Source organism: Dermochelys coriacea, chromosome 5 (genome assembly GCF_009764565.3).
Source record: "Dermochelys coriacea isolate rDerCor1 chromosome 5, rDerCor1.pri.v4, whole genome shotgun sequence".
Lineage (NCBI taxonomy): Eukaryota > Metazoa > Chordata > Testudines > Dermochelyidae > Dermochelys > Dermochelys coriacea.
Genome location: NC_050072.1, coordinates 81,950,960 through 82,210,411, shown reverse-complemented (window position 1 = coordinate 82,210,411; position 259,452 = coordinate 81,950,960). Strand labels below are relative to the sequence as shown.

Here is a 259,452-nt window from a genome sequence, read left to right as displayed (position 1 = left end):
GGGGAAAATTCCATCTCAACTAAATATGGTGATCAGTTAGACCCTAAGCATGTGAGCAAGACTCACCAGCCAAGCATCTGAGAAAGAGAATTCTCACTACCACCTGGGGTGACCAGACAGCAAATGTGAAAAATCAGGACAGGGGGAGCCTATATAAGAAAAAGACCCACAAATCGGGACTGTCCCTATAAAATCGGGACATCTAGTCATCCTACTACCACCTCAGAGCACTACCCCACCCTGTCCAGTGTCCAACCATAAGCATCACTGATACTTTAGAGGCAGGAGACAAAAAAACCTCCAGAAGACACAATTCCCTTCCCAACGCCTACAGGAGACCAACTGAAGCCCTAAAATATGAGATTTTAGGAACACAAGCCATGAATCAGAAGGTTGTGTCTTTTGCTTTTTACCCAACAACAAGAACATGAAGAAACCATACAGGCACAGCTGGGTTCCAAATTCCAAATACCAATATTTACTAACTATACACAAACATGCAAGCCCTACTTATTTACATAGTGCTGCTCTGACTAGTCTCTGCACTCTTCTAAAATACACAGTGCCTTGAGCACCACTCATAAAATAGGACTCACAAACTATTTAAAGGTAAATAACTCTATTCCTATAGACTACAATGTATATCTCAGTCAGTTGGAAGCTCACCCACAGTTTGGCAATTTTAAAAAGTATGGAGTTCTCCAAAGTTGAAACACCTATTCACACTTTTGGGTGTGTAAATAAAGAAAAAATAATCTGGACTATGCTTGCAAAAAGCCACAGTTATATATTTATAATCACAATAGATATATTTGCATGCTCATAATGGATATTTGCATAAAGAAATAGGTAAGTGCATACTCAAGTAGCTATTTTTTCTCTCTGAGCAGGCATAACTTAAGTGCCTATTGTTTTAAAACATTGGGCTTTCTGTAATCTAACAGAAGTCTGGGTTAAGGTTGTTAGGAATTCAATCTACAGAACAATTCTCTCAACTGTTCTTGGGCTTGAAGGGATTTTTCTATGCTACTAGAGATTGACCAAGACCAAGATCAAGCCTCCTGTATATCATGAGTACCACTGCAGCTTTTCAGGAACCAAAAATGTAGATTATTTTTGGTATCCACACCAATATATTCACATCAAATTGAGGGGGTCGGTGGGGGTGTGGAGGTGTCAGCCTATGTGGCTAAAATCAAGTGAGTGCCAGGAGCTGGGAGTACTCGTGCCACGCATAAAGACCTCAGACTACTACTGTGACGGGTTGGATCACAGAAAACCCCTTGGGAACTGCTAACTGATATGCTGGGATTACCTCTAAGCTGTTTTCCGTGCCAACTTGGGACTCCAGAACCTTGCCTGCTTGAGCCAGACACGCTAGCCTGCTACAAACCCAGACCCAGGTCTGAACAACGTCCCCCAAAAGCTGCAGACTTAACTGAAAACAGCTTAAGAAGTGTTCTGAGTCTCCAACACTCAGATGCCCAGCTCCCAATGGGGTCCAAACCCCAAATAAATCCGTTTTACCCTGTATAAAGCTTATAAAGGGTAAACTCATAAATTGTTTGCCCTCTATAACACTGATAGAGAGATATGCACAGCTGTTTGTCCCCCCGGTATTAATACATACACTGGGTTAATTAATAAGTAAAGAGTGATTTTATTAACTACAAAAAGTAGGATTTAAGTGGTTCAAAGTAATAACAGACAGAACAAAGTAAATTTCCAAACAAAATAAAATAAAACATGCAAGTCTAAACCTAATACAGTAAGAAAGTGATTACAGAAGAAATCTCACTCTCAAAGATGTTCCAGTAAGATTCTTTTACAGATTAGCCTCCTTCTAGTCTGGGTCCAGCAATCACTCACACCCCTGGGGTTACTGACCTTTGTTCCAGTTTCTTTCAGGTATCCTTTGGGGGTGGAGAGGCTATCTCTTGAGCCAGCTGAAGACAAAATGGAGGGGTCTCCCAGGGGCTTAAATAGACTTTCTCTTGTGGGTGGAGACCCATTCCTCTCTCCTATCCAGAATTCAGCTCCAAGATGGAGTTTTGGAGTCACATGGACAAGTCACATGTCTATGCATGACTGAGTTCCTTACCAGCCAGGCCACATTTCTGGGAAAGCTCAGATGTGGATTGGTGTCTCCAAGTTCATTGTTAGCTTAAGTGTTTCTTGACTGGGCACTTACTGAGAATAGTCTTTTCTCAGAAAGCTGACCAACTGCTTCACTGAGGCTACTTAAAATTAAACAGGTACATAGCCAATATTCATAACTTCAAATACAAAAATGATACATGCATACAAATAGGATGAATATATCCAGTAGATCATAACCTTTGCAGAGATATGTTACGTGGCATATCTACCATAAAACATATTCCAGTTATGTCATATTTACTTTCATAAGCACATTTCCATAAAGCATTATGGGGTGCAACATCACAACTTCATCATCACCCTGACTGCCAGAATGATGCTGGAAAGGACCCTGAAAGATGCCATCCACTGCCACTACGCCAAGAATGTAAAACAGCAGCTGGACCAGGGCAAGGTGTTCGAGGTGACCAGCAAGTGGGACGCCAGCAACCACTTCTTCCCTGGGGACAGCTTCACCAGGTTCACCAACTGGTGGTTTGTCCACCAGGCCCGGCTCAAATGTGTTCCCCTCAACGGAGCCATCCTCCATGGAAACCAGGACAAGCGCTGCAGGAAGTATGGCTACCCCAACGAGATCCTGCCCCATGTCCTGTGTGGTTGTCAGTACCACTCCAGAGCTTGGTGGCATAGCCACAATGCCATCCTGAACCGGCTGGTGAAAGCCATCCCACGGTCACTGGGGAAGAGCACAGTCAACTCCGCCATCCCTGGAAGAGACAGTCAACTGCGATCGGACATTGTTGTGACCAATGCAGAAAAGAAGAAGGTCCTCATGGTGGATGTCACAGCACCATTCAAAAACAGGTCCCTAGCCTTCCATGAGGCCTAAGATCGGAAGGTGTTGAAATATACCTTGCTGGCCGACACCCTGAGAGCCTAGGGCTATGAGGTCCAGATCCACGTGCTGGTCATGGGAGCCCTGGGGGCATGGGACCCCCCACAACGAGCCGGAGCTGAGAGAGTGTGGAGTCAGTTGGCGCTACGCCCGGCTCATGAGACAGCTCATGGTGTCTGACACCATCAGGTGGTCCAGAGACATCTACATGGAGAACATCACAGGACACCGTCAGTACTAGGATGAGAAAACAAGACCGCTGGTCAGGGAAATAACCCACTTCCTTCCCTGACAAACCAAGGGATGCACCCCACCTATTCATTACGCTAGTACTGACTTGGACTCTAAATACATTCTATGGGTGGTATAACTGAGATCACTTATTCACTGATGCTTTAAAAACTCCCGCACCCCAATCTGGGTTTATGCTGCTTATGTACTATGTATGTATTTTGTGAACCTTGTAACCGATACTTGTAATCTCTCATAACTCAAGCCTGACCCCAGATGTACAGTACCTTCCTTCTTAACTTGTGCAAATTTGATTTTAAACATGATGAGATGTGGCCAGGATCGACTCTTCCCTACTAGCACCGGGGCAGAAGATCAATGTCTTGAACACCTACCTGATCCCCCGTAACTCATTCATCCTGAGGGGAACTGCCATGGTGAAGGTACCCCTGAACAAGGCAGACAACACCATCTGGCATCTGGTGAAGAAGTGGATGTTTCTCCCACAGATGGTCAGCAATGACCTGGTGTACATGTCGCACAGGCAGAGCGGCACCAATGTTCCTCAAATGGGTGATCTGTGCGAAGTTGCTGTGATCACTCATGCCTTCCTCCTTCTGATGTGCCCTGATGCCACAGTGAGGAACATCGCGGAGAGCACTTTGCAGGATGCCATCAAGAAGCGAATCGCCAGGACCCCCTCCAACCAAGATGTCGCCACCTACCTGAGCGGCTCGCTGGCAGGTGAATTTGGAAGAGACAGGGGAGACTTTGCTTCGCTCTGGACTTGTGCCCGCAATGCTAAGTGACAACTGGAGAAGCATATTGGCTGCCACTAGACATGGTGTGAGGAACGCCAGGAGCTGGGAGTTCTGGTGCCACAGGTGAAGAATAGAGATCACAGTATCATCACTCTGAGAGCTAGAACCATGCTGGAGAGGACCCTGAAGGATGACATCCGCTGCCAATAAGTGGAAAACCTGAAATGGAAGCTGGACCAGGGCAAGGCATTCGAAGTGATGTGCAAGTGGGACGCCAGCAACCATTTCTTCCCGGGGACAGTTTCACCCGATTTGCTGACTGGAGGTTCATCCACAGGGCCCGGTTCAACTGCATCTCACTGAACAGAGCTGTCCACCATGGGAATCGGGACAAGCGATGCAGGAAGTGCAGCTATGCCAATGAAACGCTACCCCACGTCCTGTGTAGCTGCAAGCCCCATTCGAGAGCTTGGCAGCTGCGACACAATGCCATCCAAGATTGCCTAGCCAGAGCCATCCAGCCATCCATGGGGAAGGTTGCCGTAAACGCTGTCATCCCCGGAACCAACAGCCAACTGCAACTGGACATCATCATCACAAACGAGGACCAGCAGAAGATCATCCTGGTGGATGTAACACTGCTGTTCAAGGACAGGACCCTGGCCTTCCATGATGCCCAAATCGAAAGGTAGAGATATATGCTCCTCTGGCTGAAAGCTAAGGATTACCAGGTCCAGACACACAAACTGACTGTTGGAACCTTAGGTGCATGGGACCCCCAGTAACGAGCAAGTGCTGAGAGAATGCAGAATCGGTCAATGCTACACTCGGCTGATGCGGCAACTCATGGTGTCAGACGGACATTTACACAGAACACATCACTGGACATTGGCAATACCAGGAGGGATGAGCTGGAGTGCCGATGAGAAGTGCAGTGAAGAAAGTAACTCAAATACTTTCCTCACGGATTGTAACTTTCCTCACGGATTGTATTTTCTAAATGGACAACCAACCTAATTCTCAATTACTGAGGAACAATCTCCACTCATTGATATATTTTGCTTTCCACAACCAAATCTCCATACAACGTTTCATGAGTGATATACCTGAGTATTTGGATACTAATATCTAAACACTATTGTTAAATCTATTCACCTAAATGTAGGTTATTGCTGATTATGTACTCTATGTATCATATGAATTTTAAAAACAAACTTTGTATTTGTGGATAATCTAAGCATTATACCCAGATGTACAGACACTCTTTTCTCAACCTAAGTATTATATAATTTTTTTAACGTTAGCTTTAATAAAAATTTTAAATCTGTTCTTATCAGTTTAATTACTGAGGCAGAAACTGCACCTTCTAGAAGACTCAACTTGCTATTCTGAGGAAGACTACAGCTTTGAAGATGGATTCTACTGCCCCTGCTTTGGAGACTCCAGGACAGACTGAGAAGATGATCGCTCCCTTGACAATTCCAAAGAAACATTCAACAGCTGCTCGGACCGCTGCTGCTCCATGGAGTGCCCATCTGGGAACATCCTCAGAAGAACACCCTCTAAGAAGACCCTCAGCACTTCCAGGACATTGCAGATGAGCAGCATCAATGGGAAAAGCCGCACCTCCTTGAAAAAAACTTGTGGAGACACTACTGCAGGGAGATCTTGCACCTCAAGGATGGCCTTCCAGAACATCACAGCCAGGAGAAACATCATCATTTCATCTGCTTCTCAGGAGAAGGATGCTAGAAGGAGAACTTCTCCCACCTCCTCCACCGCCCAGGATCCTGATGTTGGTCATTGTTCCGCTGTGCTGAAAGGTACCCCAACTGGTGAGACCAGCCTCTCCTCAGAGACCAGCCTCTCCTCAGAAACCACCCAGTGGGACCTCAACACCTAACTAGATATCTGCCCAGCTGAACCTTTCCATACTACTCTCCCAGATCAAGAAGAACCATCTAGCGAGTCCACTGATACAAGTGAAGCCCATCCAACAGAGGGAGAAGAAAGGGAGAAAAATTGCATCTATCTCCAGTATTCCATCCCTACGCACACACTCCTCTGCCCCTTCTGCTATCTGATCCAAGGATACATTGGCGGTCTCAAGAAAATCCATAGCAAGCAAATTGCCTTCCAGTGTGCCCTCTGCGACCTGCCTTTTGAGACGCAAAAGAAATGTAAGTCACATCAAGTCATCTGCAAAGGACATCTCACATCGGAAGAGTGAAACTCGACCAGTCTATGTTGCCGACATCCCATCTCTGCTCTGAATGCAGAAACACACCATATGCTCCAGCTCCGGCTTCCGACTGCCCACATACTCCGGCTACTGCATCCCAGCCAACTCCCCCCAGAGCCACAGCACGAAAAGGTGGTCCAACTATCTCCTGAGGGAAGGACAACCCCTGCCCTGGGGAGCACCAAGCAAGATACTACCATTGAAAGAGTAAGTGCTGCCTCAAAAATCCCTAAACTGGACCCCACAAGAGTAGGATTGGCGCTCCCTTGCAGCTTATGCAAGGCAATGCCATCTCCAAATGGCTTAGTGCTTTTTTACAGAATGTCCAGCACAACGCTGTTATCAGAAGAGTCAGGGCTCCCCCACATGTAACTTCACGGGACCCTGTCCTCAGGAGAGCTAGCGTCACCGCACAGGCTACCCAGCGAGACCCAGCCAATGGAGGAGCTATCTCCACTGCTAGGACCACGCAAGGGGACCTCACCCCTAGGTGGACACTGCATCAAAGACCCCCCTAGAGAGAACTCACCCACAGAAGGATCAGCATCACTCCAGAAACTCCAAAGCAAGATTGCATCCCTAAAAGGGTCAGTACAGCTGCTTCCAAAACTGTCCTTCCTAAAAGGACAAGTGCTGACCTAAAATCTGTAAGGGAAGACACTGCCCTCATTCCAGAGATCACTCCTCAAGATCCGGCCAAATGGAGTACTCAACACAGGGAGGAAAACAGGCTAATCCCACAGCAATTTTCCAGCCTGAGTCCAGGGCCATCCTTAGGCATACATGGCTGCGTAGGGCACCCAAAAATTTGAGGCACCACTGGGACAGCAGGTAAGAGCGAGTCAGCTCCCGCACACCCAGCATGCGCTGCAGTCTCCTTAGGCAGAGGTCATATTCACAGAGCCGAATGCACCAGTGCCATGCATTCTGTGTGAGGGAAAGGATATGGGGGTCTCTGCAGGGAACTGTGACTCTCTGCTGCCATGAGCTTGGCCAGGTGATTCAGTATCGTTTGATGCCTCGTCCCTCCCTACCTGCCCCGGGCTGTGATCCTGGGCTGCCGCAGTGTCGGCTGCATACAAAGCCCAGTGTATGCCAGCAATGGGAGGGAGGAATGTTCTTCTGGGGGGTCTGTGGGTGGGGGTGATGGTTGTGCCCCAAGTCAGGCATAGGGGCACCAGTTTAATAATACTGCGTAGAGCCCCATAAATCCTAAGGACGGCCCTGCCTGAGCCTGTGGAGATTGAGCAGCCAGAGGAGCATCAGCCATTGGCAAGAGCTGCCACAACATGGCAAGCCGTTTGGACAGAGAAGTTGGCAAGGACAGTCTCCTTTGATGACTTTGACCTCCTTGTAGACAGACTCACTAAAGACCTGTCTGCAGAAATCATATCTGGGAGGAAGGGAACTCAGAAGAACACACCAACTGCTCACAGAACTCCTGCATGGAGACATAACACTGATCACCACAGGAGAGAGGCCAGGAGAAGGAACATGAGTTGCCACTATGACCCAGCAGCAGCATCCAGGATCCAGAAGCTCTACCGGTCAAACTGCCCTAAGGCTATGAGAGATCTTCAATGGGCCCTCATCTTACTTCGCAATCCCCTCAGAGATACTATTCTCATACTTCAAGGGTGTGTTTGTCCCATGTAGCTCAAAACGACGTGCAGCGTCCAGAGTGCCTTCATCCTTTACCCAGGGTTGACTGTGCAGGGGACCTGGAACAAGACTTTACACTGTTATACCAATAAAATAAAAACCGCAGGATCTTATTAAAGGGAAAAAGGCAAAATGCCACATTTATTGTGAATACAGAAAGAATCATAGTAAGCAGTTAGTTATAGCTATAACATTCCATTCAATTTCATATTTATTCACACATTCATTCACACACACACACACACACACACACACACACAGGTTCTGCAAGGTTGTTATCATAGTTACCAGCCTTAGAGTTGCTCATGCCAAGCCACTGCCCAGGTACCTGGACATGAGGAGGGAGCAGGGTCTTGTCAGATGCTCATCTGATGTTCCTGGAAGTTGGTTTGCAGAATCAGACCCTAAAGTTCTCACTTTCTAGAGTCCATTTTTATAGGAATTTCTTCCTATGCCAGTGTATGGGAATTACTTCATCATGCTGTTGCTGAATCAATCAGCAGACAGCACATTCCTGACAGCTCCGTGCTGCCAGATGTTATCTTGTTCTTTGGTTCTCCCATCCTTGAGGCTGTTGGGTTGATTCCAGTCTGCTCTCCGGGGGTCCTCTGGTTATTTCCACTTGACGCCTTCTTCAGCCGCTGGACACTGGATTCTTAGGCTGGCACCTCCCTGATCATTCAGTTATTATCCACACAAAGCATCCATCCACATACATCCTCTATCTCTATTTTAATCACAATTGTTAACAAAGCGAGATGAATACAATAAAAGGGCGGTGAGTCTCTGGGTGCTGTTTCTGTTGTTACAGAGTATTGCTTTGAGTCTCTCTCTGCATGAGTAGTTGTTGTTACAAAGAATTGCTTTGAGAACAGACTCTGTCTTAGAATGTACTAACACAATTAGCAGCTCGCAAGTTTCACACATAGAGGGAGAGAAACAGTACCAAAAACCAAGAGACCTCTTAATTAGTAATACCCTGGAATTTAAACTATGGGGAATCAAACTCATTTGTGATTTTAATACAGAACTTCTTTAATATGATCCAACAACATTACGGGAAGTAGAGACCAGACTTACAAAGACCAAAACCACAGCCCCAGGAAAAGATGGCATTTAGTATAACGTCCTGAAAAAACAGCTGCCTGGTATTAACTGCACTTTTCAACAAATGCAAACAGTTCCGCTGTACTTCCAGCTCCTGGACGAAGTCTATGATGGTGCTCGTCTACAAGAAGGGCCAGCAAGACGACCCCTGCAACTGGAGATCCATCTCTCTCTGCTCCATCATGTACAAACTGTATGCCAGCTGCCTCGTGGCTAGGATCACAGACTGGTTGGTGAATGGAGGAGCCATCAGCTCCACCCAGAAAGGCTTCATGTCATGAGAAGGCTGATCTGAACACAACTTTGTCCTTCAGACTGACATCCACATGGCCATGAGGACACGGAGGCAATGTGCCAAAGCATGGGTTGACCTGGCTAATGCTTTTGGATAGATGCCCCACCAGCACATTTTTGCCATGCTATGGGAGTTTGGGATGTCTGAAAACTTTCTCCAACTGATCCAGGAACTTTATGAAGGCTGCACCACCACCACCTGCTCCATGGAAGGAGAGACACCTGAAATTCCTATCCATAGCGGCGTGAAGCAAGGTTGTCCCCTCAGCCCCATCATTTTCAACTTAGCCATGGAGCCACTCATTTGAGCAATCTCCAGCAGTCTAGGCATTTTTGACCTGTATGGCAACAGCGTGAATATCCTGGCCTACGCAGATGATCTGGTCCTAATCGCAGCCACCCCGAGTGTCCCCAACAAATGCTCGACATCACCAGCCAGGCTGCCAACTGGATGGGACTCCGCTTCAAAGCTAGGAAGTTTGCATCCCTGCATATCAATGGCAGTAGAAGGGACTCAGTCCAGGTGATGTCTTTTCAGATCCAGAGTGAACCTATGATCTTCCTCGAAGACAGGCAAGCATATCAACATCTCGGCATGCCCCCAGGTTTCTGCATCCAGCAGACACCTGAGGATACCATCACAGAGATCCTACGAGATGTGGCCAGGATCGACTCCTCTCTACTGGCACCGTGGCAGAAGATCAACGCCTTGAACACCTTCCTGATCTCCCATATCTCATTTGTCCTGAGGGGATCTGCCATGGTGAAGGTTCCTCTGAACAAGGCAGGCAACACCATCCGGCAGCTGGTGAAGAAGTGGTTGTTTCTTCCCAGAGGGCCAGCAATGAACTGGTGTACATCTTGCACAGGCAGGGCAGCAGAAGAGAAGCGATGAGAAGCACAGTAAGGAAAGTAAATTAAATACTTCCTTGATAGATTGTATTTTCTAAATGGACAACCTACCCTAATTCTCAATTATTGAGGGACAATGTCCACTCATTGATATATTTTGCTTTCCACAGCCAAATCTCTGTACAATTTCTGATGAGTGATATACCTGAATACTTGGATGTTAATATCTAAACTATTCTTAAATGTATTCACCTAAATTTGGTTATTGCTGATTATGTACTCTATGTATCATATGATTTTTTAAAAAAAACTCTGTATTTGTGGATGATCTAAGCACTATATCCGGATGTACAGACACTCTTTTCTCAACCTATGTATTATATAATTTTTTTTAACATTAGCTTTAATAAATTTTTTAACTTTTAGAAAGATTCCTGATCTATGCCTCCATCTAGGAAAAGGAAGGCCCTTTTCAAGTGAGTGTGAGGCCAGGGTGATAAATTTCATTTAAGTTATTATTGAAGATAATATGAAATGATGCACTCCAGAACAGGAAAACAATAGTAGGCTTCAGTGGGGGTATAGGAAAATCAGCATCACCTAAAAATAGCACTACCAAATTAAAGCAATGGCTCTATCAAAGATTTTCTGAGAATACTCCAGAGGACTGGAGGGCAATTAAATCTGAGAAATTGTTTTCTCTGCTCGACTGCTGGCCCACATTTGCTGACTGGCAGCAAAGTGTTGGACAGAACCATGATTCAACACCCTCTTTCCTCTTTGCCCTATCTGTGTTTGCTAGACGACAGTTTGTTATGAGATTTTTAGTATATTTGCTCACGGTTTGACTTTTACACATTTTTTCGCATTCTTGGCTACCATTTTTAAGCAGGTCATATGGCATAGTTCACTCAGCTGCTCTGAACAGCTTGCTATGAACTTCTGTCTTGCTTGGAACAATGGTCCACACAGCCTATCATGGAAGGACAGTGCCGGAAGAGGGGTGCAGAGAAGACTGACAAACTTTGCAGTGTCCAGAGGGACCAAAGAGGGGTTGGGAAGCAGCCACTTGTGCTGTGGTGATGTGATGAGTCATCTCTTCATTTCACAACCAAAATGGTAGTGTTCATAAACATTCAGAAAGCTTTTTCCTCTGCTTCTGCCTCTGTTCCTCAGCTACCATTGGCTGGTAAAGGTAACAAAAAGCAATATGCATTGGGAAGAATTCTTCTTTTCTCCCCCCTTCTGCATCTTCTCAGTTGCAAATTCTAGAGTCAGAGACTTGTTGCAGAGGTTTTGGGATCCTGACAAAGCCTCCAGGTCCTCCAGTTCCTGGTCCCAATCTCTGGCTTGCACAAGTCCACTGAGGTAGTATTCTTCTCCCTTCCTGCTAGTTCTTCAGCAACCTGGTGCCAGGTACCTTGGTGCTGTCCAAAAGTATCTTGGTTCTGTCCAAAAGAATCCACCTACCTGTGCTGGAGCAGATATTGGCCCCGTGGATCTTTTTATGGGCATCTACAACCCATTCATTTTCTCCCAGCACTGATTTTCCAAATGCATGATAGCCTGTTCAGAAAAACATTTGGACACCGCATTTAAAAGTACAGAGTTCAGCTGGGACTGCATCACCTCTTTGCTTCAGATATTCACAGCTGATGTCACAAGATGCAGCTGGCAGCATGCTCATACAACAGCTTCATCTGAGACATGCAGCAAAACCATGCTGACATGGTTTTGCTAACGATCACAAAGAAATGGATACCAGTGAGAAATAGCACATTATGAGATCTCTGCTACTTGTACAAGTAAAGAGCTTAAGAAAAGTGTGAACTTCTTGGGCCAGAAGAGTATAAAACTGTCCTCTAAGCAGTGTGTATTTGTGCTCTGGTATGAAGTGCACTGTGGGGACAGGACTAATTGCACTACCTGCACTATTATGCAAGCACTTGTTGTCTACACTGGTGCTGTCATGCTGGAGGTAAATGATGTGGTGGTTAACCTAGGTTGGTGTAAGTGCAGTCCAAATGGTGGAGTGAACACCTGTGCACTACTGGGACCCATATTTTCTATAACACTTGGTGTATTTCAGACTAGAGCTGTTTGCGAATTTTTTGACAATTTTTTTTAAATCAGAAAGATTTCTCAGGTCCAGGATGGAATTTTGTGAAAGACACCCTGGAATAGCCAATAACCCATTGTTATGGCACTCACCTGGGAGGTGGGAGATCCAGGTTAAGTCTCTATTCCAATTCAGGCAGAGTAAGGACATGACCCTGGGCCTCACACATTTCAAAGGAGTGCCTTAACCACTGGAGTGGATCCAGCTCTGTTTTTTCATCCATTTCAAAAGGTCTAGTTTTTGTTTGCATAAAACAAATGTTGAAACTTCTACATTTTTCAACTTGTTTTCTGGCCAGATTTATTTAGACATACTGGGTGTCCAAACAGTAGTTAGCATCTAGTAGTCTTTTGTATATGCAAAATTCCTAGTGAGCATGTCTCTGTTACCATTCTTTGCCCTGATAGTTCACAGTTGCTTATTAATTTTCTTTGTTTAATGATTTGTTAGGTATGGATGCTTATCTGCCTAACACATCCAGTAAACAAAAAGAAAACTCATTTTATAAATAGATGCTAAGCTGCAGTTTGGAATCAATATATTTAATACACTCCAAAATTCAGGACTGCATACATTTATAGTTATACCCTGACATTCAGATTCACAGTCTTACCTAATAGAATATGCAAGTAACTTTGTTAGCAATGCAACAGATTACATTGTAAGGTATTTCCAGGTTTTAAATAACAATAAAACTAATTTTGCCTCTTTTAAAAACATGATATTTTTAAAATGCAAAAACAAGGCCTCACACCTAGATTAACAACTGATCTCAATATAAGAAAGAAACGTTTAGTAGACTTTGAGCTAAGTGAGTTTCTGCACTCACTGTACTACTAAACTGCACAGCTAGAAGACAGGTTTCAGAGTAGCAGCCGTGTTAGTCTGTATTCGCAAAAAGAAAAGGAGTACTTGTGGCACCTTAGAGACTAACAAATTTATTAGAGCATAAGTTTTCGTGAGCTACAGCTCACTTCATCGGATGCATCTGTAGCTCACGAAAACTTATGCTCTAATAAATTTGTTAGTCTCTAAGGTGCCACAAGTACTCCTTTTCTTCTTACAGCTAGAAGAGTGAGTCTGAGGAGCATTCAACCCAGAATTTTCCCAGAGTGTCACAATTACAGCAACACCCACAGTGCATTAAATAACTTTGTGTTTGAACTGCTATAAAATGACAGTATTCAGTAGACTGCAACATGTCTTTTCTTAAGCGTCATGGGTTAATCTAGTCATTATGCATTGTGCTGCATTATAAAACAGGCAGGAAAAATTAACCCATTTTAGTGATGAGGATTCCAAGCCATGATTGTATCAATGATGAGAGAACCACAGAAAGTTTATATGATCATTTCAGATAATCACCTAAATGTTTAGATATTTATATATTTTCAATCTGCAATGTTAGGTTAAAATCTAATTCTGAGCATCTTTAAATCATGGTTATTGTAAGACCTCAGTACTTAAAGCCAGAAGCAACTTTCATTTCTAGTCTCTCTCCTTATCAGCATCTCTTTGCAGATGACATAAGTATAAAGAAGAGAATAGCTGTATTTTTAAGAGAGCGGAAAGATGGTTTTGTGGCTAAACTACAGAAAGTTAGGAGATATAGGTTTGACTCCATCATGTACTTCTTATTTTACCTTTGACAAGTCACTCAGCATGTCTCTGCCTTATCTGTAAAATGGGGATAATAATATTTTTCTTGGGAGGTTTAATTAATACATATTTTGAAAATACGTGGAAATTCTTGGATGGAAAATATTACAGAAGTGTCAAGTGTTATATTACAAAGCAGTTTTTCAACTAACTAATGTAATTTACTGATCATAGCTGAGTTTTAAGCTCTTTCCTTCCTCCCTCAACTTCAATTCTTAGCCTTCAAAATCTGTTCTGCTTTGACTTGAGATTATGCATGCAGAGGAGCACACTAATGCCATTATTACATAATACTTCAGATATGCTTATATCTCTCAACAAAGATACATCTCATTCACACACCTTATGCAAACAATTGCTACACAGGTGAGGACATGTACTGCTATGTTTGAAAAGGCTGTTTGGATGAAGTCGTCATGGCCCTTCCCTAGGCCAATACAATCAAACCCTCCCTCCCATAAACTGTTTTCCTCTGTTCCTCGGGTTGGCAAGATGCTGCTACTTCACTGCTTGTGGGAAATATCTGTACAATGAAAAACAATACCTTGTTCATGTTCAAGGTTGTGTTGACCCCTGTTGCATACACTAGTTGCAGCAGATATTATGACTGATTAATAGTTTCTAAATAGCTAATCCAAATGATGTAGATTATGAGAATCTGGATTTGAATTAATTTGTAATCTTGTAAATCTTTGCACACCCTACCATCTTCATCACAATCTGGTTGTAAGAAAAATATCCCAGAGGTCTTTCTTTTTGGATTACCACCCATGCAAAGAGAACAAACAAATTTGTTTTCACAAACCTTCACACATGGAAAGATTTAATTTTTATATTTAATTACAGCCTGACAAGCACTATTCTGCAGGAAAGAGCAAAGGTGACCAAAACTGTTTATCAGTGGCAGGGCAACAACAAAGATGGCACTTATGAAAATGAGCTCGGATCTGGATTCCTTGTGCTTCATACACACTAAAGAAACAGAAAATGTCTTTATCGGAATGTTGCCAAATTCATAATTACATGGAAGGATTCTACCTGCAGCACAAGAGACTGGACCTCATAATAATTTAAAATTAAGACAATTTCTTTAGATGTCTATATTGTAAAACAGAAGAGATATTCCAATGACAGAGTGCGAAACAAATATAATAGGTGAAATACTGGAAGCATTTCTCTATTCCTCTACTGTTCTCTGCTCCTTCTCCATTTCCAGCACCGGTACTTTTCCTGTAATGCCGCTCATTGGCAGGACAGCTTTGGAGTGTTTTGGCATGGAGTAGTCTGTTTATTCTCCCTGGAGACTGCACATAGATCATAAGTCCTTGCTAGCATTCTTAACCCTTAAATGTAACTCACAGTGTTCACTTTCTGAGTTACTATGCCACAGCAGCTGCAGTGCTGGAACATGGGGAGAAGGAGTACGTTTTCAAGTTGTCATGTGGGGAGTCATACACTTTTCTAATCCCCATAATTCTTTTATGGGATTTGCACACACAGCTCTAAATCATCCCCAGTACTTTAAAAATGTTCAGTTTAGTGGACATCAATGTCATCATCACTATTTACAAAAGAAGCAGGCCATTGCCCTCACTTTTAATAAGGAATGCCTTGTTCAACTCAGATTAGTGACAGCTGCCACTAGTTTCCTTAAATCCTGATTTCTATTGTTTCTCTGTGTTTGCTTCTTGGAAAAGTTGGTGTCTTCTTCATATTTTATTCTGCTACAGTATGCAGTGAACTGGCTCACCCCCTCAATATTACAGCATGATGCAATCTAAATGCTGATGATTTTATGGTAAGTGCTAGATTATAGATTTTTTGGCAGTGGTTGAACTATACTAACTACTGAACTAATGATGTTTGTCACTTTTACAACACTTTCCTTGTCTAGATGTCAAAGCACTTTTTAAAGATCAGTAAGCATTATTATTCCTATTTTACAGGAGAGACTTGCCCAAAATAACACATCATTCATAACTCATATGGGAAGAAAACTCATGTGTCATGTTTCCTTGTTACACACTCAGTCCACTAGATCAAGATACCCCTTTATGCAGGAACCATTCATGGATGATACAGTAATGCTGAAATGTTACTTGGGGTTTATCTGCAATTTTAGAATGCCTGGCATTTATTTTTGACTGAGTTTATTTTTCTTGTATAAAATAGGACATTGACTTTTTTTGCTTACAATTCCTCTTTTTGTCTCCTTTTCTTTTACACAAATACTGCTTTTACACTACTGATGGCTTAAGGCAGGTGCTTAAAATATGAAACAAAGAGTAGGAATAAATGGTCAGTTTTCACAACTCAGAGAGGTAAATAGCGGGGTCCCCAGTACTAGGACCAGTGCTGTTCAACATATCATAAATTATCTTGAAAAAGGGGTACACAGTGAGGCGGCAAAGTTTTCAGAAAATAAAAAATTATTCAAGATAGTTAAGACCAAAATAGACCATGAAGAGTTACAAAAGTTTAAAAAAGACTGACTTTTCAGTTTGGAAAAGAGATGACTAGGAGGGGATATGATAGAGGTCTATAATATCATGAATGGTGTGGAGAAAGTGAATAAGGAAGTGTTATTTACTCCTTTGCATAACGCAAGAACCAGGGTCACCCAACGAAATTAATAGGCACCAGGCTTAAATAAACAAAAGGAAGTACTTCTTCACACAATGTGGAACTTGTGCCAGGAGATGTTTTGAAGGCCAAAACTATTACTGTGTTCAGAAAAGAATTAGATAAGTACATGGAGGATAGGTCGAGCCAAGATGGTCAGGGATGCAATCTCATGCTCTGGATGTCCTTAAGCCTCTGGCTGCCAGAAGCTGGGACTGTTCTTTTCATTCTGCATCCGGCATTGGCCACTGTTCGAAGACAGGATACTAGATTAGAAGGACCACTGATCTGAACCAGTATGGCCGTTCTTATGTTCTCTGGAGATGTGTTTGATTGTACTCAGTTTATTAGAGACATGTTTTGCAATTCTGTGTGAAAATCCAATAAATATACAGTAATTAAAAAAGAGATTATGAGATTCTAGAAACCCATTTGCCAGCCTGTTAATGAAAGGACACTTTACAGACTCAAATATTTGCCAATATAATTTCTAAAAGGATGTGGCAGTTCATAAGCTCATCTACTGCGATGCTCCATTGTCAGTTAGATCCAGTGTCACCCCACTTATTCAGAACCTGAAATACAGAACTTGGAACTTGGTACATAGTGCTGACAATAAAGAAACAGCTTTTGTTACTAATCTGACAAACATTTTACCAAGCCCTGGATACGAGGCTTAAACACATTATTTCCGCAAGTTACCAGTGAAACCACTTTTAAACTCCGATAATTTTGATGATAAACTGCATTGTATAATTGACAGCAGTTGGAAATCCTTCAAGTTTTCTTCAATGAGAGATTACTATTTAGTGCTTATATAGAAGTTTTACATTTTAAAACACTGTTCAAGCTAATTATCCCTGAAAACACCACTTCTGAGGATATTTTTCACATTTTGCACAGGAGGACACTGAGCTACAGATAGTTTAATCACCTTTCTCTGGTCCCACTGAAGTCAACAGAGGACTGAGTTTTAAACTACTTGCCCAGAGTCATACAGCAAATATGTGGCAGAGCCACACGAGTGCTTGGCTGTCTCCTATGCTCAGTCAGCTAGGCCATCTTCCCTCTCTCACTTATATTGCAGTATGTGATTCAACTATATATTTATTTTGCCTTCTACTTTTAAATTGAATGAATGTAACATTCATGAAAGCAAGTCAGGCACTGCATAGGGTCAGTTACACTAGTGCATCCAGGCTCAGGAATTACATACAGTTTTGGGAAATCACTGACAGGAAGCTGTCAAGCATCCCCAATGTATCTGAGCAGTGGATCTGTGATGTACATAGCTAGCGACTAATATGAGATCATTAAACTCTTGTTCACAGCAGATTACAATTATAGTTTGAACTCAAGTCTACCGAAATATGATGTTCATGTATTAGGTAACAAACTCTGGGCTTTCTATAAATTTCTTGATGTCTACATCAATACCAGGCCATTTTATAAAACCGCTTCTATTGTGGCTGTGCAAACATTAATTTAACACTAAAATAGGCAAAATTACAGGGATTAGTTTATAAGAATGTTATATGAAGTTTAACCTAATTTGGCAATCCAGCAGTTTTCTCTATATCTTGAGTATATTGAGCCACTTACATACTGTAAATTATGTGACTATTACATATTTTAGGGTTTGTATGCTAATAGTGTTGCAAGGCTGATACGAGAAAACCTGGACGTTATATATTATTTACCTTGCATAATTAGGCTCTTGCGGCATGAAGCATCTGGACATCAAAGAATACCTTTTAGGTAAATGAATAAAAGGTGGAGGTTATAATACATGTATATTCCATAAGAGATGATCTTTTTTAGGTTGTGTGTGGGAGATTCTGTCTATTATCCAGGTTGACTCAGCTGTTGTATGGCTTTTGTGAGTCAGTGACGTAAATATAAATTACAATCATAACAGCAAATACTTCTCTTGAGACTTCTACTGTTCCTTGTAACCCTTGCTGTTACTTTGCCCTAAATTATACAAATGTTCTGAAGACAATACCTTTTATTCTATTGTTGTTTAAGTAACTTACATTAGGACTCTCTTTCGGGTAGTGTGTCTTATGTATTGATGCAGCAACAATGATTTAACTGATCAGCTGCTTCCCTTTTCACATCGTTTTGCCAAAAAAATGTTTCCAGATTAACAATACCCATACTAAAGATTTGAATATATCTCATCACCCTAATCACTATGAGCCCAATTTTCAGCCATCAGTACCTACAATATAAATGAGGTTCCTTGAATTAAAATTTAGAAGTGGGATTTTTAAAAAGCTGCTAACAGTTAGATGCCCAACTCCCACTTCAAAGCCGTAAATGTTTTTGAAAATCCTATCCCAGGTACCTAAGACTGAAAATTGGGCCCCTTAATGATAATAAACTCCAACGGTTAAATTGGACTGTTTAAATAGTCCATCAAAGGTCCTGTCTATACTATCAACACTACCTTTTATAACCCAGTACTCCCCAGCTGATAAGAAAATAGTTTGATCTTCTTTGAGTAGATGGTAAAACCTCTGTTAAAACCCATACCATGCTGCAGAAGCATATTGCACCTCTGATTTATAACAAACAGCTGGAATTAAGATACATTTTAAAGCACAAAAATCAACCTCACCCTTCCTCCCTCTGTTATCAAGGATGGACCCTTTGTTTCAAAGTGGGACTTTTTCTGGAATACTCTGTAAGCTGGAAGGAAACAGTAGGTTGTACATGTAATTTATGCCTTGGAATTTTCCCGTTTCTTTTCCAGTTTCTCCTCCTTTGGATTTATAAGAACAAAAAGCAAACTAATATTTTGCAGTAAGCACAGTAGTTAAGTTAATGGCCTGATACTTTGTTTTCAGTTCTGATAACTTCACAGGCAGTGGCATATGCATGGTAATGTAGCTTGTCCTTTGACAGACTGCTGAGGGTGGTATGTCAACACGCAGGTGTATGTGATATGCCTTTCACTTCAATGATATTGCTGCGACAGAAATTTTGCAACCTTCTTCATATTTTAGATAAATAATTTCCAGGCTGATCCTCTCAACAATGACTTTAAAAAGAACTAAAAGAAATCTATATCCATTTTTTTTCATTCCAGGATCTGAAGTAAAATAAAATAAAATAAATAAAATGGATTTTTCAGTAAGTTCATGGAGGATATACATGGTGCGAAGTGCTCTTATCTTTTGAAACCTCAGTTTACTTATCTGAACAACAGGCCAACTGTTTCCTTTTAAGTAGCATGAGCTATATGGAAACAAGATTCTATTGATCTGAAGCCACCGAACAATTTCAAGGGGAACTAAAATCCTCTAGGTTTTCCTTAAGAAAAGCTCTGTGGAATGCAATAGAAAATGAGAAGGAATTTTACCCATCCTATGAATGCAGAGAATCATTCCTGTCTCTGAAGGCCCAAATAATTCTCTTAGCACATAGTCCACTAAATCTGCTGTGCGCTTAGGATTTTCACGGGGACTGTGACGAGGATACTTGCCCCTACTGGCTACAGCTTCTCCTGAACCTGCTGTGCCCTGTCCACTGGGAACAGGGATAAATAGCTGATGAAACTAGGTTATTTCAGAGTCAGAGGCCCCTTCCGAATCCCCTCTGTGTGCTAGGACATACTGAAACCCTGCAAAGCACACTTCACCAGAATGCACCCCTTGCATCCTGGTCCCTTGTAAAGACGGACTATTGCCATTCTGATGCAGTCAGGGTTTTCTGAGTACAGCACAGGGTGGGGAGGCCAGGAGTTGCCCCATGTGTATTCCATGTGTAGTCATTCTGGTACTTTTCAGTCCATTGGGAGCAAATTGCCAGCGCTTCCTTTACATTAGAAAAATATTATTAGTCTCACAAAACAAAAAGTAAGAAAAAGCATGGAAAGGCTAGACGCGATAAATTGATCCCCACTGGATGATTGCTGCCCGCTGATCCGGTAGGTAGTGAAGACATACCCTTACTTTTGAGAACAGCTCTTATCTGTTTCTCCCTACAATCTATATTTAAAAAACTAAAAACAAAACAGCCTGTCATACTGCAGTCTCAGTTTTGCACCCCAATTAAGTACAGCTTCAATGTCCAAGGTCAGACTTAGACTCAGTTAAGAATCAGGGCCGATGAGTGTGCCCTTCTTGCCTTTTCTGTAGTCAACCTCACTAAAAGGCCAGCTTCTCCTTGAAGGATTATATATTATTCTAAGTGGAATAGCTTCCTGGGCATATTTTGCTCTGCCATATGCACTCCTGTTGTGTTCCCTGTAATAAAGTCATAGTGCTGATATTTAGAAAGTTGATATGGTAGAATAGCGAAGCTATTGATTCTCATCCAAGAAGTTTCTCAACAAGACACATTCTCTTCAGATGTGACGTGTTCATGAATTAATTAATGCATTTCAAGACTCTTCTGTGTTAGAAATATGCCTTGTTCTTTACACCCTGTGACCAAACACTTTCAACCTGACCAGATGATTTGCTCTATTGACCTAGGGCAGGTTTAACTCAGTGCACAAGCACTGAAAATAAATGTTCTTTTAATAACTTCCTTTGCAGGGGGTCAGAAGGAATCTAACATTTTCTCTTTTAAGTCAAGAACATCTTAATTTCAAAAGGACAATGTCATTCTCTGTGTGGACTCTATGCTCCTGGAAGGTGAAAAAGTCACAATAAAGCATGAAGCAGCAGACTTTGGTAAAGCATGTAGTGTATTTATTTTGGTGCCCTCATTTTGCGGGAAATTCATGTAATCAGGTTTATTTTTTCCTGAAATGGACTCCAAGCCAGAGAGAGACCGGGGGAGCTGCAGACAGTTTCTATATCTTTATAATTTTATAAGTGTGCACAGATTTTTCTGGACCGGTTGGAATGAGGAAAATAGCTGCCATCTTGAGGCTGAGCTGCTGTAGTTATGTGGAACTAACTATTGAAGTATTGGTTTATTCATGGAAATTGTTGATCCACTTTAGGGAAGATGTTAACACAGGTGATGTATCACTAGTTCATACCTTGATGTGTGTGAGATGAACTGGCCTGAAAGTACATGCATCTCTACTATAAGACTATATTGACATCATAAGTTATAACAGCCCTTAATATGACCATGTTAGATATCTGCAGAGAAATTGTGTCTGTTACTTTAGAGAAATATCTTAAAATGTTCCTTTTTAATTCAACACTGATGTACAGCTCTAGTAGATCCCCAAGCAGGTGCAACATACAGCAGCACAAAAGGAGCAGATGTGGAGTAGAATGGCAGGGTAAATTTAAAGTTTTTAGGCAGCAATATTGAATGTTTGGAGTGAAATCAGTTGTTGATTTCCCCATGACTGCTCCCTGTGAATGGCCATTGGTCATTTGGAAGGACCAGCATTGTTCTCACCTCACACTTGTTAGCCCTGGGGTCGTCTAGCTGCATAAGTCTTCTTCCTTCAGGCAAGTACTGTCTCCCTCACAACTTCCATAGCAATGCTCCTTACAGGAAACAGCAAGATGTTTCTCTGTGACAGCAGCAGCAGAGAGGAAGATGTTTTTGAAACCAGTCAGAAAAGGAGTAGAGGTCCCACAATAAAAGTAAAATAAAATATCCTTTAAAAATAAATCAATGAGCTCTCTCTCCCTTGCTCTCTTTCTCTCTCTCTCTCTCATTGTGACTCTCAATTACGAAAAATTAGTACAGTCACTTTCTAAAAATTAGAGAAAGAGGCAGTCTAAGTATAACCAGAGTACCTTCTTAATCATTATAATTATTATTAAATAGATGTATCACAAAAGCACCTAGAGGCACTAATCAAGATCTGGGCTTCATTGTACACCCATATAGTAAAAGACAGCCCTTGCTTACAAGAGCTTACAATCTAAATAGACAAAACAGATGAAAGGTAGGAGAAAGGAATTATAATTTCCATTTTAGAGACGGGGAACAGGAGGCACAGAAAGATTAAGTGACTTGGGTCTGGGTCGCACAGGAAATCTATGGCAAAGCTAGGAACTGAATGCAGATCTTATGAGTCTTGGTTCAGTTCCTTAGCAAGGCTATTTTTCTTTTTGATTATTATTTATAACAGGTAAGAGATCATCTTTCTTTTCTGTTTGTACAATGCCTAGCACAATGGGACCTTAGTCCATGACGGGAGTTCTTAGCTCATCTTAATTAATTAGCCTCTTAGAATTGGTATGGCAACTTCCACCTTTTCATGTTCTCTGTATGTATATATATCTTCTTACTATATGTTCCATTCTATGCATCTGATGAAATGGGCTGTAGCCCACAAAAGTTTATGCTCATATAAATTTGTTAGTCTCCAAGGTGCCACAAGTACTCCAGTTCTTTTTATGGATACAGACTAACACGGCTGCTACTCTGAAATCTGTACAAATAATGATAATGATGACATAATAGACTCAGTCCTGGACAACTTTCTTTACATGAGTAGTCCTTACTCACATGCAGAAGTCAAGGGCACTGTTTGCATGCATAAGCACAGCTCACAAGGAAATAAGTATTTCAGGACTGGCCCCTATATCAGTCACAACAATATAACAAGAGATAACAAATCAAGGGAGAACAGAAGTGTCCAAGATAAGGGAAGTATGAGGATTATAAAAGTAAGATTGAGATAAGATTGCAAGTGTAAAATCTCAGGGTTTAAAAGAACTTTAAGGTAGAAGAGTAGAAAAAAGTAACTAGTGAACTCCATCTCTTCATTCTAGAATTAAAAATGATGTAGAAGGAAGATAGATACGCACTGGATTAACAACCTGACTGCCAAGTTTCAGACAGATGTGAATTCAGACTGCAAAATAACCTCTGAGGAATAAGAGTTATAATAACAACTGACCCTTAAAATGAAAGCTGTACCCATAATGCTCAGCCTAGTAGTCTGAAAGTTCTAGCGATAAGCACTGCTTTTTGTGATTAAACTCTGAAATATATCTGTAAATAAAGTGACTTCCTTTTTTTTGTTTTGATTTTAAAATTAAAGCTAACTTTGCTGGGCCTACTGCTGCAGTGGCCACCTTGCTGAAGACAATAATGTTGTGTAATACACAACATTACACAAATACTAGTGCTCTGGTTCAATTCAAAGACACATGAGCCTTTTGATATTCATGAATTCACATATCTTAGAAATAGGTCTGCATGATGTGGTTGAATATGGGCATTCTAGTTCAAATATCCTATATCAACATCACTTGCCAATCCATAGGTAGTCATTTATTTGCTTGTTATAATCCAGTAATGAAAAAGTTAACAAATAATGAGACTGGTTTGTGAATGTTGCCCAAAGCCTAAAGATGCCAAAATGTACATTCATCAAATATTACTTTTAATACTTGCTAATACATATATTACATACTATGTTTTACCACAGGAGCTTTGCCTCATTCTATGAACTGGGAATGAATCAAGGATATGTAGTCACTGAAACTACTGTCATGCAGAAGTTCGAAGGTGTGTAATGAATGAAGCAGAGAAAAAATCATGAAGAAAAATGATGGTCTCAGGGTTAAGGCTGTTGAAAGCCACCCTGCCTCATTGGATCTTATCTCTGCCTCGGCTACAGAGTTCCTATGTGATGCTGGGCAATCACTGTAAACAAACTGTTTACAGGTGGCCGCTATATGTTCCTCATTTTCTGGATGCCCAACTTGAGTCTGATTTGATTAAGGTCTGAACACTCAGATCTGCAAGTGAGGGCACTGGAAGCTGTGCTTTGAATGTATAATGTGCTATAAAATGCAAAATACTTTGAAAAATCAAGTCCTAGGCTTCTCAAATTAGGCACCCAAAATGCTTTAACCTCTGCCTCAGTTCCCAATGTGTAAAATGGGGATAATAATAGCACCTCACCTCATGGGGTGTTGTGAAGATAAATTCATTAATGCTTGTAAAAAACTAAAGGCCAAACTTTTAAAAGTATTTAGGCATGTAAAGATGTAGATAGGTGCCCAGTGGGATTTTCAAAATCAGTGTGAAATCAAAGTTAGGCAGCTAGGAGCTTTTGAAAATCCCACTGGGCACCTATCTGCAACTTTACGTGCCTAAATAACTTTAAAACTCTGTTCCCAGGGCACTACAATGACAGTGCCACAGAAAAAGCCCATGGAGAAATGAGTAATTCTGTATTCAGTGCACGGTTTGGATGGTGCGCAGTAAATAATGCACAGGCCACACATTAAATGATAAGGATAAAAATATTGAATAGCAACCCATTGAATGAATACCTTTCATCCTGTGCACTGAATGAGGCAAGGGTCCGGGGGGCGGTGCAGGGAAGAAGAGCATGTGATCAGATAATTAGAGACTATATCGTAATGCACAAGCACTAAGGGGTTGAATTAGAATTGCACAGGCTATATTCATTCTGGCGTTTCTTAACTTTTGAGTGGTTGACTCTGAAACTGAAACATTCATGAATGTACTTTTTAAGCATGCGTGTGTATGCTTTAAAATATGCTTCAAAATTGTTACATGTTACATGTATATATATATATTATTTTAGTTTTTGAAAAAAGATCAGTAAAATATGAATAGAAAATAGAACACAGAATATTTATCATGAAGTTAATTTTTTGTTTGCTAATTTGCCTATCCTCTGAAATCATCTCATGCAAGAAGTGTGGAATTTTAAGCATACAATCATCCTGATTTAGTTTAAGAGAGGAACTGTTACTTATATATGTGTGTTTCAGAGTAGCAGCCATGTTAGTTTGTATTTGCAAAAAGAAAAGGAGTACTTGTGGCACCTTAGCGACTAACAAATTTATTTGAGCATAAGCTTTCGTGAGCTACTGCTCACTTCATCGGATGCATTCAGTGTGTGATCCAGTTATTAACTTTGGTTTTAGGGATAGCATCATAAAAAATCTTAAACAAAAGATTAAAGTACAGTGTTGACCTATATCACAAAAAGCCTTATTTAGGCATGATCATGTTTGTGTTTTTTGGTATAAAGGCATGCATTGTTCTTTAGAGTGGCCTTTAGAAAGGCCTTTGTGCTGACTGCTTTTACTGCTGATGTTTGCACACCCAGGCTACAATAAAAATGAGTTATTGGTGCACAAGGGAAGGAGGCCTTCTGCAAATACAAAACCTTAGGATTAATGTGCTCTACCCTTTCAGAGCATCCATCAAACTACTCATAAATACTCAGACTAAACTAACTTCTGGGTCAACCAGGTTCTTCCCCTCTTCTCCCTCCCACCCCCAAGAATATTATATGCAAGAAAACAATTCATTTTTCAAACAGCTTGCTGTGTTAAATGTAGGGTTTTAGGATTGTGAGTGTGGGTGCATCCTCTGGGCCTGATGGGCCTTATCTAGACTAGGAAAAAAAGTCTTTTTCCATTGAGCTTTGGTTTAACTTGAGTGAAACCCCTCTTAACATCAGTATAGACTGGCTGTAATTTGAGCTGCTAAAATTGAGCTAAAGGTATTATAAACGGTGTCTACATAGCTGTTAAGTGGGGTTTGCAAGAGAGTTAAGCTAGCTCAAGTGAGGTAACTCAACTGAACTCTCCGACACACCTTTTTTCCTAATGAAGACAAGGCCTTAAAACTGCTCTCTGCTTCTTAGGGTTTGTCTACATGGGGAAATTGATCGGCATTATAGTGGAACAATTATTCTGCTGTAGTTGTATTGGCATAACTCTCCTTTGTGGATACTCTATTCAAGAATGAAGTGGAACAATTGCTCTGCTTTTGAAGCTAGACAAGCTCTTAACCTACAATATCCCTGCTGCCCACACACAAAGAAATGCAAACCTACCTTCCCTCCCAAAAAATCAAACACAACAATTTTCTTGTTCACTTTGTTCATTTCTTGGTAAGTAGTAAATCACATTTACAAAGATATCTTCAGATTTCATCTTCCCCCATAGGATGTTCCTGACCAGGAACCAGAGTGTTGCCTTCTTGACCTTATTACTATCATAGTGCCCAGAAGCCCTTTGTGTTAGGAGCTGTACAAACAACAAAAAGACAGTCCCTCCCCCCAAAGTGTTTATAATCTAAGTAGAAACAGCATGAGAGTTCATTAGAGGTAAAACTCAGACACTAATGAGATGGCAGCAAACAAGAACCTAGATGGACATCAGTCTCAATACCAGCACATGAGACTGTTAAGTCATGCCAAGAGAAAATAGAGACTGAAGATATTGGGACCCTATATTTTTCAGAACTGTGAAAATAGTTTCTTTAAAATATCTATATCCAAACAATGTCTCCACTATCAGTATTTTTGTCCCTCCAAGGCCATCCTAGCTGAGTGAATGGGAGAAATAAGAGGTAAGTAATTACAAGTTTTGCTGGTTCTTAAGCTTGCTTATGCTTTACTTGGGCTTGGTCTATACAAGCAACTTATGTCAGTGTAACTGTGTTGTTCAGGGGTGCAGATTTTCCATATCCCTGAGTGATGCAGTTATACTGACCGAACTCCCGGTGTAGACAGTACTATGTCAACGAGAGGGCTTTTCCCATCAACATAGCTACAACCTCTTGGGGAGGTTTAATACCTGTAATAATGAGAGAATCCCTCCCATCAGTGTAGGTAGCATCTTCAGTGAAGTACTACAGCTTGGTGCAGTTGTGCCACTGCAGCATTTCAAGTGTAGACAAGCCCTTAGCGTCTGACTTGTTGTTTTCCGCCCCGCCCCCCCCCCCGCCTTTTTCTGCATTTTATTTAATGAGGCTAACTGCAGAAACAAGTAATTGTTATCATGGACCTTTCTGGTTCTTTCCTTGCTAGTAAAAATACAGTCGCTGTATGTACCTGTATATGAAAAGCTGCTGTGGCTGCACTCAGCGTTCCTACTGGTGCAGAATCCAGTGCTATTGATGTTTTCACACCAGAGACAGAGCAAATTGTTTATTCAAGTTCCATTAAGTGTCTGGTCCTCCAGGAATCTTTACTCCATTTAGGAAAGCTAACCAGACCTCTGTGGCCCCTGCCTTTCCCTTCAGTGCTGAGTATAAGAAAGGATGGCTTGCTACACAAGCAAGAGGGACGTAAAGAATTTGTATTACTTGTCCCTCCCATTGACAAATTACCTGTTTCTTTGTCTGTCCGAAATTGGAAAAACTGGGACAACAGTTAAGATGCCTGGAAGATGACTGTTTTTTTCTGAGATTTTTTGAGTCATTTTCCATCTTTCTGTGAGCAATTTTTTCAAAGAATTTGAAGTATTCATTCCACTAACTGACTGATATTGTTGAAGGGAAATCATGGAGTGCAATGGCGCCGGAGCCAAAATTGATTCATACCCAGAAAACCATTTGGAATTACAAGTATTCTACTCCACTCATTTCCAAAACCAACATGATAATATGGTCCTGGAAAAATGATATGCTAAATAAACCTTTCAACTTTATATCAAGATAGGTATTCTCCCACTGCTTGTTTGGCTCACTGTCAATGCAAATTACAGAGAATAAAAGAAGTGTCTGATTTCTAAGGTTTAAGTAAGGTCATGGGAGCATTTAAGAACATCTATGAAGTGATTCTCCGTATGACACAGTGGATACATATATTTTTACTGATCTGTGCCTAATTGTTTTTACAAGGAGAGGTTTAGAACTTAATGATATAAAATACATGCTGAAGCTTAATATGACTGTAAATTGCAAAGGTAAAAACAGTTTTCAAAATCTCTGAAGGGCATAATGCAGGAGTATTATTGAAACCTCTCTGCAGCAGATTGCACATGTGCTGGCAATATTTCTTATTTACAGGAACTCCTGATCATTCTGGCAGAGGTATGCGATTATAATGGATTTCAGGAGGCTAAATCTGACAAGCAGCTTCCGAAAATAGATAGTAAATAAAATATATAATAATTAAGACTTTGCAGTTACATAGAACTTTTTTATGCATGTAGCTCAAACTTGAAAGAAAAGTGGGTAAATGTTATTAGCTCCATATCACAGATGGAGAAAGAGGTGATGTGAGGATGGGGATGGGGGCTTTGTGCTTCTGCGATCCTAAGCTAGTAGAAATGCCTCTAGGGGGCTTTTGCAGTTGCTATATATTAGAAGCTGAGGCTGCTTTAACTTATATTGTGAGCTTCGTTGGCCCCGGGATGCCCCAGGATGGGCATGGAATGCAGAAAAATAGCATAGATCCACCTGTGCCACCCTTTTGGGTAGTGTGCTAAAGCTCAGCCATAGCTAAGGATCTGGGCTTTGGTTTTGAAGCTACATTTAAAATACACAAGAAATACTTTCTAGTAATCCAGAAACACAAATATCTTTGGGAGCATCTTTCTGTTCTTATTAGGAAATTTCAACAGAAATGACACACAAAATTCACATACAAAATTAGCCAAGTAAATTCTATAATCAAGGTGACAAGGGTAATTATATATGGCATATACTTCCTGCTGATGTTACACTAGAAACTGTATGCTGATGTCTGGCACCCGTGCAATCCAGAATGAGTCTAATAAATTCAGAGACTGACATTATTTAGATAAATCACAAGCACAGATTGCCTGCAATAATGTCATTAGTTTTAGAAAATATATCTCTACAACAAGGCAAAAAATTAGCAATTGCACACACTTAAATTATTCCCACAGCCACCAGTTCATTCCAAATTATTAATATCCCGTTAAATTGACATGAAAGAATTAAAGGAATTACTATGAATTTATATCAGTGTAATAATGGAGATCAGTGATTGGTCCATAGACAAGACTGAAGTATCTCTGTACCAGGCTGAGATACCACTTTTTGGCATGATGCACCTGAATTAATATAAACCTATACTTTGTCTGCCACAAACATAATTTAGTTTCACTGATATGCAGCAGCTGTCAGTTTCAAAAAACAGGCTTAGTACAGTCACAATCATAACAAAACATGACCTTGGCTTACATATAGTAACCATGGTAGCAACAAAAAGGACACTTCCCACAATGAGTTAGGGGGAGGGCTTTCTCTCAGTTTCCCATGATTAGGTGACTCAGTTATACAGCAAGTCTGAGAGAAAGCGTCCTGCAATCAAATAAGGTTACTCTGAGACAAGCAGTTTTGTGATGGGACCAGAGGAACTTTGTTTGTCTCATATCTCTAGGGAAGGTCCTTAGCTTAGAAGTTACGATTAAAGCCACTTTTAGCATCAGGAAATTGCATCACTTCATTTATTTACCAAAACAGCAGGGTAGTCTGATTATCTGAAATTTTTTCTATATTTCCTGTTGGTCAGAGCAGGGGATTGGGAGTCCGGTCTCCTGGGTTTTGTTCTCAGTTCTGCCACTGACTTGCTGTGCGGTCTTGGGAAAGTCTTTCTGTCCCTTTATACTTTTCTCATGTGTAAAACGGGGATAATGCTACTTACCTGCTTTCCACAGATGTTGTGAGGCTTAATTAATTTTCCTTGTAAAATGTTTAGAGATGCCTTTCTAGGGTTGCCTCTAGAGGGTGCAATAAATGGCTCCCTTTTCCAGTTTAAACTACTTGGCTCTTTTGTGTACTGTTGGGAGATCCAGAAAGCATGCGGCAATGAGAAACAAAACCAGGATGTGATCAAACAATTTGACTGCCCTCTCACTGGGTGAGAAGGGATATACATGAAGAAAATAAATTATGACCTCTGAGGCAGTGTACATACAGTGGCACACACTACTTCACAGCAGTCCCTTAAAGCCCAAGTAGGTGAAGAAACATGGGCTGAATTCCACCCTCTCCCCCAAACCTATAGTCAGGCCACAGTACAGCAGTCTTCACAGGCTGAGAATAACAGTCACTGCTCGTCCACACAAGGTGTTTGGGTCACTGGATCTGTGTAGTTATGAAGCTCCTGGTGCCACTTCCAAATCGGCACAGAGCTTCATTTAGCAGCACACTGTGCAGAAATCCCCCAGCCTACCTATTTTCATGCGATTCAGGCTTATCTTTAGGCTCAGGTTGGCAGTCAGCTTGAAGCAGCTCCAACAACGGGCCACATATTCTGCTTACAGTTTGGCCCGAAAGAGTCACAACCCTATCCTTGTGGCACCTTAGAGACTAACAAATTTATTAGAGCATAAGCTTTTGTGAGCTACAGCTCACTTCATCGGATGCATGAAGTGAGCTGTAGCTCACGAAAGCTTATGCTCTAATAAATTTGTTAGTCTCTAAGGTGCCACAAGTACTCCTTTTCTTTTTGCGAATACAGACTAACACGGCTGCTACTCTGAACCCTATCCTTGCAACTAGAGCTGGATGAATAATGGGTTTTTTGATTCATTGGCAATTCCAAAACAATGGGAAAAAATTGTGTTGGGTTGAACTGAAAATGAAAGAATTTGTAAGTGAAATCAAAAAGGCAGAAACAATATTATTTAGGAACCAGTAAAGTATTGTTTGATTTTGACCATTTTGAAATTGTTTTTGATTTTTAAAAAATAAAATTAAAGGAAATTTTGAATGAAAAGTCATTATAACCCAGAAGTGAAATGTTTCCTTTTTTAAAAATATCAAAATGAAACTTTTCTTTTTTTTACCAAAACATTTTGGCAAAATCAACATGAATTTGCAAAACTTTCTGGTGTCATTGAGTATACATTGCTGAAAAAAAGTTTAAGTCAAAAATTTCACCCAGTGTTACTTAGAGCCCACTTAAAAGTCTATTCAGTTACAGAACTAATCATCAGGGCCATAGCTAATGAAGAATTTCAAGATCAACTGGTCTGAGTTCCTTCATTGCGTCTTTTTTTGGAGCGATGATCCTGGTAGCAATTCCCCCTCTCACTGGAGGAGCAAGGGAGTTGCTAGCTGGAAGTGAGGAGATGAACTTTTGGCTGTTTTCTGTCTACCGAGGCTGTTACAGTCTCCGTACGTAATCTGAGTCCAAGGACGTCAGAAGTCACTGACTTGGGACCCTTTAAACATCCCTTAGATATTAAGTATCAGAGGGGTAGCTGTGTTAGTCTGGATCTGTAAAAGGAGGTGCTGTTGTTATTTTATATTTTTTTCTCGTCTGTTAGGTGCCACAGGACTCTTAGATATTAAGTGTCCAGTTAAGAGCCGCCCCTTTTAGCTCTGACCTAGTTGCTATGTAAACAAGCACCTTCCAGTAATTCATTCTAACACTGCAAGCAACCAGGGACATTGTGTGACAGTGTGGAGGAGGCCCTCTGTTATGATAATTTCTGTCTGTGAGACATTCTCCAAAGGGTGACTTGGTGGTACCAGGTCACTGTGGTGATTTGTGCAAATATTTTCAGGTACATCTACTATCAGGGCTTATAGACTCTTTCAGGCAATATGCTTTTCATTCACTGGCAGTTCTGCAGAATCAAAGCAAACAGCACATTCATCAGCTAAAGGTCAAAGCATTTGGCCCCATTCCTTATAGGAAAATGCACAATGGTTATGTATTGTCATCACTTGCGGGTGGGAGGTTTCCTGAGAATGGAAGCTACGTGGAATTTCCCATATTTTGGTAACTGCAGGAAAAAAGCTCAAAAACATGAATCCTGAAGGCCAAAAACCAGAAGGCAAATAAAAAGAACATTTTGTATATATATAGATATAGATATAGATATAGATATATTTAAATAGCATCATTTCAAAACCAATTGCCTGACTTTTTAGATTCTGACTCATGATTTTTGAATGCTTGGAGCTGGCAATAGTGGGTACTGCAAAGCAAGAGGAACTGATAGTAATACATGGGGACTTTTTGGTCTCAGCCCTAGCTTGAAATCCAACCTAGATTGGTAGTGGCCAAAAGTTAATACTACCAGTTATCCAGATCATACCTGCATTTATTGGCTCCTTTGTCCGCAGTCGTTGAAGACAGGACATAGGCCATATATGTATGCAGAATGAACTACCTGACCTCAAGGAATTAAAAAATAAATAGACACACTCTTCTTATGCCATAGTCACTAGAACTCCTCTTCTGGCCCTTTCCCTTGGCGGCTGTAGAGGACCATGCTCTTCTGCACTGTGAATCCAGTGACTGTCATAAGTAATTACATTAACTTGAAAAAAATTAATGTCGTTCTCTCCCCTAGTACTAGTAAGTGTTAACATGTCCTATTGCATTCTGACATAAACAAATGAGATCACTGTTTCATCTTGTTACAACAAAAATGTTGTATTTTCTCTATCTGTTTAATGAGAGAAAAATAAAAGCAAAGTGATTTAATTGTGAACAAGCATGCAGCATTCTAATTTGTTTGACTTGGAGTGCATTAGGCTTCATGGTGGCCATGCTCAGATGGAGCAAGAAGAAGTTCAGACTCTGCTTAACTTGCTTGTTATTTCAGGAGTATATACAAATTTCAATTTCCAGCTAAAAGAAAAGAAGTACTTGTGGCACCTTAGAGACTAACAAATTTATTTGAGCATAAGCTTTCGGGAGCTACAGCTCACTTCATCGGATGCATCATGAAAGCTTATGCTCAAATAAATTTGTTAGTCTCTAAGGTGCCACAAGTACTCCTTTTCTTTTTGCGAATACAGACTAACATGGCTGCTACTCTGAAATTTCCAGCTAAGTCACATATCTGTGCTAGCTTGCTATTTGACTGTAAAGTTAAATTCACGTACAATCATCAGGTGAAAGCACAAGGCCCAAGACCTAAACCCTTGATAGGTCACCTACAGAAAGAAATTTTGCTCTCATTTAACACATATTAATGAGTCAACCACTGATCTTCACTTGGAGGAAAATATTGTGACAATATCAAGTGTGACTAAATGTTTTCTCTTATGGGTTCTTTAGCTTTGTTTGCCAGGTGTCACTTTCAAAACAGGGACCTTGCCAATAAAGTATGTAGGCTGAAGGGATTATTTTAATCTACGCTTTTCTTTCATAGGAAGTAGCCTTTGTTTGCCATAGGTTATAAAGGGTATCATGAGTTTACCATTACTAGCTCTTATATCCTCTATGAGCTGGATCCCACATCCACTGAAGTAAAAGGAAAGAGCCTGTAAATTGACTTCAGTGGTCAGGGCCGGAATAACTCCTCTGTGGGCCCAGAGCTATTAGATTTTGTGGGGCCCCTGTATACAAGTCTTTTCTCTGGGAGGGAGTTTGGTGCAGGAGGGGCTGGGGCAGGGGATTGGGGTGGAGGAGAGGGTGTGAGGTGCAGGGTCCGGCCAGGAGGCGCTTACAACAGGTGGCTCCCAGCCAGTGGCGCAGTAGGGCTCAGGCTGGCTGGCTGCCTGCCTGCCATAGCCCCACGCTGCTGCCAGAAGCAGCTGGCTGCTAGCACATCTCTGCAGCCCTGCGGGGAGGGGGACAGCGTGTTTCTGTGCGCTGCCTGCGCCCACAAGTGCTGCCCCCATAGCTCCCATTGGCAGGGAACTAGCCAATGGGAGCTGTGGAGATGGTGCTGGGGGCGAGGGCAATGCGCATAGCCGCCTCTCCCCTCTCCCTCCCCCCCACTAGGGGCCACAGAGACGTGCTAGCAGCCGGCTGGTTCCGGGAGCAGAGTGGGGCCATGGCATGCAGGCAGCCTGCCTGAGCACCCCGCTGCACCGCAGGACTTTTAGAGACCCAGAGTTGGATATCGCTGCCTGTGATTTATTTCTGCGGGGCCCCCCTTAATTTGAGGCCCTGGGCTGCAGCCTCTAAAGTCCCTGCCTTAATCTGGCCCTGTCAGTGGGCATTGCATCAAGCCTCAGTTCCTTTAATAAAAATAAGCAATTCAGTTTAAAATAATAATACCCAGCTCTTAGTGCTTTTCACCAGTATCTCTCAAAGCACTTTACAAAGTCAGCATCGTTCTCCTCATTTTTCAAATGGGAAAAATGAGGCACAGAAAGGGGAGGTAACTTGCCCAAAGTCACCCAGCACGCTACCAAAACTGGGCTGATTATAGCTGAGTACTTTCACACTTAGTGCATGTAATACACACCTAGAAGCCTAGCTGACCTGACTGCCTATCTTTTGCACAAGGCTAAGCCAACCCTAAGCAATAGCCAAATGTCCTGTCCGAAAAGAGTCACTGAAGAGATAAGGCCTTCCAGGGACTACACCAACCCAGGGAACAAGGGGGTGGAGGTGGGAGGAAGTTCTTAGCCTCTCTTTCAAATGGACCTACCATCCTCAGTAAAAATGAGGCCATGCTATTGCTGTATATTCCTAAGGAAATGGATTTCAGGGCATTGAAGCACTACAGGGAGGGGTGTCAATGTAAAGCCCTGGGGCAGACAGAAGGAAGGTGTTTTTAAGGGAGCATTCTGTCAGGTTGTCCTTTTCTGTATAAAGAACATGAGATCTGACCTAGGTCAATCCTGCCCAACAGCCTGATCCCAGCAGTAGCCAGCACCAGCTGCTTCAAAAGGAAGGTGCAGGCAGCTCTGAACTAAGCTCCAGTCAGGGAAAATCTTTAGCTCAGTCTCAGCAGTCAGAGGCTGGTTCATCCCCTGAGGCAGGACAGGTTAAGAGCCCTTCAAACACCACAGGAGCTTTTAAAATATTAAGTTTAATTGGACAGCCTTGTTATCCATCTCAATGTGTAATCCCTCTTAACTCCTGTAAAGTATTTGTCCTCAGTGATATCTTATAGCAGCAAGTTCCACAGGTCACTTGTGAATTGTGTGAAAAAGCATTTCCTCTGCACAGTTTTAAATATGCTGCCTGTCTTGCTTGTGTCTCATGAGACAGGGTGAATAGCAGCCCCAGCCCACCACTGCATACTTTTTCTTGGGCCCTCTCCTCACTAAGGGAATCTTCACAGAAATGTGGCAGTGCCTAACTAGGCAGAAGAGCTGTTCCTCTGAGGAATGTAGTGCCATCTGGCATGCTCCAAGAGGCAGCATGCACTGACCTGTGATGAAGTGTAATGTACTAGCTCAGAGGCAGAAGTGATGTGTAGAGTGAACACCTTGGTGGGTGGGTCTCTGCCTGCAGCCTCACTGGATAGTAAGAGCTTTAATTTGTGCAGGAAACCTCAGCTGAGGTAGAGAGTTTATTTGTAGTATTGGAAGTAAACAGGCAATATTTGAGACAGCACTCCTTGGAGCATTCTTCCTGGGGGCTGTGTATGGGAGGGACAACCTGACTGAGAGTTAAAGATGATCTGCAAAAGGGAAAGAAATACTGGGCTTCTGCCCCTTTTTACTTCTTTCCAACAGAGACAGACTGGAAGGGGATAAAAATAAAGATTTATTGCTCATTTCTTACATTAGAAATTCAGGTCGTCTCCCCTGAAGGACTATGGTAACTGGAGAACTAGTGACGTGACAAGAGATTGAAAGCCAAGCCATTGTTATGATACAATAGTCCAGCCCAACATGACAGTTTGTGGTACTGCCAAGAATATAATAAATTCTCCTGGGTTCCAGTCCAGTGCCCCAGCCCCAAGAGAACTCCTTGTTCCTCTTACAACTCCCTACTCCTCTCACTATCCATCTGGTGACTGAGTGAAGCAAGGGGCCTAGAGAAAAAGCAGTATGTGCTCATGTAATTTAAAGACTACCATCGTGTATGCATACAAGGGAACAGAGTTAAGATTGTAGAGGCACCCTTAATACAGGCATTTCCTAACTTATGACTGCTTGACTCTGCAACCTGAACAGTTAAACCATTACACTCAATAAACAGTGTTACCCATAAATCCCACTAATCTGAATTTCGTATTTTACACAGGTCAGAGAGGAGAACTGGGAAATTATTCACTTTGTTTTTCTTTGTGTGTGTTGTTTCTTACAATTGACCTATGGTCATGATGTTTATTTCTTTAAAAGGAACCAAAATATAGCAAAGTTAGTTCAAGGTCATCAGCACCCCAATATAAACATCTCCTTCTGACGACATAATCTTCACAAAAGAGAAATTTATTTATTCACTGTATAGTAAAAGCTTAATCATTTACTTTCGCTACAGTCTTTCCATATATCTGCCATGCTTTAATATTTGATAATTCCTTCTAATACTCTCATTTTTCAATTCTGATAACAGCTTAAGTTTCTGGGAGTTGTAATTTTAATTTCATGCTCCCTTGCTTGTGTGTTTTAGCTGTTTTTCCCACTACAACCCGAAGTGTATTGTTTACCGACCTGCCTCTTTGAGAAATGAAGCTTATTATTTTTAATGCACCTGAAACATTCATCCATGCAACTCTAATTTATTTCCTGGTTCACTGTTCATTCTCATCCACTTGTATCCAAAGTGGAATAATACTGAAGTGAGGAAACATCCTGGTAATAAGCCAAGTGCTGCAGGAAAGCAAGGTACCCCTTACCCCCACAGAATCTATTCCTAGTTATATTGCTCTAATTAAAGACCAAATGCAAAAACTCCTTTGTGTTTGTGCAGTGTTTTCACCTCTGATTTGCTTTCCTCCAATGCTGAAACTAGTTATTTTCAAGTCTGCACATACTGGGTGACCTCATCTCACAATGTAAGTTTCTGAAGCAACAACATATAAAAATGGAACTAAGTGATAAAGGCTGGTGTTAAATCAGCAGAATTATTTGTCCTAAATATATAGAGAGAGGCACCGAGAGCACATATCAACTGTTAATGTAAATGAAGTAAAGAGTGGTTCCAGTACTTTTATATCTGTTCAGCATTATATGTGTTTTTTAAATAGTGTACTGTGACAGGGTCAGGCCAGATGGCTATAGGAGAGTAATAGAAGGCAGATATATTAGCCCCAGGCTAAGTAGGTCCCTTTTCCCTGGGTAAGGTAACAGGGAAAGTTCCAGAACAATCAGGAACCTTCTGGAGATAATTAAGACAGGCTGATTAGAACACCTGCAGCCAATCAAGAAGCTGCTAGAATCAATTAAGGCAGGCTAATCAGGGCACCTGGGTTTTAAAAAGGAGCTCACTTCAGTTTGTGTTGTGCGTGTGTGAGGAGCTGGGAGCAAGAGGCACTAGGAGCTGAGAGTGAGAACGCATACTGTTGGAGGACTGAGGAGTACAAGCATCATCAGACACCAGGAGGAAGGTCCTATGGTGAGGATAAAGAAGGTGTTGGGAGGAGGCCATGGGGAAGTAGGCCAGGGAGTTGTAGCTGTTGCACAGCTGTTCCAGGAGGCACTCTAAACAGCTGCATACCACAGGGCCCTGGGCTGGAACCCGGAATAGAGGGTGGGCCTGAGTTCCCCCCCAAACCTCCCAACTCCTGGTCAGACACAGTAGGAGTTGTCCTGGACTGTGGGTTCATGAAAATGGCCAAACTGAGGGCTGCTGTGAAGCTCCAAGGCGAGCAAATCCGCCAATAAGCACAAGACTCACCAAGGTAGAGGAGGAACTTTGTCACCACTGGTGTCAGGAGTGGGATCTGGTGTCCACAGTGCGGTGGAAGAAGGAGGCTGTTTGGAAGGAAAAAGGAAAAAAAAAAAAGAAAAAAGGGAAGAGGGTCTATTTTTATTTTTTTCACCACAATGGAGGAGGTAGTGTGGGCACTATACAAGCCATGGCTGCCCAGCAGGAGGCTACTTGTGTCCAGGCAGCCACCCAACAGGAGGCAGTGCGGCTGCAGCAAGAGACTAATCGCCTGCTGATGGACCGGCTGCTCAAGACCGGGCTCTTTTGTGGAAACTGGTAAACCAGGTAAAGACCCTTACAGAGCTGAACTGCGGCCATGATGGGACGCAGATCATGCGGGCCAGCAATTGGCTGCAGAAAATGATGCGGGAGGATGATGTAGAGGCATACCTCCTGGCCTTTGAGAGGACAGCCCTGCAGGAGGCTTGGCCCCGAGAACAGTGGTCTGGCATCCTCGCTCCATTCCTGTGTGGGGAGGCCAGAAGGCCTACTATGATTTGCCTGAAGAGGCTGCGGCAGATTACCCCCAGCTGAAAGCAGAGATCCTGGCCAGATCTGGGGTAATGACCGCAGTGTGGGCCCAGCGATATCATGAGTGGAGGTACCAGGAAAACAAAACCTCGTGGTCCCAATTATATGACCTCATCCATCTCACACAAAAGTGGTTACGAACTGAGTCCCGGAGTCCGGAGGAGATATTAGAGGTTCTGGACATTGACCGGTACATGAGAGGACTACCGCCAGACCTTCACGCCTGGGTAAGCCAGAACGAACCCTCCACCTACGACGAGGTTGTTGTGCTGGTAGAAAGGTGAGGGACGGCGAGAGAGTTGACGCGACCAGTTAAGGAAGAAGCACCCCGGGTTAAACTAGCAGCACCAAGCCCTAGACCTCGGGTGACTGGGCCACCAGGAGAACCCAGGTGGAAAAAGAGAGGGGCTGAAGGCCTACCAGAAGCCACAAAGAGTTGGAGCACTGAGGGGGAAGAGGATCATGATGTTAGACTACCCAAACCAAGAGACTGGGGAACGCCTAGGGCTCCATACAGATGTTACGCCTGCGGGGAGTGGGGACACATAGCTGCACAGTGTCCCAATGCTGAGGAGCCTATGCAGTGTAACCTAGGGAACTAGGCAGACCCATGCTCCCTAATCCACCTTGTGGGGGTCTCACTAACCCCGCATACGTACACTAGACCAGTGAAGCTAAATGGGGTAGAGACCACAGCACTGGTTGATTCGGGGAGTGCTATCACGCTTGTCTCGGGGAAGCTTGTTAAACGTAGTCAGCTGCTGTGGGCTAAGTGTATGGGGATAACATACATCCATGGGACAGTTAGTTATTACCCCACCATCCCAGTAAAAATCGAGATTCAGGGGAACACTACGGAGGAAGCAGCAGGTGTAGTCCCTAAACTCCCATACCCAGTGCTCATAGGGAGAGACTTCCCAGGGTTTGGAGACTTACTCCCGGTAGGGGAATTGGAGAAAGGGGGAAACCCTGAAAGTAGTGAGGCATCCACATAGACTGTCAACCCCCAACCTTCTCTGAAATATCCCCAGATTTGTTCTCCACTCCCAGACAGCATAGAAAGATGAAAAGGGAAAGAAGGGCCGCTAAGGCCTTGGGAACCCAAATACTGGCCCAAAGCCAGAGACTCAGTCTCATAGGTAGGCGGACCCGAGCAGCTGAAAAGGAGGCCACCCAGGAGGGAGAAGCACCCAAGTCTGACCCGCACCCTAACGCCTCTGAAACAGTACAGGCAACAGAGACTGGCCCCCTAGATCTCAGGCAGATTAGCCCTGGGAGAGGAAATTTTGGACAGAACCAGGCTGAAGACCCAAGGTACAACATTTGGAAGGAGGTGACCGAAATAGATGGAGTCCCCATGGAAGGGAAAACACAGGGACCAGGACCCTACTTTATAATGAAGAAGAATCTCTTATACCGGATTGCACCAGTACAGGGGCAGAAGGTACAGCAGATCCTAGTACCTCAAAAACACCAGAATGCTATATTAGTCTGGCCCATAGTCATCTTTTTGGGGGGCATTTGGGGATAGAGAAGACCCTGGCACAGGTTCTGCGACGATTCTTCTGGCCCGGAGTACATGAAAAAGTGCAGAGGTACTGTGCGTCCTGCCCGGAGTGTCAGCTGCACAGTCCCCATCCTCACTTGAGGACACCTTTAGTACTGCTTCCCATCATAGAGGTCCCCTTCGAGTGAATAGCCATGGATCTTGTGGGACCCCTGGAGAAGACAGCCCGGGGCCACCAGATATACTTGTCATTCTGGATCATGCTACTCGCTACCCAGAATCCGTCCCCCTGCGGAACATGGCCTCTAAAACAATAGCTAAAGAGTTGGGTGGGGATCTTTGCCCGAGTGGGCTACCAAGGAGATATTAACAGACCAAGGTACCCCATTTATGTCGAAAGCTAATGAAAGACCTCTGTACACTACTCCATATACATACCCTGAGAACTTCAGTCTATCATCTACAGACCGATGGACTGGTAGAAAGGTTTAACTGAACCCTCAGGCCAATGATAAGGAAAGATGTGTAAGTCAAGACGGGAAGGATTGGGACATCCTACTTCCCTACCTTAATGTTTGCAATCCGGGAGGTACCTGCAGGCCTTAACTGGGTTTCCCCTTGAATTATTATACGGATGCCACCCCCGTGACATACTAGATATTTCAAAAGAAATCTGGGAAGAGGAACCCAATGAGGGGAGAAATATAATTGACCATGTGTTGCAGATGCGAGAACGGATAGCCCGGGTCACCCCTATTGTACGGGCACATTTGGAAAAGGTGCACAAGGCCCAGTGAACCCATTACAATCGCCAGACAAAAGTCCAACATTTCCAACCAGGGGATCGGGTGATGGTGTTGGTACCCACAGCAGAAAGCAAGCTTTTGGTCCAATGGCAGGGGCCCTATGAGGTGGTTGAATCCGTGGGGGAAGTAACCTACAAGGTGCGGCAGCCAGGATGCCAGAAACAAGAACAAATTGATCACATTAACCTCTTAAAGCCTTGGCCCCAATGAGAGGCGTGTGTAGTGGCCCAAGAGACCCCGATCCAGGGAAATAATATGCAGGAGCAGATCAGGATATCCACTGATCTGACACCAAACCAGAAGAAGGAGGTAACTGAGATGATCAACCGATACCAGGACGTGTTTTCAACCAAACCAGGCCAGACCACCCTGGAGCAAAGGTAACTTTAAGGCCCTATTGGGTCCCAGCAGCAAAAAGGGAGGAGATCAAGGCAGACGTAAAAAGGATGTTGGAGATGGGAGTCATCGAAGAGTCCCACAGTCAGTGGTCAAGCCTGATTGTGTTGGTGCCCAAACCCGATGGCACCACTAGGTTTTGTAATGACTTTTGCCGGCTGAATGAGATATCCAAATTTGATGCATACCCCATACCCCGTATCAATGAGTTAGTTGACTGTCTGGGCAATGCCTGATTTTTGACTACCCTTGATTTAACAAAGGGATACTGGCAGATTCCCCTTGCCAAAGATGCGAAAGAAAAGATGGCAATCTCTACCCCAGAGGGTCTGTTTCAATACACTGTTCTTCCTTTTGGACTGCATGGAGCACCTGCCACCTTCCAGTGTCTTATGGACAAGCTCCTATGGCCCCATACCGGATATGCAGTGGCATACCTGGATGATGTGATTATTCACACTCCCGACTGGGAAACCCACTTAGGAAAGGTGGAAGCGGTTCTGGACACGCTAAGACAGGCTGGCCTCACAGTCAACTCAGCCACTGTGTAACGATAGGGTTAGCCGAGGCGAAATGGGCTACTATTGTAGGAGGGCATGGTCAATACCCCAGCTAAACAAACTAGAGCTATCCAAAATTGGCCCTTGGCCGAATCAGAAAAAGCAGGTCCGGGCAGTCCTGGGGGTGGTGGGGTACTACCCGATATTTATTCCCCATTTTGCTACCAGAGCGAGTCTGTCCCCGACAGACCTGATAAAGCCCGGAGTCCAGGACAGGTTGAAGTGGACAGATGCCGGCAGAGAAGCATTCATGGATCTACAGACAGCCCTCTGCAGTTAACCCCATCTTATAGCCCCACAATTCAACAAAGAATTCATTTTAACAAACAGATGCATCTGAAGTAGATTGGAGCTGTCCTGATCACAGATAGTGGGAGATGAAGAACACCCAATCCTCTGCCTCAGCAGGAAACTCCTTCTGAGAGAGCAGAAGTATGCATGGTTGAAGAAAGTGCCTAGCTGTAAAATGGGCCATGAAACACTATGTTATTACCTTCTGGGATGACGTGTTACCCTTGTGATGAACCATGCACCCTTCCAGTGGATGCAGCGAATAAAGAGAAGACACGCAAGGGTGACCAGATGGTCCTGTCCCTACAACCTTTCCAATTCACCATAAAACCCTAGGCTGGAAGCCACCATGGCAATGCAGATGGCTTGTCACGAGTACACTGCCTGATGTCCCAAGTTGCCCTACCCCGTAATGTTGAGCAGAGGGGGGGATATATGACAGGGTCAGGCCAGATGGCTATAGGAGAGTAATAGAAGGCAGATATATTAGCCCCAGACTCAGTAGGTCCCTTTTCCGTGGGTAAGGTAACAGGGAAGGTTCCAGAACAATCAGGAACCTTCTGGAGACAATTAAGACAGGCTGATTAGAACACCTGCAGCCAATCAAGAAGCTGCTAGAATCATTAAGGCAGGCTAATCAGGGCACCTGGGTTTTAAAAAGGAGCTCACTTCAGTTTGTGGTGTGTGTGTGTGTGAGGAGGTGGGAGCAAGAGGCACTAGGAGCTGAAAGTGAGAACGCAGACAGTTGGAGGACTGAGGTGTACAAGCATTATCAGACACCAGGAGGAAGTCCTATGGTGAGGATAAAGAAGGTGTTGGAAGGAGCCCATGGGGAAGTAGCCCAGGGAATTGTAGCTGTCGCACAGCTGTTCCAGGAGGCACTCTAGACAGCTACATTCCACATGGTCCTGGGCTGGAACCCAGAGTAGAGGGCAGCCCGGGTTCCCCCCAACCTCCCAATTCCTGGTCAGACACAGGAGGAGTTGTTCCTGGACTGTGGGTTCATGAAAATGGCCAAACTGAGGGGCTGCTGTGAAGCTCCAAGGCGAGCAAAACTGCCAATAAGCACAAGACCCACCAAGGTAGAGGAGGAACTTTGTCAGAGTACGTTTGATTAAACATTTAGCTTATCCTGTTAAACTTTTCTCAGACTTTACAAAATGACACTAGTTTCCATCTCAAGAGCAATAAGTTTCCTCTTCTTACACAGAATCTTGTAACCTGATTTTATAATACTGTGAGAAATTTCATAGTAAAGTACAAGATTTAAATTTTTTAAAAGCGAGGTGTTTCTACCACGTCTTATCCTTTAAGGTGCTAAGCATCTGAGAAGATTTCATGTCCTTTAGCTCCAAATGAAGAATGATATTTCAGGGTACTTCGTCCCTTGCAGGACAAAACCATGAACTGTATTGCACCATTTTACATTGAATACTGATTGATGAATACTGCAGTATGAGTACAGCTTTAGATCAGTATTATGAACTCTTTGAATAAACATGTGCTTCTCTGTGTTATTGGCTAACTCTATACTCAGGGCTGGCTCTTTTTTAGGTTTTTACACGTTTGCACTTTGCAATGTTTTTGTTTTGTTTTGTTTTGTTTTTTGACTGTTTAAAATAAAAAAAATGAAAACAGAGAATTTGTAGTTAGTGAAATAAAACAATTTCGTACTAGTGTGCTCATTTACTCACCAGGCCAGCCATGGAGTGAGCTGGGCTGTGTCTGCCTGGACAGAGCTAGGGCTGCCCCTATGCCAGAGGCCTTGGCATAGGCAGGATGTCAGTGCTGACCCCAGGGCTCACATGGGCCGCGCGGGTCAGACCAAGTCATGCTGCTGGCGGGGTGCCCAGCCTGGCTGTTGCTGCCGAGTAATCAAAAGGGCCTGGAGCTGCATGCAAGGCACCGAACAGCTCTGCCTCCGGTCTCTCCTTCACTGCGAGCACGCCTGGGGGCTTGGGGCTGCCCTCTGGAGCTGGGTGTCGCAGCCCCATGCTGGCAGGAGCAAGCAGCGGGCATGGGGGGGCTGCCTGGTCCCTCCAGCCAGGGCACAATCACCTCCGCTCCCTCGGCGCCAATCCCAGTCTTGCTATGACGTGGGACCATGGGCAAGGCTGCTACAGCCATTTCAGACTGGGATTGGCGCCGGGGGAGCGGCAGTGATTGTGCCCTGGCTGGAGGGACTGGGCAGCCCCACCCCCCAACACCTTCTGCTTGCTCCTGCTAGCATGCAGGCAGGCTCGCGGAAGGAGACAGGACTGGCTCTAGGCACCAGCAAAGCAAGCATGTGCTTGGGATGGCCAGAATGCCACCCCTGGAAATGTCTATACTTATAGAAACCTTTCTGTTATGCACTATTGGAGTGTTTAGTATGTGGGTAGATGATCTAACCAGCCTTTATCCTGTTTCCTATCCAGAAACCCATTTAAAGAAAAGGGTAGGAGAAAGGAATACACATACGAGAAAAGCTTCTGATTCAAAGCCTGTTTAAGTGCTTTGCTTGACCAAGGTGTAGGTGATGACTGGCCATCTCTTGATAATTCAGTATATTTTTATAGTCTGAGATAACAGACTTAGGTTTTGTATAAATGTACACAAACAGCGTCTATCCCCGATGACTGCTCAAACTTGTCATTATTAGTCAGCTGATTTCTTGGAGTTGTTGTGGCAGAAGTGGGTTTTCAGGAGAGATTTGAGTGCATGTTAGGAGACCTGGGGGCTGTGACTGACTTGCTGTGCAACCTTGGGCAAGTCATGGAACCCCTATGAACCACATCTGCAAAATGGGAATATGACTACTGCACTATCTTTGTAAAGCACTTAGAGTTCCTGGGATGAACAATATTATTTGCAGGATATGAGAACCAGATTTGATGTGGAGTATCCTACTAGACCATATGCTCATTTGGGAGGACAAACATTTACATGTCCCAAGAAAATCAACAAATGTTTCTTTTATTTAAAAAAAAACAGGACTGAAGTTGAGAATTTAGATGCTTCATATATGTATATATATATAAATAGATAGATAGATAGATAGATAGATAGATTGTAAGAAAGAAAGACTTTATACCTAACAGGAAGGCTGCAGAGATTATTTAGTTAAAGGACCTGATCCTACACCAACTGAAGTCCACTGGAGTAGGACTGGGGCCCCACTGTCTGCAATGCTTTGAAAAGGTATGTAAAGCAGGGATAGGTGAAGCATGGGCCAAATCCTGACTGCCAGACACTTTTGAACGGACCATGAAATCTTTTTACTTATCATTATTTTTGAATTATTTTCTCTATAGTCTGGACCTTGACTATACTTAACCAAGAAATTTGGACCTTGACAAAAAATAATTGATTGCCCCGATGTAAAGTGTTACTGCTACTTAGTTGTATTGAAATTTTCCTTTTCTGGAGCACTCTTTTGCAGAGTATTAACTCTGACTGTTTATTTTTCTGCTGGTGTGTTTTTAGACCAGTTAAGATTGATTTGCTCAAAGGCTTTTTGTTCACAATGGGCCCAATCCTGGTTCCTTCCTATGTCAGAACTTCAGAGAAATTGATGGAAGTTCTGACTGAATAAGGCAGGCAGAATTCAGTTGTTTGTTAGTAAGAGCATGTGCATGTAACTTCGCATATAAGCTATGGTATTCTAATTAAAACTTTGACAGGGGCTTTGAAGATGCTCCAACTGTACCCTGCTTGAGGGGGGTGGGCAGGAAAGGGAAAAGCGTTAACTTTCTGGCTCTGCCCTTGCTTTTGGTTTATGGTAATTACTTTATTATATTCTGGCACGAATATCTGACATATCATCTGTGAGTCACAAAATACAGTAACTTGCTGTTTTACAAGACTTTAAAAGTCATTCGAATGGTCAGCCAGAGATTCCAGATTGCACCCAATGGCAGTGACACTGCAAGGTAGTGAGCAGCCTCAACTCCCCAAGAAGACAGTGGGAGTTGTGGACGCTCAGTACCTCACTGGAGTGTTCAGCATCTTACAGGATTGAGCCCCATGTGAATGGCACCCCGTTAATAGTCTGATTCCCTCAGTGATGTAGCCTTGTACATGCACAATAATATAGGGGCCTTGGCAAATACTCACTGTGCTGACATAACTCTTCATGTTGCTGTAGTCAATCAGGGAATATGTTACAGCTCACCAACTAGTGGCTGGAGGTGAATTCATGTATTATTATGAACGGCAGCTGATACAGATTCTTCTATGGTTCAAATGGTGGACCTGATGTCCTTGTAAGCAAGGGGCCTCGTTTCAAGTCTTAGGAAGAATGGATTTGTCCCCTGTGCAGAAAAGAATTACCTTCATGGACTACATTATATGAGTGTGGCCTGTATCTTAATATGTTCTAGGTTGTGCTATTAAGGCACAAGCCCGTGCTAATGGCATTGTACCATATTAGAGGATCAACTCCTCCCAGAGCTCCTCAGCATGTAGGGAAAGTGCTCCTTTAGCGAGGTTTGGCATACATTCTTCTCTGTGGCTGGCCAGCTCTGTGGGTTGATGGGAATGGTATTATGGCCACTGCTGTGCTCTTTTTGGCATGGCTTACTTCCCCAGGGAACAGTGCTTGTGCTCCAGGAAAGTGCTTGGACTAAAACTGTGACTACACCACATACAGCTTTCCACACTCTGTCAGCATTCTCACGATCCTCTTATGAATTTGAGCGAAGGGCAACCACAATATGGACCTAAATTTGTAACCATTTCTCTTTGTACAATTCCTTTTCCTCATCCAATTATTTTCATCATCTTGTCTGTCCAAGGTGGAGCATTAATGGATCTTTCCATTTCCTTTTTGACTCAGCCCCAGCTGTGAAAGAGTAAGGACCTTGCTTTTTCCCATGGATTGCTGTCTTAACGTCCATGGGGAATTTTTCTTGTTTAACTGTGACTATCCCACAGTGGCTTGTCTAGATTGTTTGCCTTTTTTTATTGCTGTAAACTTTACTAAACATTCATAAAATTTATGCCAGAAAGAAACTTGAGAGGACATAAAAAGAAAGGGCCCACGCTTATTTATTGATTAACAATAGTCCTGCAGACTTTTGAAGTAACCTGTTAGCACTCCCTCATTAGAATTCCCACAGTGCCTGACATTTTTTTCTTTCAAAATGCAGCTGCTTAGTTACAGGCCTGTAATATTTTTCCTCTTTATTTTGCAGCTTTTTCTCTGGCATTCTTTCACTGCTTAACTGAGCCTGCCTGCCTCCCTCACCCATAGTTTACAACATGGAATGAACTTTCTTTGTCACGGAATCTATCCAGTTTCTCAGCAGCCTTTATCTTGACATTATGGTCATTTGGTACTTCTGTTAAATACTTTTGAGGGATTTTAGCAACCAAAATAGATTAGGACTTAGGTTGAGCTACCAGCTGCTGTATCTTTATTTCACTGTGCTCTAAAGCTTGTTCCAGTTGCTTTATCTTTTCATGCTACAGTGAAACATGAGTAGACAATTCCAGAATCAAACAAAGCCTACAGACTCCCTCTCCCACTGGTGTGAGATCACTAAAGAGCTCCTCTGTAGAGCCCTCTTCTAAAATAAGCAGAAAAGAAAAAAGAAAGAGTCTTATCAATTTTAATTTGACTTGGCATAGCTGAGAAGTTTCCTTTATATCAAATCATCACATTTCTCACATTCTTAAAAAGGTGAAAAATGGTTTAGTTACAGATGGCTCTGAAGTTGTAGAATCTTTCTGGCACGCTGCTGCAGTTAAACTTACACCAAACTATTTCTACTGAAGTTTATTTGAATTATTTACCACTGAATGTTTTGGCAGTGAGTACGTGAAGACATCATCACCATTATTGCATGCTGCTAACCCCCAAAATGATGCTGAAAGGAAGGCATTTGTAATTGAGCTCTAACAATCCCTAATGTGTACAGTAGAGTGAAATTTGATCATTCTAGGATTTGTCAATTTCTCTAATGGACGTAAAGAGGGAGATCTGCAAAGGCACATGTGGGAGAGAGGCACCTTTTCATATAGAATATCAATAAATTATATACTTGATAAATACATTAATATATAGTTAAATATAGTGGTTTATGAGCTACTGTATTATTAATAATTACATTAATATTATGTATGTAAAAAGTGAGAGATTTTTTTGTTTTGGGCTTTTGAGTGTGTGTGTAAAATATCTTAAATGGATAGTCCAGAAGATTAATATTCTATTTGTAGTTTGGCAAGCAAAGCGTACAGCCATCCATTTGTGGCAGAGCTTGTATGTGGACTTCCAGTTGAGTCAGATCAATGCATGTCATTAATGCGCACACACATAACATTATGTTTCTTTTTCAAAAGGGTTTCTGGTTTTGAAAGAACAACATGTATTTTGGACAGAGTTAAGGCTGTGATACTGTGATGAAATATAGATTTATTTGTACTTGGTAAGATTAATGGCCAACATTTTCAAACTTGGGTGCCTGAAATTAAGCTTTTAAGTAAATGTGTCTTGATTTTCAAAGATCTTGAGAACCTCCCATTCTCACAGACTACAATTGGATTTGTAGATACTCAGCAACTCCGAAAAGAAAAACTCAGGCCTTTACTTAGGTGCCTTGATATGGATCTGAAAGCCTAACTTTGAAAGTTTTGGCACTGTCGTTATCTTATGTGGGAAATTTAAAACTGATTAACTCCTTGACTATTCATGTCCTTGTTCTTAAGTGCTTGACTATCATAAGTGATACGATAGGCAAGTACACCATCATGGCCAAGGGACAGATTTTAAAGGTATTTAGGCACCTAAATTAATGGTAGTTAGGCATCTAGGTGCTTTTGTAGGTGCCTATCTGCATCCTTAGCTGGTTGTTAGCGAACATAACTAGTTTTTGAAACAAAGTGTTGTAATTTCAGAATTTCTGAAGTTTATATTTACTTATTTTTTTAAAACAACCTTCTGGGAGCGTGTGTTGGGGGCTAGGGGAGAATAGATAAATGAAGAAACATTTTCTAGCCCTTTACGGCAGCTTTGCACTGGTATCTGGGTACACAGAAGGTGCAAGGCTGGTGGAACTGGCTAGGGCCATGGTAGCACCTTTTACAGCCCATAACTCCGATTGACATCAATGGGAACAGGACTTGAGCCCAAAACTGTCACCAAAAATTGTTAATACTTTGTCTTAATCATATATTTCCCCCAATCTCCAAGTATAGTGGGCACACAAATATTCAAGGAAATGTAAATATATGCAAAATATGAAGGGATAGTAATCAGCTATCTTAAGCAAGATGGAGTCAAAGAAATATAAGATTTTTTTTTAAATGATCTATAACTCAGCAGTTGGTTTCTGCAAAGTCTGAAGAAAATTCCATTGCCTTCAGAGTAAGTCTGACAATTTTCAGGCTAAATTAGTTTTCTAAACCAAAATGATATAAGAGCAAATATAGGGAAGCTGGCTGCAACCTAAACTATGAAGAGGCAAGAATATTATGGAGGTGGGGATACTGTGGACACCTCTGGCACCAATACTGTATTTGTATAGATACAGCCTTCCTAGCTGTGAGGAACTTTTATGGCATAGTATGACAGAGTATGACAGTAACGGATTGTCCAATATGAAAAGGGGGGAAATCTTTTAATGACCTAAAGGAAAGTAACTCATCAGCTGTTGCAGTTTAATAGTTTCTGGGCCCTTGATCTTTTCCCTGTTTTTGAAGCCAATTAGTAAATAATTTGTATGACTATTTATTTTTGTATTGAAGTTGTACCTAGGAACCCCAGTCCTTGACCAGGATCTCATTGTGGTAAGTGCTGAACAAACACAGAATAAAAAGGCAGTCCCTGCCCCAAAGAGCTGGCAACTGAAGTGAACAGAATAAATGGAACTCTCCCTGATGATGTGATTGAATCAATGTTTAACTCCACAACAGCATCCCAGAAACATTGTTTATCCTCTAAGCAGTACTGGTCTAGGTGTCTCTGACAGTGGTTGGGGAGACAGGAGGAAGGAATCCTCCCAATAAGCCATGGATTAATATTTCTAAAATAGTCCTCCATTATAACAACAATCTATTTCTGCTGACAGTCTACACCTCTTCTCTGCACCTTGCCCTGGACTCTGCCTTGCAGGGAGCCTTGCAAAGCTAGTAGTTCGTGACTCAAAGGTTCACACATTCCTGCACAGTCCAACCAGTCTAGTTTGTCTTCTGCAGTGTAGAAGCTCACCAATACTGTTGAAAGGGGCAGCTCTGCAGCTGCAAATACATGGGCTAGGTTTGCATTAAATAATCATGTAACTTCCTACAACATATTGTACTTCTGCAGAAAAACAACGGACTTGAAATATGACCCTTACACATCTGTTATTGGTAAGACTGTTGTGTATGATGTTTCATAATGCTACTGAGGATATTAGGCAAGGTCTTGTTTAATCTTTCATCACAGCTTTCTTGATAAGAGAGATATCAGCACAGTCAGTGGTCATTCTCATTTCTTGTAGCAAACCTCATGCCCAACCCCACAGTACTTCCATACCAAATTTATAATGAGCACGTGAAAATTTCAGTACTACAGGCTGCCTGAAATAAATTACTCAAATACACATCTCACCTTCTTAAAATGAGATTAGCCCTTGAGGCTCAGTCTTCCTGCTGTTTTCTTTTGAAAAAGTTACTTATTTCCATGGTGCAAAATTACTGGTTTCAGAGGCATTAAGCTTTTCTGCAGATCACACTGTGAGCCCCATAACTATATGCTATTTGCTAGGTGATTACACTGAAATGTATTTGAGTGAATTACTCATAAAGGTACACTTAATACTGCCTTATAAAAGCAACACAGTCTGGTCCAAAAATTTCAAGGGCCTCAATGGGGCCTTTATCTGTGTGAGCACTTTTATATAAACCTTATGAACACTATCTACACATGCAAACCTCATTTGTCCAAATTGGGACATGCATTTGTGCAGATGTTAGTGTGTGTACAGGTATTTGCATACTCAAAGTTGCAAATGGAAGCCACGCTGTGATGGTGCACCCCATAAGGCTTTATGGAAATATGTTTCTCAATGTATATATGACATAACTGGAATATGTTTTAGGCTACATATGCCATTTAACATATCTCTGTAAAGGTTATGATCTACTGAATCTATTCATCCTATTTGTATGCATTGTCATTATTGTATTTGAAATTATGAATATTGGCTGTATACTTGTTTGATTTTAAATAACCTTAGAAAGGCATTTGGTCAGCTTCTTTAAAAAGGAATTTGCAAGTTAAGTGCCCAATCAAGAAGCACTTATCGCACAATGGATCTTGGAAGGCTCCAATTCATATAGGAAGTATACATGAGGATACTTGTGTATCCTCAAGGTAACACGTGGACAATGGCTGCTGCCTGTAAAAACTGAGTCATGCATGGACATGTGACTTGCCCATGTGACTCGAAAACTCCATCTTGGAGCTCGACTTTGCATAGGAGAGAGGAGGGGGTATCCACCCACAAGAGAAAGTCTATTTAAACCCCTAGATCCCCCCCCCCATTTTGTCTTCAGCTGGCTAAAGATATAGCCTCTCCACTCCCAAAGATACCTGAAAGGAACTGGAAGAAAGGACAGTAACTACAGGGGGTGTGAATGATTGCTGGACCCAGACTAGAAGGAGACTAGTCTGTAAAAGGATGCTTACTGGAATTTCTCTGAGGGTGAGGTTTTTATCTGTATTCAGTTTTCTTACTGTATTAGATGTAGATTTGCGTGTTCTATTTTATTTTGCTGGGTAATTCACTTTGTTCTGCCTGTTACTACTTGGAACCACTTAAATCCTACTTTCTGTATTTAATAAAACCACTTTTTACTTATTAATTAACCCAGAGTATGTATTAATAATGGGTGGGGGGAGCAAACAGCTATGCATATCTCTCTATCAGTGTTATAGAGGGTGAACAATTTATGAGTTTACCTTGTATAAGCTTTATACAGGGTAAAACGGACCCCATTGGGAGTTGGGCATCTGAGTGTTAAAGACAGGAACACTTCTTAAACTGCTTTCAGTTTAAGCCTGCAGCTGTTAGGGGACGTGGGTCAGACCTGGGTCTGGATTTGCAGCAGGCTAGTGTGTCTGGCTCAAACCAGGCAGGGCAGTGAAGTCCCAAGCTAGGAAGGCAGGGGTGGAAGTAATCTTGGCACATCAGTTGGCAGCCCCAAGGGGGTTTCTGTGATCCAACCCATCACACACGCTCTGCATTTTTACTTGAATCTTCAGTCACAGTCTGTTGCTTAATCAGTTAATTTCTACAAATGAAGCTTCTAATTACTAAAAAAAAAATCCTGATCACATCTTACAAAATATTTGAGTTTTTACAAACTATTCAATGTCTTAATAGACATACAACATACTGCAACATCAGGGGTGTCTGAAGGAATGCAGCAAGGCCACATTGTCTAGAAATCCAACCGATTTTAATGTAGCCATAGTTCTAACAGAGCAACGGCTGGCTCCCACAGAGCTGTAAGCAAGCAGCACCAGCCACCAAAATAACACTTTGTTTCGGTCCTTTCCCCCCCAGCCTCTCTCAAACCACACCTGCCTGTAATCCAGCTAATGGCCTACTACAATACCTTTTAATATATACAGTATTTATACTTAGTACTTTATCATATTGGTATTGAAATAGCTCCAAAGATTATTTTCCCCTTAGCCACTTATCCTTATATATAAATTATTTCTTGTCCTTTTTACGCCTTCATGTGAACTGCCTCAATGTTATATTCGTACATGGGTAAAAACTCTCAAAACAAAGATGGATCAATAAGCACAGATCTGAACCAGCTTTGAAAAAGTGTTGACTTCATCTTGTGTAGCCATGTGAAATGAAAACTGCAACAGAATGTGAAATGCTTTTTAATGTCTACATCTAATTAGAAAGTGTAGATCTTTCATTTATATTAAGTGTCTTATAGACAATAAAATGCTTAATTAATAATGCAACAAGAAGGGATTATCTTGACAGTCTGTCAATGTTGCTTGAGACACATCATATTCAGTATGCATATAGGTGTGTGAGTGATGCATTGTGACCTGGAGGCCATGAAACCAGGACTCTAGTGGACCGTCAAAAAGAAATGATTCCAGAAAAGTCCAGATGAGAAAACCACAGTAATAGCAGCATAAAGAGTTCAATTTCAAGAGCTGCAGCATTTCAGCAGATTACAGCTCCTGTTACAGAGTGACAGGAAGGAAGGCATCCATATTCCAGTACATCCAGGACTTTAAAGACCCTGGGTTCATTCCAGTTTTAGGATGGTGACTAGACTAGACTAGAATCATGGACTATAATCACACTAGTGCAAAGCTGGAAAAAAAGAGTGGTGAATCAGGTCTTTGGCTATGCTACAACTTCAACTGTGTCAAAGGATCCAGTCAAATCCTTACACAGCTACAACAAGGTTCCACTACTAATGTGGATGGGATATTAACTGTTTCCTTGAACTCTGCTAAAGCCTTGGACGCATCCAAGTCTTTAGCAGAGGTCAGGAGAATATCCCTGGTTCGATCCCATCTGCATTACAAAGTAGAACAATGTTGTATCCAGGTAGGATTTAACATGCTTTGGGGAGACAGTTAAAATATAGCATTTCATAGAATATCAGGGTTGGAAGGGACCTCAGGAGGTCATCTAGTCCAACCCCCTGCTCAAAGCAGGGCCAATCCCCAATTTTTGACACAGAACCCTAAATGGCCCCCTCAAGCATTGAATTTATAATCCTGGGTTTAGCAGGCCTATCCTCAAACCACTGAGCTATCATTTCATAAACACTCCAGAATAAAAATCATTTTTAGGGGGAGATATCACTGTTATAACTGGTCATCATACTATGGTTGAAATTGTTGTGTATATGAGGCCAAAAATTGACACCACCAACTTGAATTGCACCTATATATCACAAGCATTGGGCATATGTGCTCAGAACAGTTCTTCCCATTATAAGGCAAACTACTATATTCTGCACTTGATGTAGTTTCATGCTATTTTTAAGGGTGGCCCCAAGTAAATGTGTGCACATCAGGCCATTTTAAGATTAAAGCACAACAATGTAAAACTATCCTGGTTCAGAATTCTTTTTGCAAAGTTCTAGAGCTAAACTCCATTAATTTTAAATAATGTAATTTCACTTACATATTGTGGACGTGTATATTAGTATATTTCATTAGCACCACAGTACTCTTGTTTAAGGCATAACAAAACTTACTGTTCATAATAAGGACTACCTTTTGACATGACTCACACCCTCGGAAGCTCCTTTGAATTGAGTGGTGTTGCATAAGATATACATTTAGGAAATTTGGGCCCAATTCTCTCCTTTGTTGTGGCCCATTTATACCACTCAGGTGGCAGAAAAGGGCTGAAAGATTGTGTAAGTGACACAGGGGGAAGACATTCTACATAAGAGGCAGCCACGTAGCCCGGTGGAGGGAACAAGAGGAGCGATAAAAAAAAAAGGCCCCACCCACTGCGGCGCTTTTCCTCACCCAGCAGTGCTCCGGCAGCAGGCCTCACTCACTCCAGGTGTCTTAGGCACTGAAGGTCATAGATTCATAGATACTAAGGTCAGAAGGGACAATTCTGATCATCTAGTCTGACCTCCTGCACAACGCAGGCCACAGAATCTCACCCACCCACTCCTACGAAAAACCTCACCTATGTCTGAGCTATTGAAGTCCTTAAATCATGGTTTAAAGACTTCAAGGAGCAGAGAATCCTCCTTCAAGTGACCCGTGCCCCATGTTACAGAGGAAGGTGAAAAATCTCCAGGGCCTCTTCCAATCTGCCCTGAAGGAAAATTCCTTCCCAACCCAAAATATGGTGATCAGCTAAACCCTGAGCATATGGGCAAGATTCACCAGCCAGATACTACAGAAAATTCTTTCCTGGGTAACTCAGATCCCATCCATCTAATATCCCATCACAGGCCATAAGGCCTATTTACCCTGAATATTTAAAGATCAATTAATTACCAAAATCACATTATCCCATCATACCGTCTCCTCCATAAACTTATTGAGTTTAATCATAAAGCCAGATAGATCTTTGTCCCTTGGAAGGCTATTCCAAAACTTCACTCCCCTGATGGTTAGAAACCTTCGTCTAATTTCAAGTCTAAACTTCCTGGTAGCCAGTTTATATCCATTTGTTCTTGTTCAGGTGCCGCTGAAGACCCGGAGCGAGTGAAGGTCCCGCCGCTGAGGTGCCGCCAAAGACCCAGAGTGCTGCCGGGTGATTGAAAGCATGGCAGCAGGTGGCACTTTTTTTGGGATCACTCCCCTTGTTCCCTCAACAGGGAAAAATTTAAAAGGCGCCAAGACATTGACAAGGCGCCGCTTGTGCTCAGTGGGGGAGCGGCTGCTGCCCCGCTCCCCCCCAACTACGCCACTGATAAGAGGGGATTCCCAGTCAGTGTAGAGCAACCAGAAAAGCTCTACGTGGGCCCCTTCTTCCAGCCCCCAGTATTGAGGTCATGGAAGGGCTATGGCAGGAAAAAGAAGATTGTACTACAGCTGTTCTTACTGGATGGGCCCATGCAGGGCTACTGCAGCCAGAGACTGAAGCTGTGGTTCTAACTTATGCCAGGGGTTGGGCAGGTACCTTATTGCCCTGAGAATATATCCATTAATATTTACATCCTATTTCAATACATGATACATTGCCACAATTATGCTATACAAATGGTAATACACAGAATCATTAAATAAAGAAGTACAAAATACTCCTATATTAAAATAACCTGGATAAAAATCACATAAAAAACCCACAAAAGCATGCAAGTTCTTAATTAAGAGATTCTCAGAACCTTTAATACACCTTGTAGCAAGTAATATTGCAGCATAATACTATATGTAAACTCCTCCACTAGCCAGAGATCACTGATAAAAAGGTCAGATAAAAAGCGGCAATCCCTGTGCACAATGACAGTGTGACTTTCAAAAATGACTTTGACAGGACACCTACATTACCTTGTATTTATAACAACACTAGGGCCAGATCCCATTCCCATTGAAGTCAATTTGAGCTTTTCCATTAAGTCCAATAGAGCTGGATTTGGACCCACGTGTATTATATGTTGGCTGAACTGTTCAATTTACATCTCTTCTAGATTACAGGCCCCTCAGGCCAGGAACCATGTCTGGTTTTATAACTACACAGCACTAAGGATGGTCAGTGCTCAGTTAATAATTTATAGCACCACCACCAATTTAAGGATGTTGGATCATATTCCCAGGGATAACTGAAGCAGACGGAATTACATTGGAGTTGAATTTGGACTCTTCATCAGCCTTAAATCCTTGCTATTATGGCTTTGAGTTCCAACCTTACTGTTTTGTCCCAATGTAATTTTTTGTAGATATTAATTAAAAAGACTTGACCCAGCTCACAAAATGACTGATGAGCAACCTGAACTAGGATGAAGCTATATGATCATAGGACCAGATCTTCAGCTGCATTGATTCTTGGCCCAGCCCTGAGGTCAGTTACAGCAGCCTAAGGGTTACTCTAACAGATACCAGCTCACAACAGTTTCCAAGGGACCATCTGATATGTTATATCCATACCTTCTCCTCTTCCCGTCCTCTGGGGATTCCTCCACAAGGGCTAGGGAAGATGAACCAGTAGCACCACAGGAATAGAGTGGGCTTAAATTTTGGCCTAAAGTTTCTCATTTTAATTCACCTTCACACTCAGTTAAAAGGTTGACTTAATACACACAGAACCTCATTTGCTATATATAAGCCCCGTGACCTGAAGCTCTAGAGGATAAGGAGCTCTTTATTCCCAGATATTGGTGAACCGGTGAAGAACAGCCACAGAGCTGCTTCATCTGCATACCCAGAATTCCAGATGGACAGAATTTCAGATGGGAAGGAACTCTCTGCCCCAGTCTGTTGGTCAATGGGGGATGGTACTGCTACAGCAAGAGTTTCCTTTACATAAGCTTTCTACTCAGCATCCCTCCAGTGACACTTTGGGAACCACAATAACTGTCCACAAACTCAGAATGGGGTAGCAGAACTAAATAGAGGAGGAAATTATAATATTTGGACCCAGAAGTGAAGGAGATACACAGAGGGGAAGCTGATTTAAACACAATTATCTTCTGTAGTGACTTTATTGTTCTGGAAACAAACAGGTACAAATGGAAGTGAGGCTTTGCACTGAGTACAGATGCCCAATCATTTAAAAGGGGCAGGACAACACATTCCACCATCTTACTTTAAAATACTTCCAAATATATATGCACATTAGGGTTTACATGGCTAATATAAAACCACAATACAACCTAACTAAAAGTTTCAGGTGACTTTCAAGTTTTAATTATTATGCCATGGAATAGCAACTCACTAGCTAAACAATTTATAAGTTCTGGTGCACCATTGGTTTTGCACTCTCAAGAGAACGTGGTGATGGTGCTTTAGCATTGTCCTGTACAATGGGAACAGTCAGTGATAAGGAATCAACTGGATCAGATAGCAAAATTTCTCCCAACAAGTCACTGAAAGTAAGAGTTCTAACAGGAGGGGATTTGATTGGAGGAACAGAAAATCCACTGAAACATCCCCAGGCTCTGGTACTTGTCAAGTTCATATGTCATTTACAGAAAGTACCATCAGATAATGATAAATCTCATGGTGTTGACCATAGCCTGGGATTTGGCTACATGTTAGGCAATATCAGGACAGAGCAGGTCCAAACATGTACACAAAGATTGCTTTGATAAAAAGAGTTTCAGCTGACTCCTAGATAGTAACAAGCGCTGTGTTCCTGTAGATAAGCAAGAAATTGTCCAAGTTCTGCTGATGACCCAAAACAGATTTGTTAGCCTTTAAGGTATATTTAATTGTCTGTAGAAAGCATTCCACTAGTCCATTTGTAGCAGGATGATATGGAGCAGATCATATTGTACTTAATTCCATTTGAAGCTAGGAACCTCTGAAATTCTTTGGTAGACCAAACTGGCTAAACAAGATATGAAGATGTCCAATGGTCTTGGTAAGCTATAGTGGAAGTCATTCTGAAAAGTTCTGGCCATTTTGAATGGGCATCCATGATGAACAAAAACTGCCTGATCCTCTCCTGAGCCTCCACCACTGGACCCAGCAAAAGTAGAAGGGGTCTCACCAGAGTACACTGAGCTCTGCTGCAGTCCTCTTCAACAAAGAGCCTTCTGCTTTGACTCTACATTCAATACAAAATTTCATGAGTGAAATCTTGGCCTCATTAAAGTTAAGAACATAAGAATGGCCCTACTGGGTCAGACCAAGGTCCATCTAACCTAGTATCCTGTCTACTGACAGTGGCCAGTGCCAGGTGCCCAGAGGGAATGAACAGAACAAGTGATCCACCTCCTGTCGCTCATTCCCAGCTTCTGGCAAACAGAGACTAGGGACACCATTCCTGCCCATCCTGGCTAAGAGCCATTGATGGACTTATCCTCCATGAATTTATCTAATTCTTTTTTGAACCCTGTTATGGTCTTCGCCTTCACAACATCCTTTGGCAAAGAGTTCCACAGAGTGACTGTTGTGTGAAGAAATACTTCCTTTTATTTGTTTTAAACCTGCTGCCTATTAATTTAATTTGGTGACCACTAGTTCTTGTATTATGAGAAGCAGCAAACAACACTTCCTTATCTACTTTCTCTACCTCAGTCATGATTTTATAGACCTCAATCATATCTCTCCTTAGCCATCTCTTTTCCAAGCTGGAAAGTCCCAGTCTTATTAATCTTTCCTCATACAGAAGCCGTTCCATACCCCTAATCATTTGTGTTGCACTTTTGTGAACCTTTTCCAATTAATGGGAGTTTTGTCGTCCATGCCTCTTTCTGTCTTTCACTCTTTCTGAGCCTGATCTGGTGAGTAGCTTAGTGTTTTCAACTTCCACTCTCTTCAGTGAGAGTAGAGGCCACTCAGCACTTTGCAGGATCAGGCCATAGATATAGATGTATAGCCAATGTATATGTACATATGGTACAACACACATAGGTTTCCTATACTGCAATTAAGAAAACCAAAATATTGCAATGTCAAGCAACACAAAATATGCACATCTCTCTTACCAACAGGAGCAGTCCTTACATCAGGACTGTACTTGATAAGGGCAAAATTTCAGAAGTGTTAAGCACCCACAAATTCCAGTAAAAAAAAAAAAAGACTGAAGAAATTCAGGTGCTAAGCACTTTTCAGTGTTTACCCTACTGTCCCAGTCCAGTTCCCTGGAAGTCAGTGAAAGAGATGCCTAGGGGCTTCAATTCGAGTTAGAGCAGGCCCCAAGAGAGCACATAGTGATTGTTATCTCATCTTAATAAGTTTTCAGGACAGCCTGAGGTCTATACGTCGGTTATCAGTTATTAAATAATAATCACGGAAGCTAGATTTGGTCAATGGCTACAAGTCACGTACTATTTATTCTTAAGGAAAAGGCAAGAAATTGTAGGATTATGCAGTTCCTACAAATCAAAACTAAAATGATGGCTGCTTCTCCTATAAACCAATCTACTGGTCATACAAGTCTGCCTTCCACCAAGTACCTCAACCAGCATCCACAAAGCAGATAAGATACAACATACTGGATCACCAGTATCATGTAAAGTAAATTTCCCTCAAAGTAAAAAATGAAAATCATGAAATTATGTACTATACATCCTAAAAATCTCCTTGTTTTACATACGCCAGAAGTGTAACATAACTAATGATCCACTAAAGCAAAGACTCATGACACTTAAATGTCAGAGAGGCATAGAAAACCACCACGAAAGGAACACAATAGACCTTTCTGAGAGAGTCAAAATAATATAACCTATAACTTCATGGAGGGAAAAAAAGAATTACAGGGTGAAACAGTGTACGAATTTAATAAACTGTAACCAGTCCACTCAAGTAGTCCTCCAGAGCTGAGAGCAGCTCAAATACTTTCATACCAGGTCTTGGCATCAGAGAAATCTCCCCTTTTTCTGGATCCTCCCTCTCAGAGTTCTCAGATACTATTACTGTGGCCGTAAGTTTTTCTGATTAACCTAGTTACTAACAAATATAAGAGTGTGCTCCAAAACAAGCTCTCAGCCATGCTGATATAGGAATGCATAATCTAAATCCAACTCCTGTGGTTGCCCACCAACTCACTCTCCAGTCAGGAAATAAAGAAATTCTGGACTTGCCAAATGTAATAACTCCTTTCTGCCTTGCAGCCTTATTCCTTGTTCTAAGTCAACTGAAGGTTTGAGAACTGTCCAACCTGTAGGCATTTCAGCTTACTTCCTCAGGAGAAGCTGCAGGCAGATTCCAGTTTAATAGATCTATTGTTATTCCCTATCCCTGGGGGTCCCAGCAGCTTTTAAAAGATAATATTTTAACATTTATATGTCAACTTTCATCCCAATGTTCTTTTAAAACCTCCTACAAACAGCACCATTGAAATGCAGTTACTTCTGGGGTCAGCAGCTATACCCAACACAACAGCAGCAGAGGGAAAATTTTGCCTTGGGTACTAGGACAAATCCCTTCTCTTATGATAAATGCCATGATATCTTTAATATCCAAGCTGAGCAAACTGAACCTTGGTTTTTAAGGTTTTGCCTGAAGGCCCTATACACACTGAAAATGGGTAGAATGTATTAGGCTAGATCCTGGGCTGCCTTACTGTTCCAATGCCAAAAGCTACCTTAAAGCTGGTACAAACAGCCATCAAACCCCAGAATAACTGGGTGGAGTAGAGCTGCCATAATGGCTCCTACACCTTCACTTCTTCCTGTGGCCAGGGAAAGTGGACATAGCCAGGGCTTCCCTACCCCCAGGAAGCCATGGTTGCTGTATAGGCCCCTGCAATGTTTAGGGCATTGGACTGGGGCCAGGGAAATGCAAAGAGGAACTGAAGCCACCTTCGTGTACCCTCCAACTGCCACCCCCCATCTCCATCCAAAGCGGTACCAAATGCTTCTCAGATGCAACTCAAGCTCTGAGTCATTTTACCTATCTCAGATGGATGAACAATTGAGTCAGTCCTGTTGAAATTTGAACCTAAGACCCCAGGCTGTCCAGATAATACAAACCAGGGCTAGCCTGAGGTCATATGGGATCCTGGATGACCATTAAAAGCATCCACAAAAGTGGAAAACTCCACCACTGTAAATCCTACCTCAATTTTAGGGGCCTCTGGGAAATAAAAGCCCAGCTCCACACCTTAGGGATTCTCAGCACCCTGCAAAGTTGATCCTCTGATTATTTTCCATGTCATCTAATTGGTAGCTATTCCTTCTCTGATCAGCTCATAAACTACAGGATCTTATTTCTCAAGCCTAACTCGGTCATTTCTGATTCATGAACAAAACTGTCCCCTCAAAAGGTTTCAGTGTCTGAATGATCACTTGGTTGCTATACATAATTAATTCCTTTACTCCTTACAGATTTTCCTTCAGCTGAAGGGCCTTTAAGGGAAGCTCTATGAGGAGCATGGAATGGTGTGAGCCAGTCTTACACAGCACATAAAACAATTTTATCTCACTTAAACATTTACTGTATGCAGTGTTGGTGTAGCTGTGTTGGTCCCAGGATATTAGAGAGACAAGGTGGGTGAGACAGTATCTTTTATTGGTGGAAGAGACATGCTTTCAAGCTTACACAGAGTTGAAGAAGAGCTCTGTATAAGCTTGAAAAACTTCTCTCACAAACAGAAATTAGTTCAATAAAATATATTACCTCACCTACTTTGTCTCTCAACTATTTAATTTAGCCCCACTTTTCTTTTTCACCCTTTGCTTCTGGTATAGAACCTTATGCTGAGAGGATTTTTCTCTGAAGAAGAACCCAAAATTCCAGGTGGTAGGGAACTCTCCAGTTTCCTCTAAATGGTTATCATGTTTTCCGAATAGGATCTTTTAAGGAACTCCCCTAAAAGATATCTGTGAGAAGGAAGACATATGCATGGGAGAGGTTTCCACAGCAAGACAGGGTTGTTTTAAGAATGGAAAAAGTGGTAAGAACCATAGTAAAAAGAGTGTAGCTGAAACATAGTGGCACAATGGGGGAGAAGGGAATAGAGCCTCCAGTTCTCTTTATGTGGTTCATGTAAGGACTGGGAAGTATTGTGGTCCTTGTGCTCAAGCCAGTGCAGGATTACTTCCAGGGACATATGATGCTCCAAAGTGGAAAGGGAGTATTAGAAAGTCATTGGAGTCAGTGAAGCAAGGGCTCTGCCCCCACACCATCCCGACACCAGCCAGGAAAGCTGGCCATACAGGTGGGGCCAGGGAGAGGATGCTGCACCCATTAGAGAAGTGCAAAGGTTTGTGCCCATCCCCATGTATTGGTGAGCTCTGGCAGGCATTCTGCCCTTCTGGGGCAATGCACTTCTGTATTGCCTCCCCTCCCCTCCAGAAACAGGGCTGTGTGTACAGACACATTGTAATCTAAGTGGGGGGTTTTGCATGAGTGCTATCAACAATGGAGGCTGAAGTGGAGAAATCACAAGTGTTTTGTTATCATTCTGTCATCTAGCCCTTCTGATAGACGCCTCACTGCAGGAAAACAAATTTTCTAGTGTAGATCAAACCAAGGTGATTTGAGAGCTTACAGTACAAGATGAAGTACTCACCTAGAAAAAGACTTACAGAAACTGGACAGGTAGATAAGGAGACACTATGTGAGAGAATTAATGGGCTAAATATTCAGAACACTGTGCACACAATTATAACACAATATGTGTACATGAATGCATGCCAACTTTGCACATGTAATTACTATTATTGTGTATGCATCAATGCCAGTTACACATTATCTGGCTATTTGCATTCAAAATGAGCACAAAATTGTGATAATTACATGCCGAAATTAGACCTACAAATGTGCATGAAGTGCACACAGTCTTGAAAATGTCTCATCATGTACAGACACTAGTGTCTGTATAGTTAAGGTCAAAGCTAGCTCCAATTCTGTTAGATAACAAATTTTTTCCCCGGACAAAGTTCTAGGTTATTAGGTGTGCAATACTATATATCTTATCTTCTAAAGTCAAAATAATAAGAAAAAAACCCCAATGCAATCAGATAAACAATTCAGGCTGAGTGCTGTGCATTGTACCAGCAAGCTCCAAGAAGCTTCTGCCTTAAAAAGGCATCTAGAGTGCTCCTGGTGGAGCAATATGTTACTGCATGGCCCCCAGCTCAGGACAAAAATTAATCCCTGGGGGTTTAAATCAGAGTAGGAGAATATGTTGAGGCAAGCAGTTTTGAGATCACAGAAAGTTATTGTAACAGTTGCTGTCTTTGTTAGATTGCTCACACACAGTACTGCACCAAAATAGTAGGGCATATAATTGTCTTCTCACACCAGTGTTATATTGATATAACTCCTCTGACTCCTGATTTACCCAAATATAAGTAAGAGGAAAATCAGCCTCCAAGCATCTATCTACAGTGTATGATCTCAGGAAAATGGACACTTTGGAATGGGGAATTGTACATGAACCATTTTTTTAGAAAAGAGGATGTTTTATGCACAACTGCAGTACCCATAAATTGTTCCCATCTGCTAAGTTAATTTAAGTAGGATCCTTATATTCTTCTAAATCAAGCTTATAATAAACTAAATCATTACAGCATATGTAAAAGGAAAATCCCATGTCACTGATGTTCCACAGTAAGAATCCCATTGACTTAACAGGCTGTAGATCAGACCCCTACTTAATTTCTTAGAGCCTGATTTACTGTTTGTCTCTCATGCAAGCCACTACTTTAATCAACCACAAGTGCATGTTCCCAAAGGGCTATAGTTTGGCAGAGTACAGTCCTTCTGACTATGGGGTCATGTAAAATGTTGGGACTTGGATGGACTACTAATAATGAAATAAACCTCTCTGACCTCTACTACATGATCCAACTCCACAGCAGTGACATAATCATGGAAATAATGTGGAGGTATTCTTTGTAATATTTCAGTGTTCTAACTTACCATTTGTCAGTTCTTGGTGGCAGTTTAGGGCCACATTCTGCCATCCCTACTCATACTTATTTTCAGTGGGACTACACACAGGATAAACAACTATTCAGTGAGAGTACTGGGGCAAAAATTGGCCATTAATGGTTATTCTAGTTTATATCAGAAGTACATAAACTGTACCCCAGTGGTTCTCAAACTATTGTACCGGTGACTCTTTTCACACAGTAAGCCTCTGAGTGCGACCCCCCCCCTTATAAATTAAAAACACTCGTTTATATATTTTACACCATTATAAATGCTGTATAGGAGGCAAAGCGGGGTTTGGAGTGGAGGCTGACCGCTCGCGACACGCCCCCCATTTAACAACCTTGTGACCCCCTGAGGGGTCCCGACCCCCAGTTTGAGAACCCCTGCTCTACCCTGAAAGTTTCCATTTATTATCATCTCTAATTGCTCCACAATAAACTTAACAAAAACATTATTAGCTAGATTCTAAGTATGTCTTTAAGCCAGTTGGCAGCACTCAGACTGGGCTGTGCTGGGGGCCAGTGCATCCTCTGGCATAAGTTTGTGTTTCCCAGATTAACAGGATTTAGGTGGGAAGGCTATGACAGATACAGAGGCAGCAGTGGGAGTGACTCATGTAGCGGAAGACACAATGAGGATGACTGGATGTGGAAGCTGTGGTATGTACACAATCCTGGAGGGGGGACCTGGTAAGAGTTTTTTCTGCATGAAATGCCATTTTACAGAGCTGATGGAAGAAAAGATCCGAGGTTTGGAGATGCAGGTGGAAAGTCTGGTTGAGTTTAGGAAGGGGTTTGAGCAAATTATGGAGCAAAGACATGAGGTATCTGAAGGGAAAAGCTCAGATTTACAGATGGAAGCAGAGCTGGGGAATTTTGAGGGGAGAATGGGTGAGGAAAGTGGTCAGTGGAAGCATGTGACTAAAAGAACCAGGCAGAGGAAAAGATGGGCTAGTGAAGGAGAAATAGAGCTCAGGAACAGGTTTGCAGAGTTGGAAAATGAAGAACGGGCTCAGCAGGTAGTCGTTGAAGGTGGAAGGGCAAGGAAGAAGAGAAGAGCGGCTGTGCAATAGGAAAAGGGGAAGAGTCAATGGAGACTACACCAAATATGAGCCCCAGAAGGATACAGGATGGGTTGAAAATGATTATAAGGGAGAAAAGGAATGGAAAGAACTTGCAGCCAGAGGGAACAGGGGAAAGACTGGAGAATAGCACCGTCATCAGGAAAAGGCAGGTCTATGTGATCGGGGACTGTTTATTGAGAAGAATAGACAGGCCTGTAATCAGAGCTTATTCAGAGAATAGAAGGGTGTGCTGTCTTCCAGGTGCTAAGATACGGGATGTAGACCTGAAGTTGAAAAGGATCCTAAAGGGAGTGGGAAAGAATCCCCTAATTATCCTTCATGAGGGAACAAATGATACAGCTAGATTCTCACTGGAAAGTATTAAGGGAGACTATGCTAGGCTGGGGAAGACGCTTAAGGAAATCGAGGCTCAGGTGATCTTTAGTAGGATTCTGCCTGTTCCTAGAGAAGGGCAACAAAGGTGTGACAAGATTATGACTATCAACAGCTGGCTCAGGCAGTGGTGCTATAAGGAGGGCTTTGGGATGTATGGCCACTGGGAGGCATTCATGGACAGAGGACAGTTCTCTCGGGATGGACTTCATCTGAGTAGGGAAGGAAATAGACTTCTAGGATGGAGGCTGGCACAACTGATTAAGAGAGCTTTAAATTAGGAATTTGGGGGAGATGGTTGGGAGATGTCAAGGTAATCTCCACGCCGGATTTTAGCATTGAGAGGGAAGAAGACGAAGTAAGGAAGGATAAAGCTGTGAGTAGGAGAATGTATATAAGGAGGAAGGGCAGTGTGGATACCAGTCTAATAGGTTATACTGGCTGTAGAATGACTGTGGCTAATAGGGTACAAAATGTGGGCAAGGCCAAACAGCAAAAATTAAGATGTTTGTACACCAATGTGAGGAGCCTAGGTAACAAAATGAAGGAACTAGAACTACTGGTGCAGGAAGTGAAACCTGATATTATAGGGATAACAGAAACATGGTGGAATAGTAATCATTACTGGACTATGGGTATTGAAGGGTATGTGCTGAGTAGGTAAGACAGAAATAAATGTAAAGGTGGTGGAGTAGCATTGTATATCAATGATGAGGTAGAATGTAAAGAAATAAGAAGCGATGCAATGGATAAGACAGAGTCCGTCTGGGCAAAAATTACATTGGGGAAGAAAACTAGTAGAGCCTCCCCTATGATAGTGCTTGGGGTGTGCTATAGACCACCGGGTTCTAATATAGATATGGATAGAGCCCTTTTTAATGTTTTAATGAAGTAAATACTAATGGAAACTGCATGATCATGGGAGACTTTAACTTCCCAGATATAGACTGGAGGACAAGTGCTAGTAATAAAAATAGGGCTCAGATTTTCCTAGATGTGATAGCTGATGGATTCCTTCATCAAGTAGTTGCTGAACCGACTAGAGGGGATGCCATTTTAGATTTGGTTTTGGTGAGTAGTGAGGACCTCATAGAAGAAATGGTTGTAGGGGATAATCTTGGTTCAAGTGATCATGAGCTAATTCAATTCAAACTGAATGGAAGGATTAACAAAAATAAATCTGCAACTAGGGTTTTTGATTTCAAAAGGGCTGACTTTCAAAAATTAAGGAAATTAGTTAGGGAAGTGGATTGGACTGAAGAACTTATGGATCTAAAGGTAGAGGGGGCCTGGGGTTACTTTAAAACAAAGCTGCAGAAGCTATTGGAAGCCTGTATCCCAAGAAAGGGGAAAAAATTCAAAGGCAGGAGTTGTAGACCAAGCTAGCATGAGCAAGCATCTTAGAGAGGTGATTAAGAAGAAACAGAAAACATACAGGGAGTGGAAGATGGGAGGGATCAGCAAGGAAAGCTACCTTATTGAGGTTAGAACATGTAGGGATAAAGTGAGACAGGCTAAAAGTCAAGTAGAGTTGGACCTTGCAAAGGGAATTAAAACCAAAAGTAAAAGGTTCTATAGCCACATAAATAAGAAGAAAACTAAGAAAGAAGAAGTGGAGCCGCTAAACACTGAGGATGGAGTGGAGGTTAAGGATAATCTAGGCATGGCCCAATATCTAAACAAATACTTTGCCTCAGTCTTTAATAAGGCTAAAGAGGATCTTAGGGATAATGGTAGCATGACTAATGGGAATGAGGATATGGAGGTAGATATTACCAAATCTGAAGTAGAAGTGAAACTCAAACAGCTTAATGGGACTAAATCGGGGGGCCCAGATAATCTTCATCCAAGAATATTAAAGGAATTGGCACCTAAAATTGCAAGCCCATTAGCAAGAATTTTTAATAATCTGTAAACTCAGGGGTTGTACCATATGATTGGAGAATTACTAATATAGTTCCTATTTTAAAGAAAGGAAAAAAAAGTGATCCAAATAACTACAGGCCTGTTAGTTTGACGTCTGTAGTATGCAAGGTCCTGGAAAAAATTTTGAAGGAGAAAATAGTTAAGGACATTGAAGTCAATGGTAAATGGGACAAAATACAACATGGTTTTACAAAAGGTAGATCGTGCCAAACCAACCTGATCTCCTTTTTTGAGAAAGTAACAGATTTTTTAGACAAAGGAAATGCAGTGGATCTAATTTACCTACATTTCAGTAAGGCGTTTGATACCGTGCCACATGGGGAATTATTAGTTAAATTGGAAAAGATGGGGATCAATATGAACATCGAAAGGTGGATAAGGAATTAGTTAAAGGGGAGACTTCAACAGGTCCTACTGAAAGGTGAACTGTCAGGCTGGAAGGAGGTTACTAGTGGAGTTTCTCAGGGATCAGTTTTGGGACCAATCTTATTTAATCTTTTTATTATTGACCTTGGCACAAAAAGTAGGAATGTGCTAAGAAAGTTTGTGAATGACATGAAGTTGGGAGGTATTGCCAATTCAGAGAAGGATCGGGATATCATACAAGAGGATCTGGATGACCTTGTAAACTGGAGTAATATAATAGAATGAAATTTAATAGTGAGAAGTATAAAGTTATGCATTTAGGGATTAATAACAAGAATTTTAGTTATAAGCTGGGGATGCATCAATTACAAGTAACGGAGGAGGAGAAGGACCTTGGAGTATTGGTTGATCATAGGATGACTATGAGCTGCCAATGTGATATGGCTGTGAAAAAAGCAAATGCGGTTTTGGGATGCATCAGGAGTGGTATTTCCAGTAGGGATAAGGAGGTTTTAGTACCGTTATACAAGGCACTAGTGAGACCTCACCTGGAATACTGTGTGCAGTTCTGATCTCCCATGTTTAAAAAGGATGAATTCAAACTGGAACAGGTACAGAGAAGGGCTACTAGGATGATCCGAGGAATGGAAAACTTGTCTTATGAAAGGAGATTTAAGGAGCTTGGCTTGTTTAGCCTAAGTAAAAGAAGGTTGAGGGGAGATATGATTGCTCTCTATAAATATACCAGAGGGATAAATACCGGAGAGGGAGAGGAATTATTTAAGCTCAGTACCAATGTGTATACAAGAACAAATGGATATAAACTGGCCACCAGGAAGTTTAGACTTGAAATTAGACAAAGGTTTCTAACCATCAGAGGAGTGAAGTTTTGGAATAGCCTTCCAAGGGAAGCAGTGGAGGCAAAAGATCTATCTGGCTTTAAGATTAAACTCGATAAGTTTATGGAGGAGATGGTATGATGGGATAATGTGATTTTGGTAATTAATTGATCTTTAAATATTCAGGGTAAATAGGCCTAATCCCCTGAGATGGGATATTAGATGGGTGGGATCTGAGTTACCCAGGAAAGAATTTTCTGTAGTATGTGGGTGGTGAATCTTGCCCATATGCTCAGAGTTTAGCTGATTGCCATATTTTGGGTCGGGAAGGAATTTTCCTCCAGGGCAGATTGGAAGAGGTCCTGGCGCTTTTTGCCTTCCTATGTAGCATGGGGCACGGGTCACTTGAAGGAGGATTCTCTGCTCCTTTAAGTCTTTAAACCACGATTTGAGGACTTCAATAGCTCAGACATAGGTGAGGTTTTTCGTAGGAGTGGATGCGTGAGATTCTGTGGCCTGCATTGTGCAGGAGGTCAGACTAGATGATCAGAATTGTCCCTTCTGACCTTAGTATCTATGAATCTATAAGTTAGAGCAGTTTCCCGGACCCACTTGTGAGATTCTGTACAACCCAAAATCCCAGAAATACTGAGAGCTATGAGTGTGTCCCTGCATCTCCCAATCTGATTTTATATAGGACTTAGACTGCCCCTATATTGGGTGAATTTTCCCCAACTCATTGAGGCCTCTTTATGGTCCCTGTATACTGCCAGAATGGCATGCAGGGGCCAGAACCCACCACTTCAGAGTGTGCTCCTGCAGTTCTTAGCCTTGCAAAAGTCCTAATGATACCTTGAAGTCTAAGCGCTCATCTACACTACAGGGTTATGTCGAATTTCGCCGCATTAGGTCGATTTTAAAATGAATGCATCTATACAACCTATCCCATTCTGTCAATCTAAAGGGCTCTTAAAATTGACTTCTGTACTCCTCCCCAGTGAGGGGAGTAGCACTAAAATTGACCTTGCTGGGTTGAATTTGGGGTAGTGCAGACACAATTTGATGGTATTGGCCTCCGGGAGCTATCCCAGAGTGCTCCAATATGACTATTCTGGACAGCACTTCGAACTCCGATGCACTACCCAGGTACACAGGAAAAGCCAGGGGAAATTTTGAATTTCATTTTCTGTTTGGTCAGTGTGACAAGCTCAGCAGCACAAGTGATCATGCAGTCCCCCCAGAATTGCAAACGAGCTCCAGCATGGACCGAAAGGGAGACACTGGATCTGATTGCTGTATGGTGAGAAGAATCTGTGCATGCCGAACTCCAATCAAAAAGAAGAAATGCTAATTTATATGCAAAAATCACACAGGGCATGGTGGAGAGAGGCTACAACAGGGACACACAGCAGTGCCGCATGAAAGTTAAGGAGCTCAGGCAAGCCTACCAAAAGACAAAAGAGGCTTAAACAGTTGCTCCGGGTCAGAGCCCCATATATGCCGCTTCTATGATCAGCTGCATGGCATTCTCGGGGGGGACCCTACCGCTACCCCACCACTGTCCATGGACACCTGAAAGGGGGGAGTCTCATGCAACAGGGAGGAGAATTTTGTGGATGAGGAAGAAGAGGAGGAAGAAGAGGAGAATACGCAGCAGGCAAGTGGTGAATCCGTTCTCCTTGGCAGCCAGGACCTTTTCATCACCCTGGAGCCAATACCCTCCCAAGGCGGGATCCCTGACCCTGAAGCCGGAGAAGGCAGCTCTGGTGAGTGCACATTTGTAACTACAGTACAGGGTTTAAAAGTAATAGTGTTTAATGTTTGATTTTCCCTGAAGAATTGGGATGCATTCACGGCCAGTACAGCTACTGGAAAAGTCTGTTAATGTGTTAGGGGATGGAGCGGGAATCCTCCAGGGACATCTCCATGAAGCTCTCCTGGAGGAACTCTGAAAGCCTTTGCAGAAGGTTTCTGGGGAGGGCTGCCTTATTTCGTCCTCCATGGTAGGACACTTTACCACACCAAGCCAGTAGCAAGTAGTCTGGAATCATTGCAGCACAAAGCATGGCAGCAAATGGTCCTGGGTTCTGGTCGCATTCACACAACATTCGGTCTATATCTTTCTGTGTTAGGTTCAGGAGAATGATATCATTCATGGTCACCTGGCCGAAATAGGGGAATTTTTGTAAGGGAACAGTAAAAGGACCCCGTTCATGCTGGATTATTTGCATTTGGCTAAAAGGGATCATCCCAGAGAATAGCCACACGGTGGGGGGAGGGGTGAAGGGATCATCCCAGAGAACAGTCATGCGGTGGGGTGGGGGGAGGTGTATGTTGCACATCTACCCGAAAACCACAGCCCCTCCTTTTAAATGTGAAGCCCAACTGGCATTGCTTGCTATGGGAAAGGATGGCAATGCAGTTTGAAACCACTCCCACATGTTATGAAGGTGTAAGAAGCCAACCCTGCATACCAAAAAGCTTACCATGGCTGCCTGGAAACCGAATTCTGTTGCCCAGCCGTGTGTGATGTGTCACCATACTGGCAGGCGCTCAATATAAAAGGCAAAATGTGACCTTTTACCTAAAGCACATGTGCTATCTGCTGTGAATTGCTTGATTCACTGTGAAAGAATCTCCCTTTTGTTCTCAGAAATGTATCGTCTTAAATTTTACTCTCCCTTTTTAGCTCCCTTGAGGTGCAAATGTTTCTATGCTCCCCCTATCATCTCCGTCCCTGAGGTTATCGCAGATTAGAAGGTGAAAAAAAACACATTTGCGATTATGTTTTCCGAGCTCATACAGTCCTCCTGCACTGATAGGGCACAGATTAATGCATGAAGGCATTCAGTGGCAGAGGCCACGAAAGCATTAAGTGAGAGCGAAGAGCAGAGGCAGGAGGAGATGCTGAGGCTAATGGGGGAGCAAACGGACATGATGAAGCGTCTGTTGGAACTGCAGGAAAGCCAACAAAAGCACAGCCCTCTGCTGCATCCATTGTATAACCACCTGCCCTCCTCCCAAGTTCCATATCCTCCTCACCCAGATGCCCAAGAACACGGGGCGGGGGGAAGAGCTCCAGGCACTTAGCCACTCCACTCCAGAGGATGGCCCACGCAAAAGAAGGCTGTCATTCAAACAGTTTGGATTTGTAGTGTGGCTACAATAAGCAATGTGGCCTTGTCCTTCCATCCTCCCGCACCCCACCCCACCCAGGCTACTTGTCAGTTCTCACTTTTTAAAAAAATTCATAAAGAAAGAATACATGGTTTCAAAACAATCATTACTTTATTTCCTTTGCCAGCTGTGATTGAAAGGGGGAGGGTAGTTGGCTTACAGGGAATTAAAATCAACAAAGGCGGCAGGTTTGCAGCAAGGAGAAACATGCACAACTGTCACACCGTAGCCTGGCCAGTTGTGAAACTGGTTTTCAAAGACTCTCTGATGCATAGCGCGCCTAGCTGTGCTCTTCTAATCACCCTGGTGTTTGGCACCAGACGATTTGCCTCAACCTCCCACCCCACCATAAACGTCTCCCTCTTACTCTCACAAATATTATGGAGCACACAGCAAGCAGCAGTAACAATGGGAATATTGGTTGCACTGAGATCTAACCTAGTCAGCAAACAGCACCAGCGAGCTTTTAAACATCCAAAGGCACATTCTACCACCATTCTGCACTTGCTCAGCCTATAGTTGAACTGCTCCTTACTATTGTCTAGGCTGCCTGTGTACGGCTTCATGAGCCATGGGAGCAAGGGGTAGGCTGGGTCCCCAAGGATAACTATTGGCATTTCAACATCCCCAATGGTAATTTTCTGGTCTGGGAAGTAAGTCTCTTCTTGCAGCTGCTCGAACAGCCCAGAGTTCCTAAAGATGCGAGCGTCATGCACTTTTCCCGGCCATCCCACGTTGATGTCGGTAAACGTCCCTGGTGATCCACCGGTGCTTGCAGCACCTTTGAGAAATACCCCTTGCGCTTTAAGTACGGGTTGGCAAGGTGGTCCGGTGCCAAGATAGGGATATGCATCCCATCTATCGCCCCACCACAGTTAGGGAACCCCATTGCAGCAAAACCATCCAGTATAACCTGTACATTTCTCAGAGTCACTACCCTTGATAGCAGAACGTCAGTGATTGCACTGGCTACTTGGATCACAGCAGTCCCCACAGTAGACTTGCCCATTCCAAATTGATTCCCGACTGACCGGTAGCAGTCAGGCATTGCAAGCTTCCACAGGGCTATCGCCACTCGCTTCTCAACTGTCAGGGCAGCTCTCATCTTGATATTCCTGCACTTCAGGGTGGGGGAAAGCAACTCACAAAGTTCAAGGAAAGTGGCCTTACACATGCAAAAGTTTCACGGCCACTGTGAATCATCCCATACCTACAACACTATGCAATCCCACCAGTCTGTGCTTGTTTGCCAGGCTCAGAATTGGCATTCCACTGCATCAACCAGCCCCACTGTCACCATGATGTCCCAATTGCCACAGCCGTGCTTTCAGGAACATCTGTGTCCATGTCCTCATCACAATTGTCCTCATGCTGATGTCTCTTAGCCCAGTTCTGCACATACTCCAGGATCGAGCGCGAGGTGTTTATGATTCTCACAACAGTAACAGTGAGCTGAGCAGGCTCCAGGCTTGCCATGGTAAGGCGTCTGTACGGGTAACCCAGGAAAAAAGGTGCGAAATGATTGTCTGCCATTGCTTTCACGGAGGGAGGGAGGGGCGACTGATGACATGTACCCAAAACCACCCGCAACAACGTTTTTGCCACATCAGGCATTGGGAGCTTAACCCAGAATTCCAATGGGCAGCTGAGACTGCGGGAACTGTGGGATAGCTATCCACAGTGCACCACTCCGTAAGTCGATGCTAGCCATGGTATTGAAGACACACTTCGCTGACTTAATGTGCTTAGTGGGGACACACACAATCGACTGTATAAAATCGATTTCTAAAAATTGACTTCTATAAAATCGACCTAATTTCATAGTGTAGACATACCCTAAGACTTTGATAAGGGTTTTGTTTCTAAAAGACTGCAGTATCAGGACCTTAATGGAGAATACAGAATGAACAACACACACAGTGGAAATTCTTCAAGAGCAGGTGTTGCTGCATAGGAGAAGTTTGAAAAAAAACCCTATTTTGTTCTGAAACAATTCTGCTTCTGTATTGTATATTTCCTCTATTTTTCTTCTCATTATCTATTTCTACAGATATTTTTATGAAAACAGAATCTTTGCTTAAGGGTTCATCTGCCCTTTCTACTTAGTACCCATCCAACATCCTAATCTTTTGTTTGTGACATTGCTTTAGGGCTGCTGTGGAAATTATTATGCTGCCAACAAATAGAGGACTATGACTACAGGTAGAGAATAAACAGAAGATCTCTTGAGAAACAAAGATCCTTTTTTCATCCAAATATTTTCATTAATAATGAACGAAGGAAGGAAAATACATGATATTTTTCTGAGGAGTGTTTGCTCTTTTAACCATGCATTTGGCAAGAGGAAGTGTGAAAGGGCCCTGTCACTCTGAGAAAAAAGGTTTTTAAACAAGGCTTGGCAGTTTGCTCTTATGATCGGTTTGCACTTCTTGATCATTTTATTCTTTGCAGACTGCAAGCACCAGTTTCAGAAAGAGTCACAGATTGCCATTTACTGCACATGCTTTCTAAAAGACCTCCAAAAGGCTTTGTCATACCCCGATATGCCTAGAAACAGTAGTGCCAATCCCAAACATTAAAAAATCATGAGTTTTTTAAAAAAGCAACACGTTTTGCAATATTTTGATTTGACTTCTTGTTTTTGAGCTTTTACAGTACATTTGGGTCATGTTTTCAAACTTTTTTCCACAGTATCTAGCTCCATGAGGACTAGATGCTAATTTTATTTTTTAATTAAAAGTTGAGAATCTCACCTAATCACTTGACTCCAGGAACTGCAGCTTAAAAGGAAAACCCAAATATGAGACTCATGATAAGAGCTGGTAACACTAGTAAATAAATATAGTTTTTCTGATAATTACAGGTCAGATTAGGTAAATTACAAAACTAGCCAATTTTGAAGACAGAGCAGAGTCAGACCAATCCAGGGGGAGTAAGTGGAGAGAATTAGGGATAATTGCTCTCCAAATATCTGAACACATATGTTAAATGTGCAGGCTGCATCTTCTCAGCTCTTCTAGCGGTGCAGAAGACATGGTCCCACCTTCTCTTTTGGAGATGATTGCACCCTTGCTGGTTCAAAGGGGAACAGTTCCTTTGCTCCACTGAATGTCAGAATTGAGATATACCCAGGGCCAGCTCCGGCATCAGCTTTGCAAGCAGGTGCTTGGGGCGGCATTCAGAACAGGGTGGCAGTCCGTGTCCCGCAGCGACAATTCAGCAGTAGGTCCTCCGCTCTTCCCGCCGCGGCGGCTTTTGGCAACAGCTCCGCCGCTCTTCTGAGTGTGGCGGCAATTTGGCAGCAGCTCCGCTGCTATTGCGGCGGCAGCAATTTGGCGGCAACTGCTTGGGGCGGCAAAATTGGTAGAGCTGCCCCTGGATACACCTCGCCCTTGTCGGAAATCCAGGAACAGGAAGGGTGGGGGACAGAGAGGGTATCTTGCACTCTCCCAGTACATTTGTGCCGGAGACAATCAGGGAGGGTAAATACTGAAACAGTGTTCTAATAGAGTATCTCTAGCAAACAGGTTAAAGAGAACTTCATAAGCATGGTTTGAGGATGAGTGAGAAACATTTTTACTTTCATGTCATGATCAGGTTCTAATCATAAAAGTGTTGTATACTACTTACCTGTGTGCATTACCTAGCTAACAAAGAGGAGCTTTGCTCTGAACAATTGCTCTGCAAAAATAAGCTTGTTTATTGTCTTTCATTGCTCCATCTCACATATGCTCAGTTTACAAGTAAAGATTTTTTGTTTCTGACAAAATATTGAAAAGCAAAATATTTCAATTCTGAAATGCTGCCATGATGTCTTGTGGGACTTGTAGTTCAAATGCCACATGCTTCAATTCTCCTCTTAAGACTGGGTTTACTGGTTGGACTACATCTTCCATGATGAAACATGGTCTTCCCTGTTGGTGATGGCAGGTGGTTCACCATATCAGTCAGATGGTCACAGTGCATCATGGGAGATGAAGTCCAGCTGAGAAGTGTGGCACATTAAGAAGAATGGGAGCCTGAGTTACCTGAACTACAACTTCTTTGAGGCACTGTGGTAGCATTTCAGAATCAGAATTTTTTTCAGTTTGAATTTGGAATTTTCCTTGAAATCCCTACAATTCTTCCAAGAAAAAATAAAAAATTGAAAATCCAATTTGCTGTTGAGAAACAGTTACAACTGAAATATTTCAACCAGCTCTACTAAATGTCTTTGGCCCTAAGGTAAATAGAAATGAATCACTACACATAAGTTTAGAAAGAAGCTGCCATTTTAAAAAAGTTTTCATAGTAGCACACACACTTCAAGTTATAAAGGCAGAAGACAATGCTGGTATTCTAGGTTTTCAGAAAAACAACTCACAGTGTTATTTTTACTGGAAATATAGCACAAAAAATTTATTTTCATCATGTTTTTGTGGTATTTTCTCAAGATAAATTTTCTTTCTACTAGTGTATGACACCTCAAAAAAACAAAAACAAAAATTTATTTCTCTAATACAGGGACAGATCTAGGAAAAGGAGAAAATTGTTTGATGATGCTCATTACATTCAGGGGGATTGATCAAGTAATATTATGCTCTGCAGGGAAGAGGATAGTGGTGTTAAGTAATGTTGAATTGTTATATTCTTTGAAGGCTTTTCCTCCAACTTATTTGGAAACCTTCTATTATTCCACATGAATATGGTAACCAGTCACTAATAAACCTGTGCATGCATTACTGACACTTTTGATAAAAATCTGCAAGTAGAGACAAATAATGCATTAAGTATTCTCCCTGGAATGCAGACTGCTGGTTCTAAAAACAGAACATAACAAAGGTTATTTTAGATTAATGGGATGTTTGCTTGACTTCTACAGTATTTTGCAAAATGAAAAAAGATAAAAACTACTTATATTCTAGTAGATTATGATAGCACCAAGAAGCCTCAATCACAGGTTGGGATCACACTGCTCTAGGCACTGTATTAACAAGTAAAATAGACAGTGACGGCCCCATATGCTCACAATCTAGGATAGTGACAAGACCAAACAGGCACATAAAGAACAAATGGGGTCATATTGGTTGGGAGACAAGATAAAAGGAAAGATGGGCAATTATTTTTCTATCTCTAGTACATGAGAAACACTGCACTTCTTATTTACCACACATAGTATGAAGAGGGGACACAATCAACATAGTACAGAAAAATAATATCCTGTGTAATAGATGGGCTGGTTACTGACCAAGTTATCTGAATCAAAATCATCAATAAACTGTGTCAATACACTGCTGAAAACTGTCGCCACAAGCTGGCTATTTTTTGAAGCAGAACTAAAGACTATTCACAGCTGGCTATACTCTATTACGGAAATGTAGATTAAGGCATGTTTGAAAGCATTATGAATAATACATTATTTTAAAAGTACAAAGTGAATATTGTAATCAGCTGTCAAAATTCAAAAAGCAATTTTCAATCTATGGGCCAGATTATTCCTAGCAGTTGCAAGGGATTTCAATTTTTGGAGTGGGGAGAGGCTGTGCTGGTGGAAGGCCTTCATCTCCTGATGTAGTGGTAATAGGGAGGGCAGTTTTAAATACTATCTGTTGCTCCACAGAAAGCATTGAAACTGCAGCTGCCTGCAGATTGGAGGATGGGTTCCATTCACTCCAAACCTCACATAGTTTCATGCACCCATTAACTCAGGCTTTGTACAGAGAAAGGAGGAGGGAATGTGAATGGTGGTGGCTGAATTTCACCCTTCACAATGTTGCACAGATCCAAAGACAAATAAATACCTGCCAATTGCAGTAGGTCTCTATTCCATTCATAAGCCTTTGGGCTCGATAAGAATTTCAAATCTAAACACTCCCCAACAGCTCCCATCTGTAGTTAATGGCAATGTCCTATATTTGGCATCTTTAGTGACTAAATAAAGCCTTGAATGTTAGCAATATGGAAGCTCTAACAGCACTGCTTCACTCTTATCATTCATATCTAGTAAATATTTATTCACCTCATAACTAGGAGATCCTGCAATTCTTCCTCAGGGAAAAACTGCCGTTCTACTAAATTTAATGGAAATTGTTCTTACTCAGGTAGAACAGAATTCACCCCATACATTCACCCACTTTTTGTTGTTGTTGTTGATGTAAATTTTGGAAAATCTCCTACAGTGTGTTCTGAAATGTAGCAGTGGCATAATTTGTCCTGTAATCATGCAGTTTTAGGAAAGTGAATCAGGATTCCGGTTCTAAAATTCCACTCATCTTTGTATTGTTCCTAAGATTAAAAACTGCAGGCCCTCAATCCACAGTGTAGATTACTATCCCTGTGGTTAGTCCCTGCGGTGAAGGTAACTATGCCACAATATGCCTCCAGGTATCTGGGGAAATAACAACAAGAAGAAAAACAACAACATTGTTTCTGAGTTAAACATTCTCTTTTCTGTGTATAGATATTCATTTTCTTTCTCCAAGCTAAAACTTTATATAGCTTTTCAAAAAACATTTTGTGATGGTTTTGATGGATATGCTTATCTAAATAACCAGTGCCTGACTGCAGTTTTACACACAAATATTATATTCTGTAAAATCACCAATATCTCATGTATTATTGACCAGTCAATAGTCAGTTGTAACAATAATCTCCTTCAGAACTTTATCCTGGGCTCTCAACTTTGCCAGATGGTTCATTACGCAATTGGTATAAGATCCAAATATTAGCTAATATTGTTTAGATATAGTCCGGAGCCTTCAGTGTAAACAATTAGGACACAACTGTTACAGACTAAGGATTATTGTCTGAATTCACAAAAAACCGTAACAGACCACTTCTTGGAACATTGTACAAGCAGGGGAAAAACAATTTACCAGACACCACTGAAAGGCATTTGGTTTCATCACCTTTATCTCCTTTTTCTCCCTAAATAGATAGTATGCAAAATTTCAACACATTATCGTATCAAGAGTGATGGCTTAAAAATGAGCCATACACCTGATACAGCACTTCTGGTTTTCACTGCCAAGCATGATGCATGTTCAGAGAGTGAAATTTCATAAATGGGGATGGATCAATACTGAAAGAAAGCATTCTCACAGGTGAGATGTATGTAAAGTCTCTGTAAAGTCTATGTAAACAGATTACGAAGAGGACTTCACACACACAGTTTGAGGAAGGGTGGGAAGAACTTTTTTTACCTTCACATTGTGATCAAGTAGTTCACGACCCAAGAATGCAGGCTTTTTACAGCGTTTCCCCCTATTATGTTTTCTGTAAATCACTGGAGATTAAAATGTCCCCTTATTTTTCTCCTTTTCTTTTTGAAAGAAAGTTGATGTTCTTTAGAAAACAACCAATTGTTCTTTCACAAGTTCCCGTGCCAAGTTTAGAAATCACAGCAATGATGTGAAGCAAAGTCATACAAGGCCTACACACTCACTGAGATCTCACCTCAAATTCTGAAGTTACCCTTACTCACTTTTTATTCCTTACTCAGGGAAAGCTCATCAACTCCCATTCTGTTCTAAGAACTGAGTAAAGACTTTCTGGAGAAGGATCATCTCTGTGTTATGAGCTTGTGTACAGTGTCTAGTACAATGGAGCCATGATCCATGATGAATCTTGGTCACATGCCACCTGAGGTACGTTGCGCATATGCTAAGACAACCACAATGATTGGAGCCCCAAGGAGCCATCATAATGCAAAACAATAACACACAGAACACAGACCAATTTTTCCTCAGCGCCTAGGAGACATTTTTACAATGTTCTCTTTATTTTGGTAGCTGGGTTTCTCTTTCCCTCTGCCTTCCTTGGGAAAAAAAATGCTGCTTACAACCTGTACTGTAGGTCCCTCTCCTCAGATGGTCTCCATCAACCCAGACAGCAAGACCCCCTGATTTTGGTCTTCCATTTTGTAGCTCACAGAACAGCTTCTAAGCATCTGGTCCATAGGGCTCTCTCCAAATTATGGTTAGACTCAGCTAGCAAAAACTTTTAGCATGGTTACAGTATAGACAGATTTTTTTTTTTTTGGCTAGAGATTAGCTTGAAGTGTAGGTTGGTTAGCAGGTCTTGGGGAAAAACAAATTCCTACCCACCATGATCAAGGGGACTATTTTAGCAACAACATAGCCATTTGCAGAGTTTCAACCATAGCGTGGTAGAGCATAACTCCCAACTACACATGTCTAGAAGTGTCTGTTTACTACTCTTCATTGCTATCTGACTTCTTCATCCATGTATACAAAGCAATCCTTGGGGGGTGTTTGGGTAAGCAGCCCCTAAGTCTTTAGTGTTATGAGAACTTTCTCCCTAACAAAAACTATTTTAACTGATAAAAGTTTGCTACTTTTCTGATGTGCAATCATGAGTGGGATATCACAGGCACTGCATATTTGCAATACCTCTGGAGTCTCGCAGATGAGCTGAGAGGCAGAAGATTTTCTGAAAGCTGTTTAACTATTTATATTCATGTCAGCAAAAAGTCAAGTATTTTCTTATCACTTTCGAGGGGAATCTGAGCTGCCTTAGGATTTAGGACTTTTTTATTATTATTTAAATAAAAGAGGGTTCAGAGAAAGACATGTTGCTGATATGGTTGAGGACAATGTTTTTGTGAATTAAGGTGAAAACTTGATTAAAGATGTGTCTCTTTGGATTGTTTGTGCTCTTTGGAAAGAGCAAGTTATCTCCAAGTCATCATGTCACCTGAGACTCCTTCTTGCTATAAACATTTTCACCGACTGCCATCATGCCTGATGATTAGGGCAGAGCTGGTCGGACCACATCCTCCCTGGGTGCTGCTGAGCTCAGTCAACAACGCACTCATAATCCTAGCAGATATTTCTGCTTCTTAAGGCCAAGGTAGCCTTTCCAGATCTCATATTTAAAACAAAGCAAACCAAACCAAACACATACAATTTGGAGCAAAATATTTATTTAATGATAATAACTTAAGCACTTCATTCATTCCCAGGAATAAATCTGCCTTTCATTTTCTTATAAGATAATGTTTTCCAGAAACTGTGGATTTGAAATTCCCCACCTATTTCTGAAATGCAGAGACAAAAGGACCCAATTCAAGACAACATCCCTCTTCAGGAACGCATGTAAGCACATACTTAAGCCCCACTGAAGTCAATGAGAGAGAGAGCCACATTCTTAAGTGCTTTCATGAATCAGAGCCAGAATGGCTGTCTTACAATAGGTAGTCAACACTTCATCCCCTCCCTCTCCTGAGATTTGGCTTTAACAACAATACAAGAGTTCAGTTCAAACTTTTCCATAGGCCTGATGCCCTCAGGGTTCTTATCTCAGGGACTGCTCAGATTGCATAATTCCTCTCTGTCACCTAGACACTGGCACCTCCCATATATTTGGGTGGGGAAAGAAGCCCCCTGGCTCAGTCAGACAGCAGAACCCCCTTAATTCTTTTCTCGGGATCAACATGTGCAAACAGGGCAGTGATTCAGACAAACACTGCAAGCCTATTCCAGAATCAAAGTAAATTATGAGTTCTGAACATGAATTGGAAGCTTGTTCTATAATTGTGGGTAGGGAGAACACCTGTCCTGTACCATCTATATTCTAGGGCATCCCTTACTTGCACCAGTATCTTGAGATCTGTATCCAGTAAGAAGCCATTAAGTAGTGGCTGATCAGTGTTTTCAATGATCAAACATGCTGTGGCTCAAACACTGATACTTACTGTGGATTTTGTTCCACAAATAAATCACCTTTTGCTTGTGTTTATTGGAATATATATGGAAGGGCTGACCATAACCAAGGAGACTAGATTCCGAATGCCATAGTTCCAAATTTTTCCAATTATGTGGAGGACAAGTCAATACATCATCAGGTTGTAGCCTTACAGAGCAATTTGTAACATACAAAGAAAGTAACCTAAAGAGATTCTGGACAAATATTCTATGAAACTTACAGGTAATAAACAGTACTTTAAAAGCAGTGTGAAATTTTCCAGCAATCAGTGAAAAGATTTCAGTACTAGAGTAACATTCAAACAGCACAGGGTTCTCATGGACACTGATACCGCATTCTTAGCAAATTAAGGTGTCTTACAGCATGTATACCTTTTAAAGAAACAGTGCTAAGTACTGGACTCACATTAGCTCCTGATATTTCATCCAAACCTTAACTATAGCTCTGCCACTGCACTACTGAAATTGTCAGTGTTCAATTTTTCTTTAGATAATTATCTATTTTATAGTTATCTCAGCTAATCCATATATTACTAGTTTCCATGTGGACAAACCAGGTGGAGCCATGCTAGCCAATTTACTGAAACGTAATTTTAATAGGTTTCAGAGTAGCAGCTGTGTTAGTTTGTATTCGCAAAAAGAAAAGGAGTACTTGTGGAACCTTAGAGACTAACAAATTTATTTGAGCATAAGCTTTTGTGAGCTACAGCTCACTTCATCACATCATCACTGAATGCATCTGATGAAGTGAGCTGTAGCTCACGAAAGCTTAAGCTCAAATAAATTTGTTAGTTTCTAAGGTGCCACAAGTACTTCTTTTCATAATTTCAATAGCACTTCTTGCCGTATCAGACCTCAGATCCATGCAAATTATGTAGGTGAAAGCGAGCCCTTCACATCTCTTGTAAATTAGCTTTGGGCTGCATTGCACTAAAACTAAAATCTCCAACAATTTCATATTCTCAAGAAATGTGTAAGACTAGCTTATTCTGCATAGCTTTGCTCTGTATACATATGCAGTACATATGCATAGATAGACCTGTAAATATTGTACATTACAGTTAAAAAGATGATATCTGGAAGTAAGCCCAATCTCCCCCCCCAATCTATACTTGGAAAAACTTACTAACATTATCCCATATGTGCTACTTCTCTCATTTGTAAGAAATTGTAACCATCAATCACAGACTGATTACTAGCCAGGTCTTAATGTCTCCTTTTTTATTAGTCAGTTTAAATAAGTACTTTATGCCTGTCTTTTCTCCGGTTCTCTTTTCAAAGAAGAGGTATTAAACAGTATATTAAGTACCATGGAAAAGAACTAAAATAAAATCAGGTGAGTATGGGTTCATGAGGATAAATATTTTTAGGAATAAAAAGCCTATCACAAAGTCCCACCCAAATGGCATTTTATCCTAAACAAAAGTTTGCATCAAAGGTAAGACTTTCTCTGCAGCTCCAGATTTCCTATTGATATAGATACAGCATTGTATTAATGTTCCTCTGGATTCTAAAAATTTGATATATAATGATTTCATTCCAGTTTTTATATCATACCCTGTAGATATTCAATGAATGCAAAGACAGCCTATGTATAGAATAATATAGTCCTAACCACAATGTATAAGAGTGTATGCATGTAGCTCCCACTCACTTCACTAGCTCTATAACTGCACATCTCTCAGCTAAATTTAGCCCACAGACTTTACTATAAGATCACTGCAGGAAACAAAGGACCCTCCCATGTTAAAAGACACAGGAAGGAACTTTTTGCAAAAGAATCTCCAGGAGAATTCCCTCAGAGAGATTAACGTATATCATTGGATCTTGGGATTGGAGTGTTTCTCCTCCTCCTCCTCACCATGAAAAAGCCACCTTCTAAATCTGGTTGATCCTCAGCATCCATGATTGGTGATGGCTATGCAGCTTCAATATAGCCTCATTACCACAGAAGCTCCTGAGGATTCCAAAGGGCGATGCAAAATAAGTTAATACAGCCTGGAACCATATTTTAAGGTAATGTCTGTGGGGTTAGAGAGTGGGGACAAAGTGGACACATTTCCCAGCCCTGGCCTGTTCCCTCACTCATCTCCAAGTCCTTCTCCAGAACTGATTCTGGTTTATGCAGAGAGAGTTCATGGGATTGAGGGAGGAGAGGGGAGGGTGCCATGGAGGCACTTACGCCACCTTATGCAGTGAGTGGGGTGATGCATGGAGGAGAGACAGATCCGATCCCGAAGTTCCTTAGTCCCTTTCAACAAAAATCTATGAGAATTTTTAGACCCTCCCCAGTGAGTCTGGGCCTTGTTTTAAATAGATCATTAGGGGTTCTAAAATGTCTCTGAAGAAGAGCTCCTTACAGAAACTCCCTTGTTTCTTGATCTTTGGCACAGAATAAAATTGACAAATACAATTGAGCCTTTTAGTTAGTTTCCTGTTGTGCCAGTTTTGTACTTTTGGTTTGCCTCTCAATCATTTGTTTATTTTGTGGCAAACTAATTAAATAGCAAATAAAATCCACACTTTTTTTTTAAGTTGCCTTGATCTCAGACTAGGGTCCTGGTCTGATCCGATTAGTTAAGATAATCACACTTAGTCTCCTTCAGGAGCCTCCCTCGTGTTGTTTAGAATATATGCCAATTTTGAATTCATCAAAATAATGTGCAGTCGGAATAGCAGAAGAATGAGAACAAGTTCAGAAGGGTGCAGTTAACTTTAAAGAAACCTGTGCCTCCTCGTTTACTAGCTTCAGCGGGGTCTGGAAGTGGAAATACTGAAATATCCAGGGGAATGTATTTTTCTTCTGACACGGCTGAGACTAGGAAATCCTGGAAATCTCATGAGACTCTACTCCTGTGAGATTTCCAACTCAAGTTCCAAACCAGATACATCTGAATCCCTGCGCTTCTTCTCCAGCCCAGATCGTGGACCGGTAGAGTTCTGCCCAGCACCAATTTTCAGATTATTTTTCAGCAGCTGGAACTGAAGCCAGCTAAGACTATTTCCTAACACTGCTGGAGTTCTTTAAATGGAAGATTTTAAATGCTCATTGTTCCTTCCGTTAGGCCTAGAGTAATGGGCATGGGGACTTTAAAATGCTGTTTCCCCAGATTCCTGAAATGTGATTTCACTAGAAAATACATAGAGTATTTAAAGTGAAAAGCAAGTTTGTAAAAGGAGAAGGCTAGTGGCTCCCCTCAAGGCAGTCAGAGCTGTCATTCAAACCAAATCAGAGAAAGCTCTTGCTACCCTACTCCTCTACGTGCTGTAATATCTGGTGACTATCCCACTAGTTTTCTATCTGCAGGTAATTGATGGTCATGTCCTCAAGTTTCATGCTTGACCTTTCTTCAGGTCTTCACCCCCCCGTGAAGTATCCAGCACTGCTTACTGCTGATAGGTCAGAAATAGCAATCTATTTGAGGTGGATTCACTAATCTTTTACCATGCTGAATTCTTCTTTTCCAGCTCTTATATTTGAAAATTTGTTATAGGAACATTCTAGACAAACTTAATTCAGGTCCTTGGCTGACAAGTCCACAGTATACTCAGGAGCAGGGGGTGCAATGAACTGGGATGGCCATGTAGCAATCACAGCTGGGGCACAGGAAAGCCACATGACTTGCACCTGCACCATCATAGAAAATTCAGGCACTGCAGGGAGAGAACTGTTTCTCACGTCTGTCCCACAACTTAAGTTATAGCCCAAAAGAAGTATTCCCTTCCTTTAAGCGAGCAACACAACAGCAACAGCATAGTGTGTACCAGTTTTAAGACCATCTTTCTCCATCACTACATTTTTGGAGGGTGTGAATTTTTAAGCATCCTGCACACTTACATATAGCAGCTTACCATACAATGGGAAATTGAAATCTGATATTTGCCTCTCAGCTGACACAACCTCAAACCTTCCTCCCCCTTTGGGCTTCTCTAGGAAGCTTAAAAAACAAGCCCTCAGATAATGAATAATTTTCAGATTAAAATATGTATCAGGAAAATACTATTTCTCTTACTTTAAGTGAATCCAGACAGCAATTAGCTCCACGTCTCAATAATTGTTCTCCCTGACACCAACTTGGGCTCTGTCTTCCTCTCTGAGGCAGTGGTTTACAACCTGTGGTCCGCAGACCTGTAAGGGTCTGCAGACTATGTCTAATGGGTCTGCAAAAGATTGTCATCACCATAGAACAGTGGTTGTAAACCTGTAGTCTGCAGACCTATGGGGGTCCGCAGACTATCTCTAAGATTTCCAAAGGGGTCTGCACCTCCATTTGAAATTTTTTTAGGGGTCTTCAAATGAAAAAGGGTTGAAAACCGCTGCTCTAGGGTATTCAGCATCACTTACACAGCTGAGTTGACTTCAGTCACTGTCATGGCCTCACTGAAAGTCAGAGAAATCCCCAAAAGTCTCAGTCTTGGGCCAAAAGTCTGAAGCTAACTAGATATGATTGAAATTAGTCACGTCACAGGAACATAAATTGGAATATTCTATCATTTCTTTAATTCAGTACAACAATGAGACCGACACACCGACATTAAACCTTAATGAATCCTATCTTGGGACTCATACATCAGACTGAAAATTCCCCTTGCCTCGGTTATCTCGTTCGTCCCCAGCCTAGTTCATGGGTCCTGCCCTTTGCTGCTGGCTGCAGTGTAGTGCAAATGAAAAAATCCCAATTTCTAAAATTCAAGGTCTTGTCAACAGTGTGGATTTTCTGAAATTTTCCCATTGTGCTCAAGAAGTAGTATGGCTCCATCAGTGCTAAAGATGGTCGTAGTGCTAGTGCAGACTGGATGACAGTGTATTTACCACGTGCCTTCCTACCATGCTCAGAGTGGGTCCAAACAAGTGGTAAAAATGCAGATGATCGGTCTATATCTACAATGTTATTGCAAATCTCCAGCTTAAGCAAGACCTTAGAGATCAGGAGTACTTCTCCATTCCCCAACATACGATCCTGTGTGTGTTAGAAGTGATGAAGTGAAAATGAAAAAGGAGCGGGCAAGAGAAAACAGCAGTAAGCTATTAAACCGCTCCTTGTCTGAGCAGGGGTCACAAAATATAGCTCAAAAGCAGGCGAGAGGGACATATGCAATGGCTTATCTTTGTCAGATGTTGGATCTATTAACTCTGATGAGTCAGTAAAATCCACTAAATCTTACTCAGAGCTGGGGAACAGACTTGTAAGAGACTCAGGAGTGCTGCGCTATTTATATTCCGGGCTCATATGGCCTCATCCATTCCCCATTGTAGACAACTGAAAGATTCCTATTGACTTCAAAGGTCTTTGGATCAGCTTCCCAAACTGCAGGAAAAAAATGCTGACATAGAATCATGGAAATGTAGGGCTGGACAGGACCTTGAGAAGTGTTTAAGTCCAGCCCCCCGGCACTAAGGCAGGACCAAGTAAACCTATACCATCCTTGACCCAACCTGTTCTTAAAATTCTCCCTTGGAAGTCTATTACAGCGCTTAACTGTCCTAATACATAGAAAGATTTTCCCAGCATATTTTCTGAAAGTGCATAGAGGATTTATCACTTATTGGTTAGACTGGGAATCTTCATTCCTATGTGTTATTCTTGGCTCTGGCACTGGCCTTCATAATTGACCTCTGATGAGACAAGCCACATAACGTTTACTAGTTTGTCATATATCTGTTCTCAGTCAATCACAAACCAGAATTTTCTTCTTGTGAATACAGGTGAGTTGCATCATACGCACATTTAACTTACACAAATTCAACTATATGCACTCAGCAAAAAAAAAAAAAAGAAAAATAACAAGATAACTGTAAATAGAGTGGGCGATTCCGCCCATCATTCCACTCAATAAGCGTATGCCCCAGAGTGAGCGTGGAATGGGAGACATGAATCTGCTGTTCCCTCAGTCGGTTTCAGTTTCCGTGTGCCTCTCATAGTGTGGGCATCTCGCCGTGCTGAGTGTGATTCTAGTGTTTAAAAATACTGTACGTATTTTTCGTACAACATGGCCCCAAAATGTATGGCTGGAAGACATGAACCATAAACGTGTGCCTATCGATGGCAACACGTTGCAAGAAAAGGCTCTTAGCCTCTATGCACTGTTCAAACCTCCCACTGAAGAGGGACAGCCTTCTGATGAGAAGGAATTCAAAGCCAGCCAAGGTTGGCTTAACAGTTTTAGGAACCGTTTCAACCTCAAAAACGTGCAGACTACTGGTGAAGCTGCATCTGCCAATGAAGAGGCAGCAAAAGCCTACCCTGAACAATTAAAGAAAATCATAGAAGAAAAGGGCTATCTTCCGGAACAAGTTTTTAATGCTGATGAGACGGGGCTCTTCTGGAAAAAAAATGCCCAACCTCACTTACACTTCGAAATCAGAAAGACAAGCCCCTGGCTTCAAAGCAGCCGTGTGACTATTGTTTTGTGGCAATGCGGCTGGGCATTTAATAAAGCTGGGCTTGCTCTACAGGGCTGCAAATCCCCACGCCCTAAAAGGCAAGAACAAAAATCTCCTGCCTGTGTTCTGGCAATCAAATAAAAAGGCTTGGGTGATGGCAGCATTATTTCTGGATTGGTTCCACAAGTGTTTCAATCCGGAGGTCAAGTGGTACCTTGAAGAGAAAGGACTTGACTTTAAAGTGCTGCTGATCATAGACAATGCTCCTGCGGCACTCCGGTTTGTGCATAATGACGTTGAAGTCATCTTTCTCCCCCCCAATACCACCTCCATCCTCCAACCTCTCGACCAAGGCGTGATTCGCTGTTTCAAGGCCACGTACATGAGGCTTACGTTCTCACGGATATGTAGCACAATGGTTGCTGAACCCAATCTTAATGTGATAGAGTGTTTGAAGTCCTTCAACATTGCTGATTGTATCACTTATATTAAACAGGCAATGGATGCAATCAAGCCTGAAACAGTCAATGCATGCTGGCGAAACCTATGGAAAGAACGTGTGAATGATTTAAGGGTTTCCCGATCATTGAAAAAGAAGTGAAATGCATTGTTCAGGTGGCTAGGCAAGTGGATGGTGATGGCTTCATCGACACCCTTGAGGAAGAAATTGAAGAATTAATTGAGAGCCACAGAGAAACATTGACTAACGAAGAGTTAGAGGAACTGATAAAATTGTCTACAGAAGACGAAGATGATGATGACGAACAGGAAGATCCAGCAAGTTGGAATCTTCATAAATTTCCTGAAGTGTTCCAAGCAGCGAAACACTTGAATGATTTAATTTCTGAATACAATCTCTCTATGGAACGAAGCCTCAAAATCACACGTAGTATTACAGAAGATTTGAGACCGTATCAAGAAATGTTTGAGCAGCTCAAGAGACAACAGTGACAGCTGCCGATCACCATGTTTTTCAAGGAAAAACAACCAGCAGCAGATGAGCCTACGCAATCAACTTCTCGAGCTGAACCAGAGCCAACCGCTTCGTCTATGACTTGCTCTCTGTCACCCAAACTCTCCATCACCTCTGTCTCCTGGATCGACATCGAGCCCTGATGACCCCCTCTAATTGCCCCCTGTAATTAAAAATACAGTACTGTAAAATTATATTTTGCATATGTACTCTTTATTATATACTGTACATTACTGTATACATTATACATATTACTGTATAGGGTTGTATACACAAAACCATGTACAATATACTGTACTTTATGGGAAATTTAAGGGACTTTCAAGGGTAATTTGACTCTACGGCGATTTTTGCCTTACGCGCTGACTTTAGAACCTAACCCCCCACGTAAGATGCGACTCCACTGAAATAACAATTCTGTTAATAACATATGTCATTCTCTAATGCTTGTGGCATGATAATTCTTGTATAGTAAAAGTGCTTATAATGTATTTTGTCACTTCTTTTAAGAGAAAAGGCTGTTGTAGAACAAACTGCAGAAAAGGAGAGTGAGAAACATGCATGAGCCAGAGGGCAATTGCTTTTTGCCGAATTCCACAAGAATCATTGTGGTTTTAGAAACAATAATACACTCATTTATTCTAGTAATGGAGCCAGAGACAGCCTCCCACACACATTTCCATACTTGGGTGATGTTTAGATTCAGATTAGAATCTGGATCTAAATTTCTGGGCCAAATGATGATCTGCCTCTGTACAGGTACACAAGGATTATGGGGAGGGCTCCACTCACTTCTATGTGACTCAAGGGCAGATCACTTTAGCAGTTGCTGGAGGCAGAAACTGCTTGGACCTTGCTCTCTCTGGGAAGCAAATCATGCAGGGCCAATGTATTGAGGAAGCAGTCTGCACTATCCTGGGGCACAATCTCTTCTATTGCCCTCTCAGGAGCAGCGGGGCTCAGCACTTCCCCTACAAAGAACTTTGTGCAAATTACACCATTTAGCCTCCTCTGATTTGAGCCCATCTCTAGTTTTCACCCTAACTATATACTTAGCTCTAAATCCTCTATTAATAGCTAGAGAGAGAGAGAGGAGCCCTGTAGGGGGCTTAGATCCACAAGTCTCAGATGTTCCTCAGAATAGTTTTCAGAGTAGCAGCCGTGTTAGTCTGTATTCTCAAAAAAGAAAAGGAGTACTAAATTTGTTAGTCTCTAAGGTGCCACAAGTACTCTTTTTTTTTCAGAATAGTTTGACTGATATAACGTTAGCAGCAGTTTACTGAAAGAGATTTACCATGAGCTCATAGGCTCTTTAATCATCCATAGAATTTGGGTGAAGATTTCAGATTTGAATCCACATTTCTCTCCCACTCTGCATGTTACCACATAATCCTGTCATAACATCTAAAATAATAACTGTTTCACTGTATATAGAAAGTGGTCTCTGTTGGCAGTAGATGTGAATTACAGTGTTGTTGGACTATTCTGTATAATATGCTGTTACAAAGGTCATATATTGCACTTGAGCCACATACAGAAATCCCATTGACATAAATAGGATATGTCACAGTCTAGCACAGTCTATTTTTACTTGAATGGTTTATTGTATGTGTGCAAAACATTGGATCTGGAAAATGAAAGATAATAAATTTAGATTAAAAGCCTAAGGAGTGTCTAATCATTAACACAATTTTACTGTGTTATTGATAAGAGTTATAAAGTAACCTCTACTTCCTGAAAATAGCATTGTCCATAAAAATAATAATATTTGAGGGTATTTGATTGGTGCTCTTCTATTCCTACAGCTCATTCCCCAACTGAGATAATATTACTTTGTGACATCACAATGTGTTATCATGGAAAGGATTATGATATCACAAAAAGGATTATTACTTTAAATAAGGAAAAAAGTAGAAAGAACAGATCTACTCTTAAGCACCAAAGACCTTCTAACAATTTCTAACAACACAAGAAGCAGAAAAGAAACACAGAAGTTGTATGATCCATAACCAGAATTATCTTCAAAAATTTTCATTAGATGTGAATGGGTTTCTATGTTCCCAGTATCAACTCAGTGGGCCTGATTCTGCTCTGAGTTGAACCAGAGTAACTATTTTAGTCAATAGCTTTATACCAATGTAAATCTGGTATGAGATCAGAATCCTATCCCAATTGCTTTTTTGATTGGTGGTGATGGGTTTCTCTTGTTGTTTTAAGGATTTTATAATTCTGCTCTGCAAGTTCTTTCCAGGCTGAAATGTGGTTTGAGCCCGTTAGCAAACCTCATTCAAAAATTACAAACAAAACAAAACCAAAACGGAAAACCAAAACAAACAGTTTGTCTCCTTTTGAAAGTTATTGAAGTGCCTGGGGTAAGGCATTGACCAAGGTTCTCTCTTGGACCCATTGTTATCTAAGCCCTTACATCATTTGTTTTTTTTATTTTCCCTTGTTTTCAAAAGTAGTGTTGAAAACAAGTTAACACAGAGACCCACTGTGTTTAAGTAACTTTAAGATTGTCACACTCACCACCAACAGGAAGGATGATGAAAGCTGTTTATTACTTTCTCTGGAACCTGCTCCCAGTGAGCTTCAGTACTACAGTGGTATCAGAACGGTAAGTAATTACAAACACCTTATGTGCTCTACCACCTCATCTATGCAAACCAAATACCCTGCACTTCGGTCATGCATTGTACACCTACAATTACATGTTTTAAATAGCCTTTGGGTGAGCACATCCAACATGAATTTTGACACAGTCTGCAAACCAAAGACTGATATCATAAAGTTCTGACTATTGTACACAATGAAATTTGCTCTATTGGGCAGCATATTGTAACACAGGAGTGCCTCAAACTTGTTATGATGTGTTTTCATCATCCCCATGTGGAGGAGGCTAAATCCTGTAATAACCATGTTATTGAATGCTGCTAAAGCCACGTAAAGACCAGGGGCATAGTTCATCAGTGGCATAGCCAGGCACAACACCTTGGCCTTCAGGTGAAACTGCCCCAACTCGCATAATGGTGAATTCTTTGATGGTGAATTCACCCAGGATTTTGTATTGTTCCTTAAAGTGCTTATAACAGGGTTTGGACTGATCTACACTGGCAAGATTAAGCACAAATCTATTACAGTCCACAGCCCAAACATGGAAACGTGTACTGCAGAGTGGTCATAAATGAAAGCTAGGCACATCCTGTAGAATGCAATTAATGTTATGGAGCACTGCAAACACCTGGAAGATATTAAGGTGATAAGTAACATTCAGCATGGATCTGTCAAGAACAAATCATGTCAAACGAACCTAATAGCTTTCTCTGACAGAGCAACAAGCGTTGTGGATGGGGGGAAGTGGTAGATGTGGTATATCTTGATTTTAATAAGGCTGTTGATACTGTCTCGCATAACCTTTTCATAAACAAACTAGGGAAATACAACCTAGATGGAGCTACTATAAGGTGGGTGCAAAACTGGTTGGAAAACCATTCCCAGAGAGTCGTTATCAGTGGTTCACAGTCATGCTGGAAGGGCATAACGAGTGGGATCCCATAGGAATCAGTTCAATATCATCATCACTGATTTAGATATAGAATACACTTATAAAGTCATATAGAGTACACTTATAAAGTTTGCGGATAATACCAAGCTGTGAGGGGTTGCAAGTGCTTTGGAGGATATGATTAACATTCAAAATGATCTGGATAAACTGGAGAAATGGTTTGAAATAAATAGGATGAAATTCAATACGGACAAATGCAAAGTACTCCACTTAGGAAGGAACAATCAGTTGCATACATACAAAATCAGAAATGTCTGCCTAGGAAGGAGTACTGTGGAAAGGGATCTGGGGGTCATAGTAGACCACAAGCTAAATATGAGTCAACAGTGTAACACTATTGTAAAAAGAGCAAACATCATTCTGAGATGTATTAGCAAGAGTTTTGTAAGCAAGACACCAGAAGTAATTCTTCCGCTCTACTCCATGATGATTAGGCCTCAAATGGAGTATTGTGTCCAGTTCTAGGTGCCACATTTCAGGAAAGATGTGGACAAATTGGAGAAAGTCAGAGAGAACAAAAACGATTAAAGATATAAAAAACATGATCTGTGAGGGAATATTGGGGAAAAAAAAGGCTTTATTTAGTCTGGAAAAGAGAAGACTGAGAGGGGACATGATAACAGTTTTCAAGTACGTAAAACGTTGTTACAAGGAGGAGGGAGAAAAATAGTTCTTGTTAACCTCTGACGATAGCACAAGAAGTGATGGGCTTAAGTTGCCGCAAGGGGAACTTAGCTTGGACATTAGGAAAAACTTCCTGCCAGGGTAATTAAACACTGGAATAAATTGCCTCACGAGGTTATAGAATATTCCATCATTGCCGATTTTTAAGAGCAGGTTAGACAAACACCTGTCAGAGATGGTCCAGATAATACTTAGTCCTACAATGAGTGCAGGGAACTGGACTAGATCACCTCTCAAGGGCCCTTCCAGTTCTACGACTCTTGATCCTATGCTCTTTTTGAGGTTTGTCAATAATGTTAACCTCCCATTTCTATAAGTTAGGAGCACTGAGGAATAAATGCATTTCACTTCACTCCTTTTCAGAATGAAGGATTTTCTAGGAGACACCTGTTTTCATTTAAAACATATGAAAGAGATGCCCTTGACTTGCAGACTGTGTTAGCAACACCCAGACACAGTGACTAGCCCTTCAGCAGCTGTCACTGCTTGAATGGAGTTTTAACCATTTAATAGGGAAGGATGCCCACTTTATTTCGCAAACATTGTCAAACTGTTCACACTGCTCTGATAGGCCTGAGTTCTTTCTACTCACCACCAGCACCACTTTGTCCATAACCAGCCATTTCCATCTCAGTGACTAGCTCCCTCAACACTGGCTTTTGTACCTTACAAGGCCTATCAACCCACTTTACTTCTCTGTGTTATACTCCACTCCCTGTGTGCCAGCTGATCTGCTCTTGGGCACTACTCCATTCCCTCCAAGTCAGTCTGTCCATTTCACTCCTGCATTTTCCTCCAGACATAGCCAAACCTCAGGGGTCAGTTTCTACCCTAGCAACCTCACAACACATTGTCTGTTTTTTCCACCAAATGCATCTGATGAAGTGAGCTGTAGCTCACGAAAGCTTATGCTCTAATAAATTTGTTAGTCTCTAAGGTGCCACAAGTACTCCTTTTCTTTTTGTCTTAACACAGTGGTCACTTTTCCTGCCTAGAAACATTTGTGGCTTCTAGCCACACCTGCTGGAGGGGTTAATTAAGGACAGAGTGCAGTTTAACTAGCAGTTTCTTTGCTATAGCTAGTTTATTGCATTCTTAACATGATTTAAGCCTAGATTGCCAGGTGTTAATGTTACTATGGTTATACTGACCTCTAGGGGTTTAACTTTCCATCACAGAGAGTCTTTATCTTCTTCTTTAATTCCAGAACAGTGATGGAAGCTTCCTGTTTAGCTTGTGCCAAGTCAACCCACAGCTTTCCACTTCTCTAGCATCTCTCGGTTTCTGTAAACACAAGAAAAACATGGCATTAAAACAGACACCAGAGGAAAGAAAAAGTACACACCTGGCGGGTAGCAGAGTTGTGTTCAGTTCACTTTGAAAATAGCATCAACTTAGATACAGGGGCACCTTCAGGAAGCTGAAGAAAGCCCTGTGTAAAACATGCAGACTCTTGAGGTCTGTCATTTATAAAAAATGGAGAAACTACTGTAACAATTATATTGGGTATAAATGCTTATATTATGAGTCATGTTCTTCTAGTTTCATTCATGGGACTAGTCCCTCTGAAGTCAATTATAGCCCCTAAATTGTTTTTCAAAGATTTTCTTTCCCAAAATGGGTAATAGACAAAGCAATTGTCAGGGCTCAGGCATTTACCAGCATTTTTCCTTAGCAACTCACATTTTTTCAGAGATGGTGAGTTGCATACAAAAACCTCAAATAAAAGTTTGGTTGCTTTAAGCAATGTCAGTGTTGTTAAAAAAAAACCCCACAACACACCAACAACATATTTTTGTGCTCTCACAAATATAAAACAACTGTTCAAAAAAAATTACACTGTTGCATTCTATAGTCTTGATTTGGGAATTTTGGCATATTGGAAACAAGCTTTAATCTAATTACACAAGCTATTGAGCACATGCAACAAATGATTTCAACAAAAGCTTCCTACATTTTTTTATTGTGGGGCACTGGCATAACTAGTAGAACAACGTATTCCATTAATTAAAACATCAAACATATGAAGAAGAAGATAGATATTTCTCTGTCAGATTTCTATTTTCTGCCCCTCAGCTGCATCAGCACTAGAATATATTATTTTCTTTCTCATATTAAAAAAAAAAGTTGGCTCAAACTTTTCAAAAAGTTTACTTTCAAGCAGAGACCAAGGTGAAAGTTTTGAAAAGTTATGAGAATCTGAAAACCATGGTTCTAATGGAAATACTCAGACAATGACTGTCGCTATAATTATTGCTGTCACTAGCCCCCCAGCTATAATCACAATAACACAGTCTATCAGGGTCAAAAACATACTGTCTAAATTTGGAAATATATGCTGGCTTCATGTCCTAAATGGAACTCCCCCATTAGTGCTTTTGCTGCATCTGGAATTGCTAGATAATCAGGAAATCCGTGGGTGGGGAGTGGGAAATCCTATATTTCTAATCGGATTTGATAAGGAATTCCACTGTGGAAAATCATAAAAAGGGCCTTCCATGGATAGGTACAACAAAGAAAATAAATAACAGATTTAAAGTAACAATGAATTGTTGAAAGAAAAGGAGTACTTGTGGCACCTTAAAGACTAACGAATTTATTTGGGCATAAGCTTTCACGAGCTACAGGTCACTTCATCGGATGCATGCAGTAGAAAATACAGTGGGGAGATTTTATATACACAGAGAACATGAAACAATGGGTATTACCATACACACTGTAAGGAGAGTGATCAGGTAAGGTGAGCTATTACCAGAAGGAGGTGGGGAGAGGGGGGAATGGCAATTCTTCAACAAAAAAACTTCAAAAACAAACTCCAAGGAGAGACTGCTGAATTGGAATTAATTTGCAAACTGGACACAATTAACTTAGGCTTGAATAAAGACAGGGAGTGGATGTGTCATTACACAAAGTAAAACTATTTCCCCCTGTTTATTCCACACACACACACACACACACACACATTCCTCACACGTTCTTGTCAACTGCTGGAAATGGCCCACCTTGATTATCACCACAAAAGGTTTTTTGTTTGTTTGTTTTGTTTTGTTTTTGTGCCGCCCCCCCCCCCCGCTGGTAATAGCTCGCCTTACCTGATCACTCTTAGATTCATAGATACTAAGGTCAGAAGGGACCATTCTGATCATCTAGTCCGACCTCCTGCACAGCGCAGGCCACAGAATCTCACCCACCCACTCCTATGAAAAACCTCACCTATGTCTGAGCTATTGAAGTCCTTAAATCATGGTTTAAAGACTTCAAGGAGCAGAGAAACCTCCCTCAAGTGACCCATGCCCCATGCTACAGAGGAAGGTGAAAAACCTCCAGGGCCTCTCCAATCTGCCCTGGAGGAAAATTCTTTCCCGACCCCAAATATGGCAATCAGTTAAACCCTGAGCATATGGGCAAGATTCACCAGCCAGATACTACAGAAAATTCTTTCCTGGGTAACTCAGATCCCATCCATCTAATATCCCATCTCAGGGGATTAGTCCCATTTACCCTGAATATTTAAAGATCAATTACTTACCACAATCCCATTATCCCATCATACCATCTCCTCCATAAACATATCAAGTAGAATCTTAAAACCAGATAGATCTTTTGCCCCCACTGCTTCCCTTGGAAGGCTATTCCAAAACTCCTCTGATGGTTAAAAACCTTCGTCTGATTTCAAGTCTAAATTTCCTGGTGGCCAGTTTATACCCATTTGTTCTTGTGTCCACATTGGTGCTGAGCTTATATAATTCCTCTCCCTTTCCTGTATTTATCCCTCTGATATATTTATAGAGAGCAATCATATCTCCCCTCAACCTTCTTTTAGTTAGGCTAAACAAGCCAAGCTCCTTAAATCTCCTTTCATAAGACAAGTTTTCCATTCCTCGGATCATACTAGTAGCCCTTCTCTGTACCTGCTCCAGTTTGAATTCATCCTTTTTAAAACATGGGACACCAGAACTGCACACAGTATTCTAGATGAGGTCTCACCAGTGCCTTGTATAATGGTACTAAAACCTCCTTATCCCTACTGGAAATGCCTCTCCTGATGCATCCCAAAACCGCATTAGCTTTTTTCACAGCCATATCACATTGGCAGCTCATAGTCATCCTATGATCAACCAATACTCCAAGGTCCTTCTCCTCTTCCATTACTTCTAGTTGATGCGTCCCCAACTTATAACTAAAATTCTTGTTATTAATCCCTAAATCCATAACCTTACACTTCTCACTATTAAATTTCATCCTATTACTATTACTCCAGTTTACAAGGTCATCCACATCCTCCTGTATAATATACCGATCCTTATCCGAATTGGCAATACCTCCCAGCTTTGTATCATCTGCAAACTTTATTAGCACACTCCCACTTTTTGTGCCAAGGTCAGTAATAAAAAGATTAAATAAGATTGGTCCCAAAACCGATCCCTGAGGAACTCTACTGGTAACCTCCCTCCAACCTGACAGTTCGCCTTTCATTAGGACCCGTTGCAGTCTCCCCTTTAACCAATTCCTTATCCACCTTTTGATGTTCATATTGATCCCCATCTTCTCCAATTTAACTAATAATTCCCCATGTGGCATGGTATCAAACGCCTTACTGAAATCTAGGTAAATTAGATCTACTGCATTTCCTTTATCTAAAAAATCTGTTACTTTTTCAAAAAAGGAGATTAGGTTGGTTTGGCACGATCTACCTTTTGTAAAACCATGTTGTATTTTGTCCCATTTACCATTGACTTCAATGTCCTTAACTAATTTCTCCTTCAAAATTTTTTCCAGGACCTTGCATACTACAGATGTCAAACTAAGTGGCCTGTAGTTACCCGGATCACTTTTTTTTCCTTTCTTAAAAATAGGAACTATATTAGCAATTCTCCAATCATTTGGTACTACTCCTGAGTTTACAGATTCATTAAAAATTCTTGCTAATGGGCTTGCAATTTCAGGTGCCAATTCCTTTAATATTCTTGGATGAAGATTATCTGGGCCCCCCGATTTAGTCCCATTAAGCTGTTTCAGTTTCGCTTACCTCAGATATGGTAATATTTACCTCCATATCCTCATTCCCATTTGTCATGCTACCATTATCCCTAAGATCCTCTTTAGCCTTATTAAAGACTGAGGCAAAGTATTTGTTTAGATATTGGCCATGCCTAGATTATCTTTAACCTCCACTCCACCCTCTGTGTTTAGCGGCTCCACTTCTTCTTTCTTAGTTTTCTTCTTATTTATGTGGCTATAGAACCTTTTACTTTTGGTTTTAATTCCCTTTGCAAGGTCCAACTCTACTCGACTTTTAGCCTGTCTCACTTTATCCCTACATGTTCTGACCTCAATTAGGTAGCTTTCCTTGCTGATCCCTCCCATCTTCCCCTCCCTGTATGCTTTCTGCTTCTTCTTAATCACCTCTCTAAGATGCTTGCTCATCCAGCTTGGTCTACAACTCCTTCCTATGAATTTTTTCCCCTTTCTTGGGATACGGGCTTCTGATAGCTTCTGCAGCTTTGATTTAAAGTAATCCCAGGCCTCCTCTACCTTTAGATCCATAAGTTTTTCAGTCCAATCCACTTCCCTAACTAATTTCCTTAATTTTTGAAAGTCAGCCCTTTTGAAATCAAAAACCCTAGTTGCAGATTTATTTTTGTTAATCCTTCCATTCAGTTTGAACTGAATTAGCTCATGATCACTTGAACCAAGATTGTCCCCTACAACCATTTCTTCTATGAGGTCCTCACTACTCACCAAAATTAAATCTAAAATGGCATCCCCTCTAGTCGGTTCAGCAACTACTTGATGAAGGAATCCATCAGCTATCGCATCTAGGAAAATCTGAGCTCTATTATTATTACTAGCACTGGTCTTCCAGTCTATATCTGGGAAGTTAAAGTCTCCCATGATCACACAGTTTCCATTAGTATTTACTTTATAAAAGACATTAAAAAGGGCTCTATCCATATCCAAATTCCCGGAGGTCTATAGCACACCCCAAGCACTATCGTAGGATAGGCTGTACTAGTTTTCTTCCCCAATGTAATTTTTGCCCAGACGGACTCTGTCAGTGTGTATGGTAACACCCATTATTTCATGTTCTCTGTGTATATAAAATCTCCCCACTGTATTTTCTACTGCATGCATCCGATGTGAGCTGTAGCTCACGAAAGCTTATACTCAAATAAATTTGTTAGTCTCTAAGGTGCCACAGGTACTCCTTTTCTTTTTTGCGGATACAGACTAACACGGCTGCTACTCTGAAACCAATGAATTGTTGAGTTGTATCTGGAGCTTCTGCCTCTTTGCTCTTATATCACAACCTTGCTGCATTATCTTCTTTGATTAGGTTTCTTTTTGTGGCTTAACAAATGTGCAACTCAGTTTAGTTCTGTATTTTGTCTTATCACCACACTGCAAACAAGCTACTACTTTTTAGATTTTTGTTCCTTTTAATTATTATTTTAAAATATAAAAAAGTAAAAATAAGAACCGTGGTGGTGCTTGAGCACAGTTTGTCTTATTGCAAAATTCTCCTCTTAAATATCCCAGTATTTATCAGGAGTAAATCTATTGAGGTAAATGGATTTACACTAGTGTAAAATTGGTGTAAGAGGAGAATCAGGACCATGGTTATAGAATTAAAATTGAACACGAACTTGGCCAGTCTAACCATCAACATAAAATACACAAGAGACCCATTCTGTGCAATTTGGCTACTTTGAAATATGCAGATAACTTGAACTGAATGGGCAACCAGCAATAGACTCAGGTATGAAACTGGAATTATCTGACTTTTGCAGAGAAGGTAATACAGTCTGGGGCCTCTCGCTTCCTATGTGGTACCCAACTCACAGAGAGCTGTCTGAGTTCCTGAAAAGGGACAAATGTGCCATAAGGAATGGTGCCACTAAGGAAGTGAGTGACCTCCATATGGGGTTGGAGAAATCCATGTGCAGAAGGTCCCTGTAGTCAGCCAGCTCTCAGCCTGGGCTCAGCCATCATCTCTTTATGTCCCTTACCCCTGAGTTCTTTCTGAACCCCTACTCCTGGGCAAACTCACTGTTCCCTGCAGGAACTGGGGTCATTCCCAGGGTCCTTTCTGAGTCTAATCACCACCTGTGGCCAGTTCACCTCTTTAAGCTCCCCTTCTCCAAGCAGAGTATGCTCTGCAGATGTGCCTAATTGGCGCTGCTTGAGTGCAGGGATGCTGGTTAGGTTTGCTGTCAGTGGGATGGTCGTATGTCCTGTCACAGTCCCATGTGTATAATATAAGCGACACAGAGCCCTAGCTTCTCTTGGTTTGTGTCACACGCCACAATAAACACAGGAATAAACAATTGGGGCTTAGTCCTACAGGAGTTCCATATGTTAGAGAGCTAACAGGATCAGGTCCTATATATATATATATATATATATATATATATATATATAAAAAATCTTAAAAAGCCTTTCCTCATCAAAAAGGCTGAAAAAGTAGAGAGCAGCACAAATGCAGTTCACTTAGAATTCCCTTAATTTTTTAAACTCTTGTCTATAAACATAGGGGGATTTTAGCCAGTAGCTCTAAACATATCCTGTTGCTAGGTGCAGTCTAAAACCAAATCCCAGAGCTGCCTCAGCTCATATTAGAGTTAGCAGTACACTGACACAGCTTAATGAGCAGCCAGGAAGCTGTTCTCCACTTCAGTTCCATTTTCCCTAGGGCAGAGAGCTACCTGAAATGCTATACGAAGCAATTTTGTAGTTTCCAGCCCTGCCTTTATAAGAATGTTATAAGTTGCCCAAAAACCCCCAAAACTTAAGTGAGTGATAAGATGAAAGAAAACAAAAGATTTGAATTCACATAATGCACCTATTATAGCTGGTTGTGAATTTTCTGACAAAACAGAGTTTCAGCGGAATATGCCAATTCTTTGAACCTGAAATGTTTCACAGAAACAGCTTAAGTTCGACAAATTTTTCTCAAATCACAGGTGAGGAGGATGGCAGAACCCTTTCTAGTTTCCTGGCAGGCTCTTAGGGATGCCAGAGTTTCTAGGTCCGTCACACTGGGGTCACCCTGCCACATGGATTTCCCTGGGGCCAGGGACCCCAGGGCTTGCAGACACCCAGGTCAGCTGGATTCCTGAGTTGCACAACTCTGGAGTGGAAGCACTGGCAGCTGCAGAGTTAAATTGAATGAATAGCTATGGTGAAACTGAAAAGAATCATGTCAATTTCAGTCTGCAGCTGCTGAGCAGAGCATATAAACAGTAGTTTCAGAAACACTATGTGTCAGTGTTTCCGAGAGGAAAATTTCATGGCATTTTTAGTTCACAAGAAATTTAAGAAATAATTGATTTTGGTCCAAATCAGAACAAAACCAAATTTCAAAATATAGAGATTTCCTGTGAACTGGAAACCCTGAGTTTTGACCAGCTTCAGTGGCAATAATGAAAAATATTTTATAAAGCACTCTGCATCGCAAGCTCTTATACTATAGCATGATAAACTACTATGTTCTGTTTTCAAATAAATAATCACATTCTTACATTTATAAAAATGTAAGAATGATTTATTTACTAACTGTGTAGCCCTTTCAATCCCAGAGTGCTTTACAATCTATACATGATTGCTTCATCCAGATGGCAACTGCCCGAGAGCCTAGTTCTGCCCAGAGCTCTGCAGGATCCTCTTGCAGGAATCAGGGCTGCTGTTACAGCTCATAGCGATATGATAAAGCAACTCAGACCAGACTTGGAATTTGTCCAGGACATTGAGTTTGAGATCTTTACTTTATGAAGAGCTCCAGGGAATCTCTAACAACCACACATGGCCAGGAACTTTATAAAGCAAAATTTAGCACCTTGATGCCTCCTTGCACAATACAGGGACTATGTTTCAGTACTGATTCAAAAGGGTCTGTTCTACTTATGTATATTTATTAGGACAGTCTCCATGGTATCAGATAGTGCCACCTATTTTACAGCATCACCAATGTATAGATTGTGTCTATGCTAACCAAGTTTCCTAAAATTTCTATCCATTGTGACTAGTGGTAAAGGTCCACAAGTGTTAGCAATGGTGGAAATGTTAATATAGACAAGAAGTTCATGGTTACCAGCATTTTAGCCATCATGTCTTTAACTTTGAGTCCTTTATAATTCACACACACAATCCTTCCCGCCCTTTCAAAAAAAGAAGGGGTCTCCTCGTATTTCTTAGCGAAGATCTAATAAATAGAGGAGTCTCTAGAGTGAGCTCTCAGATTACTAAGAGGTTTTTTGTTTGCAAAATATACCTCAGTATATTGACCATGAATAACAAACTAAATGATGTCAAAATAAAAATGAACAAATTTTGTTATGTATTAGCCTCTTTTTAAAAAGTTTGTTTGTCACTAGTGTTGCTAATTCACAAAACCAACTAATTCACATTGGGTCTCTTGGTCAGTAGCATTAGCAAGGTTATTCTGTAGAAGCTAAGCATGGGGTTTACTGTTTTCTTTTACCTTACAGGGACAAAAAGATATGGTATTATATAAAGTTATCTTTCCAAACAGTGCATGTTCCATTTATAAATAAATGACTGATTCATGGCCAGACTGCAATAACCTTACTCACATTGAGTAAAACCTTATTCCTTGCACAGTTCTAACCATTTCAAGGAGCCTACTAGAAGAGGAAGGCACTACTCAGTGAGAGTTTGGGTATCTCAGTCTGTCCCTACATAGGGTGTTATGCATCCTCATTCCTACTGATTTCACCCCTATTTTAATGGAAATTGAGGGTGCTCAGAACCCTCACAAGATTGGGCCCCAAATGACTTATCATTAGGGCTCCATGTCTGTCACAGAGATTGCGGAAGTCAGATTCTTCAGTGGCTGATGTGGCTGACCCTGGGGCCCTAGGGACAACTGCACTGGCCACTGCTTGGACAGTTCCAGGCAGTTGGCCCAGGGGGCAGCCAGAGCAGCTGCTGCTCGGTGACCCCGGTTGCTGGAACCCCATTCCATCTCCCAGCAGCTGCCCCCCGGTCCTCCCAGAGCAGTGTCCCCCCCCCCAGCTAAGATTTAGTCGGAGGTATATAGTACAAGTCATGGACAGGTTACAGGCCATGAATTTTTGTTTATTGCCCATGACCTGTTCATGACTTTCACTAAAAATGCTCATGACTAAATCGTAGTCCTACTTGTAGTTCATTCCTTTACTATAAGGGCAATACACAATTAGAATGTTTAAATGTACGTATTGGAATCTTTGTGAATAAAAACTCTTGAATCGGCTGTTTGTGAGAAATCACTACCTTTCACAAGTAAACAAATGGCAACTTGTATTGTGGTTATTTTCAACTAATGTTGTATAAATATTGATAACAGTTTGATTTTGTCATTTCACTTGCTTTGCTTTATTACACCATGGGTATGCCTATGATCACAGAGGAGCCAGTTCATCTCTAGGTTGACTATGGAATCAGTGGAATTACAATATGAAAGCATATGGCCCAGGAAATTCTATATTTGCATGGCCAATATGCTACCTCAGATTATGATCTCACAAGTCAAAAAGAGCCAATCTAATCATTACTTGGATGGACGATCTACAACCTCCCCTCCCAGTACTAGCAATGTTGGTAATCGTGATTAAATAGAGAATATCCTTTCCTCTAAGGAAGTACTGAACTAATATCCTACCACAACACTAGGTGCCTTCAATGAGACATAAATCTGACCATTACTACAACAAGATTCTGGTCTACAATTGGGACTCCTAAGTAAATAATAATAATTAGAAGTGACTGAAGATTCCATGGCACTTTTCATGAAAATAGAAGGGTTAGTTCCAACATCCTAGCCACGTTTCAGTTTAGTTAATATATAGTTTGCTTACCTAAATTCCCCATGCAGATTCACCTAGATAGGGTAGTCCTTCCTTCTGCTTCTAAACTGTTAAACAACTGCTATGTTCCACACCAGATGCAACTGCATCTAAGTGGCAGGTGAGAATTCTCTTATATCTATTTGGCAAGATTCTCAGTTCTAAGAGCAGGATCTCACTCATTTTAAAAGCACTTTGAGTACCTTTGGTTTGAAAGGTCTAAAAGATTTGAATAATTTTTCCATATTAGCTTGATAACTCTGTATTTGCACTACATAATGAAATTACATAATAAAAGCAAAGATGCAACACTCATGCATAGTGTTCTTTATATTACATAGGGGCAAATCCTATACTCAGTGCATAGATGAATTAAATGGGCCATGTATAGGGTAAGTCTGTGGTGGTCACAGGTGGAAGGAATCTTTCTCCTCAAGCTACAAAGTAGCACTACTACTCTGTAGTCACTATTGCAGCTTCAGGGCTGCAACAGGTTTCATGTCTTTTGAACTCCTGCGGCTATTACCCATCTACCATGCTCAGACCAGACCCACCAAGCATGCCCCAGTTCCTTCAACATCCCCAACATACTTCAATGGAGGGACTGCCCAGGGAGCTATGCTCCAGAGGAAGCAACAGTTGTGTATATATTGTGCAAACTGCCCATATTCCTCTGACCATGCAGCAGAACTGCCAGTCGCCCTGCAAATGGATCTTTAGACAAGATTAGCCACATATAAATTAAGGCGAGCTATTAAGTACAGTTATGCTTTGAAGATAAATTTTAAAAAGTGTTTATGTTTCACTGGGCAGGGCACATTATCTCTCCTGGTTCTGCAGATAAGAAGGTCAATCTAATATGCAATATTCCCAAATGAAAACAAAGTAAAGCTGCAATCTCCATTTTAACAATACTTAAAACACAAAACCAAAAAAACCCATCTTCCAAACCTGATCAGTTACCCCCATAAAATGATTGTAGTACTTCTTTCATATACCATCATATAACACATCAAAGCACTGTCATCAACAGCAATCAATAGAGTCATAAACTGCTTTTATTCACCCCAATGTTATGTGATTCACCTTTATAACTTGCTGCCACTTACACTTAACCTTTGATTTTACTACTGGAATATTCTCTGCAACATTAGCCAAGATAAACAATTCAAGTACAGCACAATCCTTTCCCATATCAGTTTACATTTTCACTCATTGAAACACATACTCCCTTTACTTTTACACAGGCCATTTCCTGTTTCCTCTTGCTGGACAAGAGAGCTAATGCACCTTGGTAAGCTTGCCATGTTCTATTAAATTAATACAGTTATCTTCATTATCAGATTTCTTCCCCCATTAAAAAAAGTTGGAGTCTGGTCTGTAATGAAAGGGCAGATTTTTAAAAAATGAGATTTTTTTGCATTCCCATAAACTATGCCTCTGATTCCATCTATCCACAAACATGGGGAAAGGAGGATGAAAAACCTGCACTTTCATCTCCAGAAAACTCAGGCCTTAGCTACTACTAGTATTAACCTCATGAGGTATGTCAGATTTGAGCCCAAGCCCCATTTCCATCCACACCTGCTAGACGAATGGGTCAGAGCCCAAATCTCACTGTGACTCAGAACAGAGTCCTGTCATTTTGCAGTGTGGATGCAGGTCAAGCTGCAGATCTGAGTCCAGCAGCAGATTAGCCACTGGGTCAATGTGGCCATGTGCCCAGGGGCCCAAGCCAATTGGAGGACCCTGGAAAAATGGCCACCCCCACATGCTCCGCCCGCCCGGCACTCCTGCCGGGGATTGGGGTCAGGGCGCGGAGGCTTGACCATGAGCACTGAGCGGGTGGAGTAAGGCAAGCACCTGTACCCCGACCCCGCTCCCCGGCAGGAGTGCTAGAGGAGAATGCAGGTGGAAGGGGTGGGGAAGGGTCATCCACTTGCTCTGGCCCAGGGCCCCACAAAACTGTAATCTGCCTCTGCCTTTGTCAGAAGGTCAATATGTAGTGCAGCGCCAGTATGGACACGTTAGCATGGCTGAAAGATGTGGCTCAAGCATGGACTTGGAGACACAGAGTCCAGAAGCTTGGGTCCCACAGACCTGGGCTTAGTTTGCAGTGCAGACTCTCTGCAGGCCAGCCATTGAGGGACAAACACCACACACTTACATACATAAGACTAGTACATGACAAACTAAGCATATTCATGTGGCACTGTCCATATGCCAGTGCCACTCAGGCACAGAAAATGAGGCCTAAAACCAACCTCCTAGTCTACCTCACCCTAAACACAGCAACTGACACTTACAAAATTCATAGTGAATCTGTACCAGCACAAAATTTCACACAAGATTGGACCATTTTCAAAAAATGGAAATGAATGTGAAAACCTCAATTTTATAAGATTTTGAATTTCATTTTCAATTTTTCATACATCAGTTGTATATGTTGAACCCAAATGATGAACCCAAGCCCAGTTTGCTAGAGACTGGATGTATCAAATCTTTATTGATGTTTCCATGTTGCATTAACACCACATCAGTTCAGTGTTAACAAGAAGCTTCTTATTAAAGGTGTGGGAGAGAGCTGAGGCTCTGTCTTTCTCCAAGCTACAAAATGAGAATTATATAATTTTTGTCATGCTATCTGTGAAGGAATCAGATGGCTTCTTTTATTCCTCTTGCTTCCAAAGAGGTTTTTTCTATGAACATAGCTTATTGAATGGTACGTGACCATTGCAACAGGGCTTGTCCTTGTAAAATATCTGTGAAAATAGAGAACCTTCCGCCTTCCCTGTTTCCGCCCCCAGGCAAACAGGAGCACAGCTTAGGAGGAGTGGATGGCTCAGAAAATCGGTAGTGGAACATAGAAAGCCCCCAAAGCCCCCAAACTGCAACTGCACATGGACAGGGACCCTATTGGGCATTTTGTTAAAACAAAACAAGGTGGAGTGGTGGAATGCTGAAAAAGTAAGGGAAAGAAAGGAAAATTATTGCTATATCATTGTAAAGGTGCTTCAGTGCTACTAATGCACATTTAACTGACTGGGGGCCTTAACTAAGGGGTTCTTTAAGTAAAGTATCCCGAACTTAAATGTCAGAGAAAAAAACCCCACCAATATATATGTACAAAAATATGGAATAGTTATAACTTTAAACCAACTTAACTGACTTTATTCAAACTTGAATAATTTTCCTCCCTCTCCAAGAGCTACGCAGCATGATGGAATTAACATTTACAGCTCTGTCCATTTTTTAAAATGTAAGGGCAAACCTTTCAAGTGAAATATGTGAAATTGGTGTGGTTTTTTTATGCACACAAATACCTGAACAAGTTTTGCTGAAACTAGAGTAGTCACTAACTTGTGAATTATGTTTAGGCATACAAATGAGTAGCTGGATTTTTTTTTGGTATTGTTCATTCCCGAGTGGTTTAGGTCCACTTAAAGATACACTATCGGGTATTTTAATCCTAAAAGATATATAAAGACTTTTCTAATTTACACAGCACAGCAATGTGTACTAGAGGAATAGGATTTCTAAAGCACAGCAACCTGTTGCTCACTAACTGGCCGACGTAGACCTTGTTACAGCAAACTAGAAGTTCCCCAGTGTGCATTAACACTACATTAATGTGGTCTCTAGAGAACTTTCAATTTGTACCAACAGGGTCTAGATGGGCCAGTTAGTGCCAAATATGTTGGTGTGCTTTAGAAATCACACCCTTCTCATGCCCATGGCCATGCCCTATAGACTAGCTATAAGAAAAGGTTTGATAGAACCCAATATTAACAGAAATGCCTTTATGACATTTTTAAAGGGTCAACGAGAACAGCTTCTGTCTGGATACCTAAAGTATGGTACTAGCATAAAAGACCAGAAAGTAGATATAACTATTTGCTGATAATCTATTTTAAAATGTAACCAAGAGCAAAAATAGTGAAAAGTATATTTGATTCTGAAATTTGTCAATAATCTAAAATTACCTTAGTGACATAGGAAATATTTTATATTATTTTAATCTGTCTGTGACTCTATTAGTAGAGATGAAAAACAAACCAAGTAACAGATTATACACTATACTTTACTATTATGCATAATACAGGCTGCATATTATTCTTGTCTTATTTCTGTAAGTAGTCCACTGACTTCAGTTAAACTGCTCATGTGAGTAAGGTAAGCACGATTTAGTCTTGGCATGAAGCAGAATTGTATATTTTTGCATACATAACTTGATTCAAGAGAATTTGCATGTATATTATATTTTTAAATATTTAATATTTATATTATAATTATATTTTCAATATTTAAACAAACAAATATTTGGCACTAGAAGAAATATTTAAATAAGGATCAAAGTGACTAAAATCTTTTCCGGATGGCCTCATTTGACTCATTCCAAACGTAATGTCCCAGTTATATGTTTTCCCTTGTGAGCCTTCTGAAAAAATGCCTGAATGCAAATGTCTGTAGAAGAATACAGAAAAGAAAGGGATCATGTCTTTTTATTTTACCCGGAGGAGTGTTAAATGGTGGCACCATGCTGGCAAGTCCTGAACCCTTTTCTCTTTTTCCCATCATTATTTTACATTTTGTGGCACCTGCTGACTCAGTCAGCTGCCAGAATCACTCCTGGCACCACGCTGTACAAAACAACAAAGAAATCAAATGCATGAGAATGTTGGCTTGTCTGTCTGATACACTGAATACACAAAGAACAACAATACTGTCTGCACCCTGCCAAAAGCTAAAGCATCTCACTGAAGCATGGCAATTTTTCTCTCTCTCTCTCTCTCTCTCTCTCTCTAATTTAAAGGTGAGCTACAAAGGGGATGGGGAAGGGTGCATATATGTCCTTTCCTGCACCTTTGTAATATATAAATCAAAGTTTTTTCCCTTACTCCTCCAATCGAGGGTGTTCTGGGGTTTTTTCCACAATAGTAATATTAAGTCATAGCTTTCATTTCTAATATATGTAGATAGTAAGCTTTTCAGAGCAGGGACCCACAGTTACTACAATGAGGAGTAAGGCTAAGATTTCGCCATGAATGTTTTTAGTAAAAGTCACAGACAGGTCACGGGCAATAAAGAAAAATTCACAGAAGCCTGTGATCTGTCCCTGACTTTTATTAAAAATATCCATGATATTACCCATGATAAAATGGGAAAGCGCTGGGCAGCTGCAGGGTGGCTGGGAGCTCCAGGGCCCCCGCCATCCATGGGGGCTCAGAGCTTCAGGTTGCCTCCTTTGGCCACAGCAGCAGCCGGGGAGCTGCGGGGTACCTCTGCTGCCCATGGCGGCTTGGAGCTTGGGGGCCTGCTGCCTCAGGCGCCAGGGGTGCCACTGCACCCAGGGGAAGGTGGTAGGACCCTGCAGTTCCCGGCCACCGGGGCTGAAGTCACGGATTCCGTGACTTCTGCAACCTCCATGACAAAAATCATAGCCTTAACGAGGAGCGCGTTATAAGAATCTATTCAGACCAGATATCTGCTTGTTATGTGTTTATATGGCACATAGCAGAATGAGGCTCTCATCCACCCAGAATGGGGCTCTAGGCATTACCATAATAGAAATAATTAATAACAGTTTTAGTTTCGACCGGGAAACTCTTTGGAAGCCTGTAGAACTAGCATGAGACAGGGATATCCTGTTACGATGTGAACCTGAGCAGATGTTTTTCCAGTAGAGGGAGACGATGTGAAGTCTGTGTTAAAATCTTTGGTGTTTTGTATTAAAATCAATGTAATGGAGTTTCTGTCCAAAACACAGTCAAAATAAAGATAGTCTCTGGATGAAATTGACTCCAGTGCAGAGAACCTGCCCTATGGCCTTGTGCATTGTCTAAGCCCTGCTTAAACATTTAACAGCCTATGAAAAAAGTTTAATAAGTACCACCAGAGAGAAGACATAGTACTTTTTATTAAGTGCAGGAGTAGTTAGCTAACTACATAATTTTTTTGAAAGCCCTACTTCCTACTGGATCATGTACAGTTGTTTGGTACACGTATTAACAGTCACTCCCATATAAGTGACATGATAGTTATCCTTAGAACAAGACCATCTGCACTGGGTGAATTTCAGCTCCTGGGAGAGATGAGAAACCTGAAGCTCCAGTTTCAATCTATTGAGATGTCACTGTCCCACTCTAGTTCCTTGGTCCTCCAGCAAAAACAGGAAGATCTGGTATTTCTGAAGTGAAAACACTTTTAAAGCACAACAAAATTGAAGCCACCTTTACACACAGTACAAAAATATAGCAAATATCTAATTTTTCTGACAATGGCTGTTCATCTTTCTTTGCATTTTAGAAGGGAAGACAAATAATAACCTGCATGAGCAAGCATTTAATGGGTGATTACAGAAATGCAAGTGGACCCCTAAAATCCAGGGTATGCCATGAAAAATGCCTGGTGTATAAATATGTTAGCTTTGATCCATAAGGCCCTGACTCAGTATGTGCATAACTTAAACAGATTCATAGTCCCAATGAAGTCAATGAGATTAGCTACCTGACTGAATCAGGGCCTAAAGGGTTTTGACCCTGGATATTTGAAAGACCATCTCTCTTATCATGCAATATGGCAGTTATGATCCTCTGAGGTGCTTGAGCTAATAGTCCCATATAATTTTAATTGAAAGGGCTGGCCTACAGGGTGTTCTTGGCTCTAGAATTCGCTTTCCAGCTCAGCTCAGCAGAGTCCAGATTGAATCAGAACGTTTTGCAAGACTCACCTGTTCGTACAGCCCCTCCCCTGTTGGAGGAGAGGGGAGAATGACATGGAGGCTGGATCCTAGGAGTGAATATGTTGTTTTATGAGTTCCGGTTTTTAGATCCAACAACAAAAACACTCATATAAACAAAATTCAGGCGTTTTTAGCACCTACTTATACTCCTTGCTGGAAAATAGGAAAAATATTTTTTAATGTAAACAAGCTCCTTGTTATGGAGTTTGTGATGTGAGAGGTAACTGGTTTAAATGGCCTGGAGGGGCCATTGGAGAACAAAATAATTACAATCAGGGCTAGTCTAAAAAGTGTTTCATGTTTTTCTACCTCATACATGCAGTATGAAAGCTTGTTACCACGAATAGTCTCTGGAGAAAAAAATGGTTTAATATTGTTCCAGGCCATTTATTGTTTGGGGGAAAGGAAAGGAAGAGAGTACGGTGGCAAAGAAATGGTGTGTTTTATAAATAAAACAATCCCTGCAGGATTCCCCACATCCTGAAGGGCTGCAGATGAGCCCCAAAGCCTTTTCACAAGAGAACAAAGGAATAAAGGCAGTTTCACATGGTGACCTTTCCTTTGCTTGTCAGTGGTTAGCAATTTGGAAAGCTGACAGAACACCTATCATGCAACATTTCCTCCAGGGAATTAAAAAAACAAAACAAAAACAAACAAACAAACAACTGTGACGAAAGGCTCCACGTACCACAAATAAATACTTAGATAGTTACTCTGCAGAATGTTAGGCCCAAATGGTAGGACAAGGCCTCCAGCGTTTAGGTGGCAGAGCTGCACTGAATTTGGTGGCAAACTGGCAAATTGTGTGGGAATGTAAAGGAAATTCAAAATTATTTGCTAATCTTTGTGGCTCCTAAGGCAGGGGAGGGAGGCAGGCAATGCCAGAAGGAGAAGGAGCACTGTCTTGAGGGCCGATTGCCTTCTACTGCTGCAGAGGTTGCTGTGGAATAGCAGCTCTAAGGGGCATAGATGGAAACTTGTTTTCGGTGCTTATTTTCAGGGTTCTAATATATTCAGAAGAAAAAGAGGAAAGATGGTCCAATAGTTAGGCCGCTAACCTGGGAGTCAGAAGACTTGGGTTTAAATCTGCTCTGCCACAGACTTCCTGTGTGACTCAGATTCCAAGGCCAGAAGGGACCCTTGTGATCTGTCAAATGGGGATAACCGTGCTTCCCTACGTCATAGAGGGGATATGAGAATTAACATATTAAAGATTGCGAGCTGCACAGATATTTCAGTAATGGGGACTGTGACAGATATAGCAACCCCACGTAGTAGCTTTGGAGTCCATTGTTTTAAATGAATGGTTTATGTATGATTGTGTTCTATTCCTTGGGGAAGGACTACCTAACTAAGAAGAGTACTTGTGGCACCTTAGAGACGAACAAATTTATTTGAGCATAAGCTTTTGAGAGCTACAGCTCACTTCATCGGATGCATTTCCACTGAATGCATCCAATGAAGTAGCTGTAGCTCACGAAAGCTTATGCTCAAATAAATTTGTTAGTCTCTAAGGTGCCACAAGTACTCCTTTTCTTTTTGCGAATACAGACTAACACGGCTGCTACTCTGAAACCTAACTAAGAACAGGGGGTGATTGTAGCAGACTGTACCATTATGTTCACAACTTTCACAGAATTATGACACATTTTGTACAAAGTTTGCCTTGTGAGGTATCATTTGAAAACTCAATCTGCTGAACATTATTGTCCTTGTAAAATGTGTGTACCAACATTGTATGTAAAGTTATAAGATTTTACTGTAATATGTTCCAGAGTTAGAAAGGCAGGCCCAAACCAGTTTTCAGAGACAAAGGCCAGCCCTTAATAGATTGTCACCTGCTTAAGTGGCCATTCTCTGGCAGGGGGAAGGCGTGCACAAGAATTTTATATTTTATCCCAGGATGGTTCAAACCTCAAGCCCACAAGAGACAGTTTGTCACCATGACACAGCAAGGATGTTTCTAACACAAGAAATTGAATAATAAAGAGGGGAGAAAAATGCTTGACTTCATGCTCCTTCATCTCTGCTCATGACATCAACAATCCTTAAAGAACTGACCTTGTGGGTGGTGGGAGGGTGTTCTGGCTGAAGCAAACCAATACAAACTGCTGTAAAATTAGGGTGAGAAACCTTTTGCTTTTAAGTTCACTTAGCTTGTTAAGTTAAGCATTCAGTTTGCATTTTATCTTTCTATTTTCTTTGTAACCAACCCTGACCTTTACGTGTCATTACTCATAGGCACTTAAAATCTCTCTTTCTGTAGTTAATAAACTTGTTTCATTGTTATATCTAACCAGTGTGTTTGGATTAAAGTGTGTGGGAAACTCCATTTGGGACAACAAAGCTAGTGCATATCATTTTCCATTGATGAAATGATTGACTTTATATGAGCTTGCATTGTTGATCAAGGCACAGATTTCTCGGGAAATGTCTGGGACTAAAGCATCTGCTGGTGTTCTTCTGCAGAGTCGTTCATGAGTGACTAGCTAGTGGTACTCAGTGCTGTGTAGCTGGGAACAAATCACATGCTGGAGGCTGTGTATTAACTGGCCAGGAGTGGCTGTTCACCAGTAAAGCAGTGTAAAAAGCATCCCAGGTTGGAGAATTGAGGAGACAACTATTCAGCAGTCCATATGGTCACAATGATGATTAAAACAAATCACCCAGGCTGGGGAGGCTCGCATATACTAGTTCAAACTGGATTCTCCAATGCTCAACAAAGAAAGGATTGTTGGATAAATAGCCTGAATTTAAACTGACTCAAGGACTTTCTGATCCAGCAAATAGACAGGACCTTGTGTCCACAAGGAATAGGGGAACAATCCTCACAGAGGGTTGGAAGGACTCAACCTATTAAAGGAAGTTTAGACTTGAAATTAGATGAAGGTTTCTAACCATCAGAGGAGAGAAGTTCTGGAACAGCCTTCCAAGGGAAGCAGTGGGGGCAAAAGACATATCTGGCTTCAAGACTAAGCTTGATATATTTATGGAAGGGATGATATGATGGGATAGCCTAATTCTGGCAATTAATTGATCTTCTACTATTAGCGGTAGATATGCCCAATGGCCTGTGATGATATGTAAGATGGGGTGGGATCTGAGTTACTACAGAGAATTCTATCATGGGTGTCTGGTTGGTGAGTCTTGCCCATATGCTCAGGATTTAGCTGATCGCCATATTTGGGGTCAGGAAGGAATTTTCCTCCAGGGCAGATTGGCAGAGGCCCTGGGGGTTTTTCGCCTTCCTCTGCAGTATGGAGCACGGGTCACTTGCTGGAGGATTCTCTGCACCTTGAAGTCTTTAAACCATGATCTGAGGACTTCAATAGCTCAGACATAGATTAGGGATTTGTTACAGGAGTGGGTGGGTGGATTCTGGTGCCTGCGTTGTGCAAAAGGTCAGACTAGACGATCATAAAGTCCCTTGTGACTTTAAAGTGCATGATTCTATGACTGCTATATGACCTCTGTACCAGTGTATAGGAATTTCTATTTAGGTTTTGATATGTTTTCTCTGTAATGCTTGTACCTTAAGAATAAATGAAGCCCACAGTAGCATTTAACTTCAGAAAGGGGAACTACACAAAAATGAGGAAGCTAATTGAAGAGAAATTAAAATGTACAGTCACAAAAGTGACATGCCTGCAAGTTGAATGGAAACTTTTTTTAAAAAATCATAATAAATCTCAAATTAAATGTATAATCCCAAATTTAAAAAAAATAGTAAAAGAACCAAAAAAGTGCCACCTTGGCTAAACAAAGTAAAAGAAGAGGCTAGAGGCAAAAGGCATCCTGTAAAATTGGAAGTTAAATCCTACTGAGAAAATATAGAAAGAAGCATAAACTCTGGTAAATCAAGCATAAAAGTATAATTAGGAAGGTCAAAAAAGAATTTGAAGAGAAACTAGCCAAAGACTCAAAACATTTAGCTGTTAGTTTTTAAGTACATCAGCAGCAGGAAACCTGCCAAATAATCAGTGGGGCCACCGGACGATTGAGTGCTAAAGGAGCACTCAAGGAAGACAAAGCCATAGAGGAGTTGCTAAATGAATCCCATGCATCAGTCTTCACTGCAGAGGATGTGAGGGAAGTTCCCACACATGAGCCATTCTTTTTAGGTGACAAATCCGAGGAACTGTCCCAGATTCAGGAGTCAGTAGAGGTGGTTTTGGAACAAACTGATAAATTAAACAGTAATAAGTCACCAGGACCAGATGGTATTCACCCAAGAGTTCAGAAGGAACTCAAATATGAAATTTCAGAGCTGCTAACTGTGGTATGTAACCTATCATTTAAAGCAACTTCTGTACCAAATGACTAGAGGATAGTTAATGTGACACCAATTTTTTTAAAAGGCTCCAGAGGCAATCCTAGAAATGACAGGCCTGTGAGTCTAACTTCAGTACTAGGCAAAATTAGTTGAAAAAATAGTAAAGAACAGAATTATTGAGCGCATAGATGAACACCATTGGTTGGGAAGCATCATCATGGCTTTTGTAAAGGGAAATGATGCTTAATCAATCTATTAGAATTCTTTAAGGGGGTCAACAAGCAAGTGGACAAGGATGATCCAGTGCATATAGTGTACTTGGACTTCAGAAAGCCTTTGACAAGGTCCCTCACCAAAGGCTCTTAAGCAAAGTAAGCTGTCATGGGATAAGAGGGAAGGTCCTCTCATGGACTGGTAACTGGTTAAAAGATAGGAAACAAAGAGAATGAATAAATGGTCAGTTTTCTGAATGGACAGTAGTGACCCCCAAGGGTTCTGAGACCAGTGGTGTTCAACATACGAATAAATGGTCAGGGGAAAGAGGTAAAACAGTGAGGTGGCAACATTTGCAGAAGATACAAAACTACTCAAGATAGTTAAGTCCAAAGCAGACTGTAAAGCATTACAAAGGGATCTCACAAAACTGGGTGACTGGACAACAAAATGGCAGATGAAATTCAATATTGATAAATGCAAAATAATGCACATTGGAAAATATAATCCCAACTATATGTACAGAACGATGGGACCTAAATTAGAAAGATCTTGGAGTCATTGTGGATAGTTCTCTGAAAACATTTGCTCAAGATGCAGTGGCAGACAAAAATGCTAACGGAGCATTAGGAACCATAAGGAAAGGGATAGACAATAAGACATTAAATATCATAATGCCACTATATCAAGCCAAAGTACATCCACACCTTGAATACTGCATGCAGTTCTGGTCACGCCATCTCAAAAAAGATGTATTAAAACTGGAAAAAAGTACAGAGAAGGGCAACAAAAATGATTAAGGGTATGGACCAGTTTGCATATGAGGAGAGATTAAAAACTGTGGGATTTGTCAGCTTGGAAAAAGAGCCAACTAAGCGGAGATATGACAGAGGCCTATAAAATCATGAATGGTGAGGAGAAAGTGAATAAGGAAGTGTTATTTAAATTGAAATTAATAGGCAACACGTTTTAAACAAACAAAAGGAGGTACTACTTCACACAATGCACAGTCAGCCTGTAGAACTCCTGGACAGAGGATGTTGTGAAGGCCAAAACTATAACAGGGTTCAAAAAAGAATTACATAAATTCATGGAGGATAGGTCCATCATTGGCTATTAGTCAAAATGGTCAGAGTTGCAATCCCATGCCTGAGTGTCCCTAGACTCTGATTGCCAGAAGTTGGGAGTGGATGACAGTCACTTGATGATTCCCTGTTCTGTTCATTCCCTCTGGGGCACCTGGCATTGGCCACTGCTGGAAGACAGGGTATTGAGCTAGATGAACCATTGATCTGACCCAGTATTGACATTCTTATGTTCTCAGAAAGAGCTATGTGGTAACTTATAACTGTGGGCAATACACTGGTCATAGCCTCTGGAGGCTTGCTGGGCATATCACAAAGTGGATCAGGAAGCTGTGCAGACTTTAAAACTCCTGCTCAGGAGGGAGTGAAATGTATCTCTGCCAAAGAGAGGCAACAACTGGGAACTAAAAACCTGTAAGTGGATGCTCTTGAGGGACCATGGAGGGTGAAACAGGTGCAGTTACCCTGAAACTGTGATAGGGAGTAGGTATATGGTTAGATGAAACTTGACTAGAACAATAGATGAACTAAATTATCACAATGGTATTTATCTAGTTATTGCTTTCATTTTGTGAGGTAAGAAATGTAGCGTATTTAGGCTCAGTTTTTAAGAGCTTATTTATGAAAGACACTTTTTCAAGACAGCCTAGGGCCACAGTTATGATTGGTGTTAGCAACCTGAGTAGCTGTTACCTCCTTTAACTTCGGTGGCATTATCACAAGTTATTTTCCATCAGAAGTCAAAAGAGCACACTTGTCTAACCTCAAACAGCTTTGGACACTTTTAAGGATGAGCGGCCTAACATGAAAGTCAGCTGGCTTCTACACCAGAGCATTTAGTTAAAAAGGTTGCTGATTCTTAAGACACAGGTGGAGTTTCTGATTTTCCCTTTATGAGGAACAGTTAGTCCTTTCATCAGCAATTTCACAATTAACAGGGATAGCATTCTTTGTGCAGCTTGGGTTACCTCCTTAACGACTTAATTGAAACATTGCTAAAGGGTGGAACAAGATCAAAGAAGGCTGCTGCTAGGAGAGAGAGACACCAGCATGCATGAGGTACCTACAGCATGTCTGGGATTAACTATGTTTTGCCACAGGGGCTAAAGGATTTCTGAAATGTTCTGCAAAAGAACATAATATACAATTATAAAAATATCACTAATAAAAGCCATATCAACTAATATAAATAAATAAAAGCAAACAAAGAAATGTACAGTATCAAAAAGGGCAGTTTTTGTTCAGTGGTCAGAGAGTGCCCTTAGAGATATGCTTCTTTCAATGGTAAGGAGAAAGTTTCTACAGCACCACAGTATGTTATTTTCACAAGACTGCACTTATTTATTTTTAAAGCAAGCACTGCGCTTCACATCACAGATAATCAAGATGTGTCAGACGTTATAGTCTGCGATAGTTGATCAAGTCTTCTTTGGATGGTGGAACAGGCAAGATGGATCAGATATTGAAAAAAGTTTCTTAGTAATTAAACGAAAATATATTAGCTATTTCCAGATCTGTCTTGTCCCAAGCCTTATTACAATTTGCATGTAACCAGGCATAAGGAGGACTAATCATAGGATTTCCAGTCATTTTAAATAGACTTGATGGATTTGAGGAGAAAAATGTTGTATTATAGAGCAATCCAAAAAAGCAATAAAAATGCCCATTTGGAGGCAATTAAGACATTTAGATAGAAATCCACCCATATGTTGTTGCTCATCGTTAGGAAGTAATATAATTTTTGTATACATTTAGTACTACATCTGGATAATTCTCTCATACTGAAGATTCACTGACACTAACCAGAGTAGCATTTCAGTCTTCTGGAATTTTAATTGCCAAATGGATATTCAAAGCTTGGTAGGAGGTCACATTTTTCATCCATTGGTGACTAGCACGAGAAAGAATGGAATTGGGTTACAAATGATTTACAATCAGTTTATTCTAGCAGCTCCAACTATGCTTTGTGAGATTTCAGTTTCTATAAAACAAATGCTGTCTGCAAGTTGGACTATCCTGTTCAAAATAACCTGTGACTAGTCTCAACATTTTGTGTCCAGATGTCCTCTTCTCAGCTGATAGTACGAGGATACCACATTAGCTAGTCAAAGGCACTGATCATCCCTTCCCTCCTCATGTACCGTTGAATCTAAGTTTGTTTACATACATCCAAAGGAAGATAAACTTTTCCCAGAACAGGTGAACAAAGTACCAGTTATTTCAATATTGAAATGGAGTTGGATACAGGATTTGAACTTTCAAATTCTTTGCAAATATGTACGGAAGAGAGGACCTTGTCAAAAAGCTTTTTATCATAGGAGTACATCTTTAATTATAAGACACTAAGTTCAGGAACATCTGGCACACTGTCAGCCGGAGTGGGAAACTGATACCTGCTGGAAAGGTCAGGCCACTGGCAAGGTTTATTGTATTGTTTTGTACATTTCTGTTTTAATGAAGGATTTTGATCAATGTCTGTATGACTGCATGCAACATGAGGAGTAACGTCAGTATTAATGATACTTTACAGCACAACAAGTTCTTCTACTAGACTTGCCCAGTTCTTTTACAGTGATTAAATATTTGAGAGGTTCTTTCCACTCTAAGTAATAGGTTTTTAAAAGTCACAGGGCTCAAAGGATTCCAGGTAATCCATCATCAGAATGAGAAAAACAAGCTAAGCTACTGTCACCATGACCAACACACTCAGTGCCTGCCATCAAAAACTCTCTTGGACAGAAACACGGATATTTGAAAGCTATAATGTAAAATGTCTTTGTTCTTGTGTCATATATAGATAGGGTTTAGTGTGCCATAAGTTTCTGAAGAAATGGGAGGATTTCAAGTTTTATCAAAGCAAAGCTTTAACAATGGTCTTGGTTTAGCAGACCAATTCTGTTGATCATTAATCTTGTTAAGTAGGTAGGAAGTACTCATCACAGTGACTTGTATTTAGAGATAGTTTTTGATTATTATTGAACTTTAGAGTTGCCTAAATGTGGTGACTAATTGTCAGGAAATGCTGTCACTAAAACTCTTTTTTCTTGCCCATCAACCTGATCATGTCCATCTCCCTTTTTGAATCCCCTCACCAGCTCCCCATCCACTCCCACATCAGATGTAAGCATCTCGCCACCTTTAAGCTCTACAGAATTCTCTCTCCCCTCATTCATCCCTACGCATCAAGTTTTGCATTCTCCTTGTTCCCTGCACTGTGCCAACATTTGCAGCCTTGCACAGCCATTTTTGTCAGCTTCTCATACCATCCCCTGTGCCTTCTTCCACATAGCCCCAGTAAGCATGTAAACATGGAACAACTTCCCTGAGTTCTTCCACAACCCCACCTACTCCATCCACATTTAAATCCCTCTCAGATAGCCACTACACTCTTGTTGTGCAGCTGACAGTGATCTGAGTTGATGCATAGGTACATAAATTGCCTATTGTTTCCTTTCCCTTAACTTCTGTCTAATTGTCTAGCTGTCCTTAGATTGCGAGCTTCTCAGAGCAGGGATCATCCTTCTCGGGTGTTTGAACTGCTTAAGTGCATAGTGGGTGCTACAAAAATAATAAATAATAATTCACGACAATGACAGAGTGTGAGCTTAATGTCAGATGACAAAAAAAGAACCTTTATTCCAATTAACTCCTGATGTATCTGAGAATAAATATGCTTAATCTCTAATAGCAGGACAATACCCACCAGGATGAGGCTTAAAAATGCCAATGTCTGGATGATTCAGTGAAACTGTTATTGAGATATAGAGCCTCTCCCCTTTGATCCAAGATGGCAGAGGTCAAAAGTAATTACTAAGGACCTACCCGTCAAGACACTTAAGCACGTGCAGAACTTTAAGAATGTAAATAATCCAATTCACTTTAATGTGACAACTTGCATTCTTCAAGAAATGTACATGCACAAGCACTTTGCTAGAATGGGAAAGATGGTTGGTTATTTGTCATAGGTTAAAAAGGGGGAAGTCATGATTTGTAATATAACCATGGCAAAGTCATAATTTTAGTTAAAAAGAAGGAAAGCTGTGACAGGGTATTTTAATTAAATTTTATGTCATGGGAAATTATGAGAAGAAACAATTTTATGGTAAAATAAAATTTGACAATCCATTTAATGTTTAATATTATAAAACCATTAAAAAATCCTGGTAACTCCCCCATACTATGCTAAACAAGACAAATACCAGACAATCAAATTAGTAAAAGTTAATGGAGGAGTCTTGCCTGAGTTTCAGGCTGGCAGGGGAAGAAAAGGCCACGTCAGTCTCCCTTCCCTTCCCCCCCCCCCCGGTCTCAGAAATCATGGCAGTGGCAAACCCACAGTCTAAGTAATAATCATGGGATGGGACTTTGATGAAATGAGTTGGTGGCCCGAGTCCCCTCTATCAAAACAAGTGTGACAAAAACAACTTTCCGTTCCCAATATCTAAATTTCAAAATGAGGTTTAAGCCTTAAAAACCTAATGTCTAGACTCTAAAGATTTCTGAGCTGGGGCTGATTCACCTTCCAGCTCCACTGAAGTTAGCCGCAAGACTCCTATTGACTTCAAAGCAAGCTGGATCAGATCCTCTGGCCAGCTGCAATCTTACCAGGCTGTTTGCTGAAGATGTCACACCACTGACTCATCAGCATGCTGGGAGTCAAGAATTTCCAGTTCTGGCTGTTGGCTTGCAATTAAGGTCCTGCAAGTTGCCACTGAGCATCCAAGCAGGGAGGGATGTGATAGAAAAAGTAATATTGGAGGTAGGACTACTGGGGGAGAAATAGAGGCTCATTCAGCCTAACCAGGCATGCAAGGCTATAGGCATGGTCTAAGAACCTGAACAGAACCCAGGCCCATCCACCACGGAGCTGCTGCTACTATTTAAACTCCACTTCTGATTAAATATTGTTAATCACAAATTACTGAAGACCCTAAACAAAGTAGTAGTCCATTAGGACCAGCCCTGTAGATGCACATTGACTCATTTGGGTTACAGAGTAGCACGCATGTTAGTCAATATCTGCAAAAAGAACACGAGTACTTGTGGCACCTTAGAGACTAACAAATTTATTTGAGCATAATTTTTCGTGGGCTACAGCCATTTCATTGGATGATTGCAGTGGAAATACAGTAGGATGATTTTACATACACAGAGAATATGAAACAATGGGTGTTACCATACACACTATAATAAGAGTGATCACTTAAGGTGAGCTAAGAATACATGGACACAAATCAGACGTCAAGAATTATAACATTCAAAAACCAGTCGGAGAACACTTCAATCTCTCTGGTCACACAATTACAGACCTAAAAGTTGCAATATTACAACAAAACAACTTCAAAAACAGACTCCAACGAGAGACTGCTGAATTGGAATTAATTTGCAAACTGGACACCATTAAATTAGGCTTGAATAAAGACTGGGAGTGGATGTGTCATTACACAAAGTAAAACTATTTCCCCATGTTTATTTCAAACCCCCCCCCACTGTTCCTCACACATTCTTGTCAACTGCTGGAAATGACCCATCTTGATTATCACTACAAAAGGTTTTTTTCCCCCTATCCTGTTGGTAATAGCTCGCCTTAACTGATCACTCTCCTTACAGTGTGTATGGTAACACTCATTGTTTCATGTTCTCTGTGTATATAAAATTGTCCTGTATTTTCCACTGCATGCATCTGATGAAGTGGGCTGTAGCCCACGAAAGCTTATGCTCAAATAAATGTATTAGTCCCTAAGGTGCCACAAGTACTCCTGTTTCATTTGGGTTAGACATTCAGTTTAACTTTTCTACCTTCTCTTTGGAGCAATCACCAACTGTTATGTACAATTTATCAACCTTTATTAAAATAAAAATGCTATTTAAAATAATCTGTATTTTTATATCCAGGGCTCAGATTAATGGGAGGGGTTTTTAGCCACAACTACACATACCACAGAACTGCTGCCTGAATTGCTTCAATTGATTTTCAGTTTAACAGAAACTGGAGTTCAGATGGGCTGTTTATACTTAGGGACTTTTCAAACACAACTAAACCGAGCCACACTACTATGCTGACTACTCCCAAGCACACACCAACACATTATAAGACCTTCACCCTTTGAGGGCCAGAGTGCATCTAGCTCAAGCACAAGAGTTAAAATCACCCCTGTGCAGAGAACCAACAAAAGTCCTATGCACAGTCCATACTCACAGGAGGCTGTAAACGGTTCACAGGCCTTGTGCTAAGCTCGCTGTTCAGGGACAAGTTTCACTCCCAAGGACAGGTGTAGGGGTCCAATAAGTCTCTCTTCCCCCTCACCTGCAACCCTTGCATTCACTGCCCAGGACCAAGCCGCAGTTGCAGCGTCTGCATTCTCATTACTGTATATACTGTGCCTTGATAAAGGTCTCTTGGAACCCACACCACTCTTCCTTCCACCAGTGAAGCTGGCTGGCCACAGACAGGCATGCGTTCTGCAACCCAATAAGAGGCCTCAGGGAGTAGGTTTTCACTGTAGTGTTAATCCAGGCTCTTAGTCAGGTGTTGAGCTCTAGGCCTCTTCCCATCCACACACAAAAACCTCTCACCCAAGTTAAATACCTGGGGTAGAGCCCTCATTCTGCTTTCTCTTGGGATCATGGGTGGCGAGTTCTATAGGCCTGTGGTGCCCGGGCACCGGGAATATTCCTGGCCCGGTGGCCTGGCTCGAGCATTGATTCCCACCTGCCCCCCTGCGTGCTCCCTGCCCTGCCTGCCACCCCATGGCGATTGAAAACAGCACAGCAAGGCTGAGTGGCTTCTGCGTGCTCGTTCCACGTGGCTGCCGGCACATCCTTGCAACCTGTGGTGGATGGGGCTGTGCTGCTATGCACTGCCCCCACCCCAAACGCCCCTGCGGCCAATGGGAAGCTGCGGGGGTAGTGCCTGGGGACAGAAGCATGCGGAGACCCGCCCCAGCCTGCCCCGCCTAGGAGCCACTGCTGGAGGGGGTGCCCCAGGTAAGCACCAACCCCCCCATCCACTTCCAGAGTCTGCACCCGCACCCACACCCCTTCCCCACACACCCCCTCCAGCTCCTAAATTTCCTCCTGCACTCCCACACCATCTCACCCCAAAACTCCCTCCCAGAGCTTGCACCCCTCACCCCCTCCTCCACCCCCTGCCCCAGCCCAGAGCCTGCACCCAGCACCTAAACTCCCTCCCAGAGCCCGACCCCTCACATGCCCTGTACCCAAACTCCCTCTGAGCCTGACCTCTCACCCCTTCTGCACCCAAACTCCCTCTCAGAGCCTACACCCCTCCTGCATCCCAATACCCTGCCCCAGCCCAGAGCCTCTACCCAAACTCTGTCCCAGCCTGCACCCCAGACCGCCTCCCCCACCCAAACTCCCTCCCAGAGCCTTAGGCAGGTCGGGGTGGGGGACGGGTTCTGGGCACCACCAAAATTTCTACAAGCCTGCCGCCCCTGCTTGGGATGGTAACCCATCCACTTTGCAGAGAGGACACAGGCTAAGTCACTCAAGTTCTGATAGTCCCCCAATGCCTTCCCAAAATTCTCCTGACTGTGCTCAGGAGGACAAAATTTCTCCCACAATTCATTGGGAAAGAATCACATTGCTCCTCAGCTTACTGCTGCACAAAGAACCATGGAATATGCTTCCAGCACTCCTAGCAACACATACAGGAGAACACAGCACTAGTAAGAACACAGTGACTGGGGTATGGCTTTGCAGTGTGGCTACTCGCACTCAGACTAGACTAATCCAGATGGCAATCACTCAGGTTAATTTTGCAGCGAAGACATATGAGAGAGGCATGCACTTGCTGGGTTGCCATTCTTCTGACATTGGAAGTGCTGCTTTCTCAAACAGGTACTGAGATACAGGTGTATGTAAATCAGAGGATTTAGATGACCGTTTCAGAACAGCACACCAGTATCTTCCAGCAATGTACAGCCAGCTTAATCACTGACTGAGGGACAAAGCAGAGATATGGAACTTTCTTCCTTGTTATGACATCATAATTCTTAGTATACTGAAAACCCATAGTGTACAGTCCCACATATAATAACAAATAGGATTCTGTAAGTAAACTATAACAAGTGTGAGAAAGTGAAAGGTGAAACCCAAGGATTGAAGTGAGACACTACCACTAAGGGTATATCTACCAAGCAAAAGCTGTGCACAGACTAGCCTACCTGAGCTAGCTTGAATCCAGCTAGCACAGTAACAGCAGAGAAGACTTCAAAGCAGGCAAATGAGCCAAGTACTGTCTTCACTGGTATTGTTCCCATGCTAGCTGGATTCAAGCTAGCTCCTGTCTCTACTAGGATCTTACAGTAAAACAACTAACCTGTATTAACTAATCCCCATCTCCTTTTTTGTCAGTGAAGACAGAGCCACAATTAAAAATAAACTCTTTAAGCTTCCCTGTCAGTTTGTGAACTTCTTTCTGCTTCAGCTCACCTCCACAGGTATAAATCAGGGTAGAATTCTACTCGATGTGTTTTATACTCAAGAACACATTTGTCAAAAGAAATCAGCAGGGTTGCATGTCAGTCAGGACAGAATCTAGCCTCGTGTGGTATACTTATTGCGGTTTCTTGTTTTCTCCCTAACAGCCTGGGGAAGTCAGAAGGTGTTATTACATACAGCACTACAGATGTTTGATTAAATCAATCACCGAGTACTTCTTCTGCATGATTTACATCCTGGCAGAGCAATGACACCAGCACATCACTTAACCAATCAAATGGAAAAGAATCCAAAACAAAAGTGAATCATTTGCCTAGAGAAAGCAGCAAAGAACCAGAAATAAAACCTGATAAGAAAGGAGCATGGCTTATCAGGCCAAGGGAAAACCAAGACATTACTCATGTTAGTTCCACATGAGAAACAGCTCTTCATGGTGATCAGTGAATTGAAAATATACCCTGCTTGGCCTCTCCCAATGTGGCCCAAGGTCAGGAATAGATTGACATAGCCACACTGCAAATATTAACAGCCAAATTCCAGGCATGGGTAAGAAAGAAATAGGAACACAGCAAAGGAAAGTGTTTCTGTTACTATATGAACTCCAATCCCTCAAGAGACGGTAGCTAAATCAATGGAATAATTCTTCTGTTGACGTACTGGTGTCTCCAGTGCAGGTTAGGTAGACCTAACTACATCACACAGCATGTGAAAGTTTTCACATCTCTGAGAAATGTTGCTAGGTCGAACTAAGTTCTAGATGTAGCCCAGGCTTTATAGTCCATTTACCAGCGAGTCCTCCAGTGTTTCTCTTGCGGTCTTCCTGGTACATTGTAGTATATATGTCAGTGTTATCCAACACTGTGAACCACCAGGATGCAGTCACTGACTACTTCATTTGTTTTGTTTCTCAGAAAACAGTATTCCATTAGTTTTCCTTCTGTCCTAAGTGCTCTTAAAATGAAGCAGCCAGAGAGTAGATGGGAAAGGAAGGAGGCATCAAGCCTTCTCATACAAAGCAGGGCTTTTGAAGAGTCACTCATCTTTGGCTACCATCTTATAACCATTTCCTGATCCAATCAGGATGATAGCTGAAACCATTTGGAATAGCAAGAGTGCACATGTCCAATGCTGCTGTTATAAGGTTCAGCTACTGAAATTATTATTATTTATATTACCATCATAACGCACAACAGCACATTGTGTGAGGTGCAGTACAAATAGAGAACAAAAAGACAGTCCCTGCCCTCCAAAAACGTAATTAGGTTATAGCTGCAGATCTACAGACTATAGGACAAGGATTAATGCCAGGGTTTGGTTTAACCTAAACTGACGCTTATCTGGGAAAAGTCTCTAGCTGTATTTCTTCCTTGCAGCCTTACATTCAACACACAAAACCAGACAAACATACACAAACAATAAGTAGAGTCATTCCAGGCTTCTTTCTATTCAATAGAACTCCAACTGCTCTTTCCTCACAGAGGAGCATTTTGTTGTTGGTGGTGGTGCTTTAAAAAAAGAAAGTGCTCAATAGGCTCAGCTGTATCAGCTGAGGATACTTCTGTGAGCTACATCTAAATTCTGATGGGGAATTAATTACTGAAGCCCAGATCCACAAGAGGATTTGGATGCCTATCCAAAATTTAGGCACCACTGAGATCCACAATGGAACAATGTCAATAGGTGGCTTTTCCACAGGCTCTCATCAGAATATTCCATAGCCCAGTGGTTAGTGTGCAAGTGCTGTTCAAATTCCTTCTCTTCACCAGGCAGATGGGGAAATTGAACTACAATCTTCCACATCTTGGGTGAGTGCTCTAACAACAGGGCTAAAAATTTATAAGGATGGCAACTCCTCCTCCAGTGTTTTTGCAAAAACTGGTTTAGGCACCTAACTTCAGGAGAGGGTTCTCAGCTGTAGAACCCAGGCAGACATAGGTGCTTTCCTCCAGCCTGAATTTAGGTGCCTAACTCCTGAAAGGGCAAGGCTTAGGACACACCCCTTTTGTCAGCATCTGCTGTAGATTAATTTAAGTAGGGAGCTGCCTAGCTTGCTGGTTTTTGTGGATCCCATTCTTAGGCATCTTTCTCCCCGCATTCGTTGCATAAGGAGCCTGGGCACCTAACTCAGGCTTTGTGGATTCAGTGATTTTCTAGTCACCTAAAAGGTGGACATTGAAATGCTGAGCATTGCTATGTCTAAATCCTCTTGTGGCCATGGACTGAAACCCCAGGCCATTTTCTGTCTTGTGCGGGGAGGGAGAGATGGGTCCCCTCCAAGAGACACCAGTGAGGTGGGAGCATCTAAGATTCATGGTCCCACCAGAGGGTGTGAAAAAGACTTGTACCCCCCCATCAGGCTTCAGATTTCTTAAGATAGCTGGGTCCCAGCAAAAAGCCTGGCAGTAGTGTTTATGCAGGGTCCCAGTGGGAGAAAACATTAGAGACCTGTCATGCATACATGCACTGCGGAAAACAAAAAACTGTTGATAATGACTCTGTGGTTTTTGAATTTGACGTGCACATTAACAATATCACATAATGCCTCCTGAATTAGTGGCTAAGACCTGCCTTCCTTCCCACTGAGACCGTTAGACTTTCTAAAGAAGCATTGGAGTGGTACGTAACCTTTGCCGCAGAAGGGTTTGGACTGACAGCTTGCCGGGAACCTGAGAGCTGCATTTGATTTGCACATGTATTGTAGATTTTTCAAGTGCTGTGAGTATACACAGATCTTTACAAAATATATAGAAAAAAGGAAATATGCTATAAGGATCAATTGGAAGACTGACACTGCTTCTCTAAAAAAAAAATCTGGAAATCCTGTTTTATTGATGTGGCAAGGTGGAAAGGGAAATATGAATGTAAGGCAAATATGTTTTCTTGATTTATTTAGAAAGTTTCTCTTCATAATTATAAGTGGGCTTGGCAGAATGGCATTTTTTGTGATTTTGACAGATATTGATGTTCATTTTTAAGCATTCTTCAGCTACTTAAAATTTCAGATGTATGTAATTATGGATTTTAAGGGTTTTTATTTTCAATCAATTTAAGTTTTCACAGTTGTTGGAAATTATGAAGGACTCAGACAATAATTACTTAATGACAAACACTGAGATTCAAAAAGTTAAAGCTTTATAATTGTTAAAACAAATTGTCAACATGACATGTCAAAACATACTAAGTAAATATTCTTAAATCAAACTCTAAGTTATCAAGAAGAATTTTTCTTACATTGCCTGTCTGTAAATTTCAATCATCATCAATGGAAATATTTTCTTATCAGTTTGTGTATATGGCAAAAATCAACATTTACTGACAAAAGTCTAATCTTTGCAAGCCTAAATGTAAGCACTTCCAGGGAGACTTGCAAAAAAGGCAACTCTTCATATTAACCCTGAATTGCTGTAATTGCAGAAATTTATAGAAATCCAATACATTTCTATAATAAATTCTATGTGCATTTAGGCCTCATCTTTGAGTTCAGCTGAGAATGACCCTGCCAAAAACCTGAACCTTGTCAGTTTTAAAGTTTCTGAACTACTTGTCATATAAATCACTAAGCTTCATGAACGGATATGATTAAAACTTGGAATTTCTTTCCTGCAGGTAATTCTGATATTTTTTGACATTTGTCTTTGTCCAGAATCAGGACAAAGTCAAAATATAAAATTTTTTCATGAAATAGCATGTTCCAAAATATTTCAATTTGGAAATAGTGAAATGATTTGTTTCAACATTTTCTATCAAAACAAAATATCTAGTCATTCCTGAATGGAGACATTTCATTTCAGTTTGCTGAACTGACTCAAAATGTTTCATTTCAAGTTGATTAAAAAAAAAATAACCCAAAAAGACAACCACCTGTATTATCCTGAGCTATTACAATGCCTCATGGGAGCTATAGTTCATTTTGCTCATGCTCCCATTCTACTCCATGGGCTGGGTCCCTTGTCTAGACTATATCTTGCATGATGCCCCATGGTCAGAGACTCCATGGTGCACTGCAATGGCTCAACCAGAGAGGAGACCACAGAGTATCATGGGAGATGGAATCCAATAGGCCTGGGGATTTTCCTACAGAAAGTTTTGATTTTTTTGGGAGGGGGGATGGGGGGATAAAAAACATTTTCTGTCTAAAAACCTTTTGATAGGAAATTTCTGACCAGTTCTATTCTGTCCAACCCTGAAAAGCCACTCACACTTCTACTTCTTGAGCATTTGTAGAAAAGCTGCAAAGTGTGAAAGATCATTTGACTCTAGCTGCTCCTTAAAGACCTTCATTGTTTTTTTTTGTTTGTTTGTTTGTTTGTTTTTAAAAACAGGTTTCCTCATCTTTATTGAAACATTTTTTTCCTCAATTCGTGACACAGGTTCTGATCAGTTTCTTAAGACTCTGGCTGCAGGGTGGGGAAGGGCAAGGTTGTTGGGTCCCAGCTCCCCACCCCAAAATCACAATAAATAAGACTGGCATCTGCAGTTTGGGGGTCCAAAACTGAAGCTGATTTGGCATCATGTGGGGGAGATGCCCCCCAACCTGGGGGATGTGGGTGGATGGGACCCCACAGCGCCAGCCCCCTGCATGAGGGGGGCAGGACAATTTGGGAAGGACAGGAGAGGAATTTGCCCAGAAGCTGGAGATTCAGGCTGTTCAGGTTATTATCTTTCAGAAATGCAAGGCCAGAGAGGCTTGTAATCTGATAAGCATATCAACAAGTCACTCCTTCTGAGTGATCTCTTCCAGAAGTGGAACAACCTTTGTGAAAAACTTCCTGCCGATAAACCTCAGACTAGTATACTTATCATTGAGATTCTGAGTTAAATGAATGGAGACAATTCATCTGCCTTTCAGGGGAAAGATGGGGTGTGGTTTCATAGTCTGTCTTTACTGCTATTCAGACTGTCAGGAATTCTTATTTTGATTCAAGCCTTATTTTGATTGGGCGCAGCTTACAAAAATTCTGTAATTAATAGGTGCCTACTTGTAAGAGAGAGCAATCATGTTGAGGCCTCCCCCACCCCTTGTCTGGTTCAATTTTAGGTCCCAATCCTACAAGAACTTATGTCATGCTTAACCTTACACACTGTGAATAGGGAAATTGTAGTCAATGAAACTACTTGCAGTGCATATGCAGCCCCCTCATGGGGATCCACTGATCACCAAGAGTGGCAAAGACCCCTTTTTCCTTCCTCCTCACTGAAGGATCTTAGCACCAATAGGCCCCAGGGTTCTTTGCACTCAGTGCCTCCACCCAGTGGCTGGGTGCATAAACTAATAGATAACCCCTACTTTCTCTGGGACATTACAATTTATAAGTACAAGAAGTCAAGGATCATTAGATATAGCCAAACATTGTTTTATTCCAAGGGCAGGATAGGGGTAAATTAAAAGAAGAGAAAGGGAATAAGTACAGAACTCAGATACTTGATTAACCAACCAAATCTCATAGCAATTAAGACTAAATGCTTATAAAGGACATAAACCAACAAGAATGTCCACAAAGTCTCCTTACAGGCCTTAGGTCGGTGGTAATGTGATAGGGCAACTGAGTTTGGGGCTCAGTCTATTCTTTGTGGGCTCCAAGTCAGTCTCTATTTCTCTACCTAAGAGAGATAAAAATGGCATCTCCTCCCCTTCTAAGACAAATAGCAACTCTGAGGCTGCTTATCCTTGGGATACTTTAAAAACTCTCTACAGCCAGCTCTCTCCACAAAACTGTCACTGCCCAGGTTCAACTCACATTTACAAGTAATCCCAGGCTCTCCAGGGCCCTGTAGTTGTTCACACAGGCACATCTCAGGCTCTGGGACAGAAACTCCTCATCCTTCCAAAGGTGGGTTTGTCTGGGAGCAGGGCACATTCCAGAGCAATCCCACCAAGGCACAGGCTCTCCTGGGCCTGCAGTTGGTTGTCCAGCTTGTCAAGCAGACCCCAAGCCTCCACGGCCTCTTTGTCTCCTTTTCAAACATGTGAGGAAGGAGCCTTAGATTTAGTTTCTGTCTCCGGGCTGCTCTTTGTGGGAACTGCTTCTGCCAAGTCCCCTGGCAACGCGTTACACATAAAATTAAGTGTTTGAAGGATCAAGGTCTTAGGCACATTTTAAAAACAAACAAAAAGCAAAAAACCTCAAACTCCCTCCTCCGCCACATGATATAGAAACACAAGTTCCATTGACAGTCAATTGGATTTGTGCTCATGTGGCATATAGGTACTTTTGAAAATCCCACCCTCAATACATTCAGGATTTTGTATTTGACAGTTATATTATCATGATATTATACCGATAAATTACCATCCAATTTCAATATTTTACACTGATTGATGTTTTTCATTTAAAATAATTATGCATATTATAGAATGGTTGTAGTATACAGATAGGCAATCACATTAATACTGAAAACATCTTTCAGGTTATTGAGCATGAAAGCAATAATGATTGCTCTGCCTTTCTAGAATGATTGGGCTACTATCTCTCACAGTATTTATATTAAATATTATCTAACAAAAGATGCATTGTAATATATTTGAAAAAAAACAACAGATAAAAGTAGTTTAAATATAACTTTGTTATTCCATTTCTCTAAAATCAGAACATAAAACTAGGAAAACAATACATAGTATTAAGTTTATTGTAAATAATAAAAATGTATCATTGCTACATAGTAAAGCCAAGAATACAATTTTTAAAAAATAGTATAGGGCCAGTTTATGTTCTTAGTGGTGCAAGTTAATGCTCTGTCAGTCTGGTTATTGCCAAAGCTCAGAGGCTGTGTATGGTAGCAGCATGAGAGAATTTGATCAGAGTTTTCACATGTGAGTGTCTCAAGTTAGGCACCTAAAAAGCTATATTTAGACACTTAAATAAGTGGTGTAATTTTAAAGGTATCAAGCACAAGCAACTCTTGTTCATGGAAAACACTGAAATCAACCAGTGTAACTGAGAGCTGAACCAGCCCGAAAGGTGGGATTTGCAAGAGTGCTTCAGACTGACCTAACCCTGATCCCCTGAAGTCAGTGAGAAGTTTACCACACTCCCCACCCTTCCTAGGGAGGACTTTGCGGGAAACTCTGCAGGCTGAAACTTAGTGTTTCCTCTCTCTTGCCCAAGAGCAGCCCATGCAGGGGATGATAAGTCCCTAAATTATAAAACAAACCCATAAAATATATTTAAAAAATGACTTACATGAATTGAGCCCTTTTCAGACCGTCAGAAAATTTCTGTTAACATTGCAGTAGTTTGACAGACAACCCAGGTAATAAGACCATAGGGTAACTATGCTGCAAAGTAAAAAAGGAGTACTTGTGGCACCTTAGAGACTAACAAATTTATTTGAGCATAAGCTTTCGTGAGCTACAGCTACTTCATCGGATGCATTCTGTGGAAAATACAGTGGGGAGATTTATATACACATACAGAGAACATGAAACAATGGGTTTTATCATACACACTGTAAGGAGAGTGATCACTTAAGATGAGCTATTACCAGCGGGGGGGGGGGGGGGGGGAAGGAGGAAAACCTTTTGTGGTGATAATCAAGGTGGGCCATTTCCAGCAGTTAACAAGACCGTCTGAGGAACAGTGGGGGGTGAGGTGCGGGGGAGAAATAACATGGGGAAATAGTTTTACTTTATGTAATGACCCAGCCACTCCCAGTCTCTATTCAAGCCTAAGTTAATTGTATCCAGTTTGCAAATTAATTCCAATTCAGCAGTCTCTACTTGGAGTCTGTTTTTGAATTTTTTTTGTTAAAGGATAGCCACTTTTAGGTCTGTAATAGTGTGACCAGAGAGATTGAAGTGTTCTCCGACTGGTTTTTGAATGTTATAATTCTTGACATCTGATTTGTGTCCATTTATTCTTTTACGTAGAGACTGTCCAGGTTGACCAATGCACATGGCAGAGGGGCATTGCTGGCACATGATGGCATATATCACATTGGTAGATGCGCAGGTGATCGAGCCTCTGATAGCGTGGCTGATGTGATTAGGCCCTATGATGGTGTCCCCTGAATAGATATGTGGGCAGAGTTGGCAACGGGCTTTGTTGCAAGGATAGGTTCCTGGGTTAGTGGTTCTGTTGTGTGGTTGCTGGTGAATATTTGCTTCAAGTTGGGGGGCTGTCTGTAAGTAAGGACTGGCCTGTCTCCCAAGATCTGTGAGAGTGATGGGTCGCCCTTCAGGATAGGTTGTAGATCCTTGATGATGCGTTGGAGAGGTTTTAGTTGGGGGCTGAAGGTGATGGCTAGTGGCGTTCTGTCATTTTCTTTGTTGGGCCTGTCCTGTAGTAGGTGACTTCTGGGTACTCTTCTGGCTCTGTCAATCTGTTTCTTCACTTCAGCAGGTGGGTATTGTAGTTGTAAGAATGCATGATAGAGATCTTGTAGGTGTTTGTCTCTGTCTGAGGGGTTGGAGCAAATGCGGTTATATCGTAGAGCTTGGCTGTAGACAATGGATCGTGTGGTGTGATCTGGATGAAAGCTAGAGGCATATAGGTAGGAATAGCGGTCAGTAGGTTTCTGATATAGGGTGGTGTTTATGTGACCATCGCTTATTAGCACCATAGTGTCCAGGAAGTGGATCTCTTGTGTGGACTGGTCCAGGCTGAGGTTGATGGTAGGATGGAAATTGTTGAAATCATGGTGGAATTCCTCAAGGGCTTCTTTTCCAAGCATCCAGATGATGAAGATGTCATCAATGTAGCACAAGTAGAGTAGGGGCATTAAGGGACGAGTGCTGAGGAAGCGTTGTTCTAAGTCAGCCATAAAAATGTTGGCATACTGTGGGGCCATGCGGGTACCCATTGCAGTGCCGCTGATTTGAAGGTATGCATTGTCCCCAGATGTGAAATAGTTACGGGTGAGGACAAAGTCAAAGTTCAGCCACCAGGTTAGCCGTGACATTATCAGGGATACTGTTCCTGATGGCTTGTAGTCCATCTTTGTGTGGAATGTTGGTTTAGAGGGCTTCTACATCCATAATGGCCAGGATGGTGTTTTTAGGAAGATCACCGATGGATTGTAGTTTCCTCAGGAAATCAATGGTGTTTCAAAGATAGCTGGGAGTGCTGGTAGCGTAGGAACTGAGGAGGGAGTCTACATAGCCAGACAATCCTGCTGTCAGGGTGTCAATGCCTGAGATGATGGGGCATCCAGGATTTCCAGGTTTATGGATCTTGGGTAGCAGATAGAATACCCCAAGTCGGGGTTCCAGGGGTGTGTCTGTGCGGATTTGTTCTTGTGCTTTTTCAGGGAGTTTCTTGAGCAAATGCTGTAGTTTCTTTTGGTAACTCTCAGTGGGATCAGAGGGTAATGGCTTGTAGAAAGTGGTGTTGGAGAGCTGCCTAGTAGCCTCTTGTTCATACTCCGACCTATTCATGATGACGGCAGCACCTCCTTTGTCAGCCTTTTTGATTATGATGTCAGAGTTGTTTCTGAGGCTGTGGATGGCATTGTGTTCTGCACGGCTGAGGTTATGGGGCAAGTGATGCTGCTTTTCCACAATTTCAGCCCCTGCACGTCGGCGGAAGCACTCTATGTAGGAGTCCAGTCTGTTATTTCGACCTTCAGGAAGAGTCCACCCAGAATCCTTCTTTTTGTAGTGTTGGTAGGAAGGTCCCTGTGGGTTAATACATTGGTTAGAGGTGTGTTGGAAATATTCCTTGAGTCTGAGATGTCAAAAATAAGATTCTAGGTCACCACAGAACTGTATCATGTTCGTGGGGGTGGAGGGGCAAAAGGAGAGGCCCCAGGATAGGACAGATTCTTCTGCTGGGCTAAGAGTATAGTTGGACAGATTAACAATATTGCTGGGTGGGTTAAGGGAACCACTGTTGTGGCCCCTTGTGGCATGTAGTAGTTTCGAGAGTTTAGTTTCCTTTTTCTTTTGTAGAGAAGCAAAGCGTCTGTTGTAAATGGCTTGTCTAGTTTTTGTAAAGTCCAGCCACGAGGAAGTTTGTGTAGAAGGTTGGTTCTTTATGAGAGTATCCAGTTTTGAGAGCTCATTCTTAATCTTTCCCTGTTTGCTGTAGAGGATGTTGATCAGGTGGTTCCACAGTTTCTTTGAGAGTGTGTGGCACAAGCTGTCAGCATAGTCTGTGTGGTATGTAGATTGTAATGGATTTTTTACCTTCAGTCCTTTTGGTATGATGTCCATCTGTTTGCATTTGGAGAGGAAGATGATGTCTGGCTGTATCTGTACGAGTTTTTTCATGAAGTTGATAGATTTCCACTCCATACGGTGCCAGGCACAGAGGAAGACTGGAGTGCCTCAAACCCTCCAAAGCATGGAGGTATTCTATATAAGACACACATTGAAGTATTATTGTGGCAATAAAAGTTTTATTATTTTTAGCTACTGTATATGTGATCAAAGATCATATATCGGGTGCATGGTAGAAGATGATTCACTCGACTCTCACTCGTACTCTGTACTAGTTCTGTTCTACTCTAATAGGATATAATCAGATCCTTCACTCTCAAGTAGGCCTTTAGAAACAAAAGCTTACACAGAATCTTAAAATAAAATAAAATAAAATAAAATAAAATAAAATAAAAACACACACCCCACCACAAGTCATAGAAACGAATTAACATGACCAGGGAGAGATGGCAGGCCAAGTCTCTCTATTTTTGACTAAATTAAACAATGTTAAGCTTTTAAAGAGAGAGTTATACAGATAGAGTTATACAGTTATACAGAGTCTACCCACTTAACTATTTAAGATTAAAGAATTAACCTTTTAAAACAAAACATAACAAAAATACAATAGGGTAAGGTTTTTTCCAGACCTGCAATGGGATTGATGCAAAATGTGATCTTAACACAAGACTGGTGCAGGTCTCTGAGACCTATCCACTGAAGTTAAATCAGCTTCTAATTTCAAAAGAAGAGAATGCTGGAGGGAAAAGGGCAGAGAGACAAAGGGGGAACAAGGAGCTCCAGAAGGTCATCTGAAATGCCCACAGGATGCAAAAATATAATGGGAGGCCATAGAACAGGGAAAATGTGGTGCTGGGGAGTGTTGGCATAGTGTGGACATGCAAAAGTGGTTTAATTACAGTGGTTGCATCAATAAAACTCTGTACTGTAGACAAGGTCTAAGAATATTACATCAACACTATTACCTTTATCAACCAAATTTGTAATCTCAAAAAAAAAAAGATATCAAGTTACATGAGATTTATTTTTTATAAATCCATATTGTTTTGCATTAACATTGCCCTCATTTAAGTCTTTATCAATCCAGTCCCATGTCAGCTGCTCCATTATCTTGACTGGGATAGAAGCCTGGCTGATAGGTCTATCGTTATCCAGATCATCATGTTTACCCTTTTTTCTTCTAGTCTTCTGAAACTTTCCCAGTGATCTGAGACTTACTCAAAAAAAAAATCAACATTAATGGTCCAGTGAGCTCCTCAGCCAGCTCTTTTAAAACTCTTGGATTCAAGTTATCTGGACCTGCTGATTTGTCTAGTTTTAGTAGCTTTTGTTTAACATCCTCAAGAGATAGTAGTGGAATGGAAAGTTATCACCATATGATGAGGCTATAGCATCTGTTTCCCACCCCCCAACTCAGAACAGAAATATTTATTGAATACTTTTGACTTTTCTACATTATTAATTATTATTCTACCATTTCCATCTAGTAACGGACCAATACCATTTTCAGGATGCTGTTTATTCCTAACTTTTTTTTTTTTAAGAAAACCTCATTATCCTTAACTCTGCTAGTCAATTTTGTACAATTCTTAACTTCTTATTTGCTTTCACTTCCCCTCCAAACCAAGTTGGTTTACCCAGCATAGCCTTCTTCCTCAGTTGTGGGATTGTAACTTTTTGGGCATCAAGTAAGATTTTCTTGCATGATTCCCAATTATAATTCACATTTTTCTCATTAAATTCTTCCTCACCGCTGATTTGGTTCATATGTGTTTTCAGCGTTGTGAAATTAACCCTATTAAAGCACTAAGTATATATTACTGGTCTGGACTTTGCTTGCACATTATAAATGTGATCAAGTCATGACTACTTATACCTAAGCTTCTAGTTTTGTGATCAATTCCTCTTTATCTGGTAGGAGGTCGAATAAAAAATTCTCCCATGTTAGTTGTAACACTTTTTGAGTTAGGAAATTGTCATCTACAATGTTTAGAAATTCCAAAGATGTTTTAGTACTGGCAGCATGACACCTTCAGTAAATGTCACTCAAATGGATGTCCCCCATGATCACATTTCCCCCCTATACATTATGGATAAGTGTGTAAGAAGGCGGTCATCCTGTGTCCTACTGTGGTTCGGTGGTCTGTAGCAGACACCAACTAATACCCCACCTTGTGCTTTATCTGTTAGGACATTGATTCCATAAGCATTCAAGATCACTTTCTTCTCGGTTATCAGGGACTCAAACAGATTACACCATTTTTGACATAGAGTGCCTGACCCCCCCCCCCCCTTTTGCCCAGTTGATCATACCTACGTAGGTTATAACTATTGACTTAAACATTCCGGTTGTACAAATCATCCCACCAAGTTTCAGTAACATCAACTAGATCAAATTTATGCTCAAATGAGGAATTCCAATTCCTCTTCTTTATTACTCAGGGTCCTAGCATTAGTGTACATACAATGTCAGAATTTCTTGTATTCATGTTCTTTGGTTGCTTGATCAGTTTTGTTCTCAACATCTTGGTTTTGTGCTGAGTGCTCATATCTTTATGGCTCACATCTTCCCTCTTTTTACCCTCCCCTTTTGCTATTAGTTTAAGCCACTCCTGACTACTTCTAGGTTGAATTCCAGTAGGTCTCAGTGAAATAAGTGGCAAAATTCCAGTAGGGTCAAGCCATTAATGGGGAATTTCTCTGTCCTTTTCTCTTCTTGCAGAATAAATATTAACTAAGTAAAACTAATTTACATTTAATGAGGGAATCTCCATTATTCCTACTTCCCTCAACATTTGAGCCATGCCAGTGACTTAATTACAGTTACTACAACCACGGTGCAGTTTCTGGGATTTGATCTGATTGATATTAGCAGAGCACTTGAGAAGGGAATCGAAATAATAATTGATACTATGTTCACTCTTCTGATTCTGAGAAACACTGCATTGTTGTGGAAATATTGGGTTCTAAATGTTAGTTAAAAAAGAAAAAAGCAGCAAGGTTTTGGCAGTGGAATATCTATACAGAAGTCTGACCAGCAGAGAATGTCTTAATTTGGTTACTGGTACATTTTTTTCCTAATAGTTATTTTGTTACAGAGTCCACTCACCGCTATGATGCTTCCTTGTGGGTGCATATGGGGATTCATTCTTTCCATATCCAACACACCCTTCTGCCACTCTCACTGCACACCCTGCTGCCACTCTCTCTCTCTCTCTCTCTCTCTCTCTCTCTCTGTGTCTCAGGGTGCTTTGTCTTCATGGCTTGGCTGTCTGGCCAGGCCAGAAACACTGTGTGTTTTCCCCCTTCCCAGATATCAAAGTCTCTGCCTTCAAGATGGCAGTCTTCCCTTCACTGCCCAAACTGTGCCACTTCCCCAGTGGCTGAGAGGGGAACCTGGACCCACCCTATACTCCAGGTTCCAGCTGAAGGACCCTCTAATCAACAGCCAAGGTTTGCACCATCTTAAACCTTGCTGCCTTTTCCTACACCCTCTCCACCCAGTCTCCCTTCTTCCTCTCTCTACTGTCCAGAGGGTAGCTACAAGCTCCTACACTGCAGCCCTCTTCCACTGCCAGCTTCCTGGCTTCATCCTAGCCCTGCTTTTTCCTTTCTAGCAGGGTTCTATTATTATTCAGAGGTTACTTAGGCAGCTGTTTCCCCTCAGCTGTGGCCTATCTGGTTAATTGGCCTTTCCTCAGTCTCATTAACCCCCTTCTAGGCTGGTGTGGAATGAACAAACCACCACATATTTAAAGGAAGAAAAAGGGGATTTAATTTAGGACAAAGTTTTTTCTTGTTTCCTTTTATGGAATTAAAAGGTAAAACTATCTTTTTTAAAATGACATCTAAAGCATCCAATCAATTCTACACTATTACATTTCAGCAGGAGTGCACTAATTAAGGGGGTAAGTACTGCTTAAATGAGGTAATTGCTTACTGGGACAACAGCAAGGAGGGGAAAAAGGGGCAAAAGATGTTACTGCATCTGTAAGGGGAGAAATGATAGATAATACTTTTAGCTGCCCCAAATCCTCAAATACCACTATTGCCTACTCATAAAACAAACAAACAAAAGAATCCTACAGCCTTGGAAGCATTCACATTGATTCCTGCTCAGCTACTGCCAGACTGAACCAGGAGATGTAGTCCTGAGATGAAGCTGCAGGGCAAGTAATGCTTAAGTGAAGGGCCGTCCCTACCCATATGCAAAGTACGCAGCTGCGTAGGGCACCGGGAAATTTGGGACACCAAATTTCCCGGTGCCCTACGCAGCTGAGTGCTGCTCCAGCCCCTGCTCTGCCTCTTCCCCATGCCCCCCACTGCTCCACCCCAACCCCACCTCTTCCCACCCCTGCTCCGTCCCAGTCCCTCCCCCACTCCACCCCTTCCCCAAAGCCCCTGCCCTCGCCCCACCCCCACTCCAGCAGCCCTTCCCCTGAGGACTGCAGCAAGGGTCAGGCTCCCTGCACTCACCGGTGGCGGTAGGTAGAGCAACCCAGCCCCAGCCCCAGCCCCAGCCCGCTCCGCTCCGCTCTGCTGGCTTCCAGCTGTGCCGCCAACAAGACTGGAAGCCGGTTCCTCCCTTCCCCACGAGACTGGGAGCCAGGCTGGGGCCAGGTCATTCCACTTCCCACTGGAAGTGGCCAACCCCCCGCCCCTGCAGAGGCCTGAGGCCAGCTTCCCCCTCTCCCTCTGTGGAGGCCTGGGAGGCTCCATAGGGCACCAAAATGGCTAGGGACTGCCTTGCTTAAGTGGTTTCTTTTCCTTCTGCTCTCCAAGGTGATAAAGCTCTGCTCAAAAAGTTATTCAAACAAAATAAAAAGGGAGAGAAAGGGTGGAAGGGTAGTATAGCCTAATTTCTAGTTTAAAGTAGAGGTGTTCCCAAACCAAAACTGATTGCAAACTTACCCAGACTTTGAGAAAGTTTGAATCTGGATCTGGACTTTATGGCGACGGCTCATCATTAGCTTAAAGCTACAACGCTTAAACCAACAAAGCAGGAAAACATGAAGTATATATAGGCTAGCATTTTATTAAGCAAGCTGAAGTGAAATTGAAATGTTCAGAATAAACAAGATCAGCACTGCTGATAGAAATTCAACAATTTGGAGATTTGTTCAAACCATGCATGCACACGTGCGTGCACACACGAACATGCAAACGCAAATCCTTTCAATTCAACACCTGGTTTAGAAAACCAACCCATCAAATGTTTTATTTGATCATGTAAATGTTTGTGTAAAGATTCAAGCATAGATGTGAAAAATTTAATGAGCAGAAGTGACTGTATATGCAGGTAATTATGTTTTCAGGTATTTCCAAGTTTGGGGTACAAACAGGGACATTTATATATTCATAAACTTTAAGACCAGAAAGGGCCATTGTGATAGTTATCCTTATCTCCTGCATTACACAGGTCATATGATTTCCCTGTATAAATTCCTGCTTCAGTTTCAATGGCTGTGCTTGTACTAGATCATATCTTTTTAAAAAATCCAATCTTGATTTAAAAATTGCCAGTGACAGAGCATCCATTGTAACCCCTGGTAAGTTGTTCCAATGATTACATTTTCCTCACTGTTAAAAATGTGTACCCTATTTCTAGCCTGAATTCATCTAGCTTCAACTTCTAGGCATAGGATTTTGTCTGCTATATTGAAGAGCCATCTATTGTCAAATTTGTGTTCCCCATGTAGGTTCTTGTAGACTGATCAAGTCACTCCTTAACCCTCCTTTTGATAAGCTAAATAGATTGAGCTCCTTAAGTTGTTGACTATAAGGCATGTTTTCTAATCCTTTACTCATTCTCATGGTTCTTCTCGGAACCCTCTTCAATTTATCAACGTCCTTCTTGATGTGTGGGCACTAGAACTTGCTATTTTTTTTTTATTATTGGAATACCAAGTGCTGAATAGAGATAATATAACATCTATAGTTCTACTTGAGATTCCCCCAATTTACACATCCAAGATTAGCATTTTAGCTCTTTTGGCCCCAGCATGACATTGGGAGCTCACTTTCAGTTGATTATCCTCCAAGATCCGCAAGTGTTTTTTGAATCACTGCTTCCCAGGATAGAGCTCCATCCTGTAAGTATGGCCTGAATTCTTTGTTCCTACATGCATGACATTACATTTATTTGACTGTATCCAGTTTACCAAGTGATCTAGATCATTTTGTGTCAGTGACCTGTCCTCTTTATTATTCATCACTTCCCCAATTTTTGTGTTCTGTGCAAATTTTATCATGTTTAGTGAGACAGTGTAATCCAGTGGATAAAACAATGACCAAGAGTCAAGGCAGTCTGGATCCTATTCACAGTTCTGCCAGTCTTTCTGTGACAAGACTGCCTCTCTGTACCACTTGTTCACAAGGTCTAAAATGGCGATATAGCATTTTACATGTGGATAGGTAGCATTGAGATCTATGGTAAAAGATGCTATATAACTGCTAATCTTAGAAATATTTCTGTTGTGCGATGAACTATTGCTTGCAGCAGTGTAGCAATACTAGGTGCTACCATAATACAAATAAATTATGGCCTACCACTAAACATATTTCAGATGTTAGCTCATAATCAAATCAGCAGGAGTAGTAGCATACAGTATAATTATTGTAAACACTGTATTTTATTACTTGTATGTTTTGAAACCTACCTTAGCTGATTATGTATGCTGGTGGGAAAAGGACCCCATCTATAGTCTTATGAAAAAACTCCAACTTCTTCTTGACCTTTGTTCTTCCTTTTTCTACTCTGCATGTTATGAAATATCACACTGCTTCCTCTGCAAGTGTTGTAAATGTAGTATCAGGCAAAACACTCTTTCTTAACTGCTGACCACCAAAGCTTCAAATCTGAAAGGTTTTAAAACAAGACGACTGGGGAGTTCTGACTGTGTGTTTGTCCTTGCTTTTCAGTTTGAGAGACTATAATGGATTACTTGGGGGCATGATGCATGCCTAGTGTTATGCAAGATTAAAACGACAAGCAAGGATGCTAGGAGAAAATGGGACTTTAAATGAATGTCCTCGGAGACAATAGAGAAAGTACTTAATAGGCCAGATTCTGCTCTCAGTTACAACAATCAGGGCCGGCTCTACAGTTTTTGCTGCCTCAAGCAGTGAAAAAAAACTGCCACCATGGATGGCAAAAGGGAGAAGTTGCCACCGATTTGCCGCTGTGGCTGGCACGACAGAGGAGCTGCCGCCGAATTGCCGTCCCTTTCTAACTTCCACCCCAAGTACCTGCGTGGAACACTGGTACCTGGAGTCGGCCCTGACAACAATGTAAATCTGGAGTTAGCCCACTGATTTCATTGGAGTTATTCCACATTTATACTGGTGTAACAGAGTCTCTGTTAGCCCCCAGTAGTTAGTGGGAACTCTAGATCTGCACAAATTGAACGTGTGTCTGTATAGTAGAAGAACAATTAGTTTTTCCAACTAATCTATGCCAGTTATGGAGAAAAATGGAGAGTCTATGAAACAGTGTCTCCAATCTACCAAAAGTGCATATTTTACAGTCCTTCCAGTTTCTGCTGACATACAGCCTATTCCCATATCATATTGAAATTGCATTAGTTCGAAACAAGAAGTAATTCACAGGCCAATAGCTTAATGACAAGTGCACAATGAGAGGAGCTTTTGCTAAAAACACTAAAAATAATTAAATAAAAGAGGGCAGAGAGGAAGGTTTAAGTGCCTCTGGAGCAGGGGTAGAAAAAATACAGCCTGCAGGCTGGATCCGGCCTGTCTAACGTTTTTGTCCAGCCCACCATGACTAACATTTCTGTACTTGTGATCTCCAAGCTGCTAAAAGTCCCAAGGCTCAGCGGGTCGCTCAGGCATGTTTCCTGCCTGACGTGGCCCCACACCACTCCCAGAAGCAGCCGGCTGCTGCCGGCATGTCTCTGTACGGCCATGCTTGTGGCATCTATTGCACCAGTGTGGCAACAGTTGCTTGGGTAAGAGAGCAGGAAAGGCTCTGCACAAACACCACTAACTTAAATCCATCCAAAGTGCAAGTTGTTCAGCCAATTCATTCAACCCAACCAAGTTACCGGAGTCCTGTGGCGAAGAGGAAGTGGTGACAGGGACAAAGTCACAACTTTGCACTCACACAGTTTTAAGGTGATGGTCATTCTCCATAGACTAGGGCAGATATGGAGCTTGTATCCTTCTGAAGTGATGGAGCAGCCTTTTTAGGTACAGCGTTCTCTCCCCAGGCCAGGGAAAGGAGACTAAAAAGGAATCCTAAACACAGCCTGTCCTTTCCTTACCTGTCAGGCTGCCACTCCTGGCTGCTCATCCAACTCAGCAGTCAAAATAAAACAAAATAAACTGACATTTGGGTCGTGGAATGTCAGAACTCTTCTTGACAATGACCAAAGACCAGAATGAAGAATATCCCTAATGCCAACACACTGAAGAGGTGTGACAGACATCGCTGCCCTCAGTGAAACCAGACTCACTGATGAGTCCTACTCTTGAAGAGGAGGGAGTAAGCAATGCCTACTACTAGATTGGCAAGTCTAAGGATGAGCCAAGACATTCAAGGTTTGATTTTACCATATGATCAGACATTGCCTGCAAGCTTGATTCGCTCCCCAAGGGAGTCAATGACTGACTTATGGTGCACCACATGAACTTGTCCAGAGACTAGTATGCCACCAGTATCCATGCCTTTGTGCCAACAATGACTCATACAGGGAGGTTAAGGAGATATTTTATGAAGATCTCATCAGGGTCATCAGAGGGATGCCACCCCACGACAAACTCTTTGTCCTTGGGGACTAATGCTCACATGGGAGCTGACTCTGAATCATGGAACAGAGTGCTAGATCATCATGACATTGGAAGGACAAACTCCAAAGGCCAGCTACTTCTCTCCAACTGTGCCACATTCTATCTCGCTGTTACCAACACTGTCTTCCAACAGGCTAATAAATATAAGATAATGTGAATAAATCCCACTTTGAAACAGTAGCACATTCTGGATTATGTAATTGTAAGGTTTAGAGCAATTAAGAATGTGCACATCAGCTGCTCTGAGAGGAGCTGAATGTAGGTTAGACCATCTGCTTGTAAGCAGCATCAAATCACTACACTTCTGACCAAAGCTCCCAGAAGACACCTCAAGCCACTAACGAAGATCAATGTGGCTGCCTGAAAGACTCCAGAAAACAAGAAAATTTGGAACCAGAGGTCCTAGGAAACTCCACAGACGTTGAGGCCAGAAATGACAGAGAATATGGCATCTAAGGTTCTTGGCTTTGTAAGGTGGAAACATCAAGATGGTTCAATGAAAATTACCCTAAAATAGACTGCTACTGGAGAATATGCATAACACATACAAGTACAATATCTTGGACAAGAAATCAGCATTGAAAAAGGCCAAGTACAATCAGGCCAAACATACACTAAAAAACCCAATTAAGGATAATGAAGAACTACTGGTGGAAGCAGAAGGTTGCAGAACAGCAGGAAGTGGCTGACAAGTATGATGCAAAAAGCCTTCTATGAAGGTCTCCATGCAGTGTATGGCCCAAAAATCCAGTGGTACAGCCCCCTGTCCTCACAGCAGCTGCTCACAAAGGCAATATTCTCTCACTGGGCAGAGCACTTTGATAATGGATTGACAGTTCAGGAGAATATGTCCAACAAAGCCACTGACTCACTCCCACAGCACCTTGTCCTGGGGGAGCTGTCCATGGCCCCTTCTTTAGATGAAGTTATTAAGGCCGTACACGGGCTGTACACGGGCAAGTCTCCAGGCCCTGACAACATTCCACCTCAAGTGTACAAATGTGGACAGGCCCACCTGGTCAGGAAACTCACCAGCCTTTTCAAAACTTTATGGGAACAGGGTACTGTGCCTCAGGAGTATAATGATGCTTTCATAGTCCAGCTATCTCAAAATAATGGAACCATATCTAGCTGTGACAACCATTGCAGGATCTCACTGATGTCTACAGCAAGGAAGATCCTTGCATTGGTTATCCTCAAGAGGACTCGGTGTATCCAGAATTACACTGTGGCGTTCATGCTGGCCATGGCATAATGGACATGATTTTTGCAGCCCAACAAATACAAAAGGAGGCTTGTGAACAGAACAAGGATCTGTACATGATGGTTGTTAGCCTGACCAAGGCCTTTGACATGGTAAATCACAAGGGCCTATGGAAACGGCCTTAATAAATTTGTTCAGAGAAGATGATTGTCATCCGCTCATTTCATGATGGCATGATGGCCAGAGTGACAGAGTGTGGTGACTGATCAGAACCTTTCCCTGTCAACAACGGGACCGAACAAAGATGAGTAATGGCTCCATTCCTCTATGCCTTTGTCTTCTTAGCCATTCTTTTGTTCACATTCCTGGACTTTTGGCAGAAGCATACACATCTGGTTTACATTGCATGGGGTCTACTCAGCCTACAGCAATTCAGGGCCTGCACAAAGGTAATTAAACAGCTATTAAGAGATTTCCTGTTTGCAGATGACTATACCCTCATTGCACACACGCTCAAAGACATTAAGCTTATCCTAGATCACTTTGCCTGCACCTCAAAATGCTTCAGTTACAATCGGCCAGAAAAAGACTGAGGTCAGGTACCAGCCAGTACCACCAGCACCATTATCACAATTGACAACATACCCCACAACAGAGTCAGGAAACTCTGCCACGTGGGTAACATACTTTCCAGAAATGCCAGGTTGAATGATGAAATTATTCAACACCTGGAAAAGGCCAGCTTGGCATATGTCAGACTCATAGATATTAAGGTCAGAAGGGACCATTATGATCATCTAGTCTGACCTCCTGCACAATGCAGGCCACAGAATCTCACCCACCCACTCCTGCAATAAACCTCTCACCTATGTCTGAGCTATTGAAGTCCTCAAATCATGGTTTAAAGACTTCAAGGCGTAGAGAATCCTCCAGCCCCATGCTACAGAGGAAGGCAAAAAGCCCACAGGCCCTCTGCCAATCTGCCCTGGACGAAAATTCCTTCCCGACCCCAAATATGGTGATCAGCTGAACCCTGAGCATGTGGGCAAGATTCACCAGCCAGATACCCAGGAAAGAATTCTCTGTAGTAACTCAGATCCCATCCCATCACAGGCCATTGGGCCTATTTACCATGAATAGTTAAAGATTAATTAATTGCCAAAATCATGTTTTCCCATCATACCATCTCCTCCATAAACTTATCAAGTTTAATCTTGAAGTCAGATAGGTCTTTTGCTCCCACTGCTTCCCTTGGAAGGCTATTCCAGAACTTCACTCCTCCAATGGTTAGAAACCTTTGTCTAATTTCAAGTCTAAACTTCCCGATGGCCAGTTTATATCCATTTGTTCTTGTGTCCACGTTGGTACTGAGCTTAAATAATTCCTCTCCCTCCCTGGTATTTATCCCTCTGATATATTTATAGAGAGCAGTCATATCTCCCCTCAACCTTCTTTTGGTTAGGCTAAACAAGCCAAGCTCCTTGAGTCTCCTTTCGTAAGACAGGTTTTCCATTCCTTGGCTCATCCTAGTAGCCCTTCTCTGTACCTGTTCCAGTTGGAATTCATCCTTCTTAAACATGGGAGACCAGAACTGCACACAATATTCCAGATGAGGTCTCACCAGTGCCTTGTATAACAGTACTAACACCCCCTTATCCCTACTGGAAATACCTCGCCTGATGCATCCCAAGACTGCATTAGCTTTTTTCACGGCCATATCACATTGGTGGCTCATAGTCATCCTGTGGTCAACCAATACTCCAATACACAATCTCCTCCTCTATTGATGCGCCCCCAGCTTATAACTAAAATTCTTGTTATTAATCCCTAAATGCATGACCATACACTTCTCACTATTAAATTTCATCCTATTACTATTACTCCAGTTTACAAAGTCATCAGATCCTCCTGTATGATATCCCAGTCTCTCTCTAAATTGGCAATACCTCCCAGCTTTGTATCATCCACAAACTTTACTAGCACACTCCCACTTTTTGTGCTGAGATCAGTAATAAAAAGATTAAATAAGATTGTTCCCAAAACCATATTGATCCCCATCTTTTCCAATTTAACTAGTAATTCCCCATGTGGAACCGTAACAAATGCCTTACTGAAATTGAGGTAAATTAGATCCACTGTGTTTCCTTTGTCTAAAAAGTCTGTTACTTTCTCAAAGAAGGAGATCAGGTTGGTTTGGCACGATCTACGTTTTGTAAAACCATGTTGTATTTTGTCCCATTTACCATTGACCTCAATGTCCTTACCAGCTTTCCCCTTCAAAATTTTTTCCAAGACCTTGCATACCAGAGATCTCAAACTAACAGGCCTGTAGTTACCCAGATCACTTTTCCCCCCCCTTTCTTAAAAATAGGAACTATGTTAGCAATTCTCCAGTCATATGGTACAACCCCTGAGTTTACAGATTTGTTAAAAATTCTTGCTAATGGGCTTGCAATTTCAGGTGCCAATTCCTTTAATATTCTTGGATGAGGATTATCTGGGCCCTTCGATTTAGTCCCGTTAAGCTGTTCAAGCTTCGCTTCTACCTCAGATATGGTAATATCTGCCTCCATATCCTCATTCCCATTTGTCATGCTACCATCATCCTTAAGATCCTCATTCGCCTTATTAAAGACTGAGGCAAAGTATTTGTTTAGATATTGGGCCATGCCTAGATAAGCCTTAACCTCCACTCCATCCTCAGTGTTTAGCAGTCCCACTTCTTTCTTTGTTTTCTTATTTATATGGCTATAGAACCTTTTACTATTGGTTTTAATTCCCTTTGCAAGGTCCAACTCTACTTGACTTTTAGCCTGTCTCACTTTATCCCTACATGTTCTGACCTCAATATGGTAGCTTTCCCTGCTAATCCCTCCCATCTTCCACTCCCTATATGCTTTCTGCTTTTTCTTAATCACCTCTCTGAGAAGCTTACTCATCCAGCTTGGTCTACAACTCCTGCCTATGAATTTTTTCCCCTTTCTTGGGATGAAGGCTTCCGATAGCTTCTGCAGCTTTGACTTGAAGTAATTCCAGGACTCCTCTGCTTTTAGATCCATAAATTCTTCAGTCCAATCCACTTCCCTAACTAATTTCCTTAATTTTTGAAAGTCATAGAATCATAGAATAGGGACCTCAGGAGGTCATCTAGTTCAACCCCCTGCTCAAAGCAGGACCAATCCCCAACTAAAGCATCCCAGCCAGGGTTTTGTCAAACCTTACCTTAACTTCTAAGGAAGGAGATTCCACCACCTCCCTAGGTAATGCATTACAGTGTTTCACCACCCTCCTAGTGAAAAAGTTTTTCCTAATATCCAACCTAAACCTCCCCACTGCAACTTGAGACCATTACTCCTCATTCTGTCATCTGCTACACTGAGAACAGTCTAGATCCATCCTCTATGGAACCCCCTTTAGGGTAGTTGAAAGCAGCTATCAAATCCCCCCTCATCCTTCACTTCCACAGACTAAACAATCCCAGTTCCCTCAGCCTCTCCTCATAAGTCATGTGTTCCAATCCCCTAATCATTTTTGTTGCCCTCCGCTGGTCGTTTTCCAATTTTTCCACATCCTTCTTGTAGTATGGGGCCCAAAACTGGACACAGTACACCAGATGAGACCTCAATGTCGAATAGAGGGGAACGATCACGTCCCTCGATCTGCTGGCAATGACCTTACTTATACATCCCAAAATGCAACAAGGGCACAATGTTGACTCATATCCAGCTTCTCGTTCACTGTAACCCCTTGGTCCTTTTCTGCAGAACTGCTGTCTAGCCATTTGGTCCCAGGCCTGTAGCGGTGCATGGGATTCTTCCGTCCTAAGTGCAGGACTCTGCACTTGTCCTTGTTGAACCTCATCAGATTTCTTTTGGCCCAATCCTCTAATTTGTTTAGGTCCCTCTGTATTCTATCCCTACCCTCCAGCATATCTACCTCTTCTCTCAGTTATGTGTCATCTGCAAACTTGATGAGGGTGCATCCACACCATCCTCCAGATCATTAATGAAGATATTGAACAAAACCGGACCGAGGACCGACCCTTGGGGCACTCCACTTGATACCAGCTGCCAACTAAACACAGAGCCATTGTTCACTACCCATTGAGCCCAACAATCTAGCCAGCTTTCTATCCACCTTATAGTCCATTCATCCAGCCCATACTTCTTTAACTTTAAGAATACTGTGGGAGACCATGTCAAAAGCTTTGCTAAAGTCAAGGAACAATACATCCACTGCTTTCCCCTCATCCACAGAGCCAGTTATCTCGTCATAGAAGGCAATTATCTATGCTGACTGTTCCTGATCACTTTCCTCTCCTCTAAGTGCTTCAGAATTGATTCCTTGAGGACCTGCTCCATGATTTTGCCAGGGACTGAGGTGTGGCTGACTGGCCTGTAGTTCCCAGGATCCTCCTTCTTCCCTTTTTTAAAGATGGGCACTATATTAGCCTTTTTCCAGTCATCCGGGACCTCCCCCAATCGCCATGAGTTTTCAAAGATAATGGCCAATGGCTCTGCAATCACATTTGCCAACTCCTTTAGCACTCTTGGATGCAGCGCATCCAGCCCCATGGACTTGTGCTCGTCCAGCATTTCTGAATAGTCCCGAACCACTTCTTTCTCCACAGAGCTCTGGTCACCTCCTCCCCATACTGTGCTGCCCAGTGCAGTAGTCTGGGAGCTGACCTTGTTCATGAAGACAGAGGCAAAAAAAGCATTGAATACATTAGCTTTTTCCACATCCTCTGTCGCTAGGTTGCCTCCCTCATTCAGTAAGGGGCCCACACTTTCCTTGACTTTCTTCTTATTGCTAACATACCTGAAGAAACCCTTCTTGTTACTTTTAACATCTCTTGCTAGCTGCAACTCCAGGTGTGATTTGGCCTTCCTGATTTCACGCCTGCATGCCCGAACAATATTTTTATACTCTTCCCTGGTCATTTGTCCAATCTTCGACTTCTTGTAAGCTTCTTTTTTGTGTTTTAAGATCATCAAGGATTTCACTTTTAAGCCAAGCTGGTCACCTGCCATATTTACTATTCTTTCTACACATCAGGATGGTTTGTCCCTGTAACCTCAATAAGGATTCTTTAAAATATAGCCAGCTCTCCTGGACTCCTTTCCCCCCCCCCCCATGTTATTCTCCCAGGGATCGTGCCCATCAGTTCCTTGAGGTTGTCAAAGTCTGCTTTTCTTAAGTCCAGGGTCTGTATTCTGCTACTCTCCTTTCTTCCTTGTGTCAGGACCCTGAATTTGACCATCTCGTGGTCACTGCCTCCCAGGTTCCCATCTACTTTTGCTTCCCCTACTAATTCTTCCCGGTTTGTGAACAGCAGGTCAAAAAGAGCTCTGCCCCTAGTTGGTTCCTCCAGCACTTGCACCAGAAAATTATCCCTTACACTTTCCAAAAACTTCCTGGATTGTCTGTGCACCGCTGTATTGCTCTCCCCGCAGATATCAGAGTGATTGAAGTCTCCCATGAGAACCAGGGCCTGCAATCTTGTCCTTGTTGAACCTCATCAGATTTCTTTTGGCCCAATCCTCTAATTTGTCTAGGTCCCTCTGTATTCTATGATCTCCCATGATCATTAGTTGCTGGAAGAAAGCCTCGTCCATCTCATCCTCCCGGTCCGGTGGTCTATCGCAAACTCCCACCACGATATCACCCTTGTTGCTCACACTTCTAAACTTAATCCAGAGATTCTCAGATTTTTCTGTAGTTTCATACCGGAGCTCTGAGCAGTCATACTGCTCTCTTATAGACAATGCAACTCCACCACCTTTTCCGCCCTGCTTGTCTTTCCTGAACAGTTTATATCCATCCATGACAGTACCCCAGTCATTTGAGTTATCCCACCAAGTCTCTGTTATTCCAATCACATCATAATTCCAGGACTTCCAGTTCTCTCTGCTTGTTTCCCAGGCTTTTTGCATTTGTGTATAGGCACTTGAGATAACTTGTTGTTTGTCCTGCTTTCTTAGTATGAGGCAGGAGCTCTTCCCTCTCGCGATCTCCTGCTTGTGCTTCCTCCCGGTATCCCACATCCCCACTTACCTCAGCGCTTTGGTTTCCTTCCCCTGTGAACCTAGTTTAAAGCCCCCCTCACTAGGTTAGCCAGCCTGCTTGCGAAGATGTTTTTCCCTCTCTTTGTTAGGTGGAGCCTGTCTCTGCCTAACACTCCTTCTTTTTGGAACACCATCCAATGGTCAAAGAATCCAAACCCTTCTCTCCGACACCACCTGTGTAGCCATTCGTTGACTTCCACGATTCAACGGTCTCTACCCAGACCTTTTCCTTCCACAGGGAGGATGGACGAGAACACCACTTGCACCTCAAACTCCTTTATCCTTCTTCACAGATCCACCTAGTCCACAGTGATCCACTCAAGGTCATTCTTGGCAGTATCACTGGTGTCCACATGGAGAAGCAGGAAGGGGTAGCGATCCGAGGGCTTGATGAGTCTTGGCAGTCTCTGCGTCACATCATGAATCCTAGTTCCTGGCAAGCAGCAGACTTCTCTGTTTTCCTTGTTGGGGCAGCAGATAGATGACTCAGTCCCTCTGAGGAGAGAGTCCCTGACCACCACCACCCACCTCCTTCTCTTTTGAAATCAAAAACCCTGGGTGCAGATTTATTTTTGTTTATCCTTCCGTTCAGTTTGAACTGAATTAGCTCATGATCACTTGAACCAAGGTTGTCCCCTATAACCATTTCTTCTTTGAGGTCCTCACTACTCACCAAAACCAAATCTAAAATGGCATCCCCTCTAGTCGGTTCAGCAACTACTTGATGAAGGAATCCATCAGCTATCACATCTAGGAAATCTGAGCCCTATCATTATTACTAGCACTTGTCCTCCAGTCTATGTCTGGGAAGTTAAAGTCTCCCATGATCACACAGTTTCCATTAGTATTTACTTCATTAAAACATTAAAGAGGGCTCTATCCATATCCAAATTAGATCCTGGCAGTCTATAGCACATCCCAAGTACTATCAAAGGGGAGGCTCTAGTAGTTTTCTTCCCCAATGTGATTTTTGCCCAGACGGACTCTGTCTTATCCATTCCATCGCTTCTTATTTCTTTACATTCAACCTCATCATTGATATACAATGCTACTCCACCACCTTTGCCTTTATTTCTGTCTTTCCTAAACAGCACATACCTTTCAATACCTGTACTCTAGTCATGACTACTATTCCACTATGTTTCTGTTATCCCTATAATATCAGGTTTCATTTCCTGCACCAGTAGCTCTCATTCCTCCATTTTGTTACCTAGGCTCCTCACATTGGTGTACAAACATCTTAATTTTTGCTGTTTGGCCTTGCCCACATTTTGTACCCTATTAGCCACAGTCATTCTACAGCCAGTATAACCTATTAGACTGGTATCCACACTGCCCTTCCTCCTTATATACATTTTCCTACCCACAGCTGTATCCTTCCTTACTTCGTCTTCTTCCCTCTCAATGCTAAAATCCGGCGTGGAGATTACCTTGACATCTCCCAACCATCTCCCCCAAATTCCTAATTTAAAGCTCTCTTAATCAGTTGTGCCAGCCTCCATCGTAGAAGTCTATTTCCTTCCCTACTCAGATGAAGTCCATCCCGAGAGAACTGTCCTCTGTCCATGAATGCCTCCCAGTGGCCATACATCCCAAAGCCCTCATAGCACCACTGCCTGAGCCAGCTGTTGATAGTCATAATCTTGTCACACCTTTGTTGCCCTTCTCTAGGAACAGGCAGAATTCCACTGATGATCACCTGAGCCTCAATTTCCTTGAGCATCTTCCCCAGCCTGGCATAGTGTCCCTTGATACATTCCAGTGAGAATCTACTGGTATCATTTGTTCCCACATGAAGGACAATCAGTGGATTCTTTCCCGCACCCTTTAGGATTCTCTTGAGCCTCAGGTCCACATCCCGTATCTTAGCACCTGGCAGACAGCACATTGTTCTATTCTCTGGATCAGCTCTGATTACTGGCCTGTCTATTCTTCTCAGTAAGGAGTCCCCGATCACGTAGACCTGCCTTTTCTTGGTGACAGTGTGATTCTCTGGTTTATCCCCTGTTCCCTCTGGCTGCAAGTTCTTTCCATTCCTATTCTCCCTTATAATTCTCTTCAACCCATCCTGTATCCTCCTAGGGCTCATATTTGGTGTAGTCTCCATTGACTCTTCCCCTTTTCCTATAGAACTAGCCGCTTTTCTCCTCTTCCTTGCCCTTCAAACTTCAGTGACCACCTGCTGAGCCCCTTCTTCGTTTTCCAACTCCGCAAACCTGTTCTTGAGCTCTATTTCTCCTTCACTAGCCTGTCTTTTCCTCTGCCTGGTTCTTAGTCACATGCTTCCACTGTCCATTTTCTTCACCCAGAAGTCTCCCCTCAGAATTCTTCAGTCCTGCTTCCATTTACAAGTCTGAGCTTTTCCCTTCAGCTGCCTCATGTCTGTGCTCCCTAATCCGCTTGAACCCCCTTCTAAACTCAGCCAGACTTTCCACCTGCATCTCCAATCCTCGGATCTTTTCTTCCATCAGCTCTATCAAACGGCACTTCATGCAAACAAAACTCTTTCCAGGTCCCCACTCCAGGATCATGTACATACCACAGCTTCCACATCCAGTCATCTTCATTGTGTCTTCCACTAAATGGGTCACTCCCACTGCTGCCTCTGTATCTGTCATAGCCTTCCCCCCTAAATCCTGTTAGTCTGGGAAACACAAACCACACCACAACGCCACCACCCACATCAAAAACAAACCACAAACAAGTACCACAATACAAACTCCCCTTTCAAACTTCCCTGTTTACAGCTTTGTTTGCTGGCTCCTTTGTTGCTGCCTGACTGCCTGGCTACCTTTATAGGACCCCTAGTCAGAGAAGCCCCACCCCCTAATCAGGGCTCAGCTTCTCTCCCAGCACAGAGCCCCTACAAGCCTCTACACATACAAGTAATACAAATACAAAACCAAATGCAAATATCTTCTCCTCCAACAGAACTCCCACTCAAGCTCCCCTGTTTACAGCTCTGTTTGCTGGCTCTGGAGGGAGAGCAGAGTCTGCCTCAGAACCAAGATAAAAATCTCTTTTGCTGTTATATTCACCTCACTACTCCATGGCTGTGAAACACAGATGCTCTACTGATGCCACATCAAATAGCTGGAGAGCTTCCACCTTCACTGCCTAAGATCCATCTGCAACATCAGGACAGGACAGGACAGGATCCCCAACACTGAAGTCCTTGAAAGATGCCAAATCCCTGGCATCAAGAGGATGCTCATCAGGGCTCATCCTCACTGCATCAGACAACTGGTAGCTCTGCAATTTCATATTTGAGTTCTAAAACCTTTTGTATTGACATATCAGTGTGGGATTTTCACCCACATCAGAGCTATTCTTTTTGGGTTTCTGCCCCACATTCTCTGCAGTGAAGACTGATGCAAAGAATTTACTTAGGTTCTCTGCAATGGCCTTGCCTTTCTTGAATGCCCGCTTAGTACCTTTGTCATCTAGTTGCCCCACTGCCTGTTTGGCAGGCTTCCTGATTTTGGTGTACTTAAGCAATTTACTGTTAGTTTTTGCGTCTTTAGTAAGTTGCTTCTCAAATTCTTTATTGGCCTGCCTTGTTATACTTTTACAATTAACCTGGCAGCGTTCGTGCCCCTTCCAATTATCCTCACTAGGATTTGACGTCCAAATTATAGAGGATGCTTTCTTTGCCTCTAATGGCCTCCAGTGCTCTGCTTTTTAGCCATGATGGCATTCTTTTGATCCTCTTAATGTCTTTTCTGATTTGGGATATACATTTAGTCTGAGCTTTCATTATGATGTTTTTAAATAGTCCCCATGCTGATTGCAGGTGTTTAATCCTTGTGACCACTCCTTTTAGTTTCCATCTCACAAGCATTCTCATTTTTGTGTAGTTCCCCTTTTTAAAGTTGCATGTTACCAGGGTGGATTTTTTATACACTCCCCCCCCCACTATACAGATGCTAAATTTAATTACACTACTGGGATTATTACCTAGTGGTTCAGCTATAGTTACCTCTTGAACTAGATCCTGTGCTCTCTTTAGGATTAAATCAAGAATTGCCTCTCACTTTGTCAGCTCCAGGACTAGTTATTTCAACAATCAGTCATTAATGGTGTCTAGACATTTTGTCTCTGCATCATGCCTTGAAGGGACATTTACCCAGTCAATATGGGCATTGTGGAAATCACTCATTATTGATTGTGCTTTCTGTTTTTGTAAAAAAAGAAAAGTAGTACTTGTGGCACCTTAGAGACCAACAAATTTATTTGAGTATAAGCTTTTCGTGAGCTACAGCTCACTTCATCAGATGCATCTCTAACCTCTCTTAGCATTTCACAATCACTGTCACCATCCTGGTCAGGTAGTCTGTAATATATTCCTACTGCTATACTCTTATTATTCAAGGATGGAATTTCAAATAGATAGAAATTCTATGGTTCAGTTTGTTTCATTTAATATTTTACCTTATTTGACTCTATGCTTTCTTTTTGTATATAGTGCCACTCCTCCACTAGCTCTGTCATCTCTCTATAATTTATACCCGGTATAACTGTGTCTGCTTGGATTATCCTCATTCCACCAAGTTTCCATGATGCCTGTTATGTCAAAATCCTCATTTAATGCTCGGCATTCTAGTTCACCCATCTTAGTATTTAGACTTCTAGCATTGGTATATTTTGTCAATGTTCAGTTGTTTGTCTTCATGTATTATATCTAAATGGGACTCTTTCATCTGACTGTTCCTCACTAGCTCTGACCTCTTTCCTCTCATTTTTAGTAGAATATAGAGTTTTTTTCTTTAATAAATTAATTCCTAAGGTCTGTGTTTGCCTGAACCATGTGCTCCTCGGCACTTGTCATCTGTTCCCCAACCCTGAATTTAAAAAAAAAAATCCTTTATAGCTTTTCTAATTTTACCTGCGAGCAGCCTGGTCCCACTTTGGTTTAGGTGCAGCCCATCCTCCTGTATAGGCAACTTCTTACCCAAAAGGTTCCTAATAAATCTACATCTCTTCTCCCTATACCATCGTCTCCTTCATGCATTGATATCTGACAGTTCTGCCTATCTTACTGGCCCCACACATGGAACTGGAAGCATTTCAGAGAGTGCTACCATGAAGGTCCTGGACTTTAATCTCTTACCTAGCAACCTACATTTGGCCCCCAGGACTTCTTTCCTACCTTTTCTTGTGTAATTGGTACCTACATATACCATGACCACTGGCAGCTCCCCAGCACTACCTATCAGGCTATCTAGATGTCTCATGAGATTTGCTACCTTTGCACCTAACAGGAAATTCACCCTGCGGTTTTCCTGGTCATCACAAACCCAACTATCTATATTTCTAATAATTGAATCTCTGCCTACTATTACCTGTTTCTTGATAATAACCGGGGTCCTTGCCCCCAGAAGGATATCCTCAGTGCGAGAGGATAACATTATATCATCTGGAAGGTGGGTCCCAGCTATGGGATCATTTCCCTCTTCTCCAACTTGATGCTTTCTGGCTATGAGACTTTCATTCTCCTTAACAGCACTGGGGCTGTCAGACAGGAGGTGGTATCGCTCTACTGTGTCCCTGAAAGCCTCTTCTCTGTACCTCCACTTCCCATTGTTCATCCAGTTAAGTCTCTGGCTGGGGTACTCTGTTTCTGAGGACCAGGAGTTGCTTGTAACACCTGCCCATGAGGCAGGTAATCATGCATAAACATATCCTCTCTCTCTCATATATATATATAAAACCACTGGAGAGTTGTTAGTAGTGACTATAGGAGACTTAGGAAAGAGTACAGGAAAAAGTACATCCACTAAGTAGGGGCACCTCTAGAAGTGCACAACCAGAGTGTACGTGTGTGTGTGTGTGTGTGTGTGTATACACACACACACATATATATACACACAAACACACACACGTACACTCTGGTTGTGCACTTCTAGAGGTGCCCCTACTTAGTGGATGTACTTTTTCCTGTACCTCTTTCCTAAGTCTCCTATAGTCACTACTAACAACTCTCCAGTGGGTTTTATATATATATGAGAGATATATGGGCAGGTGTTACAAGCAACTCATGGTCCTCAGAGACAGAGTACCCCAGCCAGAGACTTAACTGGATGAACAACGGGAAGTGGAGGTACAGAGAAGAGACTTTCAGGGACACAGTAGAGCGATACCACCTCCTGTCTGACAGCCCCAGTGCTGTTAAGGAGAATGAAAGTCTCATAGCCAGAAAGCATCAAGTTGGAGAAGAGGGAAATGATCCCATAGCTGGGACCCACCTTCCAGATGATATAATGTTATCCTCTCGCACTGAGGATATCCTTCTGGGGGCAAGGACCCCGGTTATTATCAAGAAACAGGTAATAGTAGGCAGAGATTCAATTATTAGAAATACAGATAGTTGGGTTTGTGATGATCCTACTTAGTGGATGTACATTTTCCTGTACCTCTTACCTAAGTCTCCTATAGTCACTACTAACAACACTCCAGTGGTTTTCTTCTCCCTGGAGCTGGACAAGCAATGTCTTTTTGCTCACAGTAAGAAGCATGTTTACTTTTTCTTTTACATTACCGGGCAAAAAGCAGCTCATGACTCATTCCAATAAAGCAAGCAGTGACACAAATCTTCAGCAAATTTACTCAATTTTGTACTTAGTTTGTTTTCTTAAATTTAAAAAAGTCAAAAGTGTCCACTGGTCACTTTGCCATGAGCCCAAGACTGAATGTCGTCTTATAACAAAAGATCCAGCAGTTATCTTGTTAAAAAGCTAGCTGGCTCTGAGCTCTATAATCTTTCCCAAGCTTGACTAAACTACAGGATTTTTATGAAAAATAAGCCAGCCCCAAAACTTCCCAATAAATTACTGATTTGTTACTGAAGGATACCTCATAAAATTTAGATCAAGGTTTAAATATTTGTTTGCCAGGATAACTCTTTCTTCAAGAATCTATATTCCATGAAAGACATGACTTTTATATCATTGCACTATATATAGTATACCATCTTTCACTTTACAAGCTAGTTTATTAAACTTCACAATATCCCCCTGAAGTATGTAGGCATTATCCCAATTTAAAGATGGGTTAAATAACTTCCTGGAACTGCACAATGAATCCCTGGCACAGCTGGGATAAGAATTTACAGGTCCTGACACCCATACCCCTCTCAAACCACAAAGAATCACAAACATTGGGTGTAAAACAGATTGAAAATATTAAATCAGACTAGAAGAGAAAAAAAAAGATCAGAAAGAGACTTTACGGCAGCACTAGTGACTGGCTGATTTTTAATCTACAACCAGAGCCAGAAATCAACTTCTTTTAGTGAATTAGTTTATCAAACTGATAGATTGATCCATTGTGATACGTCTTGACTGTTAGTTGAGGTGGCAGCTCAACTGACCCTTGTGGAGTAATTAGCTGAGGATAAATTAATCTGTTCTCAAATCTCCCCCACCCACCTTTTGAAAGTTCTGAGCCTTGCTTTTCAGAATGTATTTTGAACAGTTTGATTTGGTTTTCCTTGGAGCTTAAACAAATGGTTGCATGTCCTTCTACTGGTGAGATTACTTTACAATCAATCAATAAAAAAGGAATAGTTAACTAAATATTCCTGAGTGAAAATGCTGAGTGCTTTGGACGTATGTCAAACTTACTTCATTAATGCCAGATCTTTAGAATCTTTGTGTGAACGTTCAGCAGGAAACATCATTTAATTAATTTAAGGAGACCAAATATTTATTTTTTGCAATACTAATCTTAAAGAACTACTTGTACCTCAGGCTAAAGAAATTTGGCACAAATCTCTTTATTTTGTATTAGTTAATATAAAAGGGGTGTGTGTGAGATGTATTAACATTTTTTTTAATTGGTTTTCTTGGTTCTCCCAATATATACCAAAACATAACTGGTCTTTGACATGTATTGTTTTTTTCAAATGTTCCAGCACAAGCTGCCTTGATGCTAGTTGCCTCCAGCTATTTCTCTAGCCAGGATACTCAACCATATAGCTCTGACTTTGTTCTTTCAGAGCATGCAAGCTAAAAAAATATATTAAAGAACATTTTAAAATTATGCAAAGCATTTAAAAAAGCTAGACTGGAAAATTTCTCAAAAATCCTTATATTCACATAAAAACATATTGGATGCGCTGCCCATTATGCAAAACCAGAAGTGAAGTATACTGTGCAAAGAACAAAAAAAAAAGTGTTCCCATTTCTGTTTTCTGACACTTACTGAAGTTTTGGTTCTGCTTTTGGAGGTTAAAAGTTAACTTGATATTACATTCCGCTGGGCTTCCTTTAGGCCTGATTTAAAGGCAGTTTGTCTTTACACACTCACAGTTTTGCAGACACAAATAATTAAGGTCAAAATTAAAGCGGTAATTCTTGACATTTTGGGGTTTAGCTATCTGTTTGCATCCACACAAAAGATAGTCATCTTTCTGAGAGATGTTAATTATGGCAATAATTACTAAGAGGAAAGACAGATTGTAAAAATATAATTCTTTATCTCCTCCCCAAATAACCTGTCAGCTAAGAAGGGCTGAACACAGCTGCCTCTGCTCAGCAACAGGTTTCAGAGTAGCAGCCGTGTTAATCTGTATTCGCAAAAAGAAAAGGAGTACTTGTGGCACCTTAGAGACTAACAAATTTATTAGAGCATAAGCTTTCGTGAGCTACAGCTCACTTCATCGGATGCTCAGCAACAGTTATTCTGGTTGAGGCAGAAGTAGATTGCTAAGGAGTAACACAAGTGGTCAGTTTCTCTGGCTATGTTTACACTAGAAATTACTTCCTTATAATTTACATTGGTCAGGGATGTGAATAATCCACACTCTTGAGTGATGTAAGTTACACCGACCTAAATGCCGGTGTGGACAGGGCTATGTCGGTGGGAGAGCTTCTCCTGTCGACATAGCTACCATCTCTCATGGAGGCAGGAGTTAAGCCAACATGCATGCTCTCTCCCAATGGCTTAGAGCATCTTCACCAGAAGCGCTATAGCAGTTCAGCTGTGCCACTGTATCTGCTGTAGTATAGACATCTCCTCTGTTTGTCTATTTACATAAGTACAAAAGGAATGTAATGTGGGTGTGAACGGCTACCAAGAAGAATGGTATTACTGTATTTTACAGCCACTTTGCACTGGGGTGTAAATGACCTCACAAGGTATCAGGCAACAGCTAATCCCAAAATTTTCTCTACCACTGTAGTCGGAGTGCTGTTCAGTGTTCCCAGCTCCTGTTGCTCTGCAAACCTGGATCTTAGGGATAGATCTCTTTATTATTTTTCATTTACAACATGCCTGTTTCAATAATAATACAGCTGATTGGCAACCAACAACGGGTGAGTTGTTTGTGCAGGACATTGGAATATGGATAGTGCAATATCATGAAACAGTGAAAATCAGGAGTTTCACTTTGTGGAGTTCATGCCAACTTTTCTTATTTGTTATGGCTTTTGGATCTTCAGAAGCCCTGAGTTTTCGATTTAAATTTTTAATTGGATGAAAATAAATAATTTACATTTGTAATCCACAAGTGAGTGTGTTTTCCCGGTTCTTCTCCATGCCTGCTCCATCTACAGCATGAATCTGTTACAGCCCCCACCTAGAGAACATTGGCTGTTCAGGTCAATCTGCAGCAGTTTGTGCTTTTAGCTCTAGAGGTCTTTGGCTTAATCCCCGGTGATGGCAGTGATCACACACTCATTTACATGACACATGCGTTGCTGTTTGAAACTATGGTATCAAACCAGCTGAAAGTAACCGTTGAGGTGAGCCACCAGGACTTTTCCCATTTTGTTTCTTTTTGATTTTCTAGGGGCTATATTTTCTCATTTGAAAGGTTCCGCTGTATATTCCTTCACCTGTTCCTATCCAAGATCTTAGCTAGGCTGTATAAGTAGTTGATTTTGCTGTAAAATTATTTCTAATATTTTTTCTGCAATGAGTTTTTAACCCTGAACAATGTACACACATCAGGCTAATAACGTTGGATTCAAGCATCCAGTACAGTACCTGTAAGATTTAATTGTTTTGCAATATCCCGGGGGTGAGGGTTTGGACTTCCACCATAGCGACTTCTGCTAGTGCTATTTCTGCTCAACACTTGCTTGAAATTGTTTACATTTTATTAAAGACTCTGCTTGGTCTTTCCTTGAGAGGGCTGGAACCAGGTGATAAGACTACCATCATAGGGGTGTTGTAGACTGTTTTTCTCATGTGTTGAATTATATTCTGACATCCTGGTGTACTTTTGATTGATGCTACCCAGGGACATTGAACACTACAAGAGCAGAAAAGGTAGCATGCTCCTTTGACTCAGGTGAACCAGAAAAACCTGCAGAGCATGTGCTTTTTCCTTTTTATATGGGGATTTGAGATTAACCTACAGCAACAGGTTGGGCTGATGGTAAAACCTTAAAATTAGAGGAGAGGGGGAGGAAGAGCAAAGAACAACTCTCTTTGTTTCTTAGACTGCAGAGGTTGTTGATCCAAACTACTGAACTCCCACATTAGAACACGGATTCTCTCAGTGAAGATGCAGATGTAAAGCATCTGGTAATGGGGGGCAGTTTAGTATAAGGCTTCCCAGATAAAATCAGCCATACAAAAACTGTATAGAAGTTTAAGTATGCTTGTGTAAAGGCAGGCGGAATACAAAAAAAGGCACACAGCACTTAGGGCTTGTCTGCATAGTAGGTTAGTGTGCACCAGAGAGGTATAAATTCTAGTGCACACTAGTATATCGTGTACTAACTAGTCTGGGCAGAGCCTGCTGGTACACACTAAAAATGTCTGTATTGCATGTTAATGTAGGCCCATTTCAAACAGTGCTATATTAACTCACACTAGGGATCCTTTGTAGTATGTGCCAGCAGGGTCCACACAGGCCCGTTAACGCATGACATGCTAGAATTTACACCCCTCTGTTGCACACTGGTGCACCATGTAGACACGCCCCTATATAGTGAATTCACATGAACCATTTAAAAAAAAGTGTATCAGAAAAAACCTTCCCAAATATCCTAATCGTAAAGCTACAACTCTTGGTCAAGAACTCTCTCAAGTCCAGGTTTATATATAAGATCCCATTGTGCCTTTATGTTGTCTTTTTTTACCCTTCTTGTGTAAAGAGACTATAGGAAAAGCAACCTGTATAGAAGACTTATACAGCGACTCTTACTGGTCTCTTAGGTAGACCTTAACCTAATGATCAGAGCAGCTTTTAAAAATGTAATAACCTCAGAGGGACATCCTTGGGGAAGGAACCTTATAAGATCCTAACGCTCTCCCTGCCACAACAATCATTTTAAGAGTTCTGTGATCTCATGGGAGAAAGTGTATGGTGTTACTATCGTCACAAACTGGCCACAGTTTTGGATTTAATTAATCTGTGGGGGCCCTTGAATTGAAAACAAAACTTGGCAAACTCCAAGAGGCTGGGAGGACTGTCCCAAGAAGGAAAGAAAGTGGCTATTGCAAAATAGCATGATAGGATTTCTTGGCTCCTGTGATGCTAAGTCAACAAGGCATAGGAAGGCCACACTTTTCAGCAACAATGCTTGGACTTTAGTTTTAGGGTAGCTGAGCATGCTCAGAGTAAGGTGCATTAGTGGGATGGGTATGTAGCTCTCTTGCTGAGCCTCCAGAAGGACCCAGCTCATGAAGTACAACACAGACACTGTGTAACAAATTCTAAAATGTCAATGGTTCAAATAGCTTTTATCCCTTTATGTGCATTTCATATGCGATTTTTGGATGTTTCTTCCAGCTATTGACAGACACAATTGTGGCTTGCATTATCCCCAGAGTTAGAAACAAAATAAAAGGCTGCAGGCAAGTCTTGGAGAGATTACACCACAGAGAAAGAGCAGCCTTTGAGACAGGCAAAGCCTTCACTGAACCACAAAATGTCCACTTGTGCTAATCTCTTTCAGGGCTTATTTGGACTAACAAGTATCCAGAGATGCTGGTTGTGTAACCGATGTAAGAACTTTAAAAATGTGCCCTACCCATCTGTAGGGCAGAGCCCTCCGGACATGGGGGTATGTAGAGCTTGTCAAACTAGTTTTGTCCCCTTCTCTAATTTATAGAAAGAGCAACACAATTCCTTGCTCTTCTTAACCTCCACCCTCAACCTTCGCCTCATCAACATTCCCTTTCTTCAAAGAACTTTTCGTTTCTTAAATATACATTTTAAGGTAATCAAGGCCAAAGAACAGTTTAAGCAAAAGTTGCCATACCATGCAGTGTCTCCATTAAATTGTACTGATGGTTGAATACAGACTACATTTAATTGGGTAGCACACAGAGCTACATTCTTCTGGAAATTATCCACACCCTCTCAAATTTCAGTAGTTACAAAAAAAGGCTTCCAGCTTTTAAATCACATCCTACAAAGACACACTAGAATGTTTAATCACTCTAAGTAGATGTCCCATTCAGTAAACCTAAATGGCATTCTCTTGCATAACGTCAGTAATGCTGAATCCAGGAATGAAACACTCCCCAACTGATTGTCTATATATACAGAAGCGCTACTCTGCCAACATTCTGGCTGAGTGCGCCAACATTTCTGTTCTTATTTCACAACCAAGAAACCCCCCCAGTATGTTAAGGCACGTCCTAGAGCAGAAGTAGGTTTATTGCTGGTAAAGTAAAAGTAGAGCGGAGGGTGGGAGGAGGGCCTGGTAAAGTAAAAATAGAATTTCTCTCATCTGGTGGTTCTGCTGCTCAAGGGCCAGGGCAAACTATTGACAGTTCCAGAAAATGGGTTTCCCCTCCCCTGTCAAAAATTCCAGTCCCACTGCCGATTATCCCACGTTTCCATCACAATGCAGTCCCATTAATGCATATTTGTGGTCTGGTCCAGAAGCACCTGTCTACTCTGGGGAGATCTTCCAGAAGAAGCAACATCTCCTCATGGTCCAGTCTTTTGTTGTGCTTTTGCTTATAAGTCACTGCATCTCTCTTCTCCAGATCAAAAGTACCCTTTGAAACATCTGCTACCATTACCCACCACCATTTGCTGGCAGCAGCTTCTGCACAGGCACGAAAAAGAAACTGCCTCTCTGAAAAGAAGCCATTATCAGTTATAAGAGAAAGCAGACTCCTTATCTTCTGCAAGTAATAGCAAGGCATGACACCAGCCTGGGTCCTGTCCAGGATGAATTTCCCAGGCCTAGGTCATTTTTTCTCAATCCCAGAGTGGGCAGACATTCTGATAATACAAGCATCGACCTACACAGTGAGTTGTGCCGCTATGAATCTCAGGATATGCACCCAGATAGCTGTACTGCATATCACAGCAGTTGTGGCCCCAGTGCAGACATGGGGATTGACAGCAACATGCAGCCTTGCTGCAGTAGGTTAGGCTGCCCCACACTGAGGCACTACTACACTACAAAATTAGGTCAAATTTATAGAAGTCGGTTTTGTAGAAAGCGTTTTTATACAGTCGAGTGTATGTATCCCCACACAAATGCTCTAAGTGCATTTAGTCAGTGGACTGTGTCCACAGTGCCGAGGCAACAGTCGACTTCCGGAGCTTTGCACTGTGCGTAGCTATCCCACAGTTCCTGCAGTCTCCACTGCCCATTTGAATTCTGAGTAGAAATCCCAGTGCCTGATGGGGCTAAAACATTGTTCCGGGTGGTTCTGGGTACATATCATCAGGCTCCCATTCCCTCCCTCCCTCCCTCCGTAAAAGCAAGGGTAGACAATCGTTTTGCGCCTTTTTTCTTGAGTTAGCTGTGCAGACGCCATACCACGGCAAGCATGGAGCCTGCTCAGCTAACCGTCACCGTATGTCTCCTGGGTGCTGGAGGACATGGTACTGCATTGCTATACAGCAGCAGTTTATTGCCTTTTGGCAGCAGACACTGCAGTATGACTGGTAGCCGTCGTTGATGTAGTCCTGGGTGCTCTTTTAACCGGGCTCCTGGGCAAACATGGGAGTGACTCAGCCAGGTCATTTCCCTTGTTTCGTCTCATGGCGATTGAGTCCTACCGGCAGTGCACTGTCTTTTAATCTGCAGCTAGCAGAAGACAATGGCCAGTAGTCATACAGCAACGTCTTCTGCCGAGCACCCAGGAGATGACGATGGATAGCGGTTGTACTGCACAGTCTGCTGCCAGCATGATGTATAAAGATAGATGAAGTGGGTCAAAATAAGAAATAGACCAGATTTGTTTTGTATTCATTTTCTCCTCCCTCCCTCTGTGAAATCGACAGCCTGCTAAACCCAGTTTTGAGTTCTATCCTTGAGGTTTTGAATTCTATCCTTGAAGCAGCCATTCAGTTTCTCGCAAAGCCACCCCCTTTGATGATTTTAATTCCCTGTAAGCCAACCCTGTAAGTCATGTCGTCAGTCGCCCCTCCCTCCTTCAGGGCAACAGCAGACAATCGTTCCGTGCCTTTTTTCTGTGCAGACGCCATACCACGGCAAGCATGGAGCCCACTCAGATCACTTTGGCAATTAGGAGCACATTAAACACCACACACAGTATCCAGCAATATATGCAGCACCAGAACCTGGCAAAGCGAAACCGGACAAGTAGGCGACATCAGCGCGGTGACGAGAGTGATGAGTACATGGACACAGACTTCTCTCAAATCACGGGCCCTGCCAATGTGGGCATCATGGTGCTAATGGGGCAGGTTCATGCGGTGGAATGCCGGTTCTGGGCTTGGGAAACAAGCACAGACTGGTGGGAGCGCATAGTGTTGCGGGTCTGGGACAATTCCCAGTGGCTGTGAAACTTTCGCATGCATAAGGGCACTTTCATGGAACTTTGTGACTTGCTTTCCCCTGCCCTGAGGCGCAAGAATACCAAGATTAGAGCAGCCCTCACAGTTGAGAAGCGAGTGGCAATAGCCCTGTGAAACTTTGCAATGCCAGACACCTACCGGTCAGTCGGGAATCAGTTTGGAGTGGGCAAATCTACTGTGGGGGCTGCTGTGATGCAAGTAGCCAATGCAATCAAAGATCTGCTGATATCAAGGGTGGTGACTCTGGGAAATGTGCAGGTCATAGTGGATGGCTTTGCTGCAATGGGATTCCCTAACTGTGGTGGGGCCATAGATGGAACCCATATCCCTATCTTGGCACCGGATCACCAAGCCAGCAAGTACATAAACCGCAAGGGGTACTTTCCAATAGTGCTGCAAGCACTGGTGGATCACAAGGGACATTTCACCAACATCAACGTGGGATGGCTGGGAAAGGTACATGAAGTTCACATCTTCAGGAACTCTGGTCTGTTTCAAAAGCTGCAGGAAGGGACTTTCTTCCCAGACCAGAAAATAACCATTGGGGATGTTAAAATGCCTATAGTTATCCTTGGGGACCCAGCCTACCCCTTAATGCCATGGCTCATGAAGCCATACATAGGCAGCCTGGAGAGTAGTCAGGAGCTGTTCAACTACAGGCTTAGCAAGTGCAGAATGGTGGTAGAATGTGCATTTGGACGTTTAAAAGTGCGCTGGCGCAGTTTACTGACTCAGTTAGACCTCAGTGAAACCAATATTCCCATTGTTATTACTGCTTGCTGTGCGCTCCACAATATCTGCGAGAGTAAGGGGGAGACGTTTACGGCAGGGTGGGAGGTTGAGGCAAATCGCCTGGCTGCTGGTTATGCACAGCCAGACACCAGGGCGGTTAGAAGAGCACAGGAGAGTGCGGTGCGCATCAGAGAAGCTTTGAAAACCAGTTTCATGACTGGCCAGGCTACAGTGTGAAAGTTCTGTTTATTTCTCCTTGATGAAATCCCCTGCCCCTTGGTTCACTCTACTTCCCTGTAAGCTAACCACCCTCCCCACCTCCCTTCGCTCACCGCTTGCAGAGGCAATAAAGTCATTGTTGCTTCACATTCATGCATTCTTTATTAATTCATCACAGAAATAGGGGGATAATTACCAAGGTAGCCCAGGAGGGGAGGTGGAGGAGGGAAGGACAAGGCCACACAGCACTTTAAAAGTTTAAAACTTATTGAATGCCAGCCTTCTGTTACTTGGGTAATCCTCTGGGGTGGAGTGGCTGTGTGGCTGGAGGCCCCCCCACCGCGTTCTTGGGCGTCTGGGTGAGGAGGCTATGGAACTTGGGGAGGAGGGCAGTTGGTTACACAGGGGCTGTAGCGGCGGTCTGTGCTCCTGCTGCCTTTCTTGCAGCTCAACCATACGCTGGAGCATATTAGTTTGATCCTCCAACAGACTCAGCATTGCATCCTGCCTCCTCTCATCACGCTGCTGCCACCTTTCAGCTTCAGCCCTCTCTTCAGCCCGCCACTTACTCTCTTCAGCCCACCACCTCTCCTCCTGGTCATTTTTTGCTTTCCTGCACTCTGACATTGTCTGCCTCCATGCATTCGTCTGTGCTCTGTCAGTGTGGGAGGACAGCATGAGCTCAGAGAACATTTCATTGCGAGTGTGTTTTTTTCGCCTTCTAATCTTCACTAGCCTCTGGGAAGGAGAAGATCCTGTGATCCTTGAAACACATGCAGCTGGTGGAGAAAAAAAAAGGGACAGTGGTATTTAAAGAGACACATTTTTATAGAACAATGGGTACACTCCCTTTCATGGTAAACCTTGCTGTTAACATTACATACATAGCACATGTGCTTTCGTTACAAGGTCACATTTTGCCTCCTTTCCCGCCACCCCACGTGGCTAACAACGGGGAACATTTCTGTTCAGCCATAGCCAAACAGCCCAGCAGGAATGGGCACCTCTGAATGTCCCCTTAAGAAAAGAACCGTATTTCAACCAGGTGACCATGAATGATATCATTCTCCTGAGGATAACACAGAGAGATAAAGAACGGATGTTGTTTGAACGCCAGCAAACATACACTGCAATGCTTTGTTCTACAATGATTCCTGAGTACGTGCTACTGGCTGGAGTGGTAAAGTGTCCTACCATGGTGGATGGAATAAGGCTGCCCTCCCCAGAAACCTTTTGCAAAGGCTTTGGGAGTATATCCAGGAGAGCCACGAATGCCAGGGCAAATTAATCATTAAACATGCTGGCTTTTAAACCTTGTATAGTATTTTAAAAGGTACACTCACCAGAGGTCCCTTCTCCGCCTGGTGGGTCCGGGAGGCAGCCTTGGGTGGGTTCAGGGGGTACTGGCACCAGGTCCAGGGTGAAAACAGTTCCTGCTGTCGGGAAAACCGGTTTCTCCGCTTGTTTGCTGTGAGCTATCTACAGCCTCCTCATCATCGTCTTCCTCGTCCCCAAAACCTGCTTCGGTGTTGCCTCCATCTCCATTGAAGGAGTCAAACAACATGGCTGGGGTAGTGGTGGCTGAACCCGCTAAAATGGCATGCAGCTCATCATAGAAGCGGCATGTTTGAGGCTCTGACCCGGAGCGGCCGTTCGCCTCTGGTTTTCTGGTAGGCTTGCCTCAGCTCCTTAAGTTTCACGCGGCACTGCTTCGGGTCCCTGTTATGGCCTCTGTCCTTCATGTCCTGGGAGGTTTTGACAAATGTTTTGGCATTTCGAAAGCTGGAACGTAGTTCTGATAGCACGGATTCCTCTCACTCATACAGCGATCAGATCCCGTACCTCCCATTCGGTCCATGCTGGAGCTCTTTTGCGATTCTGGGACTCCATCATGGTCACCTCTGCTGATGAGCTCTGCATGGTCACCTGCAGCTTGCCACACTGGCCAAACAGGAAATTGAAATACAAAAGTTTGCAGGCCTTTTCCTGCCTACCTGGTCAGTGCATCTGAGTTGAGAGTTCTGTCCAGAGCGGTCACAATGGAGCACTCTGGGATAGCTCCCGGAGGCCAATACCATCTAATTGCGTCCACAGTACCCCAAATTTGACCCAGCAAAACGGATTTCAGCGCTAATCCCCTTATCGGGGATGGAGTAAGGAAATCTATTTTAAGAGCCCTTTAAGTCGAAAAAAAGGGCTTCATCATGTCGACAGGTGCCGGGTTACATTGATTTAACGCTGCTAAATTCGACCTCAACGCCTAGTGTAGACCAGGACTGATTAAACCATGATTGCTTAATTCATGTTTAGCATTCAAAGAAGACATGGCCTAAAGCACTTGGGATCGTCAGATGAAAGACACTATGAAATTCAGAGTCTATCCCTCTAACCCTCAAAATCATTGGGAGAAAAGGAAGAAAACATACTTCATTTTGCATTGAGGTTACATCTATATTCATTTGCACTGTTTATACCACCTAGGCCAGACATCACAAACTAAGCTTGATTTAAGGCTAAGCAAAGCAATCATTTATGTAAATAGCCAGCAGACTCAAACATCCTGCCTAAAACAACAACAAAAACTGACTTGTCCTATTTGCACCAATCTATTTACACCAACATGCTGCTCTAAACACAACACTGCCGCTCCACTTTTCAGTTCCCGATTCTTCCCCACCCAATCAACACAGCAGCAGTGAAAGGGCTGATGTCTTGTTAGAAAACAATTCACCTGTGGAGATATCAAATGTGAATGGCCTCAGATTAACATAGCTGTTTTGTAGTAATTTCCAGTTACTAAAGTCTGCTATATAAGGAAGTTCTACACAGGGCCATCTCTACCGTTTTTGCCGCCCCAAGCAATGAAAAAAACTGCCGCCGCGGATGGCAAAAGGGAGAAGTTGCCGCCGATTTGCCGCTGTGGCCTGCGGGACATAGGAGCTGCCGCCGAATTGCCACTGCGGCCGGAGAAACTGCCGTCCCAAGCACCTGCATGGAAAGCTGGTGTCTGGAGCAGGCCCTGGTTCTACATAAGAATTACTGTAAGAGATCATGCACTGGAATGGGCTAAAGGATCTAACAGGACTTTTCCATGCCTAATAGCTATGATTTTGTGATCGGCTGGTGCAAACATAACTTTAGAAAGCATTCAGGTAAAGAGTAGCAGCCGTGTTAGTCTGTATTCGCAAAAAGAAAAGGAGTACTTGTGCATCCAATGAAGTGAGCTGTAGCTCACGAAAGCTTATGCTCAAATAAATTTGTTAGTCTCTAAGGTGCCACAAATACTCCTTTTCTTCATTCAGGTAAAATTAATTGTATTTTAAACACCTTTGGCTCCACATACATGCTAGTGTTTATGCACTTTCATGACAACTAAGAATACCTTTCTTCAAACAAGCTTATTCTCATTAGATTCCCCTGTTCTATTTAACCACTAAAACACATTAGGCAGTGCATTTTGGGGCAATTATTGCACGCCTGGATGATGTTTAATCACCCAGCAAGTACAATAATCCCCTAGAAATGCACCAGTTGAAATACTGTATCGCTATTATAGAACTGAGATCACAAAAACATAAAGGAAAACAGTCCGAATGAACATTGACTTAAAAAGGACGCCATCAATAGCCAATCAGAAATCTTCACTTGAGGAGAGTTTTCTGAAGCCATTACATAAATTTATAAAAAGAAAAAGGAGTACTTGTACCTTTTCTTTTTGCGAATACAGACTAACACGGCTGCTACTCTGAAACCTGTCATAAATTTATAAAATGGCCTATGTGTTTTCAACACCGACTGGTCAGAGCTAGTTCGGCAGATTCAAGACCCAGCAAGGTGGTGTGCATGTGGGTGAGGGGCAAAAGCGGGGTGCATGGGAAGTGTCTTATTCTCTGCAGCTGGCTGAATAAGACATGGGCACAATGTAGCTCTATGTGCCATTTGCTCAACTCTAATTCCAACTTTGTGGAACTGAAACCATTTTTTCCATACTAAGTGAGTTACATACTCTTCAATAAGGGCTATGTCCATGCCAACTTTCAAGCTTCCTTTGTTTTTTCTCATCACCCTATTTTAAAAAAGGGTGAGCTAGAAATTCAGCTAAGGAAAGGATTAGATTCACTCTGCCATAACGTGAAAAAAATGGCTGATGAGATTTTGTTCAAATTTTCCTAAAATACTCATCTTTAAGTGGAGACCAAGCATGGAAAATTTCAGCAAAGGAAATGTTTTGTATCATTAATAGCATATAAAACCAAGTAGGGGAAGGAAAGGAATGATAATGAAGAGTTTTGCAACCTGAACAGTGTGTTCAGTGGTTTCTATCAGCACAATAATAGGAAAGTTGTTTAAACTTTTTCAGTGGAGATTTAATTGTTGAAAAATGCCCATTTTCTAATCTTACTCGCTGTTTTCACTATTTTATGCATGTCCTAATGGCTTATATAGCAGACTTTACCAATGGAAAGGTACAGAACTAGAGACTTTTCTGTTTGCAGAGTGGTTTGCGAAACATTGTAGGAGGGAGACAAATCTAATTGGGAGCTGTCCAGAAAGCAAATTTTGGTGTTTTTAGAAGCCAGCCATAATTAGTCAGTTGCACAAGTTTCAGATATCCCTTCTAAAAGGACCGTTCCATTTGTGCCAATATGTATGATGGTCTATTATGTTTAGGTGTCAAGTCACGACTAGTCATGATTGTAATCTGTGCCTAAGTGGTAAGAGTAGGCTGTGCATGTGTGTGAGAGAAAAAGCAACACACTGTTATAATAGTGTAACATGGGTCTGAATTTGGAGGCAAATCACAGGGGATATCTGCCTTTCAGGTAGAAAAGAGGCAGAACTTGAGGGGAATGAATATAAAAGAGATTGTTTGAGGCCTCTGGGGTTCGCATATTTCATCTAATTAGCAGAGTTTTTGATGGCTAGTGTCACCACACAGTACTTCACCCCGCCCTGTTCTGGACCAACCAGTTCTGGAAAGGACTGAGAACTACATTACACTGTAGTGAAAAGCCCAGACCTTGAAAGTAGTTATCTTTCCTTCCCTCTCTTTCAGAGTTGAGGCCCAATCCTTGCATGCCATTTACTTCTCAAGGAACAGTATCACGAGGATCTCTCTCCCCTTCATCCTTCAGTTTCACTCTTTCAATATCTATATCAGCTTGTTCTGTCTCCAGTGAAAAGAACAAGACACCTATATAGAAAAAAAATGAGACTTTGCCAATAATTTATTATGTTGGAAAATAAACATTTGAGTGCAACTCCTGTGAACTCCTGCTGATTTTGCAATCTGATTACAACCCTGCAGATATTCATAATGGGGACCAAATCTTGCTTGCCTTACTCAAACACTGCCAGAAAGCCCAGTTTTCACATACACAGGGGCAAACTTGGAAATAACTCTGAAATCAGTGGGCCAGCGTAAATAAGATAAGAATCTGACCCAGTGGAATTATACTGCTGTATAACAGAGGAGAATCAGACCTTTTGATTGCAGTGGAGCTTCTCATGTGAGAAAAAAGAACAGGATTTGACCCTGAGAATCTTGTGACACAACGTTCCAGGAAGCAGCCTTTGTTTGCACACACTGTGGCTCTTTTATTTATTAATATGTGCACCCAACAATGCCTATTGTCTCTTTTCATATTAGAGGGTTGTCACATGAGCAGTTCAAGTGACACCAAGGATTGCAAGGCGAAGACAAGTGGTTCTCTGGCTCCAACGAGAAATGCTGTGTATTTTAATACATTAATACTCAACAAATGTCTTTTCAGATTAAATCACCCACATATTTTTAATTAAAAACCACCCAAACAACTATGCTTAACAAAAAGTTAGTTTTCCCACCTAAACAAAGGAATGGTTTGTTATTAAGATGCAGGAGGCAACATCTCCTTCTAACATGGCAATTAACTGAGTGGTCTGAGTAGTCGAGATTCTTATTATAGGTGCTCTCTTTCTACCCCATACTTGCAACTTGTAGGGGGAAAATAAAAATATTTAAGTGGAACTTTGCTTTGCTGTTTTAAAAAAATCTCTTCCTTCTTGTACCTCTTCCTGGCATCATTTAGTCTCTCCTGAAAGAAACAACATGCAAAACTTTTGATTTTTGACAAGCTCTAGCATAATTTAGTTTTATCAAAAGGCTGTTCACTTATTTGTCATATCAACCTAGAACAATCCTTTCTTTGTATTCTGAAAAATGCTGGTTTCTCCCCATGGACTAGATGCATCAATTTTGCATAAACATATCTATTATTCTACTCAGGAGAGACTGGACACTTGGAAGTGATATCAGGGTAACTTGAAATTAATACAGCTAAACTTTCAGCTTGTTTTATAACAAGCAGTAACCTGACCCCTACACATTTCATAATGGAATAAATAAAGAAGAGTAGATGGGAGACAGAATTCCAAGGAAATGATGACATCCGTTTTATGTCACCAGGATGCCAACCTTCATGAAAACATACTACAGTGATGCCAAAATGACTTTGGAGCCTAAGTCCCATTTTCAAAAATGACTGACTTGGGTTCAGACACTTAAATATGTTTTTAACATCTAACTAATTGATGTCAATGGGAGTTAAGTGCCTAATCACTTTAAAAATATGGCCCATTGGAGCCTAAGCCCCACTGACTTCCAAGGAGACTTAGGATTCTAAGTGCCATTTTCAAAAGCAGGTTACCCACTTAAGGTATATCTACACAGCAACTAGACACGTGTGGCTGGCCCATGTCAGCTGACTCAGGCTCGCGTGCTATGTCATTGCTTTGTATACTTCTGGGCTTGGGTTGGAGCCCGGGCTCTAGGACTCTGTGAGGTGGGAGATCCTGGAGCTCTGGCTCCAGCCCGAGCCTGGAAGTCTACAGAGCAGTGAAACAGCCTTGCTATCTGAGTTGCACAAGCCTGAGTTGGCCGGCAGGGGCCAGCCGCAGGTTTTTCTACCTACTCTTTGAGCTATTTAGATGCTTACACACCTTTAAAAATGGCCCATAGTATCCTAAGTCACTTGCATGCTTTTGAACATTTTACCCATACGCTTGTTTTAGTTTTTATAATATTGTATGATCTATGGCTCCAAAAAGGACTTTGAAACACCAAAGGAAATGTTTAGAATATTCTTTGTTAGTGGTCTGTGGCCCCTGCTTTACTTAGCCATGCCCCAAACACACAGAGCTGTGCAGTATTAGTGAAATAGTGCTTCGGGGGCTCCCAGGAGATGGTCACACAGCACTGACTCCTCTCCATCTGTAAGTTTTTGGAGCCTTCTGTTCTACATCACAGAGGGTTAAATGAAAGCAAGAGGGCGTGGAAGGGCTCAAAACACCCATAGAAGGAGGGGGCTGGCACTCCAGGTCTACTTCCGCTTTCTGAAAACCCCCAGAAGCATCACTGCACCCATGGAGTTCTATGGAGCTACGATGGGGTAGAAGAGGTGGCACAGAGCCAAGGAATTAGCTGCTCTAAGTAGGATGAGTGTCTAAATCAGCAGAATTACCACTAGAGAATGAATCACTAGTGAATGGTACACCTGGCCTTTACTCTGTGCCTAACTTATACGGGGATAGAGTGAATGCATGACAAGGAGATCCTGTCCAATGACAGCACAGCTCCTGTATGAGCAGTTCAGGCATAGAGGCATTGGGGACTGAGCAGAAGAGGACTTTGAGGGATTGGTTTTCTATGCAGATGCTCCAAAACACATGTGGCCAGATTCCCAGCTTCTCAGCCCAGAGAAGTGCTGCAGAGGTTGGGGAAGGGAGGTGACAAGAAAATGGCTTTAAGCCAACTCTGCTTTCCCCAGATTCTTTGCAAGTTTGGTGCCTAAGGGTCTGATTCTGCTCCCATGGAAGTAAATACAGTTTGCTATTGACTAATCTGGAAGTCAGACCAGGTTCCAAAATTACTCGCATGCTATACGTTTGCAGGATCAATCCTTAGTATGCAGGTTTCAGAGTGGCAGCCATGTTAATCTGTAGCAGCAGAAAGTCTCTAAAGTGCCATAAGTACTCCTCGTTCTAACAAATTTATCTGAGCATAAGCTTTCGTGGGCTACAGCCCACTTCATCAGATTCATGTAGTGGAAAATACAGTAGGAAGATATATATACAGAGAACATGAAAATATCGGGGTTGCCATACCAGCCCTAACGAGACAATCATATGGCAACCCCCATTTTTTCATGTTCTCTGTATATACATCTTCCTACTGTATTTTCCACTCCATTCATCTGATGAAGTGGGCTGTAGTCCACGAAAGCTCAAATAAATTTGTTAGTCTCTAAGGTGCCACAAGTACTCCTCGTTCTTCCTTAGTATGCAATTATTCTCATTAACTATGCACAGCAACAGAATGAAATTGCAAAAAATGTTGCTGCACTAGTCATAACTATATATTAAAGTCTTACACAACAGGAAAAAAATCTGTAAAATTAAGCATCTCCCTTAGGATTTTATCCTGCACCACTAAAGTCACTGTGACTTGTACCACTGACTTAATAGGTGCAGGATCAGGCCCCTTACAGTTAAGATTATTCCATCACTCTGTTAGAACCAGTTAGCTGACAAGGAAACACAGTGGCACCCAGTGGCCAAATGTTTTTTTTCTTAAATGCTCTCTTGACATTTTCTTTCCCTTGCTTTGTGATCAAATTTCCATATATAGTTATGTTAAAGGTTGCAACATTAATATAATAAAACCCAATTTTAAAGGAAAAACAGTAAAATTAAGTGTTCTTTGTAAAAAAAAAATCCCTGCTTGTAAAGTACTTTTGGTCTCTACTTGATTAATAGGCAGCTTTTTTTCAGCGGCTATTAGGGAGATTGCCAGCTCTAATGCAATGTTGAAAGTTAATTAAAATGAGAATATTGAAAGTACAGGTAGTGTTTTTTTCTTTTAGCGAAATAAGCTGGCAAGTGGGGAGCCTGCTTCTATGCCAGTTGCCATTTCCATTCATTCAGCTTTGTAAACTTGGCAAATTTACAGACAGCAATTAAAAAAATACATACAACTCTGCACTTCTCGCTTGGGCCAAAGTTCTCACTGACATGGATTTGAGCTCCAAGTAATTATTCAACCAAACTATATTAATTTGGTAACACATGAGAAATGTCTCACATCGTCCTTTCTTACATCTGGAAAATAGATACGTATATCTTTCTGCATCAGGCGGCATGCAATGTTCTGGGAATATCTACTCCGGAGTCCTGAGCAAGGCACCAGTCCTGCAGTGAGAATGAGATCCAGGCAGCAGATCCCTTCCATCTGCAGAATCAGGGACAAGGATTTAGGAACAACCAGGAGAGGCTTCCTCATGAGAATCCTTCAGAGGTTTCATACTGAATCCAATCAATGCTGGGACTGGACAGGACTTTGGATCTTTGCTGCATAGAACTCGTGTGGTGCAGAGCTACTTATTAAAGTTTGTAGGCCCAAACTCTACAAGCATTTGTGCATGTGAGTAGCCACATTGAACTCAATGGCATTATTCAGGTATGTAAAGTTACTTACCTGCATAGCACAGGAGGCGGGGGAAGAGGGGGATGTCACAGTTATGTATCTTACTCTAGAGTCTCAGTGCTTTGATTTAAAGAGCTCTGGGATGTTTTTAAATAGGGAGCCATACCTCAATTTACCAGAGTAACTCCTCTTGATTTCCAAATAATTCTGTTTTCAAAGAGGACATTTTTTAAAAAGTGCCGGAATTGCACTACTTACTCAAGCAACATTTGCCCTGGAATCAAAAAAGTAAACATCACGTTTGGTAAAAAAAGTAAACACCAGGATGCATGAGGAACAAGATAGGATTGAAGGAATGCCTCAGTCTTAGGGAGTTGCCTAGCTTTGCGTAGCACCATATGTTACCCTGTCACTGCTTAGGCCATAATCTGATGTTTATGATGTTCTGCAAATTATTTGTAAATATACAAATTAGTTAGCAATATTTTGCATAAAATGTCACACGGAGCTACACAAAACTTGGTAGCTATGCTTGAGTAATCCTACAGCAGGGATGTAATTCCCTATATATTCTATACAGGGGCAGATAAGGGTTTGTGGGGCCCTGAGCCAGAGCAAGTGCTCCCACACACACTCTTGCCGGGGAAATGGGGTCAGGGCCCGGGGACTTATCCCACCCCGCATTCCTGCCAGGGAGTAACACCAGGGCATGCCTGCCTGCCTGGTGCTCCAGCTGTGGAGGGCTTGCAAACCCCCATGCCCCGACCCTGCTCCCTGGCAGGAGCACCAGGTGGCTGGAGCGGGTCAGAGTGCAGAGGTGTCCATTTTTCGAGGATCCCCCAATGGGCCAGGGCTCCTGGGCTAATCCACCATTGATTCCATATGATGGCTAAAAAAACAAAAACAAAAAACAAATCAGGGAGAATTATTCTCCATTAAACTCTGTACAACTTTTCAGGAAAATCAACACAATTTAAATGCAATACATATGTGCCTCAAGTATTACCCCACTGCCATAGTGGTCACATGGTGCCAGCCTGCACTCCCATTCTAAAAGGTCTTTCAAAGAGCCCTTTAAACAACCCTCCCCCACATCATAGCTACAGAGCCACATGGAGTTAAAGGAGGACTCTGGGTGGCGCTAGGAACGGCAAACTGACAAGCAGCTCAGCAGCAGCACGAGGTGGCTACTATCCTTGCCTCTACTAGCTTCTGTGTTTCCATTCCCTGCAACAAAGTGAGCACTGGATTATAGCTGGCCAAATGGGGAACCCATTTCAGAGAGAAGGGAGTGGAAGAGAAACAAAAGAGCAAGTGAGTGTGAAAGAAAGGAAGAGATAGGGCGAGAGCTAAGAAAAGGGAGTACACTAAAGCAGTGGTTCTCAAAGCCCATCCGCCGCTTGTTCAGGGAAAGCCCCTGGCGGGCCAGACCGGTTTGTTTACCTGCCATGTCTGCAGGTTCGGCCGATCGCGGCTCCCACTGGCCGCAGTTCGCTGCTCCAGGCCAATGGGGGCTGCAGGAAGTGGCGCGGGCCAAGGGACATGCTGGCCGCCCTTCCTGCAGCCCCCCATTGGTCTAGAGCAACGAACCGCGGCCAGTGGGAGCCACGATCGGCTGAACCTGTGGACGCAACAGGTAAACAAACCGGTCCAGCCCGGGCTTTCCCTGAACAAGTGACAGACCAGTGGTTTGAGAACCACTGCACTAAAGGATCGTGGGGGAGAAAGGAAGGGATGAGCAGAGGAGTGAGGAAAAAGTGTAAAACAGTGAGAGCACTATTAAAAATGAAAGAACAGAAAACAAAGAAAACAGGGAGACCAAATAAACAGTCTCAGAGCAGGGGAAGTTAAAGAAAGGAGAAAATGACCTGTAGGCAGAAGGGACAGTAGAGTGTGGGACTGGGAGGAATACTCAAGGTATTAGTGTCAGTGACCAGAGCAGAGGCAATCAGGCACGGGGGTCAAAGAAGTAGTCATTAACAATGTCAGAGCCAAGGCCCAAAGCTGAAGCTAAGAGGTCAGGAGTCACAGCTGGGTTACCTAGAGTGAGGCAAGATAGGAGTAGGTGCAATCACAGCCATGCACAAATGCTTTGAGTAGCTATTGAACTGCTACTGGGCTTAAGAGCCAGTCTGCTGATCCTTCCAACCAATCAGGCAGCATCATAGAGGCCAGGTGCACTTCTTAGATTACTTGGAGACTGGCTTTGCTGCAGGCCCTGGTCTGATCAAAATCAGCCCCTCACAATGGAAATCTCACATGCATCAGACACCCACTCACTCAGTCAAAGATGATTATTTTTGACTTCATATACCCCATCCTGAAACAAAACATCTGTGAGGAGACATAGGGCCAGATTCTCAGCTGATGGAGATTGACATAATTCAGCTGAAATCAATAGAGTTTCACCAATTTACATCAGCAGAGAATCTGACCCACAGATATGAAAGCAAACTAAGAATCCTTCCACATTCAATGTAAGTGAGCATTTTACTTTTTGTGCCAGTACGCTGGCTTTTTCTTCAGTTTGTCAGGTATTGTTCTAAAGCCTCAAGCTCTTTGCTATATGACATTAGTCCAGTATCCCAGGTTTCTATCTTAAATGATAATAGCATACTGATTTTTGAAAGCCTCAAAACTCTTGATAAAATTAAACTATATACAAGGTATCATTATACATTCCCAACTACTGAAATGCAGGTGCTTCTGGACTAAATGGAGTAAAATTATTTATAACAGTTTAGGGACAGGAGAAAAAAAGTGTGCGGGGGGAAGAATGTAGTTCCCAACTAAACCAACATAGTGGGTGAGGTAGGTGAAGTGTAATCACCCATACTGAAATAAGGGCATGTCTACACTTGCCACTTAAAGCGGGAAAAAGTCCCTTTTTTACGCAAAAACTGTGGGAGCATCTACACTTGCCAAAACAATGAGGAGTCCTTGTGGCACCTTAGAGACTAACAAATTTATTAGGGCATAAGCTTTCGTGGGCTAGAACCCACTTAATCAGATGCATGGAATAGAAAATACAGTAGCAGGCATAAATACACAGCACATGAAAAGATGGGAGTTGCCTTACCAAGTTGGGGGGGAGAGGAGTCAGTGCTAACGAGACAATTCAATTAACACTAGGATACCAAGGGAGGAAAAGTCACTTTTGTAGCCAATGACTTTTTGCGGTGAAACTCAGAAGTTTCATCACAAAAAGAAAACCACCTCCATGAGAGGTGTACAGCTGTTACCGGTGATGTGCAAGTGAAGACACATTCTTCCTGTTTACACAGTTTTTAGCCTCCTCAGGATATCCCACAATGCCTAGGTGCTGCTCTGCTGCCAGATAAACAGATATCCACCCCTCCCCCTGTAAAGCCCCGGGAACTTTGAAACTCCCCTTCCTGTTTTCTTTGCAAATGCTCACTTATCTGTCAGGTGACAATGCCTGCTCTACAGAGCAAACGATTCCCTGCTTGGAGCAATGCTGACTTATCAGTGTTTGGGGAGAGAAGGCTGTGTAGGGACCCAGGATGCCTTGCAATCAGGCTCACCCCGCCTTCCCACAAGACCTATTGTCAATATGGAGAGAGCTGCACTGTGGGATAGCTGCCCTCAGTGCACTGCTCTCATCTGTGATGGAAGTGCTGCAAATGTAAACACTCTCTGACGCCTGTGGAAGTAAGTGAGTACACAAACCAGTGCTTTCCTTTCACTAAAAAAAGAAAAGGAGTACTTGTGGCACCTTAAAGACTAACAAATTTATTTGAGCATAAGCTTTCGTGAGCTACAGCTCATTTCATCGGATGCGTTTGGTGGAAAATACAGTGGGGAGATTTATATACGCACACAGAGAACATGAACCAATGGGTTTTATCATACACACTGTAAGGAGAGTGATCACTTAAGATAAGCTATTACCAGCAGGAAGGAGGGGGGGAAAGGAGGAAAACTTTTTGTGGTGATAATCAAGGTGGGCCATTTCTTTCACTGGTTCACTATCACCAGTTAAACTGACAGCACAAAAACTCCGCAAGTGTAGACATAGCCTAAGACTCTGGGAAAACAGTTCCTCCATTTGCAAAAAGTGCTGTGAGATCTTTAACACCTAGAATTAGTTGGAACCTTAGTTTTAATGCCCCTTCCCGTTTTGCTGGAGAATTAAATCAAATCAGTGCTGAGTCAAAGGAAAGAATTCTACCTACTAAATCACTGCAACACATCCTGGAGCACTCTCATCCAAAACCTGACCAGGTTCAATTCTACTTAGCTTGTGAGAACTTATGAGGTCAAAGCCTAAGATGACGGACTATAAAGTACACAGTTCAAAATAAAGTTTCTGAAATATTTCAATGCATTAAAACCCACAAAGAATTAGCTGATCAGATATGGGAAGATATTGACACTGAGCATAGTATACTGCCAACACCCTGAAAAAAATTATTCAGGAACTATCCCTTATGCCTGACTCATGTAAGAGGACAACGTATGAGCAAGCATGGATGTCATATGTGGAGAGGGTTTTTGAATAAGTTGCGGTATTAATATTGTTTTATGATCTGAGAAACCTATGTGATCATGTTTTGCTCTTCTATTAGAAGTTTATTGTGTAATCTTTGCTTTTCTTAAATCTCTAGTCGAAATACAAAGGTTGCATGAAAAAGTATGACTCAGGAAATTAGGATAGACATTTGGATTGAGATTTTCATAACTTGATAGAGGATTTAGACACAAAATACGAAGATACATTGAAAGGTTGAGATTTTCAAAGCTAAGTTTTAAGAGTCGATAAATGGCCTCAAATTCTTTAAAAAGAAGCTATATGAAAACTGTTGAAATGCAAACTCTGATGAACAAACCTTAATGGACTCAATTCAGTCCCAGTGTGATAGTGGACCCAAATTAAATCCAAGATCTAGACACCTGCAAAGGTTGAAAAGTTTATATCAGGACCTGAATTTTGCAGATCTACCCATTTATAAACAAACTATATTTGACATTACAACCAATATTTATTTACTTTTTTTGAAAAACATATGGCACGGCTATCTGTCTGAGCTTTTCAGAGACAATGCTTTTACTAGGAATTTCTCAGTTGTCATTGTGCACAGTAGCTGCTGGAACTTCATGGCAGCAGCGAGAACAGAAGCAGGAAGTCAGATCCTCCTCCTCCAAAGCACTTAATCTAGAATCAGAGAATGTCAGGGTTGGAAGGGACTTCGGGAGAGCATCTAGTCCAACCACCTGCTCAAAGCAGGACCAATCCCCAACTAAAGCATCCCAGCCAGGGCTTTGTCAAGCCTGACCTTAAAAACCTCAAAGGAAGGAGATTCCACCACTTCCCTAGGTAACCCATTCCAGTGCTTCACCATCCTCCTAGTGAAAAGTTTTTCCTAATATCCAACCTAAACCTCTGCCACTGCAACTTGAGACCATTACTCCTTGTTCTGTCATCTGCTACCACTGAGAACAGTCTAGATCCATCCTCTTTGGAACCCCCTTTCAGGTAGTTGAAAGCAGCTATCAAATCCCCCCCTCGTTCTTCTCTTCTGCAGACTAAATAATCCCAGTTCCCTCAGCCTCTCCTCATAAGTCATGTGCTCCAGTTTCTAATAATTTTTGTTGCCCTTCGCTGGACTCTTTCCAATTTTTCCACATCCTTCTTGTAGTGTGGGGCTCAAAACTGGACAGTACTCCAGATGAGACCTCACCAATGCCGAATTGAGGGGAATGATCACGTCCTTTGATCTGCTGGCAATGCTCCTACTTATACAGCCCAAAATGCTATTAGCCTTCTTGGCAACAAGGCACACTGTTAACTCATATCCAGCTTCTCGTCCACTGTAACCCCTTGGTCCTTTTCTGCAGAACTGCTGTCTAGCCATTTGGTCCCGGGCCTGTAGCAGTGCATGGGATTCTTCCGTCCTAAGTGCAGGACTCTGCACTTGTCCTTGTTGAACTTCATCAGATTTCTTTTGGCCCAATCCTCTAATTTGTCTAGGTCCCTCTGTATCCTATCCCTACTGTGACGGGTTGGATTGCAGAAACCCCCTTGGGAACTGCCACCTGATGTGCCTAGACTACCTCTGAGCCTGCTTGTCTGGCTCAAACCAGGCAAGGCACTGAATTCCCAAGCTTGCAGGCAAAACAGACTTGCTTGAGAAAATATCATTAGTGGCATTTTATAAATATTTCATGACTTTCTGGGATTATTTGTCTGTAAAACCTTATGTTATTTTGGTAAATAAAACATAACCCTTGGGTTATTTGGCCAGGCTCTCTAGATATTTGTATCTGGTTGTTGTAAAAGGATTTTTATTTTATTTTCCTGTTCATGTTTATTCATTCTGTAGTATTAATATGGACTTTGGTATGAAGAACAGTTACATATTATACTGAAGAGTATTTACTATTCCACAGTCTAATTTGACCTACTGAACTAATTATCATTTTGCTTCCTGCTTTTGAGGAGGAGGCTATTTAGGATTCTTAGTTTTAACCTTCATGGAGCTATCCACATTTGACTCTATCTGAAATACATGGAGGTTGGGGGTTTTCTGCACCTGACAGAAGAGGCATTGAGGGTTAGACTGTATCTGTTATGTAGATGAAACTCTGAAATGAATATATACATGTCTCCCCCGCCCTTCCCCATTACCAATTACCTGTCTTTGAATGCCAGATACATACACTTCAAGCAACAAAACCAATAGTGTTGATGCTGGCCTATCCAGTACATTTAATGTCTCAAAAGCAGCCAGACAATTCTCAATTTTGTATTTTTAAAAGGAGAGAGAGGCTTCAGCTGTAGAGTTTGGAATCAGATCTGATCTTCTAAATTCATGGGTGTTTGAACCTGAGGTTACAGAAATCAGGACCAGTCACAGTATTCTTCCCTAAAGTGGGATATTTAGATTTTTGATTTGGGGTTAGAAATCTCTCTATTAAAAGTATGAATCAGAAGTAGCACTCTTAGTGTTCCAGGTAGAGAGAGAGAGAGAGAGAGCGAGCAAGAGGAGCTCACCTGAAGTGTTGTTTTATGTACCCTATTCTCATACATATATTATATACATATTTACATGCATTTCTAATATGGCCATCACCATGGAATCTAGATGCCATTTACATAAATTAATATTAAATTTACTCCAGAGTAGTATTTACATGAATAATCTCATTGAGCTTAAATGGCTGACTTGTCTGAATGAGAGCTGCTAAACAGATCCCAGAACTACTGAGTGGCCTGGATTATATAGAAGGTCAGACTAGATGATCATATGGGTCCCTTTTGGGCCTAGAATTTATGAAAAATAAATAATTACAGAATCTAGCCCAATAGGAAGGTGAAAGTGTAGGATGGAAGGAAAGAGAGAATAGAAGGGAAGAATGGAAAAACAAGAGGCAGCAACTTTTAAGTTAGATATTTTGATATATTCATTTTCCCATATTTTGTTTTATTTCTCTGACAGAAGAGGTATGAGCTGAAAGGAGGAGGACTCTACATTAGGCTTTGTACTAGGGATAGATGTTTACTCCCTTCTTTCCCCATCCTCCAGGAAGTCCCTGACCCATGACTTGATGAGGGAATAAACATACAAAACTTCATTTTTCATTTTTTCTATTTTTGGGAAAAATTAGAATCCCAGCATTTATTTTGCATTCTCAGTATTCTTGTGCATCAATTTTTGGTCACCTAAAAACATCCATTTCTCAGGTGCCCAAATGTAGGATATACATACAATATTCACATTTTAGGTCTTTTAATGAATTCATTTTACTCTAGGAATAGAATAGATCTATTTTGCCATGCTTAAGCTAACAAAGTAGATTTTACTGCCCATGAAGAAAGTTGAGCAGCACACACAGTTTTATAATACAGACAAAAAGGGAAAATTTTCACACATTAACAACAACTTGAAAGGTTAAAGGTGACCAAAAGCACAATAAAAGCAGAGAGTTTCTATTATTCTTTCTGTGCCAGAACTAAGATTTTTTTCACATTCAGTATTTGCACTTAAAATCCTGGTGCCCAGGAGCTAAAAGTGAACTGTGCCACATATTCTCCAGTATGTAGTTAAAACAAGATGCCACCTTAATGACTTGCTACATTCCATTGTGCCTAGGTAATGGAAGTGAGGATGATATTTCATCCATAGGTATGAATGTCTTGCTTTTATAGTCTTCTGTCAAATCATTAGTGCATGGAGCCTACCGTACTCCAACCCCTCTGACTGCACAGAATGGTGTAGAGCAAAACCTCAGGAAATGCTGTGGTAGAGTTCCTGGAAAGAGATGCTGTCACCGTACATAATTATTTTCCCTTCAACAGGAAGTTTGCATGCCAAAGAGCCATACAGGAAAATTGGGCCTAGCCAAGGAATGTAGGGGAAGAAGTCAGGGAACAACCATTCTGTGGAATGTTACTCCCATTGAGGATTAAAATCCCCATAAAAAAAAAGGATTTGGGTTTCTTAAAGCATCATTAGCTACCCACCTCTCACATAGGAGTCACACAGGGCAACCTCTAACTTGGCTACACAGCTACTTCTTTTCAAAGGCAGTAGGGATAAACTGAGGGGTGGCTCAAAAGAAGGTTAGAACCAGGGTTTCTCAGGTATCCCTGTTCTCTGCTCCCTTTTCCTGTCTGATCTACTATTTCCATCTGCATCCCCACTATTCCTGAGAAGAGAATACAGCCTCAAAAGATCAAAACACCACAGAGGTTTTTAAACTAACTTATTTCCTTCAGCATATTATGTGGAAGAAGACAGGGGCTGGAATGAGTAGAATAATTAAGATCAGATTCTAAGCAATGAAAGGAACTAAATTATATGCATCATAAACTAAGTAATTGTGTTTGTGTTTACACTATCTGAACAATTGACTCATCTTTTAAAAGAGAGACACCATGCAGAAAATTAAGGGCCAGATTCTCAGATGATATGGATTAACATAACTCTCTTCAAATCAATAGAACTGTCAGTTTATACCAGCTGAGAGTCTTGCACTAAAAGTTCAGTAATAATAATTACTGTTTCTCTAAAAGTCAGAGTTCCCACAACCTCCAAAGGCCTGGTTATCATAGCTGTCCAATCTGACCTTTTCCCCATGAGAACAATTCATTTGCACAGACCATTTACAAGGCAGAATGTTACTTTATTTCAAACAAGAATATGTGGAATATATGCAGCATCTCTCCAAAGGAGAGCGCATTAATTTGTGAAACGTGAAAGAGGAGAAGATGCTGTAGGAGACACAGCTGGATACTAATATTCTCCAATGTTTCAGTTTACACATCTGGGGGTATCAAGACAAGAGACTTTTCAGAGGGTCCCAATGAGGGACACTAAACCAGGTTTCCATGAATTTTATCTCCTTCATAACAGCTGACTTAGGACAGCCCACTGGATCTGATTTGCCACTCACATTGTTGTAAATCAAGAGTTAGTCTACTGAAGACAATGGAGTTAAAGTAGTTTTACACAGTTATAAGTGAGAGGACCTATCTTCAGAAACTGAGCACCATTGCCACTGTTTGTCTGCACAGAGCGAGCATCTTCACTTACTTTCATTCCTTAGAGAAAGTAACCACTAGGCCTGAAGAACAGCAAATACCAGTTCATCCTTTCCAAATAATTCCCTTTGCTTACATGGCAGACTCCCTTTCTTTTTAAACCATCTGTCAAAATTTGTAAAAAGTATATTTAAACAGATCTTTGGCTAACATATGCAACATAGTGGTCAAAATTCCTCCCCACTGTAGTCTTATTGGATTAATAATTTCTCAAATATTAAATTTCAAGCCAAGGTGCCAGCAATGGCCACTTTTAATTTGGTATCTGACCTCCCTAGGTCCAGCCTATAAAATTAAAAGTGTCCAACATACCTGCAATAACCAAAATTACAATGAGCAAATTTCAGATCAAGACCTCTTCTTTGAAGAATATGACTAGCTCTCTCACATTTGATACAAATTTGCAAAACCTGAAGTAATTCCTGTAGTCTCTGCCTAACACTGCAGAACTATTATTGGAACAAGCAGAGTGGGACAAATTCCTCCCTGGTGTAACTCCACTGCTTCAGGCTTTGGAAGATTATACCCAATAAAGGTGAGAGGTAGACAAATTTTAGGAGACCATTGAAACTTCAAAGAAGTGGACTTTGCCTGAATTTTACAGTAGATTGGCTAGTGGAGGAATATTGGATAATTTTTTTCTAAACTGTATAAACTGAACCTTGAGAGGTCATTACCAAATTAAAGGTGGCAACTGAAGACACATTGGGTTGAAATTTAATATCTGAATATTCACAAACTGTTTGCTATTAAATGTTAACACACCTGTCTTGTATATGCAGTATTTTCAAAAGTTCAAATAAACTACCTCTACTACTTTTAGGCAAGTATTTGAAAGAATATGTTGTAGGGAACATTCAACAGAAGAGAAACGGATCTAGGCAAGCACCTGGTAATCTGCCTTCCCCAGAACTCCCTGCGTTTGAACCAACATGTCCTTAAAGAGTCAGTGTTTAAGTTAGCACAAGTAATTAGAGAGCCACCCACCTCTTGCACCAAATTGGAGCAGGGTGGCATTCTCCCCCCCACACACACACACATATACATCTAAAAGGAATTAAATTCCTTAGAGATATCCTCCCATGAACATTTTCTGTACTCTCCTTACACCTGATTCCATTGGAGCAAAGGGAGGAAACTGCACATGACTTTCAGAGCAGTGCACAGGTGTGATGATGTTGTACGTGAGCAAAAAGTATTAATGCTTCAGCAACCCCTTCAATCCGCACTGGCAGATGGAGATAAGAAATGGAAAATTACAAATATGTGAATTTTAGAGAGCTATCAGTAATTTTACCCAGGAGAAAAATTAAGAATGTGATTTACAAACTGACACTACAGACGCTCCCCAGGTTATACAAGATCCAACTTACGCAAATTCACACTTACAGAAAAAGTTCCATAAGCCAGAAATAGGATTTTCAAGTTGCAGAAATTTTTGCATAACGTATGGGTATACATTTCCAACTTACGCAAAATTTGAGTTATGCAAGGCTTTCCAGAACGGAACAATTGCATAGGTCGGGGGACGTCTGTATCCTTAAAAGTGCTGCTTCAACTACTGCAAAAGATTTCGGGTTATGTTTAGAACTAGAGGCACATACTGAATGTGACTGAGGAGGTACAGACACTCCTTTTCATATATTGAAATTACATAGGTAGAGGACCAGTGAGCTGGATGGATGGATGGAAGTAGGGACCTAAAATTGAACTAGAGAGCATCTAAAGCTGAGCATCCAGTGAGTAAGACTCTGGAAATCTAGTCCCAGTTGCAGAGGATAAAAGACCTCACCTCCCATTTGGGCACCAAAGGAAGTGGCCAGATTTTCAAAAGAGCTCAGGCCACAGGAATCTGAGCTCTTTTGAAAACTTTGCTCTCATCACAATGTGAAACGTAAAAGAGGATTTGGATCACAAGCCAAACTCCAGTAAGCTAATTGGAATTCTGGATAAAGACTGTAAACGTGATGATTAAATTGGTGTCATTTTTATTTGTGCTTGGACTATTTGGCTGCCAGAGACAATGGAAAGGACAAAGCATTGATTGGCGCATTAAGCTTTCCGCCAACCTGGCCCTGAAATGTAACCACTGGCCAGGTGTCCCAAAGTTAAGGTTAAAAAAAATTAATGCAGTTTGTAAATAAGTAAGGCAGCAGAAATTACTGTAGAGAGCTGTCAAAGTGCCTTTCCTCAGCTACAGAATCACAAATAAACTTGAACAATAGTGTCTTTGATGTTTTGCTAAAGCCTGAAGAGAGACTGAGAAATGTGAACCAAGAAACTCACCCAGTCTCAACCAACTAATAATTAAAATCACACTTGTTTACCTCTCTACATTGGTTAACTTTGTGTTTCTTGCTCCCTACCCCCCCACACACACATATTTTCTTCTAACAGCAGCTTGTTACAAAAGTCAGCATTTTAATTTATATAGGCTTGATTCTGTTCCCATTGAGTTTGATGGGAGCAGAATCCAGCCCTAATTTTGGACTTGTCGTTTATATATAAAATCCTGCTATCTTTATTCAGTCAAGATTTGCCTAAATTAGGACTGCAAGATTTGGCTTCCTGTTTATGTACTGTATTTGACAATGCTCAAGGGTTAAATTGAAATGATCAAGGAAGAATTCTATTTATACTCAGAACACAAAGACACCAGGAAAGTGTAAACTTCATTCCTTACCCTGGTTTTGCTCCTCTCTGGACTTCCCAGCTAACAATAACCAGCAGCAGAGCTGAAATAAAGTAAGAATTTACTTTTTTCAAATATGGTTCCAAATAAGATAAAATATGACCATAGTCATAATATACATGAATTAGTTCCATAAACAAGAAATGGAACTTCCTCCCAAAGTCAGTTTATGGACTTTTAGAAGGAAAAGAAAGAATGATGGAATGCAAGTTGTACATATAGTTGACAAAGCTCCGTGGAATAGCTTTCCAGAAAGCTTGAGACAAGTGCATAATGAAAGTTACATTTCTATTGTGTTGCTGTCAGTCACTTTCACCCAGCAAAGGTATGCAAACAACTCTAGAAACTCAGTAAAATGAACAAACAAAAATGCCTTTACCTTATTTAAAAAAAAAAAGTAGAAAAGAATAATTTTTTTTTAAAAAAGCCTGTCCAGCACCCAGTTCCAACTGCTCAGCTTTTCAGAGTGGTTCACAGATAGTTGGATCTCATTTCAAGTATAAATCTGGAAGCAGCCTTTGCAGAGAGCTGAAGAAAAGTTTCTACCTCCTCTGGTCAGAGTTTACTGAAGGGCTCAGTACCTAGATTATAATGGCACGGTGTCCCGAGTGAAAGGTAAATCTGTGTTTAACAGGTTTTTCTACTGGGGCAGTATCATAAAAGATTTTGTCCAAAGGAAGGATAAGTGTACCCAAAAAGTTAGGATTATGGATAAAGAAAGAACTAACAGTTATGGCTCATCCTAAAGGTATTTTTGTTTTGTTTTCCACTAAAGGTTCACCCAAATGTTTTTTTTAAATATTTGTATTGTGTATAACCTGTTTCAAGTTATTTTCTCTTCTATGTAAATACATTATTTCTTGATTGCTCCAACTCTAACAGCTGGGAATAGTTCTCTGGACTGTGAAATGGCTGCAGTAACAGAAGGGGGAGAGCCTAACCTGACTGCCTTCCAAGCACACTACTAGGTATTCAGAGAGGGATCAAAGAGATGCCTTTTGTCCATGGAGATTTTAAAACTCCTAAAATAAGGGTCACTTGGGTGATAGCAAAATCATCTAATCAAAAGGTCCGACAGCTGATTGTTAGGAGAATGAAGGCTTCACTTATCTTCACATCCAACTTTCCTAATATTGTGTTCTGAAATGAAGAGGGAGGTTATAAGTGACTGAAGAAAGGCTCATGAAGTCACAGTTGCTTGGCACTCCAAAAGATGTTCACGTACTGCACATATAACTAACTCTGAGGAGAGCTATAGTCTCTCTTATAATTCTAAGTAAGGGAACACTGTCCACAGTGATTTGAAGGTGACTGGATAAGACTGAAAGGTCTTGATCTCAGTCACAGCAATTCAGTACACACAGATGACAATGTACTGTGGGATTTATATAAAACATGATTTTCTGTAATCCCTGAAGCAAAATAAAAAAAGAGTAGAAGGAATTAATCAAAAATGTTGAAAGTTTGCTTTTTACTTATGGGCTTAAAATGATGCTTTTCCACAATTCCATGGGTAATTTACTTCTGTTCCCTGATTCTGCATTGTACTATTAACAAATGGAGGAAAGGCTTGTCTTTTGCCAAGTGATATCTGTTTACAAAGTCCATACTTTTTTTCCTTTTATAACAGGTGTTTTATCTTTTTTCCTAAAAACAAGCAAAAAGCCCACTAGCAATAAGCAACCCTTAAATAAGAGATACCTTTGTTGCACAGAAGGCAGTTAAACAATGAGACAAAATAGATAGATCTCAACTTCCAATTTCCAAGGAGTTATTTTATATATTTACTTTAATGTAAGAAATTTTATATATTTACTTTAATGTTTAACTTGATTATATTGCCCTTTTAATATCCAGAATTGTTCAGCTATAACAAGTATCACCTGAACTTAATCCAAAACCCTTTGGCATTACAGGGAGACTTTCTGCTGTGTTTGGTGAGTTTTGGGTCCGGACCACCTCAACTTGATGAACATTGTCAGCTTTTTTGGGGGCGTGGGGGAAAGAAATGTTTCAGGCTATGAAATATCTAATAGATTGTTCCACTATCACAATTGTGCAGAAGAGGGAAAGTTTATTTGTTTTGTTTTCATTATTTTTAAATGTATGTGAAACAGCTGGGTACTTTGAAATATAATTTCATAAGTGCCCAGATGGTATTTATTCCCGATGGAGCGTTCATGCATTTTTTTGTTTAATAGAACCCCATTGTGTGAAAAAGGGCACATTGTCTGGAATGCTTACAGTTTTACATAACATAGGATGTGTGAGGCTGCCCTTCCCACCTCTCAAGTCTTCTGTACCTGGGAACAACAAAGAGACCCTCTATTGCAGCTTAATGATATTTTTTCTGGTCAGTCATTGTACACAATAGATTGTTACAATGTACAATAGCTTGTTACAATGCTGCATTCAGGGGAACATGCTCCAACTGAGGGGAGGAGATGCTATTGTCATTTCATTGTGACCTTTTAATCTCACCTCCTCGTGCTCCCAGACTCATGCTTGTTTCCATGGTTCTGATCTGATGTTACAGCTGGATCCTGTCCCCATTGTAATCACCAGGCTCATAGGTGGTTTCACATTGCAATGAAAAAAAAAAAAATAGGCACCTGGCTTCTCCCATGTGAACACATCAGATTCTCTCTTAATTTGGTCTGTTTTAGAATCTTATGGGAGTTTCTTATCTCCTAGCAATCATTTGAGGCTAAACAGGCCTGAACAAGATTCTAGCAGCAATAAGGTCTATTCTTACATTATGCAGCCAATGCAGGGGTCATTCTGAATTGATATTCACTGCTACAGCATTCTGCCACTTCTGATAGACTCGTTTTCTTCAGAATTTAAGTTTCCAGTAATAACAATTAAGTTTCTAGCCCTTGTGGTTGCACCAGTACTCTTTGAATGTGAACTTATGCCGTGTTTTAGAGCTATTCTTTCTCTCTGCAGACAATAGCTCTAAGAAACTTGTGAGCTGCAATGTAATTACTAGGCTACAGGGTTAACAGTCTACATGTCAACATTGTTTACTCTGTTACTGCTGATCAGACTAGTGGAAACATCTCTAATTATCTGGAAATCATGTACAGACTTGTGTGTTGTGGTTGCTGATTGAGATTACCTCCCTAGTGAGCCCTCTGGTGGGAAGGTTCCAGCTCAGGAAGTAGCTTTCAACTTGCCAAAGGTCTCAGCCCCTCTCAGTTATCCTGCCCTTTGAAACATGTGACAGTGATTAGAACTGGGGAGGGGAAACAAAATTTGTTCCATGGGAAGGTCCAATATTTCAACATTTATTTTCATCCCATAAGCACTGCAGCAGCTGAGCTACAGGGAGAGTGTGCTGTATCATGGAAGACCTAGTACAACAGGGAAGCAAGGCCTAGAGAGAAGACTGGGGGCATGAGGGACCAGAACTACAACTCCCATGAAGGACTGCAGCCACTCAGGCAGACACAGATTGTCAAGATATTTTGTTTTGATTTTGCCAGTGGAAAATTCTGCTAAAATTAATCTTCTCCCATGGAAAATTCTGATTTGAATAAAATCCCATTTTCTGACAGTAAACATAATTAATTAGAAGTGTTTAGACCAGCTTTAACAACGACCCAGATGAATACAAAGCATCACAGTACACATAGCAACAGAGGAAGAAACTAGAGAAGAATGCTCAGCTTCACTGCTGTATCTTTTCTTCCAGGAGCACATGCAGCCTATATGCAATTAACCATTTCATTGCCACATTTTCAGTTGGTTACTTAGACATAATCATGTGAGTTTCAACATCTTGACATTTCTTGCTGCCATCTGAAACAACAATACGGCATAATATGGGCTTTTCCAACTATTTCACGTTCAAAAATAAAAGCATAGCAGCCCTGGAACTGGACCGAGTCTTTGGAGATTACCCTATACCCACTGCTGGTCATAAACTTCCAAGCCACAGAGCAAGAGTTTTCTATGCTAAGCCTCAAATTCATGTATCATATCTAGATTGCAGCTAAGGACTAGATTGTGAGATAATGATCCGCTTGCAAGGGGACGGACTGACATTGTTGCACTGTCTCCAAGGCATCCCAGAAGGGAGATTGTAACTCTGCTCCCCTGCTGCTCCAGGAAGAGAATAAATTGCACCAGATTTCTAACTGGCACAATATACTCTGCCTGACGCTCTGGTGCAGCTATGCGTCTGGGCATACTTAATAGTAGAGGCAAGGCTCCACCATCCCATCATGTTCCAGCCTCCTAACTGCAACTCTGAAGAGCCTTGCATAATGACAGGTTTCAGAGTAGCAGCCGTGTTAATCTGTATTCGCAAAAAGAAAAGGAGTACTTGTGGCACCTTAGAGACTAACAAATTTATTAGAGCATAAGCTTTCGTGAGCTACAGCTCACTTCATCGGATGCATTTGGTGGGAAAAAAAGCCAAAGTTTTTTTTTCCCACCAAATGCATCCGATGAAGTGAGCTGTAGCTCACGAAAGCTTATGCTCTAATAAATTTGTTAGTTTCTAAGTTGCCACAAGTACTCCTCTTCTTTTTTCTGAAGAGCCTGCTTCTCTTCATGCTGTGGGAAGCTGTGCCAGGGAATGCAGGGATTGTGGCAGGGCAGCAACCTCCCAAGCACCCCCTTGTAGCCAGAGGGAACGCTACAAGCATCCTGCCCCTTTGTTTACCCTCTTCAGGGATCCTTAAATAAACTCCACCAGTTCAGAGTCCTTAAGACATTCCACTTCTGGGCCTAATTTATTTGTATAGAAACACTCAGTCCTGGGGGGCCTTTTCCTCCCTTGCCCCCCCCAAAGAGAACCTTCTCCCCCAGGCTACTCCCAAGCCTTCCTACCTGCAGTCCTTTTCCCTTAGTGTCTGACACACAGTTCTAGAGCTTCTCCCTTTTTCCAGGAGCTAAGCCAAGCCTTCCAGCTTCATTCTGGTTCTTCACTACATTTGGCAGGCTACCTCCAGCCCTACATGGCTGGCATCATTTGGTTCCTGAAGTCTCAGGCTCTCCTGCAAATTTCTGCTTTCTGGAATACAACAGGAGCCTTCTAACTCTCTACAGCTTCATTCTGCCATAGCTTCCTCTAGTTTCTTTTTTATGGCAAAGCAGACTTGATTTAATAGTCCATAGCTATAGTCCAACTATAATTCTTCAATAGTTAGCAATTTATATTCTCTTGCTCTGCCATGTCTCTTCCAGGTAACGTAACAACATCTTTTTAATAATGCCCCATTTCCCTGATGTTTTTACTAAACAATAACTTATTACTTTAAGACATTTTAATTCCTCAAAAAGTTTTCCCTTTTTTTTAATCAAAGCCCTTACATACCTATAAGAAGTGATCAATTGTTTCTTCCACTTTACAGAGAGCACATTGTCCATCTTTGTCTATTTATTCAAAAACAGTTTTTTGTTTAAACCACAATGGCCAGTTAGTACTCTAAACAAAACACTAATTAATCCTATCCAGGCCCTGAAGTAAGTTGTTATCCAAAACTCTAGGGCACACACAAAAAAGTCTTCCTTTTTCATTAATCCAATTTTTTATCATTCCTCTTTTACAATTTTTATACTTGGCTTTTGAATTCCTGTTTAGTCAAGGGCAATTCTATGTCAATCCTTCCATTCCTTACAGCATTTTTAGCTGCTTTGTCTGCCATTTTGTTTCCTGTTATCCCAATATATCCTTCTTTAGCTTTGTTTTTCTGCTGATATCATCTTCTACTTTTCCCACCCCTTTGCATCCATTCTTTCACCAGTAGATACTCTTCTTCAGTTTCCAAAGTGACTTCATTTGGGTTCAGAAAATCTTTCGTCTCCCTCAAAAACCCCATTCATTTCCCCACCCTCTACTGTCCATGCTAGCCTAGCCCCTCTAGTTGTTTCCTGTTCCCCTTTGGCTCTTTATAGAGACCAGTTACCCCCTATCAGGCCCCCATCAGCCCACCTGTTCCTCATTAACAGCCTTGGCCAGTTCCCTCTTAGGGTATGTCTACACAGCAACTAGACGCCCGTGGCTGGTCTGTGCTAGCCCATTCATGCTCGCATAGCTTAGACTGTGGGGCTGTTTCACTGCTGTGTAGACTTCCGGGCTCAGGCTGGAGCCTGGGCTCTAGGACCCCACAGGTCCACGAGGGATGCTATTGCAATGGAGCATAGTGCACCTGTATATAAAAATGTTTAAGAAAGAGATTATCTAATATTGGAAACTCTGGGTTAAGGTTTCAAAGCACGTAAGTGACTTAGAAGCCTAGGTCTCATTTTCAAATGAGACATGCTGTTATAAGCCATAACATTTCCCCTCAGCAGCAGGAAAGTTGGCAACTAGTACCACTACCACCACCACCATCACCACCATTCCCCCCCGTGGGAGGCTTTGTGCTGCCAGGATTCCTTTGCAAAAACAGACCCTGTGTGAATTTGACCCAATATTTAAAACAAAAACTGGCTCCATGGACAGCTGTTTTTTTCCTCACTCCCAAAATACTATGTGGGGGGGAGAAGCAGCTCTCTAATGGGGAATGCCAGGAGCAGGCTATTTCATTGATCAGCAGAACAGTAGCACTTCCAGTTCCCACTTTATGTCTTTCCAGAGATTACTCCTGGAAAATTAGAGCCAGAGGCTGGTACCTTCATTAAGCAACTGACACAAGTTATATGACAAAGAAATATTGAAAAGGCCAATCTGTGCCAGCTTGCATTGCAAGTATGAAGTACAGACTCAAAGGTCCTATATGGAAAGGCTATACAAGGCTGGCTGTGCATTTGTCTAGCCTACTGTCTTTCAGACCAGATAATGCCTGATACATTAAGGCAAATATAAAGTAAAAAAACTTGCTTCATTGTGGGAAGCTGTAGGAGCTCAAGTACATCCTTCTGTCCTGGGCACATGTGATGGTTCATGGGGTAGCAAAGATTTGTTAACCACTTCCTCCAGTTAGGAGGAGTCTTTCTTGTGGTAGCTGGTTGTTATCTCCCTGGCACCACCAGCCTTTCAGACACTCAAGCACTCTTCTCTGGGCTACATCAGCCCTAACTTTATCTTGCAGGTTAACAATAGGTGCACCCCAATCCCTGAGTTCCTTTGATTCATTCCCCTGTGACATCCAGCTCCTAACACTGACTACTCACAGAAATCCCAGATACTCTGCACTCAAATGTGCAGTGTACCCGTTTACCAGTTTTACTTTAAACTAAACTACCACTCCTGTAAATCTCACAGTACTTCTAAGCATTTATGATAAAACTAAAGTAGGTTTATTGAATAAAGATTTAACTAGAATCAAGAGAAAATGGTGGAAACAACTGGCTACAATACAAACTAAAACGCCAACCTGGGTCTACACTTATCAATAGCTACTTATCTAATAAAGCAGATTTCCCCCCAAAAGTTCAGTCTTTTGGGAAGCTGGCTGGTTTCAGATGACCCAGGATCCAAGCAATCACGAATGCCTTCTGCTCCTTAAGGGGTTTCCTCACTGAATGGATGCAGAGTATCTTTCCCCCCTTCGGTTTCCTGAAAACAGCCTTTACAAAAAGAGCAAGGTTCACTCTGTATGTGAATAGAAATTAAAGTTTCTTTTTCACCTTTAAGTGCTTCCAGCTGTTTGTCATTGCCTCTGATGGTTTCCCATTCAAAGTCTTAGTACTGCACAAAACTAAACAGTTGAGCGTGGTATTGCATCACCAGCCAGACAGGGTGGAGGGACAACTCCCCCTTGCCTTAATTAATTACGAAGACATTTTGGTGACTAATCTTTATTATTACTCTACCAAAAAGCATACTTTCTATATAAATACATCATTTCTTAAATATTATCCATACATGCATACATACAATCAATAATTATTAATCTAGACAAGTTAGAGCTTTCTGTACCGTATGACTATCTGGATGACTTTCTGGATGACTATCCCGCAAGACAAGTTTGGCGTAATGCATTTGTCAGGTCTGAGGTGAGAGTTGTTTGCAAAGAACATGAGATCTCTTGCCAAGAGGTCTTCATGTCACCTTTACAGTTTGTGGGACTATGAAAGCTGCAGACACCTGCTGTAATTTGACTATACCCTGAACAATAAAGCCTTTCATTTCCCTGGCTATCCATTCTCTGCTGGTTCCTATGGTACAGAAGCCACTCTCCCATTAAGAATAGACCATCCTTTGCAATTGCTGTGCATCTAATTTAGGGAGACTCACCTGCAGGGAACAGTGCTAATGAAAAAACAAAACAAGACAACAAGCTTGTGAACCACTTATTTTCACTTAGCTGCAAATACTTACATTAAAACAGGAAGCGGAAACAGAAAAAACGTAAGAGAAAAAAACATACTCAGCATACTCAGACATACTCAGCAGCCTTCCTGCAGATGTCTGTACTATCCAAACAGGCAGACATTGCAATAGTATTAAAAAAAAGATTTTGTAGTTGTCTATTGAGGATTTATGCTGTTGATACATCAGTACTGATCCAAACCAACACTTATATATAGGAAACACACTTGGGACTGACCTGCTTTAATCAGTCAGTAAGTCAGTTTTTATATACTTATCAAAGTAATAAATATGAACTAAAAAGTCAAGGGGAAAATATCTGTCCAGTCTCATTACAGTGGGTTGGATTCAGACCAACACTTCTAGCCAGAAAAAATTAACATACTAAAGCATGGTCTGAGGTCAAAACAAAGAGGCCTTAGAATGGAGGTGGGAAAGGGAAGGATGTTTATTTGGAAATAAGATGTGAAAGAGGTACAGGAAGTGCAAGAAACCAAAACTATTTATTCAAGACAGCAAGTACAGTCCTGGATGGATTTGGAAAACATACCATGATAGACTAACAAACCCACCTCAGAAAGTACATCTGTGTATCCGCCTCTGTGGAGAGAATAACCTGTTGGGTAGAGTTCAGTGTAACCTGAAATATGTAACAGGTAGACAAGAGAGGATGACACAAGCTGTCTGATTCCATAGGAGAATGACACCAACCTTGACACCAGAGGCTGGGTCTGTGGCACACTCCCCTGCTAGAAGGTCGGAGAAGGAGAGGGGAAGCTGAGGAAAGGAAATGCTCTAGAAGTGTAATATTTTCTTTATCACTCTCACTGCACAGATTATATCTATGGAGATTAGTTTTTATGCACTTTAAGACTAGAAAGCTCATTCAAGCTCTCTCTTGTTTTTACCTTCTCACTATTTTTCATAAATCTTGTTTTACTTCAACTTGTGGACTACTATTTGTTTCATGTCTTGTCTACAGCGGGATTTGAGTCACTAGTGTAGCTATACCAGTGATAATCCTGTATAGACACAGTTTACTTCAACCCAGAGCCAGTAAAACAGACTGGAAACTTCACACAGGCCAGCCTGGAACAGTTAAACAATGGTTAGTCTCTAAGGGCTGGTTTACATGCAGGAGTTGCATCAGTTGAATTTAAATTGATTTACTTAGAAACTGAATTAAGTTTAAATCAATACAAGCCAAGTTTAAATTGACTGGAGCGTCCACAGAGAGGTTTGCATTAGTTTAACTGAACTGTTTTAAAGAAATACCTTTAGTTTAACTGGTGCAAATGTGTGGGCAAATCAAGGCCAAACAAAGGTCTGGAATCTTCTGTTTGTTTGAAATCGTTGGTCCAAAGGGGCATGGACTAAGGAGTTTCCATGAAGTATCAGTTTCAGGACTGGGGGCCTCATCATGATGTATGAGAAATACACTGTGACCACAGATGAGAACAGAGTAAGGGGGACTAAAGCGATAATACCCAATATTTGCATCCTTAGAATACTAAAAGAAAAGGAGCTTCTGGCCTCTATTCTCTGGAAGCTATAGTCTTAAGTAGCCTAAAAGCAAAGAAAGAAACCAAGACCCTGATTCTGCTCTCAAACTAAGCTGACATTGTTATAACTCTATTGACTTCAGCTGAATTACCCCTAATTTGTATTGGTGCAAGTGAGATCAGAATTAGGCTTTTACTAGTGCAAACCACCTACAGCCAGGATCCAAAAGACCAAACTGGAGTATATGGAACTACTTCTTCCCAGCCATTGAAACAGCAAAGTCTACAAAACAGGAATAAAAGAGAAACAATGTGTCATAGATGTTAATGTACTCCCGTACAGTGCTCAGATATCACAATGATAAGCATGAGGTACGAGAACCTATATAGAATAAAATAGAAAGGGACAAAAGTCTCTTCCATGCATACAGCCTTTTCTAGGGGATGATATTTCACCTGTAGTACATTCAGCTGTACTGCTGCAGTTATAGTCATAGCTACAGGTAGCCAGTGACCTAGCTCTTAGAGCATGGAGCTTGCCTTTGTTTTCAGTGAACAATTCACATTGCTCACATCATCCCATTTTCTGAGCACTTTGGACAACATTTGCTTTCAGACTTTTTAAAATTTGTAATTATACCAGTTAAATGAAATTGAGTGTGCAATCCTGCTTTCAAAGATGCAAACAAACAATCTAGTTTCTGTAGCATCAGGTTTGAAGTTCTTCCTGGCTCTGTTACCAGATGTGTCTGTTACTCTGGGGTACGCTCATTTATTAGGGTTACTCTTCTGGGGGGGGTGAGGTCTGTAATTCTATCAATATACTGCTTGTGTCACTTGTATTCTCGTACAGAGCTCTACTTCTCCCTTCTGCAAGTCCCCTCCCAGTGGAGCTATTCTGCGCACGCAAGTCTGAGTGGACCGGGTCAATCAGCACTCTCAAGCTGACCCCTTATATGTCCCTGGGCTCAATAGGCTGGGCCAAGCAGCATTTCCAAGATGCTACCCTTATATGCCACAGGTACTGCACTGGAATAGAGTAAGCCTGAGCAGGCTGGGTCGAACAGCACTTCCAAGCTGCGTATGTCACAAGTTCAGCACATCACTATCCCCACTTTCATGTTACAATTGTTCTGGTAGTAACCCACCTGATGAGCAAATCCCACAGTATTTTTGGGCACTACAGGGATCTTTAAGAGAAGCATTGCTGCAGAGTAAATGGGGAAGCCAGAAACACAAAAGAGAAAAGTTCGGGGGGGGGGGGGAAGCAACCAGCTTAACCATAAAAGTTATTTACTGAATAATAGTGATAACCACACAAGGAGAGACTAAACAAACATAACAGTTACATTATAAAACTTTACAAAAGTCGTATATAGAAAACTATGCCTGATCAAACAAGTCTGGGTTAAAAAGTTATACTTGAGGTAGAAAAGAAAACAGAGAGAGAGAGAGCGTGAGTGCGAGCTGGGGAGTTTCACCATTCTATGAAGTTTGAACTGGTCAGGGTCCCCAGGTGATAATGGTAGCTCAGGGTCCTGAGTGCTGGAGACAGGCAGAGCCCGAAGCACGATTAGTCAGGAGAAGATGAAATCCCAGTGGAACTGATACAGAGTTTGGATCCGTGCATCAGAATACTTACTTGAACGTGGGTAGGGGTTTTTTGTAGGGAAACAACAATAGTTCAAGGCAGAACACTAGATTTGTTTATGGGTAAACTGATGACTCAAGGGTTTTCTTTAGACTAGACAATAGGAACTGATCACTCCTAGCTATGGGTGGTGTTCCTTTCAGGGAGCTCCCAGTGCAATTAGGCTGCTTCAGTATTTTGGATATCAATCAAGGATTCATTACTAGAATTGGTCTGATAACTACTGAGCTGGGTTCATGCAGGTGTAGGTTCATTAACAGCTGGGGCAGAAATCCCCCATGATGCAGTGCTTCCTTGCTTTTCTGGTCCCAGAGTTCAGTACAGTAATCTCTGTTCTCTATGCTAATGGAGATCTTTGATGCAGATGAGGCTAGGGGAGTTGCCTTAATCCTGTCACCCTTGTCAGGAGGGGTTTAGGTAGGTCTCCGACCGCCTTTTCATAGCTTTCTGTAAGTCTTTCTTCTGATCGGTTTTGGTTCAAGCAGAAGCTGGCGTGGGAGATGTCTTTCATGAGTCAGACAGGCTGGATACTGCACCCTGCTTCCCCAGGAACACAGAGCTGCCTGGTATCAGCACTTTCTGGAATAGTGAGTTGATGAACAAACAAACAAATCAGCATGGATTAACCATGAATGCGCTACTTAAATCTTTTAGGGTTTTTTTTTTTAAACCTTTGAGAAGTTTAGTACTGCTAGTATTGTTGCAAGCCCTTAGTCCATCAGTAAAATACTGCAGGTTGACACAGAGGTGTGCTTTTAATGGTATGCAAATGTTCACACCACTATTGTGTTTTCTCCAGACAATGAGACAATAACTTTTACTTCTCTGCATTCTTAACCATCAGAGAACACTAATGGAAAACCAACTAATATTCTAACACCATGTAGGCTGGTGGGACAACTCAAAAAAAAAAAAAGAGTAAAAAAATCAGTATGTTTTTTCCACAAGAGTTAGTTTAAGTAAAATTAGGTAACAGTAGAAAATAGACAGAAGAGTTTCCCAGTTCAGGGAAGAGCCCAGTTCTAAGAGTTCTGGCTATACAGCCAAACCTTCCCAAAGGCATTTTTTCTCCTGTCTTCTAAACAGCATGTGACAATGCAAGGAGAAATGGATGCTGAGCTGAAATTAACCTCTTATTTACCAGGGATTAGGTATTGCCTCTGTACTGTGTCAGACACTCCCTTTCATATTCTGTCTCCTCCATGCTGCTTGCTATCCCTACAGGCAGGGAGGGGCTGGAGGCAGACTGCGGGTATGGGGAGCCTGCACCAGGCCAAGCTCCAAGGACGAGGGGGCAGCACTGACAGGTTTGGTGGGAATAGCCAGGGGCGTGGGGGCAGCCATGGTGTGTGTGGGGGAGGGAGGGGGGAAGAACAGGGAGGAGGGGTAATTAGCCCCAGCAGCTCCAAAGAGAGGCAGCAAAGTAAAGAAAATAGAGCGCAGGCCTTGCAAACCATTGTGAACCTAATGACAAATGTCTGGTTTGGGTCAGGTAGAGTATTAAAACAACCTGACATGCTTAGGCTCAGGCCTGGTTCAGATTGGCTGTAGTCTGGCTGGATTTGAGTCAGGCTTTAAAATTAGGCCTAAAATGATCTCGTGCTCATAAATGTTATATTAATCCACTGGAACATAAATTCCAGCCAATTATGGATTTAGATGGGCAGCCTGCAGAACTCCATCACTTTTGCAAGAGGTTCAGACTGATGGTGTCCTATAAAACTCAATCACGTCATTGCTGAACCCACATACCAAATATAAATCTTTGAAAAGTAGAGAAGAGGGAAACATCTAGACCATGAGTATTTCTGGCTGCCAGCCAGTGAGACAGTCTGTATTTCAGCAAGACCTTGGCAAAGCCAAGTAAATGCCATCTGTGATTATGAAAGGATGTGGAATAGGAAAATACGCAGTTTGAGATTCTTTGGGAAGACAACCACATAGTAAATTAATACACCAATGGGAAAATTGAATTACTATTAGAAGCATAACCGTCAGAAATGCATACAGAGCACTTGACTTGAACATTGTAGCACCAGCAGAAGCATAAATTCGCCTAGTCAAGTCAAAGTGTCTGATACACTTGGTATACAAGCTTTTACCAAACTTCACTCCGCTCTGCACTACTGTGTGTGTGGAATAATGGAAAGCAAGAGCACAAAGAGATCACCTTGTTTTTAGAAAAAATCTCTCACCCAGGGAAAATGGCCTCCCTTTTTCCAACTGTCAGGGTCTAGAGCATCTAACGGCATGTTAGAATTCAGATAGTCTAAAGCCCTTAATTGGGATCTGATTGCATTATACGGATATTTTTATCACACTAATTACTGTGATAAATTGAGCCCCCTACAGAGTTACACACATCTATATTAGTAGACTACACAAAGACCGGAATCTTGGGGCATATCAATCTGCCTCAGTTTTCTATCATAAACTGAATGTTCTTTCTTCAGGGCTTCTCTGAGTTAGGCTGATGCCATTAGCCTAAGTCAATTCCAATGAATAAGCAAAAAGGAAGACAAGCAATTTCTTCTACAGTGTTTGGAGCCAAAGCTAAAGAGATCTCTAAATAGCAGAGAGATTTTGTCTGTGAAACTTTGACTGAGTAGTATGTTGGCTGAACAACCAACTGTTTGTTCTGTCTTAATCTAAAAGCAATTCTGGCTATTATATGTAGTGGAGATGGTATTTGCAATGTCTCCATGGCCTGGCCTAGAAATACTACATAGTCTGGTCTTGCTAAAATGGTGCTAACACATTTCCAAATTGCGTCTAATAGTTTTACTTTTGAGATATTGTGACAATAAAAAAAAATCACCATGGAAACTATTGTAAGCTTCTCTCCCCCATCTATCATCTATGCTTTAATATTAAATATCAATATTTCATTTGCAAAGCTTTATTAATATTAGTATTGCAAACCTGTTTTTAGAATAGCCACTGCCAGCCTATGTATCTCACCTTTCCTTCCAAACCTTGTCTTTTTTCTAATTGGATTCCCCCTTGCCTTTGTTTTTCCTGTGCGTATGTTTTCAGGAAGTATCATTTTACAAGATTTTTCACTTTAAAATTCTCTCATACAGAGGTCTGATGCTTTGGCAATGGGCAGATGGTGGCGTTTTACTAAAAATATTAAATCTTCATTAATAAATCCAGTATTAGGTACTTGCTGATCTTGGCAAATCACTGGTGGCTTGGTAATTTCAGCAAGAAAATTGGTTAAAAATTTAGATGTGAATAAAAGAAACTCACTTGAAGTGAGCTATCCACATCATTACATCAACCAGTTAGGGCTTTTATAAGAAGTTCCACAAATGCTATGCTGAACACAGTAAACTTGACTAGCTGGTTGTTTATTATCAGATGAATTGTATTCTCAATAGAGACTTTGCTGCCAGCAGTCTCCTCCAACATGTTTGTTTGTAGCTTCCCTAAATACAACTTTCCATAATGTTCTGATGTATTGCACTGTTCAAAGCATTATTTGTTGGTGATCCATGAGCCAATACTATTACATTGAAAGTCAAAATCCTCTAGGTTAGCTGATTCAATAGATAACTAGCTCTGTACAAAAAGTTTTACTGTCAAACTTTACTCATTTTAGTAAGTCTATAATCCATAAACCTTGTAAATGAGAAGGGGATTGGGAAATAAGTTTTCAGAGTCTTTACTAATTAGCCCACTCAAGCACAGCACCATTCAAAAGTTAGCTATAAAGATCTTTTCTAGGAGCAGAAAGAAATTAAACAGGCCACTGGCTGGGTTCCTTGTAAGAAGACAAATACAAAATCTGAAGTGGGCATGCAGAGCAGAGGTATAAAATGGCTAGTTGTATCAAGTCCCTGGAAATAATTATTCACTAGAGTTTTAACAAGCAGTTTAGGATTATTATTAGTTCATAGTTGACAATGTACTTGATTCTTTGTGCTGGCTTCACATTTTGTGAGTACACACATTTCTTATGCTATGGCTGGGCATGCAGACAAGAAGTCGGAGCTGTCTACTAGGGTGATGTATAGAGCTAGTCCTGATTAAAATTAAATGTGTAGGTTTATTTTTCATTTATAACTTAGAAATTACTAATTGACAAATAGATCTTTGGAACTTGAAAGTGACAAAGCTATTAAACTTGCATGTCTACATGCCATAAAACCCACATGATTTGGATGGCATCAGGGGGAAAAAATGGAGTATTTTTTGCCCTTCTGTCCCTAATCAGCCCTTGTATATACACACATACAGTAACTTTGACAGATGCGGGAAGGTGGAGAGTTCTGAAAATATACAGAAGTTTTCTGGCTAGAAATAGTGTAAGAGCTTCTTTCTGGTACAATATAGACCCTTTGAGATGATTTTATACAGCCCATGATGTAGTTTCCTCCAAATATAACAACTTTTTAAACTGCTTATACTACTGTAGCTGCTCTTTGAGAGTCTATCATATACATTAAATATGGGTGAGGAAATTTTATTTCTTCATTCAATGCCCATCCATCTTTTCATGCGACTCCCCCTCCATTATGTTTACATCCTCTTATTTCTGTTCCTTGCAAAGCTGTATATACTGCCTTGAGTTTCACTTGCAATATCTTCTGAACTTCTCTAAATTTTTGATCAGTGTGTCACTGGAAGCCCTAATGTCCTGCTGTATTCCTGTTAAGCCATGGAAGATAGAAAGGTAAAGGTGGTCTTCCTGGAGAAGAGGACACAGCAGAGAAAGTCAAAAAAGGAGTAGAAAGCATTCCTAAAGATTTTAGAGACCAAGAGAAAGAAGGATATTAGACATTGGTTGGAGAAACAAGCAGAGTCCAGGGAAAAAAATTTTGGAAACAGGAGTAAGTGAATTCTTGAAGGTAGATGTCCCACCATATTTGTCCTAGACTCATAGACTTTAGACATCATAATGGTCCCTTCTGACCTTCGTCTGACCTCCTGCACAACACAGGCCACAGAATCTCACCCACCCACTCCTGTAACAAACCCCTAACCTATGTCTGAGCTATTGAAGTCCTCAAATCATGGTTTAAAGATTCAAGGTGCAGAGAATCTTCCAGCAAGTGACCCATGCCCCACGCTGCAGAGGAAGGCAAAAAGCCCTCTGCCAATCTGCCCTGGAGAAAAATTCCTTCCCAACCCCGAATATGGTGATCAGCTAAACCCTGAGCATGTGGGCAAGACTCACCAGCCAGACACCCAGGAAAGAATTCTCTGTATTAACTCAGATCCCACCCCATCTAACCTCCCATCACAGGCCATTGGACATATCTACCGCTAATAGTTGAAGATCAAATTAATAGCCTAATTTTGGCAATCCCATCACATCATCCTTTCCATAAACTTATCAAGCTTAGTCTTGAAGTCAGATACATCTTCTGTTTCCCTTGGAAGGCTGTTCTTCACTCCTCTGATGGTTAGAAACCTTTGTCTAATTTCAAGTCTAAACTTCCTGATGGCCAGTTTATAACCATTTGTTCTTGTGTCCACATTGGTACTAAACAAAGCCACTTCACAACCCCCACTATAGGGGGCATGGCTGGAGTACTGCTGTGCTCTAGTCTTCTTCAACTTCTGGAATGGCCCTAGGGGCTCTTGGCAACTAGGATAATTTGTCAGCCTGGAATTTGGGAGCTGCAAGAGTTGCTTAGACTCACCTTTCCCTCTCATCCTCATAACTACACTAAGTGTATTTTGGCCACAGCTGAAGATCTAGACCAGTATCAAGAAAAAAAGTCAATCTAAAAATGGAAATAAAGAGATGTTAGGAAAAGGAACTGAGAAGCAGGGCCATGTTCACTTGTGGAGAAACTGAATTGCCCGGAAGTTGGCAGTGATCAAGGTGAGAGAAACCAGAGCTAGGCATTGAAAGACATTTAGAAAGGAAAACAAAGAGGACCCAGAAAATTATAGACCAATAAGCCTAACTTTGATAGCTTATTCCAGTATCTTTCCAAGTATTAATCAGTCCCTTTGTAAGCACCTGAAGGATAATAGAGTTATGAGAAATAGCCAGCATGGATTGTTCAAGAACAAATCATGCCAAAACAACCTAATTTCCTACTTCCTAGTGGATCGGGGGGGGGGGGAAGCAGTAGATGTGATATCTCGATTTTTAATTAAGGCTTTTGAGACAGTCCCCCATGTCATTCTCATAATGAAACTAGGAAAATATAGTCTAGGTGAAACTACTATAAGGTGGGTGCAAAACCAGTTGATGAACTGTACTGAAAAACAGTCGTTAATCGATGGTTCACTGCCAAGCTGAGGGGATGCATCTAGTGGGGCCGTGCAGAAGTCTGTTCAGGGTCTGCTCCTACATAATATACTCATTATTGACTTGGATAATGGAGTGGAGAGTATGTTTATAACATCTGTAGAATGACACCAGACTTAGAGAGTTTGCAAGCACTTTGAAGCACAGGTTTAGAATTCAAAACAACCTTGACAAATTGGATAACTGGCCTGAAATCAACAACTGCAAGTTGCCAACTTTCTAACTGAAAAGAACCGAACACCCTTGAGCTGCCCCTTCTCTGAGGCCCCACCCTGCTCATTCCATCCCCCCCCATAGCTCGCTCTCCCCCACCCTCACTCACCCCTCATTTTCACTGAGCTGGGGAGGGTTCCTTTTCGACCGGGTATTCTGGTTGAAAACCGGACATCTGGCAACCAGGGGGGAAAATATCAAATGCACAACTACAAAATGGAGAATAACTGGCTAGGTGATAGCATTGCAGAAAAGGATCTGAGGGTTATAGTGGTTCACAAATTGAATATGAGCCAAGAGTATGATTTAGTTGTGAAAAAGGCTAATATTCTGGGGTGTTTTCACAAGAGTGTTTTATATAAGGGCACATCTTCACTGGCAATGTTAAAGCGCTGACCTGGCAATGTTTTAAGGTGGCTTGCATAGTCATGGCAGAGCTCTCCCAGTGCTCTTAAAAACAAACCAATAAATCACACACACCACTTCCCCAAGGGCTGTAGTTAACAGCGCTGGGAGCGCAGCTTCCAGCACTGAGGCACTATCTACACTGGCACGTTACAGCGCTGAAACCTGCAGTGTTCACGGGGTGATTTTTCACACCCCTGAGCGAGAAAGTTGCAGCGCTGTAAAGTGCCAGTGTAGACAAGCCCTAAGACATGGGAGGTAATCATCCTGCTCTACTCAGCTGTGGTGTGGCCTCCACTGGAGTACTATATCCAGTTCTGGGGCACCGCACTTTAGGAAAGACATGGAGAAATTGGAGGGAGTCCAGAGGCAATTGACAAAAACCAGAAAAAGTTTAGAAAATTTGGCCTATGACAAAGGTTTAAAACCAAGCATATCTAGTCTTGAGAAGAGACAACTGGGGAGGGAGGGAAGACTTGATAAGTTATAAGGAGGAATGTTCAAGTGCTCATTTGTCCTCTGAAGGTAGAACAAGAATAAATTGGGTTAATCTGCAGCAAGGGAGATTTAGGTACTATATTAGGAAAAATTGTCTAACTATAAAAGATTGGTTAAGTACTGGAATAGGCTTCCAAGGAAGGCTATGGAATCCTTTTCACTGGAGGGATTTAGAAACACCTGGTCTAGGTATACTTGGTCCTATCTCTGTACAGGTTGCTGAACTAGATGACCTCTCAAGGGCCCTTCCAGCCCTAAATTCCTAAAACTGAAGCCAGGGCACTGAGAGAAATCAGATTTCCTCCCCAACAAAAAGTGGGCTGTGCTCCTTTGCTTATCAAAAAGTTAGACCTGATAGTTGGTCTCAAAATACCAAGAAAATGATACAGCCTTAAAAAAAGGTATAACCTAGTTCCCTCCACGTAAAAATACAGGGTATTTACAAACTATGCATAAAAAGCAGTGTTGAGGAAAGGCATTATACAGAATAGAGAACATATTCAAAGGGACTTTAAATTCCCAGAGATACCAGTTTTAAACCATCTGCAAATGAAGTGCCTTCTGTACAGTTAGTGGATACTTTTAAAAAGGACAACTGCAAACAAAGTCTCAAATAGCAAAAGGAGCTGAAAAGGATTAGTTAAAACCCAAGAGGTCATTATTTAATTTCTGCAGTAAAAATGCAAACAGGAAGAGAAAGGATGTAATCTTCTACAAAGAAATAAATACTTGCAATGAAGCATCCACCTCATTGTGATTGACAGAAAGAGAAAACACAACAAGAGCTAAAATGATGAGCAGCTTGAAGGGAGAAAATGACAGCCTGCAGAAGTCAGCTACAAAATAGCCAGCTTAGAAATCCGTCTCTCTCACATTAAAAGCCTAAACAACAGAAGGGCATGCTGGGAAAAAGCCATCACAATCAAAAGATAGCTCCTAATTGTAGTTCATCAGTGATCAGGAATATTAAGTCTCTGTCTGCATTAGCAATTTTTTTTCAAAACTTTATACTGTTAATACCATTTAATCTTCAGTGCTATCAATCTTGGAAATCCTAATGTAGATAGGGCTGCCACATCTGCAACCATTTTAAGCATGATTAGACCTGCTCTGAATGGGGTTAGAGCACACTGGTGCTCCCAACATTGTGTGATCATGGGAGACTAACTTCCCAGATATAGACTGGAGGACAAGTGCTAGTAATAAAAATAGGGCTCAGATTTTCCTGGATGCGATAGCTGATGGATTCCTTCAACTAGTAGTTGCTGAGCTGACAAGAGGGAATGCGATTTTAGATTTGGTTTTGGTGAATAGTGAGGTCCTCACAGAAGAAATGGTTGTAGGGGACAACCTTGGTTTGAGCGATCATGAACTAATTCAGTTCAAACTAAATGGAAGGATAAACAAAAACAGATTGTGACTAGGGTTTTTGATTTCAAAAGGGCTAACTTAAAAAAAATTAAGGAAATTAGTTAGGGAAGTGGATTGGACTGAAGAACTTGTGGATTAAAGGCGGAGGAGGCCTGGAATTACTTCAAGTCAAGGTTGCAGAAACTATCAGAAGCCTGCATCCCAAGAAAGGAGGGCGGGGGGGAAACAAACAAAAAAAAACCCTCATAGGCAGGAGTTGTAGACCAAGCTGGATGAGCAAGCATCTCAGAGAGGTGATTAAGAAAAAGCAGAAAGCCTTCAAGGAGTGGAAGATGGGAGGGATCAGCAACCTACCTTATTGAGATTAGAATATGTAGGGATAAAGTCAGAAAGGCCAAAAGCCATGTAGAATTGGACCTTGCAAAGGGAATTAAAACCAATAGTAAAAAGGTTTGATAGCCATATAAAGAAGAAGAAAACAAAGAAAGAAGAAGTGGGACTCTTAAACACTGAGGATGGAGTGGAGGTTAAGGATAATATAAGCCTGGCCCAATATCTAAACAAATACTTTATCCTCATTAAAGACTGAGGCAAATGAGAATCTTAGGATAATGGCAGGATGACAAATGGGAATGAGGATATGGGAGGTAGATATTACCATGTCCAAGGCAGAAGCCAAACTCGAACAGCTTAATGGGACTAAATCGGGGGGCCCAGATAATCTTCATCCAAGAATATTAAAGGAACTGGCACATGAAATTGCAAGCCCATTCGCAATATTTTTTAATAAAGCTGTAAACTCAGGGGTTGTACCATATGACTGGAGAATTGCTAACGTAGTTCCTATTTTTAAGAAAGGAAAAAAAAAGTGATCTGGGTACAGGGCTGTTAGTTTGACATCTGTAGTATGCAAAGTCTTGGAAAAAATTTTGAAGGAGAAAGTAGTTAAGAACATTGAGGTCAACAGTATTTGGGACAAAATACAACATGGTTTTACAAAAGGTAGATCATGCCAAACCAACCTGATCTCCTCTTTGAGAGAGTAACAGATTTTTTTAGACAAAGATAACGCAGTGGATCTAATTTACCTCGATTTCAGTAAGGCATTTGTTACGGTTCCACATGTGGAATTATTAGCTAAATTGGAAAAAGATAGGGATCAATATGAAAATTGAAAGGTGGGTAAGGAACTGGTTAAAGGGGAGACTACAATTGTCATACCGAAAGGTGAACTATCAGGCTGGAAGGAGGTTACTAGTGGAGTTTCTCAGGGATTCGTTTTGGGACCAATCTTATTTAACGTTTTTATTACAGACCTTGGCACAAAAAGTGGGAATGGGCTAATAAAGTTTATGGATGACACGGAGTTGGGAGGTATTGCCAATACAGAGAGGGACCAGGATATCATACAGGAAGATCTGGATGACCTTATAAACTGGAGTAATAGTAATAGGATGAAATTTAGTAGTGAAAAGTGCAAGGTCATGCATTTAGGGATTAACAACAAGAATTTTTGTTATAAACTGGGGACGCATCACTTGGAAGTAACGGAGGAGGAGAAGGACTTGGAGTATTGGTTGATCACAGGATGGCTATAAGCCGCCAATATGATATGGCCGTGAAAAAAGCTAATGTGGTCTTGGGATGCATCAGGCAATTTATTTCCAATAGCGATAAAGAGGTGTTAGTCCCATTATACAAGGCACTGGTGAGACCTCAGCTGAAATATTGTGTGCAGTTCTGGTCTCCCATGTTTAAGAAGGATGAATTCAAACTGGAACAGGTACAGAGAAGGGCTACTAGGATGAGCCAAGGAATGGAAAACCTGTCTTACGAAAGGAGACTCAAAGAGCTTGGCTTGTTTAGCCTAACCAAAAGAAGGCTGAGGGGAGATATGACTGCACTCTATAAATATATCAGAGGGATAAATACCAGAGAGGGAGAGGAATTATTTAAGTTCAGTACCAATGTGGACACAAGAACAAATGGATATAAACTGGCCATCAGGAAGTTTAGACTTGAAATTAGAAGGTTTCAAACCATCAGAGGAGTGAAGTTCTGGAATAGCCTTCCAAGGGGAGCAGTGGAGGCAAAAGACATATCTGGCTTCAAGACTAAGCTTGATAAGGTTATGGAGGGGATGATATGATAGGATAGCTAATTTTGGCAATTAATTGATCTCTGACAATTAGCAGTAAATATGCCCAATGGCCTGTGATGGGATGCTAGAGAGGGATCTGAGTCACTACAGAGAATTCTTTCCTCTGTGTCTAGCTGGTGAGTCTTGCCCACATGCTCAGGGTTTCGCTGATCGCCATATTTGTGTTGGGAAGGAATTTTTCTCCAGAGCATAGGCTCTGGGGTTTTTTCGCCTTCCTCTGCAGTGTGGGGAACGGATAACTTGCTGGATGATTCTCTGCACCTTGAAGTCTTTAAGCCACGATTTGAGGACTTCAATACTCAGTCCTAGGTCAGGGGTTTGTTACAGGAGTGGGTGGGTGAGATTCTGTGGCCTGCGTTGTGCAGGAGGACAGACTAAGGTCAGAAGGGACCATTATGATAGTCTAAAGCAGGGGTTGGCAACCTTTTAGAAGTGGTGTGCCGAGCCTTCATTTTTTCACTTTAAGGTTTCATGTGCCAATAATACATTTTAACATTTTTTAGAAGGTCTCTCTCTATAAGTCTATATAGTCTATAACTAAACTATTGTATGTAAACAAGGTTTTCAAAATGTTTAAAAAGCTTAATTTAAAATTAAATTAAATTCTGATCTTACACCGCCAGCCCGCTCAGCCTGCTGCCGGCCTGGGGTTCCGTTCACCTAGGCCAGCAGCGGGCTGAGCGGGGCCTGCAGCTGGGACCCGGCTGGCAAGGGGCCAGCAGCCAGAGCCCCAGACCGGCAGTGGGCTGAGTGGCTCAGCCCACTGCTGCTCAGCCCGCTGCTGCTCTGGGGTTCCATCCGCTGGCTCCTGCCAGCTGGCCCCACTCAGCCCACTGTTAGTCTGGGGTCCTGACCCTGTCCACATTGGCTAGAACCAGGGAGATGTACCTATTCTTTCTCTTCCTCTCTCTGCACTGAGGTGAGGATGGGAGTGTGCTGAGAACAGGGTTGGGGGTGAAGGAGCAGGCTGGGAATGTTGCGGGGGAGGGGTGCAGGAGCTTCTGTTCGGTGCTCAGGGTGGGGTTGGGAATGTGGGGAGCAACTCACGGCAGAGGGCTGGAGGGGATACGCCGATTCCACCCCCTTCCCAAGAGCTGTCCGTTGCTCGGCTGCAGGGAGGGAGAGAAGGAGGGGCAGGAACCCAGCACGCTGGGGGAAGGGGGGGGAAAAGGGGGAAGCTTCTCCTTGCAGGGCAGGCAGAGCGGTGCGCGGAGAAGAGCGGGCTGTGCTGGGCAGGATTTTTTGTGACACGCTGCTGTCTGCTGGGGTCCCTGGCAGACAGCAATGTGCCATTAAAAATTGGCTCACGTGACATCTTTGGCACGTGTGCCATAGATTGTCGACCCCTGGTGTAAAGTCTATGATTCTCACATTACTTACTGATCCAACATATGGACTAAAATTGGCACATCATTAATGTGAGTGTATGTTAAATAAAATTACTTGAAATAATATTTTCAGAACCTTTTCCCAGATTAATATGTTGGAAACAATGTGGAGATTAGTTTTGGCTCCCCAGTCACACACTGAACGATTCCTCAAAGATAGTAACCCAACAAATATATCCAAACTTAGCCCCTTGTTCTGCAAAAGAGCTCCATTCCATTATTTCCATGGGGCTCCATCCATATGGGTCTGGGTCCAGGTCCAGGAGTGAAGCCTCATTAAGGATATTGCAGAAACCAATCCTGTTAGACCTGCTATTGATTTTAACAGGATTCCTCACCGAGCAAGCAACATGGGAAAAAATCTGCAGGATTGTAGTCTGGCTACTGAGTAACGTCCAATCTGAGGTCACAGTGCGAGGAGAAGAACAACTCTTTTTTCTATTACCACTTGTACATATCGAACAATGGTGTTTGAGGGGATATGGAAAGTACTGATGATGGAGAAGCTGACGTGTGGGCTTAAGAAAAGGGCCCAGAAAACTATCCTCTGGTGTGGCTTCCATTGTATAGGTATGCCTATCTCGTTTGAGGTAGTTAATCTTCCAAAATGGATACCATGTAAATTAGACATTTCTTGTTATAATACATATGGATGAGAAAACAAGTGCAATTATAAAATCAGGCCTAATAAATATACACCTTTTACTACAAGAAGCAGTTTCAGATAAAGCAGACACTTCATGAAAGCAGCTGAAGGACTCCCAGTGTGGGCTGTGTGTCAATACTATATAGCTTTGAGGTAACATTTCTTTCTTTTAATATACAACTCTAGGGACCAAAGGCAGCCCTGGTGTATGCAGGCACTACTCCAGTAACTTCAGTGGAGTAGCATTAACTTAAAACAGGGTTGAATTTGATGTGGCTTGCTTTGTTTGGCACTACCTTGTCAAAGCTGTAAAAATAATTGGATAACAATGATTGCTCATCTGACAGGATACATCCAAAGAAATAGGAAGCAACCTTTGTACTGCTAAAATGATAAATGGCTTATAAAAAAACCCAACACATTAAATCTACTGATTGGGGTCCATTCAGTTCATGACTGGCAAAGTGAAACTAGTGCACACGTCTGTCTTTAAATTAGACACTTAGGAGGGTATGTACTGTGAGTGGCATTGCTGGTGTTGATGTAGAATAAGCCAAGTGCAGTACTGGGTGGCTGGTAGATGGAGGATGGAGTATATTTTGCATGAAGTGCCCAAACATCAAGGGTCACCCAGAAACTGTTCTTCATTGTGAAGATTTCTTATGCATTCAGTCCTTGCATGGCTGTGCAAGAGCAGCATCACTTTTAGTGGGCCAGTTACAGAGACTAAAAAAAAGGAATGTTAATAAATGCAAAACTGTCCTGCTGGTCCCCCTCATGGAAAACTGGTACATATACCTCATGAATTCAGATGGCAGCATAGCTATTATTCCTCCAAAAACTGCTATCCTCAAAGGAGGTCTGGTTTGTCATTCTATTATGCATTTTTAAAGGCTATCCAATGACCAGTGTTCCCAAGTAGCTTGATACAAATCCAGGTGGTTGAGCTGGTGCAGACACTCCCACTTATTACCTGCAGGACAGTGTTATGCAGGTGGTGGAAGTATGTCGGGGAGAACTTTAAATTTACACACCGAGTTCAGTCACCTTTACAACTCCTTATGTGCTGCAGAAGTGCCACTGCCAGAAAAAAGTGGATCAATTTGTATAATCCCAGAGTCTTTTACAGTGTGCCTGCCGTAACCAACTACCTGACAAAAAATGATTTAGATCACAGTTGAGCTAGCAATTAATTGCATCGATTTACACTTGTATGACTCAATTAATTATTTTGCCTTTGTCTAACTCATTACACCAACCTTTACCCAAGTGATTATTGAGCCAATATGGTTTTTCAAGTCACTGTGGTGCGGCTGTAAGAATTTTGGGTCTGAAAATGGAATCTTCCTCTTAGTCTATAAACTCCAGCAACTGGTAAACATGCTTTGCCTAAATCTGAACATTAAGCATCTAACAATTTGAGTCCAGTTCTAATATCACCAGCTTTGCATTTTACTAAGTAGACTGAAAAAACAAGGAGAGAGTGGAAGAGAGAAATTCTAAAAGAATGACTAAATAAATGCAGCAGATATACTGTAAACAAAGCGCCCACTTGTGGCGATCCAGGGCTTAAGGATGGTATTCTAATCTTATAGCCAGACTTTCCTTTAAAATGTGTTGGTTTATTTTCCACCCACATTGAATCAATCTTGAGGGGGAATGAAAACTATGAGTTCACAGAAAATGAATATTCACATTAGTTCTGTGGGCTCAAAAGTAGTCTGTGAGGTTCACCAACCTTAAACTAACAAAATTCAATTGTATATGGCTGAGAGACACTTTTCTTTCTTAACTGATCAATAGCAAAAACCTGTTTCGATACTGTATGCTCCCAGACGAGCTGCTATTCTCTCATATCTCTAAACAGTTTTCCCCTCAAACACTTGAGAGGAACTAAAGAGCTAGATCAAGCTGCTACCATCCTTGATGCTGAGCTGCACCATTTTAATGGCAAAACCAACAAGGAATACTTGTGGCACCTTAGAGACTAACATTTATTTGTGTATAAGCTTTTGTGGGCTAAAACCCACTTTATCAGATGCATGGAGTGGAAAGTACAGTAGGCAGAATATATATACACACACAATACATGAAAAGATGGAAATTGCCTTGCCAGTCAGAAAACACTTCAATCTCCCTGGACACTCAGACTTAAAAGTGGCCATTCAACAAAAAAAAACTTCAAAAGCAGACTCCAATGAGAAACTGCAGAACTGGAATTAATTTTCAAACTGGACACCATCAAATTAGGCCTGAATAAAGACTGGGAGTGAATGGGTCACTACAAAAACTAAATTTCCCCATGCTAATTCCCCCCCTACTGTTACTCACACCTTCTTGTCAACTGTTTGAAATGGGCCACTCTGATTACCACTACAAAAGTAATTTCTCCTCCTGTTGGTAATAGCTCACTTCCACTTTATTTGAATTGTCTCATTAGAACTGATCCTCCACTTGGTAAAGCAACTCCCATCTTTTCATGTACTGTGTATATATATTCTGCCTACTGTATTTTCCACTCCATGCATCTGATGAAGTGAGTTTGAGCCCACAAAAGCTTGTGCACAAATAAATTTGTTAGTCTCTAAGGTGCCACGAGTATTCCTTGTTGGTTTTGCTGATACAGACTAAAAGCTTCCACTCAAAACTTGTCACCACTTTAATGGCAGTTTCTTGTGCTTGAGTCAGGCTCTGTGGGCTTGGTTTATCAACTCACTGTGGCCCCATTAGGTCAGTAGCATAAAGGAACTATAAAGTTGGAAGAACCCAACACTGGGGAAGTCTCATGGCATAGGAGCCCCTGCATGGTATCAAGCCAATATAATTACTACATACCCACCCTCTGTCAGCCCCAAGTCTAGGGGATTTAGCTGGTGAAGAATATGCTCTGGCTATTTCTGACCAGCACAGTGGTCCCTTCGGGACCTAGGCAGCCAGGCATAAGTAAGGTCTAATTGCTAGTTCAGGTACAGTTTAAAGTCTTAAATTATTTCCAGACCTGGCAGGGAATAGTTTATATATCCTTAAAACTTGAAGACAATGCAGAAGAGAAACACTTGATCCTGTATTTTACAAGTACCGAGAAGAAAATTTACTCTCTAGTAAAGAGAGGAACTGGAGTCAGTTGTGAAATGGTGCATCACAGCATGTCATCAGTTTTGCACAAAACAAAGTGAAGGGCTCTGCTTGAAAGTAGATGGGGAGGTATGAGAAAGCTGTTGCAGATTCCTGACCTGTAATCTCTTATGGATGGATAGTTAGTATTGCATTGGCACCAGTCCTTCAATTTACCAATCTCATATATTCATCCTGGTGTCAGAATTGGTTACAGTCAGCACTTAAATTTTGAAATACAAGATTAAGGGAAGGGAAAGTTTACACCACTCATTTTCCAGCCAAATCTCTGGGAGTGTACATATATAAACTATCATGAATTGGAAAAGATGTAAAACTGTCCAAAACCAGTATGTTAAAGAGTAAAATAATTTCTCTGCCAAAGGCAAAAGACGTTTAAAGAGATATGGCTGTGCTTTTATTTCCCAATACTTACATAAATTTCTAGAGGTTCACTTTAGGTGTTAAGGGCCTGTGTCCTGAAAAACCTGCTGGTACATTTCAGCCCTAGTTTTACATTTCTTGACTTTAGTGGAATTCTTCTAAAACCCCAAGTATGTATTTTTATGTACTGTACATGGGAAACAATTAGATATTGACTGAAGAATTCCAGATAAATCAGCATTTTTTTCCAGTTAAAAAAAAAATTAAATCACAACCAAACCCATTCATGAAATAGGGTTAGTTTTGACAAATCTCCCAACTCAAAATATTAAAATGTTGAAAACTTCTTTAGATGAAGAATTTGATATTTGGTTCAAAATGGTTCAAATTTAGTTTAATTTCAACTGACTCAAACGGGACGTTTTCAGTTTGTGACCATTTGAGATTTTTGTCCCAATTCATGAGGATAAAAAGTATTCAAATTCTTACAAAATATGGGAAAAACTGTTCCCCTACCAGTTCTAACATACATAAACTGATACTAACAAGATCAGATTTTATAATTTTAAAAGCATTAATGCAGCAAAAGCAATAGAATTGTTTCCATTATTTGCTGTTAAGATCATTGTAAACATTCAAAAGAACTGAATTCTTTGTAGCTTTACAAAAAAAAAAAAAACATGAGTTACTAGACATGCACAGTAGATACATCTTTTAAATGTCCAGTATCAAAAGTTTAATACCTGCAGGCCATATACTACAATAAGAACTAACTCAAGTATATGTAAATTACTTGTATTAGTCTAAATTAATAGCATTTGTGAGAAGTCAGTCAATACATTATTGTATTTTTGCCATTCAAAGATACAAGTCAAACCAATGTTCTTGCAGTTTTGAAAAATAATTGATATTCCCTTGTTCATACTGTGATTGAGTTAATTTACAGCACAATTATTTTGAAGCTATTTATATACTTCAAAAATGAATTTTAAAAGTCCCACTTGTTCAACTTCCAATTTGTCATTCAAGCTGACAAGAACTAATACTACTTTAATTTTTATGCATCTTTCATACAAACTACATCCCAAAATACTTCATAGAATTATATGACATACTGCACCATTATTCCTTCAGTCCAACCCCAGGTGCTCCTGAATGTTTCTTACACATTACATTTTAAAATTTTATTTCTGTTATACACCACAGCCACACTCCACTATGGCTAAAACTGCAGAATGGAGATATTGTCTTTGATCTGCCCTGCATGATCTGGTCCCCTACAGCAGGAAGAATCAAAATGTCTGGATAATTAAGTATAGCAGAAATTGCTTGACAAGAGATCCCTCGTCCTGAAATCTATGTGTTTACTGCATCTGTTTGATTATGTGCAGATGATAACTGATGGTTACATTTGGAAAGGACATTTAGAGGCCAAAAAAAAAAAAAAAGTACTTGTGGCACCTTAGACTAACAAATTTATTTGAGCATAAGCTTTCATGAGCTACAGCTCACTTCATTGGATGCAAAAAGTGGCCAAAGTTGTAGTGCAGTGAACTGGAGATTAGAAGTGGCTCATACATGCATGAAGTGAGTTGCATGAACAGGTTTTATGAAGATATTTAATTTGACTGTCAAAGCACAGCTTTACGCTTGATCTTCCCTGGCTATCTGAAAGACAGGAGTAAAGGCTAATGGATTATATGGCTCCATTGCCTAGGGAGTAATCCTATAGATTTAGAATACAATAGGAATATAAATCCTGATTATCCTCTCCCTTACAATTTGTGGACTCAGTCAAACTCAGTGCTGCCGAAAAGGAAGTGAGCTATAAAATAACTTTTCTTCTCTCCCACTCCTGGGCCAGCCAAGAGCCGAAACAACCTCCTGGTGTGACTCTGGGTTTGTCTACACTGGAGCTAGAAGTTGTATTTTCCCATTCAAGTAGACACCTTGTGCTACCTTTGATAGTTCACTAAAAATAGAAGCAAGAGAAGGAGCTAGCTGCCCTCAATATGATCCTGTCTCAGTACCTAAGTATGTATTTCAGGTGGCTACCCCTCCCACCACTGCAGCTACACTTCTATTTATAGCATGCTAGCTCAGAGTTAGAGCCAGACATGTCAAACCCACGGAAAAAAATTGGGCTTGTTTTTGGCTTAAGGGTTGCTGGTTGGCTAGTAGCTTGTTGGGCTTGTAGCTTTCTTTTTTTGGGGGGGTGGTGGGGGGGAATCGGAGCCCAGCAAACAGGGGCAAGGGCAGAGCCGGCCCACAACATTTTGGTACCTGAGGCAGGGAGCTCAAAATGATGCCCCATGCCCCCTCACTTGGGCCAAAACTTGGAAAGGTCTCAATTCTGCCTTCTTCCTGTTCTAGTGCTCTGCTACCTACCCCAATAAAGGAGAACTTAATATGTCTGGTTCAGACATTTTAAACAACACTTAACTTTCAAACACCTGAACAGCAAATGCAACTTTTCTTGTCTGCATAGTAAATACTGGCATGTTTATCTGTTTGAATAAATCAAAGTGGTGCTTTCCATGCCTTCTTGGTTCAAAGATTTGAACCGCTTCCTGAAGATCCACAGTCTGGGCCAGCTCATGCTCTATTGAGATGGTTGCAACGCCGACCAGCCTCTCCTGTGTCATTGTGGAGTATAGATGTATTTTTATTAACTTCAGTTTGGAGAAGCTGCGTTCTAACACTTCCTGTAACAGCTGCCAGTGGAGAAGTATGTGCAGAGCAACAAAAGCATTTGGAAAGAGGGTGGTCATCTTATTTGTGCACATATATTCCAGAACAGCCTTTGGAGTTGATCCTGCTGAAATGTATCTTGAAAGGGCTTTCAGTTCATCACCTAAATCACTCACATCAATATTGCGCATGTCATCATGTGTCAACACTGTCTCTAGTGCCCTGTATTGCTGGTGTAGGTCTTCAAGTACAGTGAGGCGTTTTGGAATATCATACAACATCCCAAATGTACTGCTGTGTTCCTTGAGTTGCATGAAACATTCCACTGACCGTATTGCACAATCTAGCACCTGGTTAAAGAATTCAACTTTGAATTGTGGTTTAGGGTCTCTTATGGGATTATCCCATGCCTCATAATCAAAATGTCTTCTTCTTTGGTGACTCTTGTATTCTTGAATGGGTGGGAAAATAGCTTCAGTGTGAAGTTCCTCTGCCAACTTCTGTGCACCCTTCAGAATGTTTTGAAATCCCTCATCTGACCGGTAAGACTGTAGGTATGACTTTGCTTTGTCCAGTTGTTCCATTGCTCCAGATATATCAAGGTCAACACCTTGGAGTCTATTGCTTACAACATTTCAAACAATGTCATGCCACAACGCTAAACCACACAGAAATTTGAAGTTATGTATGTTTCTGGTGATTCCATTTCCCTCTGCCACTGTTCTCCAAAGAACAGTTCCTGTCATAGCATTATCCTCCATAATGGTAACTATGGCATCATCTATCCTCCCAATATGGTGTTCGATAGGCTTTATTGCTTCCACTCGATTTTCCCATTGTGTGGCACTCAGTGGTTTTGGTGTCAGAGAGGATGTTTCTAGATGTTGCTTCAAAAATTTATCAATGAGTTGATGGAGGAAAATTAAAAAAAAAAAAAAAAACCACACACACACACACAGATGTTTGAATTACATTGAAAAATTCAGCAGCCTCACTAGAAGCTGATTCTGCATCACTGACCACAAAGTTCAATGAATGAGAACTGCATGGGACAAAAAAAGCTCGAGGGTTTAACTCTCGGATCTGTCTGCACTCCTCTGTTCTTTCCTCTCATGTTGGCACCATTATCGTAGCCCTGACCTCTCATGTCAGCTATCGGAATTCCCCTATCTTCCAGCTTTTTAAGCAGCACATTTGTCATACCAGCTCCTGTAGTATCATCAATGTCAATAAATTCTAGAAAATGCTCTGACAGTCACCATTGCAGGAACAGTTTCACTAGATTCTGAAATGCACCATTACAAAATGCACCATTAAAGTCATTTGTTCTGTATGGCTGATGTCAGGTGTGCAGTCCAGCATAAAGTAATATCTTGCTGACTTCAGATCTGCCACAATCTGTTGGACTTTTGTTGCCAGTAACTGTAGGATCTCATTTTGACTTGTTTTTCCAAGGTAGTGGTGTATGTACATTTCTTGGGTGGTGACTCTTCTTAGATGCTCCTGGAGTACAGCATCAAACTCAGCCATCAGCTCCACAATTTTAAGGAAGTTTCCATTGTTTGGCACATACAGCTGATCTGAAGTGTCATGCAGTGCTAAGTTTTGGGTAGCAAGCATTCTCACGATGGCAATGAGCCTTTTCAGAACATTTTGCCGGTAAAGAGACTCTGATGCAATCTTCTCTTTATGCTGATCATCTATGGTGGTCTTTAACCTAAGTCTCATCTCAAGCTCTTTCCACCTATGGAATGCTCTCTGGTGATTTGCTGCCTTCTCAGGGCATGCCAGATTTCTAGCCAGATTTTTTCAGTCCCTTGTTCCTGTAGAACCCAATGTGGCTGGAAAATTAGACTGGCAGAGTTTGCAACAAACACAGCATGCAGCATTTTGGGTTTTTGAGTACGTAAGTCATGGCCTCTCTACTTTGTCACCACTGGGGATTTCACGCCAGTAATGTGTTGGATGGAAACTTCTATTTTCATTGTCTTTGGGGAACATGAAGTTTTTCCACTTGCTGTGGCCCATGTAGTACAAGCAAGTCCCTCAGGCTATTGCTCAAGTAGGTCCACAGTCCTGGATCACCTAGACTTAAGGAACTAAACTCAGCAGCAGCCGTTTCTTGCACCTCCACCACACTTCTCTGATATACACTTTTCTTCAGGAATGTGCATGGTTACATCCATTTGAGATGGAGATATGGATGCTGCAGTAGCTGCCAGGTCACCTGCACTCTGACTAACTGGAAAATCAGGGATATCCTCACTGGGGCCAGAAGGCTCACCGTGAACATTTGTGTCTATGTATCTCAGGAGAGCTCCTTCCTGCTTAGATAGAAAAGCTTCCTTTGCTTTCTTTCTCTTTTTCTGAATGCTATCCCACAGGGGCGTTTTCTTCTTTCACTCATGACTGCTGTTCTGTGCCAGCTATAGTAGCTCTCAACGCTGAATTGAAGGAGACAAATAAGCAGGCTGGTAGCAGGGCCCAAGTGAGGGAAGATACCAGCAACTTAAGGGCCTAACTGGCTCCCACCTTCAGTTGACTGCCTGTTCTCCTCAAGTGAGTTCAGGGAAGCCACAGGAAACAGGAAGCTCCCTGAGAAGCTGGTGCTAATCAGTTCAGCCTCCGGGGGTGCTAGAGAGGTACATAAGAGGCTCCTCCTCCTCTCTCTCTCTCTCTGCAGCTCCTGCTGCTTTCTGTTATTCCCTCTCACCTTTTCTCCTGCCTGACTGTTATGTCTCTTGTGCCCTCCTTCCTCCAGCACAGCACTCCACCACCTCTGTGCATCTAGAGCAGAGAGAATACATATGCACCAGCAGCAGACACAATTTTCTACACTCTGGGTCCTAGAGACGCCCCCCGCCCACAGTCTGGCACCTGAGGCAGCTGCCTCAGTTCACCTCATGGTAAGGCCAGCCCTGGGCAAGGGCAGGGAGAGATTATCTTGATTTTTGGTTTATTGTGAAAGTTGGGGTGCTTATGTACCGCATGAAAATTGGCAACTGGTATGTTTACTCAAGCTGAAAATTACATCTTCCACCTCCAGTGTAGAGACACCCTTAGAGCAGTTGCAGGGCAGCTCTAGGTTATGCCTCCTGTACATCCAGCAGCTGCAGTGGCCAATAATTGGTCAGACTGCTATGCACTCCTCCCTGCCCCCCTGATCTTCTTATGCTTCCTGTATTAAGAGGGGGAACGGGTGGCATAGAACCAGCTACGTTGTCTTTATGCAACCTGAGCATTTTTTCTGCCACAATGGAATCCTCAAATGACCCTTCAAGGGCAGCTTTCTTCCTGGTCGTCATTGACTCGGCTGTGAGAATAGAGACTTATAATTTGGTAGAACTTTACACGGTGTAAGTGACTGCACAATGTGAAAAGCAGTAGGAAATCTGGCCCAAGATGTCTGTATCAATGGATTTGTATTATATTGGTACCACACTGTGGTAGTTTCTTGATTTATTAAGGGCATAAGTTTTTGGTATATGATGTAATCTACATAGTTTATGTGGCTTTTAAAATTTTAACATTCAATTTTAGGAACAGTTCCCCCTCTTACACACACAGCTGTCAATGAGATGAAGCACAGAAAACACCTTGGAAAAGTAGCTTCTTGACCTACTAGTGGAAATCTAGACACATTTTTCCATAATAATAATAATAATAATGCTGAGCAGTTCCCAACACCCTCCCCCCTGAATTTTGATATAGTTGCCCAACTCATTGTGCAAGGGCAACACTTTATGTTTTCCCAGCTTTCATCAGTAGACACGGAGGAATATTGCACTGCTATTTCCTCTTTATTGCACACAACAGCAGCTAAACAAAAGCGTGCACAGACAAAAAAAGAGAGAGAGAGAGAGCGAGCGCGAGCACGGGCTCTGTAAAAATGATCCATTTCACAATATAAAACAAAGAATGGCTTTTCAGAACAGGCGGTTCTAGCAGAAACAGGCAAAGTACCTACTTCTGATCCCGCTGAGGTCTTTTAGACATAAGCGTTTTCAGACTCATAATTCCCAACACCTGCAGCTCTATTATTGGTACCACTCACGCAGGGCCGGCTCTAGCACTTTTTGCCGCCCCCGCTCTTTTTTTCGTTCCCCCCCCGGCCCCGCCCCTTCCCCAAATCCCCGGCCCCGCCTCATTGCTTCCTGCGGCTCCCTCACCCCCGCCCTAGCTCACCTCCGCTTCGCTTGCTCCTCCGAACGCGCCGCCGCTCCGCATCTCCCCGCTCCCTCTCAGGCGAGGGGGAGGCCGCGCGCCCGGGGCAGCAGCCGGAGCGGAGGCAGTGGAACCGCTCCCCGCCCCAGCTCGCCTCCGCTCCACCCCCGCCGCCGCTCGGCTCCTCCTCCCTCCCAGGCTTGCCGTGCCAAACAGCTGTTTGGCGCGCGGCAAGCCTGGGAGGAGGGAGAAGCGGAGCGAAAGTGGCGCGCTCAAGGGAGCGGGCGGAGGCGAGCTGGGGCGGCATGGCCGGCGCCGGCCATGCCGCCCCTAGACATGTGTCGCCCCAAGCACCTCCTCCTGTTGCTGGAGCCTAGAGCCGGCCCTGCACTCGTGAATCTGTAGTAAACAAAGCTCAGGTCTCCCTGCTTATTTTGAGCCCCGTCTCCAGTGCAGCCTGCATGGCTGCTGCTAACCAAGGGGAATTACAAATCTGAAAAGTCCTCGTGCAGACAGGGCTCTACGGCCTGATCCAGATTTCACTCAGGTCTTGTCTCTGCAGGGAGGTTCCCCCCCCCAAGACGTCCGGTTTTTAAATTTAAAATTCTATCAGTGAGAATCAGGAGTAACTGCATGAAGTCACTAGAAACAGATTCTACATCTGATGCGTATCCATATTAACAGTTAAAAAATGACCTAAGTAGAGTTAGTGTAGAAGCCCAAGGCCCATCAACAGGCCACCTTCTTTAAGTGGTTTTTGATTTGCGGCTCTCTCAAAATTGTTTTCTTTTGCTGTGTTTACTGAGTAAGACTGACTCTTCAGGAGGTGACATTTTCATTCCTGTGGAAGGCTTTCAGTTTCCAATACTACTTTTCTAGAGAGACAATGACCAAGTTTTCAGAACTAACTAGTGATTTGGGGTGCCTAAATTGGGGCACTTTAAGGGGACTGATTTTCAGAGGGCAGGTGTAGAGCACATCTTGAAAAGTTGGGCTCATTTAAGGTACTCAAGTTGGAGAGGCACACCCCCGCCCCCAAAAAGGAAGCAGCCAGACACAAAAAATTAATTAATTAAATTAAATAAATATATTTAAAAAAATCACTAATCATAAATCTTGGCTGATGGTAGTAATTAGACATCAAGGTGGGATAAGTACTTTAGAAATATGTATATCATAAGGATTAAAAACAGACTGCAAGAGGCAGCATTGAGTATAGGAGATGGGATAACATGAAAAAAAATATCGTTAACATAGAATTTTAGATCCCATCTAGATTAGGAAAAATTGTCACTAACCTGTACACCAAAAATAATTCTGTTTCCTAATATATCCACTAGGATGCATACTTAGGTATTAGCATCACTTTTTTCTCCAAATAGTTGAATGGCATAGTTGATGGGAGTTAATTACTGCTTAGAGTTCATTTTTCTCTTTGTAGGAAATGGATGAGTTATGTCTTCACTGCAAAAAGGGTGGTGGGAGGGGTTTGCATCAAGATGCTATGCAGAGTAAAAAACACTCTACTGGAGACAAGGCACTGCCATTTTTTACCTTGATGTGGCTATATCGAGGTAAACCCCAGATTGGGGGCAGGGGAGGGTATGGAGTTGTTTTAAACTAGATATATGGAGGTAAAAACTACTTATGCCTTAAAAAAAAAAAAAGGAGATAGCTAATTCAAGACAGCTATCTCAATATAAAGCAGCTTTATTTATTTTTACAATGAAGACATAGCTTGAATTGCTTGCAGTAACGCTATTGTGTTTATTTGTATATAACAAGTAATTCTTTACTGAATTGACATTGATGTTTTTTAGCATTTTATTACTTTAAATACTCAATTGCAAGAAATTATTAGTTTACACTTTATTTTTCTCTATTTAAATGTTCACAGTTGCAGGAATATATTGGAAGCTCAGGCAATATTATTTAATGGAATTAGACATTGATATTCAAAAAGTTAGAACTTTATAACCATTAGAACTGAAATCATCAACATCATGTGAAAAGATAAAATAAATATCCTTAAAAATCAAACTCTAATAAGCTCTCAAGTAGCATTTCTTACTTGGTTATCTATAAATTTCAATTTTTGGTAGAAATATTTTCTCAATTGTGTGTGATTTACATTTACAGATAAAAATCTAATTCTTCCAAGCCTATGTATAACCAAGTGACTGTTATCCAATAATTATTTACCATTTAAGTTGTTTAAAATGAAACTTTCAACTAAGTAGTCCATTTTTCACCATAGTTAAGCCATTCTGTTGTGTTAGTATTAGCCATTTTCAGAGTGTCTAGAATATTTTGCAGCCCTGGAGACAGTGCATCATTTCATCCCTTTGTGTCTATTTTTCTTATTATAGCATGTGTGTCACCAACACACTATACAACTTCTTTGGGTAAAGCCATTGTGTTTAGTACAACTACAATTAAGAGGAAGCCAATTGCCACCATCCTCAAAAATGCTTGGAAGTATACACTAGAGCCTCACTGGTGCAATTGAGCCAGTGATGTACTAGTGGAAATGTTTTTTTCTTAAATTCCTTAATGGAGACATGTCCTGAATCCTGATGCCAATAATCAAAGCCATTAGGACATTGCATCTGTGCTTTCAAAAACAATTTTAAGTAAGATCTAGTTTACTGTTTCTTCACTACTGCTTGTTGAAGGTATGATGAGTGAGGTAATATCTTTTATTGGTCCAAGTTCAGTTGGTGAGAGAAAGAAGCTTTCGAGCCACACACAGCTGGTTCTCTCAACAAAAGAAGATGGTCCAATAAGAGATATTACTTCATCCACCTTGTGTCTCTACTATCCTGGGACCAACATAGCTACAACTACACTGTATACACATTGAAGGTATGTTCTGTTGCCTCTGCTACTAGGACAATTTGTCCTACATGATCATACATGGAAATGACAAGTGGTGAAGTGGTAAAAACTAAGAAGTGAGTAAATTAACTTAAACTAAACTAAACTCCATCATCTCCAAATAAGAAATGGGTAAACTCCATTTATCCTTCACTACTCTACTGGAAGTGACCCCTCTCTGGGAAGAGACAGCTTGGAACAAGGAGAGTGAGAGAGTAGAGTTGGGAAGAGCAAAAAAAGAAAAGAACTAGAGAGAAGAAACAAGGAAGAGAGGAGATCTGAAAGGGAAGGAAGAATAGAGAATTTATCACCGATTTCAAGTATCATTACATAATACACAAAGTCCCATATGAGACGTAGAAATCCCAGTGATGAGAGAAGAGCCATATGATTTTGCATTGGTCTTGTTCCCCACATGCCCACCTGCTCCAGTTTTCAAATGCACATCATTTTCCTGTGTATCAGGATAGCATGACTCAGAAATCCATGAGACGGGAAAGGAACGTTAGTATTACGTTATTTACAGCTATTTTCAGAACTGGTTAAGTTATACATAGGTGTAATCTCTTGTATCTGTCAAAGTCATTTCAATGACGTGGGGTCATAGATCATGTTTCTTCCCAGAACTGGGCAATTTTCTAATCTTCATTGCTGAGGTTTTTCTCTAGCGTTAAAAAAATCCCTATGATTACTCTAACTACCAAAAAAAGAAAAAGCCATTCTTGTACTATAAATAGTAGTTATAATGCTTACTATATGATGCAAGTTCCCTAATTGGAAGTTATTTTCAGTCATGTTGGGGTGGGGGGAGAAGAGACAGAATGGAAGCATGTCATGCTTTAAAGAACTTAAAGTTCAACATCCAAGGGATTTTCTAACAAACAAAAAGAGATATCACATGTATTAAACATCAGTTGAAAGCTTGCAGCTCTTTGATGCAACAGAATGGGTTTAGAAATCTGAGGCTTGATTCTCAATTTCCCTGTTGTAAATTTGGAGTAATGCCCTTGAAGTCAGCAGCATCACACTGGTGTTAACTCAGTGTGAGGTCAGAATCAGATTTTTGGGAAGTATCAGATTCATAAATGTACTCCCTTTTATGTGGCTATGATAAATGACTGGCATAAAAATAGGTAGCTTTCTGATTAAAAGTAGAAGTAAATCCAGTCAAAATGAAAGTGGTTATAATATTCACATATCTAGCATACAGTTTACTGGGCCAGGTCCTTGGCTCCGATCCATCCTACTTATGCCACTCCAGCAGCATTGTGTTTGGGAAGTTATAGCTATGTTGGCTCTATGCCACTTAACTCTGCACCTATTGCTCCCCATCCAGGATAAGCAGCATTCCAGGAACATGTTGTGGGACAGCAGCTGAAGCATCTTGCATTCCAGCATTTTTGGAGCAGCAGAACACACTCGTGGAGTGTTGCAGATTGCACAAGATATAGCCCATAAGTAGGGCCCTACCAAATTCATGGCCATGAAAAAACATGTCACGGACAGTGAAATCTGGTCTTTTGGGTGCTTTTACCCTATACTATACAGATTTCACAGGAGAGACTAGTGTTTCTCAAATTGAGGGGCCTGAACCAAAAGGTAGTTGGAGGGGGTGTCACAAGGTTATTTTTTTGAGGGGGAAGGGAGGGTCATGGTATTGCCACCCTTACTTCTGCGCTGCCTTCAGATCTGGGCAGCTGAAGAGCTGTGACTGTTAGCCAGGCACCCAGCTTGGAAGGCTGCGCCCTGCCAGCAGCAGCGCAGAAGTCAGGGTGGCAATACCATACCATGCCATCCTTACTTCTGGGCTGCTCCTGGCGGTGGCTCTGCCTTTAGAGCTGGGCTCCCAGCAGCGCAGAAGTAAGGGTAACTGTACCGCAACCACCCCCTATAACAACCTTGCAACCCCCCCACAATTCTTTTATGGGTCAGGAACCCCAAAATTACAACACCATAAAATTTCAAATTATAATCGTAAATGTCATGATTTCAGCTATTTTAAAAATCTTATGACCATGACATTGACCAAAATGGACCATGAATTTGGTAGGTCCCTACCCATAAGGCTGCTCAGATTTATACTGAGGGAAAAAATGATCACCAAAATTAGGCAGAAAGCTTTTTCCCTGACCCTTCCCTTTGGGTTCCATCTAGCTCAGCTGGAACCCTTCATGTAACCAGTCTTCTCTTCATAATTTTTCCTTTCTTTGGCCAGGCAGTCTAAAACAATAGAGCTTTCTACCACCTTGAGAACATAGTACCTGAGCAGTCAATGTCATTTTTATATGCACAGCACCCAATACCAATGATATTAGAGAGACCTGGTGGGGGGAAATATCTTAAGGGACCAACTGCTTTTGGAATTGACACTGCTACAACCACATTATATTAAGCAGGACAAGAATTTAAGCCGCTGTAGATAAAGTTAGTATGTGCTAACAAAATGTCACTGAAAACTAAACCCCGTGCTGTGCATGCCTTTTCTTAGTGAAGGCACTGATGACTAGGTAATATACATTAGCATAAGGATTAAGAAATTAAGAACTCAAAAGTTAGAAAGCTTCCAAAGTTAAGGTAGTCATGTTGTACACCTTTGGACCTAATCTTTACCCATCTACTGTCACAATAGAAGGCCCCGCCTACAGCAGAATTCATATGGTCCTGCTACATGGTAGGTCTGAAAAGTGATTTTAACAAACATACAAGTATCACTTTTCACTGCAGACGTACTTGGTCCTGGCAAGCCTAGGGACAAATTAAGCCCCAGATGGGGAGTTGGGGGAGGCAGCAGGGGCCAGGGAGCACCAGCGGGCTGGAGCCTGAAGTCTCATGGCCAGGGCATAGGGCCTGGGGATGGAGCCTGAAGCCATGTGGCTGGAGCCTGGACCTGCCCCTGTGCAGCTAGAGCCTGGGGATGGAGCCCAAAGCCCCATGTCCAGAGCCTGCCACCCCAGGGTGGAAGCCCAAAGCCTGAGCCCCACCACCGCTGCGAAGGTGGGGAATCACAGGCTGCCTGCTTTTCCAGCATTGTGCCCCAGGTGTCTCCAGAGGGGGACAGGGCCCAACCCCTGCTGGTGGTCCCAGCAACCAACACCAAGGTGCTACTTTACCCCCTCAATCACAGACCAGAAGGCCGTGGCTGCAAGAAAAGCCTCTGGTGACCACATTTGGGAAATGCTGACTTAAGTAGTAGAGTTTAGGGCACCAGTGGGACTAGTGCATCTGCCACAATAGGCAGAATGAACTGGCCATTTCCCAATGCAAAGTACAGCTGCAGGACCAATTTGGAATACTATAGCCTCCCAGTTGAAACAGAGATCAAGGGGCACCTCTGCTATTACTCCACAGGCCAGGAGCATTGTCTAGTGATCTCAGCCTAGGTCAGAGAGCCAAACTCCGAAGTTCCAATCTTGGCTCTGCCACTAACTGTATGCTGGCTCTGCCTTGGGAGAGTTACTTAACATCTCTACCTCAGCTTCCCCTTCTGCAACACAGGGGTAATACTACTGACCTCTTATGGCTGCTGTGAAGAATGAGAAGCTAGTATCTGAAGAGTCCTCTGTGTAGTGTAAAGTGCTTTTATTATGACAGACAAAGGGAGTAGGATTCACTTAGATTCTGCAGGCTCATATCAGTGCTGCAGAAATGGCACAGAATCTATAAAAACTTGCTTCAGAAATAATTTCTGAAGAGCCACAGAACTCCAAGAGCACTGATCACAGGAGGCACAGAATGAGAAGTAAAACAGCTTTATTTTCAAATATGAAAGTAGAACTCACTGTATTAGCAAGAGTAAAAGCTTGCTTTGAGTTATAAACTGAACAAATTTGATGTGGAAGCCACTGAGAATAAACATGGGTCACCAAGAAAGGCCTCATTTTTAAACACACCTTGTCATGCAAGACTATAATTAAACATATCAAGCAACTTTTTTTTTTTGAGTGAGTTTTTCCTTCAAATGACCAAGATTTTCTTTAATAGGATAAACTAGAGATTTGGGCCCAGCCCACATTGTGGAGAGATACAGAGCTCCCTATCCTGTGATTACATTAACATGCAGGCCCTCCCTTTTAAGTCTCAATATTTCATTTAAGGAGTCAGTGACCCTACATGCTTATGGGAGATGAGAGATGTGTCCATGAGTGATAGAGCAGCCCCTCCTTGAGCACTTTCCTGCTGTACTGCACCCCTCTGGGCAGGGACCAATTGAGGTGCCCATGTTTTCCACAAAATGTAATAAGGCGACCTGGCCTAGGGTAGCCTCCTGCATCAAAGCACTGTATGACAGATGCATCTGCCTCCGTTTCCCCTCAGTCCAGCCATAAAGATAGAATGCTCTAATAAATTTGTTAGTCTCTAAGGTGCCACAAGTACTCCTTTTCTTTTTAAAGATAATACAGTTCCTCTCATTGTCCAATTCAAAGTCCCACCTCTGGGCATGGTTTAGTTATGTACACATAAAAGTCCATAGAAGCCTCCTGGTAAAGCAAGTGTCCCCAGTTCTGCTGTAAAACAGAGATACAGCAGTTCTCTCTGGGTACCTCACTTCCAGCTCATCCACCTGAGAGACCACCAGCACTCAGTTCCCAGTGTCTTTCTGCCTTTGGTCCAGGGCCCCACTCTCCTGGCCACTCACTTGAAAGCAACCAGCATCATGACTCTTCAACCCAAAACACAGTCCAGTGACTGAGCTCTGTCAGATATGTCTATACTGCAGCTGGGAGCAAGCCTCCCAGCCTAGGTGGACAGACTCATGCCCAGCTTGGCTGTAGCTAACACACTAAAATAGCAATATGGATGTCATGGTTCCAGCAGCAACTCAGACTAGCCATCCAAGTTCAGACCAGGGGATTTGGCAGGCTTGAGAGCCCAAGCTGCAACATCTACACTGCTATATTTAGTGCACTAGTTTGAGCCCCACTAGCACAAGTCTGGCTACCTGAGCTTAGAGCAGTGGTTCTTAACCTAGGGTGCACACACCCCCTGGGGGTGCGAGATGCCCTTTCTGGGGATGCGAGACATGCCAGATTTTTTTAGAAGGTAAATCATCAAGAACACAAATGAAACACAGGCACGTAAGTACAACTACTTTGTTTCATCAAACCTATTTTTTAATGATTTCTGTAATATACACAAACAAAAAATATATCTAGGTTTAAAGAACTGACCTACTCCAACAATTTTTGATAAGGGGTGCGAGAACATATTTTGAGAACCAAAGGGGTGTAGGCTGTAGTAAAGGTTAAGAACCACTGGCTTAGAGACTCACCCCCAGATGCAGTGTCGACATAGCCTTTCAGCATCCCAGCCCTGGTTCAGGAAAGTCAGCAGTCTAGTCCCTCCCTAGTCTCTCAACCAATTCCTTGCTGTTCACATGGAGGTCCTGCAGAGGTTCCTACTCTCTGGAACTGTCCTGACTCTCCCAGGTAGTTCTCACCTGCTCTGTTCCACTCCTTTGCACGGGTGCGGTGCGGTGCCTCACCTAACCCCTTTCCTTACACTCTCCTGTGTCGGACTGCTCTCAGACTCTTCTAGTCTCCCTAATATGGCCCAGGTGCCTTCTTTTAAGCTCAGTTTAAGCCCTTCTCTTAAGCAGCTAATCAGTCACAGGTGCACTGGACCCTGCTTCATACTAAAGGGGCTAATCACCGCGTGACACCAAGGTTGCCTACTTGGAATGGAATATGGCTCTTCCTTTCCAAAAGTCTATTCTAATTGCCCCACATAAAGGAAAGCTGGCCTGCCTGGCTGTTCAGTCAGGGCCCAAGATGTTTGAAAGCAACCCTCCCCAGACTTCCTGCTTGGGAAACTAAACCACTAAATAGTACTGTACTCAATGCTACATCTTCCATGGGCTGTGCGTGACTCCTCCATTTGGGGAGGCTGTGTGCACCCAGCCTGTGGCCCCAACCCTACATCTATCCCCGTTCTGCCTCCTCCCCAAGAAGCCCCACCCATACTCCCCCCCAGCCCCTCTTGGCTCCCTTCCCCCACCTGCCAGCTGGCCAACCAACTGCTCATGCACCTCTTTGCCCCTCTCCTGGTGCCCCACCTACCCCTCACACCTCTTTGTCCCCTCCCACAGTCCCCCTGCCCGTGCTTCTTTGCCTCCTCCTCCTCGGCCTGCTGCTCATACCTCTTTGCCTCCTCCCCAGTCCCTCCCCCACCTGCCACTCATGCTTCTTCACCCCCTCCCCCAGTCCCCCCCTCTGCCCACTGCTCATGCCTCTTCGCTCTCTCCCTCCCGCCCGCCTGCTGGCCACTTGCACCTCTTCAACATAGTTACTGTTGCTCATGGAGGTGGTTTTATTATGTCAATGGAAGAACTCTCTCCCACCAGCATAGAGCATCTACATGAATGATCTTACAGCAGCACTGTTGTAACCTTTCAAGTGTACACATGGTCTTAGGGCAGGGATTGGCAACCTTTGACATGCAGCCCATCAGGGAAATTTGCTGGTGGGCCAGGACGATTTGTTTACTTGCAGCGTCCGCAGGTTTGGCCGATCACAGCTCCCACTGGCTGAAGCTCGCAGTTCCAGGCCAATGGGGGTGGCAGGAAGCGGCGCCAGCACATCCCTTGGCCCATGCTGCTTCCCTCAGCCCCCATTGGCCTGGAAGGGCGAACTGAGGTCAGTGGGAGCTGTGATCGGCCAAACCTGTGGACGCAGCAGGTAAACAAACCATCCTGGCCCGCCAGCAGATTTCCCTGATGGGCTGCGGGCCAAAGGTTGCCGATCCCTGCCTTAGGATATATCACCACTGCAATTAAACACCTGTGGCTGGTCTGTGCCAGCTGACTCAGGTTAGCAGGGCTCAGGCCAAGGAGCTGTTTAATTGTGGTATAGATATTCAGGCACAGGCTGGAGACTGGCCTCTGGGACCCTGTGGGGGGGGGGATGGTCTCATAGCTCAGGCTCCAGACTGAGCCCATGTTTCTACACTGCAGTTAAACAGCTCCTTAGCCCAACTCAGCCAGCATGGGCCACTTGAGGGTTTTTAATTACCATGTAGACATACCCTTAAACAACATTTATATAAGTCACAGTACAAAAACTCATACTTAGCCTAATAACTAAACTCATTAACAATGTGCCCTCTAAGGCAGATTACACTGTAGTTTGGACTTGGACTTGGACTTGTAGTCTCCCTTGAAATATCAATGCTACCAGGGCATGCGCAGAAATCTAAATTTGACCCCTTTTGGAGGGATATGTTCTGTACCCCTTTGAAGGCCCATGGCTGGAGGAGCTGTCAGCTTCTACCGCTACGCTGGGGCTGGAAGAGCTCGCTCTTCCCCCTCCCCCGACAAAGCCCCAGGGCTGGGAGAAGCTCTCGCTGCCCCCATTCCCCGGGGGCTGGAGGAGTCCGGTGCCCCCCAATGATTACTGGGGAGGCCCATGCCCCTGCTGGCCCCTCTTGTGCATGCCCCTGAATGCCACTGTTGTCTTGAGATGGTAACATCATTTGTTCTGCCAGTTTAATATCCTGGGGTTTGGTTATCATGACCTGTTGTGGTTGTTGCCTTTCTGAGACCTTCTCAGGCAAAATGGCAAACTTAGTGTCCCTTACTTCCCTTCCTTCTGGAAGATGGTGAAGGTATTGCCTATTCTTCCTCAGTATATGTCTGTCTGGGGTGACAACTTCGTAAGACTACAGACAGGGCCAGATTATGACATTCTGAGGCCCTAAATTATGTCAAGTGTAAGAGGCCCCATACCATAAAAAAATGAATTTTTTATTTTCACAGAAAGCACACTGAATATATAAACACAAACGCTTTATGTTTGCATATATACAAAGGCGAAGTTGTAAAAATAGAACAATAATCTTCATTTTCAGCAGCCCTCTCTGTAATAATGACATCATGATAGAAATAAATTTTAGACAAATTCTTTGAACTAATTGCATATGTAAGTAAAGTAGAAATAAACAATACAATATAAAACATACAAAATAAAAAATACAGTAAATAATACAATTTACTAGAAGAGTTCTCAGGAAATTTTTCTTCTCTGTTGGGGCATCTAACTTGTGAAATTCCTTGTCTGAATACCTAATGAGACTCTTAGAGGATATAAAATGGCAATAGACGATATAAGAGGCAATAGAGGATGTAGGATGCAGATAACCCACAAACTTAAAGCTCAACTATTAGTTATATTGATATGAATTACACCCAGGTAATCAGCCAACCATCAGAAAATTGTATGTGGGTTGTATTTTTCCAATACATTGATTTCTTTTGTTTTTATAGAAGATTATGCCAAATTACCTAATATTGGTACTAAAATTAGCAGCAGAAAGTTTTTTATTGAAACAAGTAAAAAATTTAACTTTATATTATGATTTATATATCTATATAACACATAATATATATCTTAATACTTATAAAATTTAATTTTTATATATATATATATATATATGCCAGAAAACTGTGTTATTTTACCAGGATATTTCTGTGAAAGTTACTGCTATTTTGTCTATGTTCTCACAGGAAAATAATAGAGGATATGTAATTTTTTTTACACCATGAATAAGGAAAATTATCCTTCTTTTCATATGAATAAATAAAAGAAATTGATTAATTTTGTTAGGGAAATGCAAAGTTTGTCCAAACTATATATAAAATATATTTACAAATGTTTATTCCTATTTAATTTTTGCTACAAAACAATTAATTGTTGGGATTTTTCTTTTGCTATACTATAAAAATACAATGTATTATGCATATAGTATGAGATTTATAAGTCTATATTAGAATTTTTACATGGCGTACTACCTATAATAAAATATTATTTTTCATGCTCCAAACCCAGTGAGGAGAAAATCCCAGTCTTTTTCTAGGCAGATATCTCTCTTTATATTCGCTTGTCTATCCTCTGTCTCCCCCAGGTCTACTAATTAATCTCAAGTAAACACCTGGGACACAGAGAGTGACAACAAACTACATGCACGAAAGAGAAAGAAAGCATTTACCAGAAAAAAGGCTGGTAATCTCTAGACAGGCATTGAGAAAGTGCCTGAATATATATGCAAACAAATATAATGAATATTATAGGCTTTAATAGCCTATAAATCATATATGCACATAGTTTGAAATAACTTGCTCACCAAAGTACTCAGAGTATTTTGATATATATGTATATCATCCTTCACTTGTCTCAAAACCCTCTAGTTATCCTTTTGTCAGCACTCTCTGATATTTACTGTGAAGATTCCTGAAACTGACGAAGGAAAACCAAGATTTATCCTCCTCAAGATCCACTTGACCCAAGTCCATAAGACAATCACCTGCAAACTCAATCATGTGAAGCATGGATAGCGCATGAAGCAGAAAATGGCGTGCACGCTAAATACACTATTGTACATATGCACAGGTCAAAAGAAGAAAGAACACACTAATATACGAGTATGAGCTTGGCAGGATTGCTTCATGACACTGCAGTCTCCGACCTCATATTTTCCCGATTTTGTTGGCAGTGAGATTATTTATTTATTTAAATAAGTTATGAAGGCATGGTCAGAATTTTACCAGAAGCAACTGGCCAAGAAAATGCTGCCTTAGGAGACTGATAGCAGATTTACATGTAGAAATAACAATTTTACAAGTGCAATTATCATTATTTTTTTTTCCTGTCCTCCTGCCTGTCAATAATGAACAATTAGTGAAGGGTAAGAGTAGGTAAGGGTATTTGTGTAGCCAGATGTGTATATTTTTGTCATATTTGAACAAAAATGTCTATAGTTAGAGAAAAGGAGTACTTGTGGCACCTTAAGAGACTAACAAATTTATTTGAGCATAAGCTTTCGTGAGCTACAGCTCACTTTGATGAAGTGAGCTGTAGCTCACGAAAGCTTATGCTCAAATAAATTTGTTAGTCTCTAAGGTGCCACAAGTACTCCTTTTCTTTTTGCGAATACAGACTAACACGGCTGCTACTCTGAAACCTATATTTAGAGAGAATCTTCTTTTCCCCATATCTTCTTTATTTATCAACTGATTTCCATAACATTTGAAATGAAGTCAGATTTTTCTTTTTTAGAGGCCCCCTCATATTGCAAGGCCCTAAACTGTAGTTTAGCTATCTTATACTTTATACCTTAATCTGGCACTGACTGCAGGACTGTTGGGGTCCACACGAACCATCGGCTACTTGCGTAGTTCCATCCAATTTTCATTCATCAGCAGGGGTGACCTAACAGGGGCAGAGCAATGCATCTTACGGAATGTATCAAACAAGGAGGGGAGACATTGCAGGCAGCAACAAAGGCAAATAAGACCAATACATACAAAAACTATAATTCCAAATAATTGCCGAAGCCACCCCAAAGAAGGCAACCACCTGTAAGCCAGTCCCAAAATCCCGCAAACCCGGTATCTTGACGGATGTGCTCAGTGAGAGAAGTCAATTCATCCAGGCGCTCCTCAATGGATCGGCTATTATCCGTAAGATTAAAACAACACATATGTTTAAAAGATTCACATCCCATATGATGCTTAAGCAATAGAAAATCAATCGCAGCTCGATTATCTAAAATGGCATCTCTTAATTCCTGTTGTTCCATACTTAAAAGAGCAATTGCCTGTGATGTAGCATTAAGCGCTTTAACAGCAAAACAAGCTAATGCATTCAAAGTTTGCACCGTGTAATAAGTTGCAAAGCCAGGAATGCCTGCAATGGCATTCATCAAAGCCAAATATTCCGAGTGACTATATAAGGTAACATTGGCAGAACACGTATTTTGCAAAGGGCACTGACTGCCCCGGATCCCACTGAAGCGTATCCGAAACGACAGGGTGGGGGTCATATGTAGGCATGTCTCTAACCCAAGAACGGTCGACATGCTCGGTGGCATCCATAGGCACATCATCTGGTGGGAGCGGAACAGTACTTGGGTCCAGCGCCGGATTGGGCGCGGAAGGAGCCACGGGAATTACAGTCTCGGAAGAACCTGTGGGGGATCATCCTTAGGTTTGGGGCGGAACGTCTCAGTAATCGTCGCTTGCACCTCCGCCTCAGCTGCAAGGGCCGCTATAGCTTTCTTAACCTTGCGCCAGGTCTGGCTAAGGGACACAGCCTCCTTATTCCCATGGGCAACGGAGTCCCAAAGATCCTGTCCCAATCGCTCCCACACTTGTCCATCGAAAGCATGGTTTGGCCTCTTCAGAAACCCTCTCCTCTGTCCCCATTTCAGCAGATGAGACAAGGATTCTGCAGTTACTTTCTTGCCCTGTCTCTCTATGATACGAAGTAAAAATTCATGCACGGTTTTCTCTTCAACTGATACAGCGGTACCCATTGCTACTTAAAGCCGCTCACCTGTGCGCACTTGCGTCACTCTCGGACACCCAGGAGCCGAAAAGCCGGTACTTCCTGCCACGGCTAGAACCCTCGCCTTTTCAGAAGGGATCACGTCGGGGTCACCATTTGTTGGGATTTTCATGCGAGCCGGACAAAGCACATCAGCCAATATGGTTGGTAGCAAAGCCGTTTATCTATTATTTCCTTATTGCTTTTATACACTTCTCTTACATAACATTTTCAACCCCCTCCCAAGTCCATCATCCGGTCACGGAGACATTTTGTTGGTCGAGCAGCCTTAGCTGGGGCTGTACACGTGCATTCTTCCTCTTGATTGGAGCACAGCTGTCCGCTATCTGTTGTCAACAGGATCTGGTGTTGCCAGTCTGTCTGGGTCACGTTCCATCCTGTAACTCTTTCTCAAGGTTCATTAAAGGGTCATCAAAGGTTCACCGCGACCTTCACTAGCTCATAAACATTCTTAACTATCTCACAAACACACCATGTTCCCACACAGGACAACCTCATGTGACACCACAGCTCTTTGCAACCACAGATTTCCACTGCATCATGCTCATGAAGTGGTGCGTTATCCGATATCTATTGTTATGTTTCTGGCACACCACACTGATATGTTTTGTGCACAAGAGTAACATTGTATTGAATGCTGGGTAGTTATGCTAAATTCTATTACTGTGATTTGTGTTATGTTTTTTCCAGAATGATGTTAACATCCCATAATAGTTTGCAACATTTGCAACAGTTTGGCACAGCGAAGTACAAAAACTATCAGAAGCCAAATGTGTGAATGGTATTTCCTGGTACCACGAGGGAATGCTGTCATCACCTACTGATACCTGGAATGTGGTATTCAAAGCAAAGATAAGGAAGGTACAGGATTGTATCAAAAAACAAGTATAGACTGGTGGATGACTTATCTAATGCTCTCTAACTTGTAACCAGGTTTAATCTGAACTACAAATATAGCTAGACTTAGCTACCTATTTTCAAATCAGATCTCCTGTATAAGATGAATGCCATCCTGTGCGACTGATTGCTTCCTAGAAAGAATGGTATGGATGGCCCATTTTCATGTTGCAGTGCTTTGTCTTTAAACTGATTAAACTTGGCTATCTGGTCTATCAAATATTTTAAATATAAAACTGTAAATGTAGTCAAGCAATTGGCTACACTTTAGTCAAAAGGTGGCCTTTTTTGTTTAAGCTGGCCAGCATTCATGGTGCTGCAACACTCATCTCTAGACTCATCTTCATCTGCCTGGGGAAAGTGCTAGGGAGGAAACTGTAGGCTAGGAAATGTTGGGAGTATTGATATGTTAGTACTTATTAGTTAACCGTAACCCTATCCTTCCCTAGGTCCTATTTTCCAGCTCCCAGTAACTCTCCCTTTGTTATATTGTTACTTTGAGATAGTGTCATTCCTTTGCTGTGGTTTGGGTTGATGTACTTCATTGTTTCTTGTGTACCGGGTAACCAACAGTGGTAGCATTATTCATTTTCCTAAGGGACAGCTGTCCTTGTGTCTTATGCAAATTGAGGGGTCACCTTGGTTGGAGGTACCAGGCTTCACAATAAAGGACCCTCTCTGCCCTCTGGAGCTGGCAATAGCAATTGGGAATTATCTGCATGAACTCCAGCTACATTCTCTGTGTTAGGTATAGCTGTACTGAATGGCGGAGGAATAAACCAGAGCGGCTTGGAAGAGCTGTGATTGTGACATGAAGAAATCTGGTCTGAGTCTCCCTTTCCCCGCCATGCATGTTATAAAAGGAAAGAGATGCACAGGGACCTTGAGATTCCAGTCTGCATCATTTCAATGCAGAATACTATAGCTAGATAATAATCAAAAGACCTAACTTTTACATAATGCTTTATGTCAATAGATCTCAAAGAACCTTACATTATTATCTCCATTTTAGAGATGGGAAACTGAGGTACAGAATGGTGAAATGACTTTTCCCAAGGTCACCCAGCAGGCAAGTCACAGAACTAGGAATAGGCTCCATCTCACTAGGCCAAATGGTTGCTGTTTGGTTCTTCAACTTCCTTCCACCCCCACCTTCCTGTACATTTATTTTAAAACCAGTGGGGCGTTAACAGTTTATTTAATTGCCACATACAACTCATAAAAAAACACTCCTACCCAACCTGTAAATCTCCTGATGCTTGTAAAAAAGCTACTTTCAAACAATAAGGCTTTCTTCAGCAACTACAAATCAAAGTATTATTCTGAGTCATAAGATACCATCTATGTTATATATTGTTCCAATATGTTTTGAATGTTTTGAAGCACAGTTATAGCTTTATTTTTTCCCTCCATTAGGAGAATCACCAGATTCTACCTTCAAATGTTTAACTCGCTTTGATGTTTATTTAAAAACAGATTAATATTTTGTGCAGTCATGCAAGGCTTTTATAATGTCTGAGAAAATTGGGGGAAAATAAATCTACATTCCAGGGTTTTTTTAAAAAAACATACTCCTCTAAATAATATTTCTGAGTTGTCAGTCTAAGCCAGGGCATAATCAAACTGGCCTTTCTCTAGCCCATCAAGGCCGTCAGCCCAGGTGGAGGTGGGCATACTCCTGTAGGGATCTAAGAGAATTCGGAAGCATCGGACAATGAGAATGCCTAAGAAAATAAATAATAAGATCACAAAGACAAATGTAGTCTTCTGCTCCAGGGTCAAGCTAGTGTCTTGTGGAACATTCCCAGGAGGCAACAAAGTAGAGGTGATTGGCTCTCCTTCCATTGTCCAGGGAAGCTGAAAGAAGTAATCCCACAGTTTCCTTCTTTTAATCATCAATTTGCTGAGGCCATGGTAGAAGTCACTTAGATGTACTTGTGTTATCTGCAGGGAAAGGGAAAAAATTTTTAGCTAGGAAAGCACCTTATTTTTGTGTGTGGTCTCATCTGAACACAGAGGTCATATGGGAAAGAACCCCATGGTTGTTTCCATTCCACTATTATTATTTTCTGAACATGTTTATTTGTTTCATAATATGAAAGGCCTAATATTACTGTTAAATAGCATGAACAGACATCTTGGCTATAAGATGGCTAAGTACTGGGCCTAAATGTGATTGGAGTAGCTTCCTGATCATGTACCATTTGGATTGATATAGAATTTTCCCTATCTTCAAGGGGAAGTGTCAGAGTTCCAATCACACTGCTCAGAGAACACTGCTAAAAGGTCAGCTACCAAAAGGACAGGTCTGAAGCAGACTGTGTCTCATTCCACCTGGGAGAAGAGTGTCATTACTGTGCCAGCAGTTTTGGAAGAGGAGGGTCAGAAAATAATATAATTTTTAACACCTTTCATTCATAATGATTCCAAAGGTACCCAGATGACACAGACAGGGATCTTTTACATACAGCTGAAATGCAGATACCTCTGAGCTGGATGCTGGCAGCCATTCTGTTCCCATAGCACAACATGGCATTTATAAAAGACAGGGAAAATAGCTTCTTCATTTGAAACAAGAGGAATTTTAGGGAGGCAGTTCAGTCTCAAATGTAGCCCAACATTAGTTAATGCCCTTACATCATGCTGAAATTCAACCTGTGATCTTTTAGTAAGTACAGTGGGTCAGGAGCTAGGTATCACATTTCACAGCATGCCGTAGTGCCATGTAGTGTCATTAGGTCAGTATTGACTCAGGGCCAGATCATGCCATCCTTACATATGGTCCCACTGAAATCAATGAGTAAAGTGAAGTATATTCAAATGGGTGCCCAAACGTGGCTGTTAGAATGTCCCTACCAAAATCATCATCAGCACTGCCTACAGTACTTACATTTCTCTTAGTCTCACCTCAGGCATTGGCAAGGCCTAAACATACCTACATTATGAAATCCATATAAGGTATGATGGCTACAGGTTATCCCTGCTTGTCCCCAGTTTAGCACTATAGGCAGCCATTCAGCCCCAGACTGCTCATTATCATGCTACAACTACATGCACCAACACCAAAAAAAGTAATCACAAAAGCCAGTTAAGGCTACTTCTTACGCATAATTCTTGCCAACACTTAACCAAAGCTTGTAAGCTTTTTGGAGCACAAAGGGTCTCTCCTAAATTCATACTGGAGTTCATTGGAGCACAATGGGGCTCTGATCCTAACTGTGGCCACTGCAATATAAAAGTTAAATCCAACAACAAAATGTTGCTAAAATGAGAGCAAAGTGCTTATCTTTCACATCATTTACAAAACTCACCTTTCTGAAAGCAAGGAAATGACTACCTAAGGACCTCAGAGATCTTACACTGCCCATAGCGCAAACAAACATGTAGGGACAGATTCTCAGCTCCCAGTCCAGCTTCTTTGCACCATTCCTAAGCAGCTGTGGGTTCCCTTCGTGTAGGAATCCCTGGGTCTCAAAGAGTTGGCTAAGTGATTCTAGCAGCTTCCTACAGCACTCTGATAGCGTGACTCCATTGGAGCTGTGTACCAGGGACTCCTCATGGCAACAATTGCCCCCAGTGTAGAGGGCTACAGGGAAATGCTAATACAACCTTAGGTTGTATTATCTTCTCTGGGAAACACCTGTGCATCCATCCCATCCACAACCTACCCTCTTCTCCTCCAGCCTGCATCCCCTTTCCCAGTATAGATCCTAGATTCATGGGGAGATCTTTGGGGGGCCTGGGAGATGGAAGGTATAGTGCCTCAAAAGTACCCAAGCAACTTTTCCACATAGTTCTGGGGAGTTCTGTGCATAAAGGGTCCCTTTCATGTACAGATTTTGGGCGGGGGGGTGGCATCTTACTCTGCAAGCTTCTTGGAGCACAGGCTGTCTTTCTATTTGTTTGTACAGCACATAGCACAACAGGCCTTGATCCCCACTTCTGTGAGATATGATACAAATGATATTATCATCTCCATTTTAGAGACTGAGAAATGGAAGCAGAGAGTGATTAAGTGACTTGCCAAAGGGCCCACAGGAAGTATAGCGGCAAAGTCAGTGATCGGAGCCAGATTTTCCACTTTTCCGTTAGCCACAAGACCATCCTTCCACCCCTCATTATTTTTCACCTTCTTGTCTATGGAGTGGTTTATGAAACATTGATGCTAATTGTGTAAAACTCAAATAGTGATATTGCAAAAGTATTCATTGATCCAGAGAGGAATACATTATAGGCATCACAGAAAGATGACTGAAGTGGCAGCTGTCAGATGACCAAAAAAGGGTAGGACTGTGGTGATCTGAATATGTTTCTTGTTGTTGATTTTAAAAGCCAGCCAGAGCTTGGCCAGGTTATTACCTGGATTACAGATCCCCAAGGGAAAAAAATATTATAAACAGAGGTTTGTCTAAGCACCAGGCTGCTGTCTATATGACTTAAGTAGAATTAAGACTGATTGAGCAAACCGATTAGCCTTTAACTCAATAAGTAGCTTTTAGAGTTAAAGGCATTCAAGTTCAATTTCTTGTTGAAATGATTTCCTCACTGATATGAATAATCCTTCATTTAATGAGTACACAATTGAATACCTTTCTGTCCACATCCGGCTCTGTTGTTACCATTCATTTTTGCTAACATGCATATAACCATTAGCTCGTTTTATTATAGTTCTGGCTGAGATGGCACTTTCAATCTAAGGCACTCGGTTGTAGTAGATATACATTTTTTAAAACAAAAGAACACAAATGCTTATGATTAATGCCAGCCCAGAAGGTTTTATTTTGTTTTTGTGGATTAGGCAGAGATGAAGAAATCAGTGGAGGTCTGGTTTAATGGAATACATCATTTTCCTTGAAACAATAATTGAAACATACCAAGGACCATGTTATTGCCACATAGGGACTGAACTTTTATTTCAAACAAGTCAGGAAACAGAATTAGAGTTACCACAGCCAGCTTAACTCTGTCCCCTTGCACATTTGAATTACATTAGGATCTCTCACTCTTTTGGACAGTCTCTCTCCATCGCTAAGGTTGTGGCAAGGTTATCACTATCAATCAAACTGTCCCTAGTTTCACCCAGACTTACCCAATCTACAATGACAGGACATCTACTCTGGATGCTATTAACCTGTATATCATTGCTGGTTCAGTTACCTATCTCATGCTACAGAAATCACCGACCTGAAAATCTGAAGGTGAACTGTTAAAGTTTGAGGTGCCCCTGCAGGAATCAAATCACCCAAGTATATTGAGTTGAAAAGGTTACTAGCTTTGATACAGATGCACTTATTGAATACATGAAACTGCTTTAGAAAGTTGGGGCACAGGCTACTAGGAATATGCAGCCAGAGTTAAGGTCAGTGCACCTTAAATCAGCATTTCTAGGCTTTCCAACACGGTTTTGAAAAAGGCAAACTTTCATTGAAAATTGTCGTGTTTTTTAATTATTTCTTTTTAGGGTTCATGGCAAAGCTTTCAAGCTTATTTTGAAAACAATATAACAGACTAATGGAAAGGAGTCAGGCATGGTGGCGTGTGCCTGTAATCCCAGCTATTTGGAAGGCTAAGGCTGGCAGATCACTTGAGCTCAGGGTTTCTGGGCTGCAGTGTGCTATGCTAATTGGGTGTCCATTGCCACTGACAGCCTGGCCAGCAAGTGGCTGAAGGAATGGCTAGAACAACACGAATGGCGTATTGTGATCGGTGCACCCTCTCTGAGAGCTGATCGATCAAGAAGACAACAGAAAGGAACTGTTCTTTTTTTAAATGTCACTCTTCCAAAACCACTGTGTTTGTAACTGAATTGGACTTTGCACTGTTATGTTTAAACTCCACCTTTTTCTATTACCATTTATATAAAATACTACTTTATATAATTTAATATAGGATTTGTGTTTGTTTTATGAAAGACTCTTGTAAGATATATATAAAAGAGGGAACCTGAAATCTCAAATTGCTGACTTTTGTGCAATTAGAATCTCACCCTTTACCATTCAATGTGTTGTGTTTTTTGCAATTCTTATACATTTGCGTATAAACACTGCAGTGAACAGAGTCAAACATTTGCAAAACCGCCTAATTTTTGAAACACATCTGATGTTCGGTAGCAAATGAAATTCTAGGCTAGACCCCACCTATATAAATTGAAGAAGGTCCACTGCAGTCAGTGGTGATCCACAGATTAACACCAGTTGAGGATTTGGCCCTTTATTTCTAGGTGTGATGAAGAATGCATACTCTCCAGGCTTTTAAAGACATCAGCAAAGGAAATTCAGAGATAAAAATTCTGAAATTATTATTTTTATAAAACTTCCATATAAAATTCCCTTTCCACAGACTAAAAATGAAATTCCAGGTTAAATGTATTCCAGGTTACATTTATCTCTATTGTTTAATAAATCACCTGCTATATAGTTGTTTTATGCAAATTACCTAAAATTAACAGGCAACCCTTTAAAATGAGCTGTATCAGAGAGGAAGCTAACCATATAGATACACAGTTTATAGTTTTGACCCACTTTGACATATGCCCTTAGTTACAGCCATGCAAACTCACTGACTTCATTCTTAAGAGCAGAATTTGTCTCTGTGACTTCACCAGGTGCCTCACAAGTATGCATAATATCATGTAACTATATGGATTTAATGGCACAAGTGGGTTTCCATTATGGCTTATCTAGTGTAATGTAAATCATGTGATTACATGCAAGACCTAAGTTGTGTCACAGCCACATGTACTATTTTTCTATACTATCCTTTCTAGTTTAGCAGATTAATCACAGCATTTCCTTACATATAAACACCACCCAAGCTTCTTCACACTCAAACATCCCTATTCTAAACATCTGCACAAAGATTTTTTCCATACACTCACAACTCTATTGTAGTGATAGACATGTCAGAGCCACCCGGAATACATATGACTTCACAAAAATAGCCACTAAATTGACAAATTGTATTAAATATGCCCACTGTGGTATCTACTTATGCCTCACAACCCTCATGTACAATATCGCACTGTGACCCTCACAACAGTCACTGCACAGTCTGAGTGTGACTGCAGTGACTCTTGAGTTACTTTACACTGCCTCACCCTCTCCTATTTGTGAACCCAGGACCAGCAGATTGCCACTGGCCCTCATGCACACACGCATCCTCATCTTCTTCCCAACAGCTTTTAGGGGCAGAGCCTCTGGTGGTCTGGCAAGAAAAAGACCACATAGTGCAAGAATCAGTGACTAACTTTGTTAAAGCAACTTGATGGAGTTAGTTGGATTTCAGGGGTAGTATTATTATATTACTATAAAAGGAACTGTACTTTTTCTTTGGCTGCCTCTCCAATAACACTGTGCACTGTAATTATGTTGAATAGTATATTTAAACTGCACCTGTATCTTTTACCTTAGATGTATAGAAGTAGCATTTTGTATTACCGTATATATGCTGTGTGTATTCATTTAATGAGACACCCTATTGTAATGCATATGCACATGGGGCAAAGTTACTGGGGGAACCACTGAGTGCCAGAATTAGCAACTGACTTTGCTGAAGTAACTGCTTGCTTTACTGGCTAATTGGATTTAAACAAAAGGAACAGCATGTGAGAGTCAGCTGGTATAAATCAGCATAGCTTCAATGGATTTACACCATTTGAGGACCTGGCCCCTATTTTGAACCCCATACAAAATACACTATTTCCTTTTCTCTTTGTCTCCATGTACTTTTCCTTCTAAAAAGTTTACAGCTAGCATTGTAGCTAGCAAAATTTACAAATGCTAACATTGTAATTCTTTCCCCGTTGCATATTGCTAAGGCATGTCCATAATATATTAAATGTTAAAGCCCTTTAAGCTAACATGTTATTAAAATATTTGATTAGGCTGGATCCCACTGGGAAAAAATAATCCTATTACAGTTACAAATCTTTCCAAATTAAGAAATCTGCTGCTCAATGAGACTAATATATTTTACATTCCTTTTTCTTTCATTAGTAGAGGTTAACTTTGTTAACCTTAATGAACTTTTCAAAAAATAAATATAAAAAACAGTAAAGGTCACTATACTTTGTACTAATTTATTTTAGATACATTGAATTTTAGTAGGTTTTAGATCTCCATGTCACAAATTCTTACCCTCTATCCAGGAAATATTGCATATAAACAGTATTAACCAGGCATGTAAAATATAAAGGTTATTTATTAAATAAATAAGTAAAATAGGGCATACAGTTTTTGTTATACAAGTACCTTCATCTAGTAGAGAGAAAACCCGACCCATTTCCTTCTGCAGCTGTTACGGGTAGTTACAGGTATCTTTAGTTTCCATTCTTCTTTACCTTGTTCGCAATGTAAGTGCAAAGTAGCAGGGACTGCAGAGAAACTGGATGAACACCTAAAAGCACTAGAGCTGCCTTTAAAAGGCTTAGACTTTTACATAAAAAACAATGTTATACAAGAATGCTGTTTGTGTGTTAGAAGTATTAGTTAGTTGACAATACTGTCATTTCTTTGAGGCGAGCCATGATTTCAGTTCTGCCTCAGCAACTCTTCAGTAGATTCTGCTTCACTGAGTAGAGCGGCAGCCTAGCAATCTGTCTGAAACTGTCTTCAGGAGAATATTAACATTCAAAAGTAGTTCAAGAAATAAATAAAAAATCACAGGACATTCCCGTACTTTTGCTAAAATTAAAGCCATAAATATACCAGTATTTCTCTTTTTACTGTAAAGATTGCTGTCAGTAATCTGGCTTTTTTGATGCCAAATAGCATTCCTCAGCCAATCTGATTACCGTTTGTGACCTTCAAGAAAACTCCTTAATTAGAAGACTTCTAAAGAACAATGTGTGAGAGTAATTCTGGGCTACATTTATTATATAAAAATAACCTGATGGCAGTGGCATCTGGCCATCAACATAGCTGTTGCTTTTTTTTAAACTTATTTCTAGCATTTCTTTTTTTCTAGAATCCGTAGCTGTTTTCAAGTCATGTACAAAAGCTGCCCTTAATAAAGTAGCTGCTTTATTTGAGGGGAAAAACACTCTGTAAAGCATAATGGTTCTTATTTTCCTTCCTGAAAGAAAACAACACTAGTTTTAAAATGGTGTGTCAATTGATTTAAATACTGTTTTTTCCCTAGTTTCCTCTTTTTTTTTTTAGGGTGTTCAGGGGTGGGGCAGGGGAAAGGCTGAACAATTTATGGTTAGAGCAGGGCATTTGTGCCACAGCCCTGTATAGGGGGCAGTGTGAAACCCGTGCCCCTAGCAGCATCATAGGACAAATTGTTTCCCATCTAAGGCACAATCTGTTTCTCAAGGTGCTCTGATGGTTATTGAGGGAGGCCCTTTGTGGTTCCCCTTGCACCCCTGCAGGCCAGTGTAAGGACTACACGTAATCTGGCCCTTAATGCTTTGTCTGATTTCACCATAGTAAATATATAATATCGCCATTAATTCATCACACACAAATGCAAAATTCCACATACACTGCTATAAGAGCCCTGTGGCTCCAGGTGGGGAGGAACAGCAGCATGGATGCAGAAACAGGGGTTGTCCTGAGCTTGAGTCCTGGTCTACACACAGCTTTTGTACAGGTGTACTGTTATTTCAGTTATGGGTGTGATTTTTTTTACTGAAAGAGTTATACCTGTATAAGCCCTAGTGTGGATGCAGTTATACTGAAATAACAATGTTATATCAGTATAACTTATTCCCCTTCCTGTACAGGAATAAGCTATACCAGTATAAACCTAGTTATACCAGTATAACTATGTCCACACTAGAGTGTTGTGCTGCTTTAATTATACTGGAAAGTGGTACAACTTATACGTGTAGCTAGTCAAGGCCTTACAGTCTTGGTAGCACAGAGGTAGTACACTACTGCCTCACTGTAAAAAGAGCCCAGTTCAGGACAGCTTTGTGATCCCAACAACGTTATGTGGGTTATAGGAAGGTACTTTTGTGTTTTTAAAAAATAAACTGTTTCTGCTGAGCACTTATTAGTGAATTATTCCCTTTGTGACACAGGCTTCAGCCTTTGTATACTAATCCACTCAGTTTCTTTCCTAGCTAGAGGACCAGCATGAATACAAAAGATAAAGGCAGAAAGGAAGAGGCTTGTTAGATCCAAGAGGAAAAAAGCAAGTGAGAGGCTGTTTTACTATATTAAACAAAGTTGTAAATATTTTCCAATTATTTAGAACCTGTCATTCAAGAATATTTTCTCTTTTGGTCTTCCCTTCTTTGTAGAGATTCACAATTCTGAACCCATGTATGCTCCAATGAATGAAGTTTGTGGCTAATAAACATGGGGACAGAGAGAATTGATGAAATAATGGGTTTAAAGATTCATTTTATCTTTTTTGTTTTGTATTTTATAAGTCTTACAAACAGATGACAACAGTGACATTCATTTAAGGTCCAATAAAGTCCATGAGAGTCTTTCCAGTGAGTTTACTGGGCTCTAATGCAGTGGCCTTGGATGCTATTGATATCAGCAATGACATCACTGTGCTTTAGTTACTAAATTAACAATACCTACCACAATTGTCCCATGATATTTACTATGTGCTTAAATCCTTATGTCCTTACTCTGGTTGTGCTCACACTTTACTGCACTGAGGTTTTCCACAGCCAGGACCTCAAGATTTTTCTTTGTAACTATGGCATTGTAGAGCTGTGCTTGTGAAGATTACATACATCACATTTGGTGAAAACACTCTGTAGAAACAGCAATGTAAAAAAATATTATAGACATTTTAGTCAACTGCTCTCCAGAGGTAATACTCAAACCATCCCACTAATTAATTCTAAATACAGTATTAAACTACAGCATCTCTATATCTGACTCTATTTGGTGTTCAAGGGATGTTCTTGGTGTGATTTTATTAATAGGTCTGAAGGTATCCTTTTAAGTTAGCTGGTTATTATTGCACAACCATTCCAAAAAGCTATGAAATACTAAAATGTCACCCAGAGATCGAATGAAACCTCTGCACCAATAGTTACCATGAATCCTCCACATCACTGGAAGAATCCTAATAATTTTGATTCACTCTTCACCCTGCCATGTCACTCAAAATGAGCTGTGCAAAACTGACAGATCTGAAAGTCACAGAATATTGAAAATATTCTGTAGGAACTCATCTAGAGAAGTTTCCTAGATATGCAAGCAGATCTGAGACTACCAATGCTGCTGTCACGGACCGACTGAATCTTTGACAGTGAGCAAGAGAAAGAAAAAAAAATCAATAGCCCATTTATCTCCAACTCACTTTCTCAAATATCTGGGGATTACAGACTCCTTTGCAGTTAGACTCTACATCCATGTGAATTGACTGAAGGGAAGCCAGAGAAACATGCTAATGCCTTGCTCTTGGTCTAGTGCTCATTGCTATGTATCTTGTCAGACTGGCTGCTAGGCATGCATGTTCCAGCAGTGCCTGATTTTACAAGGTCTGTAGTGATGATCATTTAGGCATCCTAAAGAAGGACTGAGCACTAACCTTGTGGCAGACAAACATGTCAACTCTGACATTCTGAAAATAGGCTTTGTGTGCCAGATTCACTGAAATGGATGCAGGGAGATGTTACACCTCTCTGAGCCAGCTTGGCCCCCTCCATGCTCCAAGTCAGATCCATCTTAAATGAGGGCAGGAGCTAGCTTCACAGCTACCCTTCCCTTTTCCACCAAATGCATCCGATGAAGTGAGCTGTAGCTCACAAAAGCTTACGCTCAAATAAATTTGTTAGTCTCTAAGGTGTCACAAGTTCTCCTTTTCTTTTTGCGAATACAGATTAACACGGCTGCTACTCTGAAACCTTCCCTCATTGTTTTCTTGGGGAAAAGGGAGACAGGAAAGAAAGAGAACACTCCATTTTTAGGAGGAGAAATCCACTGGAGCTCCCCTGGCAGAGGCTGTGAGGGGCACATTGTTCAAGTGCATCCCTGATGACTCTCCCCATGTTCCCCCTCAGGCCAAGATTTTCTCCTTTGGGGTCTGTATTGGCCACATACAGGCCCCTTAACAGAGGGGAAGTTGCAAAGTTTTTGACACGTGCATCATCCTGGTCTGGTAGACTTTCTGTTGTCATGAGTCTCTGAGACTGGCATGGAACTCGAGCTAACCTTACAGTTCTATCTGGTGGCTTTTCTGGACACTCTCCTCTTGCCCCTCCATCCAGACTCTAAAATATTGAATCTCTTACTATTCAGGGGATTCGAGTGCAAGTTAAATATAGCTGTAAATTATGGTTATAAAATGTCAAGTAAAATGCAATACAATTAACTTTAAAATAATTCATCATACTTACTCCTAGCATGCTTGTTACCTATTTGCAATGATAGAAAAGGGTTACAAAATAATAGGTAGAATTGGTCAAGAATTTTCTGGAAGAATAGTTTTCAGATGATAAATGCAGTTTCGGAAAAAAATAAAAAATTTCCCCAAGAAATTTGTGTTGTGTTCAGTTGTGCTGAAATTTTTCAATTTTCTGTCAGGAAAATCAAAATGAAATATTTTGTTTCTGCTCGGTTCAGTCTTAACTGGAATATTTCATTTTATTGAACTAATCTGAAACCTTCCATTTTGAATCAGTTCAGAAAAAATTAAACTGTATTTCCCTAGTGCATTGTGCTTTTATGTTCTTCACAGTTTTTCTAAGCTAATGCCATTGTAATATTTTTCATATTCTTAACTTGTTTTGATGTGAAGAACTACATTACTCTATAAAAAGTGGTTTAATGATTATTATGATCTATATTTATATGGGCATCAGTCTCAAAAATCAGTGTGAATTCAAAGACAGACTCAAGCATTTTTTAAATGTAACTATAAAAGCAATCTTTCATAGCCACTTTGACTTTGAGCAAAAACCCACAAGTGGGAGGATCTTAGCAAAGATGTCACATTCACTGAGATTCAGAGACATTCCTGCCAGCTCTACCACATGTGTAAAACTATATTTTGCATAAGTAAATTAATTTTTTGTTTTTCATTGAAAGTTGGCCTTTAGGCCTCTGGCTGGCTCAGACACCTGTAAGAATCTATCCCCTCTATGTGTTTGTCTGGTATCATGAGAATATTCTGGCACATATATTATAAACACAATGGATCACATTTTGGTTCCAAAAACAAAGCTGGAATTGGGATGTCTACAGGGGCTTGGAGGACATGGAGTTTTCTCCCCTACTCCTTCCTCCCAGGCCACAAAGCTCTAGTATTGGCACACCCTTAAGCCCTCTATAGAGCTGATTTTGAAAAGTAGATCTGTATAATCATAGATCTGTTTTCTACACTCCTGCTTCTTCCCAATCAAACACTCCATCCTGTTGTGTGTAGAGGTATGTGCACGCACGTGTGTGTGTGTGCACATGTGTGCGTGTGTGTGTGTGTGTGTATTTTCTCCTCATTACGTTATGGCCCTTTAGCTCCAAAATAACAGGATAGTTTAGGCACTTTTAAAGAAATATTTTGACCAAGTAGGCAGCAGCGGCTCATAAGGATATATTTATTCTATTTATATCTATCTAAATCAAACATTGTTCCCTTTGGAGTCAGGGGAAAATTGTACCTCCAAGTGAAAAAACTGTGTTCAATGTTCTTTTCCTGTCCAGATATGGAAAACTTATCACAGTTTTGCTAACACTCATGATTTTATCATAAGTCTCACAATATTTGGTGTTTTAATTAAAGTCCCAGTTCCTGGAGTCAGGTGATTGTGAGTATTTCAACTTTCATTTTAAAAAAATCCTTATGGTTTCAGAGAAAAGCTTCAAAGTGGGAACCCTTCAAGACTCAGAAAACACAAGGCAAATAGAAAGAACTCCAAATTTATTATTTTGAAACTCTCATGATTTTAAGCCATTTGGGGGACTGGGGGTAGGGGGGCTGATTTTTGAATGTGTGGAGTTGGCAGTACTATATTAGTCCCAGTTATAGATGGATATATGGCCCAAAAGATCTTTTTGCAGCAATCACAGAAACATAAAAGTGTAGGGCTGGAAGAGAACTTGAAAGGTTATGTAGTTCAACCGACTGCACTGAGGCAGGACCAAGTAAACCTAGGCCATTCCTGGTAGGTGTTTGTCCAATTTGTTCTTAAAAACCTACAATGACAGGGATTCCACAGCCTACCTTTGAAGCCTATTCCAGTGCTTAACTACCCTTATAGTTCAAAAGTTTTTCCTAATATCCAGCCTAAATCTGTTGCAGATTAAGTTGATTAATCCTTGTCCTGGAGAACAGCTGATCACTGTCCTCTTTATTATAGCACTTAACATATTTGAAGACAGTCATCAGGTCCTTTCTCAGTCTTCTTTTCTCAAAGCTAATACTTTTTAACCTTTCTTCATAGGTCAGGTTTTCTAAACAGTTTATCATTTTTGTTGCTGTCCTCTGGACTCTTTCCAATTTGCCCACATCTGTCTTAAACTGTGGCACCCAGAACTGGATACAGTACTCCAGCTGAGGCCACACTGGTGCTGAATGGAATAGGACAATTAGCTCCCATATCTTGGGTAAAGTCATACAGTCATAGAGTTTAAGGTCAGATGGGACCAACACATCCTCTAGTCTGACCTCCAGTATATCACAGGCCACCAACACCACTCACACACTAAACACAGCAATTAAAATTAGATCAAGATATTACAATCTATAGGAGACTGGACTATTATGTGCCACAGGCGGAGAATAGGAGGGATGGAGATGCACCAGTGCCAGAGGCCCCCAGATGGCAGAGAAATGATAATGTTAGATATGTCTGATAATCCAACCAAGTTAAGTGAAGAGGGTAAAATGCCAACATGGCTTAGGGAAAAGCCACATTTTAAAGGGAATTTATTCTGGATATTGTGCTTTTTCCCTTTCCTAGTTGACCTGCCCTGATCATTTTATAGTAGCTTAAACAGTCACCACTTTTATACCAGTCAGCATACAGATACCGCATCAATAAGAGTAGTCTAAATCCTGTTTATATGGTCATCATCTACCAAGGATCTTAAAATTTGGTTCAGGTAGAGGTGGGAATCACATTCCATCTTCTCATTAAGCATTTTTATATACAGAGAAAGTTGAGGAAGGGAGAGGACAAGAATCACCATTGGGTGAGGTGAGCAAGCTTGGAAGTTACCCAAGAGCCAAAATTTTCTAAGAGGTATGAAGCACTCTTTTACATTTTTGTTTGTCCGTTTTAAGTTTAAGCAGGTATGGCCTAGGCGATAGTATTGCAAATTTCAGGCACTATTCATAAACAGTTCAATTATGGCACTTCTACAAAAATCAACAAAAATTCCTCCTGTTGCAAAGCACATTGAGTTTTCTGTTACCATTTTTAGAAAGTGCTATAGATGAGAACCTTAATCCAAAGGTGTTGTTTAATACACTAACTCATTTCACCATGACAATTCAGAAGCTGTACTTGCATATTATGCTGCACTACTGATTCATTTATTTTCAACTTGATTAGCACTCTTGGTTTGTGCTGTAGGGGTATCAAACAAAAAGAGAGCTCCACAATATCATTTAAATAAATAATTCATTATAAAATCAACTTTTCAAACTGAATTTACTTTATTTGCATTCCTCTGCTTCTTTTAATTCAGCCTGGAAGTGAGGTCCAACATAACACAACACATTACTGCTGCCAAAACAAAGATTATTGTAAACAAATATTAAACATTTCTGCTTTCCCCTTCCTCAAAAAACATAGTGGTTTATGTAAATTGCTATGTAAAAATCTGAAACCAATACAGCGGTGATAAATGCTGGTTGCACATAAAAGGGTACTGGACAACCCATGACAGGCAGCTCTGGCAGAAAACAACTACTTAAAATTACAGCTTACGTGTCCATGGCAGAATAAAAGGGCATGAATAATTCCATTTTTTCATTAGTACATTTTATTAACCAATAAACTAGCAATGTGAAATTTTACTACTATTTCTCTGATAATTAAAATATTGAATCAGGATCTATATCTTTAAAGAAAGCATTACAGCGTATTAAATAAGAACTATGATTTTGCTTAATACATTTCAATTATGTCAGCTAGTGTGCCTTCAAGCAGCGTTTTATGTTGAAGTGACACTGACACACACACACTCACACACACAAACAGTAACAGCACTGAACAGAGTTGATTGTTTAAAAAAATATAACTCCTCCCTAACATTCCTAATTCCATTAGCTAATAGTCCCTGAAAGTCCTTTCGGAATAATATAAATAGCTTCATAGCATCAAACAAGAACACAAGTGGGGGAAAGAGAGGTTAAGGGACAAAACACTGACTTTTCTGCTATATGATTTTTGTCCTGATTTTCAATAACTCAGTAGAACAGACAGCTACAGGTCAGAAATGAGGTAGTAGTAGATATAGCAGATACAAGTGCTGACACATGGAGAGATTTGAATGATGGTATGTTTTCCTCCTTCAAGATTTCCATCTTTGTTGCAAGAGTTGTCTCTTTTCACAACCATGTCACCTTTTTAGGAGGTGGGAGGAGGAGAGAGAAAGAAATGTCTCTAACAGTAAACCCATTCTGTTGAAATTGTATGCAGTGCTCCACATGGGTTTCGGCAGAGGATGCTGGTACCAGCCAAATGATTCTCCCCCACTTTCTAAAAAAATATTATTATTATTTAAAATAAGTCACTTACTTTTGAGGGTGGGAATGAGATGAAAGAGTCCTCTTGCTGACTTTTCCAGAAATGCAAAAGGCCAGCTCTGCCCACATTGCCTTTTCTAGTTAAAGGGGACAGTGTCAACTTGAAAATCAGATTTATTTGAACAATTTGCATTTACTATATTTACAACAGCTGAGATTACCATAGCTGAAAGAGAATAGTAGGGAAATATTTTTCACACTCATATATTTCAGTTGCAGTACTCTTGTGTATGATTTATAACAATAGTAGGTAAAAAATGAAGACAGAAATTTGTGTCATTTTAATCCCTCAGAAATAATAGGCTGTAAACAGTTATTGAATAAGTTTCAAATGTGAACCCAGTAGCAGAGTTAACCTTAGGTGATAAAATATTCAGTTATTATCTTAGCTGAAAAAAAATATTTAAACCACCAGTATGTCATAATTCTACATCTTCTTATGATCCAGTCTCATGGAATTTATTATTCTTTGAAACAGAATTAGTTCCATCAACTGAAGATTAAATTATATACGTGAAAGAGATATTTAACACTATTGATTGTGTCAACACAAGAGAAACCTATTAACATTTGCCATAACTTGAGTAAAATGTTTGCTGATAGATATATAGATATATATATCTATATTATATATCTATATATCTATATATATGTAAGCTTTCCTTTGAATGGTCCTTAATGTATTAATTAAAAGTTAATTTGAAGGGTCCCATAAAGAAGCTGGATGTTCTATAATGACACGAACAAGGAAAAGTATGCCAGCAAATGTATAAACAAATCTTATATGATACTGCACATAAGAAAGTCTCTTTAGGCCTTACTTTGTTTTTATATGCCAATGTAATTAATCTATTACAAGTCCATCTAAATATTTATATCCTTTGACCGATGTAACATTATAACCACTAACATGAGAGTGAAATTCATAAAGATTTCTATTTTGAGCAGCAGTCATTTGTCCAGCCTTCTCCCCGTTAGCATATTCCACTTCACTTACCCTTGATGAAGTCAAGCTGCATCTTAGTTGAGGTCTGTCCTGCCCTGCTTTGTAGTGCAATATATAATACAGAATCACCAGCAAAGAACCTAACAACATTTACATTGGATTTCAGTAGCAAAGTTATTCCTGTCAGGATCGTTGATGTGAGCATGCCCTTCACCTCCTCAATTCCATTCCACAGCCTGCTCATCCTCAGCCCACGGCACTGGCAGGCTTGTTGGTTTGTTTGTTTTTTATCCTACTCTTCTAACCTCCAGCCAGGAGGGGCTGTTGTGCTTCCTCTGTCTGCAGAAGAGAAAAAACACCAAGGATAAACCCTCACTCTTAAAGCATTAGGACGAAAGGTTCACATGGGCTAGGAGAATCTGTCGTTGTGCAGATGGATTGGTGTGGCTGTGTGGTACAGATACACAGGTAACACATGAACTGGCGTTGATAGAGACTGGGTAACAGATAAGCTGGGGGTTGCAGATAGCCTGTGGTCATAGGCACTGTGTTACAGATGAGCTGGAGGTGCTAGAGTGCAGAAGAACTTTGGGTTGAAAGAAGGAGGGAAAAGACTAAGTGATGAAGGAGGGAGAATTGAGAAAGAAACCCAAACTGTAACTGAGGATGAATGAGTGAGAGAGATGAGGAGACCATAGTGGGAAGAATTAAGGAATATAAGTTTTTAAAATGGCAAAATGTTATCTCTTCTATACATAAAATGTTTGGGGAAATATTGTATGAATTAAAAATGCCAGTTACCATTTACCAACTCAGGAAGAGGACTTGAAGAAGACACTGGCTGCATAGGTGGAAGTCTCACCTGGATTTGTACAACCTACACACACTATATTTAATCCAAAACCTATTATCTTCCTGGTGTTTACTGTCAGTAATCAAAACAACAGCCTAAACTCTCTCCCTAACCATGACTAAAGGTCTAAAGTTTCCCTGCATAGACCTCTCTGTCCTACCCCCTAGTTCCTTCTGTCTAAAGAGGCTACTCCCACCTCTCTCATCGTCCAGGTTGAGTTAATGGTGCTACATTTGCCACGATGGGTATGTCTACACTGCAATTAAGACCTGTGGCTGGCCTGTGCCAGCTGACTCGGGCTCACAGGGTCTGTTTAATTGCCAGGTAGATTCCCGGGCTCGAGCTGGAGCCCAGGTTCTAGGACCCTGTAAAGTGGGAGGGTCCCAGAGATCAGGCTGTAGCCTGAGTTGAAGCGTCTACACCAAAATTATACAGCCACTTAGCCCAAGCCCTGCAAGTCTGAGTCAGCTGGCACAGGCCAGCCATGGGTGTCTAATTGTAGTGTAGACATACCCAATGAGTCAGCAGGAATCAATCTCCCTGCAGGATTCTGACACCTGTCAACATGGTCAACAGAACAATCCTACCACCCGGCTAGGTTATGTCTTCACTGCAGAATTAATTAAAGTTATCTACTCTCCAGTTACATCTGTCGAGTGAAAGCAATCATGCTGTGAAATAATACTTGAGCTGCTGTGTCCATAGTGGTGCTGCACTCACTTCTGCATAGCATTAAAACGTATTCCATGGTGCTGTGTGCTGCAGTAAGCTCATCTCCTGTATGAGTTCTTTCCCAGTGAGTTGTGGGAGAGCTTGTCCATCCTTTCTGGGCACATAGGGCAAATTGAGGGGAGGCATTGGAGAATTAGTTGCACTTTGAGTGGAGTTAGCCTGCATCCACACTGCAAATTGGTTGTGTTAGCAGCTGGTGAGTTGTGCTCACTCGAGCTTAGGTCTGGCCTACACTACAGAGTTAGCTCGATGCAAGGCAGCTTACATTGACCTAACTACAGAAGCATCTACACTTAAATGTCACTATTTCCAATGTAAGTATTCTACTACACCAATTTAATAATTCCATCTCCATGAGTGGCATAGAGTCAAGGTTGATGTAGTTAGTTTGGTGCAGCGTAAGTGTAGACACTGCGTAGCCTGTGTCGACTGTTACTGGCTTTCAGGCTCCGCTCCACAATGACAGTACAATTGATAGAAGCACTCCTGGTGAGAACATGCCCTGCTGACACAAGGACCAAAGTCTAGACACACACAAATGATATAATGCCGACATAAGCTAGGTCAACTTAATTTTGTAGTGTAGACATGGCCTTAATATATACCCCCTGACCAGTGAGCCAACTTGAGAGTTAAAAGCACCACCACCCTCAAGTTAAAGGATTTTTGTGTGTGGGTGGACTTGAGTTATGAACAACACTTGAGGTATAACTTGAGTTAACTTTGTAATGAAGACAAACCCTTATGGAGATAACTAGAATTCAGATCTTGTGATTATCACAAATTTAAAATGTTTAAAAAATTTTCCTGGCTGGACCAAATAGATTTGACAGAAGTATCATTTCTCAAAAAGATTATCTAACATACATGAGTTGGGTCCAGATTTTAAATTTAACATGGTCCAATCACAGTCACAGAAAGCAAAGGGTATGGTTAGACCCAGCCTAGATCCTTTAACAGACTCCGTGCTAGCACTTTGATGAGCATTGTTTTATTTTGGGGGGAGGGGGAAGACCATCTATCTTCTGTGCAGAGCAATGTCTCAACCCATATACAATATACCACTACAGACCTATATTGGTATAACTATGTCGCTCAGGGGGGTGAAAAATCCACATGCCTGAGCGACCTAATCCCCTCCCCCCACTTCACCACATGTAGACAGCCTTATGTTGTCATGAGAACTTCTCCCATTGACATAGCTGCTGCCTCTTGGGAAGCTGCATTAACTCTGCTGACAGGAGAGCTCTCTCCTCTCAGAGCAGTCTCTTCATCAAAGCGCTACAGCAGTGCATCTGTACCAGTGCATCTGTGCCGACACATTGTTTTAAGTGCAGACTTGCCCATAGCAAGGCCTATTTCTCCAGGAGCAATGGGTTGTGGTGGGGAAGAAGGGCGGCACTTTGTCTTATTTTGATGTGTCTGAGCAGCAGATAGCCATGCTGCATCTTCAGTACAGCTTCTCTACCTCGGCAGAAGGAGCAGCAGCACTGTGCAGATAACATGTAAACCAGCTCTGAACATTCTGACTCTTTCAACACACTCAAAGAAAAATCAGAGAATATGTGACTCCCCTTTTGGCCAACCACTGGTACTAATTATGAGACTTCCTCCGCACGGCCCAGTGTTTTAATAGGGGCAGCCCTGGGGCTCACCAGGAGATCTGTCACCATCATCACACCCTCCCATGTGCAAGAGCTTCAAAATGTGAAAATGTGGATATTTTATATTAAACAATGAAAGTCACATGATCTGTGACTCTTGTGACAGCCATGACAAATATATAACCTTAGGGGCTCATCCTGCAACTGACATCAATCAACCTTATTGTGCCATCAGTTTTAATAAAGTCAACACTGAACAAGTAAATAACAATGAAAGGCCCGATGTTCACTCATGTGAGAAGTCCCATAACATGCCATCACTTTTTAAGCAGACCCTCCCCCATTAGTTTCAGCGGCATGAATTGATCTAATGGAACTATTCACCTGAGCAAAATTACTCACCTAAGTGTTTGTAGGATCAAGCCAAGAGAATTTCATCTCTTTTAAGGGCCATCCTGCAATTTACTACCAGGTGTATTAAAGTGCATTACAATGAGTCGTCCCTTTGAAGACAATGGGACTGCTCATGATTTTAAGTTCTACACTGAGGACTTGATGTTTGCAGGATCAGTACCCTAGAGTGTAGTCTCCTCCGCTCAGGGACCATATCTTTATTTTGATTTGTAGCATGTCAGTAACTG

The 259,452-nt window shown here is 41.6% G+C and overlaps 1 protein-coding gene and 2 long non-coding RNA genes across 3 annotated transcripts; all 3 read right to left on the bottom strand.

Annotated features, from left to right (window-relative positions):
- Positions 1-57,858: 57,858 nt before the first annotated feature.
- LOC119855813 lies at positions 57,859-222,982 on the bottom strand. The gene is made up of 4 exons (XR_005293041.1): positions 222,923-222,982; positions 188,165-188,216; positions 94,052-94,184; positions 57,859-58,042 (listed from the first exon to the last, which is right to left on the bottom strand). It is a non-coding gene; the product is annotated as an uncharacterized LOC119855813 (long non-coding RNA).
- Positions 167,170-168,010, bottom strand: LOC122460350. The gene is made up of 2 exons (XR_006281605.1): positions 167,797-168,010; positions 167,170-167,216 (listed from the first exon to the last, which is right to left on the bottom strand). It is a non-coding gene; the product is annotated as an uncharacterized LOC122460350 (long non-coding RNA).
- Positions 222,983-239,208: 16,226 nt separating the features above from the next.
- CTXN3 (cortexin 3) lies at positions 239,209-249,620 on the bottom strand. The gene is made up of 2 exons (XM_038403264.2): positions 246,261-249,620; positions 239,209-239,955 (listed from the first exon to the last, which is right to left on the bottom strand). Exons 1-2 carry the CDS (start codon positions 246,264-246,266, stop codon positions 239,614-239,616), a joined length of 348 nt encoding a protein of 115 aa, XP_038259192.1. The 5' UTR covers positions 246,267-249,620; the 3' UTR covers positions 239,209-239,613.
- Between the last annotated feature and the right edge of the window lie 9,832 nt (positions 249,621-259,452).